This window comes from Micrasema longulum, unplaced genomic scaffold, assembly GCF_059751315.1.
Source record: "Micrasema longulum isolate JH-2025_06_02 unplaced genomic scaffold, ASM5975131v1 h1tg001050l, whole genome shotgun sequence".
In the NCBI taxonomy this organism is placed as follows: Eukaryota; Metazoa; Arthropoda; class Insecta; order Trichoptera; family Brachycentridae; genus Micrasema; species Micrasema longulum.
In genome coordinates, this window is record NW_028278238.1 from 1 (window position 1) to 226,224 (window position 226,224).

Genomic DNA, 226,224 nt, shown 5'->3' on the forward strand with positions numbered 1-226,224 from the left:
ATAAAATTTCAGGAATTCATTTCCAATGTAATATTTTGGATATCCACCTTACCGCCTACTCATTTTCAAATAACGTTTCTGATTATTGATATATTTCTTTTTTTTTAAATTCGGGATTATGAATAAGAATAGTATTTTACTTCTCACCTCTCCGCTATCTCTATTTTTAAAAATACACCAATCAATCGCTCCGTTGAGATGTGAATGAAAACACAAACTAATTAAAATACTAATTTTTCACTTTCGCAATTATAATATTAACATTAACAGTACATAGATATCACGCTTTTGGCGTAATATCGAAGCGTTTATATCAAACAATAAGCGTATTTCTTTCGGCTCGTCCGACATATAATTCTATGCGCCGATAATCTTTAGAATACTGTATGTAAAAAGGAATCGTTTCAAATCGTATATGCGATGTGTAAGTTCAGTGTATAAAAAATGTTTTCTTACGCTCAGTAAAAAAATTAAAGCATTACGGCGAAGTTTCTTAAAAATGCATAAAAAAATAAAAATGAACTTCTTTGGATGACGTCACTAGTTCTTTCGAATGAACCAATGATAGTGTTGTGATTGATTTTCAGTAAACGGGACGCCGATCCCCCAATCAGCACAGCTCACCGAAGAGAACGTTAGCGAGGTAATTTCAAAATTCATCATCATCATCGTTCCCCTTTCCGCACCTTATGGTGCATAGAGCGCTGCATTGGTGCACCGATCGCAGCTTATCTTCATATTTTTTTGTTACATGAAAGTAAGATGATCAGTCTTACGCTTCGGGAGCCAGTCCAGAAAGTATGAAAAAGTCAAGTTTAAAAACACCCTTTTAAATCAATATTTCATGTCAACCATGCCGGGAATCGAACCCGAGACCTCTTGCGTGGTAGGCAAACGCGCTGACTACTACACCACGAGGCCGCCCGAAATTTCAAAGTTGCGAAACATTACAAAACCATAGCGTTGCTAATACGATACATAATCATTTTTTAATTCTGTCTAATTTTTTTGTCTTTTAGCAAAAAGAAAAAAATATAGAAAAACCACCAAATTTCGTCATTTTTTCTTAATTATTTTAACTGACATTGATTCGTTGTTCGAGTTCGTTGTGTTGGGCGAATTCTTTGAATGTTTATTTCATGTAAAGTATAGGGGTTTTGTGTCATTTTGTTTATTTTGTTTGTATTACTTTTACTGTATACTTTTTAAAACGGTATTTGAGAAATATGGCGGCCGTTTCAATTTGGAAGTAATTCTTGATTCTTTCACTGTAATACAAGGAAATTAAAATAAGATTAATATACAGACCACTGATCGATCACATATTGAAAATATTTCCGCGAGAGGTACAATGAAAGCTTCAAGTTTTAATGATTAGTTATTTTCGCGGTTTGATTGTAAAGAAATAAAAAATTGAATTATCGCTAAATCAGTTTTAAAACGTTAAAGTCAATATGCGAAACTGAAGAAAGTTACTAACCTTTTATGAGAAAGGGGTGGGCGCTTTCATTGTGACCTACATTTAAATCACTAATATTGCTGAATAATTTGGTTAGGGATTAAAATTAGAGATGATTAGATCAAATATATTTACATATATAAATATACACACATACATGTACATTAATATGCATACATACATATAAATATAAATATTCTTTTAGATGTACTAAAAAAACATTTAATAAAATTTAGTAAATTAAAAATAATATTAAGAAATTTTAGATATTTAGATGAAGATTCATTAATAGCCTTTAGAATATTAAACCCATAATTAATAATATTTTTTTTTTTTAAATAAATATTTCCGTTCATGATTTACCCAAATATTTCATTTGGAGAGCCATTTTCAACGAGTTGTAAAAAATTTGGTAATGTATCCAAAATAAAACAAGTTTATTGGATTGTAATTCTACTTTATTTTTTATAAAATATACAAAGGAGTTTGTTTGAAACAAACTCCTTTGTATATTTTAGAAAAAATAAAGTAGAATTATAATCCAATAAACTTGGTTTATTTTGGATACATTACCAAATTAAATATGGAATTCTACCAATTGTCTGCATACACAATAAATAAGTTGTAAATAACTCACTATTAGAAAATGGTCATTTGATCAGTGAGTTCGAGACACTAGCCACGGGACCACCACCCGATTTTTCTTTCCTCTAACTAAATTAAAACGAATCGCACTCATGAAAATAAAATAATGTTAACAATAAACTTTGAAATAATTCATCTTTACGGCATATTTCGTTGCCATTTCTGTTTCTTACAAAGTAAGTTGACGTATTTACTATCGAAGCGGGAATGTTGAAATGTTTTATGACCGACTCCTGTTTTCTTCGCGACTACCATTTACATCGATTAAATATCTTATTGTGTAACTGAGTACAAGTAGAACTCGCATTAAGCTCCAAATAACAAGCATTTTTACGTTCCCTTTTTGTAAAACTTATTTCTAAAGTCATCGTAAATAGCGAAATTGAACGGTTTACGACTGTTTTTTCATATTCTTTGTTAATTTCATCCGAGAAACTAATTACCCGAAGGTTGGGGTGGCAGGACCAACCCCCGCCGTTTAAGCGAGATTTGATTTATCCCTATAATAAATTCTCGTGAGAAACTGGGCGCGACAACCCCAAACCATACACCATAACTACGTAGACCGTAGAGAAACAATAACAACTCGGAGCTTCACTTGAAGACCCTGAATCCGAATTCCACAGACATACATAGTTCCGTACGCATAGCTGTGTACGCCATAAGTCTTCAAACAAATCTAAACGTAATATTTTGTACATTTTTACAATCATTATTTATATTCTACTCTTTTTTTTCTTTTTTTAAATTTATTTTAACGCCTCGTAGGCTTTTTCATGTTTTACATATATTTATTAACTAGCGGACCCGTCAGACGTTGTCCTGCCCAAACGTTGCGCGTTGGCTTGCCTGCTATTAGCTTGGAAAAAGATTTTTAATTGATAAGTAGGTAATACTTGTTTGTGATTAAATTCCAAAACTAAAAATTGTTAAAAAGTAAACAATATTTCATTTAAGTAGGTACTTGTTTATGGTTGAATTCCAAAATATAAAATATTTTATTTTTTTTAAACTCCGGTCTTCTCACCAACAGAGGGGTGTACTTATCTATGAATACGATTTTTAAAAATGTATTGAATTTAATATTATTTTAGTGTTACCAAAAATCCAGTAAAAGAAATAAATGGGCAGAAATTTTAACGAATTTAAAGAAAGAATCTGATTGAGATCCACAAAAAACAAATACTTTTTGTAAACATTATAAAACAAACTTTTTTATACGCAAAAAAACATCTTTCAAATTTTTTTGTAAATGCATTCTCCTCGAATGCAACCCTGGTAGATCTACAAATAACGTATTTATGCTCCTTACTTCTCTTTTATTAGATTGAAGATTTTAATATCTACGAACACGCACAGCGCAAAGATCTATATTTCTTTGAAAACCGCACGTAAATCGGTTGAGCCGTTTAGAAAGAGTTCGGTGACATCACACGTACAGAGGAATTATATATATAAAGGTAAAGAACAGACATATCGTGGGAATACAAGGATCGCGGCCTCCGTGGTGTAGTGGTCAAGACGCTTGACTCACGCACGGAAGGTTCCGGGTTCGATTCCCGGTGAGAACACAAAAATTAAAACGTGATTTTTCTCAAGCCTGGGTGCTCTGTGATGTAATTCACCACTGTAATTAGGCCTCCTGGCCTGTTGTTGTGCAAAAAAAAAAAATGTAAAAAAAAAAAATGTTAAACTACGTTTTTGACATATTTGAGTTATGAATACCGTTAACTTCAAATTTTTATCCTCTATCTACAGGTATAATCAGTTAAATGATATTACCGCCATTAACTGAGTTACAAAAATTGAAGAGCGAGTAAAAACGTATATATATATAATTTCTTCTTAAATCTTTACAAATAAAATCACCTAAATGATTTAAACTGATTATTTTTGAATTGAAGTTTGTTGAATTGTTTTTTATAATTTATATACAAGGAAAAACGGTTAATTGTCTTTGTCTGGTTTTCGTAACTAAAACAATACCACATCCAAAGTTTTTATTACAAGTAAAAACAACTACTATGTTAGTTTATCTAGTTTTCATTTAAGTAAAAATATCTGCATTAATAAAAACTTACTACAGCGAAAATCTATGTTAAAAAAGACTTATTAAAGTTATGCAAAACAGGAGTCATTCCCGAAGAATTTTATCATTGGTACAAGAGTCTTTCAACTTCCGCTAATGTGATAGATGCTTTATCTGAAAATAAAGACAGTGTTGAATTTGATACAACTCAAATTCAGTTAGACAATGTCGCCGGCTAACTCAACCTGCACAAATGTCTTCACGAGGAAAAACAGCTAAATGCGGAATTTACTTTGCTTGTCTTACATAATAACTTTTTTTCTCAAAAATATGTCGCTTTTTATTTCATATAAATTCTGTAATGTATGAAAATGTGTTTCACGAACATTAAATTATAAATGTTTAAAAAAAACCAAACTTGATTTTTAATAAACAACCAAACTTTAAAATTCAATTTACGCAAAACTGGCTTTTTGCAGTTAACCGGTTTTCCTTGTATACCCACGATATATTTTACACAAAAGTAGCGAAAAATTTAAATGAAGAAATAAAAATAAGAAAATAAGTACGAAAACTAATCTTACATATAGTGCATACGTATATTCCAGTAGAGAGAACAGAAGTTCATTTTTTCCCATTGATTTTATTAAAAGAATCTTAAAATTAGATGAATGTAAAAAAATAATTATTAAAAATACAGATATAAGTTAATAAAATGTATACAATATAAAACAACAAAGTATTATTTAAGTATTTAAAATTGGAGAAAATAAATTGATACCCTACCTTTCAAAATTAAAAAGTGTTGTATTAAATATATCTATATCATTTGCGTATTCATTTGCAAACACATGAATTCTCCTTATAGGCGAGTGTGCACTGTAGTTTGTTGTAGATACATTTACATAGAAGAGTTTATTAAATCGTGTAGTCCGGCCGGGCACTCGCAAGGTAATTAGTTTTAACAGTTCGGAACAGTCAAATATTGAATTTAATATTTTAAATAAAAATAACAAATCATTTAATTTTCTTCGAGTTTCTAATGCGTGTAAATTTAAATATTTATTTAAGTGTGTATAATTAATATTTTCAACTGGAATACCTAATTTAAAATTAACAAAACGTAAAAAATTATGTCGAATTCTTTCGATATTATTTATTTGCACTTTATCATATGGTGACCGAGTTGTATTCAACTTTGGCTATGTACTAAAGCAACATACAAAATTTTCATTACATACATCGAGTCAAAGTCTCTAATCGTTCGCAACAGAAATCCGAGAATTTTCATGCTTTATTAGTTATGCTCTGTATATGTTTAATGAAGTTTAATTTTTCCTGAAACATTATACCAAAATCAGTCATTTCAGTCACTCGCTCTAAATTTATAGAATTTATAGAGTTGTTGAAAGCAATTGGGTTCTTATTACGGCAAAACGTCAAAACTTTGCATTTGTCAACATTAAGGAATAAATTGTTCTTTTCACACCATACATTCAAACATTTTAAGTTATATATCAGATTTACGCAATGACCTGTGTTTGTTACCTCTCCATATATTTTAATATCATCAGCAAACAGCAAAACTTCAGCATCTCGGAAATATCTCGGTTATATCGTTTACGAAAATCAAACTCGTACAATAAATTAAGCTCACCCACCTTAATACTGAAGGCGGATTATTTTTATAAATGTCATTTTTTCTTTTAATTATCTTATTAGTATTCATACTCAATAACAGGGAATCTATATAAAACTAATTAATGTAAAATGAAAACGGACTATTCTCTGTTTATGATAGTCTTCATCTAACATGGCACAGACTGTTCTAAGATGGAGATTTTCTATCTTCAGAACAAAAGTAGTCCTATACTAATAAAACAATAACATAAACAAGAAAAACTAAAACTACTTAAGTATAAATGCCTAGCTAATCAAATGTAAGAAATTAAAAATCGTTATTTTACAAATATAAAGTATATATATGTGCCAAGAATACATGTTACTTAAACATAAATAATATTACATACATATTAATAAATACACATAAATAATATAACATTAAACCTGCATTCTGTATAACTAATAATATAGGAACATTTTTAAAAATTACAAACATAAAGTCATTAAATAAAATAAATCTGGTATATGCCAATTGAATTGTAATGATTGCCATTCAATCTACATTGGATAAAACTAAAAAAATCTTTAATATTACACTTAAGGTGCCGAAATTATAATATTTTTTTCTGAATTCGCAAACCATCTGATAGAAAATAATTATATATTGATTAAACACTGAATTAAAAATTCTTCAAGTTAGAAATAAAATATTAAAATTAGACAAGTTGGAAATCTTAGAAATTAATAAAGTTATTCATAATAAAAAAAGAATTAGATAACCAAATAAAAAATATTTGCCTTTAGTCCACTCCTGTCTAGACTTTAAAGATCGTATCCATCTCACTTCACAATTTTCATAAACAAAAGAATAACGTGATGAAAATTCATATTGCATATGCATAAATGCATAATGAAAAATGCATCATTCCCTTTCCGCACCTAATGTTGAGACATTTTTATACATTTATGTAATATTAAAAAATAGCCGCAAAATATTTATCATCATTACCTTTCCGCACCTAATTGTGTACAGGGCACTGCGTTGGCACACCAATCGCAGCGGATCTTGATTTTTTTTTTTACATGCTGGTAAGATGATCAGTCTTTTGCTTCAGGCACCAGTCCAGGGACTTTGAAAAATTCTGGTGGGAAAATACCCTTTAAGTTAATATTTCAAATCAACTATGCCGGGAATCAAACCCGAGACCTCTTGCACGGTAAGCAAACGCGCTGACCATTACACCACGTTTGTAAAAAATATTTTTATGTTTTTACTTTTAATTATAACGCCGAAAGCCTTACAAAAAACGCGTTGGAGATAAAGAAAAATATCTTGAAATAAACTTTTTTCTTTGGCGCTGAAATAAAATGTTCCTTCACGAAGATTTTGTTATTCAAAATTGAAAAGCTATCCTTTTTCTCAGGAGAGATTTAGGAGTTCCTAATAGCCGTGTGTTCCTGGCTCCAGGTAAAATAGGATCGCGTGCTCTGCGGTTTCATATGCAACCGAAGTGGCTATTATCTCTGTACACTCTTATTCAGAATGACAAACAACCCCTGAAAATGTGTTCCTTCCGAAATGGATGAAAACCTACGATATGTAGATTTACAATGGTTGTTAGGATAGGATCCGTTATAGACAGTGGTGAGCCGTGATTTATTTTATCGGTAATCTACAAAAAATGTTCATTAATTTATACCTACATAAGTAATATAATTATTAATAACAATTTTTTTCTGTTTCAGTGAAAATCAACTATAACAATAATTATTATTAACTTCGCGATAAACATTGCTTTATTCAATACTATTTTAATACAACACTCGTAAACAAGTTAAACAACAAATACCACAATGACATTCAGCAGTAACGGTCAACACTGAGCACTGGCCGATTCCTTTTAATATAAATAATGCCAAAAACAGCCACTCAAACGCCACATGTCCAATTTGATATCTAATATGTCAACGGTATCCTATCAAAGAAAAAAAGTCCTTCGGGAAAAATCAACGAAATGCTAGTTTCCAAATAGAGAATCTTCAAATAATATTTGTAATCTACAAGCTTGTTTTAGTCTTCAGAAGCTGATTTGAGATATGGTGTACTTTTTTTTTATGGAGAAATAAGCTGAGGTAATCGGCTAATTTCATCGTTCACTGAGAACGGGCTGGGCGCTGGGCGCACTTCATAGATTTTTTTTGTAGGTAGATATAAACGGTGGTGATTTAAAATAAAAAACTTTTTTTTTTCGCATAAAGGTATTTACTATAAAACATTATTATCGAAAGTCAAATATAATGGTAAGATGTGCATAATCGCTTACTTTGAAGATTCGCCCCTGATTGCAGATCATCTCAATTAAATGTTATTTACAATTATGTGGCTCATGATAGCCAAATGATTTTCGACGATTACATTCGTAAAATGTATTTAACACTGAGTTTAGAATAGTAAGAATACTTTACAATGGAGAGCTTTAGAGATTAAACGTCATACATTAGTTCGGGGGCTGTCGGCGTGGAAAAGTAAATGATCTCTCGCCCTTTGTTGGCTGGTCTCACAAATTTTGCGATGTTCAGGCACATTTGTATTCTTAGAGTGATAATTCACCCCCGCTTAAAGATAAGCCATTTAGGTCTATTGCATAGAACAAAAACATGATAAAAATACTTTTATAATACTTAATAGGAGAAAAAATATTTTAAAACGTAAAATGAATAAAATCCTTACATGCATATACAAATTATATCTGTGATTCGTGCATTATGGCTGAGACAAGCGTTAACGACAAAAACAAGAAGGGAGTTATGCCTTGGTTTGGACATGTAGAGCGTATGGATGGCGCGGAAAAATGGCTAAAAAGGTTTGCGATGTGAATGTTGATGTGATGGATTCAGAAAACGAGAAAAACCGAAAAAGACATGGCAGGACTAAATCTAACAAATACTTTATGACGGAAATGACGAAATTCGGAATAATCGGCGAACGTTCATAAAAAGATGTAGAGGAAACGAGGTTGAATGTAAATATAGAGTGGTGTGGCGTTCAATACTCTTTGCCTACACTTACGAGGAAACGGAAAAAACCGAAAAAGACATGGCAGGACTAAACCTAACAAATACTTTATGCCGGATATGACGAAATTCGGAATAATCGGCGATCATGCATAAAAAGATGTAGAGGAAACGAGGTTTATTGTAAATATAGAGTGGTGTGGAGTTCAATACTCTTTGCCTACACCTACGAGGAAACGGCGTGATGGGTTGTTTATTGTCAATTTTAATTTTTCATAGATTCGTGTGTTGGTAAATTTTTACAATTATAGGGGTTGAACGACCCCCTAAAGGTTCCCCCCACGATGGCGAATAAGGCTGTTATTCAGTTATCCTTTAGAATTTAGATTTATCGTGATCTGCCCGACATTGCGAAGGACGTCTTATTATTTCCCCTACTTTACCAAGAAACATGGAATCCTTTATGAAATGAAAAGATTATTCTTTTTTCCTCTCTAAATCGCCTACCTGCGTCACAAGATACTGAAGAAATGTAAAAAAATAAGAAATATTGATACGTATATTTAAAAGTATACAATTACCCTCGTGCGTTTAAGTATACGGATTCGTACGTTTTTATATATTGGTAAATAAAATAAAAATAAGTAATACTAAATATTGTTTGTGTTCGGGCTAATAATAGAGTTCTGTGTGTGGACTATACCAGAATCCTGGACGAGTATTTTCGACTCGATGGCTACTCTCATATAAAAATCATGAAAAAGTAAATCGAGTGTAGATAAGTCCACCCCGTAGTGGTTGGCGCATTCGCCTACCATGCTTGATTTCCTCGGTTCGATTTCTGGCAGAGTGGCCGGGAAATGTTGACTTTTACCGTTTAAGTTCTAAAATTAAAGTTAAAAAATTAAGTTTATATCACAAAATTTTTAGAATGCTTTAACGAAAGAAATGTTCTGTCAACAGGTATACGATATTACGTAAAATCAAAAGTGTAATGTTCTCTGTGTTTATTTTAGGCAGTGTGTTAAATTTGTGGTAGAACAAATTCTAGATAGGACTGACCGAAAAAAGATTTTCGGCCAAAGCCGAAACCGGAACCCAATTCCGGTTTCTGTTCTATTTTCCGCCAAGACAGGAACCGAAACTTATTTAAATGAGTCACATCAAAACGCTAAAAATTAAACGTTTTTATCGATAAACCTTACGGGTTCATTTAAAAATCGGGTTGTGGTCCTGTGGCTAGTGTCTCGGACTCACAGACCAAAGTTCCGTGGTTCGAATCCCACTTTACCTCAACATGATTCCATTTTGTAATAGTGAGTTATTTACAACTCGTTGAAAATGACCCTCAAAATTAAATATTTGGGTAAATCATAAGAACGCAAATATTTTTTTTTTCTAAAAATAAAAAAAAAAAGTGTTGAATAAAGTACACAATTAAATAAAAAGCATAAATTTAAATAGTAATTTTGTTTATTTTTATAGTTTTTTGGTTAATTGTTATGTTATGCATATGACTTAAATGTAACAGTTCTTCAATGTACGCTTTCATCATCATTCCTTCCGCACCTAAAGGTGCATAGAGCACTGCATTGGCACACCAATCGCAGAGTATCTTGTTAATTTTTGTTACATTATTGTTATTATAATATATTATTATTTATACATTTAGAAGATGTATGAATGTAGAGGAAGCGAGGTATGTATGCAAAGACAGAGTGATACGGCGTTCTATCGTCTCTGCCTACCAGTACGTTGAAACAGCGTGGTGGTTTGTTTTTAGAATTGACCCCACTGCACCCGATAACGCAAATATATAATTTTTTCAAAACTGTGGACTGGCTGCTTTCTTTAAACTACGTTTAATTATCCAATTTTTATGCTTCTTTTTCTATCAGTAAGTTAATTCAACAATGTTTTGAGTATGGTCCAAATGTTTGCAGACTGGCTGGATTTTCTCCCTAGGGAGTAAGATCGAAATTTGTTGCGTTCGTGTTATTTTCTTGTACTCGTATCATGTAGTCAAGCAGTTACAGGGTAGTTTTATTTCATTTATTTATCCAAATTCTGTCGCATGTGTAGAGTAGCGATCCAATTCGTTTCTGAATAAATTTCTACGTTATTCTGGACACGTCTTGACTTTATTTTTCTTCTTAATGAGAAAGTTTTTCATGCCACAGCTTACATCATTTCCAATGCAGAAGTCTTTTAAAATTACTGTCTTTGTCTTCCTTTAAAACATTTGTAGGATTAAGCTTTTTTTATTTTAAATATATACTTATTTGACTTTTGTACATAAACTTTATTGTACATGGGCGGCATTATTATTGCCAAATTGCAATTTCTTTCAACCAATTAATAAATAAAAAATAATTAATATCTTCACTATACGATGAAGAGAGGAGAGGGAGAGCAACATACATTCTATTAATATTTTATTCCATCGTACTTTATTATTCGACGGTTTCGAAAGGCAAGATTAAAACCCTAAATGAAAAACATGTTTACATTTCCACGTTTTGATTTTGTCTACGTAAATAAATACATTTAAGAAACATTTAAATTATTTGTATTATTTTCTGTTTTTAAAATTTAAATTTGACATTTAAAAGCAGTATTTTTCTACGCCCAGAGGGGTCGCGAAGCCTTGCTTGGGGGGTGGGTTCGCGGTCGTAAGCAAGGTTATAGTAAAAACCAAAGATTTTAGGTCCTACACAAAAATACAAATATTTCAGTGAGAAGGCCGTGCCGCCGTGTTATTTTATTTACAATTTATTGAATTGTGGTCCCATTTTTGAGACGCAAATATCAATAGTTTGTTCACCTAAGTAAGATGTGGGGATTGGCATTAACAATTTTAAAGCTTCCTGGGGGGGACACCGATTGAGGTGGAGATCACCAGTTGTGGTGAAGATCAATCATTAGCGATCGGCTCATTATAGACTCTACGACCTGCTCAGTACGTGTATACACTACGCGCATACGATTTAAGTCCTGTGCTATAAACTAAAATGTGGTGTAGGAAGTCGGTCTAAATCCTTCATCCAACATTTCACGTGTGGCCTTACTTTGCTTATCAAAAGGTTGCTTTACAATTTGTAATAAAATATAAGTCTGTACTTACATGAATTTTGAACACTATTTATTGTAAACTGAATTAATTACAAAAAATGCACGCGATTCTTTATTGAATATATTCTTAATACATGGGAACACTGAATTTATAATTAATAAACTTTCACTGTGAAGTTGACAATAATTTTGAGTTACAAAGATCTTGAATCTAAGTTTCAATTTTAATTTAAATTTCTTTATTTTATACGTTTATGTACATTACAAAAATGTTTTAAGGCATACATTACACGATTATTTTTTTATACTTTAATTTAAATATATATTACAAAAATCGTAAAATAAAAATTCCCACTAATTAAAGAAAAAAAAAGCTATCCTCTATGAACTTTTTTTCACTAATACAAAAGATGTCGATATCCGAAGAGATACAGTTGTGTAAAGACATTTCTCTTCCTACTGGCATTACCATCGGCAGGTTGGTTCTGCAAGCAGGAAGATAAAACAGCTTAAGCTGCCTATGTCTAAGGCAGTCATTAGGAACATACAAAAAAATACTCTCCATTGCAGTTGTAGGTAGGTGACGAGCTGCAAAGGTGGAAAAGAGAGCGGGTGATCAGGGTGTCGTGCTTTTACATTCTCACCTACGTCACTAATCCTCTGGGTTGCCAGCCTGTTGTGTTTGTTTTCTATTTTCGGTTGTCAGTACCTACTTCTTAGGCACCATATTCCCTTACCAGCTCTGAATACTCTTCATCCAAGACGTCTGTCTTATGCGAAATAAATTCAATTTTAACTATGTCACCAAAAGCAAAATATCCCCGCTCTGTAAATAGATCCCGCTGTGCCATTTCCTACCTGATTACTTGATTATTTTTTTATAATTTTTAATTTAAAATTAATTCATAAAAACTTTTGTGGATAATCAATATGTATCTTTTTTGGGTGATCCCGTGTTATTGGACGCACTTTTTTTATTTTTTTTATTTATAAATCATAACACAAACTATTTTACAAGTATGAAACGTTCAATTACATTCCAGGAGTTACAACAACTCAATTCATATGTGTGGGGACATAAATAATATAAACATTTAAAAAATAACACATATTAAGAACAACAAAGAAACAAAGCAGGTTTAGCATCTTTAAAACTAAATATAACACAACAATATATACGCCAAAAACCTTTTCTTACACAAGCAAAATAAATATATTAAAAAAAAACGCTTTTAAGAATAAAAAAAAAGTAGTGAATCTACTAAGGGAAATAAGGTCATTAACATCACATGCCATGCTGATGATGCAGCTATAGTGATGATGAGAACATATCCATCTCAGTTAGAAAACATCTGGATGCCTAAGGAATGTCGTATAGTACAATTAACACATGATTATTGGAAACAAAATTCGGATATACAAAACGTGTGTCAGAACGATCATGGTGTATACAATAGAGGCGAGGATAGATAGAGAGAAAATAAAAAATACGAAAAACCAGGTAGAAAAACTAAATAGAAAAACCGAATAACTGCTCAGAACTTTATAGACACAGGATATATTTTCGCCTTTGAACAAAAGATTTTGCATAAACCTAGAAATAACGGTGTTCGTTTAATCAATAAAAGATACAATTGAAATACACAAACTCTCAAATAATGAGTTGAAATGGAACTCAACATGGTTCCCGGCACTATCTACAAAAGTGACAAGGAACGCGCCTACTGCCGACTGCGACACGGTACAAATAACTAGTACATAAACACATGTTTTTTTCTTCAAAACACACAGTTTACCCTGAAGACGACTCCATCATTGGTAGCTTAAACTTTGGAACGAATCCAACTTACACGGAATCACCCCAAAAAGATACATATTCATAACAGTGACCGTGAAAACCTAAATACCTTGCGAATTACATTCATTTAACTTTTTTTTTTATTCATATTCTATTGTTGATGATAATATTTTTAACATCGCTGTAAAGGTTATCTAAGTCTTCTTATGTTTAGTTTTGTCTAATAGTTTATTGTATAATTTAAGTCCCCGGTTCATTAGTATCGACAATCCTTGTCTCGTTTTAGAAAGTTTATTGTTCTGATATTCTCGTATTGTGTCCATGTCTACTTCATTTATTTCAAAAAATAAAATAATACGGTGTCAATAGAAAGTAAAATTAAATAAGTTTTAGTTGGAATCCTGGATATACGTGTACTGGGAATAATACAATTAAGGTCCTGGGGGTCGCCAGATGTTTGTAACTCTTCAAAGGGGTCGCGAATCCAAAAAAGGTTTAAAAACTCTGTATAAATACGATTAAATATTTTATGTCATTTTTCTCGTACATCAATAGTTTATTAGCAAACTAATTTAAGTGTAAATTTTATTTTCGATTCATTCAATAGTATAAATAAATAAATTCGCTTGCATTATTTGCTCACTCCCTCGCGCCGCTATGACGTAGGTGCGGCGCTGATGACGTCACGGCGCTCCCTCCGCCCCGCCCCTCACCCGACCTTATGTATCGACCGGCGACCCGGCCACGTGCGACTAGCGTATCTCGGCTACCATCCCACTATAGACCGACGAAACAAAGCAGCGGAAAAACACAGGGAAAACGAAGGCACGGACGCAGAAGTCACAGCTTTCCACCCGTCGACCCGCGGCAAAGATAAAAGGACACCTAAACTTTTTACACCCGGTTACCCCGCTCATTTTCTAGGGCAGTGTACATCGAGGCGAAAAGTTGGACCAAATGCGACAGATCATCGAGTCTCTTTGTAAGAAGCGCCGGCCCTTTGGGCGTTGATCTTTCGACGTTGATTAAACAATTACGCGCCTTTTTGCCCGGTGGAAGATTTTCCGAAGTGTAGGTCTCGGTTAGGGCGCTCGTAGAGGGGTGTACCCTCAGCGCTACATAGTAAAATATCGCCAGAAAGTATAAACACAAATGGCGAAGAAAGTACACGAAACATGTAAGTGTTATCATTATGTAGACTCTGCTGATAGTTCTGACGTCAAACTTTAACAAAGGGCTTAAAACATAATATATTTAATGAAGCTAAGATCCCTAATGAAGAGAAGAAAACGATACACAACGACCTTAATATATTTATTGTCTCCGTCTCAGTCTTAATGAAGTTATACATTTTACAAACCTCGGTGAAATTCAATAAGTTAACAATAGGAGTTACTTTTAACCGCTCAAACATTTCGGTATCAAAAATTTGAATGTATTCGATTAATCTATTTAATTTTTTATCCCCTTCCCTCCTTCTATTATTTAAACTTTTAGTTGATTCTTTCAAACTAAATAAATTTATTTAAACGGTCTTAATTATTAAAATCATTTATGAAATAAAATTATTGAGGATTCGGCGAACCATAACGTCAAAGCTTATTTCTGAATTTCCGGGAAAAATGTACTCTCTGGCGGGTACTATCGTCACGCAAATTAACTGTACGGTATGCAGATAAGATGGAATTCCGCATGATTTTGGACATCTTGACTTAGGTTTAATCCTAACTCATACTTTTATACATCTGTCATACGTAAGCTTGTCCATTTATTTAGTCGAATTTTTATGTGACCAGATTCAAGATTTAGATGAAACCAAATTTGTCTTTTTCAGAGTCCTATGTTACCAATAAATCTCATTTCTTCTTCTTCTAGTGCCTTGCCGGGTCCCCCCCACGCTGGCAATCATTACAGCGAAAGCATATGTATCTGTCCTGCGCTAGTTTTACATTTCGCAGCCAGGACGACTGCTTATTGATGTACTCGCCGTAGTGATTCCTTGGAAAAGATGACCAGAGTGATTTCCCGTTGCCTTCTCTGGTGGATTTCCTATCGGGGTTACCTTCCCTTAGCTGGTTGGTTTTGGTTTTGAGTTGCCAAAAACTCACCTTTCATCCTCTCGTTATCTGCTGTGATCACACCGTTATAAGTGTGATCCCATTGCCCAGGGTTTGTGACGTGGACGCTAACGAGTTGGACTAGTCAGTAGTGTTGCCGGTGGAATGCAACTAGAAGTTCGCAACATTTTATCGAATCACATCCTCCAGCAAGATGTGACTCACTGCGACCCTACTGACTGTTCGAACCCATTAATAAATAATAAACAATAAATAATTGTATATACACACATATATACATGTTTTATATCCATTTTCATGAGACACGATTATCTCTCGGACATTTTTTTAATATTTTCTAATTCACCTTTCGTAGTTTTTCATTTCTTTTGAATTTCATCATCATCATTCCCTTTTCCAAACCTAGTTGTGCATAGGACACTGCATTGGTAAACCAAATGCAGCGTATTTCGATCATCCGATACATGAAAGTATGGTGATCAGCCTTACGTTTTAGGTGCTAATCCACGGACAATGTAATATTGCAGTTTAAACGACCATTAAAATCAATATTTTACGTTCGACCTGCCACATCAAAACGAGGTGGACTCATCTCCATTCGTTTTGAAAACACTCATCTAGGGTTTTGGTTTTATTTAACATACATAACAGTATTCTTCATCCTCCCGGACACAGAGATTTTTAGTAGCTTTTAATTTTGTCTTTATATTAGTTAAATAATAATATTGTTATAATATCCAAAATTAATTTCGCTGATCATTGCGATAAGTTTCTATATTTATATACATTTACTCGGTTAAAAAATTATTGTACTGCTTCGAGAAAACAACAAACTAAAATAATTACTAAGCAAACTGCGAGATTCAGGCTGTTTTTCAGTCACAACGGAAATCGGTCACGTGAAATAAAAATAAAAAACGTAAACCAATAAAAATAAATAAATATGGGGGGTGATTTGAGACGAAAGAACAAAGAACTTGGGGTGAAACTCTAAAGGTTTATACTGACGCATCATACTGATTGAGTAAAGTAACTTCTATTGGTGCCCACCTTAAGGGTTAGTATTCCCACCTTCTACATAATACACAATAATAATTGGTTTTAAAATACGGAAATCAGTAAACGGGTGCCGTGATTTTGTTATCTTATAAGCCTAAATCAACCATTTCTCTAGAAAATATAGGAATATTTAAACACAAAAAATGATCAATGGTTTTTGTATTTTCAAAGGAGTAGCCTTTTTGAATTTGTAAATTATAGATTTCAATTTGTCTAAAAAGGAAAACTAATGATTCATGTACTCTTATACTGCCAGTGACTACATATGCATAATAGACCATTGCCCTCACAAAACGAAATGCAGAAAAGCTCAAATGCACACAGCGATCCATGGAAAGATCCGTGCTTGGTAGAAGCCTAATACCCGTATGCAGAGACAAAACTTAAGGTGAGGAAAGTACATTCTAATCTCAAATGTGGAGAATAACCCAAAGGTGAAGACAATAGAATGTACTTTCCTCACCTTCAGTTTTGTCTCTGCATACGGGTATAAGAGACAGAATAAGAAATGAGGAAATTAGGAACAGAACCAGAATAGCGGATGTCATGGATCGCGTAGCAAAATTGAAGTAGGAATAGGCAGAACATGTTGCGGGACAAGACCCTACAAGATGGACCCCTAAAATTATAAGACAGAGACCTTGGGAGAATAAGCGAGGCGTCGGAAGACCTCAAAAAAGATGGTTCGACGACATAGCCGCTGAGGGGGTGAAAATTGGCTGCAAGCAGCAACTGACCGAAAAAAATGGAAAGACATGGAAGAGGCCTATCCATTTCCAGCAGTGTAGGACAGAAGGCTGAAGAAGAAGAAAAAAATAGCGTCTACTCGTCTGATAAATAATTTCGGAAGTTTATATATTATATAAGTAGGAGTATTTTGTATTATAGTAATACATACAGTTTGATTTTACCACTTGTACAATTCAAGTTCACTTTTTAATATGATGCCTAAACACTAGCCAAATGGAATTTTTAGATTTACTTTCCCATAAATAAGAGTAGTTTTTAAAATAGGTTGTAGAAAAAAATTTCATGTTAAAAAATAATTTTTATGAGCCCTTAAAAGTTAATTAAAAAATTAAATTTTCCGATTTTTTAAAAAAAATTAAATCAAATAACGACTAAAAACTGTATTGCTAGATAAAAGGCCTACTATTGCGCTACTAGGAAAAAAAATACGAACGTAGATTTAATAGTTTGGCTACACTTGGGACATCCAGCCTAAGATAGGATTTTTACTAAAATTTCTTAAAACTCCGAATAACTTTTAAACGACTGAATATCGCTGAACATACATAGAAGTTAGTCGATAGGCATTAAGGTCCCCCATTGCTCTGCCACCGATGTCCACCCTCCCAATTACAGGCTGTATAGGTATATCTAATCTATAGAATTCAATTCAAAAATAAGAATACAAACCACCGTGGCGTTTTTTCGAAGGGGTAGGGAAAGAGCATAGAACACCACACAACATTTTTTTAGATACTTACCTCGCATCGTATTTATACATCTTCTTATGCACGCAAGCCGAATATTCCTACTTTTGACATGTAGCCAAGGATTTTTTCCAATTTTTCTCTCACATGAAGTCTCTCCTCGCGTGGTAGAGAAACGTTTGTGCGCACACTAGCCTTTAAAATTCTCACGGCGGTAGTTAGCCCAACGATAAAAAAATAATACATGCTCATTTGGTTTTCGTAATACTTGCGTGGAAATTTGAATCTTGAATGGACAAAGAAAAAAGGGAAAAAATCGTCCATTACGCCAAAGGTGAAGTTATTTTATCACCATCTTGATAATAAGTATTATTTAAATTCTTGTTATGTCACTTGTATTTAAAAAAAATAAATATTGATAAATTACATATGTTTCTTATTTGGGTGAAACCGTGTGTGTTGAATTTGTTCCGACGTTTCGGCTACCATTGCAGGAGCCATCTTCAGGGTAAACTGAGTGATTAGTAGAAAAAAGTATGTGTTTAAGTACTAGTAATTTGTACCCTATCGCAGTCGGCAGTAGGCACATTTTTATTCATTTTTGTAGTATATAGTGCTAGGAACCATGTTGAATTTAATTTCAGCCCTTTGTCTTTGTTTATGTTTACCTTGAAGATGGCTCCTGCAATAGTAGCTGAAACGTTGGAACAAATCCAACACCCACGGTATCACCCAAAAAAGAAACATATTAATAACAGCGACCGTGAAAACCTTCGCACCCGTATGTTTATGTATGTGGGTTGTTTTTGTTGTTCATATGTATATGTGTAAGTCACGTATTCCCAACTCTATGGGACCATGAGCCCGTGTTGAGTTGAGATACAGGCAAACAAAAAGTGGTAGCATATTTAATAATACAACAAAAAAAGAGAGAGGACATTTTTATAATCTTTCAAACAGTTCTTCTTGCGGTGCCTTATTAGGTCCCCCCGACGCTGGCAATCACTACAGCGAAAGCATCTTGGTCCAGCTCTACTCCAAGGCCAGGACAACTACTTGTGGATGTACTCGCCATAGGGATTCCTGGAAAAAGATGAACAGGGCCCCGGTTACAATGGGAAGTTAATAAAGTTTTCTTCGACTATCTATAAAGAAAAACCGACAATGAGGAATTCCACTGTTTTCTAATTTATTTATGTTCTATTAGCGTACTATTTAACTAAGCAAAAAATACATATATTTTTGTGCGTTATTTACTACTACTAATACCACGCCAAATGACTGTAATCAGTGTGTCACTTTTCAGTAGTGACGTCATGATACGGTTGGCGTTCTTACTTTCACTGACCGCGGTAAGTTGTATTTCTCCAGCCAATAACAAAACTGACAAGAATCTATGGAATATTTCTTTGATTACTTCATTTAGTTTATCGTAATTTGCTCATTTCTATGTAGATCTACCGAAAAATCGGTAGATCTGGCAACGCTGTTGAAATGTCAAAACTTTTCAATCAATGGTAAAAAAATCCTTTGCGCGAGGTGATTTAACATCGTGTTACTTTAAGCAAAGGACGGAGTATTTTTAAGTTAAAACATTAGAAAAAAACAACTTGGAGGCATACCTACTGGTTGATAATTTGTTTTCCATAATTTATAAAAACAAACATATGATTCAGCCTTCTTATAGCAAAATAAATTTGAAATCATATAGATGCCGCTTATTTTACATGTCTGCGTCCCCCATCACTGTCAATAACCGACTGAATTTGTTTCACACAAACACTGAAACACTTGCCTCAGAACAGCGTCTCTGTCTTCCTTGTTATGAGGTATATGCTCGTGCTCTCTTATACAGATTTATTGCTGTATTAGTGGACATTCAATGTTTGTATAGCAAATTTATTGTATAAAAATCCAGCATAGTTTTACAAATATTACTTCTTATATCCGGTGTGAAAATTTCCATTTGAGGATTGAAAAAAATACCACTTCATAACTGAAAAAAAAGGGAGATATATCAAGTGCTGTCACACAAGAGTTAGGAGAAAAAAATGTATGTAGATTCTGCTTTTCATACAGAAAATTCAATTTTACTTTGTTAATAAAATTGAAGATAAACGATAATTTCCCATTGTAATCGGGGCCCAGAGTGGTTTTCCGTGCTTTCTCTGGTGATTTTTTATGTCGGAGCTACCTTTCTTTAGCTGGTTGGTTCTAGTTTGGAGGCGCCAGAAACTCGCTTTTCATCGTCTCGTTATTTGCTGTGATCACACCGTAATGAGTGTGATCCCATTGCCCAGGGTTCGTGACGTGGACGCTAACGAGTTGGATTAGTCAGTAGTGTTGCCGGTGGAATGCAACTGAGCATTCGCAGCATTTAATAGAATCACACCCTCCAGCAAGATGTGACTCACTGCGACCCTACTGACGGTTCGAACCCCATTAAAACAATATAATTAAATGAAAATATAAGAAAAATCTATAAAGTTAACGTAGTTGAAAGCAACGGTAAAAAAGAAATATAACATCATATAATATTAAGTAGTAATACATAGAATGATGTAAGAGACATTGACGCGGTTTACAATATATATATATATATATATATTTTTTAATCGATGATATCCTGATATGACCTAATTATATTTTTGTTGCGTACAGTTTAGTCTGATTTTTTTTTATTAACTGTATTTTTTTACAAAAGGTCTTCATTCAATGTAGGTACTGAAAATACGGATGTAATGTCAGCTGTATTTTTTTCTCTTTAAAATTATCATCTATGCAAAGTGCTCTTTTCAAATACCGAAAAGAGTTAAAAAAGGAGAAATCCAAACGTACTTTAAAGCGCTTTCATTCAATGCTGAAATGACATAAATTTTCAATGATCAGCCCTTTGAATACACGCGGAGGGCTGTATTCCATTAATTTGTTAATGATAATTCTAAAAGTATGAATACAGGTCTTATCGGGTGAGAAAGTTGTCTGGGACGTGGAGTTGGTTAGGTCCCGGCTTCTCTTCCTAGTGACTTATTCGAGTTCCGTAATATTTATAACTCCTGTGAATATTAATTTACAAAGTTCTGGGCTTCGCTTTACTCTTTCCATAGAATTAAACTAGGTAGGAAGTTTCCTTGTACGGCGCCATTGCGGAATATTACATCAATGTATCCCGCCGATTGCAATTATTGTACGTGTACACCATTTGTACTAAATTCCAATTAAAATGTTTGATTCGGTAGCCTGTTTACCAAATGAAAGATAATAAATTGCAAAAACACTTTAAATGTTCTGTCGGAAGTAAACAAAAATAAGTTTGTAGGTTGGGTCGTTCCTGGTCTAAAATAGTTAAGTGATTATTTGAATGATAGAACATAAAAAACAAAATTTGGAAATGCACTATCTTTCGAAAAAACTACTAATCTAGGAGTTCCACGGGGGTCAGTATTGGGGCCAATACTTTTTTATTATTTATTTAAATGATATTGTTAAATGCTTAAAATATAATTTATTTCTAGCACTTTATTTATTTCTGAGCACTGAACATTAATATAATGTCATGCTGAAAGCTCAGAATAGGGGAATGAGGACAATATTGAGATGTGGGAGATAAACGAAAATTCAGCATATGTTGACGGAACTGAACATACTTTCGGTAAAGCAATGCGTAATTTTAAATACTTTAGTGTTAATATTTATATTAAAAAATAAGCTATTGCCCAAAGACATGTTTTGCAATGTTCAGCATAATGACGAAATTTATCGCTATACTACGAGGGGAGGTGAGAGTTTCAGACTCTCCAAAACAAGAATCCGGGCAACTCAAAACAATCTGTATCATAAAGGACATAAGATGTTAAATAAGTTGCCAAAAAAGATTAGCAATATGCTGGTTCTACAGCATCGTTTCGTGGGATGGCGATGACTTTTGTTAAATACAAACATTTATATGAGTAGAGGTGTCATCGGAAAGCGTCTAGATTTTAGAACAATGTTTTGTATTTAAAATTATTAATTGTTTATCAGTAAAGATGTTAAAAGTTTATTTGTACAACTATCTAAAATAAATACAATACAATAGGTCAGTGATGGCAAACCTATGACCCGAGGGTCAGACACTGACCCACGCAGGGTTGTTTATTCTTGTGTGGTTGTGGTGTAACACGAGTCTTCATAAGATACAACACGAGATGTATCTCTCTTATTTATTTCAATGATGAATTTGTATCTTTTGCAATCTTTAAACGAACATTTTCACACCGGATTCAGAAAGTTATTTGTATAAATATGCTGAATTTTGAAAAAAAAAAATATATCCTTGCGAAAAATAATTATACAAATGAAAGTGATGCCAATACCACTATATATGCTTTACTGTGTAAAAAAGAGCACGAGAATATAATTTATAACCTGGAAGACAGAGACGTTGCTCTGTGGCCGGTTTTTGTGTGAAAGAGGCAAAAACAAAATAAGATTTTTTTTTTTCATTCAGTCGGCTATTGGCATTTAGTAGTGCACGCTAGTTTAATGACCGGCGCATAAAAAATAAAATAGATGTTAAAATATGTTGTTATTATAATTATTTCCCCGTTAGTTGTTGGAGATGTTATAATAATTGCTCTAGTAATTATTTTTCGTCAAAGCAATCAACTTCGCTGGACGTGTTTAAGTGAGTGTTATTGTGATTTCTGATTCCGAGTTATCTGAGAGTAAATTTTCTTTCCGGATTTTTGCATATCTGGATAACGTCTGGCGCTCCTCAATTCAGACAGTTGGATTTTTGTTGAAGTCCAATATACATTGAATAAATAGTACATAATATACCTATTCTTGTTCTTGATGGTGGGGGTCAGTGCTATGCAAGCTCCTGACGTCACTGCAACCAGTGAAGATCTATTGTGACGAGTCCCCGTGAATAGTTCTACCTCTCCTAGCCCAGGTCTATAAAGAGCCTGGCTACTGCGTGGAAGGCGAGAGTTAACATTTTGCTAAATATTCCCCTCCAAGCCTAGATCCGTAAAGTATCGGGATATTAGGTAGGGGGCGAGCTCTTTAACATCTAATGTAAAGCAACACATTCACATAGAATGTGTATAGGTGTTTCCTCATCTGCACTGCAGAACCTAAATCTAGAATTTTCGCAAATGTTCATTCTAGCAATGTGTTTCTTTAATCTGCAGTGCTCCGGGCAGGCTCTAGTAATAACCCTCACTTGATTTTGGCTGAGCTTTATTAGTTCAAAAGCAATAATATATTTAAATGAAAATAATAAAAAAAAACTTGAAGTAAATGGGATGAAATTAGGACGGGTATGCGTATTAGGAAGATAAGGAAGAAAAAGATAATAGAAATAATTGGGAAGAAATAATAAGGAATGTAAGGAAAGAATCTGATTGGGATCCATAAAAAGCGAATGTTGTTAGTAAACATTAAAAAACAAACTCATTTTAAACACAAAAAAACAACATCCTTCCATTTATTTTGTATATGCATTCTCGTCGAATGCAACCCTGGTAGGTTGATAAAAAAAATATTTATGCTTCAAACTTATTTTTTATAGATTCAATTGAAAATTTTATTATCTACAAACACGCGCAACGCAAATATCTACATTTCGCTGAAAACCGCACGTAAATTGGTTAAGCCGTTTAGGAGAAGTTTAGTGACATCACACGTACAGAGGAATTATATATAAAGATAATGTTGACACTGGGGTGTCCCGTGCAGAGGAAAACATTTTACAAAAAGTGAAACATGCCTTAAATTAGTTATAAAACAAAGTCAACATACTAATAAAAAATAAAAAAACGTAATTAATCTATTAAACTTAATTATGATTAGAGCAATATAATCTAAAATAATCATAAAAAAATACAACCAATTTATATAGACCTGTAGACCAAATTTCATGTACAGAACACAAATTTTACCTGTTTTGCTTGATCCACTCATCGATCCGTGCGCAACCCACCTCCACTATCCATTTCTTAATAGCAATTTTATATTGTGAGTATTTACTAATGGTCCTTATAAATAATGGAAGTAGATTATACACTTTAACCAAGTAGACGGCCGATCCTCTTTGACCGAAGGTTGTTTTAATTTTTATTTGTTTTTTATTTGTCATCATCAGGGTGGAGTATCTAGTGACTCTTGTATTTGTGAAAGAAGTTATGGAAGGTAGAGAATAATGTTTGTGTGCGTATAGTAACAGAGCTTTTACATAAAGTTGTTTTATAGATGTTACATTAAGATTTACGAATATACCGAGGAAGCTTGTTCTGATTGGGACTCTTAAGATATTTTTATCAAAGTATTTTGTATAATTATTATTGGTTTGATCAGTGTGTCATTTGCACATCCCCATCCAATTATTCCATATTCCAAAACTGATTGACTTATTACGTAATATATTTTTACAAGTTCTTTTAGGCTAATTATATTTCTTATAGTTGTAAAAAAGGAAATTTGTTTTATCAATGTATTTTTAATATGTTCGATTTGATTAGTCCATCTTAAATTCCCATCTATATAAATACCTTAATATTTCATTGAATCTACTCTGCCCAACGATTTACAAATACATTTAATATTTGGAATTTGGTTATTGTAATTACAGCTGTGGATTATCTAAGGAAATATTTGAAATATACATAGTTTTATTATCAATTTTCAATGTTATGTATTTTGTTTCGAGTGATTCAGTGTTAAATAATTTGAGACTAACCATTTTTTAACTAAATTTAAGTCTTTTTTAGCCTTTTTAAATACAATATCCCATGAGCTTCCTTTAAATAGTAGCACAGTATCACCAGCAAAGCTAATTATAGAGCCGTTTATAAATAAATTGTAAAAATTATTTATATAGATGGTAAAAAGGTTTATAACCTTTTGCCGGAATTACGAAAAAGCGGGAGTATTGTCAGGTTGGAGAAAGTGTTGACCTCGCTCTTTCATGACATTGGTCGTAGTAGAAATTCCTACTGGATGGTGAAAATTGAATATTTCAAAAATCTAAAAAACAGATAATACGCAACAAGTTTCGCCTTTAAGTGTTTGTTTATGTATTGTAGCAAGTGAATTTTTTATTTGTTTATTCCTTTAAAACCATATCGGCTGAAATCATTTTTTTCCAATGGGAGTTTTATTTATAATTTTATGAAAGTTTTTAGCTATGGAGCATTATCGAGAAATATTTACAAAAAACATCCATATTACATGTTTAAAAATTAAAATATCTTTGAAAATAATTTACTCCAGTAGCAACGTGAAACTGGTCTAAAACGAAATTAACAATGTCTCTAAAATGTTAATGTTTCTATCTAACAGTAATTCTGTAAATAAATAAATTCATTTTAATCTCTTAGTTATGTTTGCTGAATAATTTCGTGTGAAGTTATTTGTTTTGTAAAAAAGTTCGTGGCATGTGAATTGATTTTCAGGAATGAAAGAGTTGATAAAGCTCAAGTTATTTCTTTCATAAAATACTTCTTGGCGTAACGTATTGTAGACTTGTAGTTTTGCCATTAATTTTTATTCATTCGATAGACACAAATGTGACGAGTTCGTATCACGCACGCAAACTTTCATTGAATGGCGTTTGTAAAACTTTCCTTTTCATTACTAGCCGCAAACTCATTTTAAGACTTTTTCGGAATTTTTGACAAAACTTAACATTAAGTGTCCCGGGATATTCATGTGTGTTTTTTGTAAACTTAAAAAGCAGTTAATTTTGTTTATTAAACTAACCTTTTAACGTGTTCGTGTTAAAAACCTACGAACGCTTAAATTTATTAACGTTTCACTAAACTTTTGAATTAAACTTTTTTTAAACCTCAGTTTATTAAGAAGATATGTATTATAAAAGTTTTTATGTGAAACTTAAATTTACAAGTATTCCTTTTATAATATGGATGTTCCGCGCTACGGGAAATTTGATATAAAAAGTGTTTTCTTACTCGCAGTAAAAATTGGAGCATTCAATTGTACGGCGAAGTTTCTTAAAAATGTGAGAAAAAATAATTAAAATGATTTTAATGAAAACAAACTACTTTGAACGACGTCGCCATTTCTTTTGAATCAAACAACGATAGTGTTGTGATAGATTTACATAGACATTACATACATTAATATTATTATTATAAATCAAATTTCTCTTTTGAAATTTGTATTACTACTAAAATCGCTTTTTATCAACTTCTCTTGTTTTAAAATCCTCTCCTTATATTGCTTTTTAAAATTTTTAAGATTACTTGCCATACTTGTTATTCCTTCTTTATTTTTTCTTTTTTCTCTGCTGCATTGGCATGTTTTTATACGTTTAAACTACTTTTAATTGCTTATATTATATATGTAAATACAATCAATATATTGCTGCTCTTACTATAATGTGTCATTAATTTTAAAGATGTTTTTTAAATTGAATTAAATTTATTGTCTTATATTTCACTTAAAGATTCTTCTCATCGTTTCTTTGAATCCCTTAAAATAAATATGTGTATATTTATTTTTTTCCCTTTTTTAAAAAAAAAAATGTTATTACTATTTAATTCTATTTTTACATCTGAGCATGTTTTTCATTCTTTATTTCAATTCTTAATTTTTAATTACTCTTACAAATTTTCTTCATTTTTAATATTATTTCCATTTGTAAATACTCACTTCAAACTACAAACTTTAAAATATCTTTTTTCACTTAAATTTTAATTTTTAAACAACTTTCATTTATGCTTTTCTTTTTCCTTCTCTTTTTTATACTTTCATAATTAACCTTACATATAATTGCTTTATAGTATGGAAAATTCACTGGTGCATTAGAATTAAGTCTAATTGTGTAAAATATTAAACTTTGTAACTGTACTGTATGTTTCCTAAATAAAAGAAAATAAAAAAATAAAAATAGATTTCCGGTTTGCGGGAAGCCAGTTTTCCAATTAGCAGAACTCACCGAAGAGAACTTTCGACGTCACATGCTGAGTAATACCAAAATAATAAAACTGAAAAAAATCATAACGCTGATAATACGATACATAAAAATATATGTTTTTTATTTGGCTCAGTTTGCGTCTATAATAATAAAATATAGTATATAAATAAACCTCCGAATTTCTTTTTTACAGTAAATCTACCAATATAAAAAAACACTTTATTTATTCATCCAAAACACTTCGTCGTGTGGTAGATAAATGTTATAATAATAAACACAATAATTTAAAAATAAATGTATTACCGACTGTTTTTCTTGGTGGAATTGGTCGCAAAAAGTCTGAGAAGTTGATAATGGCTTATAGATGGTCAACACGTGTTCTTGTTTGAATTTTTATTTTTTTGTTAATTGAATGTTGGAGATCTTTCATATTTTAGTTAACTGACAATATCATGCATTATAAAAAAATGTAGGTATAATATTCTTTATAACCCCTTTATAAGATAGTCAAAGCAACATAACATCAATGTGTATGATATAAATAAATTGACAATCAGGTTTTTCTCAAGTCTGTGATGTATATTACCATAATATTGGGGAATTTTGCTAGTTGAATCTAAATTTATCAAATTATATAATGATATATATACTTAATGTAAACAAGCATTTCCTCTCTATCAATATTTTAATGAACTTTCAATTAATTCGGTTATATTGATGTGAGGGTAATATAGTTTTCAATGCCTCAAAAGTCTTTATTTGAATTTGCTAAAGACGAATTATTCCTCTTACGAAACGCACATTCCTGCTTGATTGAAAACCTTTAGCAAAACAACCCCCTATTATTGTTCTTCGCTTGAGCTTAATGTTGAAATGTTAAGCGTGGTATAACCCAAATGTAAGGGCTAACCTTTAATGTTTATACCTAGCTTAAATGCTTAGGTTATCTGGACCAAGAGAGAACATTATCCTTGTAGTAATAAACCGTAATATAGACCATAATAAAACTTGGATATCCTGTTTAACAGCATAAAAATACTCATTCAAGATAAATATCGTTATTTTATTCAAGAATTCATCAGTCTATAATCGTCCTTGAATCCTTCTATTCAAATATTGTATTTGTTGTGTAAGATTAGAAGTACTTCAAGGAACTACACTGAACCATTTTTATTTCGAATGGCAGATATTTTTGTATTAATTTTCTATTAAATTGGCCAATAAATGTTTTAATATCTTATTAAGAATATTCAAAATAGAACGACTGTTGATTGTATTAACATATTTTGATATTTTTTATGCTTAATAACTGTTTGAAGATAATATGTATATTCCATCAGTACAACAATTTCATCCATACTACTAGTATCGGAACTGTAATATTTATTGATGACTTATTTATGATAAAGCATATTCAACCGAAACAGTCGTGTTGAAACTGTGTAATAAATAAAGGAAAACCTACTACCTTGAAACAAACCTTACCGAACGAACATCTTCGGCTTAAATCGGAAAGGCTTTCGAGGACTTTGTAACTACTCGTATTTCTGTAAACATATCATCAAAAGTTTCATTCAATATGTAAGATTAGGTTATTAAGGGTTGGAGTTCCTACCCCAATTAGAGATTGGCATAGAAGACACGAGGTTGCTGTTTAATGCGTATTTATTACATGCCAAATAAGATACAGCACTTGGTTGTCTAGCACTAGCGTAGCAGCGATGATGGGTTGAAGAGACTGCACTTGAACTGAGTGACTTCCCCGAGCTGGACTGACTGACTGAACAGAACTTGTTGGGCTGACTGACTGGCATTGCCAAGCCCTGTAGTCTCTTTATAGGTGACGTTCCTTTGTAGTTCATTTCTTCATGGTAGGGACGATGTGAATGTACTGCAGAACGATGCTCCCGATTTCATGTGCAATACCGATACAGTTGCATTATATGTTATTTTGGATTGTATATTCAAGCACGTGTATGCCATCGATTATGGACTATTAACCCTTCAAATATATTTGATTCATACGCGATTTTATGATGATGCGATTTAAGTTAGTTTTGATGGTAAAAAAAAAATCGATATGGAGGGATTCTCTAGAATCCATGTAGTATTTCCAGACTTTTAAACGTGCGGACAATTATGAAAAAGTTGTTACGTGCTGTTTTTTAGCTGCGTTTATGCAAGATTTAAATCTATTTAAAATTGGAAGTTTCATAAACGAGAACTCTCAAATACCACTTTAGAAATGGACTGCAGAATCGCGCCGACTAATCTTATAAAGGGTCTCCGTAATCAGTCCTTCCAGTTTCTCTGTTGGCTGAGAATTAGTGACCGTCTCGTAATCCGTGCCACAACTTCCAGGATATGTGAATAATTAATTTGGTTAATTTCTTGGCGGAGTTGTTAATTAATAGTTGATCTAATATTCATCTCCAACTCGACCCGACACAGCCTCAAATGTATCTAAAAGGGATAATTCTGTTAGATGTTTCATGCTAACTTTGGAATTATCATTGCAAATAATAGCGCGCTGTTTGCTGGCATTCCATTCTCAATAAATGGTTGTTCATTTGTTAATTTGACTAGTTTTATATAATGTTTTGAAATATAATGAAATATTTAATGCTGTTGTTATTACTTCCTTTTTTCTTTTATACTTTAATACATAATTACCGATAACTGGTTTCCTTCTGTTGTGACTTAACTTTTGCTTTGCTGGATCTTTTTTCTTGTTTTTTAAGCCTTATTTTATCCGCTGTTGAATATGGGTATCTTTGAAAGTGCCTTTTAGTTCTGGTCTTTCTTTTTACCCTCTTTTCTGCCGTTACCCTGTCATCAATTTGGGAGGTCTCTTGATGCCAATAATTTCGTCTACCATTCATCTGCCTGTCTCGCTATATGGCTTTTCCTCCGTCTAACATTAATCAACCCCTTTTCTAAAATAGGAAGATACTTTCATAACTTCTCGAGAACATCTCAAATGACTTTGTAATAGGTTTCCGCATTTTGTATGGGTTCATTTTATACAATGAAGTAGAACGAAACGTGGCATCGCTTTATCACTGATAAGTTAATTAAATACAATTATTTTCGGAATTCCTCACATTTTTGGATTTAAAAATCCTTCCTTTTATATCTGTTTTTTTTTTGTTTCTAAGAATAACCATGTATTTATTTATTTAAAAGTTCATGTAAAAAGAACAAGTACTTTTGCGGACTTATTGCTAAAAGCAATATCTTCCAGCCACCCAAAAAACAGACTGGTCAAAAGAAGAGTTGGTCAAAAATTTGTATTAAAAAACCATAAATATATATCAAAAGATACAAACATAAAATAAACATCATTAATTAAAAGAAACAGCTGTTTTTCAATTGGGAGATGAGGCTTGCACATATTAACTTTAAAAAACAAAAGAAGATTATGTTGTACATATTAAATTCCGAGAAATTTGGAATCAGATAATGACTAAGGGCCTATTTCACCACCTCTGAGTAAAGTATTGAATAACTAACCATCACATAACTTAATCCGATGATTAATGTCCCGATTACCGAGCAACGGTTTCACGACCTATGAGTATCCTCTGATTTGCTAAATAGATACTTTGTATGGCAACGTCGCATTTAAACGGTCTAGGCTCACGTCTGATAACGTGACAACGTCTACTGCTAGCTTTCATGTGTTGTTTATTGCAGAGATAATGTAGAACTATTACTAGTTGTTAATTGTATTCGTTCATTACTTTGGGAGTCGCACGTGTTTTTTAAAAACTGCATTATAATGGAGAATAAGCGCGAACGGAGTGTAAACTTTAGTGCTGAGGAGTGCAAAGTACTAATAAGTTTAGTTTTGCGCCACAAAGATGTGATAGAAAATAAAAAAAGTGACAATATATTGTGGAAAGAAAAAAATTCCGCTTGGAAATCAATAGAAGCGGAGTTTAACGCGTGCTCCAAATCCAACCATTTTCGGTCTCACAGGACTTTGAAAGTGAAATACGACGGGTTTAAGAGATCTGTCCGAAAGAAGAGCGCATTGATTAGGGCAGATCTCTACAAGACTGGTGGAGGACCCAGCACGGCGGTTCCCCTAGACTCAACGGAAATCAAAGTCATGGACCTTATAAGCCTGAGCGCCCAAGGAATGTCGACCATATTCGACAGTGACGCGGACTTTCTAAGTAAGTAAAACTGTTTAAAATTATTTCTGTAAGACAAAACAACTAAATGCATAAGAATATTATTGTATTATGGTTTTCTAATTTATGAGGTGGAAGGGGGGTACAATAATGATTTAGTAGGTGTCATATCTAGATGCCGGTTAAGTTATAGATGTTTCAGTTTTTAACGCTCTGACAATATTATGGATAAATCCAGCATTATGTTTCCAAGTTTTTTATTGCTAAATTCACTAGAATTACTAGAATTTTTCATAGTCACTGGACTATGAAGCAATTGAAGTTGTATTATTTTTAACAATACTCCCCCCCATTCATTCAATTACTTTTTTCAGGTGACAAACAAGGCACAGAGGAGCCACCTACCTTGAGCGAGCCAACAACTGCCCCGCAAACAGTTGAAATGGATATAGAGGTGTTATCTTTGCCATCCACCTCAGCATTGGATGCGGTAAATTTAAAGACTCCTGAGGATTCACCCTCAGTTGGAGCTGATTCAAAGAAGCAGTGGGATTCTTGGAGTGTCCCACAGCTCCGCACTCCGAAGCATACGGCTCTGAGGAAAGGTGGAAAAGTGACAGATGCCCGGAGGGATTTAATATACCTCCAAAAAAAAATTTTACTGGAGGAATACGAGGAAAAGAAAAAGGAATGGGCATTTAGGCAACAGGAGAGAATAATAATTATGGAAATACACACTACAAAACTAAAACTACTTTTAAAAAAAATAAACGATTGATCCTCTTGTATAGTTATTGTATATGTATTGTTGTGTAACGTGTTATTATTTCTTGTAATTTACTATTTTTTTCCATGTAAATTATTATGGCTCAACACAGGTACAGCCTGAAAAGTCATGAGTTTATGAATATACTGTGTAAAATGTAAATTGGTCATCGTTCATCCCTTACATCTATGTTATGTAGATTCATGTTTTTATTTATCCATTATAATTTCACAGGTATGCCTTTTAAGTTCTGTAGCTTTGTAATATAGTTATATTGCAATAAAATTATATAATAGATAATAAAAGATTATTATTACCAATTTTAGATTCTTTTATTTCATTTTCCTTTTACACATAATTATTTAACAGGGGGGTGAAGTATTCTAAAATCGGTCTTCTTCTTGGATCATTATCCAGGATTTCATTGCCGGCAACTTCTTCATCTATGTAATCCTGGTTTCTTTCATAATCGAATTGGTCATCATTCATCCTTACAGCTATGTTATGCAGCACTACACAAGCTGTGATGATTGCTGTAGTGCGCTCCACAGATAGGGTTATCCGCCTTCGCAATACAGGGAATCTACTCTTGAGGACACCAAAACACCTTTCAACAACATTCCGGCTGCGAATTTGTGATTCATTGTAGAGGTTCTCTGCTGGGGTTGTTGTATGTGCAAGAGGTGTAAAAGGGTAGGGCTGGCTTTGATAGCCACTGTCACCTAACAGAATGCCATTGTCAAATTGCTCAGCCTCAAACTTGGCTTTTATCAAAGAATTATTGAATATAGTCTGGTCGTGGCTGGACCCAGGCCACCGGGCAACAACATCTCTTATGATCAAATCTGCATCGCAAATGGCTTGAACATTAATCGAAAATACTCCTTTTCGGTTTCGATACACCTCGGCATTCGTTCCTCCTGAAACCGATAAAATTAAATCAATCTCGGTTATGGGAGAAAAAGCATAATTAATGTGCAGGAGAGTACATAGTGACATGAATTATATATTATTTAATATTCAATAGTAGTTAAATGAAAGGTCATTTTTATCATAATGCATTGTTATACTTTTAAAGGCAGTATAATATGATTATATAATTTATGTGCTATCCTTAATTATTATGAGATAATATATAAATAGCATACTTGGAGAAATTGCAATATGCGTGCAGTCTATAGCTCCAATGACCCTCGGGAAACGTGCCAAATTATAAAACCGCTGTTTTAAAGGACCCAAATCTTGAGGAAAGCGAATGAAGGTTGTCCGGAGAAGTGCTATGGCCTCAGAAACTTCTTTTATAAATCGGCATGCAGATGATTTACTCACACCACTAAAATCTCCAGCAGACAGTAAATACGAGCCCGTTGCAAAATATCTCAATGTCAACAGTAACTTGATAATTGTTGGCACAGCTTTATTCCTGAAATGATAACTCGTATTATTATAGTTCCTAGAGTAAAAAAAATAATATTCCATAATTATGTAAAGAACTTCTACAAACCGAGTGCTTCTGGAACGGATTTGATGTTCAATCAAAGTATGGATTTCATTGACAGCCTGTTTTGTCAAGCGAAATCTTGACCTGAAGTCGACTTCATCTAACGTCTCGAAGTAATTTTCTCTAGGCCTATAAACTTTTTTTCTCCGAATTTCAACCATTTCTTCTTTATAAAAATCGTCCACAAGCTCTATCAGTTCCATAATTTATAAAAACACTTACTTTCCAAACTAACAAATCGAAACACATACCCTCTTTGCCGGCTGTCAAATTGTTTTGCCGCCATTTTATTTTTTCTCTAGGTTATGATTAGCAGTTAATCATAGGAAAAAGCTTTGAGTAGTTTAACTCAGGGACTTAAGCTAGGGTTTCCTAGGACAGCGGTGCCCGTATTTTGACGGCCGTAGTGAACGGTGATGCAGTGGACAGCCGTCGTAACGTCGACTAGAGAGTGGTTTCCGAGGTAAACGGTGTTAAATGGTGTTGATAATACCGTTTTCCTAGGAAACCACACTCTAGTCACCGTTACGACGGCTATCCACTGCATCACCGTTCACTACGGCCGTTAAACTACGGGCACCGCTGTCCTAGGAAACCCTAGCTTTACTCGCCGAATAGCGCTACTTAGCGGTGGTGAAACAGATTATTTGTTTTACTCGACGAGTAGTTCTAATCAAGACTTTACTCAGAGGTGGTGAAATAGGCCCTAAGTCTAATGACGTTTTGGTGGAACACGTTTCTTTTATACACTTACATATTCTTCTTCTCGAGGTGCCTTGTCAGGTCCCTCCGACGTTGGCGATCACCACAGCGAAAGCATCTTGGTCCTGCGCTACTCCGCAGCCAGGACAACTGCTTATTGGATGTATTCGCCATAGTGATTCCTGGGAAAAGATGACCAGAGTGGTTTCCCGTTGCCTTCTCTGGTGGATTTTTCTGTCGGGGTTACCTTCCCTTAGCTGGTCGGTTCAGGTTTGGAGGCGCCAGAAACTCGCCTTTCATCCTCTCGTTATATGCTGTGATCACACCGTTATGAGTGTAATCCCATTGCCCGGGGTTCGCGACGTGGACGCTAACGAGTAGGACTAGTCAGTAGTGTTGTCGGTGGAATGCAACTGGGCGTTCGCAGCATTTTATAAAATCACACCCTCCAGCAAGATGTGACTCACTGTGATCCTACTGACAGTTTGAACCCCGCTTACATTTTACATAAATTTATTTATTACCTTTTATCAGTCGATATATAGTATTAAGCAGGTAATTTATTAGTTTTTTTTTCAATTGAAGATCTTATGTTAATAATGGTTTGCGGGATCATTGAACATTTTTAGAATAACGCAATTTAATGTTTGTTCGCCAAAGTAATTTGTAATTTGGAGAACGACCAGGGAACCCTTAGTTTTTAATCTAGTGTTGTGAGTGTTAGAAACTATTTTTTTTATATTTCGGATCAACAAAGTGATCTACAATATTTTTTTTGTCAAAAAGTTGTTTTACCGACAGGACATCACAGAAATAACATTTTTTAATATTGCAGATGCCACAGTTTTTGAACTGTCAATTTAGATTTACGTTTTCGGATAACTTAAAGGATAAACCACGGGAGTTACATTGAACAAAATGTTCAGGAAACAAGATGTTTTGATTGTGGAATTTCTAAAACATGATAACTTTATAATCAAATGAGATAATTTCAATCTGCAAAGAACTTTCAACGTTAAATAATAGTTATTTTGACAATATAAGTACAAATCAAAAAAGCGTATCTAGGACTACTGATGTTTTATGAATTAAAACAAGGTGGACTTAAAATTTTTATTTCAACTTTAAACGCATTTTTATGACGAAAGTAAACTTAGGTATAAAATAGCTTATTTCGATGATTTCTGCATTTTTAACTTCAAACGGCAAGAAGTGAAATCCTCTTTTCTTTCAGGTTTTTGTTTTTAAATGCATCTATAATAATAATTATGGATAACGGGCGCTTTACAAAGATATAAATTTAATTTTAAGTTTTTAATTTAAGAAAAATAACGTACTTTGTCACTACATGCTAAGAATTTATTCAAATGATTTAGAGAACAAGTGGGTTTTAAGTTTCTTCCGAAACATCACTTCACTCTCACAGTTTCGGACTTCTGCTGGGAGAGCATTCCATTCCGTAGGGCCTGCGACCGCAAATGCACGTTCGCCGAATTTAGTGCGCTGTTTGCATAGAGGTATAATAACTTTTCCTTTCGACGTAGATGTAGCTAATCTAAGCGTAAGACGTCTGTCAGCTAGCTCATCTGGAATGCAGAGTTCCCTTAGATATTCTGGAGCAGAGTTGTGTGGTGACTTATACGCAAGCCAACAGAGTTTGTATTCCACCCTCTGTGGAAAACGTAGCCAGTGCAATTTTCGAAGTAGTGGAGTGATATGACTGAACTTAGAGACTGAATTGATTGACTGACTGTATGAGATTGCTTCGGTAATAAATGCATAACATCGCTGCTGTTTTATTATTATCCATATACGTATATCGTATATGTGTATGTCATCACTGTCAAACGTATTATTATATAACTTTTGATTCCATTTTCGACATGTATTATAAATTTTTATTATTTTTATTTTTCTATTATTATTTTGTATATTTTGTATATTGTTTTGATTATTTTGCATATTTTTTTGATTACCTGTATATTGTTTTAATATGTAAATAACTATTTTTGATTTTTGATTTATATATCGAAGAGTCCCGACTTAACACGGAATTTTCTAACAAGTCGGGACATAAAAAAACATATAATTGTGGCTATGTAAAATTGTGTATTTTGTGCATTAAATAAAAAAAAAAAATAATAAAAAAATTAGTGAACATCTAGTTAAAAACATTGTCATATTTTTCCTAATGCAACACGACATTGCAGCACCGTCTCAAGAGCGAATTAACAGCACAGTCTTTTGTAGTTAATCTTTTTAAAAAATACTTTTACTGAAAGTGTGAAAAATAAGTGTCCCGGTTGTATGCATATATTATTCTCCAAACTATTTAAAGATTCCTTTGGTTACTTCCCTAACTATTTAACCTACGCTTTAGAAAATATTAGTGCGAATATCAATTCTGTTGAAATATAAGTAATGGCTTGTATACACAGATACTCGTATATTCTGTTGTAGGTACACCGCACACCAATCTATTTCAGCAAGTTTCCTAGCCGTCCAGCAAGGGTGACCAATAAATTAATGGGACTGCAAACTTTGTATGTGTTTCCTTCTAACAACTTGTGAATTCCACCTATTTTGTGACTTAAACTATCTCTCAGTGTAACCATCATCTTAATCAACAAATTAATTATTTTGAATAGAAAAGCGAGGGTGTATCATACCATCTAATAAATAAAAAAATATGTACATATAACTGTATTTTAACATAATGAGGTTACCCATGTGTATTTCTACGTTTAAAATCATTTTAGTTTTTTATTTTATTTTATTAACATAAACGGCAAATCTGCCTTTTACAAACATTTATAATACTACATATTTGGCTTATTTTTTTCTTAAAAAACGTAAATTTCCTTATACCCAAAATTTATTTTAAAAAAAATGAAACCTAAAATCATACAAGATTTATATTTTAAAAATTAACCAAAAAAATTTACAGCAGATTCAGTAGAAAGTTTAAATAATAAAACATTCTACAGTAATACAACAAGAAAATCATAAGTACTGTTTCGTACAGCTAGGCAAATTGAACAAAAAACTGTTTATATTATGAAATGCATGAATAAACAAATATAATTACCATTCACCATCTTTGAAAAAGTTCAAAAGGTTTGATCTATAGGAACAATACCCCTCGCTAAATATATCAGATACACGGGAATAACTATTGCCGAGTTCATGAAGTCTATTCAATACGGCATTACAAGTATACACTGTCCGTGAATTGTTGCTACAAAATGGTGGCACGTGTCTAGTCATTCTTTCAGGCACCCTGAAGTTGATGAGAGATAATAGTTTAGAGTAATCCCATATTCAATTTACAATTTTGAATAAATTTAAAAGGTATATAATTTTTCCAACAATCGTTTAGTTTTAACAAGTTTTTAATAAAAAAATCGTAATTTAAAAATTCATGACTGATTCTAAGTTTAAAATTTATATTTATTTTATTTATTTATTAATTACACTATACATACATTTGTTAAGGACAGATACACAGTTTATAGCGACACAATCAGGAACAACCCATGTCAACTTGCTCCGACTCGCTAGAAAATCCGTGTTGAGTTGGGGCACATTTCCTTATACCGTAAGAATTTGTTTTAAATTTTTTCAAGACAATTTTGGTGACAGTTGTAGTAAGGAGTCTATATGTCCATAGTTATGTTAGCATAAACAGTAAGAATAATAATAACAAATCCTTATTTGTCATAAATATAAATTTACGAAAAGTATTATCGTTCCCCACATTGATTATTGCTCCAGTATTTTATATTTAAGTAATGAGGGAGATCTAAAGATACTCCAAATAATACAAAACAAAGCGATGAGGATAATTTTAAGATTTGGGAGACGCACGAAAGTTAAGAAAATTATACAACTTCTAGATATTATGAAAATTGTTCAAAGAATCAAATTCAATGTTGCTAATGAAATTAGCAAAATTATTAAAGGAATAGTTCCGAGATATTTTTAAAACAAACTAAAAAATAATTTGTTCTTCTTAACTTTGCAACAAAAGAATTGTTAATATGTAATAAAAGAAATCAAAAGCAATGTCCTAATGTCAATTATTTGTGAAAATGCCAGAGAGCATAAAAAAATTAAAAATGTAAATATATTTAAAATTCAATGTAACGGGCACATATGTAAAAAATATTTGGTTACATTTATTGTTAGTAGTGAATATACATAGGTTAATATAAGTGTAAACATGAACAGTTTAAATATTATAAATTAGGATAGGATGTGTACAATTGTGATAAATAATGTTAGAGTAAGTATAGATGTAAATATTGTGTTGTAAATATATATTAGACTATGTTTATTAAAGAACCAAATAAAATAAATAAAAAATAATAAAATAAAAAAAACAGACGTACCTGTGCCCCCTAATAACAATGGGAAGCTAACATGTATCTTTAATTTTATCTACAAAGTAAAATAAAATTTTCTGTGTAGAATATACATACAATTTTTTCTTCTGAACATTTTCAATTTTAGGTTACCGACGAAGATACTTTAATGTGCATGCAAATATACTCATTTTCGTACTCAAATTTCGGTTTTTCTTTACAGACAATCTAAGATAACTCTGTTAGCTTCCAATTGTAATCAGGACTCAGTATGTAAATATGTATCGTCGTGATCGTAGAACAAAGACGAATGTGCGAAAAATGCGACGCTGACTTTTTTTTTATTTGATCTTGAAAATGTTTTTAAAGGCTTTATATTCTAGGTTAAAAAAATAAATTATTTGTTTCTAATCCAAGTATCAAATACTTTTGCGTTCATTGAGTAAAATACTATAAAATAGTATTTTATTATTTATTTTAATATTGCTAAAAAAAATTAAACCACTCTCATTTAATTGTAAAGTTGAAGAAATTCACATATGTTATTGTTCTACGATAATCACAATATACATATAAATATGGTTAAATTGCGGAGTTATTGCCAGTGGCAATATTTTACAATCAAAACGAAAAAAAAAACAAAAAATATATAAACCATAAAATTATTGGATAAATTATGACAACATGCCTGATTCTTACAATATTCAAATTAAATATATTATTTACATCTAAAAATTACATCAACTTAACATAACCAAGGTTATATAAGTAAATATTTATATGGGTGTGTAACCATTTGTATTTACCATTTTCTTCGTTAACGCACTAACTACGCCAACATGTAAATTCCACTAAAAGCCTTCATCATTTCAAAACTAGCGTGCTGATAGGACCCGTGCTATTATTATTGTAGTGAAATAATGACATTTTCTGATCAAGAGATGTCGCTGCGGTGCCAGTCATAACATAAGAGTGGGCGGAGCCACGTGGAACGTTGCAATACGCAGCAGGCCGAAATTGATCAATCAAACGGCACTCAGATTCAGCGCTCCCTAGCTATAAGACGTTTATCTTTATATTTACTCTATCTCTTCAATAATCATCTTCTCTTTGGCCACCATCGAGTTATTACAATTATATAAGCTAACAATAACTGCAAACATTTGGATAGCAACTATTGTTTATTTAATTAGACCGAGCATGGAAGCTGTCGATAAATTGTCTAATACATCAAATCAAATTGAACTGTATTTCAGCGCGGGACTCGAAACACTTTATTTTATATCGACTACCGGCATAAATTATTCTGCATGATTACTTCATAATTAATTGTCGGAATATTAATTAGTTCCAGGGCTCTCGTCTGGCGCTGGCGCTCCAATCAGAAGGTAGTAAACGTAATTTAAAATTTTTCATTTCAGGCAGCTATCAATCTCCTGAAGCAATTCGCTTCCACCTGACGCGTGACGCGTGTGTTGTACCGGGAATGGAACATACATACGTAATATTGTAATGCGTATCGCTTATTCTTTATCCAGACCCCTATGATCGAATTCTCACGATCTTTTCTTTCGAAGACATCAATACGACACATCGAAAATAGCCCAGTTTCCATGATCATTTCAAAATCTGTCTCATATATTAACTCTTTCCTCCCTGACGGTACTTATTTATCTTTCTGCAAAACAACTCATAAATCTCTTATCTGAGGATGAATTTAATGTAACTTTTCACTGGCGGTACATATTTAGACATTTTAGAGAAATCAATTTTAAAAAATGACTCTTGGAGATCAGCATTGTTTAGAGCTGTCACCCACTTGGTTGTGTTAAATTAATACTCCCTTATATTATTCAAAATTATAATGATAACAACAAGTTATTTTTTTGCAATATTTTTGTTTTGAATCGTTGGCAAAAAAATGTTTGTCGTAAGAGGCAAAATTAGCAGTTCACAATGGAGTCCTGGTCTCGGCCCTGATGTATGGGAGCGAAGTGTGGACTTGGAAAAACAGGGATGAAAGTAGGCTGAATGCTGTCGAAATTCGATCTCTCAGGCGAATGTGTGGTAAAACTATGTACGATAGATGCACAATGTTGAGATCCGTACATTATGTAGGGCTGAGACAAGCATTATCGACAAAATCAATAGAGGAGCTCTGCTCTGGTTTGGAAATGTAGAGCGAATGGACAAAAGAGCGGCTAAGAATATTTACAATGCGAATGTTGATGGATGCAGAAATAGAGGAAGACCGAGAAAGACATGGAATGGCTAAATCCAACGAATACCTGAAGATGGACATGTCAAACGTCGGAATAATCGGCGCGCGTGTATGACAAGATGTATGAATGTAGAGGAAGCGAGATCTGTATACAAAGATAGAGTGATGTGGCGTTTTATCCTCTCTGCCTACCCCTACGGGGAAACGGCCTGGTGGTTTGTTATTGTTGTTAGTATCGAATCGTATACGTATCGAAAAAATAACAATCTTTCACAATTCAATTCCTTGACGGAACAAATTTGTGCCAATTTTTTTTCATATAAGGAGATTTGAAAAGAAAAGATTGAAAATAGTTTTCTAGCCTAAAGTAATATAATTCAAAAAGTAAAAATTAAAAAACCCTTCTAAATCTATCGATGTACAGGGATCAAAGGGTTGCTTCGATTCTAATAAGGGAATATGGAAGTTTAGGTATTTATAGGGCTTTATTAGCCGGTTTAAGTGGCCACATTACACACTCTGTAACATTCACCATATTCCACATTTCCTCAACTTTTTCAATTGTTGACTTACGTAAAGTAAAAGAGCTGAAACCTTTATTGATGTGGGTGAAATTCATCTAGCTGATTTATTTATTGCAAATTATTGCTAGGCAACTCCTGAAAACACTTTTTCAATTTTTATACTTCTTAAAATATAAATAACTACCTTAGTTCTCTTACTTTTGTGAAGTATAAGTAATAATATATATAATATCTAAAACCGTTCCCCTGTTGTGATCTCAGAGTAATCATTTGCTACCACTAAAGTAGACCTTTCGCTGTAGTGCATAGAACGAAAGCGTCCCAAATTTTTGGTTTGGTTTTAGGTTTATCAACAAACGTTTAACGGGTGCTTTTGGTTTGCGCTTGCAACTCTCGATCTAAGTAACTAATTTTAAAAAAAATAACTCGCCAAGCCTCTTCTTCAGAGGCTTGTCATATTGTGTTCATATGGGTATTATTCAAATAAATAATGTATTAGAGCTTTTCAAATTTGAATATAGCATTAAGTTATGTTTGTCTCTATCGGGATCTATATTTTGTGAATATTAAAATTAACAAGTTTGTATTAGAAAAATGTGTTTCAATTCGAGGATTCGGGTGGTGCATAAGTCACTTGGGATGGAAGGAATTTGCCTTGGTAAAAGGTTTTAATGGTCTCATGTTTTATTCGGCTCTGCTGGTCGGTGGATGAAAAAGTTCAGGTGGGTGTTTCGTCCCCCGGAACTTATTCATCACAATGGCTGGGAAATAGGATATGGAAAGAAGTTATGAAAAATATGCCACAACGCCCAGACCGTGGTATTGCAGTAAACTGTAGCTAACTTTGTGGCCGATAATCATGGAATGGTTATTGCTCGTATGGGCGTCTCTATTAGCCAGTGGTGTATTATTACTCTAAGGTGTTCCCACTCTGTCGCAATAAATTTAAATACTTAATGTTACCTAAGGGATGAAATCCAGCTTTATTCTTGTTTATTTTTTCTTAAATTTTGTTGTATTTATTAAAAATGTGTTGACTAACCTGACGTAATAAACTATACAACTTGATCAACCGTTTCAGGGCCCCGATTACAATGGGAAGTTAACATAGTTATCTTCGACTGTCACTGTAGAAAAACCGATATTTGTGTACGAAAACGAGAATATTTGCATGAACATTTAAAGTATCTTCGTCGGTAACCTATAATTGAACATGTTTAGAAGAAAAAATTGTATTCATATTCTGCTTTTCAAACAAAAAACTAAATTTTATTTTGTAGAAAAATTGAAGATAAACGTTAACTTCCCATTGTAATCGGGGCCCAGATCTGATATGAATTCCGTAGATATAAAAAATATTTTGTATTCTGTAATGTAAAAGGTATTACAGTAGAATTTCATTTAAACTACCCTTAGTTATTAAGATTGCCAAATATCCAGATTGTTATCAGGAAGTGAAAAATAATGATATCATAATAATAAATAAAAAAGGGCCCCGGCGGCCGTTTCTTAGTCAAAGCAATTAACGTTGCTGGACATGTTTAATCAAGATTTATGTGAGAACGTCTGGCTCTCTTTAATCCGGATAATTGGAATATTACTGTAACGCAAAAACGTTTTTTTGTAGAAAAACAAATTTGGACCAACTGAAAATTTTATTGACTTATCACAATGTTAACTTTCACATAACAAACCAACCATCACGCCGTTTCTCCGTAGAGGTACGCAGAGAGGATATAACGCCGTATCACTTTGTGTTTGCATACATTCCTCGCTTTTCCTACATACTTACATCTTCTCGTGCACGCACGCCGATTATTCCGTCTTTTGAGATATCTACCTTAAAGTATTCGTTGGATTTGGTCGTGCCATGTCTTTCTCGCTCTTCCTCGTTTTCTGTTTCGATCAACGTTTGCATCATAAACCTTTGTAGCCGTTTTTTCGCTGTCCATCCTCTCTGTAGAGCATGTGGACACGTATGTCCAAACCAACGCAGCGCTCTTTTCTTGATTAACATTCACCATTTTTCTATTACTAAATATTCGTATTTCTTTTACTGTTACAATTGTTGATTTTTGTCATGCAATAAGTAAGCTCCTATAAAATAAAATGCCTCATTTTACGTTTCAGTTTATTGTGATATTTCACAAAACGAATGCTGAAACAACAGTCGAATTACATTAGAAATAAGAGTTTATGACTTTATTTCAGTATCAAAGACTTCAGAAGTTGGCGTATTTTAAGTTGCATGGAATCCACGCTTTGACAGTTATTTTCATTGAAATTCTTGCATGCTTCTGGTTCAACGTGAAATATATTCTCCATTAAGTCGCCACAGTGCATCACGAACTTTAAAAAATACTGATTATCATATTAGGGAGAAAATTTATTTCGACGTTGCTTTTTCGTAGCACGTATTAAAATAGACGTATGAATTCGAGCCTAGACAACTTTCGTGCTATGATTTTGGTAAAAGCTGTTGATTCATATAAAGTTTATATTTGAAGCACTAACTTTGTGGTTATTCATTATAATAAAATAAACCTTGACAAAGAAGCTTGTTTGCTTTGAAACCGGTCGGTGAAAAATAAAAATTAGTGGTTAAAAACAAAGTTGTTTTATTTATTTTATTTTATGCTGTTGATTCAATTTATAATGTAGTGATTCAAACTTTAAGGAAAATAATATATGTATGTTTCAGGGGCGAATCGTCCAAATACACGATTACGCACAGCTCACAATTGTATTTGACTTTCGATAATAATGTTATATTAGTAATTATTATAACGGGAAAATAAATAAAATAATTGTGATTTATTATAATTTTATGTAACGTAAACTGTACTTTTTTTCTTTTCTTCTCTTTTGGGCTATAACTGTTTTTCTATTTCTTCTATATTATTTTTATTTATTGGAAACATATTCGAAAACCATATTTGCCGCAACAAATCAGTTTTTTAGAACAAGCATTTGCCCATATAGGAACCGATTGCAACATTAGTTGTATTTACTTAGCCTACTGCTAGTACAAGCAGAATTTTTCAGAGTGAGAGAATAATTAGTTGTATTTTCAAAATCAATATGGATATTTTGGAGAAATGTTTTCATTTATAAATGTAAAAAAGAAATTCAATAAAAATACGTTCGTAGAAAAACGCGACGTGTTTGGCCTTGGTTGTTGTGACGTCAAAATTTTTGATATTGTTCTACACAAATTTCAATGCCCACGAACAAATCAACATGAATTGTGACGTATTATGGGCGAAGCCAATAGAATTATCGTATTTTTTATGCTACTAATAATACGCTAAAAAAAATATTTTCTTGCTGGAAGGTATTTCATAGACCTTTATTACTTAAAAAATGTAAATAAAAAAAGTCATATTTCCGTATTATACTGCTTATATGTAGATACAAATTGAAAAACATTTTTTATAGATTATCCATAAAAAAAATCACGCTCCCCACTCGTATTTTTCATAGCACATTTTATGCTATTATCACTTAAAGATACATATATAATATGAATTCTACACTCGCACATACCTATAATTATTATTTTTATTCCAGTAAAAAGGCTGTATAGTGCACTAAAAATTTACTTTATAAAAAATGTATTCAAAATATAATATATATGTATATTTACACGGTTTTTCAGGACCAGACCGTGAAACTTCCCTCATGGTGAGCTTTAAAAAAAAATCTAACATTTTTTCCAAAAAGGCATTACAAAAAAAAATTATCTTAAAAAGAGTAAATTTTTAATTTCTCGAACCAGCATCCCTTCCGCAAACCCCTACCCCTTTCCGACAAAAAAAAGTTATAAAAACGTATTTGACCAACGAAGCGATACGCACCCAGACGCGGGAATGGGAAGCGGCTGGGTAGGAGAGGGGTAGGCGTTTGCGGAGGGACTGCTTGTCTGAGAAATTAAGGATTTACTTCATTTTGAGATTGAAATTGAAATTTTTTTTAATGTCGTTTTGAAAAAAAATTGTTAGGATTTTTTTTAAAGCTTACCATGAGAAATGTTCCTCTGAAGTTTCGCGGTCTGGCCCTGAAAAACCGTGTATTTATATATATATTTATACTGTATATATATATATATATATACATATATATGATCAATATATCCCTACATTTAAATAAAAACGAAAAATAATGCCTAAGAAAATTAATTGAAAAAATAAACAAAAAGTAGAAAAAGAGAAAAATCAGGTTAAATTAAAACAGGAAAAAATAAATAAAATAACATCAACAATAAGTCATTATGGCAGTCTTAGCATTTGAAGCTAATACTTCATCAGAAATGAGTGGATCCACCTTAAAGCAGCTTGGATATAATAAAGTGATCCACCCTATATACGCTTTCACGGTTAATTTTTATAAAACATTTTTGCCGGTTGTACGATTTCGTTTATCTTTTGGCATAAAATAATCTCACGTATTAAAAAAAGTCTTAATCTTATTCGCCGTGGATTACAAAAACATTCAACGAAATTGCTCGACTTAGGAAATGTTTACAACTTATTTTTATTTTTAATTTCGACAGAGGAGCAGGTTACACGTTGTTTTATTTAAGGGCAGTGTTTTTCCTGTTCCTTAAAAACTCCGCGAATTCCTCCCTTCGGCGCTAATGGCCGCCGTTATTCGTATTAAGAGAGGGGTAAAAATACAGTGCATTGCTCGCGCCATCTTCTCTTTGCTAATTCCATCCCTCCGGAGCATACTCTCGGCGAACTGTCTTAATTCATCTGAGCAAACAATTGTTCGGATTCCAGTCTCTCAGTACCCGGAGCGGGTGGTATCTGCCCCGTTATATCTTCCCGCTTGCATACATCGCCTTCCCAGACCCTCAAAAGAACTCGGCCAAGTTTTAAATTGAAATTTCACTGTTTTGTTTGCCGAGGATTCTGCGGACAGAAGAAATTTATTGGATTTTCCTTTCTGTTCTTTACTTTCTCGTTTTGTTTTGTAAATATTTTTGAATATGTAAGTTTCATTACAACAAAACTACCAATGAGTAAGTTAAGTTGTTTTTTATTTATTTTATGTGTTTACTATCAAACTAAGCCTAAAGAGTGTTTTAAAACTTTTTTATGTATCGTATTGGCGTCGCTAGGATTTTTAAAGTTTTGTTATTATACCGCCCGTGACGCCACGGCGCGACGTCGCTTAAGTTTATTTTTGTCCAGCAGACCATTTTTAACGAAATTGAGTTACAAGAGTTATGAGAAAGCCCCTCTTATCAAATGTAAATGAAAAAAAATGTTCAAGGTGTTTTCTAACAAATTTTGTTTCAAGTTGGGGTCATTATTTATACCAATTTCGTTAAAAAAACTTTAAAGCTCTGTTTCTGCAGATTTGAGTTTTGGTCTGTTGGATAAAAATGAACTGAAGCGATGACAAGTCGTCGTCGGTGAGTTGTGCTGCCATTTAAAAGTAGAACTCCGTAGCTGCCAAGATACACTAAATGTATAAAAATGTGGCTTTTAGGAAACCAAAAACCTATCACAACACATAGCAACGCCATAAGTAATTGGTTTTGTTCACTAGAACTTGTGACGTTTTAAAGTACCTAATTCATTTTTATTTATTTTTTCAAACATTTTCGAAAAACTTCGCCGACCAGTTAAATGCCCTAATTTTTAGTGTGTATAAGAAAACATGTTTATATCCATTTTTTCGTAGCACCGAAATTCCTTATCATCTTGTTTGCAAATTAAATATTTTTCTTTTCCTCATCACCATCCTCATCCTCATCACCAGTTGCCTCCAGGAGACCCTATGGCCAGCCAGCACTCTCGCCTCCTCCCACGTCAATCCAGCGTCCCTTAGTTTCGCCGAATAAAGTCGAAAGATCGTCATCGACGTTTTTCCAGGACGGCGCGAACCGGCAGGTCTAAAGAAGAGGCAACTCGGGTTTAGGCTCTCCTGAGGCATGCGCAGCACGTGGCCAAGCCAGGTCCGCAGCCGCATCCTCGAGACGCTCGTTATAGAAGGCTGCTGCATCCGTTCTCGGACTTCAATGTTAGTTATAAAATCGAGCCACCTTGTACCTAATATTCTCCTCAAGCACTTTCTCTCAAAACCCAGAAGTTTGGTAAGGTGCCGAGATTCGCACCGATATAGAAGTACTGCAATTATACAAGAGTTGAATAACCGGGATTTCGTTTTGACTGAACATAGACTAGAGTTTCAGACAACACGCATCATGTTAAAAGTGACTCCAGTAATTCCTAGGCGGGTTGCGAGCTCTTTGTGCATGCTTCCATCCTCAGTTATGTGAACTTATAAGTATTTAAAGCTGTCAAATTTTTCGATTCCCGTTTTAAATTAAATCAACAACTTTTAATTCTACCACAGCTTTGTATGTAAATGTTGTAAAAAGATCCCAATAAACAAACATTTCCGTAGCTCACTAATTTGCCGAAACATATACACGTTTGACGAGTTTTAGTTTTTTGTAATAAGTTTTTTTCCCGTATCAATTATCAATTAAACTGATGCACATAAATTATTATTTTTATCACATCCGATTTTTTTGTTAAATTTATCATTTTACATAAGCCGAGAATAAAAAAAAACATCATAAAATATTTTAACATTTTTTTTACCGCAACTTAAGGGGACTCTGTGGGGAAAATTTAATTGTAATGTAACTTTATGTGTATGAGCGAATAATATTTTAATCTTCCTTTTAAATCACATGAAATAAAGATATTTAAAACCCCTAAAGTTGAAGTTAAACTAAAATAAACGCAAATCCGCCTCAGGATGCGGACGAGGATGGGTAAGAAATAAGAACGTATTTTAAATATAAATAAGGATTGAGATTCTCATTTCTCTATATCTTTACAAATCCACGAGCCAGAATTGGAATCCTTTCCATCAATGTGGACATTAGAATACTGCAGTAAGGGATTGACTTATCAATGTGCTGTACAAATATTCGACCGGAAACTAACTTCGGACTCCGTTTGAAGTGGATCTAAAATAAAAAAAACGAAGATTCCGCAAATAATCTCGTTTTATATCTCGATATTGTCTGGGTCTGGACTCTGGGCGTCTCAAAACTTCCGGATGAAAAGGAAATAAATAGATCGAATATTTTGTGAATGGAATGCAATGCAATATATTCCTTCTCATGTCCAGTAATAGCTTTTCAAAATCATAAAAATAAAGCGATGAATTTAAACTTATTGGACGTCGATGATAAATTTACAAGTAAAAGCTAAAATGTTTTGGTTTTAGTAAAAAACCTCCCGCCCTTACCCAATTAAAATTATGATTAATCCGTTTTAAATATTAATTAAATATCTAATGATAAAAAACACTTAAGAGTTCACTGCCTCATGCGTGATAGAACATATACCAAACGTTTTATTAGATAAACAGGCGAAAAATGAAGTAACGTATTTTACTGCTTATATTATTTATCATATTACTGAAAAATTAAATTTTTTTTTGGGTTCCTTGTGTAAATTGATTAATTTAGCCTTTATTTGAATCCATAATATATTTTGTTTGAATCCAGAATAGTGCGTGTTTTTTAAAAAAAAATGAAAATTTTGAAAGTTTGGGATCAATGAAAAGAATTAAAAATTTTGGGCCTATATAATAAGCATGTCTCTGTGCTAGCCTCGTTTTACAAAATACACGAAAATACATTTTGGTTCTTAAATATTTATTTTAAATATTAAAAACAATATATTTCCCAAAGTTTAGCTTCTTGGAACAATTGAAAAGAGGGAAAAGTGCGATTTTTGTAAAGCATTATTTTAAGATAAAATTTTGAACAGTTTTCAATGGTTTGATATGGTTGTTGTAAGCTCTCCCCCATCCAATTATTCCATAGGAAATCAATGACTGTACAAGTGCATAATAAGGGTGTAAATACTTAACAGTTTGAACGCATTCAAATAAATACATAATGTAAATGTTTTGTTTATTCCAAAACCAATTATTTTATTTTCGACTAGAATTTTTTTTGTCTGACAATCATGTTTCACAAACTATCGCAGGATAATAATCATGTTTGCCTACACATAGTTTCTTTGTCGATATTGTGATGTTACTCTTACCTTGCGATTTCCTAACAATGCCGAGTATTTCATCTATTTCGAGAGTGACGGTTTTAAAAACCGATAAATCTTTAAATCTCGCTGAAAAATAAGGCATTCCTTCTGAGCAGTGTTTTTACCGAGTTTCCAAAGCAGGGCGCAGTCAGAGCTAACTAGCAACTAGCAGAACTAACAATGAAATAATTCCCATGGATCCTGCTGCATTTTCTTTCGGAACTATAAATACTGTAACTTGTATCCGCATAAATAATACCAACCTCGGTTCTTGGTGTAGAGTTGGGGAAATTATTGGCTTTGTTTACTAAGGCCTGAATTAGCCACAGAAACTTCTTCATTTTGTCTCGATTAAGCCACCTTTACCTTCCTACCTTCGCTTTAGCCACTTTTAATATTCTCATTTACAGTACTAAAAAACTTTTGACATACGTACTTAACATAAAAAACGCTTTTCTTAACACATTATGTGCGAAGTTAGATACTAAAAAAACGCTTTTTTTCTGTTACGTAATTGCGATGTTTTCTTCATTTACGTACAGTGATTTTATTTTTTAAATTTTGTAATATAAAAAAATTATACCTGTGTGTTCGGTGTTATAATAAACAAACGAGTACTGTAGTTAAATTTCTTGGCCTGTTGTGTTTAAAAAAATTAACAAATTACAACAGGGATGGAGAATACCTTAAATAAGGGAATATGGAAGTCTAGGCATTTACAGGGCTTATGACCTGTCATTGGCTGGTTTAAGTGGCCACTTTACACACTCTGTAACATTCACCATTTTGCCTACGTTTGAACATCCATATTTCTTCAGCTCTTCCATTTGTTGATTTATTTTTATTTATTTTTATTTTATTAGGGAAATCAACAGTTCTACATACATATTTTTAGTAAACAAACAGATATAGTGTATAAACTCAGAACTAATAACAGATTTCCACATAGTATACAAAGTTAGTAAAGAATATATGTATTACATATCAAATAAATACATACAATTTATACATATAAAAATGCTATTTTCAAACACTCAATAATCAAAGATTTTTTAAATATTAATTTTAAGAACATTAAGTTACTGTAAATTGGGCGGGATAAGGACAAAAATGCTTGAAGAGAGGATAAGGAGGGGGGGGGGGAGATGTACATATTTATTATTATAATGTCTACTAAGTTACATAATACATTTTTAGTGTAAATTTTAAATCTGACAGAGTGATGTATGTATAATCTATATTTTTAAATTTTGTATTGTACATTGAAAAAGTCCTACGAAAAAAAAGCATTTTTAACATACGATGTTTTACTTGTTGGTACATGAAACAGGTGGTACCGTCTACAAATCCTGGCTGGCACATGTATTGTTATTAAACCAAGCAGCTCTGTACAGTCAACCATTCCTGTCACAATTTTGTAAAGCAATAGTTGGTCCGCACACACTCTGCGGTATTGTAGAGAAATGATTCCATGGAAGGTGGAGGCAGTGAGAGTAGATACATAAGAAATACCGGTTTTGTATTTAAGGTACTTTATAAATTTGTTTTGAATATTTTCTATTCTACTTATATATATGGCATATTGGGGATTCCATATCTGAGAGGCGTATTCCAAATGGCTTTTGACAAATGTATAATATAATGAAATAAGGGCCTTTGGATTATCAAAGTGTTTACTCATTCGAATTATGAAACCTAACATGCTCAATGCTTTGGAGGTAATTTTATTGATATGCGATTCAAAAAGTAGTTTTGAGTCTAAAACAATCCCAAGATCTTTAATTTCGTGCTTTCTCATTAGTACATTATTGTTTAGTTTGTAATCAAAATTAAGAATTTTTCTTTTCCTTGTGAATGTAATACAGACACATTTATTTATATTCAAAAACATTTTATTTTCAATACAATAGTCATTTAAGTGAAGTAAATCAACAAATGGAAGAGCTGAAGAAATATAAATGTTCAAACGTAGGCAAAATGGTGAATGTTACACAGTGTGTAAAGTGGCCACTTAAACCAGCCAATGACAGGTCATAAGCCCTGTAAATCCCTAGACTTCCATATTCCCTTATTTAAGGTATTCTCCATCCCTGTTGTAATTTGTTAATCTTAATGACTCCCGAGGGGGTGAAATCCAGTCTTTTGTCTACGAAGATTTGGACAAACTCAAATATTGTTAAAAAAAATAGTAAAACCGATTCAAAATAAAATAAATGTTATTAAGGACACTCGCATAAATATTTTTGTAAAAGTTTTACATAAACATTACAAAAAAGCATGTAATATAAATAATTGTAAAACAAACTATCCTTCTAAGCACAATCATCTTGCTCCATTATAGAGAAGATAACATTATAGAATTTACTTATCTTTAATTTTTTTTAAATAATTAATAAAAATAAAATTGGCCTGGTTCTTCATATGTCCGAAATGTATGTGACAATATGACATACTTTTATATACATAGTCACTGGTAAAAATTATAAATTAAAGTGGAATAAAACCATATAAATATTTTTATTATTATAATTAAAATGCAGCTCCACCAAAAAATGGCAGTAGAAAAACTCGTATTATGTTATGTATGAATATATAAAACTAATGTGAATATAGACAAATGTCGAGAACAGCAAAATCTTTTTTTTTAATCGAAATAATTTTTAATCCCTTCTATCAAAAGTAAAAATAAACAAATACAAAAAACGTATTTTATTTTTTATACAGGATGTTCTTTAAACCCAGTCACATCCGAAACCACGATAATCAATATGACCAAGAAGACATATTGGCACATTAAAATTAATTTTTAGAACGAATAAAATTTACAAAAATAAAATATTAAAAAAAAACAAATGGTTGCTTACTTTTGCAATGGTGAAGCGAAGAGAGGGGAGGGGGGAGTCTGATACACCTTCAACCACATGGCCACGCCCCCCTCGCTACTCCACTGCAGAAGTAAGCAAACATTTGTTTTTTTTATAAATATATTTTTTAATTTAGCGTTCTAAATATTGTTTTAAATATGCTTATATGTATTTTTGCCCATACTGATCATCGTAGTTTTGGATGGGACAGGGTCTAAAGAACATCCTGTATATCTTGATATTTTTATGTTTTTTCATTTTGTATTTTTATCTTATTTAATTTAGTACTTACTCTTTTTTGGCATATTATTTATTATTCTTATTTTTTTCTATGGTATAAAGTGAGTTTCCAGAAACCATATCTTAATTATCCTTTCATTTATTTATTTTATTTTATTTATTTATACTTTTACTATGTTTGTATTCTTTTTTTTATACATAATAATGTTCCCTCACTGGGTGTCCCGTGCCGAGGAAATATAAGTACGCATTCAAGAAATCAAAGGTATTAATTCTTTAAACTCACCACTTCCTATTTTTTTTCGGAATTTATTATTATTTTTATATTATGCCGTCCGCGGACTGTAGTCGTTTATTTGGCTGGGTGTGTGTTCGGTAAGGGCTGCAGGAGGGGGTGGGTGACTGCGTAGTCGGGTAGTGGGTAGTCCTCCCCTCGCCGGAATGTGACTAGGATTCCTCAAGATCTGCCTGAAGAATGTTCCCCTATTCACATTTCACGGGGTCGTGTTTCATTTTACACTCGGTTATGTGTGTCTCTAGGTAGATGTGTCTACCGCTCCATTATGTAAGTTTTCTCCGCGTAACCATTTATTTGTCTATTTGTGCCGATGTAATTCCTACTTTACTGTAGAAAAATATTAGAAATTATACTCATCGAATACGTAAATTATGACGGAAAAAATGAAATATATACATGATTTTATTTAATATTTTTATCAAAAACGCGTATACGTAGCATGTTTTAATAATTATCCTTCAGAAAAATACTTCATTGGAGTCAATTGCGAATCAAGTGCTCATAGTATTCTGATTTTCAAAAACCATCCCAGAGTTTTTCTTCAAAGCTGATAATATGACATTGGTAATAATAGTGACTATTAATATAATTTCTTTTGTTGATATTCACTAAAATATAGTCGAAATATTTTATTTTTATGAATGAACTATAATAGTGGTATAAGTCCGCAATAAACGTTATTGCAGTCAACAGAAATGTTAATTTATTTATTTTATGGCTGCAACATTTTGTATTTATTAGGTTTATTTCCAAATGGCAATTTCTTCCAACCGACCAATAAAATAAAAGTTTTATTTTCAAATTCAAGTTACAAAACGTATTCAATAGAAAATAATTTTAAAAAAGCTAAAATATATGAAAACAGAAATAACTATATTTGCAAATAAATTGCCTTAAATCAATACTATTACTCAATGGGAAAAGGGAAAAAAGAGGAAAGAAGAAAGGATGAGAGATTAAGGAACAGAAAGTGATGTTTTTTCAGACGTGATTTAAAGAGCGATACTGTAGTAACATATTTGGTGGTGGATGGGAGATGATTGCACAGTCGAGTCGCATAGATACTATATGAGTTAAAGAAGCAAGAGGAATTGTGAATGGGTATTAAGAGAATGCTTTAATAATTAGAACGAAGTAAACCATGGACTGATAAGCGTTGAAATAATTCACGGAGGTATATAGGAGCGTTAGGACTATGAAGTACATTGAACAGAAGTGAGAGGGAGTGATGCTGTCCGCTGTCTAATTTTAAGCCATTTCAGTTGCCTACGATAATTATAAATGTGGTCATATTTCCCAAGACTGTTCTGTAAATATAATTTATTTTATGAAATGAGCACATCTGATTTACTTTTAGATGTGTGTATAAATAAAAAAATACTGCTAAAAATAAACAATTAGCTAAAAGAAAGTAATAAAATTTGAAAACTTAACATCTCGTCTTTAAAATTTGGGTGGACGTTTCAAAGAAATAGCAAAATAACATGTCAACTTAGGGTCGTTACAAGTCGCCGTAAATTACGATGTCCGATTATTTTATCGACGGTTTTCGTTTTGTTTACGATAAAAGAATCCCCGAACCGGAAACTCGGAGTGGAAATTTCCTGACAAGATGAATGGCGCCCAGATTAAGAATAAGACAAGTAGTAACGTATTTTTACTATCAATTCTAATATTATTAATCAATTTATTTGCTAATCAAACTTTTTTCGTAATCAACCAATAGGGAAAAGAACTTTAAGTTCCATTGTACTTATTTAAATAAACATTGAGAATAAACAAATTTAAATAAGAAATAAACAAAAAATTGGGTCTGTAAAATTTTCATATAATGGCCTCTCTTTATTTTATGTATTTTCTATTCCCTTTTAAAATTTATTATATCCATACGCATTTTGCACTTCTTCGAAATTGGCTAAGCTAATCCATGGGCCATCGACCGGAACAAGTGATACTCAGAAGGGGTCAGATCTGGCAAATACGGCGAATCCGGTTGCAGATCCCATTTCAGTGTTTTGATGGTGTCCCGGACGATGGCACAGACTGTTGCGCTGCAATATCACTCGTTCGTGTCTAGTGTCCCATTTTGGTAATTTTTCGATCAATGCATGATTCATGTTGATTTGTTGTCGGCGGTAGCGATACCCATTGGCAGTTTAACCCATTTTTAGCAGTTCATAGTACACTATTCCTTTCTGGTCCTATCAAACGCATTGTCTTCTTTCCGAAACGATTTGGCTGTGCCGTCGATGTTGATGTTTCGCCAAGTGGAAGCCATGATTGTTGGACTATCAAACCTCAGAAAATTTTAAGTGAATCTTTCATTCAATTTCACGCACCCTTCAACAGAAACTGCGGTTAGTCAAACTAACCATTTCATTCCGAAAAAAGTGTTCACTACACACGCATTCAAGAAGTAAAATTTGCTCAGTCTATAATATTACTTGCCGGTGGTAAATACGTATTTTTGCTGAATTCATTAGCTGATTTTTGGAAAAGTTAAGAGGTAAGTCGTCTTGTCAGATTAAATAATGGTTATGTAAGCACTAGTTTGTGAAACTACACCTAACCGATGGATTAGTCTAATGAACCTTTGGCATGTCAAACTGTCAAATACTATCCAAAATATCCATTTGTCATCGCCTGTAAAAATTATATTCATGAAACTCTTTCTTTTATGCCGTAAAAACAAAATTTCAGAGTTGGTTCTTCAATTTTTCATGTCTCCTCAGTCAACTCATGCGGCACTCATGTTTATTCTTTTGAACTTTTCCCGTGGAATGCAAATGTTTGATAATACCTTGTGAAGTCATGCTTAATGCCTCTGCAAGTTGATCTTGTGTTTGAGTATCATCTTCATCAAATAACGCTCGCAGATCAGCGTCCTTGATTGTTTTTTTGTCTTCCGGAGCGCACCTTGTCCTCAGTGTCAAAATAACCATTTCTGAAGCGTTTAAACCAATATTCACAGGTAGGATTTGATGGTACATATTCGCCGTAGACCTTCAAGCAAACGACGTGCTTCAGCTGCCCTTTTTTTAAAAGGTTAAGCAAAAAAGTAAATCTTCCCGCAAATGCTATTTATTTGGTTTAAAATTCGACACCTTCGTCGTTGAAATTGTGTTGCGATTTGATGCGATTGATTTTTGTTGACAGATGTTTAACCTATAAAACAAACACAACTTCTGACATGTTTGTTCACTACACGCGCCGCTAGTGCCATCTTTGTGTGAAACCCGGAAACTTAGTTGTGCATCTAGTAATGAGTTCAATATAAATCGCACTCATGTAACAAAATCAAAACAATATGTTGTACCTACCTAGTTCTTGAACTGTCAATCATTCTAAAAATGGTTGATTTCACCGGAGGTGCTTTGATCTCTCGATAGTGTAAAGGTATGTAAAATCTTCAGCCAAGTGGTTCCTTAATTCCGGCTCTTTGAAGTAGAGTACCTACTCGTATTAAGTTCGGAGGTTGTATTATTAACCCATTACCTCCCCTGGCGAAGGACTAATGACGGGAACCCTAGTGTCGCCACCCGCCCGGATTAGAGCCCGGTACACCGGTTAACTAATTACCTTACAAAATGTCGGACACGGGGTGTTAATGGGTTAAACCGTAAGAAACTCGCCCTTACTGACCTAGGGACCTATCGCGATGGTATATTTAATTTTCGTGATATTATCACAGCTGTTGCGTCTTCTTAGTTAGGTTTGCGATACCACTTCATGGTTCCGAAACGGGGCGAATAACCTAAACAAAATAGTCTTGAAATATTTATTGAAAGTTTTTTAAATATATTTAACCCTCCTAAAATAGTACAAAAATAAATTATTAAAGTAATTTTAAAGAAACCCTCAACATTCAATACAGAAATTCTACATGAATTATTTTAAGTTCACACAGTACACACTATTTATAAAATAAATTTCACTAAACAAATTTATTAAGAAGAAAAAATACAAGAATTTGAGATGAATAAGTCACTCATATACCAAAATAATATAAAAATTCACAAGTCATGGTCAAAATAGCTTGGTTTTCAAAGGTGTCAAAATTACAATAATCTCCCCAATGAACTAAAATCTATTAAAACTAATATAACAATAAATAAATTCAAAGTAAATTTAAAGGATTTTTTAGAACTGCTTTCAATTTTAATTTGTATGAATGTATTATTATTTTCTGTTTTAATTTTTTTCTTATTTACTTGTATATTCAGAATTATATAAATTCTAATAAATAAATAACTATAACATTGTAAGTTACTGTTCAAGCACAAGAGTTAGCCTGTTTTCGTTTTATAAGTTACAGTTATAGCATTTACTTGATGTTTTAAAGTAGATTTGTAAAGATTTAAAAAAAAATCTACCATTTATGAAATTTATTGATAAATGAAAACATTAAAAAATCATTTTCGCACCTAATGGTGTATAGGGCACTGCATCAGCACATCAACCGCACCGTTTCTTGATAATTTTTATAACATAAAGTTAAGATGATTAGTCTTTCGGTTCAGGTGCCAGTCCAGGGACTATGAAATATTCTAGTATAAAAACACCTTTTTAAATAAATATTTCATGTTAAGTAAGCCGGGAATCGAACCTAAACCTCCTGCATGGTAAGCTTATGCTCTGACTGGTAAATATCTCTGACAATTATCAGACGACTGCGAGGCGGATATTATATACGGAATGTATTTTTTGAGACCATTTTCTTTTAGTACAAAATAACCGCTTTAGAAATGGGCAACAAGTAATTGTAGAGTGGGGTTCGAACCTCCTGATACGGAGTCCATGACACTACCCGCGGGACCACAACCTGTCTCGTACTTTCTTATAGGGTAGTCTTATAAGGTTCTCATGAAGTATTCTTTTACAGACTGTATTATGTATATTTCATTTTGAATTCATTTTCATACCTTGTATTATGTTTATTTTATAAATAAAAATATAAAAAAATTCATGTATGTGAATCATAATTTCTATTCTGCTTTTGTAAATAATGTTATAGTTTAAAAGATAAAAACGTCTGTAAGTAAATATTGTTATCTGCATGTCCCTAAATGAGTTTTTTACAAAAACTCCTTGGGAATATTTATGTATATAAATTATGTAAGAGGTATTAAAAAATATTGCGCGCAGAAAAACAGCCATTATAGAAACATAAGTTTTTTTTCTCTAAATTTTCTAAAATATTTTCTAAATTTTATTCATAATTAATATGATTTATAAATGTAAAGTGTAATAGTGTATAAAGTATCAATGATGTGTATAAACTTAAACTTAAACTTAATATATATGTATATGTATGTATAAAATATAATATAAATATGTATGTGCGAATATATATGTATATATGTGTGTGTGAATGTATGGTTATGAATGCATTACAAGTGCCCCGACTCAACACGGATTTTCTAGCGAGTCGGAGAAAGTTCACAGACATGGTCGCTATAAACTGTGTCTCTGTCCTTAACAAATGTATGTATAGTGTAATCAATAAATAAATAAATTTAAAACAAATAATTTGTGCTAATTAGAAAACTTATGATATATTGACCTGTGAATGTTTTTAATCACGAATCTTTCGTTTTATTTATTTATTTTATCTTAATAGGTAATTCAACAAAGATAGGCGCCTATAAATCTTTATTTATTATTAGTTTGGCGCGATCTAAATTTTGTTTACCTTTGTACATTATTTTGAATATATATAAAAATACATACGATTTGTTAATATTCATCGATACAATAACACGTGCATATATGTATATATTCTGTAGAGTGTAGAGGATCATCAATGTAAAACTTTGTTTTAAAAACAAATAATAAAGTATTACCTTTTTTGGCATAAAAAATATTTCAAGTCTCTTTTATCTGAAAAATGGCTGGCGCAGAAATAATCTGTGTAATTTTTACAAGTGTGACTTCCTGACTTAACAATTTTTCTTTACAATCCTTTGACCCACCCCTCTGTCGCCCCTCCGCCCCTCGGCGGCGCGGCCACCCCGCGACCCGGGCTGGCGATACTAACGACATCTGATAGCGGCTAATGTAAACACGATTATTTGCAAGACTTCTCGAGTGGCCGTTCTTCGGCGCGTTTCCTCTCCCGACTGAGACCACCGACAAAAGAAAACAGGCCGTAAGCAAAGTGAAGAGACTTTTTCAAAAGGTGTCGTGAAAAACACAGCCAACGTATTTTTTCCCATGTTTTTTCGTTTGAGCCAGAGGCTTTTGCGGGTCTTACGCGGGGTGAGGACGAATTTAGAGATTTTTTCCACGCCAAAGTAGTTCTAACTGCCTATAGAAATCCTGTTAAAAGCTTTCACCTTTCTGTCGTGTGAATGTTCTGCTAGTGACGTTGAACAGCTTTTTATTTTCTTTTTCGTCGGAATATTTTCGTATTATCTCGGTCATTTTTCATATTTTTCGACGTCCTTGGTTTACTTAGTACAGACGTGAAATGCTAAACGCATTATTATCCCATATACGACCGCCAGAGCTATATAGATTGACATCTTTAATAAATTTTTATTTGACACTGATTCGTCTAGAAACGCCGGATGAATTTCATTTATAATGTACCAGCTTCTTATTTTTCTATTGTGAATTATAATAGTTACCAAAGTTTTAAGTATGTCCAAATATTTGTAGTCAGGCTGAATTTTCCGCCTAGGGAGTTATTCAGATCTAAATTTGTTTCAACAGGGAGGGAAAACATTTTTCTGAAAAGAATATGAAAGTCGAGGCATTTACAGGGTAACATTTACCATTCTATTTATGTTCAAACATCAAAATTTCCTCAACTCAACAAAGTAAAAGAGCTGAAACCTTTATGGAGCGAGTGAGTTTCATCCGGCTGAACCATTTTACCTACTAGACAACGCCTGAAAACAATTTTATACTTCTTGTACCAGTAAAGTTGCTGCAATCAACTAAACTGCATGTTCAAATGTAAATTTAAAACGAGAAGATTTATTTATCTCACAGTTTTAAAATGTACAGAAATTCTTTGTATCAGGTCGCGGCTAGCTATGAAATTCATGTGTTTAGGCAGGACCCTTTTTTACATGTGTTTGTTTTCTTCATAAAATGATTTCAAATAATGATAATAATATCAAAAATGAAAAATAAATATAAATTAGAAAACATTCCGTTGATTTTTATTTAAAAATATATTGACAAAATAAGTAAAACATTACAAAATGGTTGGTACATACATAATTAATAATAACGTTTCTGCCTCTCTAATAGAGTGAAAATTCGTGTTTAGAGAGGGAGTTTGTTTTACATATATTTTTTATCATATTTATATATGTTTAGTATTATACACCTGTATCTTATTTACATTTTATTTTTACCATCTAAAACAGATCCCTTAAAATAAGATATTACATTCTAAAATATACGCAAGTTTCAACTGTATGTATGCTGGACTGTATGCTAGAGTGGGACTCATGTGTTTTTTTTAATGAATCATAAATGTAAGAATCATAAATCATTAATAATTAAGAAATGAGTCATAAATGTCAATTCATATAATAATGAGAAAATTAGAACGAAATATCATAATTAAATTAAATTACAAAACATAAAAAAATAATATGTTTGAATAAAACATTAAAACTAAAACTCTTCTGTGTTTTTCAATAAACATGATTGTGATAATATAATTATATTTTTTGCATTATTTGTTTTTGATAGATCTTTTGTTTTAGTTGTAATTTATTTTCCGAAGTCTTAAAGCCAGGGAATAAATTTGCCGTTGTTTGCTTCTGTTTTCGTCATACGTATATAGTATCGAACATCTGATAAAATAGATTCATAACTCAAAAAATCTGGGTTTTCGTTAAGTATTCAGAATATAGGCTAAAAAATTTACATAATTGTAGCTTTACAATTTACCCGTTTGATGGCTGTATTACACACGTGTACTATCACTTATTTGAACGCTGTCGGCGTCGGCGTCGTTTTCAAACAGTGTCATATTTAAACTATTCTCTTCGTGAAAATCAATATTAAATAAAAAAATCTTTACTTTTTTAAACACAAATCTTAATATACGAGTATATAACATATCGGAATTCCTTTTAAGGCCGAAAAGAAAATCAAAAATACTCTCATGACTTCAGTAAAGTCTAAGCTGGTTTCTCAGCATGCGTCTCTATGTGAATAAAAAAATTAATTGGAACATTTATATAATACTAGGAAATCTATTAATAAATAGGGGAAAAGAACACTAGAGTACACTGTACCCACAATTTATATGAACTCTTGTGTGGCTGTGATGTCACGCTAGTCTACATATGAAACATGACTTGATATATTTCTCTTATTTTTAAAATAATGAGGTGGTATTTTTAGTAATCCTCAATTTTCACACTTGATTTTGGAAGAAAAATTTTGATAACTTTGCTGGATTTTTATTTTTAAAATATTTATCCTCTACGCGAAGAACGAATGTTTGCCAATACAGCAATAAATCAGTATTAGAGAGCCCGAACATATCGCCTCATAACAAAGAAGACAGAGACGCTGTTCTATGGCAAGTGTTTCAGTGTTTGTGTGAAACAGATTCAGTCGGTTATTGACAGTGATGGGGGACGCGCGCATGTAAAATAAGAAGCGTATTTATGATTTCAAATATTTTGCTATAACAGGAAAAAATTTCATGTTTATTTTTATAAATTATGGAACAGAAATCATTAAACGGTAGGTATGCCTCCAAGTTTTTTTTTCAAATGTCTGAACTTGAGAATATTCCTTCTTTTGCTAGCACAATGTTACGCGCAAACGAATTATTTACCAGAGTGAGTAAAAATAAAAATATGTAAAAAAACTAAAATATTTTATTTAAATTAATTTCAACAGAGAGGGAAAAAGTTTTCGAGAAGGGAATATGGAAGTCTAGGCATTTACAGGGCTTATGACCTGTCATTGGCTGGTTTAAGTGGCCGCTTTACACACTGTGTAACATTCACCATTCTGCCCATGTTTGAACATCAATATTTGGACCATTTTTGTTTTATTTTTTTATCATGTACCTACATATTTTTCATGTAGGTACCTTCATGTATATTTTTACAGTAATAAGAATTTCGGAATGTTATTTATTTATTTATGTTTATTGTCGTGCACAGAGTGGTACATTGGCATAATACAATGATATTATTACAAAAAAAAACATAAACCCCACACAGTACCAATTACGTACACAACACAATATATAATACAATTTCTGAACAGGACAACAAAATGTGACGAGAATATTATGAAGTATAACACGTGACTCTATTTGTGTTGGTATCTCCATTGTTGTGAATAATGAGTGTGGCTTATGGAGTGATGTGTTTAAAATGTGGTGTTTGTTTTATTTGTATAGGGGATTGAGTATTTTTTTGTATAATTAAGAGATAATAATATTTTTATTAATAAGACCTTAGTTTGAAGCGCTTACTGACGAGTTGCAGTCCAATGAATAAAAAATAAATTTGAAAAAAAAACGTAATTTTAAGACAACGGGTTAAGGTGACTCTAGCTGAAAATATAAAACTTTTTAATCACAGATGGCGCTTTTATGATTTTTCATTGAAAATTACATATCTTATTTTTTGTTTTGCACACCATTATGTGAAAAAGACCTAAATTATATTGTTTTAGTATTTGTTACAATCAATATAGTGTAAAGTTTCCGCAAACCGAGTTTTGTAAAATTTCCATTGAAAATAAACGTAAAAATGGCATTTTAAAATAAAAAAACATATTAACGCCATCTATGAATAATTAGTTTCATATTTTCGTTTAGAATCACCTTAACCCCTTGCAGCATACGGAGCTATATCTGGCTTAAAGTGCAAAAGTAAACACTGTTTTTCAGAAATTTATCGCGTAATATCATGTTATAAGTAAAGCGTAAGAGCATTTATCTATTACCGGTATTCTTTTAAATGTCGGAAACTCGATATTTGGATATGTTTGCTGAATATTATTAAAAATTCAACAAAACATAGAATAAGTAAACAAACGAAACAAAAATTAGGAAGTTTTAAGCGAGCCTGTAGGCATTAAATAAAATCTAAATATAGAAAATGTAGTAGTAATGTTAACTAACTAAAACGACTAGAAAGCTACTGATGCTATTGACGGAGTTTGGTAGAACGAAATGAGCATTTTTATTTCTGATCGTTTGAATGAGCGGAATGGCGTATGGCGTGATTTGTAAATCCAGATAAAATAACATAATCTCATCTAATATCGAAATCTCGGTGACAGAGAAGTCAATATCGATATTTTCAATATTTCGTTATTAGTCCGACATTCCGGCTTTTAGATATTATCAAAACCGGGATATATTTTTTTAATTTTATTTTTTTTATTTGAAAATTTATTTATAAACCCTTACGGATTATAAAATTCATTTTACATAAAATAATATATACATTTTTCATTTATACTCTGTTGTTCAAAATAATATTTTTTACATCTTTTGTAAAGTTTGTCTGAGTCTTTTGTTTAGTTTTGTCTGGTAGTTTATTGTATAATTTCAGTCCCTGGTTCATTAGTCTTGATTGTCCTTGTCTTGTTTTAGAAAGTTGTATATGGTATTTGTCTGATATTCTCGTATTATGTCCATGTTGACAACAATTTTTTACTAGTTTTAGTTCTTTGTCTACAATTACATTAGTGGCTAATTTATGGATAAATTTTAATGATTCTAGTTGAAAGAGTTCAGTTATATTTAATTGCTTAGTTTGTTTAAAAAGTTCTCTAGTTGCAGTTAAATAGGGAAGGTCATATACTAACTTTAATATTTTATTTTGTTGTCTTTGTAGTCTGTTTATGTCATTTTGATATCCTGCTATGTTCTAGTTACAAGTGCGTGAAGTGCCAAACATGGCCAAGTTATACTTTGGGTTTTCAATGCATCGATTTGTTTCATTTTTAAAAAAATAAAATAAAGTCTCCTCCCATAATACGTATTTTTGTCAAACCGAAAAAAGAGAAAATCGGTAAGGGGTGAATTCGGCTTTTGCTTTCCTGAAAATTCTGCGTTTTTGAATTATGATTCTATTTTATCGGATGTGCGATATATTTGATTTTAACGCTATTGTTAAAAGTTTCGCTTTATCAAAGGGTTATGCGGAATGTTATAATTATTCCAACTTGTTTTTAATTAAATGGTTTTGTTAACCGAGGTTTAGTGCAATCAGATTTAATTGATTTCACCCAGAGTTGAATATGACCGGGGAGTGGAATAAGCCTACATAAATTTTAATTAAACTCATTTGATTAAATCCACACTAAATATTGTAATTTCATACAACCGCCGTGCCATGCAAACTAATCCGATCAAATATGAGGAACGTTATTGTGTCATATGGACGTGATAATTTACGATACAAATCTATCTTAATCTAGATTTTGTTTAAGTTCAAACAAAATGGTTATTTTCATGGATTTCCTTTTTTTATTGTCATTTTAATCGATTAAATGACACTCAGTAATCCAAGAGGTTTGTATCTGACCAAACGTGTCTAGGCAGATAAAGAATACAGTTGTGTGTGAAATAGAATTAGAACCCTAGACGAGACTTTTGACTACGTTACCACTTTTAGGTAAAAAATCTGATAAAGGTAATCAAGTGGAGTGCAGTGGTTAGGAAAAGACAAAGTAAAATATTAATTTGAAAGGTGATTCGCTTCTTTAGGCTGGCACGTGAGAAGTTAGACTCTCCTTCATGTAACGGATGATACTCTGGATTATTGTACGACTTCAGCGCTCTATGCACTACTAGGTGCAGAATGGTAAATTATCATTTTAATAAAAAAAAGTCGCACCCTGGGAATAACAGAGGTGTTAGAATGAGGACTGTATGTTTAATTTGATTGAATAAAAAAGCTGTCTTTCCTTTTGGAAATCTTGTAGTTTATTGTATGGCTTATAATCTTTTACTGAATTATTCAACTATTACTTAGGTATAAATATAATAAAATGGCGCTAAGCTTCGCCGGAGCCAATATTGAAATAAAGGAAATTTAGTCTAATGAGAATTTTGTCGAGGGAGAACTAGAACGCCATTTGAGCTTCTATTTATAACACTTTAATGGACTCCGAACATTTATTTATTATTTTTATTTTAAACTTTATATACGTACACATTGTATCTACATATAAGGGCTGGCATACTGCATTAAGGAAATTTTTGCCTTCCAAACCGTTCTGTTTGAAAAAATTACAAGTACATAGACACATTTTAACAGAATCTTATAATTATATACAATTATTTGATACGAAAATTATCAAAAAAGTTTCCACTATGAAGAGAGGAGAAGAGAGGTGATAGGATGGAAAGAAGAAGGAGAAAGGAACAACTCAAACATTTAGAAAATGACATTTTAATATTGATTAAAATGTAAATAAAGAAGGACTTACTCCTAATACAAGAAAACTCATAAAATAATAAACCAAGTTAGCTCTACAAGAACATTATTATAATAATAAATCAGTTTTTAGTTAGTCTTAATAAAAATCCAACCAAGTGGCAATACTTAAAAAACTTATTTTTATAGGACAGTAGTTAAATATCCACTCGTGCAATACATTTATAAGATAAAATCAGTTTTAATCAAGTTCATCTGTAAGTCCACCCACTTGCCATCTAGTTTTATTTGTTTTAGAAATAGCAATGGCATAGCGATCATTGTGTCACTTTTATTTCTTGAATTTTAGTGTATTCGTTACATTTTAGTACAACATTGACATTTTTGCTTTTAAGGCCACAAAAATGTTCTGAAGGATCGTGCCGTTAATTGTGCGGGTGGAAAATAGGTATATTCAAGAACATATTTTTTTTTAGAAAAAAATATTATTTGTGTTCGTATGATTTACCCAAATATTCAATTTTGAGGGCCATTTTCAACGAGTTGTAAATAACTCGCTATTAGAAAATGGGAATCAAGTTGGTGTAGAGTGGGATTCGAATCACGGACCTGTGATCCGTGAGTCCGAGACACTAGCCACAGGACCCCACTCTGATTACACTTATCTTATCTTATCTTATCTTATCTTTATACTTATCTCAAAAAACAAAAATTTTGTGCTCACGAAATATTTGTGCCATTATTATTGCTAAGGTGCGATGTAGATTGTTCATAGTAGATCAAAAATCAAAGTATATAATTTAAAACGTCCATTGTAACAATACAGTAGTTTATTTTGAACTAAGATAAACTGTTTGATTACTTTTTATTAAGACATTTACATACGAAAATTTATTTTTTAATGAATCGAGTTGTGGTCCCGTAGCTAACGTTGCGGACTCGCGGAGCAGAGGTCCGAGGTTCGAACCCCACTCTACCCCAACTTGATTTCCATTTTCTAATAGTGAGTTATTTATAACTCGTTGAAAATGGTCACAAAAATTAAAATATTTGGGTATATTATAAGAACGCTTAAAGTTCTAAAAAAAAATTGTCATACAGTGAATTCTATAATTCTAGCTTAAGATGTTTCAATTGATACAATCACCCTCTTTAATTTTTCTTTTCGATTTCTTTATTTTCAAATATTTATATATATACCTACATAAGAATTTTACCATTTCTACTCACAATCTCTCCCTAAATATTCGCAAACCTGTATGATTTTCCCACCGGTCACACAAATTTCGAATTTGTTAAAAAATAATCCTTTAATTCCCCACGTTCCATAACCCCCCCTCCCTACTCTTCGGTTTATTCCAATTGTCCGTTTTCACGAAGCATTTGAAGAAAAAAAAAATCATCCTAAAGTAAACAAAACAACCCACTAGACCGAAAGGACGAGAGTGTTTACTCTCCATTTATTCTAATCCAATAGTTCAACATGGACTTTACCGCGAGCCACTCTGTAAAGGTTCGGCGAAATGCAGAAGCAAGAATATGGAAGTAATTCCAAGAAGGTTGAAATGCTTCGCCGTTTTCGTCGGGAACTCCACCGCCTCTCGAACCCGCGTATTCGGGTGATACTTTATAAAAAGGGACAAAACTACGTTCGAGCGATATCTCTGTCGCGTGCACACGACAGGATTATTCCGCTCGGGGGTGGCGAGACGGCCGGCACGCCAGTCGGGGTAGCGATGGCGCGCTCCGGCCGGGGGGCGCGCGCAACCCCGCGATCAATAGGCGGCGGGGCGCGGGCCCGGGCCGGCGGCGGCGCCACGCCCACCGCGGCTCGCGCCTGCCGCCCGAGTTGCGCGCGCCGCCGCCCGAGCGCGACTGCCCCGCACGCCGGAGACACTCCCAGATATACCCGCGCCGTGCGCCGCACACGGTATTCGGAATTCAAAATCTCCGCAATGGGAATTCCGTAATAAGCGCATAGCGCCGAGGACAGCTTCCCGCGTGTAGAGAGCGCCTTGCGAGAGACACTCTTCTCCGTAGTATGTCAGGCTCGACTCGGCGAATAGCGCCCCAAATGGCATGTCTCTCCTGTTAGACCGCTAACTCCCCGCGAGCAGTGCTGTGTAGTGATCTGAAGTCCGCTGAAATCCGATCCATCTCGTGTTTACGTCCGGTGCTGACTTTAGAACCGACCCTCGCAATCCTCTTAATGTGTTTTTCTTTTCAGATTAAAATTTGTAACAAATTGGAAAATGTGAACGTGTTAGAAAAATTCCGAAATTAGTCAATTAGAAGTGATAGTGTTATCTTATGTCAGACGCGCTAGAGTAAGTCGATCTTCGTAACGAGTGAACGTCGCGCCGTAGGTTTGAAGATATTTTGATGGAGAGGTGATACTTAAGGTCTTACCCAAGCGGGAATATTTTCTTCCTGGGTTAAGCAGTTGAACATTGACAGAAAACAGACGGTACGTACTCCTGTACAATTACTTATCTGATGTATTTTCCACGTTATTACTTAAAATACTCGTATATAGGGAATGGAGTACTACCACCAGACCCAAAGTTATCCCGGTGGATCTCAAAGAGTAATACAAAAATTTTTAAAACTAAATTTATCATTTTTTTAAATATGAAAACTTAACTTAATAAAATAAAATAAAATTTATTTTGGAATGTATTTCTTAGCATTTATTTAAAATACCGCTTTTTACAGCTGTTTGTCAAATTAATTTTAGTATAAATCATTTGGTTTTTTTTCTGACATGATTTTTCGCGCTTTTAATACTCGTAGCTTTACAAAAATAACAAATATGATACAATTGGAATTAAGTTTCCGTGTTCTGTGCTCCTTACTTATCGTTTCAGCAAACGGTGTAACACGACCTTTTACATCGCGCGATTTTGCACTCGTTTGTCATTTCCAGACCTTTACATCATCGAAGCAACGTATATTTATTAATAAATTTGTTGATCAGTGTTATCAATGCCATTAATTACTAAAACATATTAATCGTCCGTTGTGCGTGTTGTAAAAAAGGCTAAATAATTTTTCGTTCGAAGCTTTGAAGGTCGAAGTTTTCCAGCGCGATTATTTTGAATTACAAAAAATTTCCACTGAAATATTTCAACAACACATTTTTATTATAAAATGTCTTTGATGATTATCTTACGTTAATAATTTATACATGAACTATAAATGGAACCTCAATCAAAATTACTTTAATTGATTCTTCGTTTTTAAATTATTATAGAAGTTGATCCAACCCTCTTTAAATAAAAGCTCAAACAATAAAATCCATGCATAAGGTAACATTTTTACCTCAAAGTTGAAAATTTGCCTCTAGGACAAAAAGCTATTTCATTTTATTTTATTTCTTGAATATCTCATTTTATGCTAACTGCGTGCTCGGTTGCTAATAATTACACTTTATGTAAATTTAAACAATATTTTCAAATATTCTCTAAATTTACATGATTTTTTCCCAAATCTTTGCAGATAAGATCAACAAAAAACATCTGTGAATCTTAAGCAGATATTAATATAAAATAAATATATTGTAAGAATTCGTATTTACATTAATCTTGTTCCATTTTGAGACTTTTTAAAATATAATATGTCTATCGTAATATATAATACGTAGAATCAAATGTTTATAAAAACAATGATTTAAAAAACCTTTGAATACTCCCATTAAATTTAATGTCTACTTTTTTTATCACCTACTTTCCTTACAGTGGTTTTTTTTACTTTTATTATAATTTTTTAACTCAAATTTCTTGTAATATTGCTTTTTCAACTGTCATTTTAAAGAATTATTTGAAATAAAATACATTAAAACAACTTTGTTTTGAAAGCTATTTTTTTTTCTGCCCATCGGTTTCAAAACTATACAAGCTTCTTTATCAAGGTATACTTTAAACGCAGTTTTTTCTTTAATTTTATTTTTTTTATAAAAATTAAATTAATAAATTTCATAAAAAGGAAAATGTTTTTTTAAAAATTCTATGCATATCTACTTTTACACATCTAGTAAATGTTATCACTGTAACTCTCCAAAAAAGAAACTAACCCTTGTGCTTGGAGAGTGACTTACACTGTTGTCGTTGTTTTTTTGTTTATTATAAGAGTTTACATAATTTTAAATACGAGTACATGAGAAAAAATAAAAACATAGGATATATAAAGAAAAAACATAAAATAATAATACATTCATACTAATTCTACTAATTCAAATTTAATATAGTTTTTACACGTGTTTAAAAAAATTCTTTAGATTTACTTTAAATTCATTTATTGATATTTTATTTTTAATAGTTTTTATTCATTGGGAAGATTATTATATTTTTTTACACCTTTCAATACAAAGTTATTTTGACCATGACTTATGTGGAATTTAGGAATTTTTATATTATGTTGGTATCTGAGTGACTTATTCCTCTCAAATTCTTTTATTTTTTCTTTTTGATATATTTGTATAATAGAATTTATTTTATAAAGAGTGTCTACTGTATGAACCTTAAATTTTTTTTATAGACTTTCCATATTGAATGTTAAGGGTTTCTTTAGAATTACTTTAATAATTAATCGTTGTACTTTTTTAAGAGGGTTTAATATATTGGCGTATGAACCACCTCACCCTACAATACTATATTGTAACAAAGATTGTACAATCAAGTAACAAGCTTTTTCTAAATTACTTTGAGCACGTTTTTATTTTCTCGCGGTAAATGCAGTACGAAATTTGTAAATCGTAGAAATTTGTGATGGATTTTTTTACATTTTGTTGCAATTAGTGGCGTGGAGAGGTGACAAATTGAGAAATAGTATTCTAACTGACTCCTAATCAATGGGCAAAATAATATTTTGATTAAAAATATTGATTCATGTTATTTGTTGACAATAATTTATTGTTAATAAAATTCCAATATCATTAGTTAATAACTTTTACTCTCACGTTTTATTCTGAAAAAGCCCGTAGAGGGTAACAGCGCTAATTAGTCAAGTAAATTAATAGAAGTGGAAGCGAATCTACCTTGTATTTGAAGTAGTCACCAGTCCTGTCTCGACTTCCATTTTTTTTCTCAGGAAGATTCTTCATCTCCGTTGAACTGTCAATCCTTTACCGTTGTTTTATTTACAAAAGTCATCAGAGAAAGTATTTCCCCTTCATACCCGAAACCGTTTTAAAGACCGTTAGCTTTTATATCGGTTTTATTCTTACAAAAAAGCGATGTCTTTTTTGGCAATAAACGAGTTACTCTTTTAAAATGTTCAATTTCATATATCGCGATTTCAATTGAATCTAACTCTACTAAATTTCCCGTGAGTTTGGTAAATTACATGGAGAGCCTTTGTCGAATATTGTCATACATCCTCATGACCACATTGCAAACACGAATGGTAGCAAAAACTGTGTATTAACTTGTATTACAATAGTCTATGTAAATAAAAGTAATTTCATAAATATAAAAACATCACATTAGATTAATATTATCATTATTTTAACTCCGACGCCCTTTACATAAGAAACATCGATTATAAAGATAATTAACAACATCAATTAATTCAAGTCACATTGAAAGTATTGTTAATAGGTAGGTACTACGTTTGACAATTTCAACACCGAGGGTTAGCAACACTACTTCCCTTTGATGGGGGAGGACGGCACAAAATATTATTCAGTTCATACCCAGAGACATTGGGCTCCCTGGGCTGGTGTTCCAAACGCTCTCGCGGCCATAATATCTCGTGTATTTTGTATCTAAATAACTGTTTACTCGTGCCGCGAGAGTGGTTTAGAATAGCACCCTTGGACAATGTACATTTATACGATGAATCGGGTTGTGGTCGCGTGGCTAGCGTCTCGGACTCACGGCCCAAAGTTTCGTGGTTCGAATCCCATTCTACCCCAACTTTTAGAGTTATTTACAACTCGTTGAAAATAGCCTTCAAAATTAAATATTAGCGCAAATATTGTTTTTTTTTACTAAAAAAATACAATTTAATTTACCAACCATTCTGCACATTCTCTTAAAGACGAGAATTTCACAAGTATCGGTCACGATATATTATAATGGGACACCCCCGAGAATCTCCCATTTCTTAACCCAAGAGCTAACAAACTGAGTAAATAATGTGACAAAAATCATCAGATGAAAGAGTTGAGGAAATGTGGATGTTTAAACGTAGGCAGAATACAGTTACATAATAAAGTTACATAGTGTGTTAAGTGGCCACTTTAACCAGTTGATGACGGGTCGTAATCCCTGCAAATGCCTAGATTTTCATATTCCCTTCTCAAAACGTTTTCCCTCTCTATTGCGATAAATTCCAATCGTTATTTTATAGTTTTTAATCAGTATTAATAATAACCCGCCCCCGTGGCATTTCGATGCAGCCCGTGTACCGACCTCCATAAGACATCCCTCGCTAATAACATATTCAGCCCCCTCGGCAGACAAATAGGGCCGTTACAGCTACCGGGAAGGGGGCGAAGGACGCTTCCTCACAAGGCTGGGGGGTCCCCGGGGAACCTTTCATCCTGCGAGGGAGCGATCCTCACGCAACTTCTCCATGATACTTTAAATAACATTTTGAATATTTCATATCTGATGATTATCAAGACAGATCCTGTTTTGTCATGACGAAGGTGTCTAATTAATTCACAAAGTTAAGTAAACACACTGTACCAGAAAATATAAATTGAACGAACAATCACCGCATTTCCCTGCAAGCGTAGGGAAGAGAGGTCAGAATGCTATATCACTCTGTTATTGCATACATATCTCGCTTCCTCTATATTTATACTTATTATGCTCGCGCGCCGATTATTCCGACTTTTGACATGTCCATCATCAAATATGTGTTGGATTCGGTCACGCATGATTTGGTATTTCTCGTTTTCTGCATTTATCAACGTTTCCATCGTTAACCTTTTTCGCTGTTTTTCCACCGACCAAAACAAGACAAGGACAGTCAAAACTGATAAACCAGGGACGGAAATTATACAATAAACTACCAGACAGGAATCAAGAAAGGAGCTCTGCGCTGGTTTGGACATGTAGAACGAATGGACAGCGAAAGAACGGCTAAGAATATTTACAATGCGAATGTTGATGGATGCAGAAATAGAGGAACACCGAAGAGGCATGACCAAAGCCAATAAATACTTTAAGATGGACAAATCAAAAGTCGAAATAATCGGCGCGCGTGCATGAGAAGATGTATGTTTGTAGAGGAAGCGCAATATGTATGCAAGGATAGAGTGATGTGGCGTTCTATCCTCTCTGCCTACCCTTACGGGGAAACGGCGTGGTGGTTTGTTGTTGTTTTTGTTAACTGCCAGACAAAACTGAACAAAAGACTCAGACAAAAAACTCTTACAAAAGATGATAAAAATATTATCATTCACAATTTAAAAGCGATTTTGTCAAGAAAATAATAATTATCCATTCTTGCATCCATAACTATCTCAAATCTCGTCGTCAAATTTATATTAGGAAACATTTCTATAAGCTGATTTCTGGTAGTATATATAATCCAAATATACTAAAAGAGATCAGTTTGTATGTTTCCAATAATTATACTAGAGCGAGATCTCATGCACTGTTTTGCACACCCAGAAGCCGTACAAATACGAGTCAGAATTTACCTATTAATAGGGCGATTCGGTTGCTGAATACGGCTTCTGCGAATAATACGAAACTATTTATCTGTACATATCGGCAGTTAAGGAGCTACCTTCTTACTATTAATTAACTCTAACTTATATTTACAGTCTGAATTACGTGATGGTTTTAACAGCCCGCAGAGTTATACAGACTAGAATTGTCAAATAAATAAAATAAAAATGTGTTTTTTTTTGGGTGATACCGCGCGTGTTGGATTTGTTCCGACGTTTCGGCTACCATTACAGGAGTCCCGAGTGTACCGTGTCGCAGTCGGCAGTAGGCACATTTCTAATCGTTTTTGTAGTATGTAGTGCTGAGAACCATGTTGAGTTTAATTTAAAGCCGTCGTCTGTGTTTATGTTATTTGGTTGTCTGTGTATTTCAATCGCCTCTTTTATTATTTGTTCACTGTAATTACTGGGTTTATGTAAAATTTTTGGTTCGAAGGCAAAAAATGTCCGATGTCTATAAATTAAATTAAACCCCAAATGGTTTCTCGCATTACATACTACAAAAACGAATAGACGTGTGCCTATTGCCGACTGCGACACGTCACATATAACTAGTACATAAACACATATTTTTTTCTAAAAAACACATAGTTTACCCTGAAAATGGCTCCTGAATGGTAGCCAAAACGTCGGAACAAATCCAACACACACGGTATCATCCAAAAAATAAACATTTTTGAAAACAGTGACCGTAAAAAAATTCGCACCTATTTAATAGAATTAAAATTCAAAAAAAGATAAATTGTTTTGTTAAATTAATGTAATCCGTGATGGTTTTTAAATTATTTTTCAAATAAAAAAAAAACTCCTTTCTTGATTTTATCGATACTGCTATCTATATCTAAGCCTTGCGTAATATACGAATCTCGACACTTGAGCACTTATCGTAGATAGTTTCAGCACATTTTCACTTGAGACATCGCATTTTGACAGCATTTAGCCTACTCTCATCCTTGGTTTGCAATAAAGATTACACGTGTATCGTGATTTGCTCTCTTTTTCTTTCTAATAGTTTAGAGTTACACAATATTACACATAGAATGATCGTATGTATTTATTATACGTCAATGTATCCATATTTGAAATTTTCTCAACAATATTGCATTTTCCATTTTCATTGCATACTAACAGTAATTTGTTAATCTTAACGACTCCCGAGGGGGTGAAATCCAGTCTTTTGTCTACAAACATTTGGATTATTCATTATAATAAAATATAGAAAAATAACTTTTGTTTTGACAACTTTTTTTTTTACCGATCGGTTTCAAAGCTATACAATCTTCTTTATCAAGGTAAACCTCACTAACGAATTCTATCCTATTTTATTTGATCAATGTTTACTAAATATAAAATAACTAATAATTCAAGTCTTTATGTTTCGTTAGGATGGGAAGCGTCATGTGAGATGCATACGATCTTTTAAAATAAACACGAGTGGACTAAAGGAAATATTGTTTATTTGTTTTTTTTTTCTCATTATAATTTTTTTAATTGTTTTATAATAAATATTTGCGTTCTTATTATGATTTACCCAAATATTTAATTTTGGGGGCATTTTCAACGAGTTGTAAATAACTCACTATTAGAAAATGGGAATCAAGTTGGTGTTGGGATTCAAACCACGGACTTCTGAGCCGTGAGTCCGAGACACTAGCCACGGAACCACAACACGATCCAATGAATCGCTATTTTAATTTCTAAGATTTCAGAGTTGTCTAATTTTGGTATTTTATTTTCAACTTGAAGTACTTTTAATCCAGTGTCAATTGAAATTACTAATTTTATTTGATTTTTTAACAATGTTCCTATATTATTAGTTATGAAGAATGCAAGTTTATTTGATGGTAGATTTATTAGCTCCATGTGTTATATTTAGTAAACATTGATAAATAGGATATAATAAATTAGTTAAGGCGACCTTGATAAAGAAGCTTGTATAGTTTTGAAATCGATCTGTAGAAAAAATAAAAGTAAAAGGTTAAAAACAAAGTTGTTTTTATTTATTTTATTATATAATAAAGACAATTATTATTCGCGTGACAAGAAATAAGTATTTATTCCATCTGCCAGTCTGTAGCACTAACTATGCACAACACTCTTTCCACTATCGTTCTTGCTCTAACTATAATGCTTTTTTTTTCATCTATTGATGTATTTTACATGCCCCTTAACTTATTTAAAAATAAATTACGACTTTTTATTTCTGGCTGCGATACTATCCCACTTACTATTTAATGATGCTCACACTTACACACACCTGAACACTTACTCCCACACTAATACACATAAACACACATCTACACTTCTTTTCGCCGGTCTGTCTTTAAAACGATTTTTTTTAATGTTATTATATCATTGTCAACTGTTTGTTTCTTAAAAATAAATAAATAATCTCTAATACCCTTTTTTTCATTTAATAAAGTATTTTGTTTTACTTATCACCTTCTTTACTGCCTTTGCGTTCTGCCACATTATGTTTTCTTTAAAAGTTCAATTTTGTAAGTCCTTCCTGCTTTTCACAATTTCAAGTGGCATCGATTTTCCATCATAAAACGTCAGCCGTGGCTACCCTTCCGCCCTTTATCATTCATATTTCCTCCCCCTTATTTTTCAACCTCAAGTCGGGTTCAATTTTCATTCAATATGAAATCCAACCAATAATTATCATTGTTTGTTCGGTATTTTGATTCGCCCTTTATTATGCATTGTAACATGGCGCTTTTAAGAGCCCCTTGAAAACGGGACAAAAAATTTAGAATAGTGGAACAGATTACGCGAATTTATTGCTTTTATGGTTTTGTGGATGTCAAGTATATTTTTTTTTGTTTTGGTCTTGCTGAAAGAAAACTGAAAAAAATGCGTACCATTATAAAAAAGAATGAACAAAATATTTTTCACCATTTGTAATACACATCAACACCACAACTCCTCCCTTGCTCACTCTTTGCAGTTAGTTTCTTGACGGATTTTTTTTTTTATTGATATTTTTTTGTAACATATTATTTATTTATTTAAATTTATTTATTTTATTTTATTTGGGAAATCAACAGTTGTACATACATATTTATAGTAAACAAACAGATATAGTGTATAAACTCAGAACTAATAACAGATTTCCACATAGTATACAAAGTTAGTAAAGAAAATATGTGATCAATCAATGTGAACATGTATATAAAACAAGAAATAAACATGAAGTAAGACTACCATTTCGTAGGAAAACAAGTACACAGAACTCGTTGATGCACCGAGCTGTACAGTTATATTATAAGGAAATACCATTGGAAATAAGAGAGCAAAAAATATTATTTCATTTAAATGTCAATAAAAAAACATGTGTTTAGCAGATAAGTTTTAAAAAGTAATCTTATTCGTGTTAGCTTTATAGAAGTTTTCTTTTTAAGTGTACGTATATCGTTTGAAAAATGTTAATAATTAGTATATGTTTTAATAATAATTAGATATAAGTTAATATTAAGAAATTCATTTATTATGTTCGTACTATTTAAAGACAAAAAAATAAAAAATAATAAATATTACATATCAAATAAATACATATAAAAATGTTATTTTCATGTACTCAATAATCAAAGATTTTTAAAATATTTATTTTAAGAACATTAAGTTACTGTAAATTGGGCGGGATTAGGACGAGAATGCTTGAAGAGAGGATAAGGAGGGGAAGGGAGATGTACATGTTTATTATTAAAATGTCTACTAAGTTACAAAATGTATTTTATAATGCATAATGCATATATTATAATAATAATAATAAATTTTATTCCAGTTAAATGGCTAAATAGTGCAGAGCCAATTCTAGCATATAAAACTAAAACATGTTTTATTTTAATATCACAATGTGGAAATAACTTACATGGTATGTATAAAAAAATAAAAACATAAAACTTCCAAAAAAATTCAACTAAAAGACAAAACAAAAAACGAATAAAAGTAACCAACTTGGCTGCCCTAGTTTTTATATTTTCAATATACCATTTTGCAAAAGTCATTTTATTTGTTTTTAAAGTCAAATAAGTAAAATCAATAAGTTTTGGCACTCAAAAAACGCTAAAAATACTATTTGTTAACGGAAAAAATAATTATTCTTTTGCTACATAGACGCGTTATAAGATAATGAATATATTGGCATTCATAACTTAATTCTCAAAAAATGGTCTATTGAACATACAAGAACTAGAACAGCGACTTATAAGGAGAGAAAACAAAATATAATAAAAATAAAACAACAATCGACGGAATTTACGCATTATTGAGATAAGATAAAATAAATTATCTTACATTATTTCAACAATATTTTGAGTTTGTCCAAACGTTTGTAGACAAGGACTGGATTCAACTCCCTGAGGAGCTTACATCATTATATTATTATTATATTACCTTCTCTTAAATCTTCTTGATTTCTGTTGTAATATGTTAATATAAACGGCTCCCCAGGGAGTTGAATCTAGTCCTTGTCTACAAAAAAATGGATAAACTCAAAATATTGTTGATAAATCCACCTGGTATAATAACTAAATAGTAATAACATTTTAGGGCGTCGCCTAGTATGTAGATGAAATAATTCAATTAGATAAATCTCACCCGCATAAATTTAGGTTTCAGCTCTTTAACTTCACAAACATCAACAGATGAAAGAATTGAAGGAATGTAGATGTTCAAATATGGGAAGAATGGTGAATGTTACACAGTGTGTAAAGTGGCCACTTAAACCAGCCATTGACAGGTCACAAGCCCTGTAGATGCCTAGACTTCTATATTACCTTCTCTTTGATGTTCTTCATCTCTGTTGTAATATGTTAATATAACATTATTTCCTTATGGTTGTCTCAGCATTTCCAGCCATCGCTCGAGCAGGGGTGAATGGATCCACCCTGGAGTGGCTTTGAGAAGCGTGTTGTTGGAGCTTTTTAGGCGTTCCCATAGGCTTCAGACTCTTTGGCGAAGTAGGGCAGCGAAGATGTTTACCCGTCCAGCTGTAAACATCCCGGAGGTACCGCAGTACCTAAGCAGTCCGAATAATTGCCCGTATGCATTGTTATAGGTGACCCTTAATTTATTCTTCGCTGCTTGCGTATAATTGTTCCATAGTTCCGCTGTATACGTGGACGTCAAATCCGATGTAAAGAGGATTTTCTTCACTTCGTCACTGCACTGAAAGAAGTGTCTTGCTAGCATAGAGGCCCTGACATTGATGGCTCTTGTCTGTCTCTCTATGTCCGTTTGTGCCCTAGATACTTGACTTGATGTTACTGTTAAACTGGTGTCTAGGAATACAGGTGGTGATGGGTGCGCGAGTTCAGAAAATGACCTCTTGTGTTTAAATATAAGTAAAGTATATTTTTTGCATTGTATATCATATTGTGGTCGTTTGCATATTTTTCGCAAATATTGATCAACAATCGCATGCTATGAATATATGCGGTCAATAATACCATACATAACTAATATTGTTAGCACAGAGGCCGTTTAAAGAGAAGTTTGCATTTTAGCGGGTTCATTGCTTTAATAAATATCTTCTTTTAACCGTACGCCAACTGGTGTAAGTTGGACAATGTTTGTACTTACTACAGATTATAAAGTTGATTTGTGGGGACATAGTGTGTATAGATACTACTGCGATAAAAAAATAAGGTGAAATTTTTTATTTGAAATACGCTGGCTCTTCAATTCTGGAAAATCGTTGTTTTCGGTTAGTAGTGTTGTCAGTCACATCTGTGTCAATATATGCATTTGTCCAATAGTTACGCACGTGTCTTTTGAACTGTGATTTTGTTGAACAAAGAAGTTGCATTAAATTTTGTTTGCAGAAATGTTAAGAATGTTACAGAAAGCCTTTGGCCAAACTGTTAACAACCAATATTATTTTAGCGTTATGCGAGGTTTACGTGAAGCTATTCGCAAAAAGAGACCAGAATTATGGGCAGACCATTCTTGGTTTTTGCACCATGATAATGCTCCATCTCACACTGCATCGGTGCTTCGAGACCATTTCTCCAGAAATTTAACTCCTATCGTTCCACAACCATCGTATTTGCCTGATTTAGCTCCTTGTGACTTCTGGCTATTTATTCCCTAAGCTTAAGAGACCGCTTCTTGGACACCGTTTTGACACGATTGAAGAGATGTTAACCAAATCGCTGCGCGCTCTAAAGGCCATTCTGAAAATCTACTTTTACAAAGGAATGGTTATTTAAATAGGTACGAAGGTTTTCACGGTCACAGTCACGGTCAATTTGTTTCTTTTTTGGGTGATACCGTGTGTGTTGGATTTGTTCCGACGTTTTGGCTACCATTGCAGGGTAAACTGAGTGAAGATGGCTCTTTTTGGTGTTGGATTTGTTCCGACGTTTCAGCTACCATTGCAGGAGCCATCTTCACTCAGTTTACCCTGCAATGGTAGCCGAAACGTCGGAACAAATCCAACACACACGGTATCACCCAAAAATGAAACAAATTGAAAATGCATGGTTATTCATTTCTTTTCTTGAAATACAACGATAAATATTTAAATTCAAAAGATAAATTGAACTTAAAAAAAACAATTTTTTTCGAGGATTAGAAAAAAACGTAGGCATAAGTGTATTGTATCGGGATGGGAGTATTTTGAAGGCGATGAAATGGATTTGGAAGAATAAATAAAGATTTTAAAAGTTTTAAACAATTTCACCTTATTTTTTTATCACAAGTCATGCCAAGTAGTTGAAGACCCATGCTAAGGCAAAGTAACATACTCGTATATGTTTATTCATATATCTCCGTATAGATACACACTCTTACATACACATACATATATATAAATATTGATATATAAATTTTATATTCTTGTCTTTGTATTGTATAGTGTTTAAATTGACGAAAATAATAATAATAATTATAATATTATAATAATGTTATAATAAAAAGGAAAAGATTGCAAGCAAATTACATTTGTGCACCTGTAGTAGATAGTTTTATGACACATATCGCATTTCGAGAGTTCAGTACCTGTCTAATAAATCATAATTTATAATTATAATTATAATTATGATTTATTAGTTCTATTTAAAATCGTTATCTCAGTATTGGACAGCCCTGAAATTTTGGCCCTCATTGGTTTTAAAGTACCAGTTAGAGTGACTAGGCTAGTTCAACTTTATCACTGCAACAATCATATCTCAATATATTCTAGCAATTCAGTACTGAATCGTCTACATGCGCTGGGTAATAAACATTCGGATTTAGGTGACATATTTTTATTGAAATTTCCAGCTTATAAATAATTACTTGTAAAACATTTTAGTGTGGAATCAATATTTTAATTATGTTCTTTCTAAGTAAGCATTGAAAAAGTTGTTACTGTATATACTCCACTGTAAATACTTATGTATGTATGTAATGTAAAAGGTACTTGTACCGTTAATTCTTAAAAAAAAATAAAAAAATAACAAATAATTTTCTATAGTTGCGAAGATTTTCACGGTCACGGTTATCAATATGTTTCCTTTTTGGGTGATACCGTGTTTGTTGGATTTGTTCCGACGTTTCGGCACCCATTGCAAGAGCCATCTTCAGGGTAAACTGAGTGTGTTCTGTTCTGTCACTTAGTTTACCCTGAAGATGGCTCCAGCAATGGTAGCTGAAACGTCGGAACAAATCCAACACACACGGTAACACTCAAAAAAGAAACATATAAATAATTTTCTATTATTAAAAGTCGTCTACTGGAAATATTATCATCGATATCTGAAACCTATTTAGAGGTAATAGAGTTACCTGCGTAATAATTGTCACTCACGTTCCTGCGGTAGTTAAGAGTAAACGGCGATCATTTCATATGCAGCGCGTGATCCGATCCCATTAACCCCCGCTTTAGCACAGCTCGTGGCTCGTAGCTCGTGGAAAGGAATCCGTTTCAATTAAACTGCTACCCTGTACATGTAAATACGTGCAGGGGGTTGGGAATATATATTTATAGACTCCATCCGACTAGCGCAACGCCAATATTGCACCGGCCGGGCCGGGTCTAATATAAATTGAACGTAGCTTAGAAATGAAAAGTAATATCAGCAATCGCTATCCCAAATAACAGATGTTTTTTTTATTTGTACCGCAACGGGCCCGAAGTCCCAATACTGTGGTTAATTACAACACCGAACACCCAGGCTTGAGAAAAATCACCTAAACATATTACAACAGACATTAAGAACATTTTAGAGAAGGTAATATAGAAGCCTAGGCATCTACAGGGCTTATGACCTGTCATTAGCTGATTTAAGTGGCCACTTTACACACTGTGCAACATTCACCATTCCATATTCGAACATTTTGTCCTTCAATTCTCCTTTTTCTTTTTTTTATTTAATTTTTTTTGAAATATTTGCGTTTTTGTGATTTACGCAAATATTTAATTTTGAGGGCCATTTTCAATGAGTTGTAAATAACTCACTATTAGAAAATGGGAATCTAGTTGGGGCAGAGAAGGATTCGAACCACGGATCTTTGAGCCGTGAGTCCGAGACACTAGCCACGGGACCACAACCCGATTCATCTGTTGATGTGTGTAAAGTTAAAGAACTGAAACATTTTTTGTGTTCTCACCGGGAATCGAACCCGGTACCTTCCGTGAGAGAGTTAAGCATCTTAGCCACTACACCACGGAGATCGCATGTTTTATTTTTACTTATCCTTAAAATCAGATGCTACGTTTTCCCAAATATTAGATGTTACCCGTTTCACTATCCCAAATATCAGATGTTACGCTCGCCAATGTTCAAATATGTATATATATATTTGAAGCACTTACTGTGTGGTTATTCGTTATAATTATACTAACGATAACCACAAAGAATAATAATACTTTAATAACAATTGATATATTTTGTTTGTCTTCATATAATTTGAATCCGGTTTTGGTTCTGTAGTCTCGGACTCACGGCTCAACGGTCTGTGGTTCGAATTCCACTCTGCCTCAACTTGATTCCCATTTTCGAATAGCGAGTTATTTACAACTCGTTGAAAATGGACCTCAAAATTAAGTATTTGGGTAAATCCTAAGAACACAAATATTTATTTAAAAAAAATTAAATAAGAGTAATAATTATAAGTTAAATATTCTTAAGGCCATAAATTAATATGTTTAAAATTTCTTAATATTATTCTTTATTTACTAAACTTTATTAAACGTTTTTTTTATTTATCTCTATAATAATAAATATATATGTATGTGTATGTATATATATGTGTGTATGTATGCATAAGTGTGTGCATGTTTGTGTGTTAATTTATATATGTAAATATATTTAATATCTTACTGAAATGTACTTATATGGGTACATTTCCTCATTTTTACTTATTGTTCTTTTAGTCATTCGTATGTTATTATTACTTTTAACTTCCTTTACATTCTTTTGTTAAACTGCTGCACTTGAACATATTGCTAATAAATGTAAAAGCTCATAGGTAATAAACAACGTTGTTTTTGACCACTTATTTTTTCTACGACCGGTTTCAAAGCTATAATAAAAAAGCTTCCTTATCATTGGTATTATTTACTAATGACTACTATCTTATTTTATTTAAACAGTTTTTTACTAAACAATATGTCTGAAAATATGAAGCTAATAATCTTCAATATTAAAAAAGCAATAAACAGTATTTTTTTAATAAATAAATAACCAAATAAACAAAATTTTCGTTAGTCAGCTCGTGTCTAGTTTGAAAGGTAGGATCCCCCTCACGCTGCACCTCCTATATTTATAAGAACAACATGACAAAACTATTTGACTTATTTATTTACATACATCAGTTTACTGTACATTTTTTGAGACACAAGTCCCAACTCCATGGTACTAAAAGTCCTGTGTTGAGATGGGACGAGCAATTATTTGACACAGCCACATGAGTATATCACCACAAATATAGGATCAGAAACATAAAAAAATATTTTTGAAAAACATATATATGGCACATCAATATGGTAAACAGTAAACTCAAACATTCGGAAAATCATCAAGGAGTTTCCTACTCAAATGCCTTCCACTAAAGAAAATCCCGTCATTGACTCCTTTCTTGAAAATAGTTTTTGTCCTTTAGAGCTTAATACGCTCTTCCAAAGTATTGAACACTCTCAGTGCGATAAATAAAAGATGCCTTTGAGCAAAAGTCGTACGGGTTTTGGGTATGACATAATTCGTGCTCTGGGAAAACCTCGTACGCACATTTTGCTGAGACCTCTCCTTATTATTCGGCCAGAAGTGTGTAAGTGCTTTTTTTTGGTACAGTTATCTCATATCCAGCACCTTCGTGTATTGGAACAACTGTTCTGACGGGTATGTTGGAGGGCGCCGGAATATTTTTCTCGAAAATAATTTCTGTGAAATTATAAGAGGCTTTCAAATGGATGCTGCACAACCCCCCCAGCCAACTATTCCATCGGTTGCAGTGGATTAAAACATTAGCTCTATATGTTTTGATTTTACATTTATTAGACACTGTTAAAGTAAAATAGGAAAAGATTCATTAGTAAATTATACCTCGATAAAGAAGCTCGTGTAATCAGTCAGTAGAAAAAAAAGTGATTGAAAACAAAGAAGATTCATTATTATTATTTAAAAAAATAATAATTTATAAACATATTTGCTAGTTTTTCAATTTGATTTAGATTTTTCCTCATACGCATTGAAATCTAAAAATAACGTGATTTATTTTATAGGTTGGTCAAAAGAATGTGGCGAGGGTGATTTTATTCTAGTAAAATAATGATGACGATTTATCGCGTAATCATAGGGAATAAATATTATAATATCTAGTATTTTCGTCGCATTGGCCCTTAACATACAAAAATATATCCACATCCTCTCCCCCTAAAGGGGCGAAAAACTTTCTATTACTTGTTATTTCTTTCGACAGGATCCCTACTGGAGTTTTCTGTACTCGTGATTGGAATACTAATACACACAACTAACACATAAAAGAGATTTATCCAAAGAAATTTTATTTCTTGCGGAGTATACTGAGAAAATTGATTTTGTTTGCTTGTGCGAGTATTTCCAAGGAAAAACGAAAATACTTTTATGTCAATCAAAAATATAATAGGCATGTTTATTGAGTTTGGGAAGTTCCATAACAGATTAATGTGTAATTGGAGCCTAAATTAGATGGAGAACATTTTAGATAAGGAAATGTGAAAGTCTAGGCATTTTCGGGGTTTGTGATCTATCATAGTGGCTACTACACACCAGGGGCGAATCGTTAAAGCGATTATGTGCAGCTAACCATTATAATATTAAATTACCGCTATTTACAGAAAAACTAAAAAATAAGTGTTATTTCTTTTAAATTATTGCCACCATTTGTATTTTTTTCCAAATATAAATAAAAACACTTATAAAACACGTTCAGCGCCAACAGGGGCCCAAGAAACTAGCCGATTATTACAGCCTATTTCTCCATACAAATAAGTATCCTAAATATTGAACATCTTAAATCCAGTCGTGGTTTCTCCTCCAAGAGTGAGCTTTCAGATTACACAAGTTATTTTAAGATTCTCGATTTGGAAAACCGTATTTCGAATATGTTTTCTTAAGGGTTATTTTTCTTTGAGATAATATAGTTGACATACTAACTACTATTACTTTTATGCCGTCATATCGCAGAACATGTGGCGCTCGACGCGGCTGTTTTTGGAATTATTCATTCATTTATTTACATGATTTAATATTACTTATAGTGTCTAAAAAATATATTTAAAATACGTATAAAATATTACATATTCATATTTGAATCCACACACATATATATATATATGTAAACCGTGTCGCCTCGGATGTCGATATATTTCATGACAGTGAGATTTCTCCTAGAAGGCAATTTCCAAATTGTTATATGTACTCGTATGTTCATTTTAAATTACTTTTTTTCTCTTTCCTATTTAATAAATCTGATGTGTATATTTTGTAAGGTATTGAGAATGAATTGGATACTCTGTGATATTCTCAATGTAAATAAATGAAATAAAATTTAAAAAAAATGATGTTGTATTGTTTCAGGCAAGGCGATGTGGCGATGAGGCGGTGCGCACAGCACGGGCGTTGACATGGGAGCGGAGGTATGGGGCGCGCGGTGCTCGGGCCTGTTCGCCTGTCCCCGGCTCGGCCGCCGCTGACCCTACTGCTTCTGCCGCTACTGCTGCTCCCCTACTGCACCCCGGGTGAGTGTGACGTGACGATCCGATACCGCCCAATGCGGCCACCATACGCGTACCCTGGATGGTCCACATTTCTCGTGAAACATAATCTTCATTCAGTCAAATTTATCTATACGCCCAGTAGGCACTTGCAAAGATGATTTATTTAAAATAATACTTACATTACAAACTACAATTTGAGACGTAAATATTATAAAAAGACAAAAAACACATAAAGAGACTTTTGTCAAAATAGTAGAAGAATCCTGCTCCGGAAAACCCCTTCGGATACATGGAACAGATTAACATCCAGATCGATGTTGTTCAGCATAGCGGTAGCCCTTCCAACAGGCAGTGTGGTCCTGTATATCGGAATATGAAACAATTTATGCTGACGCTGTCTTAGGTAATTATCAGGAACATACAAACTAACCCTCATCATAATCTCAGAATTATCGATTATTCCGCGCAACAATCGATAAAAATATGTAGTCAAATACACATTTCTTCTAGTCTCTAAACTGTTGTAGCCATCATACCCCGGAGAAACTCGGTCGGGTGGAGCCAAGGATAATACCCGCACTCTCTCATGTAGAGATATCTCAGAAACTTATTTTGGATGTTCTCTGTCAAAATGCATAAGGTACATTTTTGGTCTTAGGAAATATGACCACATTTCTTTTATCGTAGGCAACTGAAATGGCTCAAAATTAGACAGCGGAGAGACTACCACTCCGTCTCACTTCTGTTCAGTGTACTTCATAGTCCTAACGCTCCTATATACCTGCGTGAAAAATTTCAACGCTTATCAGTTCATGGTTTACCTCTTCGTTCTAATTCTCAATGCACTCTCTTAATACCCATCCACAATTCCTCTTTCTTCTCTAACTCATAAGGTGTCCATACGGGTCGACTGTGAAATCATCTTCCATCCACCATCAAAGATGTTACTACATAATCTCTGCTTAAGTCACGTCTGAAGAAACATCTCCTTTCTCTTCCTTAATCTTTTCTCCTTTCTTCCTTTCCTCTTTCCTCTTTTTTTCCTTTTTCCCATTGAATAATAGTTTTGATTTAAGGTAATTTATTACATTTGTTTATTTTTTAATATATCTTTAGCTTTTTAATCTGTTTTCTATTGAATAGGTTCTGTAACTTAAATTATAAAAATAAAACTTTTATTTTATTGGTTGGATGGAAGAAATTGCTATTTGGCAATAAGCCCGCCAATGTACAAATAACATTATGTACAAAAAGTTAAATAAATAAATAAGAGAGTACTTCAGTTCATGTGGCCCCCAAATCATCGAGCCACTCTCGAGTCTACTTCGCACCAAGGAGTTGAACAGCAACGCATGTGATTTTCGTCAACTTTACATGAGAGCGATTAAAATTCTTTGACATTTCATGTCACAAAATGATAAGTACGAAAGTACATATCTTGTATTTGGGTTAGTTATATATATCGCCATCTTCTTTTTTTCTACATCCGCTCCTAAGTGGAGCATATGGACATCACCAGTTGCTTCCAGAAGACCCTATCGTCAGCCATCATTTTTGCCTCCTCCCACGTCAATTCAGCGCCCCTTAGTTCCGCCAAGACGCTCGTTATAGAAGGCTGCTGTGTCCGTTCTCTGACTCCAATAGTAGTTATACAATCGAACCACCTTATACCTAATATTTTTCTGAGGCACTTACTCTCAAAACTCAGAAGTTTGGTGTTTTGAGCTTTGGTAAGGTGCCAAGATTTGCTAGCATTATGCAAGAGTTGAATAATCGGCATTTTATTTTGACTGAGTATAGACTAGAGTTCCAGACAACACGCATCATGTTAAAGTTGCTCCAGCAATTCCTAGGCAGGTTGTGAGCTCTTTGTGCATGTTTCTATCCTCAGTTATGTGAACTCCCAAGTATTTAAAGCTGTCAACTTTCTCGATCCTCTGTACGTTATTATAGAAAGGCTGATTTGTTGCAAATATTTAGTTATATATATTTTTCAAACCCGGGAAAAAAGCCTAATACAACTTTTTCAAGATCAAATATAAAAGAATGTCAAGTCACATTTTTCGCACATCCGTTGTTGTTCTACAATTCCGACGATATGTCGAAGCCGGATTGTCATTTTAGCCAGAATATATATTGGCTAGCCGCTAGCCAAATTAAAAAACGGTGCCGTATTGCAAAAGGGCTGATCGACAATTACCATTTAAATTTGTTGTGACAAAGGTAAACATTTTTTAGAAGAGAATATGGAAATCCTTTCATTTACAGGACCTATCATTGGCTGATTTTCATAAGCTCTGTAAATGCCTAGACTTCCATATTTCCTTGTCAAAAATGTTTTCCATGTCTATTTCAAATCATCTACAACAAATTCAAATCAAAATAACTCCCAAGGGAGCAAATCCAGCCTGTCAACAAACATTTGTACACACTCGAAACATTGTTAATTAACACTTGGCATTTTACAATTTGCAAGTTGGCGAAGATTAAAAATATTGTGTAGAGAGAGTTACATTCTCAACACGGCCGCGAATTGAAAATGTATAACAAGTTATCTCTTTTTTTATATAAAACACATTCAAATTAACTTGAACGGATAATACGCTCATTCCCCGTAGACATGTAGACGCTCGCGCTCTTAATGTAGGGTGTATCTGAATATATCAACATTATTAAACCTTTACTCCGGCCACCCCTTCTCTGCGGTCGCGATTAACATTAATAATGTAATTTAATCTTGCGCTATTTATAAGTTAATCCGGGGTATGTGTCTTGGGATTAGATCGCGTAATGAAGATTTGTAATCAAAATTACCTCCACTATATTCAGCGAGAGTTGTACAGTGTAATACTTACGGTACTGGCCTTTATCTATCCCCTTCTACGGACTACTTTTCGATACTTGAAATACTTTGGTATCGTTTTACTGTCTGAAACTTGTTTGGATTTAATAATGGAACACTTCTCCGTTGTAGTGGATGCCGCGTTGTTCGCATCCTCGTTTCCGCGCTCATTGCCCGAACTGAAGTTTGTAAATGAAGGAAGATTGGAGGACGAAAGTGCAGATCGGTTGTGCTTCCGAGTTCTGACGACGAACTTTATCGCTTACAGAAGTTGTAGCTGCTGATAATACAAATATATAAATGTACCCGGAAGTTGGAGATGGAGGCGAATTTATCGAAAACTATTGTGAAAGTCTGCAGCTTCAGTTTGCTATACCAATTAAGTAGTATTTCACGCTTATATTGTCTACGGCACGGAGACTTTGGAAATTTAAATGTCCCACTTATTAATTCAAATTCAAATCAACTAATTTTACCAAAGTACCATTACAAAAAAAAAAATTTAAGCCAATCAATGATTCGACATTATTAGGGTGTAATACTCTCCAACAGCAAGAGTATTTGCCTAATGTAAGTAAATATTAGTGTATAACCATTTGCCGACTTTTTTAGTCTACCGATTTTAAGACGTACCCGTCTCTTTGTCAAGTCACTTACAACATGCAAATACTAAATACACCTCCACCTTCACCATCACTGTAGTATATATATAGTATTTCCAAAAATACATAAATGACATGCAGATTTGTCGAGATGCGAACACCACCATGTCTAAACATGCACTAAGATTAATAAAAAATATATTTAATCTTATATTAAAGAATTGGTAGGGAGTTGAGAGGGGTAGAGGTGGGGTTACCCCAACAATTAATTTTAAATTAAAAAGGAGGGCTGTACTGAAAATTAATTTATTAAGGGAATATAATTTTTCAATGCTTTTTAATGTGTATTATATAAAACATTATTTTTAAATGTTTGACAACACAGTTTATGCTTTAAACATAAATTAGAGTATTTCCGTCTTAAACATAGTTTTACTGATGTGAAATATGTCGATCTCCAAAGTTATAATGTTCAACTGCCTGACTTCTCTTTCAATCGGCCTAAGCAGAAGCAGGTTGGTTCTGGAAGCCGGAAGGTAAAATAGTCTATGCTGACGCTGTCGGAGATGACCATCGGGAACATGAAAATTGATACTCGCTAAAATGGCTGAGTTCTCGGTTAAAGCTCTTATCAGTCTGAAAAAATGGGTCAGTGTAAACCCATCCCTTCTATGTGGCAAACTGTTGGTCCCGAGCATCCCCAAGAGGAATGCAGTTAAATAGAGCCACGAATAACTACCATACTACCTCATGCAGAGATACCTCAGATTTTTTTCTGAACTCTCTCCAACATAAGCGAATAAATAGTTATTACGTTATTTCGTGCACTAGTTTAGATTGAATAAATATAGTAGGATAATTTATATAACGTCATTTTTGTGAAAATCGCCTCAAGGGCGCTGTACAATAAATAAATCCCAGTCCGTCTTGTAGCTACAGAGCATATGGACGGTTGGGATTCTAGTTGCTCGTTTCCAATTAAGGTCGATTTAAATTATAACAGATAAGATCTTGATTACAGCACGCCGTGCAGCTACAGAGCGCATGGACTGTAAGAAATCTAGCCCCCATTTACACATTTTAAAAATTGACAAAGAAATTTCGTGTATTCATGAAATTTGAAAAAACAAAATAATAATAACAAAAACGAGTAAGACGACAACACGTCTTGCAGCTACTGAGCGCATGGGCTGTTGGAATTCTCGACCCTATTTACAAAATTAAGGTATTTTATAGTTGATAATATTTACGTATGGAAGCTAGATTACGAATCGTCGTGCAGCTACAAAGCGCATGGACGAGTGGATATCAATATATTTACAAAAAATAAAAGTAAACACAGAGCATAATAAATTTGTTAAGTGTTCATGCCAAGAAGTAAGCAATAAAAAACTAAATAAATAAAGCACTGTTCCAACATTATGGTTAGCGAAATAAACATTGATTTCCGAGTAGCTTTTGTGGAAAGCAGGTAGATACCGCCGCCATGTGGCCTAAATGATGCTGATGTGTAGTTACAGAGGGATGATGCCTATTGTTCCAACGACTTGGCATTTCCGTTTCGTTACCGTATAATTGTATCGAATAACATCTTCAATTTGTTGTTTCCGAAGGGTATCCTGTAATAAATTAAAATTTATTTCGGTTTTATTTGGATAACAAATCGTTACATTACCATAATATCATTTTTTTGAATTAATTATATAAAGATACATATTACAAAAAAAAATACGTATCCCAGACTCTATGAGGCCAAGAGCCCTGTGTCGAGTTGGGATACAACATAATGGAAAAGGAAGCATACATATTATTAATGAATACTACAAAGAAAAATTATTACATAAATATAAATTGTAATAAACATCTGGACCAAATGCTTAATACTTTATATAAATCTATGTAATATCTTGCAGCAGTTCCCTGCAATGGTCTCTTCCCTTTGACAAAATTCAAACTTGTGCAATTCTTCTGAAAATGGTCCTTGTATTTGAAGGATGCACGGCAAAAACGAACTCATGAAAAAATAATACATTTTACAGAGGAGAGCAAAAAGAAAAAGAAAATTTTTGTTCGTAGATTACTGCATTCATATTTAATAAAATTGGTTTTCAATTGATCTACAATATATCTTTACATGCATACACTGAAAAAAAAAAAAACATTTTTTTCTTTAAATTTAAAAATAACTTCTTTGAATCGACGAAAACGAGCTAATTGCAGCATCTGTTGCATTTTTTACTGTTTTTTGCCAGTCGTGATCACATATTTTTTTCTTATTATTTATAAGACAAAGAATCACATTTTGTTAGTTTTATACATCTTCAACCTTACATGTACGACTCGTAAATCCACAAAAAGTCAAAAATTATATTTTGGCATGTTTTGTTCGAAAATAATCTACGAGTATATTTTATTTTATTTTTTTATTCATATTTTTTATCTTTAGACTATAATTAATAATAAGAATAATGTGACCACAGTTACCCACCCCGGTTACCTGTGCCGAGGACACTTAACAATATACTTTTTTTAAAAAATATTTTTACATTGGAGAATAAACAAAGAAGACTAACATAATAAACAGAGATAATTAATAAAATGTTCAGACAGTTTTAACCACCAAGTATTTATGTTTATAATTCATTTATGTACATCTTTATTATTTATATTACAAAACGCACAATGAAAGAACAAAAACCTAACATTAGCTGTACACTTGTGGATCAGTTGATTAAATTGGTTTAGGCAAATGAGACAATCCATGGTACTTCTACCTAGCTCTACTATCAATTTTTTTATAGCCTTTTTTAACCTTTTCTGGTTACTAGTTGTTTATTATGTAGATAAAATTATTATTTGAAAAATACTAATTAAAAAAAAACTTTGCTACAGTTCTACTGAGGTAAACACAGTTTTATCTCTCCCCTAAAAAAAATATTCAATACGATGTTCAATTCTACTATAAACCCATTCAGGAGAAAAAATTGGCAATCAAATATCGAAAAAATGCAATGAGCCCGTTTTCGCTGCTAAGCCTTCATTTGTTTTTGATAAATCGTATTGAATAAATGTATTTCTTTGTCCACAGTGTGTTGCTTCCAAGATGCGGTGCACATCACCGCCATTTTGGGTGAGAGCGTCGTGTTCAACTGCCACGTGGAGTTCCCCGGCGACCACCCAGTGCCCTACGTGCTGCAGTGGGAGAAGAAGGTAGGCGAAACGGTACGCAAACACGCCATGACGTCACTTGTTACACCTGTCTGTGTCACCTCGCCTAACCTGCCCTGTTTCTGTTTAGCGCCCACTAGTCTCTTACTCCCGGAGGAGTCCGCGCCCGCTACAGTAACGTATTGGCCGCCGAAGGAGGACTGATTTCTATTGTATTGAGAGACATGCACAGACGATATCACATCGATCGATGAAGAGACACTATCCAATGTGAAAAAGCTTATTTCAGTAACTTACCGTGAAATACTGATGTCCAGAGCGGTATTCTATACGCTTTTGTAGCGCGTATTTACGTACTAAATACGCGCTATAAAACCGTTCAGAATAACAGCCCTGGGATGCAATTCTGAATCATCTCTACCCCGTGGAGGCATTCATTTGGGGATCTTTATTTTTTTCATGCGTTTACACTTTGCTTTACATATGGCCACACTGATGATTAAACGTCAAATAAATATGAACACGTAAAATCAAACATGGTGAATTTCATTTAGAACATTATTGCGGCCAGCATTACACCACTTACTTCATCAGATTGAATTGACCAAACCGTATTAATTTTTACCGTTTTTCAAACAGTTTTATTTGTCATTTGACGTTTAATCATCGGCGTGGCTAAATATAAAGAAAAGTGTATTTGAATGCAAAAACTTAAAATCCCCAAATTTCTTTCTTCTCCATAAGAATGTTTTATCGCGTCGGTAATTACCGACAAGTGCGGCCATTGTGATTGAGCTGGAAGATCCGCATTACTATAAGAAGTTAACAGAGTTATCTTTAATTATAAAAAGTCAAATTGAATTTTTTGTATAAAAAGTTGAAAATCCTATTTTCATCATAACCCTTTCAGTGCTGCATAGGGCACTGTGTTGTTATCACAAAAGCAGCATATTTTGACCATCCGTTAGATGGAGGTAAGGTGATCAGTCTTACGCTTCAGGTGCCAGTCCAGAAACAATGAAATATTGCAGTTTAAATAACCTTTACAATTTTATTTTTTAAAAATCGAAATGGGTTGCGGTCCCGTGACTGGAATTGCAGACTCACGGGTCAGAGGTACAAGGTTCGAGGTTCGAACCCCACTCTAACCCAATTCAAATCCCATTTTCTTAGTGCGAATTAATTAGTTGTATGAATGAATGAAAATGGCCATGAAATAGAAATATTTGGGTAAATCAAAAGAACGCAAATATTTCTTTATAAAATATATTTTTAAACATGTTCAATTACAGTTTCCGACGTAGATGCTTAAAATTTTCATGCAAATATACACATTTTCGTACAAAAAATTCGATTTTACTTTTAAAACATTCGAAGATAACTCTGTTAACTTCCCATTGTAATCGGGGTCCAGGAACGGATGAGGTTGTCGCTTTAAAAAAAAAAAAAAAGGGTAAACCAGAACCTACTAGAAACAGAGTTTCTGGATCACACGAATGAATCTCAAGACGTCATTCTTTCGACAAATTCAGCATTTTGGATAGTGCCTCTTTCGTTGAAAATGTGTAATATTGTTGAGGAATCTTGTAGGTTTCCGCGAATCAATTGACTAAAGAAAGTTTTACTTATAAAATTATGGTTTTCTCCACTCACAATATTCACTCTGGCAAATTAAGGATTTGATCCTGTATGATAATTTAATTGGGTGAATTTTCCAAACTTCAAGGCTTACTCTAGATACCATTAACTCTTTATAGGACCCATATTCACGTCTTGTAAATCAAATTTTAAAATACCTCTTTTAAGACAGTAAACTGAGTGGAAGACTTATCTTCCGGTGTACGTTATTACAGTACTTACAATGTCAAAAAACCCGGTTAAATGTAAACCATTGTTGGATAATAAGACCAAATTGCAAGTGAAGGAATTCAAGTATTCCGGAGTCAACATCTGTAGTAAAGTAGAAAGTGATTTGTGCAATGAAATTATAAAGCAAATTAACAAAGTTGCATCAATATCTAGGTGTCTCAGAAATACCGTGCGGAAGAATAAGCACATGAGACTAGACAGTAACATGTGAATATGCAAAACATGTGTTAGGCTGATAGCCACCTACGGAAAGGCGCAAGGGCAGACACTTCGAAGGCGAAATCTCGGCTGATCCATAGCCGGAAACGCGCTGCGAGACCGCACGAGAAAACTTGGTATTCGGAGCACGTGCGGCACGGAAGATATTGTTAGATGGGGAAGATAACAATGGCGGCACTGTAATGATCGTGTCAACAGAATGGCGAAAGACAGACTTCCACGTACCGCACTTCGAGGGAACCCCGAATTAAGAAGACTCCCAAACAGACCCCCGAAGAGGTGGCGCCGTTGGTGTCCCAATTGGAAACAGCGGCATAGACATATCCATAAGATCTATAGAAAGGAAACAATCTGGTTTATTTGTGTACAACTTTGTTCTAAGTGTCCTATAAAGGGTTGAGGGAGAAAAGTCAAATGAAGTTCAGCCTTAGGGTTTTTCAAATGCGCAGTTTTGTAAATTGTGGCATTCATGGCGAAAATTCTTAGTTTTATGGGAATCCGTTTGTTCAAATTGATTCACTGTATTCCTCAAGCTCCGTGCATCTCCTCGCGGGAATTCGCCATAGATCGAAGGTTAATAATGTTGTTAGTGTAAGACCATTGTTGAATGCTTAGGCAGCAAACCACAGAGAAACGGCCAAACAAAACGTGTCCTAAAGAGAGCAGCAGACTTCATCATGGAACTATTCGTCCTCCTATTCCCGATTAACAATTACCAGCGTCAGAATAACACTCAGTGACAGTTACAGCACTTGAATATCATGAATCCATTACATACAGAATAAACAAATTGCACCTTTTGTTTTGTAAATATAAAGTTTTCCTTTGTAATGTCGAGCACCAAAGCTTCGATCACGAGTTTGTTGGATGAATGTCCCCCGCAGGTCCAGTCCGCCTGGTCTGAACGGTGATCTGTCTGTTACTCTCTTCCTGTGGCGTTCTTGTTCCTGGGTTCGGTTCCTTCCGGGTTTCTTTCGCTGAGAACTGACCGACAGATTCGGACTAAACAAAATATTCATCAGAAGCCTCTGTTCCAAACCCAAGATCAAATCGACTTTTAAATTATTTACTAGTTGCATGTTATTATTCGTAATTCGTTATTTAATGTATTTTTATTAAATTGTATTCATCACCGTATTCGTAAAATACATCGTACCGCCCATTTTATTGCCCCACAAAACGCAAAATGTATTATATTTATAGGAAATAATTTGTTCATTAAAAAATGTCCTTCTAGTGCAAATATACACATAAGAAACCTTATAGTCATACACAATAGTAAAATCTTTCAATAAATTACATCTTTTCATTTCAATGTCTTGATAACAAATGTATCGCAGTTTTATTAGCAATGGTGATATTTATTCGCGGCAAATCTCAATAGTATTACAATGAAATAACCTTTCTATTAATCCATTAAATGTTTCGCTGGTAGCACCGGTGAGGAAGTTCAGTGGTTTAAAAATAAATGTGTTTTTAAAAAAAAAATAAGACTATCAATTCAAGCCAAAAAAAAACAATTTTTTGTATCGTATTATCAAAGCTACGATTTTCAATTTTTTAATTACTCCGCGCGTGAAGTCACCAGTTCTCTTCGGTGACATGTCCCGAATGGCGGGTTGGCTTCCCAGAAACCGGAAATCTACCACAACACTTTACCATTGGTTGATTTCGAAGAACTAGTGACGTTCAAAGTTGTTCGTTTTCATTAAAATCATTTTTATTAATTTTTACATACATTTTCGAGAAACTTCGCTTTACAATTGAACGCTCTAATTTTTAACGCTCGTAAGAAAACTTTTTAATATGCAATATCCCGCAGCACCTACATTTCTCATCACCCTAGAAAAATACATTCCCATGCGTATTTCTACTTAATTACTTTTAAGAATATGTATTATGCTTAATTTTAATGACCTTAGTTTAGAAACAATTTGCATGTATCTATTTAGCTTTTTTCCTACTTTAATATGTAATGTATGTATTGTGCATGTTTTACGTATTTCACTACATAATAAACTGTATCAAAAACATATATTCAAAACTACAATAACAAACCGTACCCATTGAATTAAGACTCCCACGCTTTTCGTTCACCGATTTCATTGTGTTTTTGTCATCGGTTATTAATAAAAATGCATTATATTTTGGAAAAAGGCGGCAAGTAGTAGAATTCGAACATCAAACACATTTTATTGAAATAAATCGTAGTGATTTGTCAAAATTTACAAGCAATAAAATTCAATAATAGGACACGTTTTTTAAAAAAATAATAAATTTAAAAGTTTGTCCTTTGATAGGAACAAATCGTCGGCCCTTCTAAGAAAAACGTTTGTTTATTTGTTGTTAAATCTGTCATGTTTTAATGATTTTAAATCATACCTAAAAGGTTTGAACCGTACTGATTTGTATATTATCCTTTCCTAGCCTGAAAGTGAAAAAAATCCGCGAGGTGTACCAGGAATACCTCAGTTTTAAAACTAAAAAAAATATCATTATGATTGTCATGGTGGCGTTTATAAAACTTTTTCATACAATTTTTTCTAGTTTTCTTCGAAACCCATACATATTTTCATAAAATACTCTTGCGAGAGGATGCTGTGTGACATCGCGCTGCTTTTGGTGTGAAACGTTGAACAGAACTGATCTAACACCGCGCCTATGCCCCTTAGCGTGGATATACAGCGGGGAGTTGGGAAGGGAGAGCACGAAATCCGGATTATTGTGCTTATGAATGGAAAAATACACCAAATAGCAAAAAGCACACGTGCAAACTGACCAACACATTAAAAAATATCAATCTGTAGAGCGATGAATTGTAATATTTTCTGTTTCCACGGGAGAAAGCAAAGACAAATGTGAATTATTTTTAAAAGAATTTGGCAAAAAAATATTTAAATAATTTTGATAAAGTTTAAGCGTTATGCGTTAGGGTTATGCAAAAAACTAAATCAATTTGATGATTAACAAAAAAGTATTGAAAAAACATGCAACCAGGGAGACCCTAGGTACCCCCCCCCCCTTATATGCCCGGAAAGGTTAATATTGTACACGTAGGGTAGGCCGATATTTTTTTCCGAATTTTTAAATGAAAAAGGTCTAAAAAGTTGCCTTTTAGATTACTCGGAATGGAAAACATATTTAAAAAAATATTCGATACGACTTTTGGCCCTCAACCAGAGCTTTAAGTTTCCGAGAAAAGTCAATTTTTTGCGCTAAGCCGGCCTGTCGTTTCGTATTTAAGTAAGAAAATCAGTCCAATTAAATTTTATAATGTGCATTAAACCTTATTAAATAAGCATCTCAGGACTTGAGTTGCACTTTGTTTCGTAATAAATGGGTAGCATTGTTTTAATGAACCATTGTTTTCGCCAATATTAGCCAGGCGCTCAACGGAATCAGTTCCGCGGAGTGTAAACTTTTTGCATTTCGGTAGTTTAAAAAAAATTGCTATGTGATTAAGTTATATCTTTACTAACAAAAAAAATATTTTATCAATATAAATAATTAACAAAAGTAGTGTGGAATATTTTTTTAAATAATTTTTACGTTCAATGTGATCCAAAATGCAACTTTTTCGACCCCTTTCCCTTATGATGTCTAAAAAATTTTAAATCTTCACACATAATCGACGCACTCTATTGTACAGCGTTGGTAATGTAAATAAATAATTTCAAAATAGCATTAAATAAAAAAAAAACAATATTATATTATTTTAAACGAAATAAAGATGCTCGGTAAGCTAACGTAACTAATACACGAGGTCTACTAATGTATTCGATTCGACCGTCGATATTTTGACTACGTGAATACCTTTGTACGATTTAGCATTTGTTCCACCTACATCGCTCTTCAAGGAACACAAACTGTCTGCACAACTGTCAGAACAGTTCCACAATGTGTGTTCTGTGTTCAAGTCGGTGTTGTGAAATGGGGGCATAAGTATGCAATATGCTCGCGGTACGCGCCATATGCGATGGATTCGGAAGCGTGTCTACAGAAAAGTCAACGTCCTTTGAGATTACTGAAGCCATGTCATGCATTATATAGGTACGGATCGTTCCGATCGAGCACGTGAACCCAATTGTAGCTTTGTGGGGCTCGTCGAGCGAACGTCATATCAAACAAACTATATTTGCGTTTGAAAAGCGGCCATTATTGTAGAATCGGCCTGAAATCTCCCGCGTAAACACGCCGAGCTAATGCCGCCTATTGCCGTCATTATTTCTTTGTGGAAAAATCCATTATTATGTGCGCGATTGCGGTATTTACATTTTCAGCCCGGTTCATTATTTTCTTGCGTACTGTTTCATTTGGCAGCTTAAGAGGACACGCGTGGCTGAGAATTTGTATAAATAAGTATTTAAACATTGTTTTTCTGTCGCTCTCTCGCAAATGCCTCCCCGATACTGAATACTGCGCGAAAAAAACAATTGCACGTCGGACTAATTGTGCCTAGTAAAAATCTTAAAAAATTGACGTTTTTTGTCCCGTTTACCGCACCCCAAAACTAAACCGATTTGGTTTGTTTTCTTCAAGAAAAAGTATCAGTATACCTATACCTTTTGCGTTTTTCAAAAGTAGTTATGATATTTGCATACTGCACGTCTAAAAACGATACAAAACTGGACGCTCTTAAGGGTTATTAGATGGTCCTAGTACCCATAGTAAACAATTTATCAAAAAAACAAATCCACAGAGACACGCCAATGGTAAATATCAAGTGTGTACAATAATCAGTTCTCTAGTGTGATAATCCATGGAGAAAAAAAGGGAATACGTTTGTATGAAGAAAAGTAAGACCGCATTTCCATTTAATTATTTAAAAAAAACTTAGGTGCTATTGTAAAAGTAGCTCTGTAATCTCAAATGACGTTGGTACAAAAAATATTACTCTCTCTGATAGTATAATGTACTATTAGTAAAATAAAATAGATAATCGTCATTTATGAATCACTTTATTGTAATTACATGAAATAAAAAATAAAGTCTGCTTAAATTTTACTTTAAAATGTTGAATTAAAACCAGTGGAGCAATAAAGTGGTGAAAAAACGTGTTTTATTTTTTAACTTTAATTACATAAATATATTATATCTACACATGGCATGATCGTGACAACTTCATACAAACCGATGTTCTTAGAATACGAAACTAACATATTGCATTTCACGAACAAAATCGTACATTCAGTGTTACTTTGTGTTGGCTGTATTATTATGAAACGCTTATTAACTATTCGTTTTAGGACATCAAATATAATGTACTATAAAATTATTTAATGTGCATCATAAACCACCGTAAACCAAGCTAGTCCATTTTTAACGTGAAGCTCAAAAGAGACTAAGCTTTTATCACCCGGTTAAACAAGATTAATCATGGCCTGTAATACTGTACTGCATTTTGAAAAGCTTTAATCTAAAATAATGACAACAATACATTTATCTGGTTTCTCAATTAACGGATTGTACACGTAAATGTGGGTTGAAAAACTACAGCAGAGTTTTTATAAATAAATGGAGAAAATTACTACTACTACCATCACGCCATTTCCCCGTAGGCACCACCACACCACTACACACGTCTATCCTGGCATACATTTCTAGCTTCTTCCACATTCATACATCTTGTCAATCATGCCCTTCGGTTCTGCCCGCTTTTGACATGACCAGACCAAAGGTTTTGGTTTGTCTGATCATGCCGCGTCTTCCTTGGTGGTCCTCGTTACGACTCATTCTGGCCATATATGCTTGTTTTACCATTAATTCGTCATCCATTCGATCTACATGACCAAACTATCTCAGATACCCTTTCTTAATCTTATCAATTACATCTGCCTCAGATTTACACTCTCGCCTGATTTTATCATTCGTAAACCTGTCATACATTGATTTACCACACATTTGTCTAAGAGATCGCATTTCGATCACGCTCACTCGGCTTTCATCCTTTTTCTGTCAGTTCCATGTCCAAAAATCACATATTGGTGCTGTAGTGATTTTATGCCTTTGGCTTTCAAAAGATTCCAGTTAATGTATTTTCAATTAATTTTATTTGTTGTGCTAGCTAAGGGTATAAAAACCAAGGCCTTGTACGAGCCTGTGTGATAAAATAAATCTCACTAAGTTACGCATATCTTGAAAGCGTAAAAAAAATGGCTCAAAGAACCTATGCTGGGAGTAAAACGGAGTCTCTTTTGCGCTTGGGTTATTCTCTACCAGAAATGAGGATAAAATGCTCTTCCTGTGACGAGTTGGGGCTAATCGTCCGTGTCTGTGTAGGGTCAAGAGATCCCGATATACATCTGGTACGAGTCGTACCCGACGCACAGCGGCGAGGGCTACGTCGGCCGCGTGTCGCGGGTCGAGCACGACTCGCCCTACGGAGCCGCGTCGCTCAACCTCACGGGCATCCGCGAGTCGGACCAAGGCTGGTACGAGTGCAAGGTGGTGTTCCTCAACCGCTCTCCCAACTCGCACAAGAACGGGACCTGGTTCCACCTGGACGTGCACGCGCCGCCCAGGTTCTCGGTCACGCCGGAGGACATCATCTACGTCAACTTAGGTGAGTGAACCATTCAATTATTACCCATGTTTTAACTTAGGTCAGTGAAACATTCAATATCTATCCATGTTTCAACTAAGGTCAGTGAAACATCCAATATCTAACCGTGTTTCAACTTAGGTCAGTGAAACGTTCAATATCTACCTGTGTTTCAACTAAGGTCAGTGAAACATCCAATATCTAACCGTGTTTCAACTTAGGTCAGTGAAACGTTCAACCTGTGTTTCAACTAAGGTCAGTGAAACATCCAATATCTAACCGTGTTTCAACTAAGGTCAGTGAAAAATTCAATATCTGCCCCATGTTTCATCTTAGATCAGTGGAATATTCTAAATATTATCTACCTTGGCAATACAATAACTTGCTTGTAAATCTGTTGGGCATTTAGTATCCACCTGAGATCAGCGAAACAATCAAATCCATGTTTGAGTTGCGGTTTAATCTTTCAACTCAGATAATTTTAATATTTAAACTAGAGCTTCTTGATCTAGAAAGTTGAAGACAGCGTTTAAAAGGATTAAAAATAGTTTTGGATCATAAAAGGACTCGTGAATAAAATAACAAATGGTATTACATATTTATCGATGTCACTTAGGTATCTCAAAATTTCGTACGGAAACTCATTAAAATTCGAATTACTCGTATTTTAATCATTTGTCTTTTTTTAAATACGGAGATCGGAGTAAGTATTTTTTAAAACCTTCATTTTAACCTTCTATCAAGACTTGATAATGTCGACCTATAACTAGTTACATGTTTACAAATTACAATGAGCATGGAAATATCACAAACAACTAAAACAATGAAAATATATGTACACTAACATAAAAATAATGCAAATATATGAAAATAACATAAAATGATAGTTGTAATTATAAACTCTTGAATTGAAACAAGCAAAACATAGTGCCTATTTAACAAAAAAGGGGATTTTTATAGTATCTAAGGTGTAGGTTTTTAAATAAATTTTCAGATAATTTTTCCTTAGTTTCTAATTAGGTACTAAAAAAAGTCCCTACAAAATTTGATTATATTTACTAGTATTGATACATCTTTCTCATATGACACACTTTATAATAGAGCTCTGGGCTGGTATTCCGAACGCATTTACAGCGCGCTATAACGCGTATTTAGTACGTAAAAACGCGCTATAATTGCGTTCGGAATACCAGCTCTGGGCCCCGATTACAGTGTGAAGTTAACAGAGTTACCTTTTTTATTATTTTTTATTTTTCCATACACATATTATTTACATAGAAATATAATTACAAAAATACACTTTAGAAAAATACATCTTAAAATTAAGCTATAACTTGAATTGGAAAAAATTCCCACAAAGACTACAGCGTCTGAGCGTGGGCCATTCCCTTTTTAATTATTAAAAAGTTTATAGCACATATATATGGTATGACATGACCATGAAAAGAAAAGAAAATAAATTAAAAGAAAAGAAAAATAAAAGAAAAACCAAATTAACATATGCTGAAATTACGAAAATATTATTTATTTGCAGTGTGCATTTATTTTTAATTTTATTTTTTTAAAGAATGTGTCTATCTGCTCCTTTAATATTAAATTTTCTATAAAGTAAAATCAATATTTTTGTTCTAAAATGTGTTTATTTGTACAAAAAATTGAAATAGTTTCGTCGGTTATTTGTGGATTTAACATGTTTGCGTATTTTAAAATATAAATTTTCAATGTTTCGTACTGAAAATGTGTATATTTATTTGAAAAATTTAAGTTTCTTCCATCGTTACATGTTTACTTCAACATGTCTGAGATAAAAATATGGATTAACATTGATTTTTTATTCAGATAAATCAGATTTTATTTGAAGATAACTGTTTACTTTCCATGGTAGTCGTCGGGGCCTGGTCACACCTTTTTCCAATAGCCCTTAACTATTACGAATATATCTGTATACCATCTGCAATTTGAAAAAAACTCGAAATATACATAAGACCATTTTACCAAGTGAAGCATTAAAATATTTCAATTCAACCATAAAATAATTGATATTATTTGTAATAAAATAAATATCTTTGCGCTTAACCACTTATTTTTATTGATTGATTTGGTGTTCATCTTGTAGAACTCCATATTTAAACTTATAATATTAGAAATCAAACACTGATTTGAGTCTACTGAACACTTTATTTTATTTTTACAAATATAAACATATACTTATTTTTATGTTTTCTACCAACCGGCTTAAAAGTTACACAAGCTTTTTTATCAAGGTATACTTAATTATTTAAGTTAATTAGTTGATCCTTGATAAAGAAGCTTGTCTAGTTTTGAAACCGGTCGATAGAAAAAAAAATTATGCGGTTAAAAACACAGTTGTTTTATATATATTTTATTGTAATAAATAATCACAGAGTTAGCGTTTCCAATATTGATATTATTATATTTATTAGATATTATTTGTATCTATTACTGATAAGTCGTAATGACGATTGTTTGTTTCATTAAATTAAACTGAATAATTGATTTTGGCAATTGAAAATCTGTTAGCCAATCAAATCTCTAGTAGCCACCAGATCGTGCTCTCTCTGTTTGTTAGTAAATTGTATAAATGAATCCCTCTCAGTTTGCAGAAACCCCATTCCAGGAAGAGCCAGTCATCCCCATTAAAATACATCTCTGTTTTCTTCCTCTGGGCCATAAAGTTATTCCAGAATCAATTCATTTTCTTCCGTAAACACAACTTTTACTCCCTTTGTGGCTTTCACTGGTAAACCTTCTTTATGACGGTTATTCGTTCTACCACTTATATTAACTCTTAATCTCTTCTCGTTTCCTGACTTACATTAACTAATTTATATATTTTGTTTTACTTATTATTGCTATTTTTTCCATTAAGTTTATTAGAAATCGTCTATGTATACGAGTCACCTAAAGTGACTCCATTTTTTAAATGAAATTGATTATTAACTTCTTAAAAAACCGTCAGAAATAGTTCATTCTGTTATTGATTTTCCATTTAAAACGATCGAACTTAATGCCCAAGACACGGACTAGTCGGGCGCAGACGCTAGATATTTTAGACCTTATATTTTTCAAACATTTCACAATTCAAACCGACGTGCGTCTAGCTCAAAGTTTGTCTCTAAACTTGCAAATAAATTTATGTATTTTTAAAAATATTTTAAAGCGCCACTGCGCACCGTGAGTCAAATTTTGCCATGTATATTTACATGGAGGCAGGTGGCTCAAGCTTTTAGAAATATTCCCAAAGGTTGATCGAATTACAGTGAAAATTTAATTAATTTGAAGTGGTTTTAATACATTTCAAATATTTTTTAACTTATTCAATCTGGGATTATGATTTTTTCAAAATAAAATGCCTGTAACAGGCGCACGAAGCATGACAAAAAAGGCATTTTCACGAGTTTTCACGTAAGTTCCTGCATTTATTTCTAGTGGGATTTTTAAAGCTTTAGTTTGAAATTTCAATCACCGATTTTTAACTAACTATCTGTGTAAGATTAACAGTTCAATCATCAGTAACATTGCTTCTATTGGAATGATGCTAAATAATGTTTCTATTATTATACGTAACCTTTAATTAAAGTAATATCTAATTTACTTAAATGTTCTAACTGTGTCCAAATGATTTGTAATAATTTTGATTTCTCAGACCCTGCTATTTTAGCTTTAGGTGATATTTGTTTACAATTTACCTTCATTCTGTTTGTTACGTGTCTAGTTTCCTGTGATAAATAGTAATACTTATGAAAATTCAATTCCCCGGTTCGTATTTTTATATCTCACTTCAAATCTCAACCGGGTATTCAATTTATTTGATGACATTATAATGGCCTACACGTACCTAAAACAAATCGTTTGCTCTTTTATTTTACACCCCTTTATTGACAATTTAACAGAGTGGTGAGATTTTCCAAACCGTTTTTTTCTCAGAGCCATCTAATTTTTTTTTCATTAAAAACAAGTCTGAATGTTCGACTGCGAATTATCGGAAGCCCCACGAAATCCAAATTATTCCTTTATTAAAATGGAATTTTCATTTCCTGTTTTTCGTCCGATCTTGGGAAAACATTTTCAGGCACACCTTTCAACCTAAATTCCCAGTAATTCTTTCCTCTCGGATCGGATCTTCCCATTTCCTATCTCTTCCTTTCTCTAATCGTAAATTAGAAACAACCTTATAAGGAGTAAAGGGAAGATTTGTAAAGAGATTGCAAACGTCTTTGGATTACATGGAATGGAAGTCATAGCAAAACCTGCGAGAATTTTTTTTTCTAACCTACATCCTAATGTATTAAACGTAGTTTAAAGTTTAAAAAATCTTTACATTTCTAGAGTTAGTGGAAGAAATTCTTTATTTTATTTATACCCAGAAATACTTTTATGTATTTGCACTTGGCTAAAAAATCCCTGCGAGCTTAACCTTAAAAAAAAATCATTAAATTGATCATAATTGTTTTCAATAAATAAGTTCAACGTTAAAAAGAAACCCGTAAGGGTAATTTTAATCATCAATCAATTAGTGAATTGAAAAAATTGAAGGTGAAGAGTATTTCAGACTATCAATTATCAATTGTGTTATTTGGCGCCTATCCCCCGTATCCGTGTGGACGAAGAATATAGTTCTGCATGTGAAATTGAATTGAATTGAAAAGTATAACCAGAGAACCCGGGACAAGAGTATTCTACTCAATAGATAGTCTTAGTTAACAATGTGTGGGAAATCGATGTATGATAGGGTTGCGAATGATGGAATCAGACAAGAATGCAAATTAAAGGGGTATAATTTATAGGATTAAGAAAGGGACACTAAGCTGGTTTTGTTATGTAAGTGAAATGCGCGACCTAGGTCCGTTGTTTTACACTAGGCGCAGGTGATTAGAATACTTTGAAATATAACGAAACTCTTCTTCTTATTACAATATATTATTCAGGCTTCAATATAATTTTGAGTACGTGTGACTAACTAGGAAGGCAAGGTTCAAATGATCGCAGGGCACGGCCGCCGTGATGCTCTGCTCGCATTTTGCAAGGTTTACAGAAGATTGCCATTATTATTTATATAGGATTCATCGAATTTCTTATAATTTTCAATAAAACTATAATTATAAACTATAAATCATTTATTAGTAAATCAAACCTATCAAACGAATAAATTTGAATCAACAATATAATTTAGACAAAAAAACTAAAATCAATAATCACGAATCTAATGTCCTGCAAATATTCTTCGACTCTATAGTAATTCTTTCCAAACAGGCTGTGCTTAGCAAAATTTAAAAAAAATATTGGCAAAGTCTAGATTTCAAGAAGTACCTTACTGAAGAATCGTATGCAGTTTGAGGCAAAAGAATTTTTAGTGAATTTGTGAATTTGTGTGAACCTATGGAAATCTCTGTTTCTTCTAAAATCAACAATATTTTTATGTACATACATTAAGTTTTCATAGATATATCGACGTGTGAATGTTGACTGTCAATATATTGTTTTTTACACATCTCTAAGCGATTCTCGGGGACTCATATTGTAAATCGCTCGAAAAGCTCTTTTCACAGATTAAGTATCGTATGTCAATAGATACATGTTTGGCAATTCTATAGTATCTGATAGTTTCTTAAAAATATATCAAGGGTTGTTTTTGCTCCCCTGTTAACCTCGCAAAATGCAGATTTAATAGTATTCGGGCCCGTCGATAAGTCAGTAATTTTAATCAAACTCTGATTTGAGTCTACTTAAAACTTTTTGTTTAAACTCGAAAACAAAAAAATTGAACTACTGTTTTGTCTTATTAGGGCATTTTCGAACGAATGTGAAGATTAAATGGACTGATGGTCCTCTTATAGCCATTCAATTCTAGGTACTTAAGTAATCATAAATTAAACGTATTAAGGTCAGCATGTCCAATGATTATAATTATGGGAAAAACGTGGGAAAAACCAATGGTTCGAGTAAGGCCAGTGGTTGATTTAGTTATAGGAATTTAGGTACTTATATTTATGTTTTGGAAAAATTTATTAAAAAAATCATTTTTAAAAAGTAAACATTTATTGATATATATTGTAAAATAATTAAAGAATCGATAAACTTTTAGCTAATTACCGTGGTAATTCTATTGATAATATTACGAGAGGTTCTGAGTGTTTTCTGATTTAAATAAGGATTAATGTAAACACAAATGCATTTTAAAATTATTTATTTTTCCTTTTCCAAAAACGCATCATGCAAGTGTGTAGGTACATAAAGTGAAATAATGTTTTTTTTAATGTTTATTACAAGTGAAGATATTAGGTTCGTTTGTTAATTTATTATATTTAAATTAACAATTGTCTGAATTTTATGTTTAAAAAAAACGATTTTAAGTAGATTCAAATCAGTGTTTGATTTTAAAATTAAAATTATGATATGAAGTTGTAAAGAATAAACACCAAATATCTTATGCTAGTCTCTGTACACTAATATAATAACGCATAGACACAACAATATAGAACGAATGGATGAAGAAAAAATGATAAAACGGATACATATGCTGAGAATGAATGGTAAAGCAGGACGATGACGGCCAAGAAAAACGTAGCATGTTCAGTTAAACCAATATCTCAAATCTGGGGGGCTATATTTACGTACCAAATACGCGCTATAAAAGCGTTCTTTACGGCCGCGGGAGCGTTTAGAATAGCAGCCCTGGTCATGTCAAAGGTAGAAGACACAACCGGGGGGCATGTGCGACAAGACGTCTGAATATGAAAGAAGCTAGGAATATACGTCAGGAAATACGTTTGTGGCGGTCCATCCTCTCTGTCTACCTCTACGGGAAATGGCGCGATGGTAGTGTAAGTGGCCATAAACTGAATATCGGCGTATATTATACTTGACATACGCCACCTCATAGTAATTACATACATACATAAGTGGCTAGTGTGGAATATGTAATATCTTGAACTTAAATATGCCTACCTTGTACAATTTTCATTCAAGATTCATAGCTTTTAGCTTCCTCCCACACGGCTCTTAGTACCAAGGGTTGAGATAATAGTAAGTACGTCCTCCCCCAGCGACTACATCCCTACTACCCTTTCCACCTATTCTCTACCTACCCCATTATTTAAGGCGATAGTTTGTCCTCGTTAAGTTCCTTTCCACCCTAACTGCACCAGAAGGGTACATTTTATAGCTTACACTTTAATCGAATCGGAAGGGAATTATATATAATAGCACTGTGTAGGTACTTGTATTTTTCAAGAAATATATAAAAAACAATGATTTCTGGGAATGACACAATTCACGCGCATTTCAGTTATTTATCGTTTAAATTTAAAACTTTTGTCCTTATTTAAGAGTAAACAAGGTCTCACTTTTCTTCATGCAAACGTATTCCCATATTTTCTCCCTGGATTACGTTACTAAAGCATTACTTTTTAAAATTATTATAGATATTTTCCTATGGCGTGTATTTCTCAAAAAAAGCGCCCAGGGCCTTAATTATTTATTTATTCAAACGCCTTGTAGGCTTTTACATACATATATACAAATTAAGACAGACATATATACAAATTATGACAGAAGTTGCAAAAAAAAAATATTTTTAGAAGATAAATAAAAATACGAAGAAAATCATCTTTACATATAAAATATATAGGTATACTAAACATAAAGTAAATACATATATTGCAGTGGAAAGAACAGAAATGCATTATTAACTATAAAGACAGACATGCATTTTACACATAAGTAGCAAAAAACAATAATGAATTAAGAAGAGTAAGAAAAATATAAAAATAATCATCATTACATATAAGTAAAAAATATACGGGTATACATAATTATACATCTATATATTGCAATGGAGAGAACAGAAGTGCATGTTCAAACATAGGCAAAATGGCGAATGTTACCAGTGTGTAAAGTGGCCACTTAAATCAGCCAATGACAGGTCATAAGCCCTGTAAATGCCTAGACTTCCATATTCCCTTATTTAAGGTATTCTCTATCCCTGTTGTAATTTGTTAATCTTAATGAATCCCGAGGGGGTGAAATCCAGTCTTTTGTTTACGAACATTTGGACAAACTCAAATATTGTAAGGCAACTAGTGACGTTACAGGCGGAGTAATTTCAAAATTACGAAAAAATCATGGTGATGATAATACGACACATAATTATTTTTTTTTGGCCTCATTTTGATGGTCTGTTAACAAATAAAAATAATCGTTCAATAACTTTCTCATTTGACTAACATTAGCAAATACTGTTTTATTTACTTGTAAATTCAGGTACAAAAATCAATATTCGTTATGGGGTTTGTTTACACAGACTTTAACTATTTAATTATGCAGTATAACTTCCGAAAATTATTACTTTTGGTAATCAGATACATTGAGTAAATGTTACCAGCCAATGACATGTTATTAGGAAACCCCTGTATAGCCTAAATGCCCTCATTCCCCAATAATTCCTTCATTTTAGTTGAATTTATCCATCAAAATTTAATCGTCTCTCTTTTTAGACGAAATCTTAATACGGCTCAATTTCAGTATTAGTCTACAAATATTTGAACATATGCATTAAAAATATTGTTTATTCTAAAATTACACCACTGAGGCTTTTGCGGTCTCTTGATATAAAAATAATGGGGGTCGCTCTGAAAGCCGCGGTAGCGAATAGATTTTTGCGAATTATTCCGCGGGTGGGTTTAAGTAATTTCATTTCTAAAAGCGCATTGCATAAGTCACTTTTATTTTTTGGCAACGAGGGGACATTAAATGCAGATATCTGCCGACGGGGTCGTTTCGGGGGTTTACGAGTTGGCAACGAACTTTTCCGTAATATAAAAGTGCACTGTACAATCCAATATGAATATAGGCGATCGACTATAGCCAGCACAAATCAAGCGCAGATAAGAACATGCACGTCTTCTTTTTCTTATTTCTACCTCACCTTGTGTGTGCAAACTATACTGAGTCAGTCTCGTCGGTATCTCCTAGGGGTAGGCGACAATAATAAGCCTGTCTCGAGCCTTGACATACAATTCTCTACTTCATTTGCTATATAATATTTCAAATGTCTACTGTGGGCTTCGAACCACAGTTTTGGGCAAAGCTGTTTTTGACCCTTCTCTCACTGTTCCAAAAACACTCACGCGTCACGGTGCTGTGTATTCCAATACACATGCAAAAATTTAAAGATTTTAAATAGGAATAACGGAAAATTCATTGGAAATTGCTCCAATAATTTATAGTTGAAGTCAAAAGCGACAATATTTTTGATTTTATCACTAAAAATATGAAAAATCCATTGGCTGACGTTCGCAGCGAGAAGAGAGACCGCCCATAACAAAAGCCCGAAAGCAACTGCGTAAAACTGGCGACTGGCGTACTATAGCAGTGGTACAGGTCACTTTGCTGCTGGCTTGCGTGACGCGTGAATGTGTCTCTCTCGCTCGCAAATATAGCATCGAGAGTAAGACGTAAATAGTGCTTAAGACAACCTTACGTTCGGTACTTATTAGGGTTGTAAGAATTTATAATGTTTCAGACATTTCTTAAAAGTGGCCAAGAATTTTAAGTAATTTGTATGAAATATATATACATAGATAATAGATATATCGTTTTATTTTTTAAGCATAATTTTATCGTTTTTTGACAGCAATGCTTACGAAACCAGCTAGAATCTTACGGAATTCGCTTTTCCATCAAGACTAAATATATGTATGAAAACTTCACTAAAATGGACAGTGACCAACTTGCTTCGAATACATGCATTGATCGATTAGAATATGCCTGTGCGGTGTAGGTAATATTAAATATAATATGTATTTTCAATCAATCATCCCAGCTCTTATTATCCTCACCCCAAATATGGAATGATTCCCAATATTGTGTAAATATTGCCGGTGATAAATCAACACTGTAGACTTGTACTGGTGATCACGAGCTACTTTATACCATTATCCCTATAAATCACTTTAACTCGACCAATAAAAGCCCTTCGACCTTTTTACAAAGTTCACGAACCCTCACCTTCGTTCGACGAATCTTTTAGTAGCTTAAATTAACAATCTATAACACCCAATCATCTCCATTTCTTTGATTACTCGCGACAAACAATTATCTATTGCGAATTGACTTGATTTTGATTACTATTGTGTTTTCCCTTTTCCGCGCCTAATGATGCATTAGACGCTATTTTAAAAAGATATACTACGAAAAAGTTAAAACGTAAACACCCATCGGGTAGTTTTGTGAAAATGTCGCCTTTAAAATTATTACCTGCATAAAAAATATGACGGAATATAAAAATGTTTTATTTAATTTTATTTGTTAAAAACAGTTCCCCAAAATTTATAGTCAACATGTAACCCTTTATAACTTAACTTCTTTAAAATTAAAAAAAATACCAGTTGTTTTGATGGCTTTCTGAAAATAATTAGTTCATAATTTTTTAATGATATAATGAAAAAACAGTAGAAAATTGGGGCATGACATTTGTGTCAAATTATGTTGCAATGCCTAAAAGTATTCTGAATTATCAAAGAAATATGTTTAAATAATTATTTAAATGCTGTCGAAATGCACTCTCAGGCGAATGTGTCGTTAAACTATGTACGATAGACGCACAAATGTTGAGATCCATATATTATGCAAGGCGGAGGTTAAGCACTATCGACAAAATCAAGAAAGGAGCTTTGTGTTGGTTTGGACATGTAGAGCGAATAAACAGCGAAAGAACGGCTAAAAATATTTGCGATGCGAATGTTGATGGATGCAGAAATAGAGGAAGACCGAGAAAGACATGACATGACCATATCTAACAAATACATAAAGATGGACATGTTAAAATTCGGAATAATCGGCGCGCGTGCATGAGAAGATGTATGAATGTAGAGGAAACGAGATCTGTACGCAAAAGATAGAGTGATGTGGCGTTCTATCCTCTCTGCCTACCTTTACGGGGAAATGGTGTGATGGTTTGTTTGTTTGTTTGCGTTACAGTTCTCCTATAATTATTGAACGTGTCGTTAAAGATATCAATAATCAGCATTACTTTCTACAAAATTATATAGTTTATATATCTATCATTAATTTTATTGTAGTGCTTTCACACTTATAGAATACGCAGACAGGGTAGAGTTTAAGCTTATAATCGAGTTGCACAGTTTAAACCCGCGCTGTGCCAGCTGGTGCCCTGCAAGACATCGGACCCTCCCTAAATATATAATCCTTTCATACGTGATACGTATATATTAATAGTATATTATTGGTTCAGTTATTTTAATGTCATTCTCATGTTTTATTACTGTTATTATTAATACTGTTGAATTATTGTTGGTATATTAAATAATTTAAATAAAAAAGTAGGCTTCAATATTAAAAAAAAATATATATTATTACTCGCGTGTTAAAAAACATTTATTTTTTAGTTTCAAAGTAATTAGCTCCCCAGTTTCGTTTGTTAAAACTATAAATTTCGATTCCTTATCATTACCATCGATGTGAAACTAGTCAATACTAAAAATTATATTCGTGTTTTAGTGTTAGATAAATGTCATGAAAAAATTGACGAACATGAAAATTTGGCCTTAAACTGAACAGTTACTTTTATTTTATTGCTTTCCGTTATACGATCGAATATTCGGTATGCGGTTTTATGACGAATGATAAATTTCGTCATCTGGGAGTACAATGGTACAATACCCGTTAGTAATATTATTTTTTATGTACGTAGACCATTTATAGATCCCAAAATATGTTTCATTCTACATATTAATTGTATAATATTATCGAACACCACCCACGTACTGTCAAGTAACATAATGTGAAAAAAATCTCATCCAGTAAATTTTCGTAAATAAGTGGTTAAAGGTGCATAAAACAAACAAATAAATAAATATTTAAAATTATTAACATTTTTTTTATATTCTGCCATAAATTATCAGTTCTGAACCCCGATAACAATGGAAAATCAATAGTTATTATGATTTTTATGGACAACTTATATTTTATATAGTAATACCTGAAGGGCGTTTTATAAAGTGATTATATAATTAAATCAATTTAATTTTAACTTTTTGAATTTGTAATTTAAGTTAAACAATTTACATTGTTATTACATAGTGCGGATTTATTGAAATGATTTAAATACAAGTGGGTTTTGAGATTTTTCCAAAACATCACTTCACTCTCACAGTTTCGCACTTCTGCTGGGAGAGCATTCCATGCCATAGCCTGCGACCGCAAATGCGCGTTCATCGAATATAGTGCGCTGTTTGCGTAAAGGTATAATAACTTTTCCTCTCGACGTAGATGTAGCTGATCTAAGCGTAAGACGTCTGTCAGCTAGTTCATTTGGAATGCAAAGTTTCCTTAGATATTCCGGAGAAGAGTTGTGCAGTGACTTATACATAAGCCGACAGAGTTTGTATTCCAACTTCTGTGGAAAACTAGCCAGTGTAATTCCCGAAGTAGTGGAGAGATATGAGTGAACTTAGAGATTCCAAAAGTAAGTCTCGCTGCGGCATTCAATACTGGCTGTGGGCGAGTCATTTTATTCATTGGTAGACCTACGTAGATACCATTACCATAAATTTGGTGAACGCGCATTTGCGGTCGCAGGCCCTATGGCATGGAATGCTCTCCCAGCAGAGGTGCGAGGCTGTGAAAGTGAAGTGATGTTTCGGAAAAAACTTAAAACCCACTTGTTCTCTAAATCATTTGAATAAATCCGTAGCACGTGACAACAAAATAAATTATTTTAATTAAATTACAAATTTAAAAGCTTCAATTAAATTAACTTAATAATAGAATCACCATGTAAAGCGCCCTTGAGGTATTTTATTACGAAAATGGCGCTATATAAGTTATCCATAATAATAATAATAATTACAAAAATCGACTCTAGACACTACAAACGCATTTATTCGTTGACGGACGGTATCAACCCGCGATTTTTTGCGTATACATTTAATTTGTCCCAGCTGGTAAAAGCATGAACTTATCGTTCTACTAATTTGAGTGTCAAGAGAAAGGTCAGAATTAAGGAAGACACCCAGTAGTTTAACGATGGGTAAAGCAGTACTCCTTACACCGGGTAGTGCCGTAACCTGAATCAAATTCTTTCGTCTGTCTGAAGCCATTCATAGAATTATCAACTGTTTAAAATAAAATCGAATTATCCTTGCAAAAATATGTACATGTGTATACAAAATTTCAGTATCTCTGTCGGTCACATGTAATTGAACATGTTTTAAATGAAAAATTATAAACAAAAAATATTATTTCGCACAGAAAATTCGACTGAACTTTCTATTACAATCGAGGCCCAGGGCCGCGATTACAAACCGAAACGGTATAAAGTTAAATCGATATTTATGTGCGATATGTGTATATTTATATTAAAATTATAAGTATATTCGTCAGTTACCTGTAATTGAACATGTTTAGAAAATAAATGTGTTCATATTATATTTTTCATGCAGAAAACTTAATTTGACTTTGTCGAGAGGGCCCGTATAATTAAGCCTTCCGTATGAAAAACAGAATATGCATTCAATTTTTTTTCTAAACATTTTCAATGACGTTACCGACAAAGATTTAAATTTTCGTACAAATATACACATTTTCGCATACAAATTTCGATTTTATTTTATAGGCAGTCAAATTTAACTTAGTTAACATCCTATTGTAATCGGGGCCCTGGAGTGTTAGTATTAACGAAGCTGATAATTTATTTTAAAGTGATTTTAAATCATAATTGTGCATAGTAAGAAATATTATTCCCGTACTAGCAAAATTTTAGATATCGCGTTTTTGTCAACAGTTTGAAGAAAATAAAGATATTGCAAATAACGATTCATAAGGAAACATTCACAAAAAGATAAACCTCATGTTTCCCAAGTTCATTATTTATCATCATCATCATTCCCTTTCCACACCAAATGGTGCATAGGGCACTAAATTTGTACACCAATCGCAGCGTATCTGGATTTATTTTGTTACTTGAAGGTGAGATGATCAGTATAACGCTTCAGGTGCCAGTCCAGGGACTATGAAATATTCTAGTGTAAAACACATTTTTAAAAATAAATATTTCACGTCAACTATGTCAGGAATCGAACCCGAGACCTCTTTCATGGTAGGCAAACGCACTGACCATTACACCACGAGACCGACTACCATATATATCTATTTATATAAATATTGATAAATATAATATTCGTTGCGGTTTCGAGGGTAGTATCCCTCGGGATTGAATCTAATATTTTCGTCTGCCAAAAGTTTAAGATATTCAAAATATTAGATATTAGGGTACTTATACCCTTAAGCAAATTTAGAAAGATCACCAAAAAAGGAAAATTAGCCATTGATGACAAATAAACTATACTACCCACCTACCAGAATAATAGCGTAATTCAAAACCGTTTCTAAATCTGGCAAAAACAGATTTAAATTATCAAACTTGACCCCGCAAACTAAGCATTCTCCATTAAGTTAGTAAAGCATAAATTAAAATTTCGCAATTCTTTTTTTAAAGTTTTTCACAAATATCTCACTTTAATGGAGATTTTTAAGTTTGCTACTAATACCCTGATACATCTCGTTGGGAAAGCATGGAATTTTTTTGCGTGTTTTTTTACTAATATATATATATTTTGTTCCCTTACAGGAGATGCTATCATTCTCAACTGCCAAGCAGAGGGCACCCCCACGCCGGAGATCCTGTGGTACAAGGATGCCAATCCTGTGGAGCCTTCCGCTACTATTGGCATCTTCAATGATGGCACCGAGTTGCGCATCTCCAACATCCGCCACGAGGACATTGGGGACTACACGTGCATCGCGCGCAACGGTGAGGGACAGGTTTCCCACACTGCAAGGGTGATTATAGCGGGCGGCGCCGTCATCACGGTAAATCAACAGAAACCAAACCAAAACGATACCCTCCTCACCCCGTCTGTTGTGTTCGACTTCTAACCTCACTTTACTGCACGTCTCCTCCAAATTCTCCCGTCCGCACCTAACCTAACCCAACCTGACCTTACTTTACCTTACCTTACCTCGCCCCTCCCAACACTGCCGTTCATCTAAATCTTTCAGGTTTTTTATTTATTTTGCGTCTATTTCAATTTCGATCTTATAAGACAAATTACAAAACATCTCTTAATCCTTCCCTTACTGTGCTGAAAAAATCCACCCTTTCCGGTGATGTGTGGTCAACACACATACAAAAATTAGAGATTTAAATCTGTAACATTAATGGGCCATTGCTTCAATCAAGTATATTTGAAGTCAAAAGTGGCAATATTTGAAATATTATCACTAAAAACATTTGCTAACGCTCACAGCACAAGCAAAAGAACCACCCTTAGCGGAGCTTCGAGAGCAACTGGCATTTTGTGGCAGTGATACAGGCTGTCCTGTGTCACGCGTGAAATTGTCTGTTGAGAGTGAGACGTAAAGAGTGTTTGAAACAATGCGACACATCGATGAGCTTTTGATATTATGGGTGATTTATTTCTCAAATTTATGATAAAATGCTTTTTATGTGCCCAATAAGTATATATTATTTAAAACTTCATTATTTCAATCGATATGTAAATGTAAAACAAAGTTATTCTAAAAAACCAGGGTTTCAAAGGTTTTAGATGCAATGTGTACTGACTACACATCACCGGGAAGGGAGAGTTAAAAAGATTGTTAGAGTTTAACTTTTAATGAAAAACTAATTGTTCACTTCAACGAAACTACCAAACAGTAAAATGTAACAGTTCTCTGTTCTCTGGAATATACCAAATCAGAATTGATAGGAATATTCACATTACTAACTTCAGTAGACTGATAATTAAAATAATTAGTAATTTTTAGTTCTACAAAGTAAACTATCATACAGTACACTTACAATGCCTATAATTATGCTTTATGAACTTCTCAGGGGTTGCAATTTGATGAATTTTTATAGGTTTATTAATAATATGAATAAATCTTGTGACCCACTCGGGAATCGTACCTGCAACTTTCATAATTGTGTAATGTGACGAACATTTTCGAAGCTCTTTATATTTTCCAAACAAAATTTGACAGTCCTAGTTACATTTATTTTGAATTTCCTTTTTCTGACATCAATATGTATATTGATATTGATTGCTATAAGCTAATTTATTTATATTTTCATTATTGTTTGCCAAATACATTACTGAAAATGAAAACTATATTGATTTACCTTTGTTATTTGATTTCGCTTACTCTGATTTCATTTCCTCACATTGAATTACTTTGATTTCTCATAATAATGATTTGTCCCTCCCGAAGTCCGAACTAATTGGCAATGATCTGGTATATTTGAGGCGCTCAACCTAAATCACCCCTGATTACATATTAAAATTGTTTGGGGGCTGTGAACCAAAGAAAATCAGCTTCTTTACAAAGTTCATACACAATCATCTCGCCTCATTCCACTCGATATCCATTTTATTCCATTTTTGTTTCATCCTTGTATCCACCTAACTTAAGTTATCTTTTCTTCTCATCGCAAATCAATTCTTGATTATTATAATATCTTGAAATGAACAAGAATATAATGTGAAATTTATGTTCGAAGCACTAACTCTGTGGTTATTCATTATAATTTAAATGGAAATAAAACAACTTTGTTTTTAACGGTGTATTTAAAAAATATTATTACTACCCTTTTCGAAGCCACGCAAGCTTCTTCATCAAGGTATAATTTATTAATGAATCCTATCCTATTTTATTGTAACAGTGTACTAAATTAAATCAAAAAGACTTGTTGGGTTTAGATTTAATATTTAATAGACGTTGTTTTAATAATATATTCATTAGTAAATTATATCTTGATAAAGAAGCTTGTGTAGCTTCAAAACTGGTTGGTAAAAAATATTTTTAAAAAAGGGTTTAACAGTTGTTATATTTTGATTTTTAAAAAATACTGCTATTTAGTTTATATTTATTTGGAACCACGAATTGATTTGTCATGATATTAATATTGATGTTTTACGTAATTATTAAAATCTGTCTGGTGATTACGATGAATGAGCCAGTACTTCTGTTGAAAGTTTATTCTAAAAATAAAGAAAATGTTATTTATATTTTAGCAACTTTATGGGTTTATTATCTATTAGTTTTGTTCAATACTAACAAAATAGGCCATACTGCAGTATCCATCTCTGAAAGGATTTGATATTCATAAGATATCTTTGCAATGTAGTTTGAAACGTTGGTAATCAACAAAACTAATCCAGTATGTCACAATAGCTTAGAAAACAAAAATGATCATTTAAACTGTTGATGATTGTGAAGTTTTATACTAAGATTGAGATTTTACGTTCGATATTAAAATATGTATTAATTTATGAATTCTCTGCTATATTTAATTTGCAATTTTTGAAACGTAAGTCCCAACCCATGGAGCTATAGTTTTGTATTGAGTTGGGAAGAATAACAAACTTATTCACTTTTTCTTTATTTCTATAAAGCATATTATCAATTTAGTGTCAGTAATTAAAGAAAATTACATATAACTTTCAACTTTAGTCCATTCATTCTAATCACCGGACAGTATGTAAGTTTCACTTCAGTTTTTATAATTCATAGTTACTTACTATTTTTAACCAATAAATTATTAATGATATATTATAATACATAGATACAGCTCTTGTTGAGTAATAAACATACATTAAAATATTTAAAGCTGTAAAAATCTTGATAAGACATAAATTCAATTTACATTCATTTGACTTTTTTTGTGTTTGCTTTATCATCTCTCCATTCATGTGATGTGCTTTAATACAAACACATCTTAATATCTAAGATTAAAAGAGATCTTTCTGAAATTATTGCCAAATATGCTATTTCATTTAAAAAGTCAATTGATTTCTACGCAATGTTTTATTATTATATGATTGCTTAAAATCATTACAAACATAATTAAGTATTTGGTAATAATTTTGGAAAATCTAAAACTTTCATTAGTAAAAAATCTTCTTGATTGTAAAATGTGTTTTTGACTGTGAGGAAAAAAAAAGAATCCGCTGTTATAACAAATTAGCTTTTCCGAATTTTTAATGCACATAGTTTTAATTATTAGAGTGGATGTCTTGATCAATAGATTCATCTATCAATCAATCTCTATATTTTTTATTTGTTAGTAAATATGTACTCCATAGTATTTGATAATATTATAACAAACGGACCGATCCATAAACTCTAGCTGCAGATGTTGTAGTCTAGCTAAGATAAGCATTATTGACAAAATCAACAAAAAAGTGCTGCGTTGGTTTGGACATGTACAGCGAAGACTTAAAAGAGTTGAGGAAATATGGATATTTAAACATAGACAGAATGGTGCATGTTACACGGTATGTCTGTGGCCACTTAAACCAGCCAATGACAGGTCATAAGCTCTCTAGATGCCTAGACTTCCATATTACCTTCTCTAAAATGTTCTTCATCTCTGTTTTTATATGTTAAAAGATTTAGAAATCGAGGAAGACCGAGAAAGACATGAAATGATTAAATCCAACAAATATTTGAGGATGGACATGTCCAAAGTCAGAGTATTCGACACTCGTGCATGAGAAGACTTATGACATTTGCGTTGTATGAAAATATTGCATTATTGGAGGGTTGACTGTGTAATGTAAAGGGGAAACAACATATAAATCGCTTATTTCGTGTGGTTTTACCTATTCAAATCTGTTCAACTCATCGACACAAAGATCAGTTGGCACAAGAACCGGATACTTGTTTTCAAATAACATTTATCTCTCAATTTACAAACGTGTATATCCCTTTTGGATAAGTGGCGGGAAGATTTATTTTATGTAAAGTTTATTTTGAAGTCACAAACACATTTGAACAATCTGAGGATTTTGGCGGGAGTGAGAGAGGAGCGGGAGTGTAACCTTGCTCTGATTGCGAAGATGCCGCCAGCCAACCAGACCAAGCTGGAGGGGGAGAAGGTGCAGTTCTCGTGCGAGGCCAAGGCGCTGCCCGGAAACGTGACGGTGAAGTGGTTCCGGGAGGGCGCGCCCGTGAAGGAGGTGGCGTCGCTGGAGACTCGCGTGGCCATCCGGCGCGACGGCTCGCTGGTGGTCAACCCGGTGGCGGCCGACGACAGCGGCCAGTACCTGTGTGAGGTGTCCAACGGCATCGGCGAGCCGCAGAGTGCCTCCGCTTACTTAAATGTTGAATGTAAGTGAATGTTACTCTTTCATTTAATTTTCACATATTTTTTTTATTTATTTTGTTTTTTAATTATTGACTTATTTTTGTTTTTTTTTTACAATATACATAAGAGGTAATACAGAGTATTCAAAAAATAAAGGATGAAATACATATTAATGAAATACAAATTAACAGTAAAAATAGTAAACAAAAAAATCCCACAAAGGCACGGCCTGTTCGTGGATACACAAGAAATGTTTATGAATTTTTGCTCCTATAATAAATAGACAGTATGCTATTAGAGTTTTTCAAAGTTTTTAAATTGACAAATAATATATATTTTTTGAACTCCCAAAGGCCCGCTGGGTCGGAAAAATATATGCATAGCGGTTGTGGGTCAGATTATACCCACTTTTTAAAAGTTGCCTCTAAGACGTTTTTTGTAATTTTTCCAATATTATTTAATTTGTCAAATATTCTATGATTTAATAAGAAGACGTGTCTAGAAATTTGTTTGAAAAATATCCGAGCGAACAGGAATTCATCGTCATCATCATTCCCTTTCCACACCTAATAGTGCATTGGGCACTGCATTGGTACACCAATCGCAGTGTATCTTGATCATTTTTGTTACATGAAGGTAAGATGATAAGTCTTACACTTCAGATACCAGTCCAGTGACCATGAAATATGATAGTGTAAAAACAACTTTTAAATAAATATTTCATGTCAATCATGTCGGGAATCTAACCGGAGACCTCTTGCATGCTAGGCAAATGTGCTTACTACTACACTACGAAAGCAACACACAATCACATATTTTTTAATATATCTGGGTCTAATCGGACCCATCTCCAGAAGGTATAAGTTAAAAAAGTAGCCAAAAGTATTGACTGAAATGGAATGGACAAGTTGGCAATTTGTGCCAGTCTGAAACCACCTGCTGGAAAATAAGTTTCTCTTGTGATTAAGATGGAATTTGCGACTATAGACCCTCCAGTTATGACCCCCTAATTTGGTGTTGGGATTGATACACCTCGTGCAGGGGGCAGTCATAGTAATTATTTAGTATCTTATAAGTTTCTTTCAAGTCTGCTCTCTTCCGCCGTTCTTCAAATGACATAATGAATTATTTACATCTATATCTTTAAGTTTTTTAAAAAAATAAGTGGCTGAGGCTGCATAAACATAAATACCCGACGCATAATCCATTTGGGATGTTTCGGTATCACTCGGTAATCATAATAGCATCTCGAAATGCTTAACACCTGAGGTATTTATGAATATGTGCATGGGCTGTGTCTGAGCTATTGCACTAAACTTGTAATACTTCTGTGTGCTTGATGGTCGCTAATGCATTATGAATAAAATGAAAATGATTAGTAGTTAGTGGTTTCTATTTCATTATTTTTTAAGCTCTTAATGCATTCAGCATCCAGCAGTGGATGATATGCAGATATTATAATTATCAGCAGTATGTACTCGGATGCAAGTCCAATGAGTTTTCTGCAATTCTTTTTTGATGCAAAAAAAAGATTTTTAACCCTTAAATTAATAATTTTTTGTAGATCCAGCCAAAGTTACATTCACCCCTACAGTACAATACCTCCCTTTCCGGCTGGCGGGGGTGGTGCAATGCTACATCAAGGCCAACCCCCCTCTACAGTATGTCACGTGGACCAAGGACAAGCGCCTGCTGGAGCCGTATCAGACCAAGGATATTGTCATCATGAACAACGGCTCGCTGCTCTTCACCAGAGTCAACCAGAATCACCAAGGCCGGTATACCTGCACCCCGTACAATGCTCAGGGAACACAGGGCTCTTCAGGTAAATATTGCACTTCTCTGCACATGTCCTGGCGTGTCAAAAATTACTAAAAATGTTGCCTGTTAAAAAAAGAGTATTAATCAGTAAAAAAAAAAGAAATAATACAAACGTTTGACACAGATTTTAATGCTGGCAATACACAATTATAAATGACCTGTTTTGGGATTGTTTATGTGATATCTATAAATATTAAAATAAAAAACTCAACACTATCTAAAACCAGCACTAAATAACCTCTGCATATAAGAAGTGTTACTAGAACACCCCTGTAGTGATGTGAATAAAGACATCAAACAAAAAAACAAAAGGAAGTCAACTTTTTTTATATTTATTCATTATTGTAGGATGGTGTTGAGACAAAAAGTATAATTTATTTTATTTTTTTTATTACCTATTTTTTCCCAGAGGGCTTTAACATTACTGGTTATTAAAATTAAAGTGTTTTATGGTGTAATAAGTTAATACGTAGGTACTTACCTAATATTGTATATATATATATTTTTAAGCATCGAATGACACTATGTATTGATATAAAGATAAAATACTTTATAAACATAGGTATGTACGTAATTAAATGCATTTAAAAATTATAGCAGTTTTAGAGGAAAAATATCAGAATACAGTAGGTAGTATTTAAGCAACCAAAATAGAAAAAGTCAGAGTGATTTTTGCAACATTCGAATAATGTTAATAATTTTGATTTCATCGCCGTAAGAATTTGTACTGGGACCTTTGCGTTATGAACCTGCAACCAGCGTTGAACCAATTTTAAAAATGTTCAAAATTCGGTAGAATTTCTATCGAATTCGGTAGAATGGTAGATTACTCCCAAACGCGGTAAATCTACCGAAAAATCGGTAGAGTTGGCAACGCTGTCCGCAACATTAGCCACGGGACCACAACTCAATTCCTTTTGGAACTGTATAAAAAAAAGAACCTCTAAAACGATGTTCCAGTGTCGGTACATTAAAACCTCGTAATTAACAATTAGCTTGGTCAAAATCAAATTGTGAATTAATTGAGTATTTTTTATCATCAGGTCCAATGGAAGTATTAGTTCGCAAGCCACCCGTATTCACCCTTGAGCCAGAGTCCATGTACCAACGGAAAGTGGGGGAGTCTGTAGAAATGCACTGTGAGGCGCAAGAAGCAGAAGGGACGCAGAGGCCACAGCTGCAGTGGAAGAGGAGAGATGGAGCGCCGCTGCAAAGATCCAGGGTTCGGATTAATGGGGGAAACATCACCATAGACACCTTGCGGAGATCGGACTTTGGGTTCTATCAATGTGTGGCTAGTAATGAGGTAATTAAAGAGTACCCTTTAATGTTATAGTATGATTTTTGAGACCAAACCAAAACCGTTACATCTTTCTTCGAAAATTAGTAGCATTTAGCTATTTAAAAATATAAATTTATAATCGCCTGTATTCCACATTTGTGTAATGAGTGTGGGTACAACATCCACAGATCGATGACACTCACGTGTCAAATTATTTATTATTATTATTTTATTTAACTTTTTTACTTTGAATCTTGAAATAAGGCACACATAAACATATTATTCTTATGTGTGCTCTAATGTACGGTACATATATTTATTTTATAAGTTGTTTTCTTAACCTTCAGTTTGAATTTTTTTTTCCTTATAAATGGTTTTTCCCATTTTTTGATATTTTTTTACTGCCTCACATAAAATTTAATTTTGTGACTTCATCTTTTTTCTAAATGGGAGACTGATTTTTACCTTTTTTCTGGTATTGTGGTCATGTTCATGTTGGCTTTGATTATTTTTTTCCGAAATTCAGTGTTTTTTCAAAAAATTAATAATATTATACACAAACATCATGGTATTGTAAAATATTATTTGCCTATATGTTAGTACTTTTAATTCATTTAACATCAAATTTACGCTTGTGCATCGTTTTTTTTCAAAATCATTATTAAAGCTTTGTTTTGTAATGTAAATAAATATGAGTCTGTGTTAATTATTTATTTATTTATTAACGCCCAAAGGGTTTTTACATATACAGAGGTTACAAACAATTTACAAATATAAAAATACAATTAAAAATGAAAAAAATACATACAAAAAATAAATGAAAATACCAGAAACTAAAATACTGTTCTTCAAATTTTAAAAATAATTGTCTCTTGAAATTTGATAAAGTTTTAGCAAATGAACATATTTTTTGGCTTCACTCATCTCCAGTTTGGTTCAGTTATCGCTGCCCTGTATATTATATTAACCGTATAATACACGCTGAATATCAGCATTGTTTCTTCTATCATTTTCAACTGATGCATGAGCTCCCTTTACAAAAACTAATAAAATCCTGCAAAAGTAATAAGAGTTTTGGTATGTAGTATTCACGCTCAGATTTAAACTTTTTAGATTTTCATCGTCTTTCAGATATTGGGTTACTACAGGTATGCTGTGTGTTACTAAAACTTATCGCTGATGTTTTAGACAACATTTTGTACATTTAAGCTTAGACTTATCCTGCCTGCGTAATCTATTTGTGTAAAAGCAATACAATTAAAAAGATATTATTGTACTGTATACAATTGTCAGTCTATTAATATAGTCCCGCTCCAACAACACATACTGTAATTAAAAAAAACATCTCTATTTTAATGTATTACCACTAAAATTATTACCATTTTTTTTTAATTTAGCAACATACTATAGATGATCAATATTGACTTTTCCAAGTCCAGCAATATATTGTAGCCTCACTAGAAATTTAGTACTGAAACCGCCACTGCCAGCATAACACCAAACATATTAAGCTTGCCTTCTGCTAGGCTAATAATTGGTATAGAATATTGAGATCTTTTTTGACCTTTTTTTAATTTAAGATCTTTTTTTAATAAATTTTTTGAGATCTTTTTTTAATTTAACAGTCCATATTAGCCTTATTTTAGGTCAGCAATTAGTGTTTGCAGGTGCAAATAAAGGTTTTTTTTTTTTTTTTTAATTCCAGGTTGCAACAATAGTGACTGGAACCCAATTAGTAGTGGAAGGAACACAGCCACACGCCCCTTACAACCTATCAGGCACAGCCACTGAATTCTCTGTGACACTTAACTGGCTCCCCGGGTACTCGGGAGGCCCGGACTACAAACAGGACTATACCATCTGGTATCGAGAATCAGGAACCTCCGAGTGGATCAAAATTCCGGTCACTCCTTCGGGAGCCACCTCAGTGAGTACAATGTATTATGGATAGTGAATAAAAATGTTTTATCTCTTGTCTACATATGGCACTTACCATTGCTGTATAGACTTTTATGCTATGGGCATGCTGAGATGCCATGAACAAGGCTGCTCAACATTTTTAACAGTCAAGCAAAACGGACAATTCAGAAATCTTTGGCGGGCCAAAGAGTTCTTAAGTGGCCAATGAAGTGGCTACAAGCTTTTGGACATGCTCAAAGCATTGTTGAGTAATTTAATTGTTTGTTATATGTGAAGGGTACAGGATTTTGAGGATGAATGTCAATTTTTATGTGTTTTTAAATAATAATGACATCTGACAGTAGTTTACATGAACTACATTTCTCTTTCATAAAATTTGACATCTGGGCTGTACTTTCTAAGATACCTGAACAAGAAAACAAAATGCATGCAGGGTATAAAGGGTGGATGTCAGTCAAATATTGGAAATTAAGCGTTAATCTAGTATTAATGAAAATCATTTTAGACGATCTAAAACATTATAGACTATTTTACATAAAGCAGGTTCGTTTAACTGTCCAAGAGGTTTGAAAACTTAAAAACGTTCTATCTCAAATTTCCTTTTTTGACATTTATCCTTTATATCTTGTACTTTTAATATATGACCATTATCTGTAATATTTTATGAGTAATGGCCAAAAGAGGGGACTCCTGTAAATATTCTATGATACTCTGAAATAAGTTATTTTTTTTCTAATAATGAAATAAATGTTCCTAAACAAGAAAAGTTCTAAACATTTCAATTTTCAGACCACTTCCTAAATGTTGTAAATATTTGTGCTGGAAAAATTCGAATAGAGTTGTGGTATAGTAGGACCTTTGATCCATAAGTCCACAACACTACCACATGACCACATTCACCCGACATAACCATAGAGACTGTTTCAAACATTGTTTTTATTAATTGTTCTGTATTTTTTCTTTATAGGTAACAATCAATAGGCTATCTCCAGGAACAACTTATGAGTTCGAAGTGATTGGTAAAAATACTATAGGTGAAGGCATGATGAGTAAAGTTATCACCATTAGAACACTTGGTAAGAAAATAATTATTTTATATTACATTTAGTACCTGTCAAAAATTAAGTCTTCATTTAATCCGGCCAAGTTTCTTTGTACTCGTGAAAAAAATCTTAATTGACTTTTATCGCAAGAATATTATTCCAAAAAAAACTCAGTTTCAATTATGCTGTTTGATGCTGGTTTTGGTCAGACTTATATTTTGAAGATTATAAAAATAAAATCATACTTTGTCGTAACTGGATACAGACAAAAAAATACAAGACTAAGTGAATTTTAACCGTCCGACAATTTGAAACCCTTGCAACTTTTAAAAGGTTACCTAAAACAATAATATTATTACTGAGCTAAAAATAGTATAAGATGTAATAATAGTATAAGTGTACCTTTTAGGTTTTATAATAAAATTGGTACAAACTAAAACAGTATCACTGTAATTTCTTTTACTTGTTTATTTGCTCTAATAACTTCAATTATTTAAAAACTAACACAAGTATTTGTAGGTAATTTTTTTAAAATTTAGTATATACAACATGTATTTTCTTAAGTATGTATTTAATGGTGTTACTATGTCTTTCTAATACTAATTCTTTAAAACTGTAGATGTATAAATTAACATCTCAAAAATGTACCTACTAAAATATTAATCAAAATTTAATGCAGAACTCCGTTTATTCGAACTCCAGTCATTCGGATTGCAAAATATCTAGATCATTATCAGGAAATAAAAATAAAGAAGAATTTTTTTAAATTTTAATTTAACTGTGCAAACAACTTTGCTGGACACGTTTAATTAAGTTTTTAATGTGATTCCATTCGCTGTATTATTTCAAAAGCAATAAAACCTGGCACTCATTAATCCAGATAATTGGAGTTTTCCTGTAATTTTAAATACATATATGGCAAACTTTTATACATATTCTACAATATTTATTCCAATTATCAAATGGAAAAATTCCAATTCGGCAATTGATTTTCAAATGAATTGAATTTCGAGAATTTTACAATAATGGATAAAATATGTGTGTCTTCTGTAAAGTCAAAACAATAATAAGTTGTATTTGGTGGACAGATGTAGGTCTTCCTAGAAAAGTCGGGATTCAACCACTACCGACTGCTCCCGATGAGAAAGTTTTTCAACATGCTCCTGACGATGCCGGTACTAACAATATAATCGATCAACCATTCAGTTTTTATTCCAATTTATGTTTTTGCTTCTTTTATTTGAAATATGTCGTTTTCCCTAGTGTTCCTGTTTCATTTATTTTAAAATGTCTTTGTCCACACAAGTTGTTTATTATCATTATTTTGCGGTTTTAATTTTTATTTCATTCTGACTTACTAATATAACTGTAGTTAAATTAATGTTGCATGAATATTCATTCAGCTGTGTTTTATTCGGCTGAATTTAATTTAATTTCTTCAATTTGTCGATTAGTTTAGAATATTTGAGTAGATGCCTTAGTAATTGTGCTTGTCTATTGGAAATCTCGCGAGCCGTGTCTCTCTCGGTATTCTTGTATCTCCCGATAATGGCAACTCGCTCCTCTTCATTAACACCTAACTCCGATGTGTGGAATCATCTCTCCTTCCTCTTCCTCCTTACCGTGGACGATGACCCGCGGCTACTCTGCAATGGAAAATCACATTTGTTGTTTTTATTTTGATTCCAGAAATAATTGATTATACTAGTGTTATTATTTTTCCGACTGATTCCACAGGCGCCATCTTGTTACCCACGGTCTTGCGACCTAAAGGTACTGCATCATTTATCAGTTTTCCACCTTTTTGTTTTACTTCACACTTTACATCTCACTGCCACCTTGCACCAACACGAATGCTTCTTCCCTTCCTTACTGTAGTAGCCATGCTAGACCTATTATGTCGAACTTTTGCATGCCATAACAATATTTGACGTGTTTTCAGTTTCAATTAACATTCTTCGAGGTATGTACTGTACTTAACCACTTGAAATACTTAAGTATCTTATCGATTGAAAAAAAAAATGTAAATTTATATTCAAAAGGCATGCAAAAATTTAAGTGGCATCTATAATGATTTTAATATTATTGCTAAGTGTGCTTTTTTAGGTCGCTTAACTAGTTCTATATGTTACAGGTCCTAAGCCAGGTCCTCCTAGAAACCTAACAGTTACCGAGATCAGCAACGGTTTCCTAATAACATGGCAACAGCCTCTAGAAAGATCCAACCTTATTCAGTTTTATACCATTAAGTATAGAACAGATGCACAATGGAAAACGCTCAATAGGGGACAGATTCGGCCTGAAGAAACTAGTTATTTAGGTAAAAATTACATATTTTTTTATAAGAATATTTCTGACCCATTTTTAAGGATTCCAGTGATAAAGTTGATGCTGACCAATAGAAAATACAAATAAATTAATTCTCTATTGTGTAATATTTTTTGTTAGTTCTGGTTTATTTTTGGCAATTCTTTGTTTGGAGGGATTATTTGTTTGCAAATGCTGTTGCAATTCTTGTTAATTTAACAGAAACACATATCTCCTCTCATTTTAGTTGTTTAATTAATGCTACAAAATTTTGTTGCCTTTTTTCTGCCAGTAATCTACATTCAAAGGTAAAAATAATTGTATATCAACTTTACAGTTAAGAATCTAGTCGGCGGTAGAACTTACTACTTCAGGGTTTTGGCCAATTCGGTGACGAGCTACGAGAGTTCGGAAGAAGTGAAGTTTCCTGTTCCGGCCCGGGTAAAGCACAAGGCCATCACGGCGGGAGTGGTGGGGGGGATCCTCTTCTTCATAGTGGCCATAATCCTATCCGTCTGCGCCGTGAAGATTTGTAATAAAAGAAAACGAAGAAAACAGGAAAAGGGTGAGTTGTGAGAGGTGTGATCGCCAGAGGTCGTATGTTTGAACTCTTAAAATTTAATTAAATCGACTCAAACGACTTTCGTATTTTCAATCTACTCCAAACGGTGGCGGGATTATTTTAAACTAACAATTTGCTAAATAGCATGATTGTACCATATTGACGACAGAGAAGTTCATATTTATCATTGCATTTCATTTTGTTTTGTATCTATGATTTTGTGTCTTGGTTGTTAGAATAAACGTAATTAAAATACTTAATTCCAATTTTATTTAATCCATATGAGCCGAAATAAGTCAAACTTTTTGTATCTTCAATTAAATATTTTAAATCAATATTATTTTAGTTCATTTCATGTATATTTTAAGAAAATTTGATATTACATTGAAAAACCTTGGCACGCCAATGTTTGGAATTCCTTGCAATTTATAGTTGATATTGTGTACATTTAAATTTTTCATAGTGAAAGAATTTATATATATTCTTTGTTTATTGTTTTATGTCTATAGTAAATTTATTTGTGAATGTTGTTATTATATTGTTTGTCATTATCACCCTGCATGCTCTCAATCATATGTCAGTAGTTGTTATTGGAATGGGACATTTAATAGAACTAACAAAGAAATCAAATAAAATTACTAACATTCTTTTAGTATTTCTCTCGATTCATCAAGGAAAACTATTAAAAGGAATATACTGTTAGCTACTTTCTACTTACATCTAAAACATGCATATTTTAATATATTATTTAGAATGAACACTTGGTATGAAAACAAGGGTGCTGCCAAAATGGAGCAAAACTAGAAAACAACGAGAGAATTCAGTACTACGAGAGATTTAATATGAAAAATATTTTCTAACATGCAGTAATAATTAAAGAGAATTTAATGGGAAAATATCTCATACTATGAATACCGATAGAAATATATGAAATGCATTTCGAATAATTAATTGTATTTTCAAAATCAACATGGATATAGTGGAGAAATGTTTTCGTACATATTATTACCCTTTCTTCACTAAGCATCCAAAAATTACACATGATCCGAACGGGGGGACCAAACGGCCCCAGGGCCTACTCGTATATAGCATCAAAAAATAAAAAATTGGAAGTGTTAATGATCGTGTAATAATTAATAAATGTTTTCACGTACACACATTTTACTCATTCGTGTATTTTATTCATTTTTGTTAATTTGCCGAATGCTAATGTACATAAAGTGAAATCGACCCTTGTATTATTTACGTCTTTTTTTGTTTTAATATTAAACAATTTGAAAACAATAAAATTCTTTTTTCTGTTATTTTCACGATTTCAAAAAATATAGGGCAAAAAGCTTTAAAGTTACTCGAGTTATCAAATCAAGATCGGTCTATGGGGGATTCGAACCCCCCCTTTCGGTACGGATAGGTTAAGAAAGAAATTTAAAAAAAACATCACTAGAAAAACGCGACATGTTTGGCCTTGATAGTTGTGATGTCAAGTTCGTGACAATGTTCTAAACAAATTTGAATGGTCAGGAACAAATAAACATGAATCCTGACATATAAGGGGAGTGGCCAATGGAATGGCTGTTTTTGCGGGAATTCAAAATAACAAATTAAAAAAATATTTTATACTTTTACTGGACAGTATTTCATAGACATTTATTACTTTAAAAATGTTTTTTAAAAAAAGAGTGATATATACCTAATGTACGGCGAAGTTTTAAGAGAAAAAAAAAAGATTTTAATAAAATTTAACTACTTCACAAGTTCTTACAAATCAACCGATGATAGATTTTCAGTTAAGAAGACGCCAACTCACCAATCAGCAGAACTCAAGGAAGACAACTTTTGCATTACAAGCAGAGTAACAAAACTTTCAAAAATCATATCGCTGATATAAATACAATATAAAAAATATAATTTATACACCATAAAAAAAATCTAAATTTTTTTCACCTGAGTTTGATTGTCTATCAATAGACAAATAAAAAACGACTAAAAGTCCTCACTAGATAATACCATAAAGCAAATATAGAATCTTGTATCGCTCAGACAATTTCACCGAGGGATTAAAAAATCTAGCTTAACATAAAAGCAATTTTAAGGTTTTGAAAGAACTTTCTTAAATTTTATTCACAGAACAATACTATTATATTTATATTTGTCAACTACATAGTATTTCTCTGATGAAAATTATGTTTCAAAAAGTTTTTATGGCAAGTGATCATTTTGAGTATACAAAAAAACAAATTTAGGCTTTGATGTTACTAATATTTGTTCATTCATTACTCCCTTTCTGCACCTAATGGTGCATAAGGCTCTGCATTGGTACACCAATCACAGCGCATCTCGATCATTTTTGTTACATGGAGGTAAGATGATCAGTCTTACACTTCAGGTACCAGTTCAGGGACTATGAAATATTCATGTGTGAAAACACCCTTTTATTTTTCATATCAATCATGTCGGGAATTGAACCCATGACCTCTTGCATGGTAGGCAAATACGCTGACCATTACATCACATGGCCGGCATATTACTAACATAGAGTTAAATTAATAATAACAACCAGTCTTCTTTTGTTCCAGTCCAGTGCTTTTATGTAGATTATATTATACCTAGTATATAAAAAAAATAACTGATGACTGATGAGTACAACTATTAAGTTTTCAATTTCCATTACAGTGGACATTTGACATCAGTAAGCACAGCATCATCTGAAATAAAATTAAACTATTTCTGTGACGCTAGGTATTGCTTTGGCAGTTCCCAGCAGGCTGCAAAATTTTAGGCAATTTTTAGATAAGGTAAAACCTAAAATATTTATTTTTAAAACATGTTCGTCAAAAAAGAGTCACGAAAGCTTACCAAATAATTACACGACGTGTCATTTAAGACACCATTGCCTCAGAAAAATATAATTGAAATTTTAATAAAATGTCTGGGTTGTCACTTGCTACACACATATTCAACATCGTTATATATTTCATATATACATTGTATATACATCATACATTTATATTTAGGAATACTATATTTAGGAATTTCCAAGCTAGTCGAGACCTGAAACAAAGAACCTCGATACATTTTAAAACTGTTAAATAAATAAAATATTCTCCTTTCATTTTGAGTCCATAGAAGAAAACAAAACTTTTTTGCTAAGTTAAACTTTAAGCAATATTGAGTCATAGAAACAATAATTATTATTTGAGTAGGGAAAACTGTTTTTAAAAACTTACAGTAAATCATTAACACATTGTATTTACCTAAATAACTCACTCAAATAAACAAACACTCGCGCAATCGTTTCATCAAGCTTCTAACAGACGTCTCCGAATGTACGATATAAAAATTGTTTGGAATACTTGGCCTCGACACGTACAAAGGCATCGGTCTTTATGCTCTGTTTTTGTATGGCTGTCCCTCCGAACACGGAAATGGAGAGGGCTTGTGACACTTAATCGGAACACTTAACAGAATAAATTTTTACTGTCAAGAATTGTTTATTTGATCATGCCTTAAATCATGGTATACGAAGTATTAATACTAGTTATGTTAGGATAGGTGAGGTTATGTTAGATTGCTCAATTAGAATTGTAGGCATCTAATTTCTAAAATAAGAATCTTAATAACAATCTTAAACCCTTCTAAAATAAACAACCTTAGTAAAATATTACCAAGGACAAGTCCTGTTTGTCATTTCTCAATGTTCCATTTCATTAGCAACTGAACCCATCTGCCATCTGCCTGCCGGCAATCATCAGCTGTGCTATTGTTTCACCCGCTTTCTTCTTAGTCGCAATATGGTGTGATTACCCTGTCGAGAGCATGTGGCCCTGGCTTCTAACTGACTTGTCCGCACTGGGGACACGCGATATCACCATTAATATTCAGAAATCATTCGATTACAGCATACAACATGGTAGCCTGCCGAATCACCGACTTGCGCAATGGAGACCCTAGCACTCAAGTGCCTTTCAAAAAGTAAGTCGGAATGCAACTTAATAATATTTAAAAAATTTGTGTGAAGCAATGATAATTTTTTTATTTGTGTGTAGACTTTTACCTTGCCAATGATATATTAGATGATTACTTTTTATATAAAACTTTATAATGTTTTCTAACAAAAACATTCTATTTTTCTACTCCAACAATTGGATGCAAACTGGATACAGAAAATCAGGTGATATTTTTATTCCTTTTTCTATTTTAAGAAAACCTTTAGCTTTAAAGAAGTAGAAATACCCTGAAAAATATTGTTGTCCTCTTGTTCACTTTAAATATTTATTAGTTTTCTGTAAGTGCTTTTTTACTGTCTACTTGACTTTACTCCATCTATGAATGTAAATATATCTTTTGACTGATAATTTTTTTTTTTTGTTAACTCATGTTTTCTATAGCATTTAAATGAATAAAATAATTACAGATTTAGAACGAGCGGAATATCAAGTATGAGCGTCTGCTTGAAGTTCCTGGCCAACTGGATCTGGCCTCCGGAGCGCTGCTCCGGGGAGCCCCCGTACTGGAGGCGCGCGGGGCCCGAGGCCGAGCTGGCGAGCATCCACCGCGCCGCCGACGGGCGTTTCGTCCTGCGCGCCTCCACCGCGAGTCTCGCCAGCAGCTCCTCCTCGGATGAGGGCGGCTTCGTGCCGCGCCGCGCGCGCGCCTCCTGGCGGCGCCCTCTGGTGCCCTGCCCCAGCCGCCTCAGCCTGCGCTCCGAGGGCTCCGGCCAGAGCGCGCGCCTCTTCCTGTACCCGCCGGCACTCCTGCCCGTGGCCTACTCCCCGCCCGGCTTCCGCGCCTCCTCTCCCGCCGCCTGGTCCCCCTGGGCGCCCGTGTACTTCAGCGACCTGAGTTCCGTGCGCCAGCCCAGCTCCGGCGACCGCTCCTTCCCCACCCCGCCCGGCCTGGCGCGCCTGCGCTCCGTGCACCAGCGCTACTCGCAGGAGCTGCCCTCGCTGCGCGCCATCCGCGAGGAGCGGCCCCCGCCGCCGCGCCGCTCGCCGCGACGCCTGGCGCGCTCCGCGCCCGAGCTGGCGCGCCGCCCCGACCACGAGCCGTCTCCCGAAAGCCGCTCCTCCTCCTCCGGCTTCGGCAGCAAGAACACCTCTCAGCGCAACCGCAGCGGCGATTCGGGCGACTGGCGGCCGCCACCATACCGCCCGCCGCCGCCGCCCGCGCCGCTGTGGCTAGAGCTGGCGCTCCTGGCGCCCACGGCCACGGGCGATGCGGGCTCCGTGGACGCGCATTACGAGTTCGACCCTGTGTCGCCCACGCCCCCCGCCTCCACTCCCACGGAGCGGCCCCGGCCTCGCGACATGGAGGCCCGCGTGCGCGCCATGAAGGAGGAGTTCCAGGAGTTCCGTCGACGCCAGGCGCAGCGACACCGCGAGAGGGACTTGCGCAGCGTGTGCTAGTTTTCCCTTCCCGCTATTTTCCGCTAAACCCCGGTTTATGAGAGACCGCTATCGGATACTTGTCAGTGAGCGAAGAATCTTCGACATCTATAATATAAATTATATTAGTGCGATTGAAATGAAGTACTTCGATAAATATTATAATTAAGTAAATAATGAAAACATGTTCTAAATTTCAAGAAACGAGTATCGAACTACAAAAACGTGTAATATTGATACTGCCGTATATAAACTTAAGTAATATTATAATTCTATGATGCGTTTATTTTACACTTTACACAAATAAATTTGTAATTATATATGCGTATTATATTCAAAATATAGAAATCTACCCGGTATCGATCCGGAGAAATGTAAAATTTAAACGCATAATTGAATGTGAATTATCTATACCGAGATTTCATGTAGAAAGTTTGACGATTTACCTTCCAAGTAAAAATAGGTTGTGTTCTGCAAAAAATACCAAAAGACGGCGATCTTCGACAGTTCTCTCCGATAATAAAAATATTTGTGAAAAAGTTGTGAAAGAATGACATAATAACGTAACGTAGATTAGTCGGATTTTCTACATGATCTCCGTGTGTAAGTATATAAATAAAAGTCTCACAATTTACTCGTTAAGAATGTAGTTATGAATTTATTACGAATATATCGATTTACACAAAGATTTATTGAAATAATATATTTATTGTGCAGATTAATTTTAGCGAAATGTTTGTTACACGGTTTGAGAGGCTGCGGAACAATTTTTATTTAGAATTTATTTCTAATTGATAATTGGACACGTATTCTAAAGCTCATTTGAACATGTCCACACATCATAGGTAAGTAAGAAATGTCATGTTCACTTGTACATTTATACCCAATGTTACATTCTCTTTTGTTTTATCATTTTAAGTAAACCTTTTTTCAATTAATTTATTGTTATTGGAGCAGCATTTAGCTGTGTTAAAAATACGCTTTATATTTATGTTTTTATTTTTCTGAATTATTTTTGGGTTATTTGGCTATGTGTGGCATGGGCACTGAATGCTTTCTACTTTTCTCAATAAAAAAGCTTAATATGTACGACCTTTGTGGTCTTTTTATGTTCATATACGTTAAACTCTGATCATTTTAATTTATAATTGAAAAAATTACGAGTAAAAACATTGAGAAATAGACAAGAAATTAATAATTTCATCTCTTACTCTAAAGTATAATAGTAAATAAAATCACATTTTACAGTTTCTCAGAAAAGAGTTTTTTTTCTGTTAAGTTTAATTTCAATAGTTTTCTAGTAAACACGATGAATTTACTTTGATAAAATATTGCTAACACATAGCCACGACCCTACATATTTGACAAAAATGATTATTGTACATAAAACATGAATATTAGAAATATATACACACACACAAGGGTAGCCTTCGTGGTTGTCCTGAAATAATTCTAACGCTTTACAGTACGGGTGTCGACCTCACCTGTGCTTTGTACTATATAACTATAGATATAAACATTACATTATACTACGTAGGTAGTGCGCTTAGCCTACATTCGCCGTAGAATTACATAGTTATTAGAAATTCAATTTTAATTTATAAACAATTTACAACACTGATAATATAATCTAAACATTGTGGTATTCCAGTACCATCACTGTTTTACTGTTCGTATTACTTGTGATGATAATTATAAGTTATTTTATGTTATATTGATCGAGGTGGCAATTTGATAGTTATATCTTACGAAACAAATGCTCTTCATTTCAGTTTTATAATCAATTACTCCTCAAAATATTATACGCCAAGTTCTAATTAACTAACCTAATTGTACCATTGTACATTGGTGCATTCACCACTAATTAACGAAACATTACAGAAGTTTGTCAAGTAAAGAATTCTTATGAAATCTCTCATGTTATTGAAATGTTTTTGGGCGCTTTGAAAGATGTAAAAGTATGGATCTCAATGTCATCAATCTTTATATAAAACACCTAACCTAACCATATTCTGTCACTCCCAAGATTTGTACCGCTCACCGAGATGCCTAAAAATACTGAACTGCCAATTTTATAGCAATTATGAAGTATAAGAATGTTTTAATGTTACTTTTGTTTAAAGGCATAAGCAATTAGTAAGTGATGATGGATAGGGAAGGTGGGTTATGTAAGGATACCCAACATTATTGTACTTTCGGCACTACTCAGTAAGTTGCCATTACTGCTCTTAAATTGCCACCTTAATCGATGCTCAGATTTAATTTTGAGTAGATAATTGTTTTGCCGAGATAAGTTTACACCGTGAACATTTGCTCACTGGAATTTTTACATGTGTATAAAGAATGATACTGTCATTTTGTGAAAACGGACTAGCAATAATATTTCGCAATGTGAAATCTGAAAAAAAAAATGTGACTCGCGTAAGGTATATTTAATTTCAAGTACAAATCGCCATAATTTTATGTGTTTGAGTTAAATTATTTAGTAGTTTGTTTTATATAACATGTTTACATATTGTGGAACTCGATTGGGAAAGCGAATGTTGATTTTTTGGTTGTTGTATATTAAAAGTAATGTAACGTCACTCGTCGTCGTTGGAAATATTTTTTTGTTTTTAATAAACCGGGCGGCTGTAAACCAAAAGATGTGCAAATATTTTGAACTGGTAAAATCTAATTACGTATTTAAAAAAAAATTTATTTGAAACTATTTTTAAACAATGTATAAATTACTCAATTATCACATATTATATTAAAGTCTACTAAATAAATTAAATGAAATTTCAATGCGGAAGTGACAAGACAAGATTATTAGCCTATCCCGTCAAAGGTTGTATCTTTGTGTAATTTGAGGGCATATCTGACATAATCAAATAAAGTTCCACATTTCGAGTGACAGATATTCAATCATTATTTTAGAAACGCAGTATATAAATGAGTCATGTAACTTGAATTTACGGCAGCGTACATGCTCTTTGATTAGGGTACTTAAAACAAGTAAATTTGTTTTATTTATACGTTATTTATATAACAGAATTGATTCAATAAATTTATGGAGATCTGTGATTATATGAAATAAACCCTTTAATATAGGAAACACAACTTGATTGTCTATATTATAATTTGTCGGATTCACGAGTCCACGATTAATAGTTACAATTGTAAATTTATATTAGTGACACTGAACAAAATAATTTTTATAAATACATACATATTACCAAACTAATATTTAAAATATTTCAAATTCCGTTTTTCAATGTTCCGATTTGTAATGAATCCGACAAACATAAATATTATAACAATTATATAAGCGAATCGACACCTCGTCATTTTGTATTAAATTTAGATTTTCAAATTTCAATAGCAATACATAGTTAATTACTCACCAAATATGTATATCATCAAACTTGTTTACTCTGTATTATCCAAATTGTTAAGTTACAGAAAATTAATAAAACTATCCCTAAAATGAATCAAGAATTTACGATAATATAGAATGTCATCCCTTTTAATTTAAGAAGTATGGATGAAATTACCTGTTTTTAAACTGGCAATGTTTAGGTGAAATTCTTGTGATAATACATGTCCAATTACTAGAAGATCGGATGAAATGCTCAACACGATGTAATAAAACCAGCAGGATACGCCTCGCGCACTCTGCAGATGTGTAAAGTCTTGTCAACTTACTGAGAACAAATCAGCTTGGTTTCCGACCGGGTAGGGATGATATGAAATTGTACAATACCACTAGCTGTAACATAACACACATCACATGTCCGACAGCCGAGTTCTTGCCCGAATAAAATTTGAAACTATCGGTATGCTCTTATTTTATTGGAGTAAAGTTGCATGCGTAATTTGCATTAAGCGAAGCACTCAGAATTTTCATTCCTCACCTGCCCTCACCTCTGCGACCCTTATTAGTCTAGTTTGTAAGTGTTAAACAAATAGACGAAGCAGTTACTGTGTAACTAAGCTATGAAATTTAACTCAATACAATAATGATGCCACAAGTATTCCATTTTTGTATTTTCTTTTTTCAATCCTTTCTATTTCCCCCCCCTCAAATATGCACCTTTTCATTTTATTGTTCCCTTTCTCTACCATTTTGATGCAACAATAATGGCTATCTATGGCTAAATCTGCGCTGTTTAAAGCTCATAACTAATGCACGTCAGAAAATAGAAGCTACTAAGTTTTAATCATCTTTCAACGGGCATTCTGCAAACTACTTATGCCGGATTATCTCCAACGACAATCTTTTTATCAAGGTATTTATTTATTGGTTCGTCAACAATGAGGAAGATAAGTATTTTTTTATTTGTTGATTTCAAATTCAAATTATTTATTTACAAAGTAACATAACAAATAACAAAGGATTTAAGACATTAAATTGGAACTTTATATCAAACCAAGAACCTAAGCAATGGTTCGACATTATTAAGGTATAATACTCTCTAATAGCAAGAGTATTTGCCTCTTAAACATAGTTTCACTAATGTGAAAGATGTCGATCTCCAAAGTGATAATGTTCAGCTGCTTGACTGCTCTTCCAATAGGCATGACCAGAGGCAGGTTGGTTCTGGAAACCGGGAGGTAAAACAGTCTGTGCTGACGCTGTCGGAGATAGCCATCAGGAACATAAAAATTGATACTCTCTAAAATGGCAGAGTTATCGATGAAACCACTTAACAGTCTGAAAAAATGGGTCAGTGTAGACCCATCCCTTCTAAGTTGCAAACTATTGGTCCCAAGCATACCCAAGAGGAACTCAGTGGGATAGAGCCACGGATAACTACCATACTCCCTCATGTAGAGATACCTCAGAATTTTTTTCTGAACCCTCTCCAACATGAGGGAGTATCTCGCTTCGTGCGGACTCCATATCACCGATGCACTCTCAAGCCTCGAGCCTTTGATATACTATCAAACTAAGACATTTTTTTTATGTATCGTATTATCATCGCTATGGTTTTTTAACATTTTTTTATTTTGAAACTATTCCGCCTATGCAATCACTAGTTGTTGTCGGTGAGTTATCCTGACATTTAAAAAGAGAACCCGGAAATTCAAAATATATCAAAACATAATTGATTGGCTATTCTAAATGGCTGTTCACTAGAACTTGTACTTAAGCAACTTAGAAAGAGTCAACAATTTCATTTATCTAGGTTCTCTCATCAGCGATGGAGGTGGGTGTGAAGGTGAAATACGGCGACGTATAGGTATTGCCAAAAGTGCAATTAGTCAGCTGGTGAAGATTTGGAAGAATCGCAATATAACCATTAACACCAAAAAGAGACTGGTGAAGGCCTTGGTTTTCTCAGTGTTCGTGTATGGTGTAGAGTGTTGAACACTGGGGGAATCTGAAAATAAAAAAGTCAAATCTTTCGAAATGCGGTGTTGGCGGCGAATGCTGCGTATTCCATGGACGGCCAGACGTACAAATACATCTTTACTCCCGGAACTGGACATAGGAGAGAGACTAACATCCATGTGCGAGAAAAGAATCCTGCAGTTCTTTGGACATATTTCCAGGGGGAACCGACAAGATAGAGCGGCACAGTCACTGAATTATCAGAATCATCATTGGCGAATGCCTATAGAAGAGCACAAGACCGTTCCAGACGAGCCATGCCTAGAGTCAGGCGTAATCACCATCCTTAGACATGAGGCACGGATTGAAAAGAGAACTTGTGACGTTTTAAAGTAGTTCATTTTTAACAAATTACAACAGGGATGGAGAATACCTTGAATAAGGGAATATGGAAGTCTAGGCATTTACAGGGCTTATGACCTGTTTAAGTGGCCACTTTACACACTGTGTAACATTCACCATTTTGCCTATGTTTGAACATCTCCATCCCTGTTGTAATTTGTTAATCTTAATGACTTCCGAGGGGGTGAAATCCAGTCTTTTGTCTACGAACATTTGGACAAACTCAAATATTGTAGTTCATTTTTATTAAAACAAATTTTTATTGATTTTTTCATAAATTTTCAAGAAACTTCGCCGTATAATTAAATCCTCTTATTTTTACCACGTGAAACAGAACATTTTTGTATCGAATTTCCCATGAAAAACACTAAACTTCCTCAACGCAAGCAGCTTGAGATGTTCTGAACAAATTATATGAGTATTTTATGGATATTTTATCCTTATATTCTTCAATGTCACTCTACTTACACAAAAATGAGAAATCATTATTTGTAATTTAAACTGGACAAAACGGTGGTATTTCTAATATTATGGATAACTTATCTAGCGCCATTTTCATAATATTATACCTCAAGGGTGCTTTACAAAGTTACTCTTTTAACGGTATTTTATCAGCTCTGTCAAAGTGGCTGTACAGATTTTTAACTATTTTTTATTAATAAATATTTGCACCATTTTGGGACCATTTGTTTTTTGTGTTTCCTATCAATAAGAACTTATTAAAACAAGTTATTATTATCAAATAACAACATTGAATAATTTTACAGATAAAATGTTAAGATGGAAATATATTTTAAATATGTATATACATTTTTAGTATCCTAGCGCTAAATAAAATATCTGTAGTCTATTCTGATAAAAAATCTATTTGATAAAAAATGCTTAAAAACATTTATGGTAGTTCAATTTGTGTGAGGGTAAATGGGTCCCCCTAAAAGGACCCAAATAGGGATAATGTAATGTCATCATGGTTGTTATTGAACATCGGATAACTGATAGTTCATCGATAACTGTATGAAAGAAATGAAAGATTTCAGAATAGGAGCAAAAATGGGTGTTTTATTTTGTTTTAAAAAAGAGAAATACTTGAGTTCTTATTATTTACTCAAAAACTTTCCAGACCATTTCCTAAAAGTTCTAAATAACTTGTGCTGGAAAAATGGAAATCGAGTTGAGGTAGAGTGGGATTTGAACCTCGGACCTTTGGCCCGTGAGTCCGCGATACTACCACGGGACCACAACCCGGTTTCTAAAGTTTAAAACTTACCTGTCAATTGTCTTCTGTATGCTGATGATGCCGTGCTTCTTTAACAAGAACGTAACAAAGAAGACCTGCAATTTGCTAATGAATGCCGATAAACCAAAAGTGATAAAGGTATGAAAGTATAACTAAATGTGAGATCAGTGAGAACGGAGATATTCTGAATCAGGTAAAATAATTTACGTATCTGGGAAGTATGTTTACTAGGGATGGAAAGACAGAATGATTTATTTTTTTTACATTTTTTTTTTTTGCACCACAACAGGCCAGGAGGCCTAATTACAGTGGTGAATTACATCACAGAGCACCCAGGCTTGAGAAAAATCACATTTTAATTTTTTGTGTTCTCACCGGGAATCGAACCCGGAACCTTCCATGCGTGAGTCAAGCGTCTTGACAACTGCACCACGGAGGCCGCCATTGAAATGATATTGAAAGAAGGGTGATTGCCGGGAACACGGTAAACTATACACTTAAATCTTTCTACCTTGGCCAACAAATGTTTGTCGCTAGAGGTTAAACAAGTGGTTAATAATGGAGCTCTGGTGCCGACCCTTACAATATATGGGAGCAAATTAAACAATTTTCTAGTTGTTTTCTATCAATTCAAGAATAAGGAGAATGTGTTACTACAGTAAACAAAATAAATATTAACGTCCAAGTAATCGTCATCATTATCCAGCGGTGCATAGGACACTGCATTATTACACCAAATGTAGCGTTGTTTGATCATCTGTTACATGAAGGTAAGGTGATCAGTCTTACACTTCAGGTCCAGGAACAATGAAATATTGCAGTTATCTTCAAAATCAGTATTTTGCATTCACCCTGCCAGGAGTCAAACCCAGGACCTCAAGAATGGCAGTAAAATGTTCAAAAATGACCAAGTAAAATGGTAAAAAATCTACAAAACTATGAGAGCCAATGAAGTTACGGAGAATTTTGTAGTACACAATTGTATTTCAAATCAATACAGCCTTCCAGGCCATACTAATAAATGGTTTGTACATCGAATGTTAAAGGTTTGTATATCGAATATTAAAGGTTTGTATATCGTAAAATACTGTTTCATGTAACTTATACCCGTATGCAGAGACAAAACTTAAGGTGAGGAAAGTATATTCTAATTTCAAATGCAGAGAATAACCCGAAGGTGAAGACAATAGAATGTACTCTCCTCACCTTAAGGTTTGTCTCTGCATACGGGTATTAGCCTTCAGGATAAACAAAAAATAAAATGATAAATCAAAATATAATATCAGTTTTGGAAAGCGAATAGGACATCAACACATCGGGGGGGGGGGAGAAAGATTATAGGTCAATAATATATTGGGATTTCAATTGCGGTGAAGCTGAACCTAAGTTTAACCAATGGAAAGGAATAAACATGCCAAATGCCGAATTGGAGGAGATAGAACTAGCTGCACTAGTAAAAGAAACCGAATTACTGCACAATGGGATAAGATTGACAGGATATGGGATGAATTTAGGGGAAGAGGAAGGTTTAGTTTCCTATACAAAGGATATGCATCCCGAATGGGGCATCCGAATAACGAGTGGTATATGCATTCCTCGTCAAGCTGACACTCACACCACTCGTTGAAATTAAGGATCACACTTATGTGTCCGCAAAAATGAGGGTTCTGGAAGCCGAATTTTTTCAGGTTTAGATAGCCAGAATTCGTAGGCTAGTGCTAAATTAAGATTTGAATAGGTTCGAATAGCATTGCAACCAATTACTTTTAGCGTTTTCAAATGCTCAAATAAAACCGTTTTTGAACAAAAAATGTTTTGTCCCCCCTCTGTCCTGACTACGTAATAACTTTTTTTTGCTTTAACACCATTCACAAAAAAAATATCTCGTACACTATGTGTTTACACAAAAAAGGAGGCCTCCCTAATCCTTAGGACATGAAATGGGAAGAAATATATTTTTAACATCAATAACAATGAACCCTTGCCGATCTGAATTAGTGCTTGTGGATATAAAAAAGATTTTTATTATGTGCGCAAGAAAATAATTATTTGAACATTCTCAAAATGATAACAAATCTACAAAATTCAAGAGATATAATATATTATACGCTTAGGTATTCAATCAAATAAGTTTTACATTAGAAAAATAAATTTAATATACTTAAAAATTAGAAATAGCTTTAAATATCATTTAGAAGGACAACGGGAGGCTCACATATTTAAGGCGACTTCTCGGACTTCTAACCAAAAAAAAAAAACCAGACGAAAGTCAGCTGTCACACTATAAAAAAAGATAAAACAAACTTTCCTGAGTATTGCCGACTTTCAAAATAAACTGAAAAAATATTAATATAGGCGTTCTGAGGGATACCAGTTAAAACATTTTTTTTAAATCTTGCTGTTTTTTAAATTAAAAAATACCTAAATTAGGTAGGTACGTGAATCTAAAATTTTGAATACATGAACACCCAGAATGAAAGTGTTTTTGATTCAATTAATACATTGAAGAGTTGGTAAAATAAAACAAATATATCGTAAATTTAGATTTATTCCATTATGGTTTAAACATATTATTATGTCCTATACTATTAAGGCAACTTACCACTAACTTAATAATTTACCCACATACATAACCACTGATTTTTTAATAAATTATTTTAAGCAATTTTATTTTATTTTAAAGCAATTATTTTTAATTGCAAAATCAAATGACTTCAAAAATGTTTAAAATATTTAGATATATATATTTGTTAGTGTATATCTTGAAAGGCTTACTATAAAAAAAAACTTACGTGTAAAAATAATAATATGCTAGAATTTGTGTATTTTTATAACGTGTCAAATTATTCCAGTAGTTTATTTGAATCAATATTACAGTCTTACTTAATTATCAAAAATTATCCAGACTTAAAAAAAGGGTAATTAATTACTGTAATAATATTATAATCTTTCGAAGACGAAGATTCTACCTACGTAGTTGTGAAATAACGTTTTTTTATTATTTATCATTCGGTTCAATTACTTGGGCGGTGAAAAAAAATTGACAAAACATTGACAATGGGGAGATGGAATAAATCTAAAATTACTTTACTGCAATAATTATTATCAGTCATTACAGCTAGAAACACTTTTTTTCTCAATTTATATCCTAAATATTTTATTCGGTAAATAAACTTCTACTTAGGGCCAGTTGCATTCAAAAAAGTAAAGTTGAAAAAAGTCATTTTTGCGTAGTCGAAATTGACAAAATAGGTTTCATGAAAAAAATAAGTTCGTCATCTAATTTCATCCATTTTGACAAAAACACAAAAATTATTTAACTTTGTTTTGTTTAACTTCAACATTTTTTAACTTTAATTTCAACATGGTTTTACTTCAATTTAGTTTAACTCCAACATTGTTTAAACTTTGTTTAACATTGTTAGACTTTAACTTTGTTTAAGTTTAACATTAACTTCGTATTACTTTATCTTTGTTTAATTTTTACTTTGTTTAACTTTAAATTTGTTTAACTTTAACATGGTTTAACTTTAACTTTATTTTTTTAACTTTTGATGGTACATCTGGCCCTCAATAAATTACTATTACTTACAGACACTATCCCACCATTTATATTATTTCAAACATTTCTATGTTATATCTATAGACTAGGGCACTTTATTCAGTTTAGATCAATTTGCCGTAAGTTCTTTTATTCCCCTGAAACAAGCTCGTCGTTATTTCTGAAATATCATTTATTTAGTTTTTTTTTTATTAATTAGTCAGGTATTCAAACAGTAAAAGTTTGTATTATTGTAAAAAATATATTCAAACGTCGGTCACAGGTTTCAGCTATTATACTAATAATGAATATGTGTACATAATAAATGTTTGATTTGATCTTTAGAGATACTTAAACTAAAATACCTACTAATTATTAACAATACAATCGTACATGCATCTTTCGTATACATAATAAAAAAATCACCATGGACATAAAACGCTCTACTTTACTAGTAAATAATGTCTTGGTAAAATTACTTTTATTATTTATGTAAAAATAAAAGAGTTGATAAAAATATCAAAATCCACTACAATGTCTATGGTGGACCTACTAGCTTTTGAATTGAAATACAGTTTTTTGACAGTGTTTCACAAAATAATGAGGACATGTTTTAATTTAAATAGTAGTGAAATGTTTTTTTCACTGGACTTTGTAGAACAAACATAAAAAAAAACAACGTTTTTAACCACTAATTTTTGTTTTCCACCTACCGGTTTCAAAGCAAACAAGCTTCTTCGTCAAGGTTTACGTAACTAATTAATTAATTCCTATTTTATTTTTATCATGTTCACTAAATACTACACGTGGACCCAACAAATCAAGTCTTTAAAAAAAATAAAAAAATCTGGGGTATACCAATTAAATTGTAATGACTACGATTTAATCTACATTGGAAAAACTAAAAGAAACTTTAATATTAGAGTAAAAGAACACTTAAGATGCTTAAATAATAATATTTTTTCTGAATTCGCAAATCATCTGATAGAAAATAAGCATAACTTCAATAAAGACACTGGATTAAAAGTACGTCATGTTGAAAATAAAATATTAAAATTAGACAACTTAGAAATCTTAGAAATTAAAAAAGCGATTCATAATAAGAAAAAAATAATTAATAACCAAATAAACAATATTTATTTTAGCCCTCTCCTGTCTAGCTTCGAAAATATTGATATCAAATTACCACCCCCGTAAGGAAAAGAGACTTGATTTATTGGGTCCACGTGTAGTATTTAGTGAACACGATTAACATAAAATAGGAATTAATTCATTAGTTACGTAAACCTTGACGAAGAAGCTTGTTTGCTTTGAAACCGGTCGGTGGAAACGGTGGAAACCGGTGGAAAAAAAAGTAGTGGTTAAAAACAAAGTTGTTTTATTTATTTTATTATAATTAATAACCACAAAAGTTAGTGTTTCAAATAGAAACTTTGTAAAAAAAAATAATTGGGTGGTCATACTGGCGTTCGATATTCATCAACACGGATTATTCCACTGAGGACACATTATTTTGGTTTTATATTTATATATAAAACCAAAATAATGTGTGCACTATGCAATACTTTAATATTGTATAGTGCAAAACTAATAGTGACTATATTGAAAAGTATTTTTAAAATATATAATATCCATGTAGGTTTACAAAAATATGACATACTTACATACAGTATTGTCTCCATTAAATAAAAAAGTTGATCAGTACCTAAATATAACACTAAAGCTAGGGTTTCCTAGGACAGCGGTGCCCGTATCTTTACGGCCGTGGTGAATTGTTATGCGGTGGACAGCCGTCGTAACGGTGACTAGAGAGTTGTTTCCTAGGAAAACGGTGTTGATTACACCGTTAAAAAATATACCCACTCTCTAGCCACCTCTACGACAGCTGTCCGCCGCATCACCGTTCACTACGGCCGTAAAGATACGGGCACCGCTGTCCTAGGAAACCCTAGCTTTAGTCATAAACAAACCTAATAATAATTATGAGTCATTCCGATTAAACAAAAAAGATTATATATAATGTATGTATAATACACTTTTTTTCATTTCCTTACTTACATTATTACATGGCGTATCTTTCTTATTACATTTTTTACTATATTGTTTCTGTTTATATTATTGTATGCGTCTCCATCGCGTGATTTAGATGAGTATTTTTAATTTTCCAAAAACATAATCTGTGCTTTTAAACTATTTTTTTGGTTGAATAATTAAACGCAAGAATTCTTCTTACCAAAAACCTGCTTAAATTGAGATTAATATGAAATTAATAGCGATGATTTTACTTACCAACCAATTATTGAAAAAATACAAACAACGTATTTTCAAAAAAACATTTTTAGTCGGTGTACGTATATGATTCTGAATATATTTTAGTAGTAAATTAGATAAATAAGGCAATTTGGAATACTTTAAACAACAATTTAATCCCACTTACATACTTTTATCTAAAGATACATTATACAAACATTATTATTATTGGCTTATAAACAATTGTATAATTTTGTCAATATTCATGTCTTCTTCAAAAAAGTGTTACCACCAAGTTTCTAAGTCAAAGTTTTTTTCAATACTATAAAGCAATCTACCATATATGTTATTGCATACCAAATACTTTTGTACGTAAATATAATATATACTTTTTAAAATCAATATGCGATTTCTGACGTTTAAGGTGTTTATTTATGAAGTATAGTAAATATTTGAATATATGTATGTATATATATATATGTTATATATGTATATATATATATATATATTTAATATAAATAAATTGTTTTTTTTTGGCTGGGAATTAGATTTTTTCTTTTATAAATATTTATACACTTTTAACTTGTGGTTTGTGATGGTGGATTAATATAATATAATGCTTGATGTAGAAGATGTAAAAATGTCTCTCTGCCGCTTCTTGTTACTTAAATTATCCTTTTAACCTTGCGTGAAAAAAATCCGCAAGTTCCTGAGGGGGGTACCAGGAATACCTCGGCTAAAATGGTATAAATATGAATGTACGTCATTATGATTGTCATAGTAGTGTTTATACAACTGTTTCTTTCCAGTTTTTCTTTTCAGCAAAATTCATACATTTTTTAATAAAAACACTTATGCTTTTTTCGCACTATATCTGAATTATGCTATTTATTTACATTAATAAATAATAAAGTAGACTCTTATAAAACCTACACTCAAAATTAATTTTAAGGTCCCCTTTCGCATGACAAGAAATAAATATTTATTCCAACTTCCAGTCTGTAGCACTAACTATGCACAACACTCTTTCTTTTTATCGTTCTTGCTCAACCGATAATTATTTTTTTTCATCTATTGATATATTTAAGATGCCCCTTAATTTATTTTGAAATAAATTAAGATTCAATTCTGGTTGCGAAACGCTCCCACTTGCTTTTTAATTATGCTCACGCTTGTACACACCTAAACGCTTACTCTCACACAAATACACCTCTTAACGTATTTACTTACTCTCATACTAATACACATAAACACACCGTTTTACATATATTTATATACGCACGCACACATTTAAAAATGTAGCATAATTGATGATTTCATGATTTCAATTTTGAAACTTTGATGATCTGTCTTTTAATCTTATCTTTATTATGGATTTAATCATTGTTGACGGCATGATTCTGTAAAATAAATAAATAAGAAATTCTGTTGCGAGAGGATGCTATAATATGGCATCGCGCCGCTCTCTCTGTTACACATGATCTAAAGTCTCGCTATGCGTTAGCGGGCGGTACAGCAGGAAGCTAGTAGGGGAATGCATGTAAAATTTAAAGCACGAAATCCGGATTTGTGTGGTTATGGCCGAAAATAAGCGATCAAATATTGGTAAAGCGCACGTCCAAAATGACCAACATATCAATGACTATTAAACTATATAGCGATTAATTGTAATGTTTGCTGTTTGCACGGCGTGAAGCAAAATGTGAATTAATGTTGAAAGAATTCGATTGAAAAATATTTTGATACATTATGGGGTAGGATTATGCAAAAAAATAATGAAGATAACCCTGGGGATAGTTTTTCGGCCTCGTGGTGTAATGGTCAGCGCGTTAGCCTGCCATGAAAGAGGTCTCGGTTTCGATTCCCGACATGGTTAATGTGAAATATTTATTTAAAAGGGTGTTGTCGCACTAGAATATTTCATAGTCCCTGGACTGGTACCTGAAGCGCAAGACTGATCATCTTACCTTTATGTAACAAAAAAAATCATTTATGGGAAGATTACGAAATGTAATAGATATAAAAAGTAGTATTCTTATATTTAAAACAATAATATGTCCACACATAAATTACTGTTCTTCCATTCTTTTTTTAAGTAATGAAGGAGAAATTAAAAATATACAAATTCTTCAAAATAAGGTGATGAGGATTATACTTAAAAGCAATATATATTCTAATGTAGAAAGAATTCACAAAGAAATTGGCTTGCTCACAGTAAAGCAACAAATTAAATATAATGTAGCAATTTTTATACATAAAATAATTAAAGGGATGAATAAAATAAAAACAATAATAAAATTTAACCAAAAATGTCATACATATGAAACAAGGGGTAAAAAAAATATAAAATTACCAATGATGAGAAAAACAGAATATCAAAACTCATTGTCTAAGGGATTGAAGCTGTACAATGAGTTATCTGAAGAAATAAAGGAAATAGAAAAAATCGAAATATTTCAAATTAATTTGAAAAAATATGAGCAATTTCGACGAAAAAATTGTAATATTATTAAAAGTTTATATTAGTTCTTAAGATGTTATGAACTAACTTAATAAAGCATAAATAAATAAAAATGATATAGATACGCTGCGATCGGTGTACCAATGCAGTACCCTATGCACTATTAGGTGCAGAAAGGGAACGATGATGATGAACCCTGGGGGACCCCAAATACCCCACTCAGGCCCGGATTAATTAATATTTTTCTCCCAGTTTAATCAACTGTTCGACCACGGAGAGCTTAAAGGCTGCATGACACCTTTTAGTTTTTTTTAGCAACTCTTGACTTATCTCTATTTTCTCTAAGCACGCAGTAGTATTTTTTTTCGCATTGGTAACCACTTTTAACAACAGATTTTCTTTTTAGGTCCCGTTTAGTAAAAATAATTTCATCGGAAGTACGTAAATGTTCTCCGCAGCGCACTCGAGTAACGTTTCTCAAATCAGCGGTCCCCGTTTGACTTATCTTTATTTCCGTTCTCTGTTGCGTCTTCCTTGGGGGCCAACTTGTGGCGGGAGAACCAGAATAGGGCTCCCGCGAGGATAAGGAGCACTACGCAGGCCACTCCAGCTACAGCGCCCCGGATCCTCCCGTAGGCCGGCACGTGTATGGACACCTTGGAGCTGATCACCTGGACATCGTTAGTTGTCAGGCCAACTACTTGAAAGTGATACACTTCGTCTTCCTCGAGATCTTCAACTGCAAAGAAAATAATGTCTTAATAAAACCCAAATACAATATACATAGAAATTTAAATACCTACTTTATTTATAGTTTATCAACAAATTTCAAGTAGATCAACAAATTGAAAATAAATCAATTATTGGGATGAGGTGAAAGCGAAGATAAAAGAAATGCATACGCAAACATTTGCCGGTTGATGCCGCCCGTCAATTAATAAATGCGTTTGTAGTGTCTAGAGTCGATTATTGTAATGGTATCTATGCAGGTCTACCAATGAACAAAATGACTCGTCTACAATCTGTATTGAATGCCGCAGCGAGACTTATTTTCGGAATCTCTAAGTTCAGTCATATCACTCCACTACTTCGGGAACTACACTGGCTACACTGGCTACGTTTTCCACAGAGGGTCGAATACAAACTCTGTTGGCTTATGTATAAGTCACTGCACAACTCGGCTCCGGAATATTTAAGGGAACTATGCATTCCAGATGAACTAGCTGACAGGCGTCTCACGCTTAGATCAGCTACATCTACGGCGAGAGGAAAAGTTATTATACCTCTACGCAAACAGCGCACTAAATTTGGTGAACGCGCATTTGCGGTCGCAGGCCCTATGGCATGGAATGCTCTCCGAGCAGAGGTGCGAGGCTGTGAAAGTGAAGTGATGTTTCGGAAAAAACTTAAAACCCACTTGTTCTCTAAATCATTTGAATAAATCCGTAGCACGTGACAACAAAATAAATTATTTTAATTAAATTACAAATTTAAAAGCTTCAATTAAATTAACTTAACAATAGAATCAGCATGTAAAGCACCCTTGAGGTATTTTATTACGAAAATGGCGCCATATAAGTTATCCATAATTAATTCATTAACTTTATGTAAAGGTTTAATTCAAGCAACCGAAAGGAATATTTAGAATGAGTTTATATATCACATGTCAATCAATATATTTATGAAAATTTAACGTATGTGCACAGACATATTAATGATTTTAGTAGAAGGAACAAAAATTTCCATAGATTCAACACAAAAAATAAAGATAATCTAGCTGTACCCACAACTGGAAAATTTGTAATTCCTTAACCTCAAACCACATTCGCCCCTATAATAAAGTACCTCTTGATATTCAATTTTGTAAACAAAGTTTTTTAAGGATATTGTCAAGCACAGGCTGTTTGGGAAGAGCAATTACGAGTATATAATCATAGATTATTTGCAAGACAATACAGCTTGGCAATAGATTTGTGTTAGCTAGTTTATTGATTTGAATTACACAGGGTGTTTGTTAAACCCTTTTTCTTGGTCATACCGATCATCGTGGTTTCGGGTGTGACTGGGTTTAACAAACACCCAGTAGTGTTCATTTGTATTTATGGTTTGTTGACTGAATTTACTAATTGTTGAATTGCATTATACAGTTTTAACTCATTGATGTTTACAAGAGATTCAATGAACCCTTCGTAAATAAAGAAAAAATACCAATTATAATACACATATTTTTGGGAGCAATCAAATAACTGAACCATTGAGAACAATAAACCATGGTAGGGCTTTTTTTTAGTCTCAGGTAGGGATTACCTCATTATTAGAAATATTTATTATACTCTCACTTAGATAGTAGTTGTTTTTAGTTTCAGCTGTCCCGAGAAGAAACTCCTCGGTTCCCCTGGACCAGCGGACTATGTATATCCTGAGCAGGTCTCGACCGTGAAGGGGCGGCAGCCACTCCAAGAGGTAGCCCTCCGTAGTCAAGTGGATTCCCAGGTCTCGAGGGGGGCCCATCAGGCCATTAGAGGCCAGTGGGTAGGTTGTGGAAGAGAAATCCTCGTCTATATTTCCTGAAACAAAATAGACAACAGATAAATAATATCATTTTGTAATATTATAATGAAAATGAAGGTTGAATTTTACAATTTTGGTGCTAACGCAGGTAACACTAAAAATCCGAAGCATAAACACATTTGACAAGCCAAAACTGCCATTTTTTATTAGACTGAGACTGGATCAGTGCGGCACTGCTCGAATGTATGCTAAAGCTGCCAGATGTTCCCTTAGGTCTGTTTCGAGCATGCATGCTGGTTGCTAGCTGACTTCATCCTTAATAATTATTTATAGTTTAAAATATAAAAACAACTGTAATAAACAATTTATAAATAATGAAAAATATGACAGATCGCATTCCTGGGCATATTTTTGACAAATAAGCTGTCATGGCCGCCAGACGACACCATTTTCCCAGGAAACCACTCTCTAGTCACTGTTACGGTGGCCGTCCACCGCATCACCGTTTATACGGCCGTTAAAATATCAGTACCGTAAGAAATTAATTGTGTTGATTTAAGAAGATTTTTCTGTTCTGGTATTTTAGTTAGGCTATTGTGATATATGATTTAGGGATAGTTGGTATGGTTATGATGATTTAGGTTTATATGTTTTGTATTCATTTTAATAAAAATATTCCTTAATAGTATGCTGATGAGATTTATTTACTACATGCACTCATTTTTTATGAGTCTCCAAAAGTCGCGAAATTTCGAGACTTGGTCTCCGAATCTCGTCTTAGTCTCAAGACTCAAATTTGTGTTGAGACTGGATGCGCTTGTCGTAAACGCTCAATCAGAATTTTAGTTCTATTTCACACACAGAGCTGTGTTTATCATCCACTTGGACACAAAAAATCCACGCATATTACTTCAAGCCACTGTAATGTGAAAATAGTGCAATTGACACACAGAAAAATAAGCCAAAAAACTTAATTGTGCATTTGAACTCCATTAAAATCCTTTGATTTAAATTAAATTCCTTGAGTAAACAGATAGTTGGATATGCAGATGACCTTAATATTGTGGGAAGATCCTTAAAAGCTGTCAAGGAAATCTTCTATCCTTTGGAAACCACTGCGCGTGAGGTGGGCTTAAGAAATAATTAAGATAAAACAAAGTTTATCACTAGAAGCCAAAACCCATTTAACAGAGCAAGAGGTAGCGTGAAGTTCACAAATAATTACTCCTCTGAGGCAGTCAACCAGTTTAAGTACTCAGGCTTTCTTCTCATGGAATGTAATAAGGAAAATACAGAACTATAGAAACTAATATCGGTAGGCAACAGAATATATTTATCCTTGCTGCTAGTGTTTAAGTCAAGAAGCATCCATAGGAAAACGAAGATTACCCTGCACAAGACCATTATTAGAACTGTATTGGCGTATGGATATGAGACACTGACACTGACAGTAAGGTCCGCTGAGATGCTGGACATATTTGAAAGGAGAGTTCTTCGTCGAATCGGTGGTCCCGTGAAAGATGGAGAAGAGTGGCGCACTAGGCAAAATGCCCCAACGCACATAAACCTGCTCAGGTTGAGATGGACGTACAGAGAATGCCTGATCCGCGAGTAACTAAGGGAGTCATGAATAGTCATCCAGGGGGTAAAAGAAGAAATGGAAGACCCAGACTGAGGTGGGAGGATGACGTAAAAGTAGATGAAGAACAGTTTTTAAAAGTTACTGGAGGCGAAAGTTGAAGGAGGCCAAGGCTCGATTAGGACTGTAGCGCCATTGAAGAAGAAGTCCTTAAGTTGTTGTCTCAGTATCAGCTCTTTTACTTCACAAAAGTCAACAGATGGAAGAGTTGAGGAAATGTGGATGTTTGTTAACTACGTTTATAGGCAGAATGGTAAATGTTACATACTGTGTAAAGTGGCCACTTAAACCTGTTATTGACAGGTCATAAGCCATGTTAGTACCTAGACTTCAAAATTCCCTTCTCAAAATGTTTTTCCTCTCTGTTGCAACACATTTACATTTACCTTTTGTTCGCGATACTATTGTCTTACTGAACATTCCTTCTCCAAAGCGGTTGGGGCTGTAAACCATGAGCTGGTATTCCATCCCTGGCATCAGGTTATTAAGGGTAACTTCATTTACTCCGGGAGAGGAGACTCTCACACTCTTCCACTCCATCAAGTCTGTGCGGCGGTACCACACCTGGTCTCGGTACTCGTTCCTCCAAGGATCATCTTCGTCTGTCGGAAATATTACAAAATTACTTCAATAATATTGATGTTTTTTGTAGATATTTCTTGATAAAACGCCATATAAAGGTATGGCTACTGATTTTCATAAAATACTGGTAAAATTTCTTGGTTACCTTGTTTTATTTGAACCGTTGTTCGCTTGTTAGCTCGGATTATTAAAATTACATTGCTTACAATATTTTTGATTTAATCACTGAATTCAATTTTTGTTCTACAAATCTACAGATACAAAGTTGTTGAGAATTTAAAAGTCTAGGCATGTAAATGCCTGAGTTGGGTTGATTGATTACTTTACACACTTGTTACATTCACTATTCTGCCTACAGGTAGTTGACTTCCTCATTCATGTATGGCATTTTTTGATTTTTGTGTATAGTATAAAATGATATTCATTTGCGAGTGCGGATTATAATGATTAACACGGATTAGATTTGAAATATTTATTACCTACTAAAAGTTACACACTATATTGACATATAATTCATCAAAAGGAATTCACAATACAGTTAAAACTGGCCAAGGACTCTGCGTGCAGGCGAGACGACAGATCGAGAAAAAATACAGCAAGCGATGTCCTTTCAAGTATCATATAGAAATAGAACGGATAGAACCTCTTATATATTCCTCCTCTTATAGAACCTCTTATATAGAAGTTAGGTTCGTATCAGGTTTCCCTGCTGAAAAAGGCGTTCCAGTGTTGGCAACCTGATAATGTTTATTCAAGTATTTCGTTCTCTGTTACAATAGTATGCTTGGTTTGTTTAGATACTTATTTCAAAGTTAGTTTCACATAGATATTAGAAGTTTGGTTAAAAGTAACGTTATCTTTTTTTTTTAAAAGTCAATAGTTATTCAAGCCAGCCGATGAGAAATCGTAAGCTCTGTAAATCCCTAGATTTCCTTATTTCCAATAGTTTTATCTTGTTAAAAACATTTAAAGAGTTGATATCAATCCCGTCGGGGAAAAATTCTGAATTTGTTTATAAGAATGTAGTGTTTATTGTTTTTTCAAAGGAACAATTGGCTATGACTCGACTAGGCTTGTCAGTTACTGGAAAAGTGAGGATATGGAAGAACGTTATGAAAAATATACCAGAACACCCAGACCAGTTGAGAAGTAATAATCACATTTTTTAATTATTTTTATATGAAAATGATAATAAAATTCACATAGATTTGAAGGGATTTGGATTTTAGATTTTTAAAACATGCATCAGACTCATCACGACTTACGAAGTCGAAGCAAGAGCAGATACTGTTCGAACGAAACATCTCCTAAAAACTTCAGAAATGACAACCTTGTGATCTTTTGTAGGTAAAACTCTAAGAGATAGGAAATTCTCAGAACCGCAACGTAGAGGACATTGCGGGATGGAGTAAGTAGAGAAGCCAATTCCGGAGGGACCGCATCGAGATGATGGATCCTGCGAGGATTCCTGAAATTTTAATTCACGAGTCCCCAGAGGTGCGTCGACCCCCAGGACGACTACCAACGAGGTAGAGGGAAGGTTGGACATCTGCAACACTGGACCAAGACTAATATCCTGTCTAAACTGATCTCAAGATCTAAAAAAAAAGTTTTTTTTTGTTGGATTATTTTTCTTGCAATCAAGAAAAAAAAACTAACCAATCTCCCTGAATGCTGAATGTCTTAAACTAAGTGGTTAAAACCCATCACTTCTACAAAGGTTTTGACGTACTCAATACTAAATGATTTTTTTCTTTCAGTTACATGCATCTCTTCCCTGGGGTGGTTTTCTGAACGCAAAAGCGCGCATAGTAAACGCATTTTTAACGCGTATTTACGTACTAAATATACGCTAACAAAGCGATGTTTTTGCACGCAATTCCGTTCAGAATACTAGCCTCGGTATTGTGTTAGTAGTAAGATAAATTAAATTGTTATAATCGAGAAACTCTATACTGTAAAATATTATAATTTTTCGTCTCTTTTGAACAAAAAAAAATTAAACACAACCATATGATGTTGATGGATTGGTGGGAGGTTATATGAATTTAAATTCTAGACTACAGCCTTGATAAAAACATATATAAAGTACTTACGGGGCCCATCGTAAGGGTAGGGAAGTGGGAGTGTGCTGGTAGCGGGCATCCAGCGCACCGTGAGGGACTGCACTCCGGAGGTGGCACTGACGTTGTACGGGGCGCGAGGGGGCAGGTTCTCGATGATGAGCTCCGTGTTGGTGGCCAGAGAGGCCGCCTCGTTACTGGCTGAGCACTGGTACAGGCCGCGGTCAGACTCCTCGATGGAGTCGATGGTCAGGTTCCCCCCGATCAGCTGGTATCGGCCCTCGGGCAGAGGTGCACCATCCATCTACGAGAAATTGATCGAGATTTGCCGTGACGAAAAAACGGGTTTGGGATTGTGTTTGTCAAAACCGGATGCCATTGGGTTGATTTGTTTAAATAAATGTTCAATCATCTTGCTTCGTTAGTAGAAACGTCAAACAATAATTAGATTATGAATATATTGCAGAAAACCATTAATGATCTAATGACAAATATGTCAAAATTTTCACCGGTTTGCACAGTGAGATCGAGCTACCAAAAAAATCGGTTGACAATATTGTTCCGTGTGAAACAACATCTTTCATTTAAGAAATCAACTCAAACGACGATAATTATTAACTTCGTGATATATTATATTATGTAGCTATATTATCCGTTACTTACATAACTTATATTAAAGTTAATAAAAAAACAGCACAATGTATTAGGTATTCCCATTACGATTGAAATGTCGACTCAATCTATTCTAGAAAAGAATAATGCCAAAAACAGCCGCGCCGAGAGCCACATGTCCTGCAATAGTAATGGTGATCATATGTCAACTGTATCATCTCAATGAAAAATAGCCCTTAAGAAATGATGTTCGAAATACTGTTTTCCAAATCGAGAACGTTCAAATAATTTGTGTAATCTGCAAGCTTACTCTAGGAGAAAAACACCGCGACTGAGTTTAAGATGTTCGAAATATAGTAAACTTAAAATAAATAAAAACAACTTTATTTTTTCTCACTTTTTTTTCTGCCAACCGATTTCAAAGCTATACAAGCTTCTTTATCAATGTATACCTAACTAATAAATTCTGTCGTATTTTATTGTATCAATGTTTAAATAATATCATGCTGCGTATGGAGCTAATAAATCAAGTATTTTTGTCTTGTAAGGATGGGAAGCGTAATGTGAGATGGATACGATCTTAAAACAAGACAGGAGTAGACTAAAGAAAATATTGTATATTTATTATTTTTGAATAGCTTTTTTAATTTTGAAGATTTCCAAGTTGTCTAATTTAAATATTTTAATTTAAATATAAAATTGAAATATTTGACTTATTTGTATGAAGAAATAAATTGAAATATAATTGTAAGCTGTGCATGATCGCTTATACAGATGATTCGCCTCTGCTGTGCATGCACGCCAAGGTAGAGGGAGAATGGTGAGCGTACTTTGTATTATTGTATTCGCGCTGGAACATGTTTATTTAAACATTCATTAAAACAAATTCAATGAGGTACCCTCGTCCATATAATGGTCGGTCGATGGTTGGCTTCGCTGTCCACGGCGTCACAGGGAAAGCTAATGCTGTCTCCGAGTCTGCGAAGGTAGAGGCTATGTGGGGTGACGGTGAACACCGGCGACCTCTGGACAATGACGTTGATCTTGGGAGAGGTTCCAGTGGACCCGAGCTCGTTGTACGGAGTACAAGTGTAATGGCCGGCGTGAGCTTCATCTACCTGTAATTTTACCAATTAGTGACAAAAAATAATGTATTACATATTAAACTAGCGGACCCGACAGACGTTGTCCTGACCGATCGTTGGCTTGCTTGCAATTACCTTGGAAAAATACTTTTCATTGATCAGTAGGTACTTAAGTACTTGTTAATGATTGTATTCCAAAACTAAAAATGATTCATATTCAAATATTGAATTGAAGTAGGTACCTAGGTACTTGTTTATGGTTGAATTCCAAAAAATAAAAAAATAAATTTTCAAATATAGAATTCTTTTCACAAATGTCAAACTCGGCTCTTTTATTAACAGGGGTGCACTTTGTTCATGAATGCGATTTTCAAAAATGTATTTAATGTCAGTTAATATTATTTTAGTATTACGAAAAATCCAGTAAAAAGAAATAAATGTAAAGGAATTATAAGGAATGTAAGTTGTTTGTAAACATTTAAAAACAAACTTTTTTTAAACACAAAAAAACAAAAACCTTCCATTTTTTTTTGTATATGCATTCTGGTCGAATGCAACCCTGGTAGGTCGATGAAAAAAGATTTATGCTTCTAACTTTGTTTGCAGATTTAATTAAAAATCTACGAACACGCGCAGCGCAAAGATCTACATTTTGCTGAAAACCGCACATAAATCAGTTAAGCCGTTTAAGAGGAGTTCAGTGACATCACACGTACAGAAGAATTATATATAATATAAAGATAATCATATTTTATAATTTTATTTTTAGTATTCTTTAATAATATGCATGCTTCTATGTACTTTCCATTTTGTTGTATCCCAACTGAACACAGGGCTCTTGGTCTCATAGAGTTAGGAATACGTTATTATTTTTTGTAATAATGCCTCGTGGTGTAGTGGTCAGCGCGTTTGCCAACCATGAAAGAGATCTCGGGGTCGATTCTCGACATGGTTGATATGAAATATTTATTTAAAAAGATCATAGTCCCTGGACTCACTGGACTGACACCTGAACCGTAAAATACTGATCATCTTACCTTCATGTAACAAAAATGACCAAAATATGCTGCGATTGGTGTACCGATGCAGTATTTTATGCACCATTGGGTGTGGATGGGGAAAAAATGATATTTGTATGAATGAATAAAAAAAATATATAATTAAATTATTTGGTCATAATTTTACTACGTCCTTTACTTTGTTTTTTAGTGTTTTTACTACGTATTTTACTACATCTTTTATTGTTTTTTTACTGTGTATTTATAACCATTATTGTACTTGAAAAATAACGAAGCTTTTGAGTTATGCATCTCACAAATTCATAAATTTGTTTGTGCAGCATAAAGTGGTAAATCCTCACCCGCCACCTTTTATTTATGGAACACATCGTCGAAAAGATTTTTTGTTCCATTAAAAAAAATTTAGGGCCATATCTCCTAGTATTTTAAAAAATATGTATTTTAATTTAAGAAAGAATAAATATTTGCGTTCATATGTTTTTTTAAATTTATTATTATTGAAAAAGAAATATTAGCGTTTTTATAATTTATCAGAATATTTCAATTTTGGTGGCCATTTTCAACGAGTTGTAAATAACTCACTATTAGAAAATGGAAATCAAGTTGGGGTAGAGTGGGATTTGAACCTCGAACATCCGGCCCGTGAGTCCGCAACACTAGCCACGGGACCACAACCTGATTGAAAAAGAAATATTAGCGTTCTTATAATTTACCTGAATATTTCAATTTCGGAGGCCATTTTCAATGAGTTGTAAAAACTCACTATTAGAAAATTAGAATCAAGTTGTGGTAGAGAGGGGCTTAAACCTAGGACCTAGGACCTCTGATCTGTTAGTCCGTGACACTAGCCATGGGACCACAAACCAGTTAATTAATCAGTAATAAAACGCAGTCATATTCATAAAAAATACGTATGAAAAAAAGTATGATTTTGCCAGTATTTCGCTTTTCGGAGAAGCCACTCTCTTCATAAGGATGGCACTATAAAAATATTGAGGACCCGTTTTTTTTCCTCATGTTTTGTAGTTATTTGAATGCAAACCACAGTGTTATTACTAGGTTAAAATCATAAAAATCTAACCTTACTGAAGAAAAGGCTCCCATTACGCCTGTAAAACACTCCGGGAACATTATAAGGATCAAACAGAAACCCGTCCTTTTCCCAGCGCAAGTTGGAGAGAGGAGGATTGGCCCTGAAGTGACAGTCCAGTACTGCTGATCGGCCATAGGGCAGGTACAACTCTTTAGGAGTGTATATCACCTTCGCTTTATCTAAAATATAAATAATCCTGTTAATGTTTTCATAAAATTCTCTCTATCTTAGACGAATGTGTGGGAAATTAATGCATTACCGGTTTACGAATGATGAAATCGGGCGAGAGAGTAAACCTGAGTCTGATATAAGTGATAAAATTAAGAAAGAGTCTCTGAGATGGTTTGGTCATGAAGAAGGAATGTATGACGAAAGAAGGGTAAAACAAGTATATATCAACAAGAAGACGGCCAAGGAAGACGTGGTATGATCAGATAAACCAAAATCTTAAGTCTGGTCATATCAGAAGCAGGCAAAACCGAAGGGCATGTATGAATGTGGAAGAAGCTAGAAATGTATGCCGAGAAAAACGTGTGTGGTGGTTCATTCTCTTTGCCTACCACTACGGGGATATGGCGTGATGGTAGTAGTAGTAGTAGTAAAATTATATGCCCCGACCAACTACTTAAGCTTAAGAGCTAAGCTACACATACCATTTTTTCTTCCTGAATGCAGGACCAATTTACCGTTGATGATGCCTGTGGGGAGGATGATTGGTCTGTTGACCAGCCCACCGAGAGAAGTTGATCTTTTGCAAGCTGGGATTACCAGTTTTAGACTTCCTCTCTAACTATGTCTTGTAATGTGTATTAGTGATTTAGTTGTCCTTGTATTTTATGGACTACATGTTTCACCTTCAAATGTTCTATTAGGGACTTTTATAAGTGTTTTTAAAAATTAAAAATAATTTATACTTAAAATGTCTAAATTGAGTTGACAAACAACAACAGAGATGGATGACATTTCAGAGGAAGAAATATGGAAGTCATTGATGATAGACTTCAATGTTATAGGAGGATTGAAATTTTCTTTTTTCCAGGTTTCAGGAGGGAAATATTCCCCCCTGATCTCCCTCTGTACCCAGTTCACTGAGTTCACGATTCTGCTTATATGGCCCAGTCAACAAATTCACACAAATGCTGGTGGGTCATGGGGGGTTCATGAGCTACCGGTACAGATTCAAGCTATCTGAGATCAACATCTCCTATCTGATGATGTTACTTCCCATGACCTTCCCCATCTATTGATACATTGCCCCTTTTTCAGTTTATAGAATATGCAAATGAAAGCTTATTACTTGTGATAAGTCATAAAAAGTTTCGAGAGAAGTAACATTATAAATGATAGATATAGCAAAGGCTATAAAAGGTATCAATGATAGCATGACACAAAATTCCGAACACTCTATAAGGGGCCAACAATCCGCCAGGAGATGGCGGAGATGGCCAAATTTCTGTAGTTTTCTCTTCATTATAGCAAATGCGGAGAAGCTCCTAAAACAGGCCACAGCCGAAACATCCTACCCGATTCTTACATATTAACACATAACAACTTTATAAAAATTTTCTTTGAAGAAAATTTAGAAGTTAGAATTATTTTTTTAGGTAAACTCATAAATAACCATCCCTTTGAAGTGAACTTAAATCTTGTATATAATATATAAGCCCATATTTAAAAAAATGTCTCTTTCAGTCTTCCATTTGGGGTCAACGTTCAAGACGCACGGAAGAAATGCGGTAGTGGGTTGTGACGCTTTCCGGTTGAGTTTAGATAAACATTAGCTGGTTGATATTCATGAATATATTTTATTCTTGAATACCGAGGCGCCAATTTTTATCGAAACTCGACCGGCCAGCGTCAAAACCCATTACTGTCAAATATATCGATTCTGCCAAACCAAGATAAATTAGCCCACTGCCAAAAAAATATGTATTAAAGTAAGAAAAGTTGCCAGTATTTTTTTATCTTTTTCAAAGATATAACCCGCTAAGCGCTATTTAGAGGCTTGTCAGCAGGTGAGAAAGAGGAAATATGGAAGGAGGTTATGAGAAAATACACCACAACATCCAGAACAATTGAGAAAAATACATTTCTTGTTTTTTTTTCTTATAACTGGCGGGAATCAAACCCGCGACGCCAGTTTCACAGTTGGTCGTCTAACGCCACGGCGCCCGTTACATTTGGTAAAGACATTTTTATAGTACCATGGCAATAAACGTTCAGTTTACCACCAGTTTCAGTTGATCACTTGAAATTTGAGGTTAAACTTGAAGGTCTATACGTACATCTCTAGAAAAAGTGTCAAAACTTTCATTTTTTGGTATATTTGTGTTGAAACGAGGAAAGTAAGTTTTGTATGTTTCATTGCATAAATACTTACAACGCTATAGAAAGTATTTATGTATAGCTGTTTTAAAAATAAAACAGAGTATTGGGTAAAATATCCCTTTGATTTCTTAGCTAGTGATTTCACAATTTTGCCCACGTCTAGAGTACCGCATTCCTTCCGCACACCTTGAACATAAACCCGTCTATAGATATGTTCATAGAGGGAATGGCTGAGGGGACAAATTATAGAGGGCGCCCCCGACGGGAATATTTGGAGCAAGTGTGCGAAGATTTAAACTGCGCCTCATATGAGGCGCAGTTTAAATCTTCCGCCCTCAGCCCTCTTCAGCTTGACATATGTCGAGCTGACGAGAGCTGCAGAAAATAGAGACCAATGGAGGACGAGATGCAGGACTTTGCTGCAAACCAATCCCCAGGATTGAGACTGCCAAGAAGAAGATATGTTGAATATTCTGATAGTGATAAATTGGAACTTACATTGAACATTCAGCGAAGCTTTTGCAGTCTGCCTGTCTCCGATGGAGTTGACGACCTCGCACGTGTAGTCGCCCAAGTCCGTCATGTCGGTAGGGTCGATGGTCAGCGAACCGTCCTGCCCCACGCTGGAGCGTCTGCTGAGGTCTCCAATGGACGAGATGGGTTCCCCATCCTTGTACCACTTGAGGAACGAGTCCCCGGGCTTGGTGGCGCACTGAAACTTTGCTTCCTTACCCTCCATCGTGGTCTGGTTTACTGGAGGGATTCTAATTAGGTTCCCCCCTAAAATAACACTTTGTTAAGACATGTTTTTAACTGTCAACAACTTGTTTATATGCAAACCTTACTAATATGTGTAAACAACATAGGATTTATAAGGAGCTATGTCTTTTATTTGTTTATGTATTTCACAGTTTTAAAATGTACAGAGTTTCTTTGTTTCAGGTTTCGACTAGCTAGGCAATTCCTGTTGGTTACACCACATTGAATCTATGTGCACACATTGATATATATAGCCCTTTTGCTAGGATGAGGCGTTTTGATTTGTTTACTACCTACGGGACCCTGGTTAAGATGTTGCATTTTTGCTACCGTGGGTACCTATATTGTTCCGGCGCCAGAACAACGACTGAACCGACCGTTTGCACATGTAATTTCTCATATTCTCACGGCGATCGCAAAAAGATATTTTGCCATCAATAAGTATCAAATCTACTGGGTGTATAATTCGTCAAGTGCCCCTCCTTCCTTGACAGCAAGGTTGGATCTGATCCTGACTGCCGTGACAGAAGTACCAGCAATAGAAGTGCCAGAGCCCAGAATAAGGTAGGAATTGCAATCATTGTATTTAGGGTTCTGTAGCAAAGTGAACAAAGGATAACGCATCCCGCGAATCAGCAATTTTCGAGCGTGCAACTGCTAACGGGCAAGTAGCGCGATCACCTGTGTTTAGGAAGGACCTTCTTTTTTGCATGTGTTTTTTTTAATTTTGTTAAATGATGCTTAATAAATTCAAAGAATAATAACACAAAAAAAATCAATTTAAATATAAATTGGAAAACATGCATAATACATAATAATAAAAATTGAATCATAAACATAAATTAGAAAATATACCATTAAAAGTTAAGAAATGAGACATAATTATTATAAATTAGAAAACATACCGATAATAATAAAAATTGAAGCATAAATATAAATTTGAAAATATACCGATAATAATACAAAAATTGAAGAACAAACAAATTAGAGAATTTACCATTTAATTTTTAAAAAATAAATATTCGTGTAAATACTAGTAATAATAAAATAAGAAAAATAAACCAAAATTAATAAATTATTGAATTAGATTTGTCCACCTTTTTTTGCCTACCATGCTAGAGGTTTCGGGTTCGATTAAAAAAATCCTTCTTGAATATTTTCTAAATGTGTTCAATAATTTACGAGATTTAGTACCTTCAACTTCAAGATGAAACCAGGTTCCATTATTCCTTGTGATAGGAGACCTGTTGGGAAACAGCACTCTGCAGCCGTACCAGCCAGAGTCTGTCTCCCTGATGGAAGTAAGGTTGATGGATCCTCTCCCAAAGCCTCGCAGTCCGCGGTCTAGCAACTGGATGCGCCCGAGGAATTCGTCCGAGGAATAGGTGGAGCCTTCGTGCGATGAGAATATCTCCTGATCCTGGAAGATCGAGATATTTAAAAAAAATACACGCAATACTGATGGATACTAATGGATCAAGGTAGATTAGATCAGCGGTCTTCTGTACTAGCCCAGGACCGGGACCTCCCCGAAATCAACAGCATTTACAAGTTAAATGAGGAAATTCAGTGTTTAAAAATTAACATGAAATGAAATACTTATTTAAAATGTGTTTTTACCGTATTATATTCCTTAGTCCCTGGACTGGCTCCTGAAGCGTAAGATTGATCATCCTTCATTTGACAAAAAAAATATCAAAACAAGCTACGATTGATGTACCGATGCAGTGCCCTATGCACCATTAGGTTCGGAAAGGAGAATGTTGATGATAGATGTAATTAGATTCATCAACTCTTTAAAACGAATTTTCAATAACTTTCAGCAAATTGATAATCTTGTAAGGCGTAATTACATCTATTTATCTGATACATTTCAAGATACGAAACATTTAATTACTGGGGTTGCAAAATGATCTCATGACCACCACAATCGTTAAAATAACACACTCCCATTAGTCCTGCGATCCTATTAGTTTCCAGCCAGACAAGGTTATTATCTTCTGATCGCCATTAATATAATTAACAAGTTGAGTGGTTTATCAGCTCCAAGTGGTTTCTAATTAGCCTTGGCCAATTACGTACATGTATATCAAGAAATACAAAACATTATAATAGGTAGTTCAGTAGTCTGTACCCGTTTAATATAATAATTAAGCTAAACTTTCAGCACAATCATTCGTTCAGTTGGGTGTGAATTTTTTTTACATAAAATATTACGAAAATCTTGGTTCTCCAAATGATTCTCAACCAGGACCTTAGCCAGGGTTACTCCAGGGCAGGCTCTGCCTCCCTGGAAGATTTTATGCCTGCCCAGAAATTGCTCTTTATCAAAATAATATATCCAAATATATAGCCTATAAAAAAAAATAAAGGTAAAACACCATATTTTACACACATCACTCCAAAAGCCACATTCCTTATTCACAACTATGGAGATACCAACACAAATAGAGTCACGTGTTATACTTTATATTCTCGTTACATTTTGTTGTCCTATTCAGAAATTGTATTATGTTATATTGTGCTGTGTACGTAATAGGTGCTGTGTTATGATTATGCTTTTTTTCGTAAAAATATCATTATATTCTACTAATAAAGCACTGTGTGTGCAACAATAAATAAATAAATATAAAAAATTGTCTTTGATCCGATTGAACCAAATGAGGTAAGCGACAAGGTGGCAGAGGCCGATCAGTAAAACATGATCTTACGGTGCAAGAGCCAAGGCGTTCCCTAGTACCAGAAAGTTTCAAACAAGGAAACATAATGATTAAGCTAGGAAGTCTTGAGTAGAGTGTCTTTACCAGAGAGAACCAAGAAGATAAGTAAGCAGAATGGTAGAAGACGACCCGAATTACTCTAACTTTTGGAGCTAGGAATCTGCCTTATAAAGAGCCAAAATTAAGGGGGGTGAGAAATTTATGGAGTCAGCTCGGGTGGCCAAAGGGCACGGCGTTGGAATGCGATAGAATATGCAAACCTACAGCACATGTTAGAGGAGTCGTTTATATGTAACTATGTAGTAAGAGAAGAAAAGTAATATGCGAAAAAATATTTGAGGATTAAAACGGGTGCCATAGCAGTTATTTCTGCCAAAGGTGAAAACTCTAAATATTGCCTGTGTATACATCTCAAAAGTACGAAAATAAAACCGTTATAAAGTGTTTATTTGAATAGAAATATATTTGTTATGTGTACAAAGTAATTTTAGAGAAATTCCAACTTGAATTAAGAATTCGTGAAAAATTCCGCATAGCCATAATTTGTTGAGAAGGTATTGTAATAGAATTAACCTGTGAATATGTTGTACAATTGTAATATAATAACATAGAGAAGCAGAGGGTAATACCGCACACCTAACTTTGAACGTCATTTTTTTGGAATCTATTCAGTACAAGGCTAACTTTTACGTACCAATTCAATCTTTATTTAATTAAGTTTCATATCATCAAAGCATATATGTGTCACTACCACGGAACCCTACAAAAAAAATTTTGAAAAAGTATTACATCGTCGATAATATTTTGCTTAATATACTTACACAATTAAATTCAATACCGTCACTATCTAATTTAGTAAAGATTTGTACTTAAGACTTATTGTCTGTAGCTTAATCATAGATAACTATCGACGTGCTTAAAAACATGCTAAGTATTTGAGCGATCACAATGAACATGCATAAGTTATCGCTGTCATAAGCGCGTGTAATCTCTAAGTGTTGGTTTGATTTTTGTTTTCCTCGTAAATAAATACAGTTCATTGGCAAAAAATCGGCATTTATTATAAAAAATATTACAATTTATTGCATTTGCAAAATAGTAAGGAGTATCTTATACAAAAAAGTTAAAATTAAATTACAATTACTATGGGGACTGCTTTTCTTGACATTTGGCTTGCCAACCACCGGCTAAATGCAATAAATAGCATGATAAATAATAAAAAAATAAATGTAAGTATGCAATAAAAACACGACACTGGCTAGAACATCACAGTAGTGGGATGAATAAAGCCACAAAAAAAAGAAGTTCTCAACTACTTTCTTTTACCAAAAGCAAAGAAAAGCAAAGCGCTAATAGCAATGGTTGACTTAATTAAAAAATTGAAAAAGGTTGGCTTTTTTTAATTCGTTAAATTACATTAATTATCTAAAACGGTTTCGGATCGTTTGGTTGGACAAATCAAAGCTACAATAGGTGTAAGGTTAAATTTACAATAAGTTAGGATAATGAGGTCTGATGATGCGTGCAATTTATACAAAGGGTTATTGGCGATGGACTGAGTCAATCAATCTGAGTGAATTATCGTATTATGCAGGTCAGGCCGGAACTATTGTATACTCCTACAATATACATTATACATGTATGATTAGTATTGGGAGCGGTGACGAACAAACGGTGATCTGATTGGATTCATTCACTGTACGATTTGCTACGCACTGAACACTACTGAACTGGCTGAACATACAACGATATACTGCGTCAATTAAATAAATAAAAAAAATATTAAAAAATCAATGTTCGATTCTTGTCAACTCTTCAATCTTATTAGTATGCGAGTGCCTGGTCGATCCTCCCGGAGTAATACAATATTGGTCCTTTTCACACATGCCACGCCAATCCACCCGGCCCGGTAATTTTCCGGGTACACCAAAGGTGACACATTTTGTATGCGTTTGTAGGATGTACCCGGTAAAATTACTGTGTGTGAAAAGGGCCATTCACGTCATAAAGACGTCTGTCAGTTGCAATGCACATCAGAAAATAGTGGACAGGTGGATAAAAAGTAAATTAACATATTACAACAGAGATAAAGAACATTTTAGAGAAAGTAATATACAAGTCTAAGTATCTACAGGGCTTATGACCTCTCATTAGCTGGTTTAAACAATGAGTAACATTCACCATTATGCCCATATTTGAACATCTATATTCCTTCCTTGTAACATGTTAATATAAACAGCTCCCCAGGGAGTTAAATCCAGTCCTTGTCTATAACAATTTGGACAAACTTAAAATATTGTTTGAAAGTAAATATTTTAGTCCCCGGTGAATTATTTATTCTAAGAATATTTTGGCTCTTTTAATTTAAATAATCCCTAATTTTTTATTGTTATAAGTTCTGCCTAAACACATGAGATTCCTAGCTATTCGGGACCTGAAACAAGGAATCTATGCATATTGTTAGTCGTGAAATACAAAAACTGTTTTCTTGTATTTAATTGTACGGCAAAGTTTCTCATTAAATAAAAAATATTTAAATAAAAAGTTACTACTTTAAACGACTTCACTAGTTCATAGTTTTATAGTTTTATCTTTTGCTATTGTTTGTTATGTGTTTCAAGTAAAAAAATATTTTGCTATTGTTGATTATTTATTATAGATACATAAATCTAGTTTTTTTTATTTAGATTTTTTCCTTATTTGTAAAGGTATTGCTTACTTTTTTTTCACAGATATTAAACATTTTAAAGCATGTAAATAATTTGTTTATAATTTTCTTTTCTACCCGCTTACAACTTTGAATTAATATGGCAACACTTTTATTTTATTTTTTTCTTACTGGGTATATTGATTAATTTAAATGTTTTACAATATTTATGTTCACCGTGTCATATTTATATCCTTACTAGTTATATATAGGAATATGTATTTGAATACACCAAATGCTATATTTTATTTCTTACTTTATATATTTTATCTATGTACGAAAAAACAAGTATTTAAAAGCCCTCCAGGCGTTTATGTGAATTAATTTTTTTTTTAAAATCAATCTACGATAACTGTAAAAGATATCTGGTTTACTTGCCGTAAACGGACCAATCGGTTGAACCGACAGAGAATAAGCGGAAGAGAACCTTTGACGTCACATGCGGAGTAATTTCAGAAATACAAAACTCGAAAAAAATCATAGCGCTGATAATACGATATATAAAAAATAGCTTTATTTAATTATACTAATATTTATTTTTTTGTTAAACTTCTGAAATCTTTTATCTACGTTTTATACAATTTACCCTCTTTTATAATGTAAAAGCCTTATGATCGTTCAAATGAATAAAATTAAAATTTAAACTTTATATTTAAAGCACTAACTTTGTGGTTATTCATTTAAATAAAATAAATAAAAACAACTTTGTTTTTAGCCACTTTTTGTTCTTACTTACAGGTTTCAAAGCTAAACAAGTTGTTTATCAAGGTATACTTAACTAATAAATTATATTAACATATTACAACAGAGATGAAGAACATTTAAGAAAAGGTAATATAGAAGAAGTATAGAAATTGAAAAAATAACATTTTCAGGCGTTGCCTAGTATGTAGGTGAAATAATTCAATTAGATGAATCTCACCCGCATAAATAAAGGTTTCAGCTCTTTAACTTCACAAACATCAACAGATGAAAGAATTGAAGGAATATAGATGTTCAAATATAGGCAGAATGGTGAATGTTACACAGTGTGTAAAGTGGCCACTTAAACCAGCCATTGACAGGTCATAAGCCCTGTAGATGCCTAGACTTCTATATTACCTTTTCTTAAATGTTCTTCATCTCTGTTGTAATATGTTAATATAAACAGCTCCCCAGGGAGTTGAATCCATTCCTTGTCTACAAAAATTTGGACAAACTCAAAATATTGTTAATAAATTCTATCCTATTTTATTTCATCAGTATTATGCTGTGAATGTTAAAATTAGACAACTTTGAAATCTTAGAAATTAAAAAGCAATTTATATTATTAGTCCACTCCTGCTTGTTTTGAACGTATCCATCTGACATTACAATCCTTACGAGACAAAACGACTTGATTTATTAGTTCCATACACAGCAGAATACTGATAAAGTAAAATATGATAGAACTCATTTGTTATGTATACCTTTTTAATTTATTTTTTATTCAGATAACAAATAAAAATACAACATTACAACTAAATACAATTTTTTACATTAATTACACACATATATTTACATTAACGTTTCCTACTACGTAAAAGAAATAATACATTTATAAATTACAAAAAATATATATAAACGATGTTTTTTATCAGTGTTACATAAAGAAGAATTATAAATGCCGTTTTTCACTTCTTTCTTAAATATATTGTATGCCTCACTGTACTTTTTACTATTTTTGTTCATTTCATTAAATAAAAATACTTTTCTGTAAGTACCTTGATTAAGAAGCTTGTAGAGCTTTGAAACCGGTCGGTAGAAAAAAATACAAAATAAGTGGTTAGTAACAAAGTTGTTTTTTTTATTTTTTTATTTTTATTTTGCACCACAACAGGCCAGGAGGCCCAATCACAGAACACCCAGGCTTGAGAAAAATCACATTAAAATTTTTGTTTTCTCACCGGGAATCGAACCCGGAACCTTCCGAGCGTGAGTCAAGCGTCTTGACCACTACACCACGGAGGCCGCCAAATTTTTATTTATTAATATTTAAAGCATTAACTTTGTGGTCAAACATTTTACTAAATGTTATTAAATATTTGTATATAACCATCTACCGACGTTTCTGAAATTAATGTTCCTTTGATCAATAATCAAACAACCCTTCAATACAGTACTTGATACGACGTTCCACTGTAATGGTCACCCTAAGCTTATTAAGCTCACCCCCTCCCTCCACCTCCTCTATCTTTTTTCAACTATTTCTCAAACAACATAGAGTATTTTCAATTTAATCAGTGCATGTTTGTCCTAATCAGTGCATGTAAGGGTTGCTTATTAAAATGCATGTCGTGTTGGTTTTATATTTTTGTGCTACAACTATGGTAAAGGTGTACTCGTTATAGTAGGTTTTGCTCGTTGGTTTGCACGTTGGTTGAATTGTTGTCCTGACGAAGAGACGGGTACGCCTCGAAACCGGTAGACATAGATAAGTCGGTAAGTGGTTATATACAAATATTTAATTGTTTTTAGTTATTTCAATAAAATTAAAATTAATTGGAAACGCAGATATTTGGTGTAAACTTTAAATACCGTCTGTTGCAACTAAATCTACAGTTTTTAATTTTTTGTTTTGAAAACAAGGCTTTAGTATTTCTTTTTTTATAATTAGATTTCATTTTGAGAACCAGTGGACATCTTTTGAAAATCATGAAATAGATCAGATTAATAAAGTTTATTTAAGCTATGAGTGAAACAATAATTAAAATGACCGCATTTTCCACGGTCAGTGGAGTAAATGTGTTATATTATTTTGCCTTTGTTCCAGGAAACGTTCATTACAGACGGTAAAATAATACGAACAACAAAAAATGTTCATGTAATATCTAATAAATTCCAACGCTTAGCTAAATATACATGAAATACATGTGTATAATATTTACACATCGCACCCCGAGAAGTACACTGTGGTATGTCTAAATTGGGCGTTTTGCTGGATAGCAAAAACGAACATTTTAAAATTGATTAATGCTTGCAACAAATTGTATATTTTGCAAATTTTCTAATCGTCAGACTGCACCGGTTCGGAAACAAATATGGCAAAATTGACGCGTTTCGTTTTCCACGGTCAATTTTTGTATAAAAAATCAAAATTACTTACATTATTCGAATGCTGTAAAAATCACTATGAATTTATATATTTTGCTTACCTACACTCAAATAAATAAATAAATAACTTTAATGTTTTTATCTAATTTGTTTGCAACCGAAGGAAAACATTTTTAAGAAGGGAATTTGGAAGTCAAGGCATTTACAGGGCTTATGACCTGTCGTTGGCTGTTTTAAGTGGCCACTTTACATACCGTGTAACATGCACCATTCTGCCTATGTTTAAACATCCACATTTCCTTAACTCTTCCATCTGTTGACTTTTGTGAAGTAAAAAGGCTGAAACCTTTATCATGTGAATGTGGGTGAGATTCATCCGGCTGAACCAATTCACTTACTAGGCAACGCCTGAAAACAATTTTCCAATTTTTATACTTCTTCTTTTACCAGTTAGTTATTGTCTAAAACTGTTATATTTTTCAAACATATTTAAATATGTACCTACCTACTTTTATGTAGTATTTTATCTTTATTTAAAGTGACCGGCCGATGTTTCAGTTTCGGCCAGTTTTAGGCCGAGATTTTGGTTTCGGATAAAAATTATCCGAAACCTGCGGCTAGGATGTATCGGATTGCATTTGACTGTACTCGGGTGAAAAATTAGTTCAATTAAAGATGTTGGATTGTTGTTCATTCAAAGAATTAGTTATTATATTGCCATTGTCTAACATGAAAAATAAAAACTAGGCTAATTTTGCGACTTGTTGACTAAAGACAGTAGTTTCATGTTTTTTTACACATATTTATGTTTTTGTAATTCCTTTACAGGTAATAAATCCTATAGCGTACATTAAAGAATTGTTACATATAAGTTAAATGCATTACATAACAATGAACCAAAAAGCGCTAAAATAAAATAAATACACTCATTAATTTTTTGCGTTTTATTTCATCGCGTATTTTATTTAAAAGTTCAACAAAGTTCAACATTAAAAGCGCCTAATTTTGGGCGTTTTGAAGTGACTTTTAATTTATTTGAATGAGTTTCTGTTTTAACTGAAAATCTTGTTTTGATTTACTTTCTACCATATAAAACATAATGTAATTCAAAACTTTAAAAAATCTGTTGATAAGATACATATTTATTAGACCTACATATTGTCTTGTTATATTACACACAATTTAATTTTGTGCCCGTATATAAAAGCTCTCTGGGCGTCTACAATAATAAATAAAGAATATATTGACATTATAATCCCTAGTTTTTTTTTTGTTATTTACTCATTTGACTGATAAAATATGAAAAAGTCACTGTAGCCTCATAATTACTTACAATAGATTTTTCAAAATACCCACTAAAGTTTTTGGTGCATCTCGCTTTGAAAAAATCATAGAGATACGTGAGTGTTCTTCTAAGAAAGAGTAAAAAAGTGGTTATACTGTATTCATAATTCATAACACAAAACAGCCAAATTTAGACTTACGGCGGTGTTCTTCTGGGGGTGCGACATATTATCAATCTAATGAATATCTATGATCATATTTAGCGCTTTCAGGATGTTTTCGTTTTCAGTGATATCACCACATGACTATGCTTAATTTATTAGGACTACGACAAATTTATGACATGCTGGAAAACATTTCAGAAAATGATTTCATTATTTTTATTTAACAATATTTTTAACATAGTTTGTCCAAATGTTTTAAGGCGAGGAGTAGACATATTACAAAACGGATAAAAAACATTTTTAAAGGAAATACGGAAACCGATTTATTATTAACATCTTAAAAGCATATAAACTTTGAACAAACCAATTTGCAATGTTTGAGTTTGTCCAAATGCTTGCAGACTGGCTGGATTTCCTCCCTTGGGAGTTATTCATATTTAATATAAAAATACAATTAATTTTTCCAAATCCATTTCATATTTATAAAAATACAGATAACGGTATTCATAGTATGTGATATTCCCTGCTGTACAAATGAAAAAATACTTAGTAATTAAATAATTGGCACAAGAAACATGCAAAATAAGCGTAATATGTGCACTGTGCCGTGCATTTTCCCCGGTTGGTTTAAATGAAGATAAACCTTTCGTGATTGAAGTGACTCCATTTAACATTCTGGAACACGTCATGATTATAATTAATATTATATGTAAGTGTTCAATGAGACCACTCTCGCCTCTTACATGAGGCTAATATGAACGCAGTGTGTAGGCAGTACGAAGATCACTGGAGTACAAAACATTTTGTTAAAAAAATATTTTATTGTACGGTATTTTGATCATGCAAAATCACACTGGAATTTAACCCTTTTAGAATTTCATTTATAAATACCAATGATATTTCATCAAACGATTATGTTTTTCAATATTTATTTATGAAGTGGTTTAGATATTCTTTTTTAGTATTTGATGCCTGAATGTTTCGTGACGAAATATGCCGTTTATTACCCAAAATATTAGAACATATAATTTACTTCCAAGACCATTTTTTTTAAATGCGTGCTTACAGTATAAAGTGGGAAGTTAATTAAAACAAAACAAGACTTGCAAAAATTGCTAGAAAATATTCATAGAAGCTTCACCAGGTACAAAAATGTCTGTTTTAAAGCTACACAATATAATACATAATATGGATATGGTAAGAAAAATTTGGTCTGGAAGACAAATAGGGAAATATCACCTTTTTTATACATTTTTAAAGTAATAAGTGTCAACAAAATACTGTCCCGTAAAAAAAAAATTTTGGCTTCTTATTAGTAGCATAATTTTTTTTTTTAAATTTGTAATTTTGAATTCCCCAAAAAACTGTCATTGTATTGGCCACGCCCCTTATACATCGTGATTCATGTTAATTTTCATTCGTTCCTAACCGTTCAAATTGTTATGGAACATCGTCACGAATCTAGTGAGTGCAAATGGTTCGAAATACAAATTTAATACATTTGAAGTTAAAATATCCAAATAAACTCCCAGACAAAACAAAACAAAAGACTCAGACAACCTTTACAGAGATGTGAAAAATATTATCATTAACAATAGAAAATGTTTTTTTGAAATTGTTTTTTTTTCATAATTTTTATTTTGTTAAATGTAATTCGTAAGGGTTTATAAAAATAAAAAAATCAAATGAAAAAAAATATAAAAGGAACACATTGAAATCGTGACATGCTTCAAGCTACATTGTACTAGACATCTTCACTCTGTTCGTAAGTCATCAGAACAAAATACTATTGTTGTTTTACATACTCTGCCAAATAAAATGAAATTAATTTAAATCAAATAAGTTTTTTCGCGAAAGCGCCAAGTTACAAAAACTAAAGAAAAACCCCAATTATGCCGATTACGATATTTCCCTAAACATAAAAGTGTTGTAAGAGCGATATTCTACCAACAAAATGATTCAACAACTAAGTAACAGTAAGGTCTTTTAGATCAGGACATCAGGAGAAACAGGTCTACCAACGGTGTGCCACACCTGCCGCACGCGCGTTCCTTCACTCAGCACAACTTATGCAAATCCCTGGCGACACTTTCTTCAGCGATTAGTCCTGGCCATTACCGGGCCACGCAGGGGGAGGAGTCCAGACCGGACTAGGCAGGAAGTCTCGCATCAGATAATCCTAGAAGATGGGTCCTGCCCACGCTCTACCACGTGTTGGGAACTGGCCGAGAGAGACTGCCGCTGGCCTATTTAAGGACTGACGTTCCGAGAGGGATTGTGGGCGAAAGCAATTAATACACGTCATTCATTACTGATAATGCGCATAGAGTTCCAATGCGTTTGTCATGGACACATGAATAGTTTGATTCGAGACAAAAATGTTCTAAAGCAGATTATTAGACAACGATAAAATTGAATATTATAATAAATTGCGATATGTATCTACACTACTTGCAGTATCTTCGTCATATAGATAAGTTTATTTAGAAAATTGGATACACCTACTCAAAAAGGGGTGCCTGGAAGAATTACTAGACAGGTACCACCGTTTTGTAGCAACAATTCACGGACATTGTATACTTGTTATGCTGTATTAAATAGGCTCCAGGAACTCAGCAACAGTTATTCTCACGTATCGAATATATTTATTTAGTGTAGGATATTGTTACATTATTGTTATCAAATACATGTTTCACTTTGTGGTATGACATTTAATACTTATTTGTACTTAAATTCGTTTAGTTTTTTAAATTCGGTTTTCGTTTAGACAATTAAGAACGATTAGAAATTAGTAAAGGCATTAATCCAAAACTTCAAATAATAAATAATCAATGAAATTTAACTTCGAGTCCTCTTTTAAAAATATTCCCGTTATGATTCATTTTATCTTCTTTCTTTCGTTTTTCTGTCTCTTTCACACAATATTTTATAATATAAATAGTAACGCGTGTAATTATAAGTTAGTTTGATTCCCGACGATGAGGTAGTAACCTCGAAACCGGTCGAAGTGTAACTCAAAATTAAAGTGGTTTTTACAAATTTATAAACATGTAAGTGTAGGATATTGTTCTTATAGATTAAACCTATTAATTTTTTTAAAGATGGTGAATGGTAAACAAGCCTTTAGTAAAACTGTTATATGAAACAGTGCTTTATGATTTTCCTGGTATATTTACCATTTAAAATATTTTATTATTTAATTTGAATTTTACATTTTTTAAAATTGTTTTACACTTCTACTGAATGTTCTCTGTAATTTTTTGGTTTCATTTTTGTTTCTAAATCTTAGTAATGTGTGTTTTTTTTTAATAATTCAACCAAATATATTTTTATTAAAAGTTTTGGAAAATGCAATTAAATAAAATAAAAGCTTGCGTATTTTAGAGAAATCCCAAAGGGGTAAATTAACGTATGTAGAATAATATGATGCAAATAAGGGCGTAATAATTAATAAGAGTATGCTCTGAATAAGAACAAGAACTGCGTGTAAATCCTAGGATTATAATATTTTGTATGATTAGTAAACAACATAAAAAATATTTTGACCTATTTTTTTTTATTTTTATTGTGACTTTTTGTCTTTTGTTCAATGAAATCTAAAAACTGTACAACGTCCCATCTTTTTTCATGAAGACGAAACGCAATCTGACTTTTCTTCGTACAACCGTATTCTCGTATTTTCTCTCGTAACATTGATTTTGTCGATTTTAGTTAAGCATAATCAGTCGGACGTGCCGTTGTCTTTTTTGCACATTATCGGGGAGGCGTTTGCTAGAGAGTGACATAAAAACAATGTTCTAATTCTTTCTTCTTCTTATTGCGGTGCCTATCAGGTCCCCCCGACGTTGGCGATCACCACAGCGAAAGCGTTTTGGTCCTGCGCTACTCCGAGGCCAGGACAACTGCTTGTTGGATGTGCTCGCCATGGTGATTCCTGGGAAAAGATGACCAGTGTGGTTTCCCGTTGCCTTCCCTGGTGGATAATTTTTCTATCGGGGTTACCTTCCCTTAGCTGGTTGGTTCTGTTTTGGAGGAGCCAGAAACTCGCCGTTCATCCTATTTATCGAAATTCCCAGACACCGCCCATCTTCTTAAAAATAAACATCCATATGGGTAGCTAGAGTTTTATCAGAAAGATACTGAATTAAATACTTTTTTTTCAATTGTTTTTTTCAAATGTAAAGTGAATTAGTTAAGTTTTCTTTTTTTTTTTAATGTTTTGCACCACAACAGGCCAGGAGGCCCAATTACATTACAGAACAACCAGGCTTGAGAAAAATCACATTTTTTAATTGTTGTGTTCTCATCGGGAATCGAACCCGGAACCTTCCGTGCGTGAGTCAAGCGTCTTGACCACTACACCACGGAGGCCGCCTACTACTACTAGGTGTTGCAATGTATCTTGTACAACTATCTAAAATAAATACATTACATAACACCCTAGCGTTATTACCCTCCCTTTTCTGACACTTCTCAAATAAAAAATAGTCAGGAAACAAAATCCATTTGTGAAATATATGTTGTACATTGAATGCGAGATTAATAACGCTACAACTCCCATATTTCTCAAACACACTAAAATTGTTCAGGAACTTTAATAATGTTTGTAACTCCCAAAATGGTGCATTTAGGCTAAATTTCCAGGGAAAATTATATGAAACTAGGTAACGAGTACGGTGGGCTCTCGAATGTGATTGTCTGGACTTAAATATAATATCTCACGCGATGCCGATCAAGATAACCAGCACGGCGCATAATAACTAGGTCCCTTCGTCCATTGGGGCAATGAGATATGAGAGAATGGGGCTAAGAGTTATGAACGGACTTATAATTCACATACCTTGGAATACACATTGATTATGGAACACCTACTACAAAATATTTCGAGAAAAGCGTTTATTAAAATAGGGGAGCATAGGTTACAGTGGATCATGGGTTGAAGTTTTACATGCACACACACGACCTTTTTTTATTTCACCTTTTCATACCCTCTTTTGCCAACCAGTCGCTTTTACTACATCAGAGCTGGAGGACATGCTTCGGTCAATATGTTACGACGAAACATTTTTTTCACGTGTATTTCAATTTTTTTGCTCTAGTATGAGTTGAAATTTTGTAAGGTTCGATTTTTCCCATCACTGGTCACTATTTATTATTTAAGTACACTGTTTTAGTTTCTTGGGAGAGAAGCTTGCTATTTTTGTATAATTTTATATTTACGAAAATTTATTGGGTCACAGTGGATCTTTTTTTATCATAAAAATAAAAAGTCGTAAGTTGTGTCCAGATTCGTGGATTGCCAAAAAGCAAATCCAAGAAAAGAGGGAAGAGCATCAAAAAGGAAAAAGGAATCCACCATCGCAAATAAACTCGAAATGGAATATGTGATTATTTATGTTCAAAGCCTTGTAGAATTGAGAATTTATATTAAGTATAAATAACAAACAGTATACTATTTCAATTAACGCCTTTTACTTCATTTTAGTTTCTTAATTTAGTGTATTCCAGTGTAATCCGCTGTAACTAATTACTTTTTACTAATAAAAAAGTATACCTAATTAAATAAGCACTAAAATCGCAAACCGAAACCATGACTTTGAAGGCTATGAATGCCTCTTCCGATTTCATGAGCAATACTAGAATTTAATGATAAACTTCAGAGCTACGGAGGTGTAAAAAACTACTATTGTACCCCATGCTCCCCTACTGGGTAATTTACTAAAGATTGTTTTGTGAATTTAACTAACATCACATAACCCCTCATAGAGAAAACTGAGATCATTTGATGATTTTATTATGTTCCAGACGGATAATAACATTGTTCTGTGTCGTAAATAGAACCAGGACCCAAGGAGTGCTTTTGACTTTTATGTCTTATTCTTATTCTTTGTGGTGGCGGTCAGTGCTATGCTAGCTCTTTACGTCACTGCGACCTGTGAAGATCTATTGTGACAGGTCCTCGTGAATAGTTCTCGCTCTTCAGGCCCAGGTCTATAAGGAGCCTGGCTACTGTGTGGAAGGCGAAAGTTTACGTTTTGCTAAATCTCCCCATCCAAGCCCAGATCCGTAAAGTATTGGCCTATTAGGTAGGGGGCGAGCTCTTTAACATCCTCAGGTTTTACCAGTGGTCCCCCGAGGATGAGGATTCTTTTATGATTAAAGAATCACATTCACATATAATGTGTATGGGCGTTTCCTCTCAAGGTCACTTGATGGCTTATTATTCTCAGGGAAAAATCCGACTGGAGATGAGTCCGCCATATTGTGCGTAGAGTAGTTGTTGGAGCGCTATCCTACCTGGATTAAGGTCTCAGGTAGGATGTAAAATATTTGTTTTAAAGGTGGTTCCATATTGCATTTTGTTGTTTCTGGACTGGTAACTGATGCGTAAGACTGATTGCCTTAACTTCCATGCATCAAAAAAGAATCACATATATATTTATTTGGAGGACCAACGCAGTGCCATATGCACCACTGTATGCTGATAGAGAAATGATTACAGTAATGATATCAATTGCTCAAGCAAAGTAACTCGTCAAAAATAAATAAAACAATTACACATTGAAATTATTTTTTATTTATTTTTTATTTAAATCTTAAAATAGGGCACACATATCATACATATTGTTATGTGTGTTCTAATAATAACATTACAAATATATTTAATTTATAAATTGTTTATCACATATGTCTTGACCATTATTTTAAATTTTGATATGTTTTTTTCTTCATAAATATTTTTTTTCATTTCGTAATACTTTTTAATTGCTTTAAATAAAATTGAATTTTGTGACTTTGCCTTTTTCCTAAATGGAAGTCTAATTTTGTTCTTTTCTCTAGTATTGTGATTGTGTTCATGCTGGTTCCGATCATTTTTTTTCCAAAATTCTGTTTTTTTATTAGAGTTTATAATTTTATGAACAAATATCATTGTATTGTAAAATATTCTTTGTTTATATGTTAATAATTTCATTTCATTTACCATCGACTTTACCCTCGTATATCTGTTTTTTTTCAAAATGATTCTAAAGGCTTTATTTTGTAATACAGTTAGTTTATCTATGTTTTCTTTGTTTGATAAAAATAAAATGCTACTACAGTAGTTAACGTGTGGTTCAATAATTGCTTTGTAAATAGTTTTGCAGGAGTCCTTATCAATAAATCTTCTGATCCTTACCAAAATTGATATTTTTTTGCAATCTTATTTATTACCATCTTAGCGTTTTGGTGAAATGTAAGTTTTGAATCCAACATTATACCTAAATATTTAATTTCAGTGACTTCATTAAGTTTTTCATTTTCTATTACAATTGATGGTGTAATTTCTATTCTTTTGTTTCCTATATTCATATATTTAGTTTTGTTAACATTTAATTTTAATTTATTAATTTTTAGCCACAGTGATACACTATTAAGATCATGATTTAGTCTGTCCATAATTGTTTTATAATATTCTCCCGATATATTTATTAAGGCGTCGTCTGCAAAGAGTCTTATTTTTGAATATTTTAATGTTTCGACAATATCATTTATGTATATAATAAACAAAACCGGTCTGAGAACCGATCCTTGTGGTACTCCCAATTAAAATATTACTTAAAATACATAGTAATTTTAACTAAAGGAAATAAATAAATAAAATTAAATCATCAACACTTTTTATTATTTTTCATTTCACGTTCTTGTTCTTCCGTTTTCTCTAGGACTGCGTCCTGTTATTGCTCGGAGCCTGTTCCTGGGACGCGGAAGCCATCTTTTTGGTGGTCTCACGGGGGTTTGCTGCCAACTGGTATTGCACTTGCCACTATACTCGTATTCACCACTCTCCGAATCTGCTTTCTCTTCGTTCTCTCTACTGAAACGTCTTCTCTTCCCAGTCACACATCTTTGACGTGTCAAATCCTTCTTATTTCGGAGTTTCTTACTCTCTCTTGGATTGTCGTTCCGGGGTTGGGTCGGAGAATTTTCATTTCACTGGTTCTTAGGAGGCTTTTCGTTCTAGTCGTGTCGATCCTTGTTTCAATACCGTATGTCATGATAGGTCCAATACAGGTTTTACAACTAGTACTTTGCTGTCCTTCAGCATATGTGTGTATCTTCAAACAACATTTCTTAAGCATCCAGCCACAATGGCGCCTTTGTTTGTTTGTTCTCTAACTTCTTCATAGAGATAGCTGCTACTGAATATCTCAAAACCCAAAGCGTATTACTTGCTTTATTATTTCATTGCACATTGCAAGTTTGCATTGTACTGACTGTATTGTGGCTATCTGACATTTTATTTAAGTCTTAAAAACATGTTTGTGTAAAATTTCCAATTTTACGAATTTCTGTTTTTTTATTATTTTTTTAGCGTTTTCTTTTTTTATAATAAGTTATATTCAGTACAAATTTAATATTTATTGGTTTTGATAGATTTTTTCTTTTCGTTTACAAGACTTTTAATAAAACATGCAGCGTACACAATAAAATGCTGGAAAAATTGGAAGTATGTGACGAGTTTTTAATGAGTTTTTCTTTTGGTTTATTTATATAAAATATTACCTTTGTAAAAAGATATAGTTTTAAAGAAAGATAAATACTTGAATTCTTATTATTCATTGAAACATTTAAGTTTTCAGACCATTTCCTGAAAGACGTTAATAACTTGTGCTGGAAAAATGAAAATCTAGTTGTGGTAGAGTGGAATTTGAGCCTCGGACCTTTGGCTCGCGAGTCCACAATACTAACACAGAACCACAACCCGGTTCAAATAAGATTTATTTATTAATTAACGGACATTGTTCATTTATACAATTCATTGCTTATATAACAATATAAGACTAATTAAAAACATTTTTAAAAAGCATTGATAAACATAAGGGACATCAAGACAAGACCTGGACTATTTTTTTATTTAAAAAATAAATATTTGTGTGTAAATGTAAATGATTTACACAAAGATTTAATTTTGAGGGCCATTTTCAACGAGTTGTAAATAACTCACTATTAGAAAATAGGAATCAAGTTGGGGTAGAGTGGGATTCGAACCTCGGACCTCTGATCCGTGAGTCCGCAACACTAGCCACGGGACCAAGACCCGATCAATTTAGTACTCGTTTAAATCGCTGTAAACTTAAACTAGAAAAAGTCCAGATCTTCTCTCCAGTTGACAATACGAGAAAGACGAGTCGGGTCATTGCAGAATTAAGGGCATAGTCTGTTATAAGCTGATCGATGAACAGTACTTCATTGTTTCTCAACCTACGAAATATGGAATTGTACTTGTCCCAGTAATGATAGCACATCGATTATACCATTTAGTATGCCGAACATATTATACATGGAGTCAATATTAATTCTACGTTTTTGTATACTAGAAATATTTAGCATTGACTCAATATCAGCATTTCTTTCTCTAGTCCAAGCATCCACGCTACTTTTAGAAGCAAGCGATGTTGGACTGATTCAATGTGATTTATGCGATTGACATAGAATGGGGACCAGACCACGGAGGCATTTTCTAGAAGAGGGCGAACAGTTAAATAGCAATAAAGAGTTTTGATAGTGCGGACATCAGAAGGATTTTGGCTGGTTTTATATTCTTGCACCTATTAATATCTAACTGTATGGATGCCCATGATATCCTTGCTCAGATATACCTAAACTTGCGTACCAATCCTGTCTTTGCTGTGGGAAATTTAAAACTAACATCGGATTCTTTTCCCCTGCCAAAGATCCTCAGAACAGTGAACGAAATCTCACCAAACGGTACTGTTGATGAGTTCCTACAGCAAGGGCAGGCATTTAAGAAGCAAGTGGTGTTGTCTCTCCTGACTCGCGATGTCACACTTGCCATTTCCGGATTTAAGGAATGTTTAGATTAAGTATTACCCATTAATGCCAATAAAAATAAATGAAAACATTGGAAAATTAGAGGATATTCTGTTATTATATTCTAACCTTAAAAAAACCAACATGTGAGAATAATTTTCAAGTTTTCATCTGTTATTTTCAGTTCTTGAATTGTTAAAAGTAAGTAATATGTATTTTTAAATCATTTTTATTCGCTCAAGGTGACCACAGTTTCTGTAAATTATACTCTAGAAGTTACTACTGGATGTAGATGTAATAATACCTTTTATCTAATATCAGTTTCCCAATGACCGCAAAAAGATACAACCTGAATCGTCTCGTATTCTAATATTGTTTTAATAATTAATTTGCACGAATGCAAATTGTTTATAACATCCACTTTATTTCGTAACCATATTCTTTATAAAGCTTTTTGATATGCCGTTATGTAAATATTTAATCTAGTCGCAAGTGGCTTGGCCAATTACTAATTACTATGTGTCCTATCATCATTGTAATGAAATCGTAACGAGAATATCGCTAACCCAAAGCAAAAGTGTGATATCGCCGAAGAACATATTTATTTATTTATTATTTATTATGTATTATTTATTATTTATTATTTATTATTTATTATTTATTATTTATTATTTATTATTTATTATTTATTATTTATTATTTATTATTTATTATTTATTATTTATTATTTATTATTTATTATTTATTATTTATTATTTATTATTTATTATTTATTATTTATTATTTATTATTTATTATTTATTATTTATTATTTATTATTTATTATTTATTATTTATTATTTATTATTTATTATTTATTATTTATTATTTATTATTTATTATTTATTATTTATTATTTATTATTTATTATTTATTATTTATTATTTATTATTTATTATTTATTATTTATTATTTATTATTTATTATTTATTATTTATTATTTATTATTTATTATTTATTATTTATTATTTATTATTTATTATTTATTATTTATTATTTATTATTTATTATTTATTATTTATTATTTATTATTTATTATTTATTATTTATTATTTATTATTTATTATTTATAATACAATTAACATACAGTGTTCTATTACAAAATAATAAAATAACAATATATCTTTACGTATTACACAGTTGTCTTATAAATGTTCTCTATAATGACTTTGGGATTTTAATACTTAACATACTTAGGTAGAAAAATAATAAAAATAAAGATAACGCGGTGTATTCGAAATAGCAATAATCATAAATCGTTGATTTGTTGGTATTGTTGCAATGTATATTAAATGCCCAAGGAATAATACTTACTGTCTCCTGATAAGAGCTCAGGGGTTCTCAACCGTTTTAAAAATAAAATATAAAAAGAGACAAAATAATAAACCTTTTTAAAAAAAAAAAAATTGTTTTTTTTTTTAAATATGTAATATTATATTTTATATCCGAGATAATCGGACATCGAGGTATACAAAGGGTCTGACTGAATTGAAAATTTTAAAGTACATTATGAATACTGTATTTTCACATAGGTTAACAATCTAACTTCAATATTTTATTATCTGAAATAAATCATTCATTTAATTTATTAACATATCTGCATGTGTATCTCAAAATAGAAAATTTCTGGTTAATCTCACTGTTGCTTTGGACTAGCGATATAAGGCAAGAGTTTGGGTTTAAATTATAATTTGGAAATTGGACACTGATAATAACAGATTTTTGATGATTTTCATGGACGCTGACAGCGTTTCAGTGTTGTTTTGCATATTTATTTATACATACATCAACGGTTCAAAAAATCTTTTACAAAAAAATATAATTTACAGAAATAATCACAGCAGTGCACAATAATCATGGAGTACATAGTATGAATTAATAGAATAATTAAAATTAAAAATTTAGTGAACATATAATATAAAAAACAAAAAAGTAAAAAAGAAACATAACATCTCCAAATAAAAGATAACAATAACCATGAGAAAATCGTATGCTCTAAATATATATATAACACAGAGGAGTTAAGAATAACAAGATAATAATAATAATAAAGAAACGTATATGGAAATCTAGGTATTTAGCTCTTTAACTTAAAAATATTCAAAGAGAAGAACCCCTAAAAACTGTTTTTTTACCAGTTTGTTAAAAGCATGTCTGCAAACATTTGGAGATAGTTAATACATCGTTGAGTAAACAATGGAATCATTATATAATAATGGAATGATGCTGATAATTTTCATTGTAAATTTTATAATCACAGATTTGAACTGAAATAGAAAAACGCAAGGCATCTGTCTTGCAAGTTTCTGTATGGTCTGAATTCTAGGTATTTGATGATACCAGTACTTGCGAGGATAGAAAATTGGTTGCATCACTAATCTCGTAGAGACTTAGAACAAACAGAGATCTCTTGTGATTGTTCACAATGATGAATGACGGATGACAAAAGGTAAGTCATCAAGTCCAATTTAGCAGGAGCACGTGACAGGGAGACCGTATGTCATCAGCTAACCGTGGACTCAATCCAATCTAAATATTTAACAAACGAGCATCTATTGTTCTCTTGAATTTTACGCTTGCAAATTAACGTTGGTCATTTAATGTTATTAAATCTGGAACTACTATAAAGGCAGATGTCAGATGACAAAACAATATACAGTCAAACCTGGATATAAAAAAGCCCAAGGGGCCGGGACATTCTTCTCTAATAAAGAAGTCTCTCTTATATCCATGCTTTCGTTTACGGAGGTCTACAAACATAACCAGGCTTTCTTTTCCTATTGTGTATACATTACTATGTGCATTTGTACCTCTTGAAAGGCTGGTAAATAATCCCTTTGCACGCGGCGATGTAACATCGTATTACCACTCGTAAAAGACGGAATATTCTAAAGTTCAGATATTTGAAAAAAGAAAAAAAAACATCGAGACATGTTTTTTAATAATTTTTTTTCCATAATTTATGCGAATAAATATAAAGTCTAGCCCTGTTATAGCAAAATAAATTGAAAAATCACAAACACCCCGTTCATATTACGCGCGTGCGTCCCCCATCACTGTCATCAACCGATTGAAGACTGAATCTGTTTTAGACAACACCCGCCGCAGAACAGCGTCTCTGTCTTCCTTGTTATGACTTCTATCTTCGTGCTCTCTCTCTTATGTAAGGTATCTGTATAGACGTGTTGCTGAATTAGCGGACATGCATTCTTCGCGTAGCAAGGACAAATAATGTTTGTATTAACATCCAGCATAGTTATACAAATTTTACTTTCCAAATTGGGTGTGAAAATGTCCATTTGAAGATTGCAAAAAATATCAATTCATCATTTAAAAAAATAAGAGAGATATATCAAATCCTGCGTCAAACAGCCACACAAAATGTATGAATTTCAAATAAAACATTCTAATTGAAGAGTTAAACTATAAATGTTTAACGAAGTAGTTAAAATTAATATGTATTAGTGATAGAAGAGCAATTTCAGATTTAGTGCTGCTTTGCAAGTTATCAAATAATGTTCTTGACAGTCTCGAACTTTTAAATCATGTAAATTTTTATGTTAGACAGCGTGAGAAGTGTTGTACTACATCGCCCCTTCTACTTCAATAACTTCAATATTTTTTATATTTAAACTCTTTACTGATTGTGTATTTGCTACGTACCCACGCTTTAATTTCTTGTTTAATTTTCCTTTGTTATTTCTTTATGTTTTGCTGATTTTATGTGTCGATATTTTCTTCACTGGTGTATAGGTGTTTAGTATTTTGTTTAATTTTAATGCCAAATTTAAATAACTCAAAATGGAAAACAAATTTTAAAATAAAAATAACTGCACATATAAATAGTGTAGCGAGAGATTTAAAAAAAATATATATGTAAATCAATAAACGTAGTACTTTATATAATTGGTACACATATTATTTATATTTTTATGTATTTCATTGCTTTATATTTATTTTATTATATATTATACCATATTATTTATGTTTGAGTAACATGTATTCTTGGCACATACATATACTTTATATTTGTATAATAATGATTTTTAATTTCTTACATTTGATTAGCTAGGCATTTATAATTAAGTAGTTTTAGTTTTTCTTTTTTATGTCATTGTTTTATTAGTATAGGACTACTTACGCTCTAAGGATAAAAAATCTCCATCTTAGAACAGGCTGTGCCATGTTAGATGGAGACTATCATAAACAGAGAACACTCCGTTTTCATTTTCCATCAATTGGTTTTATATAGATTCCCTGTTATCAAGTATGCATATTATTTTATTTTTTTGCAATAAATTTATAAATGAAAATATATATAAATATATATATATTTAATTATGATTTTATATTTTGTTAAAGGCGTAAGCCGTTGAATAAATAAATAAATATAAATGCAGCAATTTAAATACGAATGCGTTAGGTATAGAGGTATATAAAGAGATACACATACATACATCTACACACGTGCGTTTCCAGAAATTCTCCAGCAGCCTAGTGGACCACATGGTGACGATATCTACCTACTGTCTACAAAAGATTCTCTTCGGACATCTGTCTCCCTTTGTTAACCATGGAGTTGATACAGTGCTTTATTTATTTAGTTTTTTATTGCTTACTTCTTGGTATGAACACTTGACCAATTTACTACTATACTCTATTTTTTATAGATTTATTGATATTGTTTTAACTTTGCTGGAATTCCTCTCATCCATGCGCTTTGTAGCTGCACGATGATTGGTTATCTAGCTTTCATATTTCAACTTTAAAATACCTTAATTTTGTAAACGGGGTCTAGAATTCCAATCGTCTATGCGCTTAGTAGCAGCAAGGCGTGTTGTAATCTTACTCCTTTTTACTATTCATATTATTATTATTTTGTAATACACTAAATTTATTTGTCAATTTTTAAAATGTGTAAATGGGGGCTAAATTTCTAACTGTCTATGCGCTCTGTAGCTGCAAGACGTCCTGTAATCTAGCTCCTATCTATTATACTTTTTGATTGATCTTAATTGAAAACGAGGAACTAGAATCCCAACCGTCCATGCGCTCTGTAGCTGCAAGACGTACTGGGATTTTTATTAATTGTACAGCGCCCTTGAGGTGATTTTCACAAAAATGGCGCTTTATAAATTATCCAACTATATATATATATACTTAAAACCCCTGCAATACATCACATACAAATAGTATAATCACTAGATCCTTAACACAACTTAAAGACATCTTAAACAAATACAAACTAATACCACTGGAGGACAAAGGGATTTTGAAATTTATTCAATTAAAATCTATAACCTACTTCCACTATCTATTGAAACAATTAGTAACGAGAAAATGTTTAAAAGGGATATAAAAAATGGAGCTAGGTAGAAGTAAAAAGGATTGTCTTATTCGCCCAAAAAATATTGAATCAACTGCTCCAAAAGTGTATGGCTTACGTTAAGTTTTTGTTCTTTAATTGTGCGTTTTGTAATATAAATAATATAGATGTACATAAATTAATCATATACATAAATACGTAGTGTTTAAAACTGTCTGAACATTTTGTTAATTATCTCTGTTTATTAGATTAGTCTTCTTTGTTTATTCTCGAATGCAAAAATATTTTTTCAAAAGTATATTGTTAAGCGTCCTCGGTACGGGTAACTCCAGTGAGGTCACATTATTTTTATTATTTATTATAGTTTGTAAGAGAAAAACTATGAATAAATAAATAAAAAAAATTAAAAAATCATAATGCAAATTGTATTGAGGTTTTGTAAATTTGATAAAACAACCTGTCAGAACTTGTCAGCACGCGCACAAGCAGTGATGCTGCGGCTACATCTGCAAACCAAACGCTTTTTATAGAGATCACGGATTCGGCTCTCTTGTATATAGAGATTAGTTCACATAGAACGCGTCTTTTATTTTTCAGAGATTTTTTCGCCTTCTTTTACAGAGGTTTTCAGGGGTAAAATGACAGGACCTTAAGCCAGCTCTCTTTTAAAGAGGTTTTTGAAGCTTTTAATAATTTCTAATTGAGAGGAATTGCAGTCTGACTTTTCTTCATGCAAACGTTTTTCCATATTTTCCCTCTGGATTATGGCACTAGAGAACTGATGTTTTTACACACTAAATATATTTACCATCGACATGTCCCTGTTGTAATGTATTTTTGACAAATGGTTTATTATGGGAACTAAAACTATTCAAGAACCCTTAAAAGCTTCCAGTTTTATCTGCCGTTTTTAGATGTGCGATATGCAAATATGATAACTTATTTTGAAAAACGGAAAAAATACCGAAACAGACAATTTCTTTTATCTCTTTGGAGACGGTGCTGTAAAGTCGTGTTACATTAAGCAAATGGCATGTTATATAACTATTAAGCAACAACAATTATAAACAAACACATATACTGGTAAATAATTAAGTTTCCACAATTTGTAAAAATAATCACATCATTTTGGTCTGTTACAGCAAAATACACTTATATACAATAGAATTTTAAAAAAATAAGAGACATGATTTATCAAGTCTTCTTTTTGTCTGACATCGTAGTCACAAGGGTTTTAGTAAAAAGTCGATTCAGTTTTAGGGTGCGTAAAGTTAGATAGTGAACTCCGATTTTGTCGGTTTAAGCTAGGCATAATCAGTCCGACGTGCTGTTGTGTTTTTCGCACAGTATCGGAGAGGCATTTGCTTGAAAGTAACAGAAAAACAATGTTCATATATCTATTCATAAACATTTTAAACCACCACAAATCCTCTTAAGGTAACATTTTAACTAATGCTTGCAATAGATTTTAAGAGTTGATTTATAGTATTTTGTCGGGTTTCTGGCACAAGTTGGTAATTACAAATTTTCTATAAATGAGATATCTTCATAAATGGTATCAAATAATATTTATTTAAAAAGTAAATAAAAATATTTTGTATGTTATAAATACAAAAAAATATATTTTATTATATTCAGCTTGCAGTTTTTTTTAATTTGTTGATTTGGGGTGAGCTTTTAACTTAAAGCGCAATATCTCACAATTAGTAAACTGTAGTTACCAACTTGTGCCAGAAACCCGACGGTTTTATTTAAATTACGGGCAGTGTTGTTAACAACAACAAGTTAACTCGTCTACTTTTACCATACTCTTTTCTTTAATTAAGTTCTAAAATATTCCTTGAATATTGTCATAGACGTTTACATACAGATTTTTTTCTGATACTTTTTCTTAAAAAAAAAAAAGAAAATCGGTTCGAATTCGGGGTGCGTAAAACGGAAATAATAGGCCTAGACTTTGTCAATTTTAGTTAAGCATTATCACTCCGACTTTTCTTATTCGCACAAAATTTGGGAGGTATCTGCTAGAATCTATCAGAAAAACCTAAAATGCCTATTCGTTAAACCGCTCTTTGACGCATATTCTCTAGCATTATTTTATTTCTAAGTTATAAAACACAGACTTCAAGAAGCTGATACTTACTTCCTTGGTCCAGTTGAGGATGTAGGGTATTTCCACCTCCTGGGGGAAGTCCAGCTCGCAGTTGAAGGTGGCGTGGCCGCCTACCTTGGCCTCCACCCTGGTGGGCGGCCGCTGGGGGCCGTCCAGCCCCTCGAAGGCTGCCGCCCCCGCCCACGCCGACAGCAGCAGTAGCGCACCACAACACACCATGTTCCTACGCAATTTCTCTGGGCGAGACTCTGTCATTTCGTTGAACAGTATAGTCTATGAAAGCTCCGAGATGCAAATAATGTATTCGTATGTATCGTATTTTAGTTGTAGTTAATAACTAAAGTCATTTTCACCATATTTCAGATGGGCTATTTGCTTGAAAATTAAGGTACTATTCTTAAGCCTGTTTCACGAGTATCATTCAAATCCACACGGCACGGTAAAATTAGGGGAGTGGAGAAATTCCGTCACGTTTGGAGAGGGTAATAGGGTCATAGTTCTTCATTATCTCTGATACTGTCCCAATATAACGCCATAAATATTTTATTATTTATAATGTTATTTTGATAAAACAAATGAATTTGAATTTTAGTTTATTACATTATTTTTTCATTTTATTTAATTAGTTCCTACTCTCAGGTATTTTTTTTGAAAAATGATATCGATCGTAGATTGGTCGGCCTCATGGTGGACTGGTTAGTGCGTTTACCTGCCATTATACACAAAATAATTTCTAAAATTAATTAATTACGATAAAAATCAATCCACTCTAAGATATTTTAACGTGCCGGATGGAATTTGGTGAAAAAGGCGTTATTCTTAACATGGTTTTCTTATACACATAGGTTCTATAAAAGTAATAAAAATATAATTATTAGTTATAATAATGGCGCATACAAGGTTCTGAATTAACATTTATCTGCAAAGTGAAATGAAATTTTTTGGATGAAAAGCAGAATATACACACATTTTTTTTATTTTAAACATGTTAATTATAATTTACCGACGAAGATCCTTTAAATGATGACGCAAATATACTCATTTTCGTGTACAAATACAGATTTTTCTTTATAGATAGTCGAATATAACTTTGTTAACTTCCCATTGTAATCGGGGCCCTGTGGTTATTTAGAAGTGATATTTATGTTATTATTTGAGTCTTGTATTATTAAATAATATGTTTGCTTCGATTTTTGACTCATAAATCATGGAGTTTGAGATACGTTACTATTTTATCCAATATAATATCGACTAGTGTTCTAAATAAATTAAAATAAATAATATGGCAATGACTTTACCAAATATCAAACCTGGAACGTTATTTTTTAAGTTACAATTCTTATGTTATGTTACTTAAGATATTTGAACTGCATACTAAAATAACATATCGCGCCCTGAGTGTAAAACCAAAGTAAGCGAAAATTTCTTATGTTTGAAGTTTAAATGTAAAAGAATGTGTCACAAGCTTGAAAGTGTAAAAGAAATGTAAAGGTTTAAATCAAAATATATCGTATAAAAAAATTAAGAACCATTTAAATAACCCAGTTTTTCAAGCAAAGTGAAATCTTCAAACTCCCATATCTTATTCATCATCTACGATAGAATTTGTATATTCTACGATATTTTAGTATGTGAACACAGGTGGGTTCTAGATATATTTTAGAAATAGTTTGAAATTGCTTAGATTTTTTTTTTTTCACTACAACATGCGAAAACGCTAAATTACTCAGGTTTGAAGTTTTTTTATTTTAATTAAGCATTATACACCTGAGAAACACTGATTTTACTTGTAAATCTTTAAAAAAGAAACAGAAGAGTTAATAATCACTTCCTACTCACAACAGAAATAGTCGATTATTTTCATATAAAAAAATATTTCTACACTGTACTTTAAACGAGTTTTCTTTATTTATTTACTAAAGTATCACGAGCCGATTTTTCCCGAGGTTCATCCGATCTTTCCCGAGGGCTTCACGTTACTGGCGGGAAATGTAACTGATGTTTTCAACGGCTCCTACTAACACGAGTATGTGTTCGGTACGTACCTACTCGTGTTTCTATGGACCTCCATTCCTGGCAATAATTAATTCCGGCTAGATCTTCTTTTATAGGTATGCAAATACTAACCAGCTAATCGTTGTATTATGTCAAATTTTCTAAATTAGAGCTGACCACGTAGAGCTTCGACGCCCTCGACAAATCGATGACTATCGTATATACAGGATGTATCCAAAACCACGATGATCAGTATGGGCAAGATGACATATTAGCATATTTAAAAAAATATTTAGAACAAAGGAAAAATTTTAAAATAAAATATTTAAAAAAACAAATGGTTGCTTACTTCTGCAGGGAAGAAGTGAGGGATTCTCCTACTACTTTGAAAAGAGTCTCTTTCGTGTATTTTTTAATTTTTATTGTTGAAATTTTTCATTGATAAGCCGGGTTACATACATTTAACAAAATATTTTTACTTTTAAAATTAACATTCTACTGTTAATAATAATATTTTTAACATCCTTTGTAGGTTGTCTGAGTCTTTTGTTTAGTTTTGTCTGGTAGTTTATGGTATAATTTCAGTCCATGGTTTATTAGTCTCGGTTGTCCTTTTTTCGTTTTAAAAGGTTGTATTTGATATTTTTCTGATATTCTCGTATTGTGTCCATGTTTACTACATTTTTTTTTCAAGTTATAATTCTTCGTCTACAATTACATCAGTGGCTAATTTATGAATAAATTTTAAGGATTCCAGTTCAAAGAGTTCAGTTATATTTAATTGTTTAGTTTGTTTAAAAAGTTCTTTAGTTGCAGTAGGGTAGGTCATATACTAACTTTAATTTTTTTTTGCCGTCTTTGTAGTCTGTTTATGTCATTTTTATTTCCTGTTCCCTATAGTTGTTGCATATAACATATTTTAGTTTTTGCATAGGCCTCATGCATTTTTTTTCCTTTTTTTGGAACAAAGTTTTAAAAAGATTTTAAAAAAAGACTCGATAATGTCACCACTTTGATAATTAAATTGTTGATATGAATTGTCCATGTTAATTGTCTATTTTTAGTCCTAAGTATTTAATATGTAAAATTTTAGTTAGTCATTCATTATTTATGTAAGCATCTGCTTTATGACTTTTTTTCTAGATTGAAAATGGATAATATTGCATTTTTTTTCATTAAGTGTGAGTAAGTTTGTGTTTGTCCATTTAGTCAACAAAGTAATGACTTCGTTTATGTCATTGTTTCTTTTTAAATTACGTACGTCTTGGTACGTATAGTACGTACGTTCGTAATGTATATGTTAATTTTAAATAAATGAATTGAAAATATCTATTTTAAAAGATGTTTTCACACTAGAATATTTCATAGTCCCTAGACTGGCACTTACTGGACTCCGATGAGCTTGGTAAGTATAGCGCTGACCGTCCAAAAAACAAAAATATAATTTTTACGTCGAGTTTTGTTGATTTATATGAGTACAAATAATGTCTATTGGAAGTAATGGGTCGTATTCCTGTTCCGCGTTGTGTCGTAATCCCGTAATCCGGAGGAGGGCGCCCGCTGCTACACAATGCCTAACATGGGGGCCTTATGCTGGAAATATATGACATTTTGTCACCCACTCGACTATTATCGAGCGGTCATCTCGATTGGTTTGCATAGTGGAAAGAGTTTTGCGCATAGTTAAAGCCACAGACTGGGAGATGGAATAAAAATTGATTTCTTGTCACGCAAAAGGGTCGGTCATGGTCTCCCATAAACAGAAATCAAAGACAATTGCGGTTTTGCTTTTAACCTCCCAAATAAATCAAATAAAATTATTCTTCGAGGTTTGAACTGTCAGTAGGGTCGCAGTGAGTCACATCTTGCTGGAGGATGTGACTCTATAAAATGCTGCGAACGCCTAGTTGCATTCCACCAGCAAAACTACTGACTAGTCCAACTCGTTAGCGTCCACGTCGTGAACCCTGGGCAATAGGATCACACGCATAACGGTGTGATCACAGCAAATAACAAGAGGATGAAAGGCAAGTTTTTGGTGCCTCAAAACCTAAACCAACCAGCTAAGGGAAGGTAACCCCGACAGAAAATTCACCAGAGAAGGCAACGGGAAACCACTCAGGTCATCTTTTCCCAGGAATCACTACGTCGAGTACATCAATAAGCAGTCGTCCTGGCTGCGAAAGGTAAAATTAGCGCAGGACAGATACATGTGCTTTCGTTGTAGTGATCGCCAACGTCGGGGGGACCCGGCAAGGCACTAGAAGAAGAAAAAGAAAATAATCTTAAAGCCATGTTGTTATATTTGTTCCACGTTTGTCAATAAACCAACATCATAACATTTATCAGTATTGACAATTTTAACTAAAAATACAATAAAAATACTCGTCATTTTAACATGAATAGTAAAATGAATAGGAACTAGAATCCCAACCGTCCATGCGCTCTGTAGCTACAAGACGTGTTGGGATATTTATTTATTTTACAGTGCCCTTGAGGTGATTTTTACAAAAATCGCGCTATATAAATTATCCAAACATTATTATTATTATTATTATGAATAGCCAGTATTTTACATGAAGGATGTTTCACAGCTGAAGTACGATGTCGCAATTGATTATCAATGTCGAATGCATATTGGGGTCATCAATCATCATCAATCCCTTTCCACACCCAATGGCGCATAGGATACTGCATTGATACGCCAATTGCATTATATCTTGATCATTTTTGTCTCATAAAGGTAAGATGATCAGTCTTGCGCTTCAGGTGCCAGTCCAGGGACTGTGAAATATTCTAATGTAAAAACACAGTTTCAAGTAAATATTTCGTGTCAACCATGTAAGGAATCGAACCCGAAACCTATTGCATGGTAGGTAAACGAGCTGACCATTACACCACGAGGCTGACTACAAAAAATTGACTTAAATAGTACAAATGTTATAATATAGAAATGTACAAATATTAACTTATATCTTGTTATCAGTAAACTATATTCAAATTATCAACATTTATTAACTATATACGAGTACCTTTATGCACTTGAAACTTACACAATCACTGAACCACATTCCAATCACCGAAACAGCATATTATCCTATCAAAGCTTGACAAATTTGAAGAAAATATACCAGATTGCAGGACGAAGCTCCAAGAATAATGCCGAGAAAAAAAACATAAACTACACAAGGATAAAGGCGATAAAATTAGTACAATAAAATAATATATTTAAGGATACTACCAATTGCAGTACCCATCATTCTTCCTTTTAGGTATGCTCGGTATCAGAAGAAGCATTGCCTTGCTTATGCCTTCACTTTTAAACTTCTGAACTCGTTAATTTACAATCCCAACATTTTAGACCTTATAAAAATTATATGCACCGACCAACTATTGCATGGTAGGCAAACGGCACGAGGTCGACAATGTTGGGGTACACGAGATAAAACCGTCTGGTTTTTGATCGACTTTTTTTTTTATTTTTTAATATTATTATTTTTTAAAAAAAGAAATATTTGCGTTTTTATAATTTACGCAAATATTTAATTTTGTGGGCCATTTTCAACGAGTTGTAAATAACTCACTACTAGAAAATGGAAATCAAGTTGGGGTAGAGTGGGATTCGAACCACGGACCTTTGATCCGTGAGTCCGAGACACTAGCCACGGGACCACAACCCGACACAACCTTAATTCGCATGGATAGTTCCAGAATACAGTCTCTCGTCAATTTACGGAAGGCGCATACGATTCTACAGACGAATGAGTCTAGCATAAGGCTCCACTCTCTGCTCTACTCAGATCTGAATTCTCTCTGTATCTCTCTGTTAGAGCCAATTTGTCAATTAGTGCCCGCTCCGACTCTAATCACGAGTGGGTCTGTACGTCTGTAGTACTTTATGTATTGCGCACACACTTCGATATTGTGACTTTTGCGCAGGCTAACTTGAGAAATCCGGCTACCTTCGTATTTTCTTAGCGAAGAGCACAATATCACTCCTAGACTCCTCTAGGAGACTCGGTCTCTGAATAACGTGATTTTGCCTATTATTTTTTAAACATTATTTTTTTTCAATATTTGAGTTTGTCCAAATGTTTTTAGACAAAAGACTAGATTTCACCCCCCCGGGAGTCATTAAGATAAACAAATTACAACAGGGATGGAAAATACCTTAGGTAAATAATAAAAACGATAATATTTATTTTTCCAAAAAAAAATATGTATTATAAATTTTACCATCATTATCATTCCCTTTCCGCACCTAATAGTGCAAAGGGCACTAAAATCATCGTTCAAAAATATCGCCATGTGTAACCGTACGTTTAAGTCTTAATAATAAATTTAAATGCGAATAACTCCCTAGGGAGGAAATCCAGCCAGTCTGAAAGCATTTGGACATACTCAAACATTGTTGAATTAACTACCTGGTAAAAAAAGAATTATCAGAATTGGAAAATTATTTTCAGACGTTGCCTAGTCGGGGATTTGGTTCAGCCGGATGAATCTCACCCACGTGATAAAGGTTTCAGCTCTTTTACTTCACAAAAGCCAACAGATGGAAGAGTTGAGGAAATATGGATGTTCAAACATGGGCAGAATGGTGAATGTTACACAGTGTGTAAAGTGGCCACTTAAACCAACCAGTGACAGGTCATAAGCCCTGTAAATGCCTAGACTTCCATATTCACTTCTCAAAAATGTTTTCCCTCTCCTTTGAAATAAATTTAAATAGAGTTGTTAAAAACTCACTATTAGAAAATGGAAATCAAGAAGGGGTAGAGTGTGGTTGGAGTCTGGCCACGGGACCACAACTCAATTCAATAACCGAGCACAAGAGGTTACCTCTTTTTGATGTTATATTCGTTTTGTTTTCTTTAGGTGTAATTTCGGCTAAGCGTGTATTTTTTTGTAACTTATTAAACGTGTTAAATAAAATAAAATAATTTTTACTAAAACACTGCACATTTATGTACATCAAAAATGAGTTTGTATAAGTTTTGCGAACGCGCCAGCACTAGATAATCGACCCATACATACATGATTAGATCAAATGAGGAAGTATATTTATTAACCGATTTTTTTAATCCATTAATACTCATATATTGAATACATGTTATGAAATTTTTACGTTTAAAAATCGATGCGAAATTCGGGCGAACGCAGAAGCACCTGTGTTTATTTTATTACCATATCATTAGCAACAAACAAAGCAGTAGTTGTCTCTGTCACGCTCATAAGGGCCTTTAAGCGCGAGAGACAGAGATGATGTTTAAAATGCGTATTTCGTGCGATGTCATACCATGCCCTTATCCACAGATCTACACAAGCGCAATGCTTAAATGTATTGTTCGCACCAGCTCTTCCTTACAGACCAGTACGCCTGAGTAAACTCGGGTGGCAATTATGTGAGATAATTCCCACACCCGAGATAACTCGGGCAAACTTTACCTGCGGCAAAGACCACTCCCAAATATGCTCGGGTGAAAATAAATACGATTTATGGTATGTGGAAGCGAGACAAAAGACAGCCGAGAGGATTCAAACGAGGTACCACCCCCCACATATCTCCCAATCCCCGCTCGATGTTCATACCAATTCTCTGGTTAGTACTGCGCAGTGTTTTGAGTAGTGAGGTTGTGTGTTTTTCATTAGAATTACGTGGTTCTTAATATAATCATAGATAATCTTTTACATTTTTAACCTTTTTAAAGACTTTATTCCCTTTTCTGATGAGTAATCTTGACGATTCAGAATTTGCGTCAAAATTGGAAGAAAATGACGTTGAGAATAATTATGAAAGCGATGTGTTTTCTGATAGTTCCAGTAATGAAGATGATAAACCGAGTGTTTGGCGTCGAGTAAATATCGATCAACCTGATGTACCTCCTCCACGATTTCCATTTATTGGTAATCCAGGTTGCACTTTTGATTTAGAAGACGATCAAGATGTACTGCAGTATTTTAGACTATTTATTGACGATGTATTGTTGGATTTGTTGGTTGTGGTAACAAATAAATATGCGGAACAACGACCGAGCACCGCATTTCGTCAATGGAAACCAGTTTCAAGAAATGAAGTAATGATATATTTGACAGTAAATATAATTCAGGGTATTCTCAAACTACCAGAGAATATATATTTGGCCACCAGTGATGTATTTTCATCGTCGAGTGTTCCCAAACTGATGACCAGAAAAAGGTTCTTTGAAATAAAGAAAAATTTACGCTTCTGCAATAATGTTGAATATAATCCAGAATTTCAACCAAGCATAAAACTGCACAAAATTTGGCCAGTCTTTCAAAACCTAAACAAAAAATTTTCAACTCTGTATGTTCCTGAGAAAGACGTCACGATTGATGAGAGCTTAATGCTCTACAAAGGACGATTAGGATGGGTCCAATACATCCCTATAAAAAGAACTCGAGTTGGGGTTAAGTTGTACATGCTTCGCGAGTCCAAATCGGGCTATTTATTTTCTTGCCATATATATACTAGAAAAGAGACAATCATTTTCGAACAATTTAAAACTTTATCCATGACCTGCCAAGTTGTTTTGTCACTGATGGATCCGTTATTGGATAAAGGGTATTGCCTGACTACTGGCAATTTTTACACGTCCCCGGAACTTTCAGGCATCTTGATCGAACACGTTACAGACTCCTATGGTACTCTGCGAATAAACCAAAAAGGCTTACCCCCAGAACTAAGAACCAATAAATTGAAAAAAGGAGAAATAGTTGCTTTTCAGAAAGAAAAGATTATAGTTATGAAGTGGAAAGATAAAGGGGATATATGCTTATTATCAACCGTCCATAACTCTGAAACTATCACCACGCATACAAAAAATAGAGACGGGAATGAAATATTCAAGCCAAAACTTGTCGTTGATTACTACCACACAACGAGGGGAGTATATCGTTTAGACCGACATGTACAAGATTGTGAAATAACACGAAAGAGAGGAAAGAAGTATTACAAAAAAATATTTTACCACCTTTTGGATATAGCACTGTGGAATTCTTTTGTACTCTATAAGAAAAAGGAAGGAAAAATGAATGATTTACAGTATCGAAAAACGCTCATAGCGAAGCTTATAGCGAATTACCTTCCCGACCAAAATGTACAAAAACAAGGTCGGCCATCGAAACAGCCGGGATCACTGAGGCTAACGGAAAGGCACTTTCCCGAAATCATTCCGCCAACCCACAAGAAACAGGCTCCCACGAGGCAGTGTGCTGTCTGCTGCCGGCGCGACGAGAGGGGGAAGAAGATCCGAAGAGAGTCCCGGTACTACTGCGAACCCTGCAATGTAGGCCTCTGTGCGGCTCCATGCTTCAGAATTTACCACACCAAAGAACAATTTTGATGATATACCTAACGTTTTTTTTTTTTAAATGTTTTTTTTTTCTTCTGGTTCTTTGCATTTATAAGGCATTAGTTTATCATGATGAATAAAAATGTTTTTTTTTCTATTGGTTCTTTGCATTTATAAGGCATTAGTTTATCATGATGAATAACATTTTTTTTTTCTTCTGATTCTTTGCATTTATAAAGCATTAGTTTATCATGATGAATAAAAATGTTTTTTTTCTTCTGGTTCTTTGCATTTATAAGGCATTAGTTTATCATGATGAATAAAAATGTTTTTTTTTCTTCTGGTTCTTTGCATTTATAAGGCAATAGTTTATCATGATGAATAAAAATGTTTTTTTTTCTTCTGGTTCTTTGCATTTATAAGGCAATAGTTTATCATGATGAATAAAAATGTTTTTTTCTTCTTCTGATTCTTTGCATTTATAAGGCATTAGTTTATCATGATGAATAAAAATGTTTTTTTTCTTCTGGTTCTTTGCATTTATAAGGCATTAGTTTATCATGATGAATAAAAATGTTTTTTTTTCTTCTGGTTCTTTGCATTTATAAGGCAATAGTTTATCATGATGAATAAAAATGTTTTTTTTTCTTCTGGTTCTTTGCATTTATAAGGCAATAGTTTATCATGATGAATAAAAATGTTTTTTTCTTCTTCTGATTCTTTGCATTTATAAGGCATTAGTTTATCATGATGAATAAAAATGTTTTTTTTTTCTTCTGGTTCTTTGCATTTATAAGGCATTAGTTTATCATGATGAATAAAAATGTTTTTTTTTTCTTCTGATTCTTTGCATTTATAAGACATTAGTTTATCATGATGAATAAAAATGTTTTTTTAAAAATGATTTTGTTTTATTTTTTAACCCACACTATTTATTTTTTCATGTATTTATTAATTCAAAATTACACTCGTTTCAATATTAATGAACTTATTAAGGCTTTTTAGGCTATACCAGTGTCAAGCCATAATAATTAACAATAAAAATACGTAGTAAGATTAATTAGATTAAAGTATAATGACATGTGATGCAATAGAATAACAATCTAGAAAAACAAGGTATAAATAATAAATAATAAAATTCCAAAGAATACAATGCAAAAAAGGTAATCAGATATAAATATTAAAGTATAAATTATACAAATTTCGATTCATACATAATCAAATAAACAAAATAATGATATCATTGAAATTAATAGAAAAAGAACATACGAGTATAATATAAAAACATAGTTAAAAAGGCAATAGATATATGTTTTCTAGAAACTCACTCTATACTATAGTAAGAAATATAAAAAATCGGAGTAATAAATAATATGCCAAATAAGAGTAAGTACTCAATTAAAATTAAATGTCGATTTTTCATTGTTTTATTAAATGTTTTATCAATTAAAATAGTTTTTTTTTAAACTAGTGTAAGACTGATCATCTTACCTTCATGTAACAAAAATGATCAAGATACGCTGGGGTTGGTGTAGGTACCAATACAGTGCCACGCGGAAACTAAATAATGATGATGATGATTATAACACGCGGTAATTAAAATCAATTATCTGGATTAGATTCGTAGCCAATTCTTTTTTTAATTAGATTTATTGGATTAAATAATTGAGTATCGCATGTCATGTCCCATTTCTTTCCAAACGAATTATTTCATGATGAATTAAAGGTAATTAGGAAATAATTGACAAGTTCTTTTAGGGATGTAACAGTCCACATAATGTTTTACAATAATAAAATATTCGCGTATTTTGATAAGTGGAAAAGCTTTTTATGGAAGTCATGGCATTTATAGGGCTTTTGACCTTTGATAAGCTGGTTGGACTGAATGATATATCAAAATTTCTACATGCCGTTTTAACATACTTCAAATATTTTAGCATACCTACAACTTATTTATTGTGTATGGAGATAATTGGTTGAATTCCGTATTAAATTTGGTAAGGTATCCTAAATAAAATACTTTTATTGGATTTATTTATACTCTTGTTTTTTAAATATTTAAGAGTGTATATTGAAACGCGTCACATTATACATTCTAGTATATTTAAAATATATGTATATATGTATATATATATTAAAAGTAGAATTTAATCCAATAAAAATATCTAAACTTGGTGGATCAGAGATTGAAAACATTTTCGGGAAGGAAATAAGGAAGTCTAGGAGTTTACAGGGCTTATGATCTGTTATTGGCTGGTTTTAGAAGCCACTTTACACACTGTGTAACATTTACCATTCTGCCTAAGTTTAAACATCCACATTTCCTCGACTCTTTCGTCTGTTGACTTTATTTAGCTAATGAACTAACATACCCTACCGCCGTCAGAATCTAAAAATTTGATTAAGGGTGACAGACAAATTGACTGTATATACTTAGGTTGCTCTGACGGCGATAAAAAATAAAAATACGCGAAACTTTTTTAAACACAGTTTTTTTGAAAAAAAAAATTCCGTTCATTACAGCTAAAAAAATGAATTGTTTTTGCAATGTGCGGATCTAAAAAGAAGACACAAGACCTTTAAAACAGATCCGGATAAGTGGATGGGGCATTCAATGTTGACTTTTGTGATGTAAAAGAGCTGAAACCTTTTATCATGCGGGTGAGATTTATCCGGCTGAACCAATTCACCTACTAGGCAACGCCTGAAAACAATTTTCAAACCCTGTAAATGCCTCGTGGTGTAATGGTGCGTTTGCCTACCAAGCGAGAGGTCTCGGGTTCGATTCCCGACATGGTTAAAATAAAATATTTATTTAAAATGCTGTTTTCACACCAGAATATTTCATGGTCCCTGGACTGGTACCTGAAGCGTAAGACTGATCATATTATCTTAATGTAAAGAAAATATTATCAAGATACGGTTCGATCGATGTCCCAATGCAGTGCCCTATGTACCATTAGGTGCAAAAAGGGGAAATATGATGATGATGAAATGCCAATACTTCCATATTCCCTTCTCGAAAATATGTTCTCTCTCTTTTGCAACAAGTTTAGATATTAATAACTCCCGAGGAAGGAAATCCAGCCTGTCTGCAAACATTTGGACATACTCTAAACATTGTCATTCCTAATTTTTAATCTGATACCTTCCCAAATTTTAATCTCTTAAACTACAACGATTTTGGAACTTCATTATATTCCTTCACTATTATACAAGGAATTTAGAATAAAGTAAATGTACCGATTATTAGAGATGTACGTTTTGGTTATTTAAAAGAAGTAGCAATAAATAAACCGTTTCATAAATTAAACGGCTTCTGAAACCAATCAGCGAGGGTGAAAAATCTGGAGAAAGCAATTTGCTGAAACAGTTCGAAAAAATTATTTAAACTGTTACTTGTTAAGAAAAACTAGTCAACTAGTGAGAGGTGCAATGAAATTATTGCAAATTAAATTAAATTATTATTTTTATTATTTAACAAATTACAACAAGGATGGAGAATACCTTAAATAAAGGAATATGGCAGTTTACAGGGCTTATGACCTGTCATTTGCTGGTTTAAGTGGCCACTTTACACACTGTAACATTCACCATTCTGCTTATGTTTGAACATCCATATTTCTTCAATTCTTCCATTTGTTGATTTAAGTGAAGTTAAAGAGCTGAAACCTTTATTTTTGTGAAGAGATTCATCTGACTGAATTATTTCAAATACTAGGCAACGCCTGAAAACAATTTTTCAATTTTTAAACTTCTTCTTGGACCAGTTGGTTTCATTACAATATTTGAGTTTGTCCAAATGTTCGTAGACAAAAGACTGGATTTCACCCCCTCGGGAGTCATTAAGATTAACAAATTACAACAGGGATGGAGAATATTTGGGATGGAAATTATTATTTGTTATTTGAGCAGTTAGATTGTAAAGAAAATTGAATTTTTTTATTGAATATAATGAAAAAATAATGTAAAATTTATATCTGAAGCACTAGGTTTGTGGTCATTTGTTTTATTGAAAAATGTATGGTTTGCGAAACTGATGAAAGACACTAGTATTAATGAAGAATTTCAGGATAGGGGTGGGCACTTTGATACCTACTATTTACTCAAAATGTTGTGAAGACAGAAACAACTTTTATCTTTAAATAAGTATCAATGTGAAAATTTTTCTATGTAATTGCAATATAAAATAAATTATATTATCAACATTGTTATAATACAGGCACATCATTAATGGAATAAGTTTAACTATTTTAGCAAGCCTTATCTCCCAATTAAAAAACAGCTGTTATTTTTTTTATTTTAACATAATATGAACGTATCTTTTAAAACATATTTATGGTTTTTTAGTACAAAATTTTGACCAATTTCTTCTTTGGACCAGTCTGTTTTTTGATTGGCTGGAAGATATTGCTTTTAGCAATAAGTCTACCAAAATACTTATTCTTTGTACTTGAAGTTTTAAATAAACAAATTTCGTATTTTTAATTAAACTTACATAGTATTAACAAACAATGACATAAAAAAAGATCTAGCTGTGTTGACTAAATTGACAAACACAAACTTACGTACACTTAATGAAAAAAAAGCAATATTATCCATTTTGAATCTAGAAAAAAATGTCATAAAGTAGATACTTACATAAATAATGAACGACTTACTGAAATTGAACATGTTAAATACTTAGGACTAATAATAGACAGACAATTAATATGGACAATTCATATCAACAATTTAATTAGCAAAGTGGCGACATTATCGAGTCTTTTTTTTTAAATCAAAAACTTTGTTCCAAAAACGGAAAAAATTCTAATGCATGAAGTCTATGTAAAAACTAAAATATGTTATACGCAACTACTATGGGGAGCAGGATATCAAAATGACATTAAAGTTAGTATATTTATGACCTTCCCTATCTAACTGCAACTAGAGAACTTTTTAAACAAACTAAGCAATTAAATATAACTGAACTCTTTCAACTAGAATCATGAAAATTTATCCATAAATTAGCCATTGATGTAATTGTAGACGAAGAACTTAAACTTGTAAAAAATTGTAGTCAACTTGGACATAATACGAGAATATCAGACAAATAACATATACAACTTTCTAAAACGAAAAAAGGACAATCGAGACTTATGAACCAGGGACTGAAATCATACAATAAACTACCAGACAAAACTAAACAAAAGACTCATACAAATTTTTCAAAAGATGTAAAAAATATTATTTTGAACAACAGAGCATGAATGAAAAATGTTTATATTATTTTTGTAAAATGAATGATATAATCTGTAAGGGTTTATAAATAAATTTTAAAATTTAAAAAAAACTATTGAATATTATTTAAAGGTGATAAAAAAATACAGAAAAGTAAAGAAAAGCAATGAAAATCATCTTAGCTTCGAACCACTACGCACTGTTTTGTATCTACTATTTGGTACAGTTTTCTTTATTTCAAATTATCTCTTTAATATTAAACAACAGATGGCAGTAAAACCTGTTTCTAATTTTCAAACGTTTCCCTCATTTTTTCTTTGCTAGTTACGGTTACTGTTTTTTTCATTTACGATTAAAATATTAAAGAACGTACACCCGACAAGTTTTATTTTTAATTCGGAATTTTAAATATTGTATTTGTTTAAACAATTACAAGTCAAATCCGAAAATTTAAGCGCGGTAGGTAGCGAAATATCCACGCACATTAATTGTTGTTTTAGTATAATAAATGTAATATAATTTGTGTACATTGATCACCATACTCTAGCACTTAGATAAATATTATATCCTCTTTATTATATCATAGAAGTGGTTAAAGGTTGATTATGCAACAAGGAAAAGTCCATTTTAATTCAGAAGAGAAAAATAAGTTTAATTTGGGTAATGTTTAGTGTTATTGATCAAATAATTACGTAATTTAAACTGAAAATACTTATTCATAATTGGGTCACAGAACCTATGTTTAACGTTAGTGGATGGGATGTTGAATTAAATTGATTGCCTAAAAAGTTCGTCACGAATCATTTTAAATAATTCATAGCTTAATTTTCGTTACTTCCTTTACGGTCGAAGATAATGTCTTTTCTCAAAAGGTTCGAATCAGTATACAATACATATTACAAGTCTTCTTTTTCTTATCTTCGTATTGAAAGTTCAATGCAATTAGATGAATTAAAGTGTATTGTAGTTACATTATTCCATGTCCGCTCCATAGTTGGAGCATATGGTGCAAAAACTGCTTTAGTGTCGTAATCCAGGGAGAAAATATGGAAATAAATTCATATTAAGAAAAATCAGACCGCTTTTCTTCTTCAAGCGTTTTGCATTTTGGTAAAGCGCCAAGATTCGCATCCATATATTCGTAGGAGTACTGGCATTGTACACGAGTTAAATAATCGAATATAAAATTCAAATTAGGTATATTTTATTTTAAATATTCACTCACTATTAAAACATTTAAATTAAGGTGTGGTAGAGTGGGGTTCGAACCTCGGACTTCTGATCCGTGAGTCTGTAACAGCAACGGGACCACAAACCGATTCAAATCAAGCATTTTACACAACATTAATGGAATCAAGTAAAAAAAGTAGCGAAAACAATTGATGAAATATAATAAATAGATAATAATGTTTACATAATATATTAAATAAATTACTGCTTTGCGGGATGTTTTAATTAAAATATGTTAAAACAGCCAAAAATAAAAGATTACTTAATCCGGCTATTTCACTTCTTTCGCTATTATTTTTTAGATTCAGGACACAATATTTTTTCTACTTTTGCTATTACTGTATTTTTAAAGCGCAATGAGGAAGCTCAGTTTTTTTTTTATTTTGAGCCAAATTTAAAAAAATATTTTTTTAACATGTATTTTCAAATTTTGTAATTTTGAAATTACTCCGTCACTGGTTCTCGTCAATGAGTTGTCCTGACATTTAAACGTTGAAAAAAAATGTGTTTCCGGAAATCTATCACAATGGCACAGATGATTGTTTGATTGACTAGAACTTGTGACGTCGTTCAAAGCAGTTCATTTTTATTAAAACCATTTTTTTTCATACGTTTTCGAGAAACTTCGCCGTGTAATTAAATGCTCTATTTTTTAGCGTGTGAGAAGGCATTCTTTATATTCATTTTCCCGTAGCATTGAACTTCCTCATTAGTGAGGAATCTCGTCACCAGCAAAAATTCCGAATTACAAAGACCCACCTTCGCATTTGAACGCAAAAACAATTCGAATGTTAAAAAAAAAACCTGATTCACAATTCGGCCTAAATCCGCGATTTTTTCACAAACATCTCATCAATGTCTCGCCGTTAATCTACCCAATACTGTTAATTGATTCCCGTTTAAAAAGTGCCACATGCAACTTTTTCTACACATTTCAGTTTTGCATGGTTGATTCTTATCGCTCGCGGTCTGGAAAAAAAACAGTTATCAACGACACTTTATAAAGAGGTAGGTTTTGAGTGATTTATGCGAAAATACTGTCCAGGGGATTAGGTTGGACTTTTGCTGATTTTGATTCATTCGACTGCTTTTGAGGGTATGCACGTGGCGTATGGTTTCTCACCGTGACGAATAGTCGTCTGAGGAAGTGAGGTCATCCTCGGTACACGCGAACTCAGCCGGTGCAAACTGAGTGCGCGCGCACCCAGATGCTGATGCCAACAAACTAAATACAGGGATGGGAGACGAAACTAATTTATTGAGCGAAAATGAAATATATTTTTTTTTTTTAGGAAATCCAAGAACATAAATAACTGTGTTTCTAAACCAGCCAATGACGTATTTTCTTATCTCTAATGTAATATAAGGAGAATTATTGTGTTTGCAAATGAATACGCAAATCATATAGATACATTTAATATAACACTTTTGAATTTTAAAGGCAGTGTATCAATTTATTATTTCCAAATTTAAATACTTAAATAATACTGTGTTGTTTTAAAGTGTATACCTTTTATTAACTTATATCTGTATTCTTAATTTTTTTTTTCTAACTTCTTTTAATTTTATGACTTTTTTTATATAACCGATAGGAAAAAATGAGCTTCTGTTCTCTCAACTGGAATAAATGTATGTATGTACTATTTGTAAGATTAGTTTATATTTATTTTTTATTTTCTTATTATTATTACTTTATTATTAAAGCAACCAAGTTCTCAAAATAATTTCGTTTAAACAACAACAACAAACCATCACGCTGTTTCCCCGTAGGGGTAGGCAGAGAGTATAGAATAATCTATCACTCAATCTTTGCATACAGACCTCGCTTCCTCTACATTCATACATCTTCCCATGCTCGCACGCTGATTATTCCTACTTTTGACATGTCCATCTTCAAGTATTTGATGGACTTGATCGTGCCATGTCTTTCTCGGTCTTTGTTTAAAAAATATTTTATAAAGTACATGTATTTTTTAATTTTTTTAATGACAAGTTATAAGCCCTGTAAACGCTTATTTTCGTAGAATGCTCTCCTTTATATTATAATATTTTAATTATAAAATACGTATTTTGTATAAAAATAAGATTAGTCGATTTTGCTGTTTAAAAATTAAAATTATTGTTCCTCGCCTACATAAAAAAGAGCCGGGTTGTGGTCCCGTGGCTAGTGTTGCGGACTCACCGATCGGTGGTCCAAAGCTCGAACCCCCCACTCTACCCTAACTTGATTTCCATTTTCTAATAGTGAGTTATTTATAACTCGTTAAAAATGGCCTCCAAAATTTAAATATTCTGGTGAATTATAAGAACGCTATAAATTTTTTTTTAAAAGAGTTTACATACACATAAATTTAAAATCAATAAAAATACATATGTACTTATTTTGGTATTAAATTATATGTAAATTAAATGTTAGTAAGATCTTAAGAACTGACAAAATAAAGTGTAAAAATTATATAACTCGGAGTATAAATATCTTCATTATCATCATCATCAATCTATCTCAATATGCACCCTAGTTGGAGCATATCGTGTCCACGAAGATCCTCCTGGCATCTCTGTCAGCTGCCAGCTCCCGTGTATCCTCCCAAGTCAGGTTCACCTCCCATATTTCTGACATGAACTGCAGACGAACAGTCAGCAGTGGACGTCCAGGACGTCTCAAGAATCTGATGCGTTGTAAATTAGGCAAGCGTGATTAAGGTTCTCAGAAGACATCTGCAGTACATGGCCAAGCCAACCGTATCGCCTCCACTTGATGACAGTTATCACCGGAGTTTGCTACGTCCGTTCTCTTATTATTTAATTCCTTACAAAGTCAGATTCTTTTGAGACACCTATTCTCGAAACTCTGTATTTTTTGCTGTTTTAGTGAGGTGTCACGATTCGCATCCGTAGAGAAGAATATGTGTTAAGCAGGCGTTATATACTTAGTGAAAATCAAATAATTACAACGTTAATTGATTTTTCAAGTAATTAATTTTTAATATTATTCTCACTAGAGTTCAAAGTTCCAATAATTTTAAGAAAAAAAAACAAAAGTATGTATTTAATTCAATTTTATATTGGAAGCACTAACTTTGTATTTTCATTATAATAAAATAAATAAAACAACTTTGTTTTTAACCACTAATTTATTATTTTTTCCACCGACCGGCTTCAAAGCTAAACAAGCTTCTTTCTCAAGACATATTTAAGTTATGAATTCTTCACTATTTTATTTTAACAAAAGTAACAACGCAAACTTATCAATAAATATTTAAAAGCAAAAGCAAACCTACCTAAACAATGGAGGCGGATTATTTTTATAAATGACAATTTTTCTAAACAATTATCTGATTCCCTACCATTAAACATTAAACCTGCATTCTACACAACTAATAATAAAGGAACACTGTTGAAAAATCACAAAGACAAAGTCTTCCTTCCATTAGCAAGTTCTCACAATATAAAATTGTTGTTAAGAAATGGATAGTGGAGGTGGGTTGCGCACGGATCAATGAGTGGATCAAGCCAAATAGGTAAAATGTGTGTACTGTTTATGAAATTTGTTCTATTGGTCTATATAAATTAATAATGTTTTTATGATTATTAAAGTTTTTTATTGTTCATTATGTTACTGATAATTAGGTTAATTAGATTCATTGCGTGTTTTTTATTGTTATTATTATGTAAACTTTGTTAAATAGCTAATCTTGAGCATGTTTCACATTTTGTAAAAGGTTTCCCTCGGCACGGGACACCCCAGTGAGGGAACAAACAATGTATAAATATAAATAAATAAATAATAAACCCGGCAGATACTAAATAAATTGTAATGATTGCGATTCAATCTACACTGGAAAAACTAAAAAAAAAAAAAATATTACAGTAAAAGAACACTTAAGGTGCCTAATAGTAATATTTTTTCTGAATTCAAAAATCACCTCATAAAAAAAATCATGATTTCAATAAAGACACTGGATTAAAAGTACTTCACGGCGGGACTACGAGAGGCTGCATTGATGTGGGAGGAGGCGAGAGTGCTCGCTGGCCGAAGTAGAGGTCTCTGGTCTCTGGAGGCGTCATGATGTCCACATGCTCCTCTTAGAAGTGAACGTGGAAAAAGAAGAAGAAAAACAAGAAAATTTAAAATCAAACATGTGGAAAATATGTCATTTTATTTATCAAGGAATTAACTTCTTTAATAATTAGCCAAACGCGTCAATAAAAATCCACTGGTTATAAATAAGTTATTAGCAGTATACACATCGAGCCATGATCGCCAAAAACTCATAACGAACAAAAACATTTTTTTTTACAGGAGAATAAAAAAATAAGGAATATACTTTAGAAAATCAAATTCAATTTTGAATATATATTTTATTGATATCGTTAAATAAATATCAAGGTTCGATTTTATATAGGTATCAAATCGGGTACAAAGGTTGTGGTCCAGTAACAGCTTACTACTCATATACTATTATATGGATATAAATTTAATTTTCTTACGCGATTTTTGTGACTAGCCACTAAAATGAATTATTAGAAAAATCGTAAAGACGCAAGTACTTATTTTTTTAATATAAAAAGAAACTCCCATCCCTACAGTCGACAGTCAAATAATTATGTATATAAATTATTATTCAATTACATGCTAAGCTATATTATGAAATAAAGATAAAGTTATCGAAAAAACTAATTAATGAGACTTATTATTATGGTCTGATATATTATAATATTATAATCGTCGTGTAGAAACATTCTTATTTAGTCGCAAAATCTGTTTTTTGCTTTTCACGTGATAATCTATAAGTAATGAAATATATTTCGAATACGAGTTAAGTACCACTTGTTAACTGCACGATTATCACCATTATACCTTTGACTGCACCTAATGGTGCATAGGTCACTGGATCGGAACTCGAATTTCAAAACATCTGGATCTCTTTTGTTGCATGGAATGTCTCACGCTTTAGGTGCCAGTCCTGGGTCCGTATTGTAACGGGAAGTAAATATGTATCTTCAATTTTATCTACAAAGTAAAATTAAGTTTTCCGAATGAAAAATGGTGACACACAGGACTAGCCTTTCCTACGCATGTAAATACTCACTCAGATCACCTACATGGTATGGATTGCCAGTTGGGCAAGCATCAATTGTATGAAGGCTTCCTTTCCATAAAATAACCCACAAATACCAAATTGGTCCCAGACAATTAAAAAAATTGTCTTCTAGCGGACTATAACAAAATGTCTCAATTCCAGAAATCCCAGAAGAGGAGGACTATAATGAAATAAATAAATAAATACAATACAAAGTTTGTGGGACTGGAAGGAAAAAATAATATAAATAATATACGATAGAATACTAGGTAGCTAATGCCTGCCACGTGCTCACCGTGTAGATCAGTCAAGAGCAAATAAGACCCCACTAAGAAGAGAAGTCGTCTAGGTGTAGGCAAGTTCAATAAAGGAATTACTAAAGTAAAAATTTAAATAGTAAACATGAGAAGATATTTAAAGTGCTTAATTATATAAATTGCATGGCGCTCGGAATTATGAAATAAAATGATATTTTTGAAATTCCCGAAAAACTTTTCCTAGAAACCAAGAAGAATTCACATCAGAACATACTAAAGAATAGCACCATAATATAGACAGATGGAGTTTAACATTTGCAAATTGTATTAAATATTGGTTAAACCAAATGAGAAATTCACAGCCGAATTTGCCAATGAAACTTCCAGATTAGGTAGAAATTATGTGAATACACCTAAATTAATTTATAGTTTATAAAATATTCACCTCATACGAGAATATTAGGGTTTATGATTTGTCTGTTAAAATAAAAAAAAGGAAAAATTTACACTAATAAATTATTCAAATAAACTGACTAGAATTAAAAAGAATGAAAATGATTATTTAACTATTTACATTTACCAAATAAAATGTCTTTTATAAATAAATAAAGTGCAGATAGATCCTAAAATATAATCAGAAATTTAGTTCTTCTAATGCAGGTATTTTATGAATTCAACATTTCATTCAAATTTAATATAATTGAATATTTATTTATTTTTTATTTGTTTATTTTTCCATGCATATATTATTTACATAGAAATATAATAACTAAAATACACTTTAGAAAAATACATCTTAAAATTAAGCTATAATAATTTATAAATTAACTATATATTCCTAGAATGAAGTTATGCTTCTGATGCTGTGGACGACTTCTTCCACGTTTCCTCTGTCATTATTAGTTATCGATTTGCCTTCGAAAACATCCTGTGATGGTAACCCTGTGTTTTTTTTTATTCTAATTGTTATTTCTTGTGGAATATTTGACACCATCTTCGAATGAACTTTTGGCCGTCAAGTTTTTAGGTTTTAGGTTGCAATTTTGTCGAATAGAGCAATAAATTAAATAATTTTATAATTTTAGAAATCATACACTGGATTGAATCTACTGAACACTTTTTTTTTACATATATAAAAAAAAAATTCGTGCCACAATGCGATTCACATATTCGTTTGAAAATGCCCTAACAAGGCAAAACAATTGTCACGAAATATTTGTTTTTATATTTGTAAAAATAAAATCAAGTTTTCAGTAGACTCAAATCAGGGTTTGATTTTTTATATTATAAGTTTAAATATGGAGTAATACAAAATAAACACCAAATCAATCAATAAGCAAAATTATATATGGTTTTACATTTTAAATGTAAATATATCGAAGAGTTTAATTACATGATATTAAAACGAAAAGAAAAATTACACAAAATATAAGAAAATTCGATCTTGAAGCTCGCGCGATAGCAAAACATAAAATAACGAGGACTTACGTCAAGTTTTGACAGCCCACAGGTTGATTTGCGCTTACATCTTTTGATTTGAGATGGCCATCGTTGCGGTAAGGATTAAGAGATCAGCTCCCCAAATTCTGACCTCCTTCGTCAACGGATTTTTGAGGGAGACAGAATTGTCCCGTTAGGTTGTACAACCTTAGTTCGGAAAAAACAGTTCTAACAACATTGCAAATGTGCCGTGAATACGGGGCTAGTTGATATACCGTGCACAGGAATTAATTCGTAACAAAATATAACATGTTTACAATGATTTTTTTCTAATCGTGTTCAATTAAAGGTTACCGGCGAAGATACTTTGAATTTTAAAACAAATATACACATTTTCATACATAAATATCGATGTATACCGTCTACTTACTATTTGACGGTATACCGTATCTAAATGTAGCGATGAAGAGAGCGAACATAATCGCGGCACAGAACCAACGAAATATTACGAAATACAAACCAATAATTCACGTCCACCCTGCTAGGGGTCGAACCCAGTGTTGTAGAATATATTAAATAATATCTTAAATAACAAATTTTCCAACAGATTTTGTCTTTTATCGTTCTTTAAGGCATGCTTGCTCGTATGTTGTAGAGTGGTATGTTGAGAGCCATCTGGCGCGTATTGCTTATATGGATATTGTATGGGTAGAATTGCATCGTTCTCGTGTGTTGTGTCGAGATGCCTCTATTCAACACACGAGAGCAGAACTCATTATTCAAAAATTCGATGCATCTTGAATCATCTTAGAATTAAAAAAAAAAACTAAACAAAAAATAACAACACGAGGCGCTCGGACACAAGACACGAGATGAATGTTTTTTCTACCCAAACAATGTCCATATAAACTATACGCACCAGATAGCTCCCCAACACACCACCACACAACACACGAGAACAATGTAATCCTAGCTTTAGTCATTAAAAATAGAATCATGAAATCGCGCCTATTTCAGGTTTATTAAATTAAGTCTAACCCTTGTTTAATCGTTAAACATAAAACAGACTTCTTTTTATGAAAAAATGACGAACAAATAGGAGCAATTTCAGTAAGATTTTTTTTGTCATCATTAAAAATTATTCATATGTAATGAAAATAAAAACAATTAATAATGGACACAGGAATATGAAAAAAGAAAAATTGCGATAATCCTACACAGTATGGAAACAAAAGGTACTGAAATATTTCATTCTTTAAATTTAGAAGTAGAAAAGGTTTTCTTGAAAATATTGTCTGTTGACACACAAGACCTCAAAATGGTGGAGTCGTACTATTTTAACAAGAGTATGTATTTTTGATCTAATTATATATACGTCTCTAATTTTAGTTTGTAATTTATGTGTTATTTTAAATAAATGAAAGCGCCAAACACTGCGCTACGAACTTATCTCCACCTAATAACCTTTTGGTCAAAAACACCGTCGGTTCTTTTTCATAACAGTAAACAGTATTTTACATCCGCGTAAACAAGAAACAATAATGTACTGTACGATATCTTGGATATTCAATTTGTCGCTTCAGTATGTTTTTATCCAACAGACCAAAACACAAGTCTGTAGAAATAGAGCCTAAAAGTTTTTTTTACGAAACAGACATAAACAGTGACCAAATCTAAAGACAAAATTCGTTTTAAAATCCCGTTAAACAATATAAAAAATAAATTTCTTTCATTTGAATTTTATAAATAAAGGCTTTCTCAGAACTCCTAAATTTCATTAAAAATTGTCTGTTGGACAAAATTCAGGCAGCACAGAAAGGAAATAAAAATTTGAAATTAAAATGCCAGTAAAGTTAATTTTCTTTGTCAATTTATGCTAAGAAAAAAACTTTAAAAATTACTTACGAAGAGTGGTGTTGAATGTTGAATAAGTTTTTGTGAGATGTATTATTTTATCAAACAATTTCAACTCCGTAGTTCATATGCAAATCAGTGACTAAATATCTTATTTTCCCCTCCAATAGGACGTGGAAAAACCCAGAATTTTAATCCTCACTTAAATTTACACAAATTTGCCCTACAAAAAAATTCCTATGTTATTTTTTATTAAGAAACACAATTACGAATTTAGCATGAAAAGGGGGAGGTCCAATTTTTTCACCAACTATGTATCGATTTACTTGTAATTTTTCAAACCGAACGGTTTGGGTTGGTCGGAAGAAATAGTCTTAAGACAATATACCCGCATAAAGTGTTACATAAATAAACATGTATTTGTAAGAAAAACTATCTTTTGATGAACAAGAAAGCCAATAATAAAGTGATTAATTTTTATTCTTTCATTTGTTAATAGACTATTGAACTAGGCCAATTTTATATAAATATATCATATTATCAGCACTATTCACGCTCTCTTATCATTGGTTGATTCATATGAACTAGTGACGTCGTTCAAAATAGTTTTTTTTTTTTTTTTTTAATTTTCGAACATCTTCAAGAAACTTTGCGGTACAATTGAATACTCTGACTTTTACCGCACGTAAGTAAGTAATTAACAATATCCAAAGTACGGAGAGTGAGGTCTGTAAACTTTTGTCAATGTTGGATGCTAACGGGGGTGCTGGTAGTGATGATGTACCTCCATATTTTATTGTAAAGTGCGCGAAATCACTATGTTCCCCTTTAAATCTGATATTTAATATTTCTCTCAAGCGGGGATATTTCCCCCTCAAATGGAAAGAGGCTAATATTCTACCTATTCATAAAAAAGGTTATAAAATAAAAATTAATAACTACAGAAGTATTTCCATTCTCAAAACGTTTCGTAAAGTATTATAGTTAAAAGAATTCTTCCACATCAGCACGGTTTTCTCAAAGGAAAATCAACCGCGTCTAACTTATTTGAGTTTACAAACTTCGTACTTCATTGTATGGATAAACGTGAACAGGTGGATGTAGTCTACACTGACTTTGAAAAGGCATTCGATCGTGTGGACCACATCATTCTTCTGAGGAAAGTTTTTAACCTTGGAATACGAGGTGACGTATATCGATGGAGATCATCCTACGTGAGCAACAGGAGCCAAGCTGTTGTACTCGGAGGTTTTAGATCCAACTTTATGGATATTACATCGGGAGTTCCTTGAGGGTCACACTTAGGTCCGTTGCTCTATAATGCGTACCTGTATGATATATATGCCATTTAAATTTCTGATGATAAAAAAATATATCTGAATATCAAAGATACTAGCAACCGCCATAATCTCCAAGACGGCTTTGTCTCCAAATGTTTACTAATTTCTTTTTCATGCAAGTTACAAACCTATTTTGTATTAATATTTCATAAGTAACCAAGCTATACGAGTTGAAAATGTTCGTAATCTTAGTGTGATTCCAGATAAAAAAACTAACGTATGAAAACTACATATATAATATAGTGAACCGGGCATATAGAAACTAGGTTTTGTTTTCCGCACTTGTCAAGTTTTTAATGATATTGGTAGTATTAAATTGACTTATTTCACTTACGTTCGCAGTCTTTTTGAATATGCCGCTTCTGATCTCAATGTAAGGCTTGAAAATATTCAGCAAACATTTTTGATACATCTCAATTGGAGATCCAGATATATGGATCTAAACTATAAAACTTCTTGTCTTCTTAAACACAATATACTTAATCTTGAGGATCGTTGTTTGTTATTAGATATGGGGATTTTACATGACATTCTTAATGGACGACTTGATAGTCCTGTTCTGGTTTCTGAGTTGGCCCTTAATGCACCTGGCTACCGCACCCGTCACACGAATCTATCTCCGTTCCATGTACCTACAGTTCGCACCAACTATGCCCAGAACTCTCCTCGGATTCGCTTGGCACGTAATTATAATGTATTTTTTAATAGCATAGATATATTTAACTGCAGTAAACCTACTTTTAAATAAGAATCCAAAAATTATTATTTGAAAAGAATTCAGTTTCTTAATATTTTTTTTTTTTACATTATAAATTTAAGATGTTTTTTATTCACTCGTATCAAACACACACTCACCCTGCCCATAAACCCACCCTCACACCCATATACACTCACCTTCATATTCACATACCTACCAAAACCAAACTCCACTCATTTACTCAAGCATCCTCACACACAAAAACTCGCATACATGCACTTCAACTTATATTAATATCTAACTGAACTGGATTTTTATAATTGTATTTATGTGGAAAACTTATTTGGCTTCATTTATGTTTTTTATAATGTTGTTTATATTTTTTTGTATTGCTGTTGTTTTCTGAATAAGAAAAAATATAAGCTATAATTACTCTAAAAAGTATACTTTATCGTCGTTTTTGGGTTTTTTTAATTTCGTGTACAATTGATAACTCCAGGTAAGTGGATTATTTTTTAAACGGTTTTTTTAATTTCGTAAAGTTTTTTCAATCTGGATCAGTCACCCTCATCATGCAAGGTACTATTTTTACTCAATTTAATCACAGATTTCGAAGTTATTTAAGATTGTCGAATATTCTTAGAAAGCATTTTAACTGGTAATTCTATATAAGTGGAGAAAGTTAATAATTCATTGCAAACAAAGTAAAAATTCCATGAAAACTATAAGAAAGTTTATTGCAACCCGAAATTGCATTTTCTCAATGTTTCCTTGACCATAATAATAATATTTAATATTTTATGAAATAGAAAAAATACACGAAAAAATTGACTATTGTTGGAAAATCCACTTGAACACTGTAGAAAAAATCCACGGATTTCGCATATCAAGAAGAAAGGAAGTAACGTCACGGTGTCACAAGTATAAATTAAAGTGGGAATTTTAAAAATCCAAATCTTTTTAAATCATGGTGGTATAAAAACAATACGAAAAAAAAGCTTTGGCGTCGTTTATAGAACATTAACACTTACTTAGTACATGCTTAAATCCGAATTCACTCTCTTACCAATGAGGAAATTCAGGGCTACGGGAAATACGATTTAAAAAGTGTTTTCTTACACACGGTAAACTTTAAAGCATTTAATTGTAAGGCGAAGTTTTCCGAAAATGCACGAAGACATTAAAAATAATGTTTTTTATAAAAATGAATTACTTTAAAACGTCACCGGTTCAGGTGAACAAAAACCAAACAATTATAGAGCTGTTATGTGTTGTGAAAGATTTCCGGTTTCCGGGTGGTAATTTTTTCGAAGTTTAGCTTATACTGGGGTTTCCTTTTAAACGACAGGAAAACTCACTGACTTGAACTCATGACATCACGGGCGCAGTAATTAACAAACCCATGTTTTTTTTAAACTACTGAAGTCCTCATTCAGTTAAATATATATAAAGATAATGTGCTTTTGTTTTTCAAAATATTGCAACTCGATGAGCATAAATAGCCTATAGTTTATTTGGAAAGTTGACGAGTTTATACATTATTTTATTGTTCGGAATTCCGTGTAGTTTGTGAACTTCAACAGGAAGTTAGAAATTAAAGTAATCAGCCATGCGGAAAACCTCTCACTGCGAACTAGTTTGCGTTACCAACTTTACGATCCTAAACGCAAACATATTGTGCAATGATTATTTGTGAATGGTTTGGTTACGTATCAGAGTAGTCGTTACACAGAAACAATCTGTGGTATCGTCCGAATTTCGTAAAAGAGGGCGAATGAAACAAATATTGGGCACTTTAATAAGTTCTCGTTGTTTTAGTTCGACTTCTCTCGGATTTAATTCGTACGCCACCTACTTTCTTTCTTTTGAATCATTCCTAATGCTTTTAAACGTTTGGACACAATTGTGTGATCAACAACTCTACAAGTTCATTTTGGGTCTGAAATAATGGGTCTTCATCTAGTAATGTTTTCAATTCTTCGTCTTCATACTTTTTCGGCAGATCAGAGCGTTCTTTATCTTCAACATCAAAATCATTATTTTAAAAACACCATAACCGACAAAGCACGGTCGCCACAAGTCTCTACAAGAATGTTATGTACTCCAGCTGCAATTTTGCCTGAGTTCGATGAGGACCATATTAGGATCTGTGTTAGGACTTTGCCAGTCGTGTCTTGATAATTTGATGTGCTTTGGTAAACGTATTGTTTTTCTTAACGTATTGTTGCGTAAGTTCATGTTGTATACGGCTTCTTTGCTATTTGCGCCCTATTTGTCCCATGTACACTTTATCACATCCTTAGCAAATAAGTTTAAAAACAGCTTCCGTTTCCAGGGGATTCTTATCTTTTGGGCTCAATAAATGTTTTTTTTATTTTTCCTATAGTGCCAAACGTTGTTCTAATATTATGTTTCTTCAGCACTTTGGCTACCTTGTCAGTAACATTCAGTACATATGATAGGTATGCAGTTCCTCTGATAATATCTTCTTCCTTGTTCTTCTTTGTAGCTTGTGACAGAGAAAGAAAAGGGATGACGAACACAAAAGAGCGTGTAAACTTGGGCATCCTGACAAATCTGCAAAAGCGAAACACTTTATAGACACCGGACATTTTTTCGCATTTGAACCGAAAATTTAGCATAAACCCAGTAATAAAAATGCACGAATAATAAAAGAGACAATTAAAATACACAAACATCTAAATAACATAAACAAAGACGACGGGCTTATATTAAACTCAACATGGTTCCCAGCACTACAACACTACAACTTATGAAATTAAATATAATTGGAAAATTTTCATATTTATTTAACACTTTTATTTCTACGTTCTATAACAAAATTTTCAGACTAATAAAATGATTTCTGAAATAACGTTTAATTTGAAAATCTAATTGCTGCGATTCCCTTTTTTTATCAGAGCATTTAAATTCTCCAACGCACTGATAAACTAATAAATGAACTTGTTTATAAAAGTAAGATTTTTTTTTTAAGAAAAAAGAAATATTTGCGTTTTTATGATTTACCCAAATATTTCATTTTGATGGCCATTTTCAACGAGTTGTAAATAACTTACTATTAGAATATGGGAATCAAGTTAGGGTAGAGTGGGATTCGAACCATATACCTTTGGTCCGTGAGTTCGAGACACTAGCCACAGGACCACAACCCGATTTAATCTTAATTTTGTTTGTACAATTTAAAATGCAAATAATGTAAATGATAGCTCACATTCATGGTATAGAAAGGCAAATACGTATATCATTTTGTAAATTCATTTGTTTATTTATTTTAAAACAAACTCGCCATTAAAACGTATTTTAAATAGTGAAGTGTGGATGGAAAATATAAGATATATATATAATTAATACTCCAGAATTTATTGATTGCGTCTGTCCTTTTACTCGCGCACAGGAGTTTAAGCCTTATTATCGTGGTATCAACGCTAAATCGGAGTCATTTTCGTCTGTTAAAATTGGACAAATTGCAATCCCAGCAATTTAATTCTCGTAAGCTAAAACCGTAAGAACGGATATTCAAATAAATGTTCAAATCGAAAAAGTTGAGACTTAATTTAAATGTTTGAAAGATGTGTTGACCCTTTTTATTTATTTTATACGTACAATGTGGTAAGAGATAAATAATAATTCATTTTAAGATAATGAATTATCTCTATATTTGTGTTATTCTAACAATATTTACCTTACAATTGATTGTTTTAAAATGAGTTACGAGAGATAATTATCTCTATTATAGCTGTATTATTATTACAATATTTAACTCAATTATTTTTTTTAAATGATTTAAAATACAAACAAATAAAAAGTTTATCTGGAAAAGAAGACATTTATATTTATATTTGTCACATAGTTTATAAATAAATGATAAGAAGAAGGGAGACTTAAATTATATTTTTATGTTGTGATTTTAAATTAGGAGTTAAACAGTTTTAGGAGCAAGGATATTTGCATGTGCAATGGTAATAACCGAATATAAACAATCGGTTAGATCCTCAACCTGTTTTATATAACTTGATTGATTATAAAACCGCTTAGGTACTCACACTCACGTCTCTATCTCATACTAGTTGGATGATTGATGTTCGAAACCCAGTTTTTATTCTGAGATTGATACCTGATGCGTGTAAAAACTGATGGCAGGTCATTCGAATGCATGAATAATAAAATTATCTCCCTGCCGCTATTTTTCTTCGTGTCTATGAAAGATAGTACAACATTTTGGCACATGGCTATTAGAAATATTTTGAAGAATTTAAAGAATAAGCTGAAGCTTATTTTATTTTTTCTACTGAATAGACTATGCCAATTTTTAGAACGATTCTCATAATTTTTCTAATCGAATTTCATTGCATGTTCTTTTATAAAACAAAATCATAGATGCCAAGAAGATGCCAAGTATGTATTAATATAGGTTCACGGCTTCTCCCAAAAGTAGTTTTGCAACCAATGAAATTATAATTTTTCATGATTATTATTTCATTGGTTGTAATATTTGTCCGTCCCATAGTGCAATGATCAGCGCGTTTGCCAACCATGTAAAAGGTCTCGGGTTCGATTTCCGACGTGTTTAACATGAAATAATTATGTAAAAGATGTTTACAAGAATATTTCATAGTTGGGCCGCGATTATAATGAGAGGCTAAGAATGTCATACCTTCACCATGTTGGTATAGTTGTAGATAAATTCTCTCTAGCGATTACGAGGATACACTACTGACCCCCCCCCCTCCTTCCAGTTTTGGGTAGGTACATCGATATGCAACAAGGGGAAGCGTACGTCACGGTACACATATCTACGCTTTAATGTGACATAGCTTCATTATGATGTCATAGTTTATGATAAATTCTTACAAGCGATAGCGAAGATACACGACCGACCCAAACCTTCAAGTTTTGATGTAAGTACATCTGTTTATACCGGCGGGTATAGTACTTCGTGATATGCATATCTACGCATTAAAAGTGATAAAAAAAATTATTTCATCTTGAATTTTTTCCTTTAATAACGATTTATTTATATTTTTAATCGTTTTAAAGTTGGCACTTTTTTTTTTAATAACATGAGATAGAAATAAGTAAATTTTGAAGTCAAATTAAATTTTGACATAATTGTCGGTTTTGGAAACGAACGCCTAAATGCACATATAGTTTGTCTAGATTCTGCCTTATTAAAATATAAGAGAATCTAGGTGTCAATGTTGCTACCATAAAAAAATAATTATATTTTTTTCATCTGTTTTACCATCTTCCTAAGTGTGCGTATTGAGACGTCAAAGGAGCCGGCTTTGTTATTGCTCGGTAAATAAATGCAGACGATCGTTGAGCATACCGTCTTGGTAATTGTTAAGGGAGCATTTTTTGCTTGAATTGGGATTTATTGGAGTTTATAATTTTGGAAGTTTTGAAGTGGGTACTTTTTATCACAGAAGCCTTTTTAAAATGTAAATTAGAACTATTTTAAATTTAAAGAAGTAAAGAACGATGACTTTTCGGGGCCATTCGTTGGTTGCATTCGATTATATGACGTCGAGACGACAAGTCGGTAGAACATACCGAAGTAGATAGAAGATATAGATATAGTACAGAAGTTAAGTGTCTAGTCTCGATATGTTTAGATGAAGATAGCGTTCATAATCGCAGGACTGGGGGCATGATGATTTTAGTCTTAAACTTCAGGATCTGTATCACAATGACAAGTTAACGATTTTCTGCAAAGTAAAATTGAGTTTTCTGTATGAAAAACCATTTTTTTTCTCTAAAGATGTTCAATTACAGGTTGACGACGAAGATACTGTTTATTTTCATACATAAATATCGATTTCATTTTATACTATCTCGATATGTACAGATGAAGATAGTGTTCATAAACGGGGCCTGCGGGGTAATTATAAACGTCGATTATTTGACGTAGTTCAACAATGGATGAATCAGTGTATATTATGTAAAGTTAGCCAATGATAGCTTGTAAGTTTTGCCAATGTACAGACTTATATTCCCCGTATTCAGTTGTTTTGTGTGAATTGAAATATCTTTCAATCATTTGACAAACTAAAAGAGTGAATAAATGCCCAAAAGGATCGAGTTCCATTGACCTGATCTGGTTTTGTGCCAAGATCTAAATAGATTATCGTTCATACACCTGCTCTACATATGAAAGTAATTGGTTTTCTGTTTGATGTTCTTCGGAACCGATGTTTTACTAAAATGATTGCCAAAATGTTTCAGTTGGTAATTTGAGTTTACGTTTCTATTGTCTAAATCGGGGTTTGAAAATATAACTTATTTTAAATGAATATTACTAATAAATGTGAAATAGTCGCTAAAAATGATTAATTAATTACGTAGGTAGTTAATACCGACTATTAACGGCTTGTTGTAATATGTTGAAATCAACAGCTCCCCAAGGAGTTGAATCCAGTCCTTGAAGAAGTATAGTAATTGAAAATAATAAAAAAAACAGGCGTTGCCTAGTAGGTATGTACGTGAAATAATTTAATAAGATGAATCTCACATGCACAAATAAAAGTTTCAGCTCTTTCACTTCACAAACATCAACAGATGAAGGAATTGAGGGATTATAGATGTTCAAATATGGGCAGAATGGTGAATGTTTCACAGTGTGTAAAGTAGCCACTTAAACCAGAAAATTACAGGTCATAAGCCCTGTAGATCGACTTCTATATTACCTACTCTTAAATGTACTTCATCTCTGTTGTAATATGTTAATATCAATTTTATCAAATACATTTCAATCATTTTATCAAATAGTGAACTACAAATCTAATAAGTAGGAGTGGCACACGCATAACTGTAGGAAAGCGACAAGTTCGTCTTATTGGATCCATCCATGTTTCATTAACGTCTACTTCTTTCGGAAAACTAAAAAAGTCCGTTATAGGTAATTTAAAATCTAAAGCCAGAAGGCTTTAATGCTGACTTGATTTTTTTCTAAACCTAATTTTTCAAATACAGAATAATATAACAAAGTTCAATCAAATATTGAATCCCCAGTATGCCATGTCAGAGTAGGTATATAACAAGAATAGAAAATATTTAGAATAAATGTAGAAAGCACCTAAAATACAAAACCCGTTTTTTTTATTTATGTATTAACTCTCGCTGCCTCCACCTACCATGGAATCACTTCTCTACAATACCGCAGAGTGTGTGCGGACCAACTACTGCGTCAATTTTTTTTTGGAATAGTTGACTGTGAAGAATTACTTAGTTTAAAAACAATACATGTTCCATCCAGGAGTTGTAGACGGTACCACCTGTTTCATGTACCAATAAGTAAAACATCGTATCTTAAAAATGTTTTTTTTCGTATGACTTTTTCCGTGTACAATACAAAATTTAAAGGCATAGACTACACAAACATCACTTTGTTAGATTTAAAATTAACACTAAAAATGCATTGTGTAACTTAGTAGACATTATAATAATAAATATGTACATCTCTTTTCCCCTCCTTATCCTCTCTTCAAGCATCCTTGTCGTAATCCCGCCCAATTTACAATAACTTGAAGAACAATTTACAGTGTTCTTTTAAAAAAAATGTATTTTCTTTAACTATTAACTTTGATTGTCAACCACAACCATGATACAAAATATTCCTATGGGAATCTGATACTAAATGAAGGGGTCAACACTGTTCTGGCATCGAGACAACAGTATTGCGTTGGCAAGAAGGTCCCATAACTTTTTGCCAGAATCGTGGAAAAGCGGGAGTGTTGTCAAGTTGCGGAAGGTGTTGACCTCGCTCATTCTTGCCATTGGTCGTAGGGGAGCCAGAAAGGTTGATGCATGCCGTGGATTGGAGATGCTTACTGGATCTTAAAAATAAAATATAAAAAAAAAATTATTTAAAAAATATATAAACATACAAACGGCAATCATGAAGTTTCGCATTATATATTTTATGAATTTATGTATGTGTATGCGCATGGGTGTATGTACATGTGTGTGTATGTATGTATGTATGTTATGTATGTGTGTATATGTATATGTGTATATATATATGTGTGTGTATATATGGGTATGCATGCATATGTGTGTGGGTGTATTTGTATGTGTGTATGCATATGTATCAAAATGTGTATACGAGTAAGTTTTTATTTTATCAGTCTGTGCTTTCTATTAACTTGTAAGCCATTATCATGTTTTAAAATGTAATTGCTTAGCTTGGAACGGGGTATGTACCCTTGTTAGCTGGGCAAAGTGAACATAAAATTGTATTTATGATGAAATGTATAAATAAATAAATAAGTTAATATTAAAAAATATATGTGTGAAAATAACATTTTTATATGTATAAACTTATATTTATTTATATAATATGTATTATATTTTCTTTACTAACTTTGTACACTTTGTGGAAATCTGTTATTGGTTCTGAGTTCATACGCTATATCTGTTTGTTTACTATAAATATGTATGTAGAACTGTGATTTTCCCAAATAAAATAAAATAAATCAATATTTTCTTGGCTATTGATTAAGTAGATAATTGTTTTTATCGTTTAATTTCATCAATTAATATTTCAATAACACAAGCTTAAATTAATACGCCAAATCAAGTAGAACTAAACACAATCAATCAATCGACTTAAAAATAACGATGTTCGCGCGACTTTTTACGTTTAGTACCGACAAGTAGGAACTGAATTGGACATTGGAATTCACATTTACCAAACCAGTAATCTGTTTTAAACTATCCAGCACCGTTAACTAAATTTTCGACAGTAAGACCGACTGTTTCTCTTAGAACAAAACTTCCGTTTTCAAATAATTTTGTTTGAACAAGTGTGCCTGAGTTTTTCATTACATCCACCGATTCACATTGAATTTGGTAGGAATAGAGAAAATAATATAACGTGCGTCGGCTTCGGTGCAAAATAAGTACATGTGCACCCAACGCACGCGTTGTAACTTTCAACGCAAAAATAGAATGACATAACGTTCATGTTCGTGTGTTCGTTTTCGTTAAGTAAATAATGGAAAAGCGGAAAAATGTATTTTTAGTGATTTTATAAATTGTGTCTGTTTTTTCCTAATTTTAAAATGAGCGCAAAAAAAAACAAAATGTTATACGTCATTCGAAAAAAAAATAGTTGATTATGTATTCTCTCTCATTATTTTATAACCAATTAGTCAATAATTTAATTTAATATAATATTGTTAATTGAATCGGCATTCACTTCGTAACACTTTATAAATTATTGTAAATTATTATGAAAATAAAACTTTGTTATTAGTGTTACACAATTCTATTATTTACAAGAACACTACTACAGTTTCGGGAGAGCACTCCTCCCATCTACGGATGATATAAGAGTTATATATATATATATATATATATATATATATAATTAATAATTTAATCTTATTTAAACCTTCAAGTACAAATAATGGACTTATTGCTAAAAGCAATATATTCTAGCCAACCGAAAAACAAACTAGTAAAAAGAAAAGTTGTTAAAAAATTTGTACTAAAAAACGAAAAATATTTATTTACAACAAAATACTTCGTTTTAGCATGGTTTTAACTTTACATATTATATTACATTGCATATTTAATTTGTACGAAATATATCCAATCAGAAAAGTGCTGGTTTGGGGGATATAATATTTTATGACACAATTGTTTTAATAAAAAGTCGATAAAATAACATCACATATCACTCTTCACACGGGCTGTAAGAACTGTTTTATTTAGGTGTTTTTTAAGTACGTATACGTTTTCTATATTTTTTAGGTTATTAGAAAGTGAATTGTAGAACGTTATTTCT

The 226,224-nt window shown here is 32.8% G+C and overlaps 2 protein-coding genes and 1 long non-coding RNA gene across 16 annotated transcripts; 1 reads left to right on the top strand and 2 right to left on the bottom strand.

Moving 5' to 3' along the window:
• Positions 1-66,908: 66,908 nt before the first annotated feature.
• tutl (immunoglobulin superfamily member turtle) lies at positions 66,909-134,531 on the top strand. 11 transcript variants are annotated; one of them, XM_088233036.1, is made up of 15 exons: positions 66,909-67,150; positions 67,448-67,687; positions 84,952-85,112; positions 91,624-91,757; positions 100,071-100,353; positions 115,004-115,245; positions 119,277-119,547; positions 121,089-121,349; positions 122,389-122,651; positions 124,333-124,554; positions 125,515-125,623; positions 126,679-126,765; positions 127,725-127,910; positions 128,235-128,462; positions 132,342-132,431. In XM_088233036.1, exons 3-15 carry the CDS (start codon positions 85,013-85,015, stop codon positions 132,371-132,373), a joined length of 2,418 nt encoding a protein of 805 aa, XP_088089162.1. In that variant the 5' UTR covers positions 66,909-67,150; positions 67,448-67,687; positions 84,952-85,012; the 3' UTR covers positions 132,374-132,431. The 11 variants fall into 11 exon arrangements, with proteins under 11 accessions (XP_088089162.1, XP_088089160.1, XP_088089152.1 ...); XM_088233026.1 differs by lacking the exon at positions 126,679-126,765 and adding exons at positions 127,280-127,363; positions 132,874-134,531 and having other exon boundaries at positions 67,116-67,687; positions 132,359-132,431; XM_088233035.1 differs by having other exon boundaries at positions 67,123-67,259.
• Positions 126,145-128,399, bottom strand: LOC148277318 (uncharacterized). The gene is made up of 2 exons (XR_015823531.1): positions 128,264-128,399; positions 126,145-127,236 (listed from the first exon to the last, which is right to left on the bottom strand). It is a non-coding gene; the product is annotated as an uncharacterized LOC148277318 (long non-coding RNA).
• A 14,255-nt stretch (positions 134,532-148,786) lies between the features above and the next one.
• Positions 148,787-191,962, bottom strand: bdl (borderless). 4 transcript variants are annotated; one of them, XM_088233039.1, is made up of 10 exons: positions 191,820-191,962; positions 190,011-190,355; positions 163,937-164,162; positions 162,482-162,763; positions 159,644-159,834; positions 157,358-157,576; positions 155,880-156,150; positions 153,588-153,803; positions 151,391-151,618; positions 148,787-149,790 (listed from the first exon to the last, which is right to left on the bottom strand). In XM_088233039.1, the coding sequence occupies exons 2-10, from the start codon at positions 190,233-190,235 to the stop codon at positions 149,534-149,536; spliced, it is 2,115 nt and encodes a 704-aa protein (XP_088089165.1). In that variant the 5' UTR covers positions 190,236-190,355; positions 191,820-191,962; the 3' UTR covers positions 148,787-149,533. The 4 variants fall into 4 exon arrangements, with proteins under 4 accessions (XP_088089165.1, XP_088089167.1, XP_088089168.1 ...); XM_088233041.1 differs by having other exon boundaries at positions 190,011-190,348; positions 191,820-191,961; XM_088233042.1 differs by having other exon boundaries at positions 190,011-190,317; positions 191,820-191,944.
• Positions 191,963-226,224: the final 34,262 nt, after the last annotated feature.

What these genes read in the sequence shown, in the direction of transcription:
- tutl (XM_088233026.1), top strand. Translation starts at nt 85,013, where the DNA reads ATGGGGCGCGCGGTGCTCGGGCCTGTTCGCCTGTCCCCGGCTCGGCCG. An exon ending in GCTCCCCTACTGCACCCCGG is followed by an intron (nt 85,113 to 91,623) that starts GTGAGTGTGACG and finishes CTTTGTCCACAG; the next exon opens with TGTGTTGCTTCCAAGATGCG. An exon ending in CGCTTACTTAAATGTTGAAT is followed by an intron (nt 119,548 to 121,088) that starts GTAAGTGAATGT and finishes AATTTTTTGTAG; the next exon opens with ATCCAGCCAAAGTTACATTC.
- bdl (XM_088233039.1), bottom strand. Translation starts at nt 190,235, where the DNA reads ATGACAGAGTCTCGCCCAGAGAAATTGCGTAGGAACATGGTGTGTTGT. An exon ending in GTTTCATCTTGAAGTTGAAG is followed by an intron (nt 162,764 to 163,936) that starts GTACTAAATCTC and finishes GTGTTATTTTAG; the next exon opens with GGGGGAACCTAATTAGAATC. An exon ending in CTACCCTTACGATGGGCCCC is followed by an intron (nt 153,804 to 155,879) that starts GTAAGTACTTTA and finishes TATTTCCGACAG; the next exon opens with ACGAAGATGATCCTTGGAGG.